Source organism: Natator depressus, chromosome 1 (assembly GCF_965152275.1).
Source record: "Natator depressus isolate rNatDep1 chromosome 1, rNatDep2.hap1, whole genome shotgun sequence".
NCBI classification, from domain to species: domain Eukaryota; kingdom Metazoa; phylum Chordata; order Testudines; family Cheloniidae; genus Natator; species Natator depressus.
Window position 1 is genome coordinate 280,425,672 of NC_134234.1, and position 288,358 is coordinate 280,714,029.

Here is a 288,358-nt window from a genome sequence, read left to right on the forward strand (position 1 = left end):
GAATACAGGAGTCGACAGGAGAGCGCTCGGGGGTCGATATATCACATCTAGACTAGACGTGATAAATCAACACCGCCCCCCCCCAGATCGATCGCTGCCCACTAATCTGGCAGGTAGTATAGACATACCCTAAGTTCAGAGAGCAGTAACCAGGAAACAAAACAGGAGCAAAGAACAGAAAGCAGGAAGGCAACACATTCACCAGTCAACTCACAGTGGAAGGCTATTATTTTCTATATGGATTAGCCATTAGAGGGAGATGGAGACATATACTTTGCCAGTAGGTTACATAGCTATTTGACAGACAGCAAAGGAATGCTGAGACTCAAGAATAATAGTTTCAACATCTTGTTCTGCAGAGCCGTGTGATCTAATGGATACCTACCCTTCTCCCCTGTCTCCCACTGCCTCTCCCTCTGTACCGTTCCCCTCACTTTCCGACCCACCAAAGCTTGTGCCATATCCCCATTTTGCTTCTTTCTCCCAAGCTCCTGTCCATTCCACAAAACCTAAGTCCTGATGCTATCTTTCCTTCTCTTTCATGCTGCTTGGGCACCAACAGGAATGGGCAGTGAAAGTACAGACACTGTGGCTTTGTCTACACTACCATGGTAATTTGACCTATGCTACGCAAATCCAGCTACATGAATAATGTATCTGGAGTTGATGTACCTTAGGTTGAGTTACCGTGGGGTCTACACCCTGGGAAGGGGGGCGACGGGAGAAAATCTCCTGTCAACTTACCTTACTCTTCTTGTCGGGAGTGGAGTACAGTGCTCAACTGGAGAGTGATCTGCAGTTGATTTGGCATGTCTTTACTAGACCCGCTAAATTGACTGCTGGTGGATCGATCTCAGAGCGTCGATCCACTCTGTAGTGTAGACCTGCCCTAACTACACCAACATAAGCCTTATGCCTCTCATGGAGGTGGTGTTATTATGTTGGGGTATTATGGCATTTACTACTACGGTGGGAGAAAGGCTGTAGTGTAGACACTGACATAATTAAGTTGACATAAGCTGCCTTATGCCAACCTAACTGTGTAGTGTAGACCAACCCTATGTCCCTGCTAAGTTCCTGTAAATGGCAGCACAGCAGCTCCCAGCTTCTGGGAGGAGCAGCAGTACGGAAAGTCCTGTTCTGCTCCTGCATCACTAGGATGTAGCATGTTCAGCCACTCTGTGGGGATGCTGCATATGAAGCCCAGTTACACATAGGAGCTGTGAGGGGACATTGTGTGCTCAGTGCAGATGGACTCTTCAGAGAATTTGCTACCAAACTAACAAGTCTCGACTGATCATGTGCAAACTGAATTTTTCCAGAGGCTCATAACCTAGCCAAATTTGGAGAAACTGTCATGCATACTGCAAAAGACACATACCTAACACCAGGGCAACCCCCTGCCAAATGTCAAATTCCTGCCCCAAAACATGGAGGCACTAGAACATCTCAACTAAATTACTGTAAGAAATACCCTCTCACTGCCTTTTGTAGGGGGAAGAGCTTTGAGAGAGAAGTTCAAATGGATTCATGCCAGGGAGGGATTGGGACTCCCACCCAACCATCCCCTCTTCGGTTGTCTGCTTAGCCATTGGCTGGAGAAAGGGGGATAGGGTCAGCTGCTTGGTTTCTGTGCACAACTCCCCTCCTCCGGCCCTTGCCTATTTGAGCTAAGACTGTCTTTGTAAAAGTCTCTTACTCTCTGGTTAGCTGCAAAGAAGCATTTGCTGTTCAGCCATGCCTGGAGCAAAATAACATGGGGGCAACACTGGAAGAGTCAGGGGAACAGAACCAACACATGTATTCTTTTATGTTCCCAAATCCAGGATGCCAGGACAAGGATGAAGTGAGGTGGCTTCTGCCTCCAGAAGATGCAGCACCTGGAGGGAAGGGAGGACCTCTGGGATCACCCTCCACACTTGTGGGGTGTGCAAACCAGCGGAGGGGTCTCTGTCCCACTGCAGAAGTCACACCCTGGTTCACCAACCTGGAGGCACAGCCTGCTCGAGGAGGAGCTGTGCTGGTAGCAGAGGGAGTGATCCAGAGTCATAATAGATTCAACTAGGGGAAGCTGCAGGGACAGAGCAGGATGCCCTTCCCTCCTCCATGCTTGTGCAAGAAGGGCTGAGGACACGGGGCTGCTGCAGGAGCATCTGGCTCCCTAGGTCCTGCTGACAGGACCAACTATGGTACCCACTCCTGGGGGAAGAGGGTGGATGGGGCTGCTCCTGCAGCTGCAGAAATGTCTTGCATCCTGGGTCTCACTGCCCAGACTATCTGTGGTGATACTGCCCTCCCCCCATCCATGCTTATGGGGGATGGAGGAAAGGGACATGTGGGGCTGCAGCTGTGATGTTGTGGCAGGGGGCACTTTACACACCTGCTCCTGGAGCCCTTCAGCTGGGACCTGGCAAGATGTTGGGTCCCCTTCCCCTCCTCAGTTCATGGTGGAGGGGCTGGGGCCCACATGGTGATGGGGCCACTGTAAGGACAGCATTGGGCCCTATTCCCCCATCTCGCTTGGGACAGGGGCCATCTAGTGGCTGGCAGATTGAGACAGCTGGGAGTCTGGGGGAGCTGGCAGCTGCTGCTGGTGGCATTTCAGCAGCCCCTCCCTCTACAGCTACAACAGGGGTTGGTGCTGCTGGGGGAAGGAGAGGCACAGGCGTGGCCAGGGTCCAGAGAGGGGGGGGTTTCAGCTTCTTGTGCCCTAGAAGTACTCAGTCTGGCCCATATGGACCCATTAAGAGTGGAGCCCTCTGAGACGGGTGAGGATTCTTTTACACATTTTGCCAGGGAATTATTGTCCTAGGATTGCTACCCTGTGGGGAGAAGTCTTCTTAGTTTCCACAGAACTTTGGAGAGGACAGGGACCACAAGCAAGTTGACAATGCTGGGGAGTGGAGCTGTAGGAGAGACATCCCCCATCCCCATCCTGGACAGAGGAGCCAACTTGAACAGGGAAATCTCATCAGATAGGAACCAGAACCTCTGCCTGGGCCATTCCCTTTGCAGCTGGAAGACAACAGATTCCAGGAGTTTGTCCTGCAACACTGATCCACAGGTGATGCCCAATCAACTCTGGAACTTTGGCTTCAGACACCCATAGGTCTAGTCGAAAATATGGTTGCCCCAAGGACATTCAGGGCCTATAAGTCCACCTGATTAAGATCAAGGATTTCAGAGCTTGGGAAGGGCTCCAACACCTGTGACCTATCCCCAAGCATTTTTTGTGGCCTTCCTGGGGTCTTTCAGGGTAAGTGAGCTGGTGGCTCACACAGCCACAGATAGGTCCAGGTGGGCAGTTGATTTATTGGATGTACAGTTATCAACCAGTGCAGTGCTTAAGGTACTCTAAAACAGAACAGAATGGTGGTAAGGGAATGTTCAGATGAATGCCTTTGGCCCATAAGGGACCAGGGAGCCAGGCTCACTGTTTATGCATGGGAATACCAGTTCACTGCAATAATGAAAAAAAGGTTTGGTCTACTGCAGTCTCAACCCAGAGAACTTGGGTACACATTCTTTCAAGTCTGTGTCAGTGACGCTAGCACCACTGGAGGCTTTTGGCTCTTGCTTCAGACTATAGGGCACTGGAAATCAATCTATTAGGACTTATGTTTGCCCCAGGGGAAAGGTGCCGGAACTGGCAATAAGTGTAACTAACCCTGTCTGCTTCGGATTCCAGGGATATTCAAAACATAATCAAGGTTTGGATTTGCAGGCACTCTGTAGTGCTTTGGCCCACAAGGAGGCAGTCAGCTTGGCAGGTGGATTGCTGCTGGGCTTCTAGGCCAAAGATGTATGCCTTCAGTGGTTCAGCAGGAGAAGCGTGCTGACGGAACAGCGATTGGTATGGCAGATGGGACATGAGCTGATCCCAGCACTCATTGATGTGTTGATTAAGCAATTGTGTCTGGATGTTGGCCAGGTCAGCAGATGGATTGAAACCCAGTTTCAAAGCTGAAGACATTTACCTTCAATGGTATGGCAGATGGGGCATCAGCTAGTCCCAGCACCTGTTGATACTGCTCGCAGATGCTGGATTATTCAATTATAGCTGACATCAGCCCAGCCAGCAGGTGGATCACAGCTGAGATTCAAGGCTTATGCCATTTGCTTTCAATGGTATGGCAAATGTGGCATGGAGCTGACACTCATTTATGGCTGAGCTACAGACACCTGATATTTTGATTATTCACCTAGGCAAAACTGACCTTGTGAGTTGTGGGGACTGCATTGGATTAAATTTATGGATTAGGATACAGAGGGATGAGGAGTTGATTACACGTCCTGGCCATGCCCTCAATTGGTCGGTCAGAGCTGTTCACAATATGAGTTTGGTGGGAGGCCATCGAGCCAACCCATGACGATAGGACAAGAACAGTGTGAACAATGATATCCAAGGGAAGATTGAAAAAATGGTTTGTTTAGTCTGAAGAAGAGAAGACAGAGGGGGCACATGCTAACAGTCTTCAAGTACCTAAAAGGTTGTTATAAAGGGGAAGTGATAAATTGTTCTCCTTTACCACTGAGGACAGAACAAGAAGTAATAGGATTTAATTGTAGCAAGGGGAGTTAAGCACTGGAACTAATTTCCTAGGGAGGTTGTGGAATCTCTGTCATTGGAGGTTTTTAAGAGCAGGTTAGATAAACACCTGTCAGGGATGGTCTACGTAATACTTAGTCCTGCCTCAGTGCAGGAGACTGGATTAGATGACCACTAGATGGATTACTGAGGTCCCTTCCAGTTCTACATTTCTATGATGTAGCTGGGATAATTGAGAGTTGGGTGTGGGAGGCAGAGAAATAGCAATAGCCGATACAATGACTCTTAGCTTTTTAGGGAGGACAGAGGATGGAGTTAATCTTTCTGAAGCTGAAGCTGATATTTGGCTCTGTGACATTAAGGATTAGGTCAGGCAGGAGATGGGTACCAAGCATGGTAGGTGTAGGGTGCATGCATGCTAATCACTGGTACTCCCAAGGGTAGGAGTTCAGTGTATGTAAAAGCTAAAAGGGCCAGCTCCCAGAGGTAAATGAGACCTGAGATTGTGCAGTTGAACCTTGTGTTGAGAGGGGAGGAAGGAGCTTGAAGTCTTTGTGGACTGAGGTTCACCCCACCCAGTACCTTATAGCTTCTGTCATTCCACCCCCTTTATGGGGTGGAATGAACTGAGTCCATGGGGTAAGCTGGGGACGGTCTGCCCCAAGTTATGATGTGGTTCATGGTAAAAGCCCTGTGTCCTGCACTGCAACCAATTAAATACCCTCCACTCCCCAAGGTATAATTAATAAAGTTGCAGCCTATCATTTAAACCAATCCCACATGTCTGTCACTTTTAACATGGGCAAAACAATATATTTTCCCTAACCTAATTCTCAGAAATAGATGAACAATTTTAGTGGAAACTTTCAAAACAAGTTCAGCCTAAGGCAGACAATCAGCATGGAGAAATGCGGCAGGTGTGGTTAAAGTTTGACAAAGTTATAAGCAACTGAAAATGAGGTCTCATAATGAGACATGTTGGGCAAAATTGATTATAGGCAGTGCCACAAACTTCTTCAATACCCCTTGCACCAGTCCTGCTATCTTGACTAATGTGAGTGTAATCCACCGTTCAGTGTTGGCTTAGTACCTGTATGATGTGTGAACACGAGAGACGTACCTCGTCTTTGGACGGTTCCAAAATTTGTCACCTGTGCTTGTTTCAAGGTGCTGCTGGTAGATGCCTGACTCCTCCTCCTTGTGTACTAAAGAATACAACCACTTGGCAGTGCCTCCAGTGACACAAAGTGTCAGGCTCTGGGTTCTAGGCAGTCAGGACTGGTGGTTAGAGTCAAGAATAGGTACCAAAGGTTGACACTGACTGTAGAGTCGGGACTGGGCCAAAGACCTCACTGAAACCAGATCTGCGGATAGGATGTGGGTCAGACTCAAGATCAGAATCCGTAGACAAGACAAATTAGGATCCTAGTCAGTCTGGATGATAGCCAAAGGCCAAAGATGGATTAGAGTCAGTCTGAGTCTGGGGGTCAGGAGGCTGATGCAGGGCTGGAGTGGGTCAGTATCAGAGCTGGAGTAAGAAGACATGGACAAGGGTGAAATGGGCTGGAACAAGGCTCGGCAAAGGCTGAGGCAGGAACAGAAACTGGATCAAGGGCAGGCTGGAAGCCTAGTGAGGCTCTAACACTGTTAGGAACCAGGAGGGTTCCTGGCTGAGAAGTGCTGTTGCACAGACTTACTTACAGCTCTTGTGGGGTCAGTTAAATGCCAGTGCCTGGGGACCATCTGACCTGGGCTCTGCCCAGGGATAGGCTGCTGCAGCATTCCTGAGGGCTGAGTCACTGCAGGCTCTGTTTACGGGATGAGTCAGTGCAGCTGAGTAGCTGCAGCATGTCTGAGAGATGAGTCACTGCTGTCTGTGTTGGAGGGATGAATCATGGCACCTACGGAAGCACAGGGGATGGGTGAATGTGGGCCTGTCCACATCTAAAGGCCCCTCCCCTCAAACCAAGGGGAGGAGCCACCAGACCCAGGTATCAACTAAGCATGGGGGTCAAGTAATGAAAAAAACCAGGGACCAGAGTGAGGGACACAGGTTCAAAATCAGGGATCAAGAGAGGGACACTGAGCCGAGAACCCTGGACAGCTCCTACTGCTCCTCAATCGTGGCCAGGGAGTCAGTGGACACTGCCCAGAGGAACTCTGCCTGGAGTCTTGACTTAAAGGAGGATCTGAAGTAAGCCGCATAGTCACAGAGCACCCCACTGTCCAGCTTCCTCCTCCTGGTATGATGGATGGCCATCTTGGCCAGTGCTAGGAGGAGGCCAAGGAGGTCTCATGATGGGTTGCACATATACCAGGAGGTGCAGGGAAAGGTGCAGCCAGAACCTAAGGAGAAGGTTCTGGAGGAACCGGAAAAGGGGCTGCAACCTGGTGCACTTGAGGTAGATGTGCACTAGGGTCTCCCTCATGCCTCAGGAGCAGGTGTCAAGGAGCGGGGGTGAACCATGCCAGATACATGCCTGTGCTCAGGCCTCCATGAAGGAGCTGCCAACCAATAGCCCCAGTGGGCTGGGGGACCAAAGTAGAATGTAGACTGGCCCACTGGGGCTCCTCACCCTCCACAGGTGGCAGGAGATCCTGCCACTTGGTATCAGGGCAGGACACAATTATGCGGAAATGAAGGGTATGGAGCATGAGTGCATACAGTTGTTTCCTTTGCGCAGTTCGGAGACAGACCAACTGCAAATCATGCAACCAGCTTAGGTGTTGCGGAGAAGGCAGCGGGAGTAGGGGCTCACAGGGCACGGGCCCTATAGCAAGGTCTGGAGGGACGGAGATGAAGGGCATGTGGGGAGCACTTTCCTGCAGGACCCGCTCAAGGAAGGTATAAGAGGTGGGCTGTAAGGCTGCTCTCACTTGCTGGAGTAAACTCCAGGGGACACGAGGAGTGGCGAGCCCCAGTTGTCAGCCAAATGCCAGGGGGTGATGAGTCATGGCATCTATTGAGTGCCTGGGGAAATGGGTGGGTGCAAGCCCACCCAGATCTAATGGCCCCTCCTCCCCAGCCTAAGGGGAGGAACCACTGGACCCAAATAATTCCAGGGGACCAACAAAGCCCAAATAATTCAAGGGGACAACAAAGGAGAAAACAGGGACAGCAGTGAGGTTCACAGGATCAAAAGCAGGGAGCCAGAGGGACACTGAGCAGAGAATCCCAGACAGCACCCACTGCCCCTCAAAGGCATCCAGGGAGCCAGTGGATGCGACCCAGAGGAACTCTGCCTGGTTATGTGATTTCACGGAGGAGCAGAAATAAGCCCCATGGTCCCAGAGCACCTCCCCATCCAGCGTCCTCCTCCTGGTATGGTGGACGGCCACCTTGCCCAATGTCAGGAGGAGGCGACTTCATGGGGCCATGGACGGAGTGTGTGAATATAAGGAGGTGCAGGGAGAAAAGCAACTAGAATCTGAGGAGAAGGTTCTGTAGGAGCTGGAAAAAAGGCTGCAACCTGGTACACTTGAGGTAGATGACTGGAAATATTAATAATGCTTTTTAATGGTAGGCCTTGCCGGCAAACACAGTATGTCATGTGGACACACACTCCCCCGGCTCACTTCCGTCCATCTCCAATGTCGCAGATACACAGGTGGCACGCGTGAAGATATGTTGCAGGACTGTAAGTAGATGCTCTTAGAAACACACTTTATTATACTGGGAACTTGTAGTGCAGGTCTTGATGATCCAGGTAGATGAAAGTACTTTTGCAGATGTGAAATGCCTTAATGGTGCAATATTAAACCCTAATTACCAGTCTAACTCACTCAGGTGCTTTTTTCTGGCTGAGTGATCAAGGGATCAGTGCTGACAAGCAGGTCCTCTCTGGGGACCGCTGGAGAGGGTCTAACCACCCACTCCCTTCTGTAACTGTGCCAACAGTCTTTCATACTTGGAAACCACGGGTTCAGTTACAGGCAGGATGTGTCTCTGGATCCAAAATCCCAGTCAGGTATGTGTTGGCCTCAGGGCAAGCATGCGGTGGCAGGAGAGATGGGCTGTCTCCTCCTGTTGCTGGCAGGCTGATGGCAGGAGAAGCGGATTGTCTCTTCCTAAGCCTTTTCTGCAGGCTGAGGTTAAAGATGGCCAGTTCCTAGGCCTGTAGTGCTTTTCTCCCCTCCCTTTTTGGTCCCTGCTACCTGAAGGGAAAGTCAGGCTAATTCTAACCTCTCTCCTGCTTTCCCAGGCATCAGAGGCTCTGTACAGGGTCAGAAACTGCTTGCAGCACTGCTTGGCTGTCTTCTGCCCTCTAATCGGCCACTGGTGACTGCTCTTGTCTCCCCTCCTTCCATTAGTTGAGGGAGGAGGGTTGCCAGGGTGACTGGGGGTTGAATCCCCACACCTTCCCTCCTACTGCCAGGGGAAGTCAACAGCGTGCAGGACTCTGTTGTGAACCCTACAGGGGATCCAGAAGGTATGTCTCTTCTCTTGGGGTACAGCCCCCTTGCTACAGGGTGTGTGTATCGGAGGGGGCTACATGCGTAAATGTTGCTTCTGAATAGACTGACTGAATTAAATGGGAGTGCTTGCATGGGTAAGAATTACTTATATGAGTAAAGTTTGCAAAATTTTAGCCTGTGGGCATGATCAGAGATTATTGTATGTGATCCTTGAAATATAATTGTTACTCCTGATTATATATATTTGTTGTACAAGCAACATTCAAATGCATACATATCCAAAATATGTGCATATTAAAAATACAAGTTTCCTGGAATTAATTAAGAGGTCTAGTGCATTAGAGACAAGATTTAAAGTACAGCCAAGTTATTAACCAAAATATAATACCGTTATTTTTAAAGTTCTTGCAGCTTTGAGGCCAGGGGTCGGGGGGGGAGGGGGGAGGAGACTGGTGAAAACAATGAAGGAAATGGACTAAGAGTCAAGACTGAGGTTAAAGTGTAAATTAAACTTGGGCTGGGCACACATAGTTTGATGATGATTGTTTTGGAGGGTAATTTCCAAATCTGGATAGTAGCATACAATTAATTTGCATCACTGACTCTTGCATCGGACTATCCCATTTGACCCAGTTATTTATGAACTGCAGAGACTCCTTGTGTCAGATAGTGGTATATAGATTAACATCCTAAATGTGAGGGGAGGGGGGAAAGAGACTATGAAGCAATATTGTCATTTGCCTGTTGAAATATGGCACTTTGTATCAGGAACACAAATGCAAATCTAACCCAAAAGCTATAGTTCCTGGAGTCTGGAGAAAAGAACAGCCCTTCATTTAATAGATGGCAAATATGGTGAAACCTGTACAAGAGATCACTTTTTTTAAACAGCCTTCTTGCCTTGATAGGGCAACCCCAACTGTCCCCAGACAAACTAGCCCCAATTCTGGGATGCTGCCAAACTGAATTTAGCTAAGGACTGGAGTGGGCTTAGGTGCTTTACACATCACCTTTGTGTCTCCTGGATTCTGGGGTATCAAAGGTTTGACCTTTGACATAAGCTAGAGGAGCCCCCAGATACTGTTCTAACTTATGTTTCAACTGCTTCCAGGAGACTGGCACAGGATTCCTGGCATGCAGAGAACCTCTTCTCTGTCTCCAACATTTTCTTCAGCAGCAGCTGTGAAATTATGGAATAATTGGGTGTGTGTTCACAAGACTGCCACCATACAAACTGTTATAAATATCAGGAGATTAACTGATATCAAAAGATTTTGGCCACATAGGAGTGAAATGCAACAAAATCAGCCTCTAGGTTTTCAGCACTGTGCAATCCAGCCTCTGCTTTGATCACTATTCAAACTCCAAACTTTGACTGAGCTCATCACCCTGGGAGCTGAGTGTCAGAACTTTAGTCTAAATCTAATCTGATTCCGGAAAGTTCCATTATGCTTGTGGAGCAGAGTTGTCGACTGTGATCTTCATCCTTATGCAGTTACTTATGCATGCAGCCCTTTTAACTTCAGTGGGTCTACTCTCAAGAATAAATGACTACCTGATCCTATTTCTTTTATCATTTTAAATGTTTCCAAATAGCTCAGCTGGCAAAGAGAACACTAACTTAAATATTTAGACTTACTTTTATGCAGGTGTTTGCAAAATTATAAAGTATCATTATACTACAGTTTATGACAATAATTTCATAGCATCCAATTTACCAGAATTATATTACTACAAATTTATGGCCTTCCTTTGTTCATAAAAATGGGTTTTATATAAAATACTTAGGACATATGGAGGCCAGGAGACATTTGAATATCAAAATCCAAATTAATATTAAACAAAAATGTCTTCAACAGCATAAAATATAACTATTTTAATCCATTTATCAGGGAATGAGCTTGTGAAAATGAAACTTTCTTCATATAATCATATACATAGCAAATTATCTTAGAACTATTAGTATAGTCTTTAGGAACTCTCAAGTGTATATTTAACAATTGAGATGCACTGTGTGTTGGCACTCACACAACTGTTGCCTCTAAAAGCAACAAATGTGAATCAGCATCATAATGAATCCTTAGAGAATGCTTGCTTCTACTATGATGTATCTTTTTCTCTGTGAAATCTTAGAAATTGAACCATTCTTGGTAATTGGGTGTAAAGTTTTCTAAGCTGAGAACTAATTTACATATAGTTGGAACACTCCCGCACGACTACACTACTCCAATTAGCAAAATGCAAAATCAGATGTTTTCAATAATTGCATGCATGATTACAGAATACATGCATTTGGAAATGCTTCCCAGAATGTATTCACTTTTTACAAATGTCACATCTGCATTTCGTTTGTTCATTTTTTTTTACAGTGCAATAGATTAAAATTTCAATAGTAATTGATTTCTTGAGTTAGCATATGGAGAAACTTTACACAGACCGTGGAGCTATAATACTTAAGACAATACTGGTGCAGTCATGCCATCTCATGGGATAGAATCATAGAATCATAGAATATCAGGTTTGGAAGGGACCTCAGGAGAACATCTAGTCCAACCCCCTGCTCAAAGCAGGACCAATCCCCAACTAAATCATCCCAGCCAGGGCTTTGTCAAGCCTGACTTTAAAAACCTGTAAGGAAGGAGATTCCACCACCTCCCTAGGTAACACATTCCAGTGTTTCACCACCCTCCTAGTGAAAAAGTTTTTCCTAATATCCAACCAAAACCTCCCCCACTGCAACTTGAGACGATTACTCCTCGTTCTGTCATCTGCTACCACTGAGAACAGTCTAGATCCATCCTCTTTGGAACCCCCTTTCAGGTAGTTGAAAGCAGCTATCAAATCCCCCCTCATTCTTCTCTTCTGCAGACTAAACAATCCCAGTTCCCTCAGCCTCTCCTCATAAGTCACGTGTTCCAGTCCCCTAATCATTTTTGTTGCCCTCCGCTGGACTCCTTCCAATTTTCCCACATCCTTCTTGTAGTGTGGGGCCCAAAACTGGACACAGTACTCCAGATGAGGACTCACCAATGTCGAATAGAGGGGAACGATCACGTCCCTCGATCTGCTGGCAATGCCCCTACTTATACAGCCCAAAATGCCATTGGCCTTCTTGGCAACAAGGGCACACTGTTAACTCATATCCAGTTTCTTGTCCACTGTAACCCCTAGGTCATTTTCTGCAGAACTGCTGCCTAGCCATTCGGTCCCTAGTCTGTAGCGGTGCATGGGATTCTTCTGTCCTAAGTGCAGGACTCTGCACTTGTCTTTGTTGAACCTTATCAGATTTCTTTTGGCCCAATCCTCTAATTTGTCTAGGCCCCTCTGTATCCTATCCCTACCCTCCAGCGTATCTACCTCTCCTCCCAGTTTAGTGTCATCTGCAAATTTGCTGAGGGTGCAGTCCACACCATCCTCCAGATCATTAATGAAGATATTGAACAAAACCAGCCCGAGGACCGACCCTTGGGGCACTCCACTTGATACTGGCTGGCAACTAGACATGGAGACATTGATCACTACCTGTTGAACCTGACAATCTAGCCAGCTTTCTGTCCACCCTATAGTCCATTCATTCAGCCCATACTTCTTTAACTTGCTGGCAAGAATACTGTGGGAGACTGTGTCAAAAGCTTTGCTAAAGTCAAAGAACAACACGTCCACTGCTTTCCCCTCATCCACAGAGCCAGTTATCTCATCATAGAAGGCAATTAGATTAGTCAGGCATGACTTGCCCTTGGTGAATCCATGCTGACTGTTCCTGATCACTTTCCTCTCCTCTAAGTGCTTCGGAATTGATTCCTTGAGGACCTGCTCCATGATTTTTCCAGGGACTGAGGTGAGGCTGACTGGCCTGTAGTTCCCAGGATCGTCCTTCTTCCCTTTTTTAAAGATGGGCACTACATTAGCCTTTTTCCAGTTGTTCGGGACTTCCCCCGATCGCCATGAGTTTTCAAAGATAATGGCCAATGGCTCTGCAATCACATCCGCCAACTCATTTAGCACTCTCGGATGCAGCACATCCGGCCACATGGACTTGTGCTCGTCCAGCTTTTCTAAATAGTCCCAAACCACTTCTTTTTCCACAGAGGGCTGGTCACCTCCTCCCCATGCTGCGCTGCCCAGTGCAGCAGTCTGGGAGCTGACCTTGTTCATGAAGACAGAGGCAAAAAAAGCATTGAGTACATTAACTTTTTCCAAATCCTCTGTCACTAGGTTGCTTCCCTCATTCAGTAAGGGGCCCACACTTTCCTTGACTTTCTTTTGTTGCTAACAAGATACTTCAGGAAGGGATAATTCCTCAAGGAGCTACAATTTCTATTGAGCTGGAAGAGTACATACCAGGATACAGATGCCTTCTCTCTCCATAGGTGGACAGCTTTGCAGACCAATGTGCATGTAGAGGGAAAGGGAGTGGATCAAAGTATTGCCCCCTTTCTTCTTGCTTTTACCTGTCCCTTTCCCTCCCATTTGAGCAAATGATGCACATATTGCTAAAAAAAGTTGCTAAGGATTATTCTCAAAATTATAGACAGGAGAGACTTCATTCATTACCAGGTAAATTGGCTTAAAACCTTAATTAAAGATAGAGATGGAACTATGCCCATTTACACCAGATAAGGATCTGGCTCAGAGTTTTAAAGCACTTTGATGAATATAACATAAGGATAAACCACTATGGCTTCCAGGAGGGAAAACCAGGCAACTCTAACCTACTAGTATTCTTTGAGTCTGTCAGCAAAATAACAAAGAAAGGAGAACTTGTTGATACTACTTATTTGTTTGGACTTTCAAAAAGTCTTTGATAATATCTTTTGCAGGAGACTATGCCCGCACAGTAAGGTACTGTCCCTGACAGCTAAGAATTTATAATCTAGCAAGTCAAACAATATACCAAGAGTTCAGAGGAGGATGCAATCAGTAAATATTGGCATAGACCAATATGTTTAAAGACCTAAAGTTTTTGTTAGATAAGCATCAGAATCTCAAATTTTCCTCATTTTCAGGGATGTCACTCATTTCAATCCTTAATGTGTTCTTTCCCTCAATCGATTGTTGAAAGAATTATGAGGTTATTGGGCAAGCTAGTTAAACTACAGAAAGAAATCTCACCACATTTTAAGTTTCAGAATGAATTATTGTTATATTGTCCCTCATTTTGGGGTTTCTTTCACACGTAACATGCCACATTTGGGAGTTGGCAAGTTGAGAGATATGAATACTAGTTACATTCAACCTATCCATTATTAGTTACCCAATTTTTTTATACATCACAAAAGAAACATGCCTTGCGGAGGAATTTCAAGCAGAGGGTGTTGATTTTGTAGATTAGTTCAGGGAGAGTATTCCATGGACAGATAGTGGCATGGAACAAAGCATAAAGACAGATATGGAAGAAGAAGGCAAGTAGGCAGTCATGGTTGGCAGAACTCAGAGTAACACGATAAGAGACAACAGTGGATAAGCAGGCAAGACCAGAGCTGAAAAGGGTATTGAAGATGAGAACAAGAAGTTTTTAAAAAAGAAGAGCCTGTGAAGACATTTAAAGTATTGTGGGCCGATCAACAGGCAAGAATGATGACCTTCACAGTTGTGCTTGAAATTACTGAGGGAAGAATTTAGAAATTCAGAGTCTATGCATATTTGTAAAGACCTTGACTGAGCTCCTCAGGTTCAAACTTTTTTCATGTATTAAGTCCAATTTTTTTCACTTATCCTTAATCAAAATGGTCCAGTAAATCAGTACGCTTCGAGGTATAGTGTAGGAAACAAACATGAAACTTTCATACCAAACTATTGCTAAGATACAATTAAGTTAAAAACTTTTCACTAAGTGAAGAACCACAATTTTTCTAGTCTCCAAAACTACTTCTTTGATTGTTATTAAATGTTCCTAAAAATTCACCTTTGGCCTATGAGTAAGCATGAGAAAGTGCAGATGGGAGAGTACTATTTTCAGAATGTTAAAAGGGGTCAAAATCAGGGTTATAATGGAAAATGTTTCATGCAAATTGAGGGGTGAAATATGCACGCATTGCATTGCATTGGGTCCTTAACTATGGAGTCACTATTTTGGATCCATAATTTAGTTTGGGCTCCTTCTGGATGAAAGACCATCACCATTACTATTTAATTTTCTCAGTTTAAAAAGTGCCCTATAGGCTATTCCTCTAACTGACCTTTCTATTTCTGCAAAAGCATTTTTATGCACTGTAAACCATATTAATAAATACTATTGTTATAATGGCTCCAGCAGGCACTCCTTTAGTTAAAGTTCATATTTTGTTCAGAGATTTAAAGCTTGATTGTTTTTAACTTATTTTAAGTTGAAAGGGACACCATCAACTTAAAAATCACTTTACTCTGAAATTTTTACCTGTTATTGTTTCAAGAAACAGCTAATATTAGAATAATTGAAATATTTCAAATAATTTCTCAAAAGATAGGCATAAATTGTTTCAATTTAAAGTCTCACAAGAACAGTTAATTGTTGTTTATCATTGTTTGACAGGAAGGAGATCTAAACTGGAGTATGGCTAACTCCTCATTCAACCACCCAAAATTCAGAATTAAAGTTAAGCAATATACAATATTTTTTCAGGGTAACTGATGGCTCTTTTTAAAAGAAAAAACAAAGAAAAGCTAACTATTAACTTTTAGGCTTCCAGAGTCTGTAAACTTTCAAGAAATGGATGTTCCAGTAGCAGCCTGACTAAATTAGAAAACTGGAGATACAGAGCCATAACCATTGCTTAGAATTCCAAAGGCATGATTTAGAATTATGATGTCATAAAGTAGGATTAACCTCTCACACTCTGGTGATGGCTTTAGAGATTAAATTCTTTATTAAGCCATGAAATAATTCTAACTGGCTCCTAAAAGAAAGCCAAAATAAATTGTTTTGCTTAATCCAAAGCTCCTAGGACCATTACAATAAATCTAAACTGATTTAGGCTGAATGTTTTCAAAGGAACTCAAGGGAGTTAGGTGGTCATCTTCCACTGAATTTCAAAACTGATTTATCCAGTATTGATTGGAAAGTGTGTTGCCTCTTGTAGTCCTTTTTTAAGGCCGTGGTACTGTTGGGAGAGCTGGCGGAGATCATCCTGAGACGGACGTGACACAATATAAATCTGTGAATGTTACATCCTGGCTATGTACAGTTAGACAGCTGCCAGAGCTGGTACAGTTACAATACTATATCTGGGCTGCTGCCAGACATCATCTTTCTGAATGTGAATCTAGTTCAGGAGAATGAGCTTTACAGATATGCTGGCCGAAAGCCTGAGAAGAATACTATACTGCTGTTTAAATCATTAATTTCTGCAAAACTTGTCATTTGAAGACCTAGCACATGAACTTTGATGGTAGGAATGAGAAATCAGGGCTTCTAAGAAGTGTCCAGGCCAGGCTGAATGAATTGTTAGGACATAGAATCAGATAAAGGTGATAAAGCCCAGGATAAATGCTTTTTCTTGCACTGCTTCCTTATAAGCTTCTGATGACCCCTGCCTTTACATTCCACTCCAAAACACTCCATTCTTTGGTTTCTGTTGTGCATGGCCTGTGATGCTGAAAACTCCACAGGTTCTGGGGGAGCCCAGAGTGGGAGCAACAGATGCATTCTGCTTAGCCACCTCTTTTCCTTCATATGGATGCAAGGATGAGGTGGGCCTAATTTGGCCCCTAATGTTTCCACTGATGTCAGTATCAGATTGAAAGATCTGTAAAAGTTCAGAAATTTAATGAAACTCACAAAATTAATACTTTCTTCAGCAAGTTTTAAATTACAAAAGGCAGACTTGCAAGACAAAGCATGTGGGCTGTGATATCCTGTGAAATTGAAATGCAAGTAGTTTGTGTGGGAGAAATCTCAATATTAATGCAAAAATGGTATTAAGTAATTTTTTAAATCCGTTACAAACTTCTTTGCACTTTTTTTGAATGTTCAGAGATAGCTATAAGAATGTTATTGTGATGCAAACCTGCAGCTAAACCATGGAAGCTTCCTCAGCTGCCCCTCCAAGGATTCTCTGAGCTGCCGGTCTTTTACCAGGACCAACTCAGGACCTGGAAGCTAATCTCAGTGACCAGCTCAGTGGCAGGCACTGAGGAAGAGGATCTCCTTGAAGAGCCTCTGCTACACAGCCCCATCTCAGTGTGCAGATGGTGGAGTCCCCCTCGGAGCACTGGAAGCTGGTCCTGGCTGGTGGCACCAGGATTGGAGACCTCCTGGACTATGACTGGGGGACTGTGTGGAGCCCATGGTGCTCAGTTAGTGCATTGGTCTCTCCACCCCTCACATCACCCATTAAATTCTCCAGGAGGTGAGGGCAGCCCTACAACCTGCCTCTCTGATGTGTCCCTAGCCTCTGTTTCCCAGAAGCTGGGAATGGGTGACAGGGAATGGATCACTTGAAAAATACCTGTTCTGTTAATTCCTTCTGAAGCACCTGCCATTGGCCACTGTCGGAAGACAGGATACGGAGCTTTGGTCTGACCCAGTATTGACCGTTCTTCTGTTCTCTTGTGTTTTCCTCAAGCAGGTCCTGCGGGATGCTTCCTGCCCACCCATCACCCCTAGCCCTCCGGACCTTACCATGGGGCCCCTGCCCCGTGAGCCTTCCCACCTCCCCTCACCCCAGGCTCCACCTAAGCCAGATGTGGGACATGCAGCCAGTCCGTCTCCGAACTGCACCCAGGAATCAGCTGTACATGCTCATGCTCCACCCCCTTCATTTCATTATCCTTGTGTCTTGCCACAACACGAAGTGGCAGTACTTGCTACTACCCAAGGAGGGCAAGGAACCCCAGTAGGCCAGTCCATATTCCATCTTGGTCCCACAGCCCAGTGGGGATATTAGTTGGCAGCTCCTTCATGGAACTGTGAGCGTGGGCATGTCCCTGGCATGATTCATGACCTTTTCCAAACATCTGCTCTTTCTCAGTGAGAGACACACAACCTGGCACACATTTACACTGAGTGTGCCAGGTTGCAGTGCCTCTTCCAGATCTTCCAGACCAGTGGTGGGCAACAGGGCAATCCACTGGCAGGCAGCGAGACAGAATACAGGCACATGCTGGTGGCCGCTGAGAACTGCGGGCGGCCATGCCTGTGGACGGTCGATGTAAACAGACTGTCTCATGGCCTGACAGCGAATTACCGTGATGGGCCATGTGTGGCACACAGGCTGCAGGTTGCCCACCACTGCTCTAGACCCTCCTTCTCCACTTTTCCCCACACTTCTTTATTTATGCACACCCTGTCCGTGGCCCCACAAAGTTGTGAGACCTTCTTGTCAACCTCCTCCCGGTGCTGGTCAAGACGGCTGTCTACCATACCAGAAGGCAGAAGTTGGATAGAGGGTGCTCTGCAACTGTGGGGCCTACTTTAGATCCTCCCTCAAATCACGGCTCTGGGCAAAGTTCCTCTGGGCAGTGCCCACTGGATCACTGGATACCTTTGTGGAGCAGTGGGTGCTCTCCAGAGCTCTCTGCTCAGTCTCCCTCTCTGGATCCCTGATTTTGAACCTGTGACCCTCACTCCTGTCCCTGTTCTTTCATTTGTTGTCCCCCATAATTGTTTGATGCCTGGGTGCAGTGGCTCCTCTCCTTAGCCTGTGGGGAGGGACTGTTAGATGTGGCGGGCTTCTGCCCACCCATCCCTAGTTCTTCAGTCGGTACCCTTCCAACAGAGTTGCAGTGAGTCATGGGGGAGGGATAGCTCAGTGGTTTGAGCATTGGCCTGCTAAACCCAGGGTTGTGAGTTCAATCCTTGAGGGGGCCATTTAGGGATCTGGGGCAAAAATTGGGGATTGGTCCTGCTTTGAGCAGGGGGTTGGACTAGATGACCTCCTGAGGACCCTTCCAACCCTAACCTTCTATGATCACTCAGGCATGCAGCAACCACTGACTTACTCTTCCAAGGGATACAAAAGCAGACAAGGAGACAAAACATGTGAACACTTGAATAAGGAACCTGGCTATGAAAGGAAAGCAGGGCTGTGTTATCAGAGCAATATATCTAGGAGGTGACATGTTCCTGTACCAACCCTGACTCCTACCCCAGTTCTTTGCAAAGAAAAACCCGCATTTAAGCTCACACAAAGAATCCTAGAAATATTGTATTGAAATGTATTTTTTTTTTGAAAAACACACTAAAGTATTCATTCTTTTACCTTAGAGAACATTTATGGTGGGAAATATTTTACAGAAGATACTTCTTAATTCCAACTCATGTTTCCACTTAAAGGTGAAAACCTTTTGTTGTTTCTCAAATGCTTAAGATGGCATAAACTTCTTTTAATATGTATATTTACAAATATTTGTATCTAAATGAAAGCCTTTATATGATAATTACCTGATAACACTGTTATATAAATAGTAAGATGTTTTATGTATAGATATAGCAAGGTCATTTGACACTAGGACTACTTACTAATGTAAGAAGCCATTTATATATGAAATACTTATATTAATTGGGAATTAATCAATCAGTTAACTACTGGCAGTGCAGAGGTAAACCTTCACCCAAAGCCGGAAGACACAAAAATCATCATGTAGAGTCAACAGCTTAGGCCAAAGACTTTCTAAGGCATGTTATTTAATTTTAAAAGACCATTATGAGAACTAAAATCTCTTACAAAAGAGAGAGAGAGTGTGAACTTTTCAAAAAATAGAACTTAATTCCTGTAAAAGTAAAAGAAATCTCAGAAAATAGACCAAATAAAAAGAAAGGTAAAATTACCTTAAAAGTTATCTGTATCTTTCCAGTCACAGGAAAATCAGCAGCAATTAAAGAAATGTTGCATAGTCATTAAACAGACTGGATACTTAGGAGCTGAAAGTGTCACTTAAACCAACCCAGAAGGCATGGAGCCAACAACAGAGTGACAGAAACCAACTTGAATTTAAACAAGCATGAAAGAGATGAGTTTTCTATTAATTTCATGGAAATAAGGAGAAAGACATAGAAGATTCTGAACTGAACACCCCACATACACACTCTCCTTAGACAACAAGGACTCCACAACTCATCCTATCCATCTCCACATGCTAGCTCCCACAGACAGATAAAAAAAAACAGACAAGACTCAAGAAGAACCCAAGGAAAACCTTCCCAAAACCTCAGCATGGATTGGTGAGAGAAAGTTAACAAAGACACTGACAATGGATTGGATTTAAACTTGTATAATGATTTTATTGGGATATTTAAATGTTATTGTAACTTAAAATACTAACATTTTCTCCCGTTAATCACAAAGTGGTTAGACCATGTATTCCTGGAGTGAAGACAGGGGATGAGTATTTGTACACAGAGAAATAGTGGGATTTAACTGGATTTAAGATTCTTAATATTGGTTAATTGACCTGTCTCAAAACAGCTTAAATGGCTTCTTATAAATAGCTGATTTAAATATTTTCTTCAGTTTTAAAGGATGCAGTTAAGATTTCTCATTTTGCCAACTATAACTGAGTAGCTATTTATTTAACCAACTTGTTCACTGGCCCTAAAATCGCAGATGTGTAATCTCTGTTAAAAGCTCTCCATAGACAGACAGATAGAGATTGTAACAGAAGTAACCAGTTTAACATTTGTGTTAAGTCATTTGTGTTACTTAATGTTTTCTTCTTTTTTTAAATAACAAAATAGTCAAGGTTAATAATTACGATTATTTTGCTTAGTCTTTATCATAGTGTACCCTAAAATATGTAAAAGAACCCCTGTAACTCAATAATGGAGAATAAGAGAAACAATAAGTAAGAGCTGACCTACCATTTCTTGTTTCTCTAAACATTTTTAGTAAATTTTAAAAGAAAATTACTTGGCATCTAACAATTTAAATCCGTCCCTTTCAGCCCCAGTTTGATCATTAGCAAATGAAATTGAATAATAAGATTCAAACACCAAGAGAAGGATACTTGTTTTGAAATCCCATTATGAAGATGTATTCTTATTAGCCTCAGCTGTTGTCTCAGTGAGAGAAAGCACTGATACTATGAAACAACGGACACAAAGGTTGGGATGAAATGTAAAGGCTCATCAGTGTTCTAAACAAAGTTACAAATCATTTTCTTTGCTTGGAAAGGTGGCTGTACCATCTTGAGAAGCCACAAGAATGAGGAATCACAACACACGTCTTGCTGTTTTAGACTTTGCAATCTAACTGGAGAAATTTACTTTGTGCCAATAGGCACTGCTCACATCTCACTCAACTTCTCTGCCAATATGGTAATTTGCATAGCATTACCCACAATGCTTCACATTGTGATTTTGCTTTGAAAACAGATTTAATTGAGCCTTGCTGAGCTGCATTAATGTGTCTGTTTAAATTGAGCAAATCTAATTAGCTCGCATGAAAGTTATGCCACCTCTGGTGCGGCAAAGCTAATGCAATTAAAGTCAGCCAGATGTATTGAGTATTGTAAACATGCAGTCTGACTGGTAGAGAATAGTTCAATTTCCATCAGCGACTGGACAGTTTTGCAAAACATTCACAAGAACAGCACTCTCTGCATTGTAAATATATATATTCTTCTATGTCTATAAGGTAATTCCTAGTGCCAAGGATTCTGCATATTGTAGTGAGGTGTACGTTATAGTGAAAGGCCACACTGTTTTCAGTTACATCCATTCAGTAGCCCAGTGATCTTCATTAAAAAGTCAATATTTTTCATATACTCTTTGATCCCCATTGAAAATAAACATTTGCCAAGAGTTATCGTAGGTACCGCAGTAGTTCTATTGAAGTCAATTTTAAATAACTTCTCAACCAATTGACTATTAATGTGGGCTTAATGAATGTGGCCTTCTAGTAAAGGTGGAGAATTGTACTCTATACATTTGGGCAAACTGTTTTTAAAACAGGAAATTGCCTACTACAAGAGGAATATATCTTTTAAAATTATTGCATGAATTACTTAGACTAAACTCATTGGATCAGGTCTACCTTTTAGTTAGTTTAACTGTATTTAAAATATGAAATAATTTAGATGTCTCAGATACTGTCCTAATGTGGTACTGTTTCGTATATGTTGACTTATAAATTGTGATTTCTCTAGGCTGATTGTGTGGATCTGTCACACTAAAGAAAACTTTCAAAACCTGAAGGGCAACTTGGGCTGTACATGTATAAGGGAATACAGGGTTTGCCCTGCATATTTCATCCAACCATGCAATTTTTCTGTATTGCCATTCCCTTCATAGAAAAATGCCACGGTAATTGCATGAAAATGGACATTTGCTCTTGCTTAATTAACAGTCTTCTCCTCCTGCCTCATTTATTCTATAATTGCTTCCACAGTAATGAAGTCTGATGTTTGATGCTGAATGGTGGATGGACTTGTAGATAAAACACTGGACTGGAAGTTAGGAGCTCTGTGTTACTTTTCTGGATCTATCATAAACTTCTATAGTTTTGGACAAACTACACACTAAACTAACCTCTTTCTTTCTCAGTTTCCTTATCTATAAAATGGAGATAACAGTACCTGGTGGTATACTGAGGATTTTTTCAATGAAGCTTACGAGGCACATCAATACTTTAAGGTGATAGAAATGCCTAAAGTCATTGAGTAGCAATAGGCTGATCATAAGTGAGAAAATCTATTCATATAAAAATATCTCAATAGTGTAAATAACTCATCACTGTCATGAATAATGGGAAGGAAATTCTGAAAAATATGACACTTTAATTAAGTTCATAAAATATCTTTGTTTTAGGGCTGGCCAGTGCACAGCAGTGATCTTTTTAATAGGTTGAACAGCCAAAGTACAAAAACCAGTCACTATATGGTAAATAAATCTGCAGCACAGATATTTTAAAACTACAAATAAGACCAAACTGAAACCCAGGTCCAAACACTGATGAACATTGTGTGGGGGAAGATCCAGATACGGGTCAGAACTTTGTTCCTGTATATAACTAAAAAGAAATATCTCTATAAGTTGTAGAGGTGTTTGCAGGTCCAACAGAGTTAAATATCTATGCTGCACTGAGGTTAATGGGAGTTTTGCCATTGATTTCAGCGGAAGCAGAATTGGAGCCATATTGTAGTTGTATTTGTGTCCACATGTCCAGCATAAGCAGTCATTTTAGTTGTTTTTATTGAGCTGTAAATGCCATAACTGAACTGCTCCTTGGCAGAAACAAGGCATAGAATATCAGGGTCGGAAGGGACCTCAGGAGGTCATCTAGTCCAACCTGCTGCTCAAAGCAGGACCAACCAATCCCCAATTTTTGCCTCAGATCCCTAAATGGCCCCCTCAAGGATTGAACTCACAACCCTGGGTTTAGCAGGCCAATGCTCAAACCACTGAGCTATCCCTCCCCCCACAGGCATGTCAACGTGGATATTTAGTGTTGCATCTCATAGGTTGGCCGAAGCACAATACGTTAGTAACCATAATGTCTTAACCGGGGAGGTGGGGGGGGGAGATTGTTTTTAAACATAAATGTTTTTAAAAAGATGTTTGCCACATTTTTGCCGTATATGTTATAGTCTACTATCAGAGGTAGGCTGATTGTCTGAGGATTTTTGTATGTGACGGGGAAGCAAAAAGCAGTCCAAATCCTCTTTTTCCTGATTTTCAAATTCCCCTTTAGAGTAATATTTAATCTACACTGCCTTTGAGAACCCAGTGCCAAATTCTCCATTGTAGCTGAGCTGCGGGAAGCACAGGAACAGGGAGTGCAAAGGTACCTTTAAAACACTTTTGCAGTCTTTTTTGTCAGCCTCACTCAGTCTCCTCAGTCTCTGGAATACGTTAAAGCAGCTCTGAGACTGCCCTAAGTTACATTTGGCTCCAGCAGCCCTAAGGGGCTGTTTTTGCAGCCAATAACCCCTCGAGCCAAGCATTGGCATGCCCCTGTCCTCAGCGTGTGTCACAGTTCGACAGCTGGGACGAGGGCCAATGTACTGGCACAGAGCCATTCTACCATCTCCATGCTCCCCATGGAGCCTCCTTACAGTTGACCCCGGTATGCCAATGGGGCACAATATAAGAGAATTGAAGTCCCAGGGTGAGGCCTGTGAGAGGGAGGGAGAGCTACGGAATGTTGCCTGGTTGGGGTGTGGCCACAGGAGTGTAATAAGAAGAATGTTCCTAGGCTGAGCTTCCTGACACAGAATAGTCTCCTTAAAATATTCTCTAGCCTAATTTTACAAGAATATCATCTTCACTGGGAACACAAAATAGAACAAACTTCACAAAAGATTATCCTGGACAAATGTTTCCAAAAATATAACATCACTCAAAATGCAGAAGGTAACTCCTTTGCTGGACTTTTCTCCCAGGTCAGATTTGCTGTCACCAAGAGTTTAGCTGCAAAAGGACAGAATAAAGACTGCCGCATTATGTGGCGTATTTATCAGCCAGTTTGGCTGCTTCCATAGCCTGCTACAACCCAGAAGTGCATGCTATGCCTTTCACTTGGCTAGAGATGCACATACAAAATGCTGAAGTTCTTTCCCAGAGTGAGTCGCCACCACCAACTGAGATCACAGAGCACATTTTGGGGATGATTTTTGATATCTCTATATCTGTGGCAGACACACATCTCTGGGGAAAAAAGAACCACCCTCCAGCAGATGCAGAATCTGGAGGCCCAGTAGGGCTAGTGCTGCTGGAAAGGCTAGGGATGATTTTGGCTAGATCAAGCCTGTAGTTCCATTGAATGTTGTTTGGAAATATTAATTAATGAGGTTATCTTCCCTACTGCTTGGAACCTGAGATGAAAAACCAAACATATGATTGAGAGATACTGTAAAAGCAGCAGCATTTGCTGAGTAAAAATCCATAAATAACAAATTCTAGCCCACCGTAATGAAGCACTTGTGGTAAGGGCATATTCTCAGAACAAGATGATTCAGGGAGAAAAATAAAGTCACAATGACACAACTGAAAGTGAGTAAAGAAAAGAGAATCCAGTACTGAGCAAGAAACAACAAAAATGAATTAATCAGAACCAAGCAGTACATGCACTGCAATCTCATAAGACCAGGGAAAACAAAATCTTTAAATGAAAGTTAACACCTACTGCCACAGGAGCCCATTAACACCTCTGTACACCATCCTTACACATGTATAAAAAAAATTTCAAAAGAGTTCACAAGGCAGAAATGTGCATTTTGTACTAGCCAAATGGAAGACCTTTTTTACCTTTTGAACAGATAAAACATAGCAAATGAAACACAGCTGAAAAAGCTTCAGAGGTTTTTAAAATGAGGAAAGAAAACTCCAGTTGTGATGAAGATCATTTCTCTCATTCTGTGTGCTTTCCTTTCAAAAAGGAGAATGCAGGATAACAGCTACTTGTTAATTATTAACCATGATATATCACATTAGTAAATTATTGTCAAGTTAGAACCAGCTACATACAGTCTTTAAAAATGTAAAATGAAATTGTATCAGGTTACATAATAAATAAAAATAATAAACCTTACGACAGAGCCATAGCTCTACAAATGATTTATGAAGTATCCATATTTTAGAAATGATGAAGTTGAGGCACAGAAGTGAAATGACTTGCCCAGGGTAAAAAACTATAATCCAATCCATTTGTAAGGCAAATAGGAAGGGCTTTTGTAATAGGTAAAAGCAACATGGGCACATACAGTATTGTTATGTTGAGACTAATAAATGATCCAGCGGACACTTCGGTCAGTCACAGGCCTACATGTCTAACCAACTCAGATTAAAACACCTTTACAAAGTTTTAACTTGAGACAAGAAACTGTTCTTCCTAGTGTAATTGACCCTAGCCAAGGTGTCTGTATGTGTAATAGATTTGGTGCCAATAACTGAGATTAGCTGGTGGATATTAAGGCTTTTTATCAATATTCCATCAATACTTTAGCCATGCTCTCACCTGATATGAGGAAAGCATTTGAGAGAGTAAGCAGTGTGGCAGAAATATGGTTTCAGTCTGAACTTTGAACCCAGGGTCAAACTAATTTTTACCAAATTTATGGCCATGACAGTTTTTATGTCATTCTTTAAAAAAAAAAAGACACGGAGGAAAGGAACATGAGAAGTCCCCACCTCTTCTGGCTACTGCTTCCTGCCGTAATGGATAGGGGAACAGGAAGCTGATGGCCCTGTTCCTTGCTTCTCTGGTGGCTGCAGCTTATTGTCCCTGAGCAGAGGGAATTTTAGGCTTTCCTCCCAGCTTCTCTGCTGGCTGCTGCTTCTTGCCCCAGAGGGGAGGGCAGGAAAGAGATGCAGGCCCTGACCCCAAAGGGAGCTGCAGGCTCTACTTCCCACTTCTCTGCTGGTGGTTGTCCCTCAGGGGAAGTTGAGAAGTGGAAATTATAGTCTTTATTCTCTGCTTCTCTGTTGGCTGCTGCTTCCTGCCTCTGAGGGAAGAGAAAAGGAAGAGAGGGAATTGTATACCTAGCTCCCTGTCTCTCTGTTGGCTGCTACTTTGAGTCTCTGAGGAGAGGGGAGACAATAGAGTCCTATGCTCTGCTCCCCTCCCACTGCCAGCCACTGCTTCCTCAGATAGTTTAAGTTGGCCAAACCACAAATTCATTTGATAGATGAAATGAAGTAGATATCATTTATTTTGATTTAAGTACAGCATTTAACACTGTCTCATAAAAATCTTACTTAGAAAAAATTAAGTAAAATTGTCTTGGCTAGAGAAAACTATCCTGTGGGTTGAAAACTGGTTGAAAAACCATTAATAATGAGGGATGATAAATAGCACAGTGGTGGTGGAGTCCTGCCAGGACTGGTGCAGCATCTCTTCTTTTTCCACATTTTCATTCATGTGCTGTAAAGAGGGAGTTAAATACAATGTGAAAGAGATTTACCAGTGATACTACACTGGGAGAAACTACAAACAGCCTTGGAAAGAGACAGAGTCAAATACAATCAGACTTCAGAGATTTTAAGCTTGGGTAGAAAATAAAATAACTTTTGATTTGGAAAAAGCAGACTATGTGCAACGTATCTTAAGAAAAATAATCCACGCCACACATACTCAATGGAGAGGAGAAGCCTGAAGGCAGACAAGGCTGTAACATACCTGCAAGAGGACTGATGGGGTCAGTAAATTAGATTTGCAATGTGATATGACACCCAAAAAGGCAATTCCAGTTTTGGGCTTCATGTACAGAAGCATCACGCCACAGATCAGGAAGCTGACTTGTGTGTCTGTACCTGGATATTGCATTAAATTCCAAGCTCTACATTACAAGAAGGTTATTGACAGTTTTGTGTAGAGTTGAAAGAAGAGCAAAAAGTAAAACGATCAGGAGTCTAGAGGCACTGGCTAATGAGCAAAGATTAAAAGACCTACATCAGAGACAGAGAGCTAACAAATTTAGTGTGTGTGTGGGGGGGGGGGGAGAGTGTAGAGCTGTCTACAGAAATATCAAAGGTATCTATCAAGGAAGGCGAGCAATTACTCATGTAGAAGTATAAAGGAATATTAGTATAATGGAAGTACAAAGAAGATTAACTAGGAATAATGGAATGGTGTTCAGAAAGGCTGAGAATCTAAATATACTTCCTGACAGTGAAGTATTAGACTGGAATAGTTTCTCAAGGAAAATGATGGAAGCCTAATTGGATATATCATTTACAAGTAGATTGGACAAAATGTCAGTAAATTCATTATTAGGAACAATCCTGCATTGGCAGAGAGATGGAGTAAATGACCCAATAGGCTTTTTCCATCTCTAGCTTTTAGGGAATATTGTGAACTTGTGAAACTTCAGATACTTCCACAATGCATTGCAACATCCACAATGAAACTCTGCTTATCGAGAGCCTCCCCTTAAAGTGGTGCTATGCTACTGAATGATGAAAGATAGGTACCATTCTCTCCCCAACTGCCTCTTTCAGGAGGTCAGAAGATTAATAAATAACATTTTTCTTTTGTCCAGAATTTTCTCCAACTGTTCATGCAGGTCACTGATTCCTTCCTCTGAGTGACTTGAGGATATAACAAACCTAAATAATTATCTTTTCTGTATTGTTGGGGAATCCCTGAGATTTTGGTGAGGAATCTTGTGATTTTATCCTTTGAATTTGAAGGATTTAAATATCAGGAAATGTCTTTTTTTTGAAATTTCTGTTTCCCTATTTAAAAAAGAAAGGTTCATTTTTGAGTTCTAAAAGCTCTTTTGGTTTACTATTTAAAAAAATGAATTTGATTCACTAATATGATGCTTAGATCTTGTTTTCATTATTCTATAATCCTCTGTCAATATATTTATATAGTACAAGAGTTTCATATCAAGTGTAGCTTTGGCTTATTATGTTGCCTATTTTTATTGGCGCCATCACTTTAATACAATCAATAGCCTCAAACGTTATTGCTACAAGTTAATTGCAGCCTCTGTAGGTAAAAGCTGACTCTCCAACACAATGTAGAGCGCATGTACAGAGTGTTCAAATAAAATCACCCTACATGGAACTTTACTGACTGGGGAAGTCAATAACTGAGGTCTAAAAATTCTTTGTGGCTTGTGTAGTTAACATGAAATAACACACTAACTAATAGTTTTCTTCTGCAACATGAGAATCCCTCTCATTCTTTCTGCACTAAAACTAAGATTATTCCAGACCTTTAAACCTTGTCAAAGAACTGCCCCATAAAATTATAATTTAATAGTCATTTTCTAATAGAGAGGACATACTTAGTTTACACAATATTGTTTAGCATTTTTATTTGAAGCTGTTTTACAGTGTTATTCCAGTTAGAAGCTAGCTAGTTTATAATAAGACCAGGGTGCTAAGTCAAACACTGTTGCTGATTATAAGCAAAGAAGATAAAATGGCTAACCAGCAGGTATGAAAGTAGACAGTATTCAGAATGTAAGATGAGACAGTATAATGTGATGTAAGCATAATGAACGAGGTCACAGAACTGTAGAAGGGAAGAATCATAGTGGTGTATAAAAGATACTGGAGCTAGTTACCAGTACCTGAAGGAACACTTTGGATAACAGTAAAAAATATAGCTTAATTTCCTTTGAGAGCAAGTTATGTAACTTTGAAGCCAAAAAAAGCAATTGTTAATTTGGTAAAAATCATTATGTATTGCAGCCTTAGGAAATGTGAACAGACCTACTTTCATAAGAGGGACCTAGTGTCCTGACAAGTACATCTATTACTAAAATTGTCAGGGATAAGGTTATTTATACAACATTTTCACAATTGTAGAAATTCACTGCAGCAAATGTTTGTTTTAATGTCTATATTACCCACTAGGCAGCAAAAGTCAAATTAACTGTTTCTAGAAGAAATAGTGGTTTGCTCTGAATCCGCACTTCCATTCGTGTAGGTGCATTAAAATCCAGGGAGAATGTGGGACTGGAGGTTGTTCTCTAGTCCAGAAAACAGGGAAAGAATGTCTCTTCAAAGAACACAAGTTTTGGTCCAAATTATAATCTTAGTCATACCTGTGTAAATCAGGAGTAATTGCACAGATTGACATCAATTTGAGAGATTAGAGACTGGCCCTTTGTGTTGCTTTAGAGATAAATGAGGAGTCAGCAGCAACTTAACGCCTCTGTCCAAGACAGCTGTCTAAACAGCTTTTTTCCCCCTTACTGTAGTATTCATATTTGCATTTCTGGTAGAAAGGCTCAAAAAAAGTAGATTTATTAGAATTAGTGCAAGAGTGTGTTTTGTAGCCTCTAAGTCTACACTACCTTAACAACTCTTGATCAACACAGAGCATGAGGCATAAATAGAATTTTAAGATCCCCACAGGATAAAAGAAAAAAGAAAAGGAGTACTTGTGGCACCTTAGAGACTAACCAGTTTATTTGAGCATGAGCTTTCGTGAGCTACAGCTCACTTCATCGGATGGTTCTCTGTGCTGCTCAAGCAGCATATGGGGGTGGGGGGGCACTAGAAAGTTACTTTGGTAGGGTGATTGTGGATTCCTTTCTGTTAGAGAACTGCTAGCTAGCTTGGTGCTCCTAAGGGGCTGTTAGAGGATAATATAAAGTAGAGCAGCTCTAAGGCTGTCTGTCTCTGGGTCTAAATTACAGTGGGGGGAGGGGGTAGACTAGCCATGGGTGGTGGGGAAGTGTAAAGGTGCCCCAAAACAGCTTTGCAGCCTCCTTCCTCTCCCCTGGCCTACACTAAGCAGAGGTCTGGAACAGCTGAGTGTGACATAGGGGAAGACGTCTGTACTGAATGGTGAACTCCATTTTTGTTTTGCCCCCTATGCTGTGTATTAACTGCTAGTTTGTGTTTTGCGTTGAGAAACTAGCCTGGTCCTGACCAGTCTATTCTAGACATGGTGCTGCTCAGAAGGATGTAAGACAGATCAGAGAAGACTTTTTTAGTGAGGGCTATGAACTCTGAGTGTCCCTCAACTACTGACCTATGCACTATCTCTACACAGAAGCCTGGCTGGGGGAGGGGCTGTAATGGCTGTCATTACAAGCCTAGGCTCAAGGCCAAAGGGGTCAGAGAAACATACAGAAAATGTTCTCTGTGCGGCTATCCACTTTGACCTGCTAGAACACCAGGCTAGAGGAGAGAGAAGGCAGGAGTCCATCTTCCTTGCTGGCAATGCTGGCCAGACTGCAGACTCACAGAAGGGGTCAGATAAATTGGGCACAGGGGGGGAAGTGCATCTTAGGACTGTTTTGGGCTTTTTCAAATATCTGTGACTGGTTCTTTCAGAGGTGAAAGTGCCTGTCGTTGAGAAATTCCTTAGCTAAGCCTGTGCCCCTTGCTTACTTGCCATGTTGTGCCTGAAGGGGGTTAATCAAGAAGCCCAGAGCTGCCACAGTGAGATAGAACAGTAAGGGAACATGTATGGGCTCAGAGAGATAATGTATCAGCAATTAGGGACTGAGGAGGGCTGAAGCACTGCTTCTGGGGTTTAAAACAGCTGGGCTCTAGAGCCCCATGTCCCCAGAAGGGGATGTAGACATGAGGTCTGTAACTGGGGATGTTAGAGGTCTGTAACTTAGAGAATGAGGTCTGATGAGGTCTGATGAGGTCTGTAACTTAGAGAATGAGGAATATTTACCCAGCTCTGCCTGGATCCCATTTACTAAGGACCACATGGGATCCAGCAGTTGGGTTTGGTCTAGTCACAACAGACTGGTGTCTGTTGGGAGACGGGGAGTGGGCCAGGCTGTGACACTGAGGTTCTGGCTTAAAGTTATCATGCTCTTCAGAAAATTATTCTGCATTGCTCAGAGTTATATTGCATTACCAAATGATGGTGCCAGAGTGTTATGCCCAGATAAATGGTGATACAATACTTTGCTGTCTGACATAGAGCATAGTAACTTATTTGGGCAGCACACAGAGGTGCAGTATATCTTTCAATCAGTCCCAAATCTTTCTTGCTGCTGAGCTCAAGTTCAGTATCCAGTACTCTCATTTAAAACAATGTGGTGCCCTTTTATCTAGGCACACACTGTATCAGTTTTAATCAGAAATGACCTCAAGCTCCTAGAATCTCTGAAATTTCAGCTCCGTAAAAAATTCTGCACATACCTGTTTGATATATGAATCATGCAAAATCTTTTTGTAGTATTTTAAAGACGTGTGAAAAATTACTGCTTTCTTCTAGGCAGGAGTATTTGAATATAAGTTTTAAGTGTCTTTACTTATATGGAACAATGATTAACAAATGAAGGGTGTCTGGATATTTTCAATATTTTCAAGATCTGGGCCCAGGAGGAGTCTTCCTATGCAGGGAAACCTTGGCATAGAGCCACTAATGTTACTCTTACACTGGCTGGTGGGGATATGTGTCCAATGGAAAAGGTTGTTGGCCCCGACATCCCTACCTATGCCCTAGTGCTCCCTTGGCTGCTAGAACAGCCCCTTAGGCTGCTCTCATCTATTAGGACAAACAGCCAATACCAGAATTTGGGAAGAGTGTGAAGGTGGCCACCTTCATTTCCCCCTTCTAGACTTATGCCAAGAGCAGCTCAACAAGACCAGTGCATCTGCCCTCTCCTTGTTAACAGCTGGTCAATTTAATTTTATGAGGCAGTTTCATATGTAAAGAGCTGGCTTCATCTGTCTTGGGTGAGTCTAAGAAACACTTTTATTCCCAGGCTTGGTACCCCAAACATAACCAGCTCCTGCCCACCCTGATCACGGCAGTAGGAGTGATCAAAGAAGAAGAACATGTCCGCAGATGTTGGTATGTTCAAGAAAATAAGTTATTGCAATTTGACTAATGGTTCCACACAGCTGACTCATGCCTTGTCTAGTTCATTTTTGTGTGGACATTTGGATGACTGGTTTCAGAGTAGCAGCCGTGTTAGTCTGTATTCGCAAAAAGAAAAGGAGTACTTTTGGCACCTTAGAGACTAACCAATTTATTTGAGCATAAGCTTTCGTGAGGTACAGCTCACTTCATCAGATGCATTCAGTGGAAAATACAGTGGGGAGATTTATATACATAGAGAACATGAAACACTGGGTGTTACCATACACACTGTAACAAGAGAGTGATCACTTAAGGTGAGCTATTACCAGCAGGAGAGCGGGCGGGGAAGAGGGACACCTTTTGTAGTGATAATCAAGGTGGGCCATTTCCAGCAGCTGACAAGAACGTCTGAGGAACGGTGGAGGGTGGAATAAACATGGGGAAATAGTTTTACTTTGTGTAATGACCCATCCACTCCCAGTCTCTATTCAAGCCTAAGTTAGTTGTATCCAGTTTGCAAATTAATTCCAATTCAGCAGTCTCTCGTTGGAGTCTGTTTTTGAAGATTTTTTGTTGAAGAATCACAACTTTTAGGTCTGTAATCGAGTGACCAAAGAGATTGAAGTGTTCTCCAACTGGTTTTTGAATGTTATAATTCTTGACGTCTGATTTGTGTCCATTTATTCTTTTACGTAGAATCTGTCCAGTTTGACCAATGTACATGGCAGAGGGGCATTGCTGGCACATGATGGCATATATCACATTGGTAGATGCGCAGGCGAACGAGCCTCTGAAAGTGTGGCTGATGTGATTAGGCCCTATGATGGTGTCCCCTGAATAGATATGTGGACACAGTTGGCAACGGGCTTTGTTGCAAGTATGGGTTCCTGGGTTAGTGGTTCTGTTGTGTGGTGTGTGGTTGCTGGTGAGTATTTGCTTCAGGTTGGGGGGCTGTCTGTAAGACCCCAAATTTTATTTCAAACTCAGAGTGAGCGCTTGTAGTAGGAATCTTTGGAATCCCTGATCCAATCCTCAAGCCTTCTGCAGCAGAAATAGAGCTTGGGTGTTTGTACTGGATGGAGTCTGTGTATTTAACTGTATTCAAAAACAAATTGAAAAGGAAAGTAATCTAAATACACTTTTTTTAACCAAAGCTATAGAAGGAATTCATGTCAGAAGCAGGGTTGCAATGCACAAGTTCCTCCTGTTCTTAGTCCCATGTGTTAGACACAGCCCTGCACAGCCTTAAACTGATCTTGGGTCTTCCCAAAATTTGAGGGACCTGTGGTCTTATTTTTCACTAGCACCAAAGGCCAGACCTTGACAGAGGCAGATATTTTTTCGGAAAAATCACAGACAAGGTTTTAACTTCTAGTGCTCTGTTTGCAACAGATTGTCAGTTTACATTTGCATGGTTATCTTAAGGAAAAGGATTAAAAATATACACCTTTAAAATGAAAGTTGAGATTCTTTACATTTTTGGTCCTCTAAATGAAGAACCCATGGGCCTCAAAAAGCTGAGTCTGACTGTGGAATACATTAACATTTTAAAAGAATAATCAAATTCTCTTTAGGTTTACTCAGTCATAATCAAGTGATGTCAAGCTGTTTCTTTGAATAGCACAGAATATAATTAGTACAGGAATAACTAGTATCTGGTGTGAAGTGCTGGCTTTTTTTTTAATGTGAACTTTTATGTGTAGGTCATACATATAAATCACACTGTTTCTTGTATGCTAAATAGATGTGACTTATATAAACTATTATCCATTCATGAGATCCCATAATGAACCGCATTACAAGAAGTCACATTACAAGAAGTCACATGGCCATTATATATAGCAGAATCTGATTACAGCACTGTTATTGCATGACAATAGCACCAGTAGTGCTTTGATGATTAGCTTGTTGTGGGGATGTGTACCTGGGTATACAAGTATTTTGGTCCCTAATACACTGTTATTCTCAGATTGCAGAGAAAACAATAACATATGCATCTGCACCCCTGACACAATTTCAGTTATGGAACTCTCCCAGGCAATCCAGGATGAGAACTATGTGAAACTACCAATTTTCATTTTGTATTTATACATTTGATCGAGTTCATCCTTTCTGCCAAAGTGCCAGCAGCTTTGCAAAGTGGAACTGGCACAATTCCATTCCTGGGCAAAATTGTAAATATGGATAAATTTGACCCAAACTGTGATTAGCCATTTTCAGGGTAGACACTTCTATAGTAAACAGACAGTATATTCCCCAGTGGAAATGGCTTTTTGTTACAATTCTTTAAAAATGGAGTAAAAATGAAAATGCCTTTCTTTTTTAACGGTTGCAGCTTTTATTTCTACCAGTTTCACCTGCACCAAGATTTTTTTGTGCACATCTTTGTCTAGAATATCTGGGGTCAGATACAACTTGCATTGAACTGAGTGGGAATCTCTTCATTGACTGCAGTGAAAATTGGATCATACCCTTTGTCACCTTTATTGCACATGATGAATTTAAGAGGATTTAAGTAGGTTTTGAAATCAGTGGAACTGGATAACCTGCACTGTGGCTGACTTTGGCTCAGTGATTCACAAGCTTATTACTACATTGAACAAAAATCTGAACTAATACTAAACCAGGCATTTTTCTACCTGACTCACTCATCATCCATGTCAAGGGGATCCTCACTAACTGACTAGCCTGTTGTCCAACCAACAATTTTCTATACGATTAGGTCAAACAGAACCCAGCATTCACTATAATCAATCAAGCTGTCTCTAGTATGAAAGTATATTCTGATTGAAATATAATGTGGCAGATAATCCTGTTTGACAACTTGCTGAACGTCAGGTAGTTCGGCACATCTCTACTCATAATCTGTGACAGCTTTTTTAAGTGCTGAAAATTACAAAGCATTTTAGGTGCTGGAAATCTTAGAGTGAGCTTGTCAAACATTTAGGGGGAGGGGAAATGCCTCCCATAACTCAAGCCTGGTTCCTTGAGATGATTTGGGAGCAACAGTGATGGGTCTCGAAGGGAATCCAGTGTAATTCTTCTTGACCAGAAAGAAGTATGGTTATGAAGTATGGTCTCCGGGATGTGTATGTGGGGAGAGGAGGGAGTAAGGAGAGTCAATTAAGGCCTTGATTGATGGCAATTTAAAAACAATAAAAACATGTTTTAATGTTTCCACACAATAGGTATCTGATAACAGTGTCTTAAAGTTACTGTGACTTCTCTCCATTGATTATAATTAGCACAACCTCAAGCTGCTAATTCTGAAGTTTGCAAACATAATAGGAATGTGTCTAACTCCGCTTTTGGCAAATGCAATAAATGATAAAATGACAATGTGAGTATTGTTCAGAACTTGCTTACCCTCGTGTGTGTGTTTGAGAGAGAGAATTCAGCCAGGATCTTTGCACTTTCATGGAATAATATTCTACACTACTGCCTCCTTCAATGAAGGGGAAACAAAATTATTGGATCCTGGCTTGGTACATAAACCTGTCCTGTATTGGGCTCCCTGGTCATCTTAAGGCTCCATGGAGGCTTCAACAAATTGTTCTTTGTGGGATTTCAGGTGCAGCAGAAGTGGAGCCAAGGAGCAGCCACTCCCAGTGAGTATGTTCTGTACCACAGCTAGTGGATTTCCTATAGGCAATCCAGTCAGGTGTTGATGCCTCTTAAAGTAGTGTTAACATTGTACAGAGACCTCCATAGCTGCCACTGTGGGAAATCAGCCAATTGTAGCGTGTCTTCTGAAGGAGCTATGGTGTCAAAGGGAGGAAGAGACAGCAGAGCAAATGTGAAGATGCGTTTGGTTTCTTCAGAGCCTGCAAGATCTGCACAGATGTTGGGAGATCTACTGGTTTAGCTAACTGCAGACACAAAAGCTTTCTTCCTAGATTTTTTTCCCTGCAGAGTCATACACTGTGTTCATAGGCTGTTGCTTGGCTTTCTTGATTTTCCCCCTTTAACTCTGCCCTGTAGTCTCCCTTCCTCCATGAACACACACTTTACCCAAAATAATACTCAGCAAAAGCTCCTGGGTCGGTTCATATAACCCTTTTGTCTTAGCTGGGTGTCTATTAAACTTATCGTTACTGGTATACTAATTGAAGGGTACATTCACACCCGTCAACCTCATTGAGGTTTTTTAAGTCAGTTCATAATATTTTAAATCCCAAAAAAAAAAAAAAAAAAAACCCACATAGGTTAAAATGTATAATTTTATAGTGTAGATGTCAAATTTAGGAAATTCAAAGTTATATTTCCTCTGGCACCAGAAACTTAGCTCCCTGACCTATCTGTAATATTCTACATTACTATGTGGTGGTTACCAATTTGCACATGTATAAAAGTTAAGTTGCTGTTCTCGGAGACAGACATCTAACTATACTAACTTTCCTGTTTTAAATCTTGCTCATTATATTTCTTTAAATCTCCTTAGTATTTAAAGGGAATGAAATGTGATTTTCTTTACTTTTAAATAAATACTTGTAGCGAATGTACTGTTAGGATATAGATATTCAGGCCTGTCTGTAAAGGTCTGTACTTTAAGAATTTAGGGGTATTCTTATCACTTTGCTAGTTCTAGAAGTATAAAAGAAAGAATCAAAATCACTGTCTGCTGGTGTAAGGGCCTTCTCTTACTGTGACAGTCTGAGGCCCTGTGCTTAGGCTAAGGCCTTTGGCTAAGCAGCAGAGGCAGCCATAAGCTAGGAAGGGACAGGTCACATCCTCACATTCCAAACTAGTCACATTGAAAGAAGGTGCTATTGGGCTGTTAGGAATACAATCCTGTCCTGATAGTGCCTATCACCTCCAGAGAAAGGGAAGTGCCTAGAAGATGTAAAAAAGAAACAGCATCCTGTCTGGCAAGAACTCACTTATCAATACTGGGATGTGAAATCCTCACTTCTGTATTGTTTTGTCATTATAGTTCCTACTTTGCTATTGTTTGTCTGTATAATCTCTGTCTGGTTCTGTGATTGTTCCTGTCTGCTGTATAATTAATTTTGCTGGGTGTAAACTAATTAAGGTGGTGGGATATAATTGGTTACATAATCATGTTACAATATGTTAGGATTGGTTAGTTAAATTTCAGGAAAATGATTGGTTAAGGTATAGCTAAGCAGAACTGAAGTTTTACTATATGATCTGTAGTCAATGAGGAAGTGAGGGGGCCTTGGTGGGAGGGGGTGGGTGTGTGTAAAGGGGGAAATGGGAACAGGGAATGGGGGTAAGGAAATTGGAATCATGTTTTGCTAAAGGGGGAGATGGGAACAGGGAATGGGAGTGGGGAAACTGGAATCCTGTTTGGCTAAAGGGGGAGATGGGAACAGGGACACAGGTGTAAGGCTCTGTGGTGTCAGAGCTGGGAAGGAGGATACTAAGGAAGGAAACTGGAATCATGCTTGCTGGAAGTTCACCCCAATAAACATCGAATTGTTTGCACCTTTGGACTTCGGGTATTGTTGCTCTCTGTTCATGCGAGAAGAACCAGGGAAGTGAGTGGGTGAAGGAATAAGCCCCCTAACATCTTGGTGCCGTGACTGACTCGGATGCATCGCATTGGATAGGTGAGTGGCAGCCTGTAAGTCCCCCTCCCCAACAGTCCGCGCAGCTGCTTGGAGGGGGTATCGCGAACTCTCGTGATGGTAGTTGCGGGTTCTGGCAAGCCAGGGTAAAGGATTTTTTGGATAAATGGATAAGGAAGAACCAGGACCCATACCAGGTGCAGGGGTCAACCTGGGATGAGATTAAAAAGGAAATGGAGGAAGTGTTAGGGGACTCAGAGGTATGGGGGGTGGCTGAGGAGCCCACCCTCCTTGGTATATGGGTAGTGGAAGAAGGTCCCTGCCCATGGGGACTGAATGCCTTCCAGGGAAAGGAGGCACTTCAGTCTGCTTGTGAGAGGTTTGAAGTAAGGGCAGCATTATGGGAAGTTGCCAGTAATCTTTCAAGTTTGGTGCTGCTTCAGCAAGGGCTGCTGAAGGGTTGTAAATTAGTTAGGGGTAGTGAAAGATGATTTGGCACAAAAGGGTTTATAGTCAAAAGCAGAGTTAACAGACCACCTTTAGAGACTGGATCTGGGACTTGGTCCTGGGGGAGTGGAGAGAAAGGAAAAAAAAAAAGTTTCAAAGTGCAACCTGCCTTTCCACACTCTTTTGTTTTTCTGAAGTTTTAATGGAGGGTACTTTGGATACTTATGTGAGATGTCAAGAAGGAGTTTTTGTTTAATGATCAAACCCAGTTATATAAATGTAACTGTATGTGCAACTCTGTGCAGTCACATTGGATGGAAGCTTGGTAATTTAAATTATCCAAGGGGGTCAGGTAGAGTGGCTACTCCCACCACTACGCTTCTGTCCCCAGAAGCCTTTACAGCTATTCTGAGGGAAAATGGGCCCTTTTCCCACAGAAATGGTCTATAGGGGACTGCTGCAGGCAGCAGGCAGAGAGAGAATCTGATCAAAATTATTTGACTTTTGGGTAATGTAATCAAAATCAATAAAGGATGTAAGGGGTTTCTATTGGAACTTAACTTGGCTGCCCCTGGTTGTGTCTAGTTGTACAAGATGGAAGTGTAATTGGGGTACAGTTGTGTAAAAAAGAGTAATCACAGTGCAAGGGATGTTAGGCAAAAGAGAATTTTGTGTGGTAAAAGGAAAAGGGGAGGAATGAAGGGAACACTGAGCCTTGGGGTGGCTCTGGGAGATCAGATTGTTGCTTTGATGGGTGCATGAAAACTCTGGGCATGGGGGAGGCAGTTACACCTTGTGTAAAATTAATTTGGCTAATATGATGTTATGGAGGTTAAACTATATGGAAGGAATTTGCATTTTCCCAGGACGTGTGCGGTGTATATTGGAGAAGGGGTAAAAGAAATGCAAATAAAACATGGTACTTCATTAAAATCCTAATAGGGCTCCAAAAGGGGTCACAATAGGTTGTGCTTTCTTTTTCAGATCTGTGTATTTTGGAGGAGGAGATGAAAGTGGAAAGTAATCAGAACTCTAGTGGAAGTGGAATGTTTCCCTTTTAAGACACTCTCTAAACTGCTAACAGCTTTGGATCCAAAAGCAAGCTAGTAAGCCTCTGTGTAAATGCAAATTACCTAGCTGATGGGCACAAAGGAGCTGCAAATAATGAATACATCTGGTCAGCAAACAGGCTACTAGAAGACTCAGATTAAGGCCCTCCAGGAAAGGGAGGTGAAAAAAACAAGTCAAGCCTGAAAATAAGGGGGACAGGTTAACCTTAAGGGGTGTGTATGTGTGTGTGTGTGTGTGTACAGTGCTAGAATCTGAAGCTGTGTCTCAGCTATTACCTGAGAATAAACTTAAAGCTTGGTACAGCAGAGAAACTATTGGAAACTTGGTCTGTTGTACAAGAGGGGAAACTGAGGTACACCACCTCATGAATTTCATAAATGACCAGTGAGTGAGGTAATTCACTAGCCTGACTATAGAACAAAATAAGGACAGCCTGGAGGTAATTCTTCTGTTTTTCCTGCAATTAGCAAGGAAATTTGTAAAAGAAAGTGGTATTATTATTAAGCAATAATCTGTCCCCACCAGGGGGGTGGAAATTGTTTCTTTTGTTTTTCAGACACTCTACAAGCAAGCTGGCGCCAGCGGGAAGAATAACCCAGAATACCATGGATCTGTGTTTTGTGTTTGTCTGTGGTGTTTGTCTTGTTGCTAGCATTGCTGTGTTTTAATGAACAGAAAATCTCATGACATGGGTGAGGGATGGCTTCAAAAGGCTGACCTTGGTGGGAAGATGTGTATGGGAATGCAAAATGCTCACCTAGGAGGCAAGCATCTGTGTAATAGCTACCGTGGTACCTGGAAAAGCCCTATGGAACTAATGAGAAGGGGAGGAGCTCACTGGGAATCAATGGAGGGGTGTGTAAAATAGTGTAAATCAACAGAAGATGTTTGGATGTGCCCCTCTCCTGTGACTATAGAGGAGCCTATGCAAGGGGTGGACAATTGGGTGTACTGTGTATAAGGTATTTTGCTGGGAATGTACATATTACTGGGGGCACAATTACACCAGCCCATAACCAAACTACACACATTTACATGCTGCTATCTGGACTTTGGTGCACAAATGGATCTGTGAATCTTATTGCTGTGAATAAGCCAGGGCATACTGCCTGATTCCATACCAAGTGGTCAAGCTGGTTTGGACAATATCCCATTTCTCTGTGAACATTCAATGGACTTATGATATGGACAAAAGCAAGCAAAACCTCCAGGGGCAGCTTGTTGCAACTGCCAGCAACTGGACACATCAGATCGTGACCCTGTCGAAGGAGGAGAGGCAGTGTTTTGGGGGTGTCTCGAATGTTGGACCATACTGCAGTGGTCAGGACTCAGTGTTGCTGTGGATTTTGTATTGTTAACTGTACTTGTGTTACGTTGCATAGGGAGATAACCTATAAGTAATGTAGTAAGCCCTCCAAACCCTGCAGTGTACTAGACAACCCGGACCCAACCTTCTCAGGCCCACTCTAATGGGAAGTCTGGAACACTAATTGGAATAGGTGTGGTATGTCCGTACGAGAGAAGGTGCAGGGCACTGTACTACACAAGGGGCAGTGGGACAGATGGAGCATCGACACCTTCCACCTTGATGCCTGGCCCCATCAGGAAATGTGTCGCCATATGTCCTATGCTTTTCCAGGGATACCTGGGCAGGAGGATCCCAAAAGAAAAAGAAAAAAAAGGGGTGGAGTGTTAGGATATAGATATTCAGGCCTGTCTGTAAAGGCCTGTACTTTAAGAATTTAGGGGTATTCTTATCACTTCGCTAGTTCTAGAAGTATAAAAGAAAGAATCAAAATCACTGTCTGCTGGTGTAAGGGCCCTCTCTTACTGTGACAGTCTGAGGCCCTGTGCTTAGGCTAAGGCCTTTGGCTAAGCAGCAGAGGCAGCCATAAGCTAGGAAGCGACAGGTCACATCCTCACATTCCAAACTAGTCACATTGAAAGAAGGTGCTATTGGGCTGTTAGGAATACAATCCTGTCCTGATAATGCCTATCACCTCCAGAGAAAGGGAAGTGCCTAGAAAATGTAAAAAGGAAACAGCATCCTGTCTGGCAAGAACTCACTTATCAATACTGGGATGTGAAATCCTCACTTCTGTATTGTTTTGTCATTATAGTTCCTACTTTGCTATTGTTTGTCTGTATAATCTCTGTCTGGTTCTGTGATTGTTCCTGTCTGCTGTATAATTAATTTTGCTGGGTGTAAACTAATTAAGGTGGTGGGATATAATTGGTTACATAATCATGTTACAATATGTTAGGATTGGTTAGTTAAATTTCAGGAAAATGATTGGTTAAGGTATAGCTAAGCAGAACTGAAGTTTTACTATATGATCTGTAGTCAATGAGGAAGTGAGGGGGCCTTGGTGGGAGGGGGTGGGTGTGTGTAAAGGGGGAAATGGGAACAGGGAATGGGGGTAAGGAAATTGGAATCATGTTTTGCTAAAGGGGGAGATGGGAACAGGGAATGGGAGTGGGGAAACTGGAATCCTGTTTGGCTAAAGGGGGAGATGGGAACAGGGACACAGGTGTAAGGCTCTGTGGTGTCAGAGCTGGGAAGGAGGATACTAAGGAAGGAAACTGGAATCATGCTTGCTGGAAGTTCACCCCAATAAACATCGAATTGTTTGCACCTTTGGACTTCGGGTATTGTTGCTCTCTGTTCATGCGAGAAGAACCAGGGAAGTGAGTGGGTGAAGGAATAAGCCCCCTAACATGTACTATACTTGATTTTTACATTTTTATTTCTAAGCCAAACTTCTTCAAACTTTCCAAAGATACTAGTTGCCAGTGGTCTAGGGCTGTGGTACATGTTGCATTTAATACACAAGCCACCTTTGCATTTGAGCAATTTGTTAAGGTGCAGAAAATATATATTTTTTTATTCTCAGGTAACTCAAAAATAACTAAACAGAATTTTGCCAGACATTTTTAAAAATCCCTTATTGCCCCAGGGCAATAATTTGGAAAAGTGCTTGGAGAGCAGAAGTTCATAATGAAAGTGACTTAACTCTAACTATGGCATTGCAGACAGCATTATAATTACATGATGTAGCACAACTACAGCATATCTTCAGTTGCAATCTGTCAAATTGGCAGGTTTTCCATGAACACGACCATGCATGAGATGAGTGGAGACTTGGGTAAGGCCTGAAGCTTGGATCCACAAAGGGACTTTCAGGCATCTTGAAAATCACCGTACTCCACAAAGCTGACTTAGGCATGCAGGCTCCCTATACAATGAATGGGGAGAGATAAGTGCCTAAAAATGACAGGTTTCAGAGTAGCAGCCGTGTTAGTCTGTATCCGCAAAAAGAAAAGGAGGACTTGTGGCACTTTAGAGACTAACAAATTTATTTGAGCGTAAGCTTTCGTGAGCTACAGCTCACTTCATCGGATGCATCCAATGAAGTGAGCTGTAGCTCACAAAAGCTTATGCTCAAATAAATTTGTTAGTCTCTAAAGTGCCACAAGTCCTCCTTTTCTTTTTGCCTAAAAATGTAATCCACAAAAGCCAGCCTGCTAAATAAGGATCTCCTAAGCTAGCCCATGGGAGATGCTGATGAGACCGGTGTGCCCAAAGCCCCATTCTTCTCATTGAGTTCAGTGCTGAAGATGGGGCTACAGGGAGATGCCTATCTCCGCCCATTCTTGATGCAGGATCGGGGCGCAGATGAGGACATTGTCGTCAATGCTTTGGCTACTCAACAAATGCCAGATTGGAACCCATGTGGAGAAATATGCCCCATCAGACTAGTGGGACATATTTAGACATTTGATGGGGACAAACTGTAAAGCTTTTAATGAACAGAAGCCATAAACTCTTTTTAACTTTCCCTACCAACAAGTTCTCATGTAGCTTAGAAAGAGTAGGATCATTTATACTTCTTTCTCATTTTCTTATATTGCCTTTTTGGTTACCTAGGGGTGGATAGTTCAATATAGAGCCAAGTGATTTCATACACAAAGTTACATGAAAACTCCTCTCTGTGGAAAAAACCAAAACAAAACAAAAAACCTCAGCTCTGAAAATGAGTGGAAGTAGTTTGGTTTAACCAGGATACCCAGCACCCTGACTGATTCTGCTGTGTCAGATTCAGCCATGGAGTGCAACAAGAGGAAGAAATGAAAAGGATCAGACCTAAAGCCTTCTACCTTCCCTTTAATAAGAACATAAGAACATAAGAATGGCCATATTGGGTCAGACCAAAGGTCCATCCAGCCCAGTATCCTGTCTACTGACAGTGGCCAATGCCAGGTGCCCCAGAGGGAATGAACCTAACAGGTAATGATCGAGTGATCTGTCTCCTGCCATCCATCTCCACTCTCTGACAGAGGCTAGGGACACCATTCCTTGCCCATCCTGGCTAATAGCCTTTAATGGACTTAACCTCCATGAATTTATCCATTTCTCTTTTAAACCCTGTTATAGTCCTAGGCTTCACAACCTCCTCAGGCAAGGAGTTCCATAGGTTGACTGTGCGCTGAGTGAAGAACTTCCTTTTATTTACCCATAAATTTAATTTGGTGGCCCCTAGTTCTTATATTATGGGAACAAGTAAATAACTTTTCCATATTCACTTTCTCCACACAACTCATGATTTTATGTACCTCTATCATATCCCCCCCCTTAGTCTCCTCTTTTCCAAGCTGAAAAGTCCTAGCATCTTTAATCTCTCCTCATATGGGAACCGTTCCAAACCCCTAATCATTTTAGTTGCCCTTTTCTAAACCTTTTCTAATGCCAGTATATCTTTTTGAGATGAGGGGACCACATCTGTACACAGTATTCAAGATGTGGGCGTACCATGGATTTATATAAGGGCAATAGATATTCTCTATCTTATTCTCTATCCCTTTTTTAATGATTCCTAACATCCAGTTTGCTTTGTTGACTGCTGCTGCACACTGCGTGGATTTCTTCAGAGAACTATCCACGATGACTTCAAGATCTTTCTCCTGATTAGTTGTAGCTAAATTAGCCCCCATCATAGTGTATCTATAGTTGGGGTTATTTTTTCCAATGTTCATTACTTTACATTTATCCACATTAAATTTCATTTGCCATTTGTTGCCCAATCATTCAGTTTTGTGAGATCTTTTTGAAGTTCTTCACTGTCTGCTTTGGTCTTGACTATCTTGAGCAGTTTAGTATCATCTGCAAACTTTGCCACCTCACTGTTTACACCTTTCTCCAGATCATTTATGAATAAGTTGAATAGGATTGGTCCTAGGACTGACCCTTGGGGAAAACCACTAGTTACCCCTCTCCATTCTGAAAATTTACCATTTATTCCTACCCTTTGTTCCCTGTCTTTTAACCAATTTTCAATCCATGAAAGGCTCTTCCCTCTTATCCCATGACAACTTAATTTACATAAGAGCCTTTGGTGAGGGTCCTTGTCAAAGGTGTTCTGGAAATCTAAGTACACTATGTCCACTGGATCCCCCTTGTACACATGTTTGCTGACCCCCTCAAAGAACTCTAATAGATTAGTAAGACATGATCTCCCTTTACAGAAACCATGTTGACTTTTGCCCAACAATATATGTCCTTCTATGTATCTGATAATTTTATTCTTTACTATTGTTTCAACTAATTTGCCCTTTACTGGCATTAGACTTACCGGTCTGTAATTGCCAGGATCACCTCTAGAGCCCTTTTAAATATTGGCATTCCATTAGCTATCTTCCAGTCATTGGGAACAGTAGCTGATTTAAAGGACAGGTTACAAACCATAGTTAATAGTTCCGCAATTTCACATTTGAGTTCTTTCAGAACTCTTGGGTTCTGGTCCCCGTGACTTGTTACTGTTAAGTTTCTCAATTAATTCCAAAACCTCCTCTAGTGACACTTCAGTCTGTGACAATTCCTCAGATTTGTCACCTACAAAAGACAGCTCAGTTTTGGGAATCTCCCTAACATCCTCAGTGATGAAGATTGAAGCAAAGAATTCATTTAGTTTCTCTGCGATTACTTTATCGTCTTTAAGTGCTCCTTTTGTATCTCGATTGTCCAGGGGCCCCACTGGTTGTTTAGCAGGCTTCCTGCTTCTGATGTACTTAAAAAAACATTTTATTACCTTTTGAGTTTTTGGCTAGCTGTTCTTCAAACTCCTTTTTGGCTTTTCTTATTACATTTTTACATTTAATGTAGCAGTCTTTATGCTCCTTTCTATTTATCTCGCTAGGATTTTACTTCCACTTTTTAAAAGATGCCTTTTTATCTCTCACTGTTTCTTTTACATGGTTGTTAAGCCACGGTGGCTCTTGTTTAGTTCTTTTACTGTGTTTTTTTTAATTTGGGGTATACATTTAAGTTGAGCCTCTATTATGGTATCTTTGAAAAGTGTCCATGCAGCTTGCAGGGATTTCACTCTAGTCACTGTACCTTTTAATTTCTGTTTAACTAACCTCCTCATTTTTGTATAGTTCCCCTTTCTGAAATTAAATGTCACAGTGTTGGGCTGTTGAGGTGTTCTTCCCACCACAGGAATGTTAAATGTTGTTATATTATGGTCACTATTTCCAAGCAGTTCTGTTATAGTTACCTCTTGGACCAGATCCTGTGCTTCACTCAGGATTAGATCGAGAGTTGCCTCTCCCATTGTGGGTTCCTATACCAGCTGCTCCAAGAAGCAGTCATTTAAAGTATCGAGAAATTTTGTCTCTGCATTTTGTCCTGAGGTGACATGTAGCCAGTCAGTAGGGGGATAATTGAAATAAATCCCCCACTATTATTGAGTTCTTTATTTTGATAGCCTCTCTAATCTCCCTTAACATTTCATCGTCACTATCACTGTCCTGGTCAGGTGGTCTGTAATAGATCCCTACTGTTATATTCTTCTTAGAGCATGGAATTACTATCCATAGAAATTCTATGGAGCATGTGGATTCATTTGAGATTTTTATTTCATTTGATTCTACATTTTATTTCACATATAGTGCCACTCCCCTCCCTCCAACCCCCCTCCGCACAACCTGTTCTGTACTTCCGATATATTTTGTATCCCGGAATGATTGAGTCCCATTGATTGTCCTCACTCCACCAGGTTTCTGTGTTGCCTATTATATCAATATCCTCCTTTAACATGAGGCACTCTAGTTCACCCTTATTTAGACTTCTAGCATTTGTGTACAAGCAGTTTAAAAACTTGTCACTGTTTATTTGTCTGCCCTTTTCTGGTGTGTCAGTTTCTTTATGTGAACGTTTCTCGGCTGATATGGCCCATACTTTCTCCTTTTCCATTCCCTCCTCCTGACTAAAACCTAGAGAATCTCTATCAATAGACTCCTCTGTCCAATCCACCTGCACTTCTGCAGCAATCGGCTTCCCCCCAGCTCTTAGTTTAAAAACTGCTCTACAACCTTTTTAATGTTAAGTGCCAGCAGCCTGGATCCTCTTTGGTTTAGGTGGAGCCCATCCTTCCAGTATAGGCTCCCCCATCCCAAAAGTTTCCCCAGTTCCTAATAAATCTAAACCCCTCCTCTCTACACCATCGTCTCATCCACGCATTGAGACTCTGAAGCTCTGCCTGCCTACCTGGCCCTGCACGTGGAACTGGAAGCATTTCTGAGAATGCCACCATAGAGGTCCGGGATTTCAGTCTCTTTCCTAGCAGCCTCAACAGATATCAGTATGTGACGAGATTGTGCCCATGATAGCCATCTCAATATGCTCTTGTGAGTATTAAAGTGCCTAGAAGTTGATAAACATTTGTTAGGAGCAACATGTCAGATATTTAAGCAGATGGAGCATCTGTTCCTAAAAGTCTATAAAGAAGGGTGGGCAGTTAATAAGGAGCTAATTAGTGATCCAACAAGAATGGGAAAGCTTACTGCCTGTAAAAGCAGAGAGTATTATGAGAAGCAAGTTATACAAATGGATGTTGAAACCTTTCAAAGGCTCTCTTCCTCTTTCTCATCGTTAGATTGTATTAGCCATCTGAAGGAAAGAATTCTCCATTCAAAAGACAGCAGCAAGTTAAGGTACAATGTTGGAAGCAAAAACACATGGCAGTAGATGTGGTGAATAATTGGATTTCATTAAATGAAATTAACTTTACAGTCACAATAAAATGGGAAATACTAAAGGTTATATTCATCTCTGTGAAAAATCCAGCTGTTTCAGGTTTGCAGAGAATCACCCAAGGTGCAGGCAATCAAAAGTGTCTGAAAATGTACTATAAAGCCCTAAAGTTCAGGTACAATGAACCATGAAAAAGAAGTAAAAATCTGCATATAAGGGTAAGTTGTAATCGTATTAAAATTACATCAGCTTTATGAATCTGTGTGTGCGTGAACAAGTGTACAGAATAGTTGCATTCCCTAAGGGCTGGGGGGAGCGGGGGCATTTCAAGGTCATATTCCTTTATTGCTATGGAATGTGACATATTAGTTAACTATTCTCCTTGTATTGTTAGCTTGCTATTCACTTTACCACTATTACTCTCCCTCATGCTCACTGTAATGATTGCAAGGAGAATATCAGCAACACTTTTTTCTTGTCTCCCTGCAGCCTCAACAATTGTAATCTCTTATGTGAATGTCTGTTGAACTGCAATGCTTTCGAGCACAGTCACCTCACACAGAGTTGTTTTTTATTAGGAATTCCAAAAATATGCCCAAAAGTATCACCCTCAGAGGCTTATTTATCTCAACTGGGACAGCAATGGCTTTTGGATCCCACCCTGACACTGTTGTGCTGTTCAAAATAAAATAGCATGAGATCGTTGCACTCTGAATATCTAAGCTATAGCATTGCTGCTGTGTTGCTAATTTGCATATATGTCAAACTTAATTAATATTAATTAGCCTGATTCGCATAGCATAACAATTAGTTTTGAGTGACTTCTTTCCTTCTAGAACAGTATTTCCTGTTTCACTTTGAAAAATGCCTAGAAGCTGTTTCTTTCACCAGCCAAAGAGCTTTCATTTATAACTAGGGCTGTCAATTAATCGCAGTTAAATCACACGATTAACTCAAAAAAATTAACTGTGATTACAAAAATTAATCGTGATTAATCACACTGGTAAACGATAGAATACCAATTGAAATTTATTAAAACATTTGGGAAGTTTTTCTACATTTTCAAATATATTGATTTGTATTACAACACAGAACACAAAGTGTAAAGTGGTCACTTCATATTATTTTTATTACAAATATTTGCTCTGTAAAAATGATAAACAAAAGAAATAGTATTTTTCAATTCACCTCATACAAGTATTGTAGTGCAATCTCGATCATGAAAGTGTAACTTACAAATGCAGATTTTTTGCTGTTGCATAACTGCACTCAAAACCAAAACCATGTAAAACTTTGCAGCCTACAAGTCCACTCAGTCCTACTTGTTCTTCAGCCAATCACTAAGAAAAAAAAGGTGTTTTACATATATATGAGATACAGCTGACTGCTTCTTATTTACGTCACCTGAAAGTGAGAACAGACGTTCTCATGACACTTTTGTAGCTGGCGTTGCAAGGTATTTATGTTCCAGGTATGCTAAACATTCATATGCCCCTTCATGCTTCAGCCACCATTTCGGAGGACATGCTTCCATGCTGATGATGTTCATTAAAAAATAGTGCACTAATTAAATTTGTGACTGAACTCCTTGGGGGAGAATAGTATGTCTCCTGTTCTGTTTTACCCACATTCTGCCATGTATTTCATGTCATAGCAGTCTCGGATGATGACCCAGCACATTTTCATTTTAAGAACACTTACAGATTTGACAAAACGCAAAGACGGTACCAATGTGAGATATCTAAAAATAGCTACAGCACTCGACCCAAGGTTTAAGAATATGAAGTGCTGTCCAAAATCTGAGAGGAACGAGGTGTGGAGCATGCTTTCAGAAGTCTTAAAAGAGCAACACTCAAATGCAGAAACTACAGAACCCGAACCACCAAAAAAAAAAAATCAACCTTCTGCATGTGGCATCTGACTCAGATGATGAAAATAAATACGCCTCAATCCGCTCTGCTTTGGATTGCTATTGAGCAGATCCTGTCATCAGCATGGGTGCATGTCCTATCAAATGGTAGTTGAAGCATGAAGGGACATATGAATTTTTAGTGCATCTGGCTCGTAAATATCTTGTGACACCAGTTACAACAGTGCCATGTGAACACCTGTTCTCACTTTCAGATGACTTTGTAAACAAGAAGTGGGCAGCATTATCTCCTGCAAATTGTAACCAAACTTATTTGTCTGAGCGATTGGCTGAAGTAGGACTGAGTGGACTTATAGGCTCTAAAGTTATATATTGTTTTATTTTTGAATGCAGTTATTTTTTGTACATAATTCAACATTTATAAGTTCAAGTTCCATGATAAAGAGATTGCACTGCAGTACTTGTATTAGATGAATTGAATTATACTATTTCTTTTGTTTTTTACAGTGCAAATATTTGTATTCAAAAATAAATAGAAAATGAGCACTGTACACTCTTTAATCTGTGTTGTAATTGAAATCAATATATTTGAAAATGTAGAAAACATCCAAAAATATTTAAATGAATGGTATTCTATTGTTTAACCATGCGATTAATTGTGATTACTTTTTAAAATCGCTTGACAGCCCTATTTATAACTATTCTGATCTCTGCATCTAGAAGAGTGAATACATTAATCAAGCTCAGAACTCCATTTGATTGATTTGTAACTCAGGTGGCATTGCCAACAAGGTTTTTACTGGTAACAAAGGATTGCACCTCTGCAGGAACATGAAATTACTTTAAATACATAGGAATGCACTGAGAATATGTTGTGATGGTGTTACACAGCCATGAAGTGACTATTGTCATTGACTCTAACCTTGCTTGGCTGCTGCATTAACCCATAATACATTCCAGCACTTCCTTTTTGTTTTCTCTGGTAGTATATGCTAGCCCTTTTTCTAGACAAATGTCATTGAAAAAACAGAACCAATAGAATTGAATTTGATTTTATGTATTGGTAGCATCTTTTCTCTATTATATCCCAGCATCCTAACGTGCTTTACAATAATAAGTTAGATACTGCTAATGTACTGATGTCAATCAGAGATTTCTAACTTTGGTCTTTGATTTTGTGACAGGGGCTGCTCAACTCATTACCCAGCTGTGCCTCCTTATGGCTAATCTAAGGAATTCCTGCGGTTACTCAGTCTATCTTTCCACTCACTCCATGGCCTCTCATGAACCTGGAGCTACAGAACTTTCCTCTTCATGGCTTAGCATTCCGGCCAAGTCACATTAAAGTTCTCCCTGCTTCAATGGTATCTTCAGAGTCTGCTTCCAGATGTCCCCAAATGGGCTATCCCTAGTGTGTCACTCCACCAGTGACCTTAGGGGAACCCTATACAGGGTTCCAGTCCAGGGACCTTTAACCCAGCAACTCTGGGCTTTCACTCTCCCACCTCTTACTTCTCCTTCCCTGAACTGCTTCCTACTCTGTCCTTACAACTTCCTGCTCTTCCCCCCGTATCAGGCAGTATGATTGCAGGTTTTCTCCCTGAAATCTACCAACTTTCTCTCTTTACCAATCCTGCCCAGCTCCTCCTCCAGCTGGACTTCATCAGCAATTAGGCTCTGGCACTCCCTGGGGTTCCTCCAGGTGCAGCCTAAGGTTAATTGGCTTAATTTACCCCTACAGGCCTTGTGTGGGGGTGAACACACCATCACAGATGTCCAAAACCTTGGCTTGTATTTCTCTTCTGTCTATAACTGTTTTTATTTCTGATGGGCTCACACAATAAGCAATTTGTATTCATCTCTCAAGGAGATGTGAGTACATGAATACTGTGAAAAATATTAATAGAGAAGAGTTATTTACCCTTTTCCACAGCACAAAAACCAGGGGTCACCCAATTAATAGACAGCAGCTTTAGCACAAATAAGAGGAAGTTCTTTTTCACACAATGCATAATTAACCTGTGGAACTCATTGCTATGGAATTTTATGATGGCCAAAAGTATAACTGGGTTTCAAAAAAGAACTAGATAAGTTCCTGAAGGACAGGTCCATCAATGACTATTAGCCAGGGTGGTCAGAGGTTTAACCCCATGTCCACGGTAACCCTAAACCTCTGACTGTTAGAAGTTGGGAGAGGAACACAGAGGTGGATCACTCCTACTGCCCTGTTCTGTACGCTTCCCCTGAAGCTCTAGCATTAGCCACTGTTGGACACAGGATACTGGGCTAGATGAACCATTGGTCTGACCCAGTATGGCAATTTTTACAGTTTCAAGCAAATGCATTTATTTTTGTTAGATATTTCACCTGAATGCAGAAATGTATACACAACCCTCAGACTCCTTGCAATTTGACAATACAGCCAACAGTATCATGACACTTAGATATTTTACGTGCAAACTAACACAGTAATGTTTATATATTCGGAAACAGCCTACACATAGCTTTGCATATTCAACTTGGACTTACGTGAGTGAATGGTGGTTAGAATGCTAATGTTTATTCCCCTACTCCTGAAATACGTCACAGGATCTATGACATCTCTCTGCATGGACATCAGAAATACATAAGAAGGACTTCTGCTTAGAGCCTCATCTAAATGACTGTGCCTCTAACATTGCAGTCCTCTACCTTTCCAGTAGCTTACTGTGAGACCCACTCTCTGTATGGGGCTTGAAGAGATGACCTGTGGTCAGAGACAAGTGCTAATAACTAAGCCAAAATGGTGCTCAGTTGTAGTTTACTGTATTATTGTTTTCTTTACAAATCTTGCCATTGCGATAGAAAGGACAAAATACTTTTCTCTTCACTATTGACTTTAGAATCAGAGTAACGTTTATAACAGAATGAGACTGAAATTTAGAGTAACTGATGTCCTGAACAAAAGTGGATGGGAATCTGGGAGGCAGCAACCATGAGTTGGTCGAGTTCAGGATCCTGACACAGGGAAGAAAGGTAAGCAGCAGAATATGGACCCTGGACTTCAGAAAAGCAGACTTCGACTCCCTCAGGGAACTGATGGGTAGGATCCCCTGGGGGAATAACATGAGGGGGAAAGGAGACAAGGAGAGCTGGCTGTATTTCAAAGAATCCCTATTGAGGTTACAGGGACAAACCATCCCGATGTGTCAAAAGAATAGTAAATATGGCAGGCGACCAGCTTGGCTTAACAGTGAAATCCTTGCGGATCTTAAACATAAAAAAGAAGCTTACAAGAAGTGGAAGATTGGACAAATGACCAGGGCAGAGTATAAAAATGCTGCTCGGGCATGTAGGAATGAAATCAGAAGGGCCAAATCGCACCTGGAGCTGCAGCTAGCAAGAGATGTTAAGAGTAACAAGAAGGGTTTCTTCAGGTATGTTGGCAACAAGAAGAAAGCCAAGGAAAGTGTGGGTCCCTTACTGAATGAGGGAGGCAAGCTAGTGACAGAGGATGTGGAAAAAGCTAATGTACTCAATGCTTTTTTTGCCTCTGTCTTCACGAACAAGGTCAGCTCCCAGACTGCTGCGCTGGGCAACACAGCATGAGGAGTAGGTGGCCAGCCCTCTGTGGAGAAAGAAGTGGTTCGGGACTATTTAGAAAAGCTGGATGTGCACAAGTCCATGGGGCCGGATGCGTTGCATCCGAGAGTGCTAAAGGAGTTGGAGGCTGTGATTGCAGAGCCATTGGCCATTATCTTTGAAAACTCATGGCGATCGGGGGAAGTCCCGGACGACTGGAAAAAGGCTAATATAGTGCCCATCTTTAAAAAAGGGAAGAAGGACGATCCTGGGAACTACAGGCCAGTCAGCCTCACCTCAGTCCCTGGAAAAATCATGGAGCAGGTCCTAAAGGAATCAATCCTGAAGCACTTACATGAGAGGAAAGTGATCAGGAACAGTCAGCATGGATTCACCAAGGGAAGGTCATGCTTGACGAATCTAATCGCCTTCTATGCTGAGATTACTGGTTCTGTGGATGAAGGGAAAGCAGTGGATGTATTGTTTCTTGACCTTAGCAAAGCTTTTGACACGGTCTCCCACAGTATTCTTGTCAGCAAGTTAAAGAAGTATGGGCTGGATGAATGCACTATAAGGTGGGTGGAAAGTTGGTTAGATTGTCGGGCTCAACGGGTAGTGATCAATGGCTCCATGTCTAGATGGCAGCCGGTATCAAGTGGAGCGCCCCAAGGGTCGGTCCTGGGGCCGGTTTTGTTCAATATCTTCATAAATGATCTGGAGGATGGTGTGGATTGCACTCTCAGCAAATTTGCGGATGATACTAAACTAGGAGTGATAGATATGGTGGCAGGTAGGGATAGGATACAGAGAGATCTAGACAAATTGGAGGATTGGGCCAAAAGAAATCTGATGAGGTTTAACAAGGATAAGTGCAGGGTCCTGCACTTAGGACGGAAGAATCCAATGCACCGCTACAGACTAGGGACCGAATGGCTAGGCAGCAGTTCTGCAGAAAAGGACGTAGGGGTGACGGTGGACGAGAAGCTGGATATGAGTCAACAGTGTGCCCTTGTTGCCAAGAAGGCCAATGGCATTTTGGGATGTATAAGTAGGGGCATAGCCAGCAGATCGAGGGACGTGATCATTCCCCTCTATTCGACATTGGTGAGGCCTCATCTGGAGTACTGTGTCCAGTTTTGGGCCCCACACTACAGGAAGGATGTGGAAAAATTGGAGAGAGTCCAGTGAAGGGCAACAAAAATGATTAGGGGTCTGGAACATATGAGTTATGAGGAGAGGCTGAGGGAACTGGGATTGTTTAGTCTACGGAAGAGAAGAATGAGGGGGGATTTGATAGCTGCTTTCAACCACCTGAGAGGTGGTTCCAAAGAGGATGGTTCTAGACTATTCTCAGTGGTAGAAGACGACAGGACAAGGAGTAATGGTCTTAAGTTGCAGTGGGGGAGGGTTAGGTTGGATATTAGGAAAAACTTTTTCACTAGGAGGGTGGTGAAACAGTGGAATGCGTTACCTAGGGAGGTGGTGGAATCTCCTTCCTTAGAAGTTTTTAAGGTCAGGCTTGACAAAGCCCTGGCTGGGATGATTTAATTGGGGATTGGTCCTGTTTTGAGCAGAGAGTTGGACTAGATCACCTCCTGAGGTCCCTTCCAACCCTGATATTCTATGATTCTATGAACGGGGGCATATTATACTTTAGTCTATCATTTGGCTGGCAATTCCTTCTTCTGGTTAACACACTATTATCACCTACTTTTCTGTGTGTCATAAACAGTGATAAAAATGGGCTCATCAATATATTTCATTGTGCTGAAGTTATTTTTTATTAAGCAGGACTCTCTCCCTCCCCCCAGTAAGACCAATCATCAAAAGAGAGGGAAAGTATTTTCTCAGGCAATCAGTTTTTATTATTCTCAAATACATTAACTAAAGAAGCACTTGCTGAAACATGCTGTGACACTGATTACAGTACAGCAAGGTTTGGGGGAGCCCTAGGAATGATGGCCATAGACACATGGTTATTAGAGTGAAAATTAGGTATATGAACAATCCTAGAATGAAAAGATGAGGAAGACACATCTGAAGCAAACATCTTATGGCCCTGCACAATGACAATGCCAAGAAGCACTCACCCCATAAGTAAAAAACAAAAGCCCTTCATTGCCTAATGGTTAATTGTTGTTGCTGCCCTGGATTTTTAGTTTAATTATTTGAAAACTAGTTAATTCTCAAGTAGATATTACATAGTCAATGGCTAACTTCTGTGTGACCATGAGGAGATGTGCACTGTTTCTTGAAGATCATAATGGGAAGCCAGACATGGGAGCATAAGTGCTGGAACTAGGAGTGCTGGGGGTACAGCATCATATACAGGGTTTACACTTGGCTCTCAGCACCTCCACTATACAAACTGTTCCAGCACCCCTGCATAGGGGTGTTAGAGATTCTAGGCAGAAGCTCAAGAATGAAGCAGAAAGAGGAAGACAATAAAAACTATAGTATCCTTCAAGCTATTCTATTTTAATGAAGTTCCTTGTCCAGTAGTAAAAGAAATTGACTCGTTTTGTTGTTCTGTGCCACTGTCGGAGAAAAATGGCTTCTTAGGGGTTGTTACAGGGAAAAAAGAGGGTTTCTTGTCTCTGGCAGGCAGACCGGGGATAAGACTGGGGAAAAGAAATTCCACTCTGTATTACCAGTAAGGCTTGTCAAACATTTTCTGCCAAAACTGTTTTTGATGGAAAATTAGGTTTTTAAAGAAGTTATAGCATTTTGGCTGACAGTATCTGCTTTTGGTGAAAATGTTTGACTTTGGCAAAAACCCAGATGTATTCAGTTTATTGACAAAAAGTATGTGGAAACTGGACAATTTCTTCAGAACTTTTTTTGAAAATACAGAAAATAAAACATTTTCAGCTGACATATTTTTAGATGGGCAGGGGTTTGACAAAAAGTTAAGACTTTCAGCAGAAAATACCAAAAAAGCAATTTTTTTTTCATATTTCTCAAAATTTTCCAAGAAAAAAGCTCCATTTTCTGACCAGCTATAATTACATACTAATGACCAAAATACAACCCACCTCAGAAAAGCTTCCTGAAATTGCTCACCACCCCCTAATGTTGGTTCCTCATCTCATTTTCAGTCTAGGTCTCCATTAAAGGTGTAAAACACAGGTGTTTGTTGCTCAGTACTAGCAAGAGACTGAACCTTATTTCCTAGCCCCAGTTATGTGACATGAGACAGGATTACAAAGATTAATTCCCTTATTGAGTGATTCTGGGGTGAAGGGAGGATTTGTTACCGGATCCCCGGGAAGGAAATTGTTACCGGATCCCAGGAAAACCTGGGAGCTGAGCCAAAGGAGGAGACAAACTGTTATGGAGCCAAAAAGCAGCTCTAGACAAGTCTGCTGGTGCTGTACAATGGGCTGGGAGTGTAAAATAATCCAATGGGAAGCACCATCTCCTGGCACATTGCTTTGAATCTGGGGTTCATTTTGTGGCAAGGAAGAAAGGAGCCATGTGTTAGGAGGTGTGACTCTTTCTGTAGATGGGAAAGCAAGCCTGGAGTGAGCAGTATAGATAGGGTTACCATATTTCAAGTTCCCAAATAGAAGACACTGCTGGGGAGAGGTAGGAGGAGCTGGAGGGGGGCATACAGTTAGGGGGTGCTGGATGGGGTACTTGAGGGGTGTTGGGGGTGTGTGTGTACTGGGAGAGGGTATTTGTGGGGGTACTGGACGGGTACCTGCAGCCTTGCACTCAAGGTGGGGGGCTGCATCGTGCTCTCTGAGATGGTGGTAGGGTGGCTGGTACAGGCCCAGGACCCAGCGCCAGCCTGTCAGTCAGCACCTTCCTGCGGACCTCTCCTACTCCCGAGCACAGGGAGCTGGGTCACTCCCATCCAGCCTCTGAGGCCCTGTGGCAGGGCAGGCAGCCTGGCCAAGAGGTGCTTGGAGGCTCCACTTACCTGGTGGGCCTGGTGGGGCCAGAGTTGGTGGGATCTGGAAGCTTCAGATTCAGGGGACGGAGAAATTGGGGTGTGGAGATGGCTCTTTCTGAGTTGCAATGTTTGGAGCAGAAAAATTCTGGACATTTTCTCTTATTTCAAAAATCCACCTGGATGGAGGGCAGAGGATGAAAAAAATAGGTCATGTTCATGAAAACCCAGACATATGCTAACCCTAAGTATAGAACACTGAGGCTAAGGAAAAACTCAAAACAACAGTACCCTGTCAAAGGAGGTAAAGAAAACTAGCCATCTTAGTGATGCCCATCAGGCTTTGACATCTTTTAGTGAACTGCGCATTCATCCTGAGCAATTATTAGAGCTTGCTTAATCATAGTATACCACTATTCTGGTAATGATGTGAAGATTTCTCTATAATCAAGAGATAGGAAAGGTTTGAAAAGGACACAAGACCCCAGCAAGCTTCATCTGGAATCCAATGTATTTCATACCTTCTGATAATTATTTCTGTAACCAAGTATTGAAGGTTTTGGTCAATCTTACCTTCCTACTTTGTGTTCTGAAACACCACTATACTGTTATATAGTAAAATAATAATGATAGAAACAAAGATGCACTTTATAGTTCCAAAGTGCTGTTAAAACACTAATGAACAAAAGAATGAATTAACAAAGCAGTTACATATTTTAACCCCCTGGCTGCGTATTCTGGGAGGAATGTGTTTAAAATACAGAATTGGGTTGTAAGAAGAGACCCTGAGTTCCGTTCTAGGCTCTGCCACAAACTTCCCGAATGATCTTGGTCAAATCACATACAGCCAGATTCCACCACTCTTACTCACATTGGGCTCAATCCAATGCCAATTTGAATCAATTTTGAAAACTCCCATTAACTTCTCAAGCAACTGGATTAGCCACATTAACTAACACTTTACTGTGTGACTGGAGCTGATTTACTGATTTTTTGGTTCACTCTATCTGTGAGTAATCTTAGACAAGGTCAAGATGTTAAACTAAGGAAACAGTAAATTAGATTGCTAAGAAGGAAACTCTTGTCCTTGATGGGATGTTTTGCACTGCTAGTGGGATGATTCTTACTATTGGAATGTTAATATCAATGTTTATAACCTATTTAGGGAGGATGGAGTGGGCAAAAGGGAAGGGGAGGAGGTACTCTATGTCAGAAATTGCATTACTTGTTTCTGAGTCACTAATAACTCAAAAGAAGATGATTCTGAATGCTTATGAATCAATGTCCTAACACATAAAGCACAAGATGAGGTATTAGCTGGCACAGTTGCTCTGTTGCTACAGACCACCAAATCACACTAGGAAACAGGAGGTCCAACTAGATGATCATGATGGTCACTTCTGGCCTTAAATCCTATGAGGATGACAACCTACTTACATACCTATCTATAATGTGTAGGGAAAAAAGCTGTGTGATTACAGGGGACTTCAATTTGAGAGGCGAGGTCTCATGTTGCCAGTGCTAAAATATCCTTGGAATTTCTAAACATTATAGATGACAATTTCCTAACTCAAAAGGTGTTTCAGCCAGCATGGGGGAATTAATTACAAGACTTTGTCTTATCAGATAAAGAGGAAGTGATCACAGAACTGAAAATTAGTGGTAGTTTGAGTACAAGTGATCATGAGTTGATTACTTTTATAATGTGCAAACAGAATAAAGTCCAGACCTGTAATATGTATTAGGGCTGCCAAACTATTAAAAAAAATAATCGTGAATAATCGTGTGATTAAAAAAAAATAATTGCGATTAATTTCACCATTAATTGCACTGTTAAACAATAATAGAATACCATTTATTTAAATATTTTGGATGTTTTCTACATTTTCAAATATATTGATTTCAATTGCAACACAGATTACAAAGTGTACAGTACTCACTATTTATTTTTGAATACAAATATTTGCACTGTAAAAAACAAAAGAAATAGTATATTTCAATTCATTTAATACAAGTACTGTAGTGCAATGTCTTTATCCTGAAATTTGAACTTACAAATGTTGAATTATGTACAAAAAAATAACTGCAGTCTAAAATAAAACAATGTAAAACTTTAGCACCTACAATTCCACTCAGTCCTACTTCTTATTCAGCCAATCGCTCAGACACACAAGTTTGGTTACATTTGCGGGAGATAATGGTGCCTGCATCTTGTTTACAATGTCACCTGAAAGTGAGAACAAATGTTCACATGGCACTGTTGTAACTGGCACGGCAAGATATTTACATGCCACGTTAGCTAAAGATTCATATGACCCTTCATGCTTCAACCATCATTCCAGAGGATATGCATCCATGCTGATGATGGGTTCTCCTTGATAACAATTCAATGCATGTTCATTTTCGTCATCTGAGTCAGATGCTACCGGTAGATGGTTGATTTTTTTTTTTTTGTGGTTCGCGTTCTGTAGTTTCTGCATCGGAGTGTTGCTCTTTTAAGACTTCTGAAAGCATGCTCCACACCTCATCCCTCTCAGATTTTGGATGGCACTTCATATTCTTAAACCTTGGGTCGAGTGCTGTAGCTATTTTTAGAAATGTCACAATATTACCTTCTTTGCGCTTTGTCAAATCTGCAGTGACAGTGTTCGTAAATCAAACAACTTGTCATCATCCGAGACTGCTATAACATGAAATATATGGCAGAATGTGGGTAAAACAGAGCAGGGGACATACAATTCTCCCCCCAAGGAGTTCAGGCACAAATTTATTTAACCCGTTATTTTTTTAACAAACCTCATCAGCATGGAACCATGTCCCCAGAATGGTGGCTGAAACATCAAGGAGCATACGAATGTTTAGCATATCTGGCATGTAAATACCTTGCAACGCCAGCTACACAAGTGCCATGCGAACACCTCACTTTCAGGTGACACTGTAAATAAGAAGCTGGCAGCAGTATCTCCCATAAATGTAAACAAACTTGTTTTTCTTAGCGATTGGCTGAAGAAGTAGTAGGACTGAGTGGACTTGTAGGCGCTAAAGTTTTACATTGTTTTGTTTTTGAGTGCAGTTTTGCAACAACAACAACAAAATCTACATTTGTAGGTTACACTTTCACGATAGAGATTGTATTACAATACTTGTATGAGGTGAATTGAAAAATACTATTTCTTTTGTTTATCAATTTTGCAGTGCAAATATTTGTAATAAGAAATAATATAAAGTGAGCACTGTACAATTTGTAGTCCGTATTGTAATAGAAATCAATATATTTGAAAATGTAGAAAAACATCCAAAATATTTAATAAATTTCAGTTAATATCCTATTGTTTAATAGTGCGATTAATCATGATTAATTTTTTTAACTGCAGTTAATTTTTTTGAGTTAATCACATGAGTTAACTGTGATTAATTGATAGCCCTAATATATATATATATATATATATATATATATATATATATATACTGGCTACTTTAATAGGGCCAATTTCACAGAGCTGGTAACAATTATGAGCCAAATCAGCTGAGAGGAAGAATTTAATTTTAAAAAAAAATGTGCTAATTGGGACTAATTTAAGAATATTTTACTAGATGCCCAAAAAGCCATAATCTCACAATTAAGAAAGAAGGTCATACGGATAAACAAAAGACGTGGTTTAGAGGGGGAATTGATAACAGCTATATCTAAATAAATAAATAAAACTAATGGAAGAAAGGGGAAGTTGATAGTAATGAATATAAATCAGAAGTCAGGAACTGCAGAAATTTGACAAGGAAAGCAAGGAGACACAAGGAGAAATCTATGGCCATCAGAGATAAGGACAATAAGGAGGAGTTTTTAAAATAGGAATAAAAATAATCCTGATAATGATATTGGTCCATTAGTCGATGATAATGGTAGAATTATCAATAATAATAATAATAATATAATCATAGAATCATAAAATATCAGGGTTGGAAGGGACCTCAGGAGGTCATCTAGTCCAACCCCCTGCTCAAAGCAGGACCGATCCCCAATTAAATCATCCCAGCCAGGGCTTTGTCAAGCCTGACCTTAAAAACTTCTAAGGAAGGAGATTCCACCACCTCCCTAGGTAATGCATTCCAGTGTTTCACCACCCTCCTAGTGAAAAAGTTTTTCCTAATATCCAACCTAAATCTCCCCCACTGCAACTTGAGACCATTACTCCTTGTTCTGTCATCTGCTACCACTGAGACCAGTCTAGAGCCATCCTCTTTGGAACCCCCTTTCAGGTAGTTGAAAGCAGCTATCAAATCTCCCCTCATTCTTCTCTTCCGTAGACTAAACATCCCCAGTTCCCTCAGCCTCTCCCCATAACTCATGTGTTCCAGTCCCCTAATCATTTTTGTTGCCCTCCGCTGGACTCTTTCCAATTTTTCCACATCCTTCCTGTAGTGTGGGGCCCAAAACTGGACACAGTACTCCAGATGAGGCCTCACCAGTGTCGAATAGAGGGGAACGATCACGTCCCTCTATCTGCTGGCAATGCCCCTACTTATACATCCCAAAATGCCATTGGCCTTCTTGGCAACAAGGGCACACTGTTGACTCATATCCAGCTTCTCGTCCACCGTCACCCCTACGTCCTTTTCTGCAGAACTGCTGCCTAGCCATTCGGTCCCTAGTCTGTAGCGGTGCACTGGATTCTTCTGTCCTAAGTGCAGGACTCTGCACTTGTCCTTGTTGAACTTCATCAGATTTCTTTTGGCCCAATCCTCCAATTTGTCTAGGTCCCTCTGTATCCTATCCCTACCCTCCAGCGTATTTACCTCTCCTCCTAGTTTAGTGTCATCTGCAAACTTGCTGAGGGTGCAATCCACACCATCCTCCAGATCATTAATGAAGATATTGAACAAAACTAGCCCAAGGACCGAACCTTGAGGCACTCCACTTGATACCGGCTGGCAACTAGACATGGAGACATTGATCACTACCCGTTGAACCTGACAATCTAGCCAGCTTTCTATCCACCTTATAGTCCATTCATCCAGCCCATACTTCTTTAACTTGCTGGCAAGAATACTGTGGGAGACCGTGTCAAAAGCTTTGCTAAAGTCAAGAAACAATACATCCGCTGCTTTCCCTTCATCCACAGAGCCAGTTATCTCATCATAGAAGGCAATTAGATTAGTCAGGCATGACTTGCCCTTGGTGAATCCATGCTGACTGTTCCTGATCACTTTCCTCTCATGTAAGTGCTTCAGGATTGATTCCTTTAGGACCTGCTCCATGATTTTTCCAGGGACTGAGGTGAGGCTGACTGGCCTGTAGTTCCCAGGATCCTCCTCCTTCCCTTTTTTAAAGATGGGCACTACATTAGCCTTTTTCCAGTCGTCCGGGACCTCCCCCGATCGCCATGAGTTTTCAAAGATAATGGCCAATGGCTCTGCAATCACAGCCTCCAACTCCTTTAGCACTCTCGGATGCAGCACATCCGGCCCCATGGACTTGTGCACATCCAGCTTTTCTAAATAGTCCCGAACCACTTCTTTCTCCACAGAGGGCTGGTCACCTACTCCCCATGCTGTGCTGCCCAGTGCAGTAGTCTGGGAGCTGACCTTGTTCATGAAGACAGAGGCAAAAAAAGCATTGAGTACATTAGCTTTTTCCACATCCTCTGTCACTAGCTTGCCTCCCTCATTCAGTAAGAGACCCACACTTTCCTTGGCTTTCTTCTTGTTGCCAACATACCTGAAGAAACCCTTCTTGTTACTCTTAACATCTCTTGCTAGCTGCAGCTCCAGGTGTGATTTGGCCTTCCTGATTTCACTCCTGCATGCCCGAGCAGCATTTTTATACTCTTTCCTGGTCATTTGTCCAATCTTCCACTTTTTGTAAGCTTCTTTTTTGTATTTAAGATCAGCAATATTTTCACTGTTAAGCCAAGTCGGTCGCCTGCCATATTTACTATTCTTTCTACACATCGGGATGGTTTGTCCCTATAACCTCAATAAGGATTCTTTAAAATACAGCCAGCTCTCCTGGACTCCTTTCCCCCTCATGTTATTCTCCCAGGGGATCTTGCCCATCAGCTCCCTGAAGGAGTCAAAGTCTGCTTTTCTGAAGTCCAAGGTCCATATTCTGCTGCTTTCCTTTCTTCCTTGTGTCAGGATCCTGAACTCGACCATCTGATGGTCACTGCCTCCCAGGTTCCCATCCACTTTTGCTTCCCCTACTAATTCTTCCTGGATTGTGAGCAGCAGGTCAAGAAGAGCTCTGCCCCTAGTTGTTTCCTCCAGTACTTGCACCAGGAAATTGTCCCCTACATTTTCCAAAAACTTCCTGGATTGTGTGTGCACTGCTGTATTGCTCTCCCAGCAGATATCAGGGTGATTGAAGTCTCCCATGAAAACCAGGGCATGCGATCTAGTAACTTCTGCGAGTTGCCGAAAGAAAGCCTCGTCCACCTCATCCCCCTGGTCCGGTGGTCTATAGCAGACTCCCACCACAACATCACCCTTGTTGCTCACACTTCTAAACTTAATCCAGAGACACTCAGGTTTTTCTGCAGTTTCATACTTGAGCTCTGAGCAGTCATACTGCTCTCTTACATACAATGCAACTCCCCAAGCCTTTTCTGCCCTGCCTGTCCTTCCTGAACAGCTTATATCCATCCATGACAGTACTCCAGTCATGTGAGTTATCCCACCAAGTCTCTGTTATTCCAATCACATCATAATTCCTTGACTTTGCCAGGACTTCCAGTTGCCCCTGCTTGTTTCCCAGGCTTCTTGCATTTGTGTATAGGCACTTGAGATAACCCGCTGATCGCCCCTCTTTCTCAGTATGGGGCAGGAGCCCTCCCCTCTCACGCACTCCTGCTCGTGCTTCCTCCCGGTATCCCACTTACCTCAGGGCTTTGGTCTCCTTCCCCTGGTGAACCTAGTTTAAAGCCCTCCTCACTAGGTTAGCCAGCCTGCTTGTGAAGATGCTCTTCCCTCTCTTCGTTAGGTGGAGCCCATCTCTGCCTAGCACTCCTCCTTCTTGGAACACCATCCCCTGGTCAAAGAATCCAAAGCCTTCTCTCCGACACCACCTGAGTAGCCATTCATTGACTTCCATGATTCGACGGTCTCTACCCAGGCCTTTTCTTTCCATGGGGAGGATGGACGAGAACACCACTTGCGCCTCAAACTCCTTTATCCTTCTTCCCAGAGCCACGTAGTCTGCAGTGATCCACTCAAGGTCATTCTTGGCAGTATCATTGGTGCCCACGTGGAGAAGCAGGAAGGGGTAGCGATCCGAGGGCTTGATGAGTCTCGACAGTCTCTCCATCACATCGCGAATCTTAGCTCCTGGCAAGCAGCAGACTTCTCGGTTTTCCCGGTCGGGGCGGCAGATAGATGACTCAGTCCCCCTGAGGAGGGAGTCCCCGACCACCACCACCCGCCTCCTTCTCTTGGGAGTGGTGGTCGTGGAACCCCCAACCCTAGGACAGTGCATCTCATGCCTTCCAATCGGTGGAGTCTCCTTCTGCTCCCTTCCCTCAGACGTATCATCTGGTCCACTCTCCGTATTAGTACCTGTGGAGAGAACATGAAAACGGTTACTTACCTGTACTGGCATTGCTGGTACATGGACATTCCCCTTTTTTCTTCTGGAGGTCACATGATGCTAAATTTCTTCACCGTCCTCCTGTCCCCGATGTGCAGCCTGCTCTGAATCTTCAGAACCTTGTGCCCGTAGAAGCATGTCCTGACGTCTGTCCAGGAAATCTTCAGTTTCTCTTATGCAACGCAGGCTCGATACCTGTTGCTCCAGACCTTGAACTTTCTCTTCCAATATGGAGACCAGCTTGCACTTTGTACAGACAAAGTCACTTCTGTCCTGTAGAAGAAAGACAAACATAGCACATCCAGTGCAGGTCACAACAGCTGAACACCCCCCATCTAACAATAGAGAAAAGGAAGAAGTGTTCAGTAAGGATTTTTGTTCTGTATTTGGGGAAAAACTGACGATATAGTTTCATCATATTGTCATAATTACACTCTTTCCATTCCACTGGTATCTCTGGAAGATGTTAAACAGCAGCAATTAAAGTTAGACATCTTTTAAAATCAGCAGGTCCAAGAGTTTTAAAAGAGTTGACTGAGGAGCTCACTGCATAGTTAATGCTAATTTTCAATAAGTCTTGGAGAACTGGGGAAGTTCCAGAAGACAGGGAGAAAGCTAAGGAGCCAATTTTTTTAAAAAAGGGTAAATAGGATGACTTGGGTAATTATAGGTCTGTCAGCCTGTCATCAATCCTGGGCAATATAATGGAGTGGCTGGACTTGATTAATAAAGAATGAAAGGAGAGTAATGTAAATAATTAAAACCAACCTGGATTTAGGGAAAAAAGATCCTGTAAAACTAACTTTTCTTTCTTTGACGAGATTACAAGATTGGCTGATAAAAGTAATAGTGGTAACATAATATATTTAGACTTCTGTAAGGTGCTTGATGTGATACCACATGATTTTTTTAAAAAAAACCTCAAACAATATAAAATTAACATGGTACATAAGAACAGCCATACTGGGTCACACCAGTGGTCCATCTAGCTTCTGACAGTGGCCAATGGCAGGTGCTTCAGAGGGAATGAACAGAACAAGCAATTATTGAGTGATCCATCCAGTGTCATCCACTCCCAGCTTCTGGCAAACAGAGGCTAGGGACACTCAAAGCATGGTGTTGCATCCCTCCCTATCATGGCTAAGAGCTATTGATGGATTTATCCTCCATGAACTTATCTAGTTCGTTTTTGAACCCTGTTATAGTTTTGGCCTTCACAATATTCCCTGCCAAAGAGTTCCACAGGTTGACTGTGCATTGTATGAAGTGGTACTATCTTTTCTTTATTTTAAACCTGCTGCCTATTAATTTTATTGGGTGACCCCTAATTCTTGTGTTATGTGAAGGAGTAAATAACACTTCCTTATTTACTTTCTCCACACCAGTCATGATTTTATAGACCTCTCTCATATCCCCTCTTCGTCGTCTCTTTTCCAAGCTGAAAAGTTCTAGTCTTTTTAGTATTTCCTCATATGAAAGCTATTCCATACCACTAATTTTTTTTCTTTTTCTTTTTCTTTTTTTTTTGGCCTTTCTCTGTATCTTTTCCAACTATAGTATATCTTTCTTGAGATGGGGTGACCAGAACTGCATGCAGCATTCAAGGTGTGGGCATACCATGGATTTATATACTGGCATTATGCTATTTTCTGTCTTATTATTTACCCCTTTCCCAATGGTTCCTAACATTCTGTTAGCTATTTTGATTGCCACTGTACACTGAGTGCGTATTTTCAGAGAACTATCCACAATGACTCAAAGATCTCTTTCTTGAGTGGTAACAAATAACTTAGACACCATCATTTTCTATGTATAGTTGGGATTATGTTTTCCAATGTGCATTACTTTGCATTTATCAACATTGAATTTCATCTGCCATTTTGTTCCCCAGTCACCCAGTTTTGTGAGATCCCTTTGTCACTCTTTGCAGTCTGCTTTGGACTTAAATATCTTGAGTAATTTTGTATTGTCTGCAAATTTTGCTAACTCACTGTTTACCCCCTTTTCCAGATCATTTATGAGTATGTTGAACAGCACTGGTCTCCGTACAGATGCCTGGGGGACACCTATATTTACCTACGTACATTCTGAAAACTGATAATTTATTCCTATCCTTTGTTTCCTATCTTGTAATCAGTTACTGATCCATGAGAGCACCTTCTCTCTTATCCCACCACTGTTTACTTTGCTTACAAGCCTTTAGTGATGGACTTTCAGAAAGCCTTTGAGAAGGTCCGAGTACATTATACCTACTGGATCACCCTTGTCCAAATGTGGGCTGACACCCTGAAGAATTAAAATAGATTGGTGAGGCGTGATTTCCCTTTACAAAAGTTGTGTTGATTCTTCCCCAACATATCATGTTCATCTGTGTATCTGATAATTCTGTTATTTACTATAGTTCCAACCAATTTGCCAGGTACTGAAATTAGTACCCTAAAATTACCACCCTATAATTGGCAGGATTGCATCTGGACCCTTTTTTAAAAATTGGTGTCACATTAGCTATCCTGCAGTCATCTGGTACAAAAGGTTGTTTAAGGGACAGGTTACTTACCACAATCAGTAGATTTTTCACATTTGCATTCCTTCAGAACTCTTGGGTGAATACCATCTGGTCCTGGTGACTTATCACTGCTTAATAAGCAGGTAGTGTTTTATAAAGACTTTATACAAGCGAAAATGACAAGACAAGTTGCAAGGCAGTGGAGAACCAGACCCTGTAACTGTCCAGAAAGTGGGGAGAGGAAATTTTTTGAATGACAGCCCATAAAATAGCAAGTACTTAAATGCCAAATTTACCACTAGAAGCTTGTTAAACACTATTGAAAGTAATGCTAATGCTCCTTTATTGGCCCATAATTTATTGTGCACAACTCTTACTGCTGCTGCCAATTAAAATATAAGCCAGTTTTTTAAAAACTCTCTCCAATTTTTGTTTTTGCAGTCAGTTGCAGATGCTCATTAATTGTGGGTGCAAGTGATAGCATTAGGCCTCTAGCTAATTGACTGCACACATCAGGTAGGTATATTCTAAAAGCACCCACTTTGCACTCACAGTTAAATTGCATTTGTAAAGTGAATGTCCATTTTGAGGCCCTTTTAAATATTTGACCCTATATCTTTCCAATGAGCTCACTTTATTTTTTAAAGAATTTTTTATAAAGCACAAAAGGCACATGTGTTTCTGTGGGTGACATATGTCTTCATGTTCACTAAAGTTTAGTCTGAAACAAAAGCTGACTTGAAAACAAGATTTTTAGCGTGTCTTCAGAGCAATATCTCTGTAAGGACGTTCATTTAATCTTTTCAATCACTTTATGCTGTGTAATAGAGTATGACATATATGGTAAACTGATTCAGCCCAACATAACTACCTTTAGTAATAGCAAGAGAAAAAACTTTCCATAGGAGTTTGAGGGGAGAGGAGACTCATTTATATGGTGGTTCTTCACTGTTTGTTTCAGGTACTGGATTCAGCATTAGATGATGGTCTTAAATAAATTGAGAGAGAGATGGGCAGTCTCAGGAAGTAGAGTTGTGCCTAATGATAATAGGTAAGTATAAAAATCAGATGCAGATCTATGTAGTGCCAATAGAAGCTACATTTATGGTCAAATACCTACCTGTTATGAGAGAGTGTGCTGGAGCAATCAGGTAGTTTTAAGATAAGTAAGTTCTTGTATAGACCTCCACAGTCCCAGAGAGAACCAGTGACCAACATAAAGCAATTGTATCTCCCGAGCCTTATATCTACCTCACTGACCTGCTTTTTAGATAAACTGGATGCACACAATATAAACGCGGTCACTGTCGAGTCACTTTGACTTTCTCTACCAGATCATTCCAGCAGATTGAGTTCTAGTCACACCCTAGCTCTCCTTAACCAGCTTTGCCAGTTTTTATTATGTGAGCACAGACAACAGGGAGGGGCATGGTATGAGTTCATACATTAGATTAGACTGAATAGCTATGTAACTAAGAGAAGATTATAGCATATGAACTGAGTTTACAAGATATTTAAATGGCACAACAATGTGGCAAGCACTAGAACTATGGTTTCTAAGGCTGCATCAGAGGATAAAGTTTTTGGAGCCTCTTTTCAGAATCCTTGGTATGCTGAGATGAAGTGAATAGTAAAGTTGGGAAGTACAATAAAAATATTACCATTCTGGAATGGGTTCCCATAGTTGAGAGTCTAATCATATTAGGGATTTGACAAGTGCTTGATCAGAAAATTTGGGAGTAATTCAAGAAATTAATAGGTAGACAATGGACTCAGAAAATTAATGATTAAACTTTTCAGAGGTGAAGCTACTTATAGGGATTCGCATTTGGAGAACTCATTGATCTGGTCTTCTGTGAGTGGTAGTATGTGATGCCGTGCAGTTATAATATAAAATTATCTTCCTTCATTGCATATCCCCTAGGCCCATATGTCCAATAATGCTCCTCAGTGTTGATAAAAGTATATATGGATGCATCCATGCAGAAAAGATCTTGGCGCTGTCATTGGAGAACTTCTCCAACCTGTCAGTTTAGAAAAAAGATTATCATTTGATCAGAATTACAAAGAAAATGTTGATCAACTTCTCTACAAACATTATTTTATGCTCAAAATTAGGCAATAAAAAAGAGAATGAAAAGTACTCACATTGCAATTAATAATCAACATATTTACAATATGATAAAACTTTGGGTATATGAAGAACACACATCATGTCCCACTCAAACCACGAACAATGTTCTTGTGGACCAAATGATCAAATACGAGGCGCTACATACCCTGTGGCTGGATTAAGTTCTGCAGCAGGCCCCTGAATTTCTGTGCTGTGCCACAGAAAATTCGACAACACACTGACATTTCTGCACAGCCACGAGTAATGTTCAGAAATGTAGGTTTGCATTGAACAAAATATATAAATGAATAACACAATCATTACAATGTCCCATGTGTTATATTGATATTAAATTCAATACACATCTCAGTTTCAGAATGTATTGAAATTAATTGACAATGTCACCAAATTTCAACTCACTGCATAATCTTGTATTGACAACACATAATTTCATGTAGACATTGTCATGAGGGGGAGGTGGCAATTTTTATTAAGTAAGGACAGTTGAGGCGTTTGGTCCTGGAGAAGGGCTGTGTCTCCCCTATTCCTTCCTATTGTGGGCAAAGGTGGGGGTGATTTAAAATTATTTGGTGGGACTTGAATAACTAGTTCCCCACTCCAGCAAACCTTTCTCAGCAGTGACATAGGTAATGCCATTTAAATGGCTATTATTATGTTTCAGAGTTAACATCCCATTGTGACAAAATGTCATAGTTCAAACTTATTTATAACTGTTCTTTAAAGCTGACTATACTCAGGAAAAAATGCTACACCCATTCCTATTGAACAATTACAAAACTGTAAGGAATAACCATTTAATTAGTTTAAAAATGAAAACTTATATTCTGAAAACAAATTCGGCATCAGTGAGGGGAGTGGGAAATTGAAGCCCAGGAGGTGTCCCAGATCCTGTCAACTGTTGATATTTCTTCTTTCTCTCTCTCTCTCTCTCTCTCTCTCTCTCTCTCAGCATTCCTAGTGAAACAAGTTCATGGCAAGAAAGCAATTAAGAATAAGCTCAATAAATATGATTTGATTAGTGTAGTAGAAAGAGAGAGCCTGAGACATCAGGCCTTGTATAAGGGGTCAGGTGTAAGGCCTTAGGCCTCAACTAAAGTCAGGCCCTGCTGATATAAAGCAAAGTTAGCAAGAGTCAAGCTATGAGCAAAAGTCAGGCCCTGTAACAAAAAACACCTCCTTGTAAGTTCACAGAACTTGGCAAGAACAGGACTGGTGTTGCAAAAGCACAAGCACTCCTAGGCACTAAGTATTCACATAAACACATTCCAGAAGGGTAGTGCCAGAACACCCCAATACAAGGTTATGGTCTAAAAACACTCTCCGAAGATGATACAAGGACATGCTAACCCCTCTTAAAGATAAGGTCAGGATGACAGGGTGATGAATAGAAATGTTTTGATTCAATCAACAGGTACAAGGTAAAGCGTGGTAACTAACCATGTCAGAGGCTCAGTACACAACTTGTTTGAATCAGTGTATAAAACGGGTATCAGAGAGGGAGTGTCTTTGGCCAGCCAAAGGGGGAATGGAAAGTCGCACCATTCATGGAGCTGAGTCCATTGTAACGGGCATACATGTCTTGGTAACCCCATGGAGTCTGCTGGATACTATTACCATGCTTCGTTGTCTGAGTGCCTTCGATACTGAAATGGGTATGTGGTCTTTTGGGGCAGTTTGATTGAGGTCTGTTTGCTGTGTCAGCTACCTGCGCAGAGCTGAGACAGCACACAGAAAGAACACACACACACACACAGCCAACTAACTAGAGATGGCATGATCCAATGCCAACTCCTATATAGTGAATTTCTCTACATTTCTGAAGCCATTGAGAGATACTGGCAAAGAGATTCCATCTGTGTGAACTAATGACCAACCAGGGAATAGAATTTTGGAGTCCTAAATATAATATTTAGCACAAGCACTTACCATTAGGAGTTATGTGAAAAGGAAAAAAAAAAGTTAAGGCCTTAGAGACTTAGATTACTTGAGCTAAGAGTGTAGTTGAGGGTTTAATGAAAAGAGTGAGAAAATGGGGAAATTTAGAGGTGGACCATTCTGCAAGGGTCATGGAGCCCCACTCTTGATCCAGAAGGATGTGCTGTGAGGGTGATATAATTGATGCCTGTTGGCAGGAATGGAGAAAAATAGTTTAGGAAAAAAGGATTAAAAAGTGTCATAGATAAGAGGAAAAGGTAGGTTCACTGTTGCATAAGGAATTCTTTTTTGATGTAATTGTAACTGAAAAGAGGAGAGAGATGATTTTATTGCAATGTAAAGAAAAAGAATAAGAAGAAATTCTTCTGTATAAAACTCAAGATAGTAAACGGGATCCCCACCTTGACCTGTCTCCAGTCCAATAGATGTGGTCATATTTTAGTTACATATGGACAAGGGTGTTAGTTTAGTCACCTCTCATTTTAGTGAGCTAGCATTACCAGACAGAAAGGCTTGACATGCCATTTAAGTGCGGGAAAGAGCGTGAGTGATTTTTCAGTCTGATTGACTGTTATCCTCTGTTGGAAAGGTCAGTGCTTTGGTTTATAGACTGAAGGTGAAGTTTGAGATGTTATTCCCAGATAGAGAAATCAGTGCTCAAATCTTAAACAAGGAGGGTAATCGCTACCTTTCCTTGGGGAGCCAAGTGGTTTTGCCCATTATATTTGATATGTTCTGCAAGTATTTTGTTCAATCCCTTTGTTTCTTTGACTGCACTAGAGAAAGAGGGGTGCTTAACACTATTTGATTTCAGCATCACTATCACTAGTGCACCAATAAATGCACATTCAGAGAAGACTTTCTTGTCTAGGAACACTGACACAGAGCACACCAGCTGCCCCTGCCACTCCAAGCTGTGTAGGGGGGCTAAAAGTAGGGTTGGGGGAAGAATTGGGCTTCCAGAACCTCTGGCTTCACACCAACTGCCTCTGCTACCGCAAGCTGGGTGGGGGGCAGAGGAGCTAGGCAGTGAAAAGCTATGGATCCCACTCATCCTTCAGCGTGGGCCAGGTGAACACCACTTTCACCCACGTGACCAGAATGGACAAAAATGTTTTCCGCACATGTACTACTAAAGTTTGGAAGGAGCAGCTCAGAACAGTGATATTCCACTTGCGTTTGGCTAGCTTGAATGGAGTACTTCAGGAATATTATTTCCTTGGTAAAGGTACTAAATATTGTGGTCCAGATGCTCAACTGGTGTAAACTAGCATAGCTAGATCAGCGAAGCAACACTGCTCTACCCTATCCAAGCATCTCGCCAAGGTATGTGTTTGATGCCCATGTTTCCGCTATTGGTTCTGAGGGTGTCGTAAGAGAGGGAGGGAAAGCATGCAGTGGTTAATATTTCTTTCACACAGCATTACAGCAGAAAATGGAATGTATTGAACACCAATAACAATGAAACCAACAGTAGTAAATACAATACGAAATACATGCACTGTACTGTGCAGGTTTCTATATGTTACAATGTAAAATCAATTTAGTTTTGGCAGAGATTTTTTAAGTGAAATCTCCTTCTTTCCTGACCCACATTGCATCAAATGATGGAACCACACTTCCCTTACAGTGCTGTATTTACGTGTTTCATTAGCTATAATCAATAGAGTAAAACCCATCCACATATTTGAACTAGATTAGTTTGACCAAGATTGCTAAAATGAAAGTGAACAGGTTTCTTGTGCTGCTTCTCTGCAAAATATTTGACATTCCATGTTTACCTTTGTCAGGGTTCCCCCACCACCACTCTGAACTCTGGGGTACAGATGTGGGGACCCTCATGAAAGACCCCCTAAGCTTATATTCTACCAGCTTATGTTAAAACTTTCCCAAGGCACAAATTCCTTTCCTTGGACGGTATTGCTGCCACCGCCAAGTGATTTACACAAAAATTCAGGGAAGGGTCACTTGGAATCCCTATCCCCCCAAAAATATTTCCCCAAGCCCCTTCACCCCCTTTCCTGGGGAGGCTTGAGAATAATATACCAACCAGTTGCCTTAGCAATGTGAGCACAGACCAGACCCTTTGTCTTCAGGACACTGAAATCAATCAGGTTCTTAAAAGAAGAACTTTATTTATAAAGAAAAAAATAAAAGAATCACACCTGCAAAATCAGGATGGAAGGCAACTTTACAGGGTTATAAAAAGATTTATAACACAGAGGATTCCCCTCTGGGTTCAGCTTCACGGTTACAAAAACAGGAATGAAACTACCTTTGTAGCATAGGAAATTCACAAGCCAAAACAAAAGATAACCAACGCATTTCCTTGCCCTGCTCACAGTTTCTGTGCTTTTAGATGGATTATTCCAGGTATATTTTCAGGAGATGTTGTACGTGCTTGGCTTCTCCCTCCGTCCGGAGATGGAACAACATACAGAGCAAAAAAACACAAATACTTCCCCCGCAGATTTGAAAGTATCTTCTTTCCTCATTGGTCCTTCTGGTCAGGTGCCAACTAGGTTATCTGAACTGCTTAACTCCTTACAGGTAAGGCAATCCAATACAGCTGCCAAGGAGGAATTTTATGCTACTGCATACATAAAGGTTGCTACGCTTCCCCCTATATTCATGACAATATTAATTTCTCTATTTTGCAATATTTCATCACATTCACTTCATGTATTGCAAATTATTGTTGATATATACATAAAAAGTTTAAATTTCCACAAATCAGACTGCAGTTACTTTTCCCCTTTCTTTCTATTTTTCACAATATTTATCTTTCCTAGTGGATATATATCATATCATGTGCTTCTAATTCCTTACAATGTGCTTTGTAGATAGCTAATCAATATAAATACTGACAGTTATTGATCAGAGGCTCCTTAACCCTTAAATCACTCTGTTTCCATAAAATATGGATTGTTTACCATTACTCTTTTATGTGTATTATAGCTGTCATGTCATTGAGTCTTAGCCTCTTATCTTTGCCATCTACAAGGGAAAAACACCCTATCCTCCCAACAGTGATGTTTTGTATCGCAATCAAAACACCATTTGTACATCTCATGATACTAATGGACTAATTTAATCAGACCAGCATACAGTAACGCCTCACTTAATGTTGTAGTTATGTTCCTGAAAAATGCTACTTCAAGCGAAACGATGTTAAGCGAATCCAATTTCCCCATAAGAATGAATGTACATGGGGTGGGGGTTAGGTTCCAGGGAATTTTTTTTTGCCAGACTATATATATATAGTCTGCACATATATATATATATATATATATATACACACACACACACACACACACACACAGTATAAGTTTTAAACAAACAATTTAATACTGTACACAGCAATGATGATTGTGAAGCTTGGTTGAGGTGGTGGTGGAAGAGGGTGTGATATTTCCCAGGGAATGCCTTACTGCTAAATGATGAACTAGCACTCGGCTGAGCTCTCAAGGGTTAACACGTTGTTGTTAATGTAGCCTCACACTCTACAAGGCAGCAGGAATGGAGGGAGGGGAGACAGCATGGCAGACAGAGACACACACCATGTATGGGAGAGAGAGAGATACGCATTGCCCCTTTAAGTACGCTGACCCCAGTCTAAGCACACTGCCTTTTTAAGTAGATCAGCAAGTTGAGAAAGCAGCTGCTGCCAGCAACCTACCTCTGTCATGAGCACTGTTGTGTCCCGCCCTGCTCTGTGGAGAAGGGGTACAGGAGCGGGGGGGAAGGAGCCAGGGAAGGGGGACACCCTGACATTAGTCCCTGTCTTCCCACCCCTGCACAGCAAGCAGGAGGCTCTGGAGAGCAGCTCCAAGGCAGAGGGAAGGAGCAGCACATGGCAATGGGGGGAGGGACAGCTGAACTGCCCAGCAATTGATAGCCTGCTGGGTGGCTGCCGCACAGGGAACTTAGGGGAGCGGGCAGCTGATGGGGGGCTGCCGGTCCACCCTGGATCCAAGCCCCCACCAAGTAGCTCCAACGGGCTGCTCTTCCTGCAAGCAGTGGACAAAGCAGGCGGCTGCCAAACGACGTTATAAGGGAGCATTGAGCAACTTTAAACGAGCATGTTCCCTAATTGATCAGCAACGTAACAATGAAACAACGTTAACAGGGATGACTTTAAGTGAGGTGTTACTGTACTTAATGGTGTACACCAGAGCGCTGACATAATTCTGTTCTAGAGGCCTTGATTTAAATTTCAAAAATGAATTCTTTCATCTTGATGGTCCTGTAATATTTCCAAAGCTTTAATAAAACTGATTTTCCCTGACATGGTGAAAATAACTGTATTAGTGAAACGGGACAGAAGAACCTCGGTAAATATCAGGTTGTTTGGTGAGTGAAAAGTCACTAACAGAGTTATCTTTAAAAAAAACCAACAACTGTAATAACTGCTACTAATGGGCAAAAGGTTTGGACGTTCATTTCAGCTCAAATTAGCAGCAGAAAGTTCATATACTTGTCCAGATCTTATCCAATCTATTCAACCATAATGAGTTAGCAAAATTAGGCCCCCAGGCCTTCCGTTCTGTCTGCATGAGTAGACTCTTATATCTGCACAGGTTCCCACTGAAGCCAATGGAGGGATCCCATGCAGATTTGCCCACATGTTTTTGTTTGCAGGATAGGTGGTGGTATAAATTATGCAGTATTTCCCCTTAGCTGGCAAACCTTGAAGACAGCTCATCTTGCAGCATTTGCTATTTGCGCTTCTAATCTCAGCACCCACACATAAAAATAATGGTAGGATGAAGATTTAACCATAACTTTTCAAACTTCCAAAAAGGATGATTGGGATTACTAATCCCTAGTAAGTGCAAAATCTCAAAAACCTCGTGATAAAAGTTCACTGAAAAAATATAGTTTGTTTTCCCTGGTACAATAAGGGAAGGAATTTTACATACGAGAAGATGACAAACTACTGACTGGAAAATTGTAGAAATAGCTTTCCCATCCCTCAATTATCATTTATTGCCATAAAAGGAAACAAGTTTCATAGTTCTGTCTGATAAGAACAGTGACAAAGATAAATTTCTGTTTGTATACAAATTCAAAATTAATCAAATTTTGATGCCTGGGGGGAAAGAATATCTCTAATCCTGTACAAACAACGTCAAGGAAACAAGAACAGTCATGGATCAAGCTTCTGATTTTAAAAAAAGGACGCTCCTGGGAAATTCTCAGATAATTTTTAAGCTCGTTTTCCATCTCTGTCCAAGTGTATGTACGGAAACCTGCTCATTGTTTGAGATGTGATCTGCTGTGGCCTTTCTTTCTTGATGCAAAATAGTTCCATCCTTCCATCCCTGATCATTTTGTAATACAAAGTTTAAAAAAAAATAGCAAATCAAACTTCTGCCATAAGACTTGCATTTAAAATATTTACTCTAATATAAAATTACCTGAGCTTTTCCTAGAACTATTTGGAAATTCATTACGTTTACAACAGTCATTTGACATGGAAATTACTTTTAACCCCTGAAGAGACTGTTAACCATAGTCATGTATTTCATGGTCCATACTTGTCCTGTTTCAATGAAGAACTTGGAATCTGTAAAACACTATCTCATTGACAAGGCCTGGGCATGGGGTTCAGAGATTCTTTGTTGTCTGTTTTCTTTACTTTAGCCTACAGAGAGGCTGACAATGCAAGCATTGCTTTGTTAATTGAACATTAGATTAAGTGGACTGGCATATTTATTGACTGGATTTAAGCAAATAAGTGGAAGAAGTAATTGCCATCATAAGCACCGCAACAAATCCGCTTTACATTTTAATTGAATGTGTTTGTATGGGTGCTTAATCCTTAGAACTGTTACACCCTACTGTAGCTAACAGTGAATGGGAGGCATAAAGTGTTTCTCTAATAGTGTGTCATCAGCATTTTCTTTTTTAGCTTTGGAAAAAATGGTTTGGATAGATTGATTCTTTTGGAAATATTGTGGTTAATATTTTGTGAGATGATCACCTACTGTATTTCCTAGGAAGAATACTGCAACACCATTGCTCCTAATAAAAATGTTTATATGAGAAGCCTAGCAAATTTAAGTAATCATTGCAATAAGGGGAAGCCATATATATAATCAATAAATGTATTCATCTGTACGCATTTTTATAAACTGATCTGCTCTAATGTTTTCCCTTTACTTTGCATGAATAACATACCTGTCAAGTCTATTAGAATTAGTGCAAACAAGTAAGTTGTAGTTGGGCTTTTTTCTTTAAAAGATTGTGACCAATAGATAAATCATGTAATGCTTTCACTGATGGGATAAAATCATTAAACTGGGAAAGCTAGAGGCATTTATTTACTTATTCTTTGACAAGATCGTTTGCTTCATCTTGCATAGCTTCCCATAGGAATTGCTGCTGGCTGCAAAAATTATTTAGATCTTTTGGCAAGACAAAAAGCAGAGTTTTGTTAAAGTACTATTTAGAATATATTTACATTTCTCTATGGAATAAATCTCACCTTTAAACACCAGGATACAAGACTCACTTTCGTGAAAATCAGCCTAGCTTATTGTGGTTCTCAACTGCATTAAAGCTCATTATAAAGGGCCTGGGTGAAACCAGGAACAATTTTAGATTGAAACATGGTATTTGTGAATTCAGAATTAGAGGAGGGATAAGAAGTGCAGGCAGCCATTTTGCATTGCTTGTGAAGTTTAATGGGTATGTGCTGGGAAAGGCTATGGTGGCTGCATAACAGGTTGCTAAGGAAATATATAGAATGTGGATTGTGACACTTGTGGACAGGCATTGGTGGCCACGGGCTTCTTAAGCACCATGTCATGTAGACCTGTCTTGAACAGGGTTAGACAACACAGTGCCTAGAATGGTTGTCGATACATGAAGCTCTGTCTACACTAGAGCTCCCTCAGTAGCTACTACCGGTGGATCTGAAACAGTGCTGTAACAGTGGGACATTTGTGAAAAAATTCCAATTTAAACACCACCAGAAAGCCAAAGACAGCAGGAGCCCCTTGTTGCTGTGGTAGCCCTACTTTGCAAGGGGGAATGAACAGTGTATCTGCAAAATGGTATTTCCAGCAGACCTGCCTCTGACCCATCTCCCAAAGTCATCTATGTGGAGACATTTAAGATGCCTCCACAGAGGTGAACTCCGTAGCACAGAGGATTGACCCACGATTCTAGTTGCATATTGGTTTTGGTATTCTAGACTTTTAGTGCAGTGAGTACCTTCTGTATTGTGGGGGGCCTGGAACCTTTCTCTTGTTTTTTGTAGCTGGCTCCCTTTCCTTGTCATGTGATTTGAAAAGGCATGGGTGCCATTTTGATTTTGCCCAGTTTTCTGATTGTTGACATGAAAATGTGTCCAATGTTTATTATTAGTTGGCATGCACACCACACACTATGATTTTGTTTTAGTCAACTTCAGTCTTATTAGTGAAATTGGCTACATAAGGGCAGAACTTATTACAATGTGAATCCTACTCCATGTGAGGTACAGTGGATGCACTATAAAATCCTGGTTATAGATATATTACTGATTCAATCATTCCTTTATTTATAATGGGGATCACCACTGGAATAATACTTTTGTAACTGGAATAAACTCTTTAAAGTACACTCACAGAGATACATGATCCTTTCCCCCAGGATTTTAATGCTGGAAAACTGTTTCATAAATCATTCTAGAACAAAGTATCTTTTCTGATGTGTTTATTGATTAAAGGTGTGATGACCTGGGGAAATATCTGCTTTTATATTATAAAATATTATATATTATATATTAAAATATTATAAAATATTATGTGTGACTCAGTTTCCTTGTTCAGTTGTGTATCACTGCCTGTCCAAATGCACAGAATTAAATCAAAGGAGGCTGTAAAGGGGATTTTGAGAGGCCAATCAGGAAAGGTAAAACAATGACACAGCCTCAGGAACCATCATTAGTGGGAGATGTTACCTCGCTGGATCCATCCATGCTAGAATGTTTTACTCTTCCCAAGACTGAGCCTGGAATCAAAGGAGACCCTTCAAGGTCAAAAGACCCTGCCCAGTTAAAAAGCTGCCTTTGGCAGAAAGAGATGGGGAAAGTTGTCAGAGGTTGGTCAAGATGTGTCAATGAAAAGGCTGACAAGATGGGTGAGGTAATATCTTTTATTGAATAAATTTCTGCTGGTGAAAGAGACAAGCTCTTCCTCAGGTGGAAAGGCTGACCATCTGACACACACACAGACAGAAGGAGAATGCTGCAAGCCATATAGGCTGTTTCTCCAAACTCAGAGATGGGGAATGAGCCAGACCTTCCCAGGCCCAGGTTAGATAGGTTAAGCTCAGGTAAACTTATGCATGCTGGTCTCTTTGTTATTTTAAACCCACTACTCTAAGTGTCATGTACCTTTTGGTCAAAATAAAACATGCTTTGTTTTGAGAGAGCTGTTACTGTCTCACTGCAAAAGTATGGTCTCACAGACTCCCAGAGGGAAACTCTTGCAGGTGAGAAGCCCAATGGACCTGCTAAATAATATGGTTGGCAACCAGAAACCCGCTTTGGAGAACGGTTGGATTGCAAGAGCACACGATGGAGTGGAAAGGGGTCATTGTGGGGACAGCATTCCCAGGAATATGATGAGAGATCATAAAAGCTTTTGGGTGTGATACCAACTGGGACTATTGATTTTAATGAGTTACACCCATTTACACCAGCTAGGGATTTTGCCCTTTGTTTCTAGCCCTGGAAGATTGCAAGATATCCAACCACAACACTGTTACATTATTAGGCACAAAAAAGCTATTTTAAGTCACTTTTGAGCAGTTTCTAAAGTTTATCATTTTCCTCTCCCTTCAAAGCTTGTGCAGTTGGTCTCATGTTATGAAGGGAACCTGGCTTTCAGGTGGGAGGATATGTAGAATTGTATAGATGTGCCCATTACTTACCGAATTCAGGTAGATAAAACCTCCCTCCATTTCACAAATGAGAGAAAGATCTAATTGGCTGAATCCTTAAGCTGGTATGAATTGGTGTAGCTCCACTGAGCCAATGGAGCTACGCCAGTTTACACCAGCTAAGGACCTAGTCAAATATTTTCACCTATTTTATCTTTCTGCTCATGAGCTGGTCTCTGATTTCTATTTCACTTCTCCAGAGATGTTCTATACAGTGGAATGAATCACCAGCAATAGACCAGGGAACATACACCTCAACAGCACAGTGCATTTGCCTAGCAAACATCTCACAGAGTTTATCTGATGTTGACATCTTGCTTCAGGAAGATATCTTATATATCTGAAAAGCAATTTCTGAGAGAGAGAGAGAGAGAGAAAAACATTGATCATTTGCTTTAGCTAATATTGTCACACATATTTGGATAAGCAATTGCTTTAAAATGCTATTAAAAGAACAAATTGACCCTGAATCTCTAGAAAAGTATATAGATAGACTGGCAGATGTAGTTACACACTGAAATACCCCTCCCCCACCCCAAACACATAGAGAGAGAGAGAGAGATGATTGAGAGAGTGAGGAATAGAGCTCTTTTATCTGATTGTTTATAAATATGTGTTATATACAGACATATAGACAAGTATATATGTGGTGTATAGTTAGTTGTCTATTTGTGTATCTGGCATTCAGCTCAGCTATTACTGTCTGGGAGTCAAGAGGGTCAGTGCTTAGGATGGGTTTAAGATGCAAGGTTACCCTGCCAATTATCAAACCCTGAAGATCTTGTACAAATTATTCTTTTGACTGAATATTTAAAGCAGATTGAACCATTCCTCAATATGTAATCAAACCAGACACTAGTAGACATAATTACTAGTGGCAGCCCAAGCCAGAACTTCAGTGTTGGCTCACTTCACTTTTTCATCTCTCTTCCATTAGAAATTAAAATGTAATGCCTCTGTCACTGGGGAAATTAGACTCATAGATTTTTAAGGACAGAAGGGAACATCATGCACATTGCAGGCCACAGAACCTCACCCACCCTCCCCTGTAATAGACCCCTAACCTCTGGCTGAGTTACTGAAGTCCTCAAATCATGATTTAAAGTTACAGAAAATCCACCATTTACACTAAACCTGCAATGACCCATGCCCCATGCAGCAGAGGAAGGCAAACCCTCCCCCCGCCCCAGGTCTCTTTCAATCTGACCTAGGGGGAAATTGCTTCCCAATCTCACATGTGGCCATCAGTTAGACTGTGAGCATGAGAGTAAGACTTACCAGCCAGACATGTGGGAAAAAATTTACTCAAACCCCTCCCCATCTAGTGTCCTGTCTCCAGCAGCTGGGGATTTTTGCTACTGGCAGTCACCAATGGGCCACATGCCATCATAAGCAATCCCATCATATCATCCCCTCCATAAACTTATCAAGCTCAGTCTTAAAGCCATTTACGTTTTTCGTCCTAACTGCTCCCCTTGGAAGGCTGTTCCAGAATTTCACTCCTCTGATGGGTAGAAACCCTCACCTAATTTCAAGCCTAAACTTGTTGGTGGCCAGTTTATGGCCATATATTCTTGTATCCATATTGATGCTTAACTTAAATAACCCCTCTTCCTCTGTGGTATTTATCCCTCTGATGTATTTATAGAGAGGAGTTATATCTCCCCTCAGTCTTCTTTTGCTTAGGCTAAACAAGCCAAGGTCTTTGAGTCTCCTCTCGTAAGGTAGGTTTTTCATTCCTCAGATCATCCTTCTGACCCTTCTCTGCTCCTATTTCAGTTTGAATTCATCTTTCTTAAACATGAGAGACCAGAATTGCACACAGTATTCCAGATGAGAGCTCACTAGTGCCTTCCCTATCTGATTTCAGCTGGAGCTGAGGTATCAGCAGGATTCAATAACATGGTTAAACAACTTTCATAAGGAAATCAATTACTTCTCAGATTATTAAGTTTATTTTTACATCCCAGAACAGTTTTCAATTCTTTATATTAAAATGAGTCATCTACTACATTAGTACATCACTCTTTCATTCTTCATCTTCCTAGTGTCTTTATTCATATTCTTCTAATTTTGCCCATCCATAAACTCCCTACAGTAGTCTTTGGGGGTCATCTTCCTCACTACCATTTACTTCAATATAGTAGAAGATGGGTCATATATACACATTACTATCATATATTTGAGATATATTAATATTTTTATTTTTTGTTTTTGTTTTCCCTATAGCTCAGGTTTTTGTCTGGTCAGATTTTTTTCATTTAGTTCCAATTTATTCCATCTAATGAGACAACTTATGGTAGCAGTCATGTTGACAGTAAAAGTAATAGCTTTACAAAAGCAGTAACGTGTTGCTATATATTGCTATGTTGAAAAATGGATGTGCTGGTTTGGGGCACATCTTGTTATTGAGCGGCTACAGTCCGTGATGGAAGATATGGGTGAGAGAAGTGCATTCCTAATCGCCAAATGCTCTGATAAACAGTACCAATTAATCTTTGTCTATTGGAAATAAGGGTAGGAATTAACTGTTGTAAATGAGGGTGAAGGCAAAGTCCAAATAAAACTTACATTATTAAAGTTCTTTGCAACTATCCTTTCATGGTCTGTGCAAATTACTTTCATTCATGTAAGCCCATGACTTTATACAGCTGCTGTGGCCTAGTGTTACTAATGCTGAGAAGCTGAAAACTGTAAATTATCCTGGCAGTAACTATTATCTAAATCTGAATGACTGGGTTGCATTTAGATTAGCTCATCTGTGCTTGATGTTATCTTTCAGGAGCTTCACCTTAATGCAACTGAGTGGGAAAGCTAGCTATCAAGAAAACGCTGATGAAGCCCTCCCTGGTAATACCAGGCTGCTGATGTGCAAAGGTATCTAGGTTCACAAAAGTTTATAACCTGATTTGTAGCCAGATCTAAATATAACCTCTGTTTACTGTCAGCATGGATCATTAAAAAATTGTTGAATCTTTGGAGAAAAGGTGTCAGCTTTCATGTACTGTATTCTGGTACTAGATTGATACAGCGAGCTCCTTTCTGGATTTTGTTAAGCCGTAGATAAAGATGTTTTATACAATTAACATGCATATACCACGTACTGAGTTATATAACATGGGTGATTATTAAGTCCTGCAGATATCTCAGCTCCAACAGAAATCAGAGGGTAGCTAAAAGGAAGTTAAAAATATCTAAAATCATTGTGCTTGTAATTTGCTTTAATTGTGGACCTAAATAAAGATCCTCAAACAAATCTAAATACGATAAGAAAGTAGTAGTGTTTAAATACACAACTAGAGCTTCTTTGGAATTCTTTAAGTCCTACTACTCGTTGAAAAAGAGGAGACTCTCAGTCTGACGTACCCATTAGAATTAGATGGAGTACAATCCACACGTGAAATTCATTTCACCTGCGTAAACTCAGAGTAATCAAGCTCGATTCAGAGGGAGTGCAAAGGGCTCAGAGTGGTAAATATCCTCCCTTTCAATCCAGCACAATAGCATGGGGCTGCAGGACATCAAAGGCTGCAACCTCCTGACTATAGACTGGAGAGGGAGCTTCAATGTATTATGCATTTCATGTCTGATGTATTGGAACCACTGGATTTGGATAAACATGGCTCCTATGGCTAGGGCCAGAATTAGTGGGTAGCAAGCAGAGCAATAGCCTGGGGCCTCATGCAGCTAAGTTACATCATATCTTCAGAGTCACTGTGAGTAAATGTATTACAATAATTTAATCTCTAAAAGTGGAAATAAATCACACTAAAGCAGATCTTTTCAAATTGTGGGGTGCCGCACAGAGGAACATTTGGGGGGGCAAGTGCTGATGCCAGACAGCTCAGGTTTCAGGGCTGGGGGCTTTGGCTTCAACCCTGTGTCGGGGGGCTTTGGCTTCAGCCCCAGATGGTGGGGTGAGGGCCCACTCCTTAATTTCTACCTTGGGCCCCAGTGAGTCTAACACTGGCCCTGTCCACCACCCACTCCTATCATAGCCCTTTGACCTGTGCCCCCTCCACACCCAGCCACAGTGCAGTTCTTAAGCGGTGCTGAGTGACTTGTGCTGGTTTTTCTCACTGACATATATTTTAAATAATGGAAAACCTTCTAAACTCTTACGCTTGTTTAGCGTTTGTTTGTTTGTATTAATTGACTCCTTGTGGTGCATTAATATTCACTTAATGGAGAAAAGATTCAGAGGCAGCTATTTTATCCAAGATATTGCCTCTGATTTGTACTGTAGGCCGCCTTCAAATAATACAAGGGACTTTTATTTTTTTTAAACCTAGACATTCTGAACAGGATCATTACAAGAATCAATACCTACTGACCTTTTGGGTCCTATAAACTGATTGTTGCTCAATTCGGAGTCCTTTAAAGCTAAATCATATATATATATTTTTTTTTAAATCACCAAAATGCTATTTTAAATCTCTTCTCTCATTGTACACTGTTACAGATAGTATATTTTGATGCAATACTCTAGTTGAATTTTAGTGTTGCTTACAAATCACAGGAAAATTCAGGGAAAAGCATAAGAAGAAAATCCCTATCATGTGACTAGCTCTAGTCAATGGGATGTCATCCACTGTGGATCTCAATTTAGTTTAAAAAAGGCTTAACAACTGCCCATTTGCCAAAACAAGTTTGGAATAACAATGACTATCTCATCGTGTTTATTGATTTTAGCTGCTTTATTATGTTTTAAGCAGTGTGCTTCAATTCACACTAGCTTTCAGACATACTTACAGAAAACATAAGGGGATAGAGCTGGAATAGATTTGTCTTAGTTAACTAAACAAAGAAGTGTGTTCTACACTCAGTTGGTCTTCCCTAATGAAGATAATATTGACTCTAAAGCTATAAAATAGAACATACAAAATATCAGCACTGGAGTTTATAAATCTCTTTAAAACAAAAGGGGAGGAGGGGGCAGAGCCTAATGCCAAACTGAGGAAATAAGTTTCTCAGTTGCTCTAGTCTCTCATGTGGGACTTTAATCTAAATACCATGATGAATTTGCTGCCCACATTTCAAATGACTGTGTGTCTGGGTTACTTGTCCACAGTTTGGTTCAAGATGTCAAAAAGATAAACCATTTTAGAAATTGGAGAGTGGAGGGGGTTCTTTGTTTTTGTTTGTTTCTAAATCCACTATCTGTCTCCTCCCAGCAGTGGCCACCTTGTCACTCTCCCAACACCCATATTACCTCCTTGGTCTGTAACACAAAAATAAGAGAATTCAATAAAAAGTGTATGAGTTGTTTACCACAGAGACTGAAATACTGTAGACACTTCGGTTTAACAACAGAGATGGAAGTGTGAAGGGATGTCTGCTGGACTAGCAGTTTTGGAAACTGAAACTGACAAAATGAGAATATCATGTTGACAGTAGAGAAAAGGCCAAGCAAGGAGGAGCTAAATGGCAGAACAAACAAAGCTGAGTAAACAGTTAATGAAGGTTTCAGTTGCTGTCAGCAGAAGTGTATGTGGGGGGGTTGGGGGTTTTTTTTGTTTGTTTTTAAATCAAGCCTGCCTAAAGTGTCTGATTTCTGCTCATTCACTGCGTAGGTGTGAAATTCACAACATGTGGTCCATAGAACATCATGCTAATATTTTTACCATGTAAGATTGTGCCATATTGCACCCAACCCGTCAACTTTGAATTTATAGTATTTTCTACAAATTAAATTATTCCTTCCCTTTTGCATCAAAACCATATGGAACTTTCTATTATTTCTTTCAGGGGGCTAACCCTATGTTGATGAGGGGAGTATTTGGCCCTTATTGTTTCTGTTACTTCTCCAGCATCCTGTTCTCAGAATTCCCTACCAATTACTTTGAAAGGTCCTATCTGACATGTCCAAATCTCTGTGAGCAGGAGGCCACAACATGGGCAGTCTCTGCACTTCCGCTGCTGCATTAGGTGTTGGAGGGCTACTTGAAAAGTTATGGAAGTCAGTGGAAAGATTTACACTGTCTACAGAGAGTTTGGATCAGGCTGAGTAAAACAGTTCACTTCAAGAAGGACTTACAGACCAATGGCCAGACTATTACATGTATAAAATGAGCTCCCACTGGGACAACCTAGGGAGAGAGAGAACATGGGCAAAAAGAGATGTCAGTAGCAGCATATTACATTTCTCTCTCACTCGTTCTTCAATGCACCAAAATGGCTCCTGTGTAACATCTATTGTGCAAAAGGTAGCGTTTTCTAACCCATTTCAAAGCCAAATGCAACCACCATCTTGAAATTTTATGGAAGAGAGAAATTTCTGAGGTGCAATTGTACAAAATAACACAATAAAATTATCCATGCAAAATTTTACAAATTTGCGCAGTTGTGCTTGCTTTGTAAAAAGCCATCACTGTTTATACTCTTCCTGCTTCATCAGTAAAAAGAAATTATAAAAATATCTTCCCCCAATAAGAAACCTAGCTGTTGTACTCAATTATGAGGAAATTAAACAAATGCTGGTAATCATGTCATTAAAAACAAATTGTTTTATTCTATTGATTTTTTTTCTCTCAAGCTCATCTAGACCAACTCATTATCTTGCCTGTTAGCAGATACTGAAGGTAATTTAAACGTTCAGTCTCCCATTACAGTTGTCAATTTTGGTAGTGAGCTCATACTCTGAGATCCATCTTGTTTGACAATTTAGTATCCTTAGTACTGAAATGTGATTGAATTTCATATTATACGGTTTAATAGAGATATGTAGGTATATGCTGTAGACAAGGAAAGGTGCAGTTTTGGCCTAATCGATGCTAGGAACAAATACATTTCTAATGTTCAAGTTGAAGGACAATTAAGACAAAAACATTTTTCCAAGGGTATGATGCCACATGCTGTCATCTGTTCTTTTCCTCCTTTTTGTGTTCCTTATCCAATTTCTGCTGTCTGCCTTTCACTTCAACTTGAAGAAAGCCTCTTAACACCATATTCTTTTATGAGTCATCAAGAGATAATGGACAACAATGCAAATACAATTCCCGTTTTTCTCCTGTGACTCATTGGGTACATTATAAATATGGTGCAGCCATGTTGCTTGTGGTTTTTTTCTGTGAGTAGAATGAATGACTTTCAGAGCTCCACTGTTAAAGCTATGAGTGCTCACCTTTTCCTCTCCTGTTCAGCAGACAAATTGCTTTTTATAGTGCATGTTGGTGAGATGCCTACACATGTAAGCACACAGGCTAGGAAGAACAGTGCTGTTCAGCACTATTTGCCACCCACTGTCCATCCTTGGTATGATGAGGTATACAGATTCCACTCTGGAAACGACAAGTTAACAAGGAAATGTGGGCTCAGGTATCCCCGCCCCATTGCACCTGTGAGAAATTGGAGGGAGGAGCTTAAGAGGGAGAAACCCAGATCAGTTAATGGCAGACCAGGGAGCGAAGGCTGGCTGAAGGAAGAGCTCTGTAGGTCACCACTGCCCAGTGGCCCTCCTTGAGGAAAGGGAGGGCCTGATACTGACTCACCTGGAGTGGGAACCATTCCCTTCTATTACACGTGGTCTCAGTTCAGGACCAGAGCCCAACATACACTCTCTGAAGGAAGAGAGCTTTATTCCAACTTTGGGATGAATTATCTGTGTTAATTCACTTTGTTTCTGTTCATTGACTCTTCCCCTCTGGGATAGACTTTAAAGTGGCCTGGCCGGAGGGCTAAGTCACAGGAAGAGGTGGACCACCGCAGTGCCAGAGCAACTGTGGGCAGGAGGTACCTGACAGGGAGAAAGCTGCTACTACATGCCCAGTCACCAGCAAGTGCCAACAGTGAGTCAACCCCTTCATAAAGGGTAAAAGATTACCATAATTTATTGAGTATGTTCATTTTTAAAACAAACATAGAACATACTAGAATCCAGCGATTGTAATAATGTCTACTGCCATCTACTGCATTGTCCTTGGTCTGCTTGTGCAACTCCCATTAACATCAAACTAAGTTTCACTACATATCAGGTGAAGAATAGTGCCCTAAGAATGTCCTTTATCACTTCTTGGAAAAATATGGAATGAAACTGATGAATTTGTTGAAGCAATAATTCTTCCTGCTGATTCCCACATTCTTGGTAATGTTGCATTATTATTAACTGGCTTTTCCCTTTTCATCTATCTTTTACAACTCTCTTTTGCTTCTCCTTAAGTACAGCTCTCTCATGTCTGTCCATTCACCTCTCAGTTTTCCATTCACCTCTCCTTTTTATTTTTTTCTGAGCTGAACTCATCTCTGATTTTGGCACTCACGGTGCTTTTCTGAATCCTTAAACCTATTCCTTATCGTTATTGTTGATAAATCGTTATTTTAAATGTGGTGGACATTTCCAGGTGGAATGCATCCATCAGCTGTTCAGGCAGAAGAACATTTGCCGAACTTGATTTTGCTATCATATTTCATCTAATCAACATTGTTTAGATCACACTGCATGAAAAGTAATAAAAGTAATTTGGTATATTCATACAGTAATAGTACAACAGATAATAGTAAAAATATCAGTTCAAACTTACAATTTAAATAGCTGTATTCTGTAGTCTGGTAGAATATACTGCTGAATTATAATTTGTTTAATGTGCTGATATCTTCCTCTATCCCCATTAATGCTGTTAGCATCTGAAGAACTAAAGTCTTGAAGATTGCTGAAGAATGACAATGTTTTGTTTCTCATTAGCATCATCTATTATCTTTGCAACAGCACTGGAACCAGAGGAGAGTGTAGAAACATGTAGACTAGGATATCATAAACAAACTATGACATTGTTTAGGAAGGAAAGAGATGCATGATCTACTGTATGAGTCAAGAAATATAACGTGGCACAGCGCTTTTCACTTTTGTTGGAAAATGAATCTCCACAGAGGGAAATTGTCATGTCTGAAGAGTTTCAAAGTCTTGTTAGCACTAATTCTTCAAACAAACTTCAGTTCGTTTTGAAATGACCTGCTAATTTCTCATCCTTGAACGGGAGGTGCTCCAGTCTACCACTATACTTGGAAGGTCTTCAACTAGATTTTGATATTCAAATCAGACATGCGCTTTGACCTTTATTGCAGCTGTTCTAATTGTATAGGCTGTCTATCCTGTTATTTGACACACTGATTACAGGGGATCAAAATTTCACATGGGAGACAGAAAGATTAGGTCTACATTCAATTAAAAACCCATGGCTGGCACGTACCAACTGACTCAGGCTCACAGGGCTCGGGCTAAGGGGCTGTTTAACTGCAGTGTAGATGCTTGGCCTGGAGCCAGGGCTCTAGGACCTTGCAAAGTTGGAGGATCCCAGAGCTCAGGCTACAGCCTGAGCCCAAACATCTACAGCACAATTAATCAGCATATTGGACCGAGCCTTGTGAGCCCAATGCAGCTGGCACGGGACAGCCACCGGCTGTTAATTGCAGTGTAGACATACCCTAACTCCTTAGCCATGTTCATTAATGAAAGGGCCATCTTAAAAGTGCCTTTTAGTCCTTTGCTGTGGCTGTCTGGCTGTTCAGTTAAGTGTGAGTGCCCTCCCTAAACTTTTGTGGATGCTATTTTGGAGCCCCCTACCGGAACTAACACTATCCATGCTATGGTAAGGAAGCAGTTGCCCCCTCATGACTCTTTCATCTGCAAGACAGAAGTACTAATCTGTTAAGTTATTAGTCATGAGCGACACATGTCATTGACATGAGGGTAAACTTATTATAATGTATTTCTTTCCATATTTGTTCTGTGTGGGGCAGTGCTTTAGCAGTCAGCCGTCATTATTGGACAGTATCTGTACAACAGTGTTTTGAACAAATTCTACTAACGATAAAACTTCCCAAACAGGTGGTAACTCTAGGCCATTACTGTTATAGATGCTTGTCCCCATTTTTTGTTTAATTTATGTTCTTCACTACCACCCTATCTCCACCACACTAGTGTTTGGTTTCACCATTAACAGAACCAAAAGAGGCTTTTTAGTATTGAAACTGGTTGTATAAAATATTTGAACTCCACAACCCTCAAAGGGTTTTACTGCATGTTTAGTAACAAGTGGGAGGAAACTGAACTTTTTTTTTCATAATAGGAAACATTGCTGCAAATCTTTTAAAATTAAACAAGTGTCATTAGACAAAGGAAGTTAATGAGGTTTGCTAATGTCATGTTATTGGAAGAGTTGTGTATTTTTCTGAGATTGTTTCCAAAAAGACAAAACAGTTTCCCTGTACAAAGCTCAAGGAAACAGGTTTTTGGACTGGGAATCTAGAATGTATACAGAGGAAGAGAATAAATAATTGGTGATTGCTGGAGATACGACATGGGAGGTTGAAGTATATGCGGGTTTGTGTTTGGATCAATGGATCATTTTAGTTGGGTAAGAAACTTCTAGAGCTTGTGAAAAGCATGGACCAGCAAAAGCACCAAGGGCTAAATCCACAAAGGGCAATGCTGAACAGTGCACTGCCTAACTTTTAGGCACCCCACCACCTACTGAAATCCCCAGCCTTGAGGTACATGCCCAGGCTCACCATACAATTCAAGGGGACAGTTAGGCCACTGAGAAAGAGATTCGCGAAAGCTAGCAAGCAAGTAGGGAACTGCCTTAACTACTCAATAGAAAATGCTGAGGAGTGGGGTTCAGTCTAAGACCTGCCCCCAAAGTGACTTAGGAGCCTAACTCAGTCTCCTATTTCTACTTTGGATTCATAGCTGTGAACCTTCTCCTGGAGTCAGGCACCTAAGTGAGATCAGCCCTTTTCCACAAACAGCAGAGAGGCAGTGATTATAGCACTCAGCTGGGAGAACTGGGTTCATATATCTGTTCCAAATCAGGCGGAGCATGGATTTCAAAACAGCTCTCCCACATCCCAAGTGAGTGCCCTAACCACTGGGTTATTGGGGATTCTGGAACACATAAGCACCTTAAAAAAATATTCCTGATCCGATTGTCCTCAGCCGTCTTGTGTGCAGATTAGGAGTGCTCTGAGCCCACAACTGTTTCTGTGACTTCTCTCCAAGAGGGTGGCTTTTGAGACAAGTGTATCCTATTATAGGTTCTGGCTCAGAGAACTGGTAATGTGATATTTTGGCTTCAGCAAAGTTTCACTCTAACAGAGTGGTAGTGTCCAAAATTCATTGCCATCTGGTGCTCTCTTAGAAATGAGTTGGTCTCGGTCTATTTCCTTATGCAAAAATGCCTAAATCACAAAAAGGCCAACACATGTGTCCCTCACTGGCATCATTGACAGCATGAGGAGAGGTACCAAGGACTGAATGAATATGGTGATTGAATTACTCCAGAGATGGTCCCTCCAGATCAGGGATGATCCACTTTGGCTTGGTACTGTGGGAAAGATTACCTTGCTCTTCCCATGCAGGGACAAAAAGAGAAGACTCCAGGGCTATCAACATGACACCTTTCACCAGATGAAAATATACTAGATCTTCTTTTTAAAATGCATCCTGTTTTATAAACTTGACTTTTGATATTAACAAAAACAAAGGGGATTTTTTTCTGTAGTAATTTCCCATGTTCCTGAAATGGGTGGCCCTTCCGATTAGACCCACTCTGATGGTGCCAGAGCCTGTATGCACTCTAAAGATCCTCATGTTTCAATCTGAAGCACAGATATTTCACTGCTATTTCTCACGTATAGTGTATCACAATGTTTCTCTTTATCTAAAGAAACTATACTAAAGAAGTTCAATGCCATAAGTGTAATATGAAAACAAATGGTTCTTCAGGGCAACAATGGCAGTGGGGAAAATATCCTTATGTCAAGTACAGCCAAGATAGTACTCAACAGCTTGCTTCATAAAGCATGTCTAGAAAATTCTACAAAGACTCCCAGCAAGATGCAGAGAATTCCACAAGTCCTACCACAGGGATCCAATATCGCTGAGCAAATAGAAGTTATTCAAATGTTGTGCCTGCTGCTGGGCATGGAAATCTGCATTTGATGCATCTTGCCTATTAATAGTTCAACTGCTGTTTGCAAATGTTGTTTTCAGATCTGAGTACCAAGAACTCCAGTGTATAGGATTGTCTTTTATCTAATAAAATATAAGGTTGGTCAAGATTTGTATCACATAATATTCTGTATTCACTTTTTGATTAAAAAGAATAAATTATAGGTCGGTTGAGAGCCAGCATTAATCTTCCTTATAACTATGTTTCATTGAAAAAAACATTAAAATAGCTAAGAATCTTTTTGGCAACATAAATTACCCTTTTTGAGAATTTTATGTCACAGATAAACTGTGAAATTATCCATTTTTTTGCCTTAATCATTCATGCAGCTTGACAACATTGATTTATACAGAGACCTAATTATCCATGTCCCAATAGTTTCATATCAATTACAGAAGATCCATGGTTTAAAATAAAAATCTGATAATAAAATAGTCCCAATTTATTTTATTAATGAAAAGTAATTTTTTTTTATTTGACACTGGTAGGAGAGGAGGAGATGGGAGTTATCCGGCTCTGAAATCTAAAAGAATGTGTTACAGCTTTCTAAAGCATCAAAGAGTAACCTAATTAGGACCGACATTTTCAAACTTTTGGTCTGTTTTTTCAGGGGTGGCAAGTGTTATAAGAAGCACATGGGATCTTTATAGGGAAGAAGGCAGCACGCCGCATTTATTGAGAATACAACAGTTAGCATATGCTTTTCAATCTCTCTCTCTCTCACACACACACACCCACCCCCCACCCATGCACAGAGTTCTCCCAGTTGATGTTTATAGTTACCAGCCCAGAGTCTGGATCAATCTAGTGGCCAGCCAGATTGGTCGCAGAAGGGAGCAGGGCTCTGTCGGTCACGATCTGATGCTCCTGGAGTGTGGCAAGATGAACCCAAAGTCCCATGGCCAAGCACCCTGTTCTTACAGTCTTTTTTTTCTCTGTTGAAGTCTATGGATTTTGCTATGTTAGTTTGTGACTGGTTACTTCTTAATTGGTGCATCTTTTGATGTAAACATTCCACTACACCTCCGAGAGGGTTATCCTATCCTGGTTCCGATTTAATCAATTGTGCTGTCTTTAGGGGTTCCAACCTTCACCTCAGGGTTGTCAATTTGCCCTTCCTTCATTATGGATGTGCATTGATGATTTTCTGGTGTCTTTAAGTCTCTTTACTCCTTTTTCCTTGACCATCTGGCTATAACAATGGCCTTCACACCTTATCTTTTCCTGATGCATACATTCCTCATTCACACAAACAGTCTTTTTACAGAGACCTTTGAGAATACAAACAGTGTCAGTTTATTTTGAATCTCCTTAACATAGACAAAATACGAGATCCTGTCTTTTACTTACTAAATCTTAAAACAAAGAAGTGTATATTTAACTAGAGTGCCTAATTTGTAATATATATAGGAAACCATAGTAGACATTATAACTTATCCTGAAACAAAAGGGTGACCATAATCAGTCATAAGGATTGTTCTGGTCTGTCCCTGCCTTAACATCAGTACAGACACTGGCAGTCTGTCAGATGCATTCCTACAAATGTCCCAGAGGGTCATTCCTTTCTGCTAGTCAAAAAGGAAGTAAACTGAAATCAAGACATACATTAGTACCTCTATTCTTATAGCACAATTATAAAATCCTGCTCCTACACAAGCATTCTTCGTTCCTATTGAGGTTAACCAGAGCTATGGGTACTCAGAACCTCTGCAAGCCACTGACTGAGGTGCATAACTGGGCTAAGACCCCAGTCCAGTAAAACACTTAAGCACATGTTTAACTTTAAGACTAGAAGTAGCTCCACTGACTTCAGTGACTGAAGTTAAGTACGTGCTTAAATCCTTCCCACTGAAATCAACTGAGAGTTAGATGCCTAAATGCCTTTGAGGATCTGGGCTTTGGCACTTAGATTTAGGCACCCAAGCTTGAGAGTTTTGGCCTTTGAGCTTACTCTAAAGAAATGAAAAGCTAGTGCATTAGCCTGAGGTTTCATCTTTTAAAGACAAATCATTCCATCCCTAGATCAGGCATGACAACACTACAATGAAAGCTACTCACTAAAAAGTAAAACAAGTAGTTTAAGTAGATATAATGAAATCTAAACAATGACTTTCATGTACAGTAACATTAAATCCAGCAAATTGGATAGCTACATGCTCTGCTGGCTTAGACTTGCTGGAGCCCAGGGCCGAAGCTGAAGCCCGAGCCCCACCACCTGGGGCTGAAGCCTGAGGATTTCTGCCCTGGGTGATGGGGCTTAGGTTACATGCCCCCTGTCTTGGGCTACTTGTGGCACCTTAGAGACTAACCAGTTTATTTGAGCATAAGCTTTCGTGAGCTACAGCTCACTTCATCGGATGCATATTGTGGAAAGTACAGAAGATCTTTTTATACACACAAACCATGAAAAAATGGGTGTTTACCACTACAAAAGGTTTTCTTTCCCCCCACACCCCACTTTCCTGCTGGTAATAGCTTATCTAAAGTGATCACTCTCCTTACAATGTGTATGATAATCAAGGTGGGCCATTTCCAGCACAAATCCAGGGTTTAACAAGAACATCTGAGGAACAGTGGGGGGAGAAAGGAATAAACAAGGAGAAATAGGTTACTTTTTATAATGAATCAACCATTCCCAGTCTCTATTCAAGCCTAAGTTAATTGTATCCAATTTGCAAATTAATTCCAATTCAGCAATCTCTCGTTGGAGTCTGTTTTCGAAGTTTTTTGGGTTTTTTTGAAGGATAGTCACTTTGAGATCTTTGAAGGTAGCGTAGGGCCTGAGGAGGGAGTCTACATATCCAGACAATCCTGCTGTCAGGGTGCCAATACCTGAGATGATGGGGTGCCCAGGATTTCCAGGTTTATGGATCTTGGGTAGTAGATATTGGCACCCTGACAGCAGGATTGTCTGGATATGTAGACTCCCTCCTCAGGCCCTACACTACCAGCAGTCCCAGCTACCTTCAAGACACCACTGACTTCCTGAGGAAACTACAATCCATAGGTGATCTTCCTGATAACACCATCCTGGCCACTATGGATGTAGAAGCCCTCTACACCAACATTCCACACAAAGATGGACTACAAGCCATCAGGAACACTATCCCCGATAATGTCACGGCTAACCTGGTGGCTGAACTTTGTGACTTTGTCCTTACCCATAACTATTTTACATTTTGGGACAATGTATACCTTCAAATCAGCGGCACTGCTATGGGTACCCACATGGCCCCACAGTATGCCAACATTTTTATGGCTGACTTAGAACAATGCTTCCTCAGCTCTCATCCCCTAACGCCCCTACTCTACTTGCGCTATATTGATGACATCTTCATCATCTAGACCCATGGAAAAGAAGCCCTTGAGGAATTCTACCATGATTTCAACAATTTCCATCCCACCATCAACCTCAGCCTGGTCCAGTCCACACAAGAGATCCACTTCCTGGACACTACAGTGCTAATAAACGATGGTCACATAAACACCACCCTATACCGGAAACCTACTGACCACTATTCCTACCTACATGCCTACTGACCACTATTCCATGCCTACATGCCTTTCACCCTGACCACACCACATGATCCATCATCTACAGCCAAGCTCTGCGATACAACCACATTTGCTCCAACCCCTCAGACAGAGACAAACACCTACAAGATCTCTATCAAGCATTCTTACAACTACAATACCCACCTGCGGAAGTGAAGAAACAGATTGATAGAGCCAGAAGAGTTCCCAGAAGTCACCTACTACAGGACACGCCTAACAAAGAAAATAACAGAACGCCACTAGCCGTCACCTTCAGCCCCCAACTAAAACCCCTCCAACGCATTATCAAGGATCTACAACCTATCCTGAAGGTTGACCCAACACTCTCACAAATCTTGGGAGACAGGCCAGTCCTTGCCTACGGACAGCCCCACAAGCTGAAGCGAATACTCACCAGCAACCACACACCACACAACAGAACCACTAACCCAGGGACCTATCCTTGCAACAAAGCCCGTTGCCAACTGTGCCCACATATCTATTCAGGGGACACCATCACAGGGCCTAATAACATCAGCCACACTATCAGAAGCTCGTTCACCTGCACATCTACCAATGTGATATATGCCATCATGTACATGGCAGAGGGGCATTGCTGGCACATTGGGCAAACTGGACAGTCTCTACGTAAAAGAATAAATGGACACAAATCAGATGTCAAGAATTATAACATTCATAAACTAGTCGGAGAACACTTCAATCTCTCTGGTCACTCCATTTCTGATCTCAAAGTGACTATCCTTCAACAAAAAAACTTTGAAAACAGACTCCAATGAGAGACTGCTGAATTGGAATTAATTTGCAAATTGGGTACAATTAACTTAGGCTTGAATAGAGACCGGGAATGGTTGATTCATTATAAAAAGTAACCTATTTCCCCTTGTTTATTCCTCCCCCCCTCCCCCCCCGCACTGTTCCTCAGACGTTCTTGTTAAACCCTGGATTTGTGCTGGAAATGGCCCACCTTGATTATCATACACATTGTAAGGAGAGTGATCACTTTAGATAAGCTATTACCAGCAGGAGAGTGGGGTGTGGGGGGAAAGAAAACCTTTTGTAGTGGTAAACACCCATTTTTTTCATGGTCTGTGTGTATAAAAACATCTTCTGTATTTTCCACAGTATGCATCCGATGAAGTGAGCTGTAGCTCACGAAAGCTTATGCTCAAATAAACTGGTTAGTCTCTAAGGTGCCACAAGTACTCCTTTTCTTTTTGCGAATACAGACTAACACGTCTGTTACTCTGAAACCTGTCTTGGGCTGAAGCCCTTGGGCTTCAGTTTTGCGCGCACACACACACACACACACACACACACACACACACACACCGCCCGCATGGGACGGTGGGACTCAGGCTTTGGCTTTGGCCCCCCATCCTGTGTCATGGGGCTTGGGTGGGCTCAGGCTTTGGTCCCCCCTCCTGGGGTTGTGTAGTAATTTTTGTTGTCTGAGGCAAGCCAACAAAAATTTTATAAACAGAGAGGGCAATTCTGAATACACCCTGCCGCAGTGTTCTCTTGCATTTTGACCATCTTGTATGAAAATTCCAATAGTCCTGATTATACATAGCTCAGAGAATGAACCATTGTATGTCTTCCCTGCTTCTACTATTCTTGTCTGGAACCATAATTCCTGCTTTCATTTTTTTCCATGTACCACTTTAAAAATGTGGTATAAAACAGACAAAAGTTTATTATGGTATGTTATTCCAGTTTTATTAGTGTCTGAAATGCAACCCTGTGATTTGTTTGGAAAATGCACTCACGTACAGTTGTAATATTGTATTGTGCTCCTCGGGTTAACTCTCAGATTTATAATTGAAATTGGCATTCTGTTTAGATGGAGCTATTTAGAAATAATCACTGAGGTAATAAAAAGTGCTCTCCAAAGAGATTGAATTTTCTAACTTCTGATCTTACAATTTCCAAATTCTTCAAAAAAAATCTTTATTTTGGGAAGGAATATCTATATAGCTCTACAGAACAAACAAAAATAGAAGCAGTAAGAATAATGATTTTTAAATACCACTTGTTCCTACTTCTCTCATTCCCCAATGTCCTTAATTCTGCTGTTTGAATTACAGCCGATGGAATTTACAGAGATAATACAGACTATGAAGCTTTCACAGGAAACCATCAATTTATAGGACTAACATTGTGATATTATATACTATGTATTGGTTTTCTGTAAACATTAGGAGCTAGATTTCATTACAAGGTCCACTGTAAAGGATGACATGTAGCTGTGCCATCCAATGAGCATCCTGGGTAAGGAGCTGTAGGCTCAGAGCACTGCAATCCCCTCCTTGGTCTAGGGAACAGGTGAGAGCTGTAATAATTTGCTACTGGCCAATAAATGTTGGCAGGGAGCCACTGCTATACCCATTCCCTACCCCTCTCAAGCTCCAAGATCTGGGAAGGAGTAATTCCTACTGACTACTTCATGCCCACACCCAAGGTTTGAGTAATAGCTTCCTCTGCACAGGCATGTAGTCCAGGTAACAATCTAGACCTTGAATATGAAAGTGTATAAATGTGTTATACAACACACAGGTTTATATAGTGCCTAGCATAATGGGTCCTTATCTTGGCTGGGGTTTCTAGGTATTACTCTATTAGACGTAATAAATAATAAGCATTTACAATCATTAACAATGTTAATTTTCAGATGAAAGTGTGTATCAACTTGTTGACTTTTTTCAGTTTTGATCCACTGTTTAATAATTCTAAACTAGACCAGTAAATCTAGTCCAGAATTTTTAAACCAATGGGCCAAATTCATCCTCACTCGCCCGGGATGTGGGAGAACTGAGCTCATATACCTGTTCCAAATCAGGCAGAGCATGGATTTGAAAACAGCTCCGGGGGGGTGGGGAGACACACCTCAAAAATATTCTTGATCTGGTTGTCCTCAGCTGTCTTGTGTGCAGATTAGGAGTGCTCTGAGCCCACAACTGTTTCTGTGACTTCACTCCAAGAGGGTGGCTCTTGAGACAAGTGTATCATATTACAGGTTCTGGCTCAGGGAACTGGTAACATGATATTTTGGCATCTCCAAAGTTTCACTCGAATAGGCTGGTAGAGTCCAAAATTCATTGCCATCTGGTGATCTCTTAGAAGTGAGTTGGTCTCGGTCCATTTGCTTGTGGAAAAATGCCTACATCACAGAAAGGCCAACAAGTGTCCCACACTGGCATCACTGACAGCATGAGGAGAGGTACCAAGGACTGAATGAATAGGGGGATTGAATTACTCCAGAGATGGTCCCTCCAGATCAGGGATGATCCACTTTGGCTTGGTACTGTGGGGAAGATTGCCTTGCTCTTCCCATGCAGGGAGAAAGAGAGGACTCCAGGACTACCAACATGACACCTTTCACCAGGTGAAAATACACTTACATCTTCTTTTTAAAGTAACTGGTTCCATTGGCTTCAGTGCACGCCTTGAATACACAATATTTCTGAGAATTGCACCACTGATATCCTCAAAAACAAGGTTCATTCTTATGTAACTGTCCTGCATTTAGTACACTAGGATGTATATGACCATTGTCTCTAGAAGTTCTTTTAGGCTTGTCTCTAGTTCATCTCACAGTAGTTATGGGGACTGGATTGCTAGTGGGACTGGTGATGGCTTTACAGTCTTTCATTGCTAAGTTACTGCTTCACATCCAGCACAGTTGCTTTCTGTGTCCCATTCTTATCAGTGATAACCTGGCCTTTGTCACCTCTTCTCTGGACTCCAGCAATGCAATATATCTGATTATGTAGCCACCAGCCTTTAGAAAACTCCGAGTAGTACCAAATGCTACAATACAGGTGTGTCACAACGTAGGTTGCCACAAGCACATCAGCCATGTCCTCCACTCTGGATACTTGCTTCTTATAGAATATTGAGTTGAGTTCAGAATCTCAGTCCTTATCTTCAAGGTGATCAATGGCCTGGGCCCGGGATATCTAGGAGGTAGCCTAAAGCTCTGGTGTGAGGAGTGTGTTTGACAATTCTACTCCTCATGCCTGGCAGACATTTTTATCACAAAGATAGTGCTTGTTTGTGTAGGTGATAGAACTTTCCCAGGGGCTAAAACCTACCACAGACCTCACCACCTCCCACTCTAAATGCAAGGTGCGCTTCTTCAACCTTGCCTTCTCTCATATGTGTGTATCTATCTATATATTTAAAATGCTTCTAAAACATTACACAACATACACAAGGCCTTCTCTCCAGGTGCAAGGATGAGAGAGAGAATGAATCACACATGGACAGATATTAGTCATCTCACTCAATACCCTACTGGAAGGCATACAGATGTTATGGTGATGAGGGTGGTACATGAACAAGAATAGAATAGAAAAGTCAAAAACAATCCTGTCAAATGTCCATGGGAAACTAGTTTGATCTCAGTCAAGGTTCAATAGGTACATACATGACACACCACAATTGGCACTCTTGTTGACAGTCTCAGCAAAGACACCCAGTGTCTAATGGACATGGGGAGTTGAGAGGTCCTTGGTAGGGCACTGTAAGGAAGCCTGCCCTGTGGCTGCCTGTGTTCTGTCTGTTCTGTAGATAAATATTCAGGGCTATCAGCTATCTTGCATAAGCCCTAAATTCACATTTTAGAGAGCAACTTTCTTTCCTTCATTTTATAATCTCTCATGTATATGTAGCCCACTCTTCCCCTTAGCTTCCTGCCAGTGACTAAATTCTTGATTATTCCAGCTAATCCTGTCTTATCCCTCTGTCCTTAATATATCAATACCTTGCTGATTTCCCACTGGCACTTGGTTTGCTCTTTGTGTCCTGAACCCTTCTATAATTCCCACTGGTTCAATCATCATGTTACTTCAGACATGACTTGTTTTCAGTAGATTTTCAGCAGATAAGTGAAAAATTTGGCAAGACAAATTGAAGTACGGGCTACAATTTCCCTATATTTCTCTCTTCTTTGTCAACATTTCCTTTCCATATGTATGAAAAGAGAGTCTCATTTACTCACTATGGAACTCAGTTAATACTGTCTTTGTGGAAGTGATTTTACACAGATGTCTTCTCCGCCTTCTAATGCCTTAACCAGCTTTTCCAGTCTGTCCACTAAACACTTTTATATTCAAAGTTAAAATAATTACTAGCCTTCTTTGAAAAGGCTTAATAGGACAGTGTTATTGGTATTGCACATCTTGAAAATAAAGCAAGATCCCAATATTAATTCCTGAGTTTCTAGCTTCTCATTAACATAACAATCTCTAACATTTGTTCAGATCTGACAGGAGGAGGTTCTCAAATAGCTAGTCCATTTTTCTTGTTTTTTAGCCACACGTGACAATGCAGAGCTATAAGGTAACATGTGGGTTTTAAGGTTTTTTGGGAGGGGGTTGGGGGGGTTGATATTGTAATCTTGTCCATCTGCCTCTCATCCCTATTCCAAATCATAGCCTCCCTGCCCCTCCCCCTCCCTTCCTCACACTAGCTCCATCTCCCCTTCCTGATTACCCTCACCCCTTTACAGTTCCCACCAGCTCTACCTGCTCCTCTTCCTCTCTCCACCCCGATCTCCCCCCTCTTCCTGCCAGCACAAATCCCACATCCTCCTCCTCACCTCTTGTGCCATCTCCTCCACCCCAGCCTTCTCTCCATCTCCTCCCTTGCCACCTCCCACATCTGTTCTCCCACCTCCATCCCTCTGGTGCCACCATTCCTAAAATCACACCCATACCTCTCCTTCCCATCTACCTCTTCCCTTTCTTTTGCTGTCTCTGGAGTACCTATCTATTTCTAAAAAGACCACAGCCATCCATGACCTCTTCATATCACTCTCCCTACAGCTCCTGGTTCTCTCAGAGAGCTGGATCCCTTCATCGGACACTGCCTCTGCAGCTGCCCTCTTACAGAGGCTTTTCTTTCTCTCACACTCCCAACCCTGGATCAGATTATGGTGAGAGTGATGAACTTCTGCTCTCCCATTCCTGTTGCTTCCAATCCCTCCCTTCTCGCCCTTCCAACTCTTTCCCCTCTTTTGCACTACATCTGTGTCTCCTTTCCTCAACCCCTTCATGTTGCCGTCATCTATCTTCTTTCCAGCTTCTCGCCATCAGTCTTCCTCTCATTTGGTCTCCAGGCTCTCTATCTTCCTTTCTTCACAATTCCCCACACTCATCCATGATGACTTCAGCTTTCATGTTGATAACAAATCTGACCCCTTAGCTTCATATTTCCTTCCCCTCACGTCTTCATCATCTTGCGGCCCTGATTCAGCTCTCCCACTCACAAAACGGGGCATTCGCTTGACTTGATCTTCACAAAGCACTGTTCTCTCTGACCTCTCTGTTGCTGAGTTCTCCCTTGCTAACTCCTGGTTTCTTTCAGCATTGCCAATAAGCCACCACTCATACTTATCCCTGGCCTTTCTGTCACTTCCAGTCCATCAGTGTTGACTTCTCAACAGTTCTTACCCCTCTCTTCCCTGCCCTCTTTTCCCTTTCATCCACTGATATGGTTGTTTGCTTCTCTCCATTCTTTTCTTCCACCCTTAACTCTTTTCCCCTCTTCCCCTTTGCAAAGTCTGCCCTGGCTCAACCCCAAATCTGGTTCCTGCATACCTGCTTTCATACTGCAAAACATGTCTGGTGGAAAGCCTGTTCTCCTCTGCTACAAATTCATTCTCTCATCCTTCAGGTCTGCCATCTCCCTAGCTAAACAACACACTTCCAACTTGACTGAATTCCATGTCTCAATCCCAGCTGCCTTTTCATCACCTTTGACTCACTCCTCAAATCCTCCCCTCCTACCACTTCCACTTCTAGATCCGCATAGGATCTTGCTGATGTCTTCCAAAAAAACCCTGACAAAATACAGGTGACTTCCCCACGCATATCAGCTCACCTTCCCTTCCCCTCCCACAACTCTCAGTTCCTTCTCCCCTGTCAGACACACAAGTTTCTCAGCTGATCTTCTACTTTACAGTACAACACCTCCTCCTTTTTTCCCATACCTTTGCTTTCGGAACAAGCTATATCCCTCAATGCTGGTACACTAATCCTGGGAGTTGTCCCACCAAGTCTCTTGTAATGCCAGTTAAATCATCATTTTCTTCATATACCACGACTTCCAGTTCATCCTACTTGTTTCCCATACTTCTTGCATTTGTATAGAGGGTTGAAGATATTTTGCAGACTGGCCTGTTGCTTTTTTCTTGTCTTTTAAATAGAATTGTGGTTTCTAGTCCCTTCTCCAGAAATTAGCTTCTTTCCCTTGTCTTCATTACTTGAGCCTAGATGCTCATTGGCTGGATATTTGTCACTATCGCCCATAAGACCTAGTTTAAAACTCTCCTTATTAGGTTAGCCAGAAAATGTGCCTCCATGGTTCACCAAACCCTCCATTCAGCAATATGTAGAGGGGTAATCATTAGCAGAAACATCTTTCTGGCCTAGATTAATGGATCCCCTCCACAGGAAGTGGAAGCCACTTCTCTTTTCCGTTTTGGCACTTACAGTACTGCTATGGTCTCCAAATGTTGGCCAGCCTTAAAAGACAAAATTGTAAGCTGATAACATAGGCCCTGGAAGGACTTTTCCCACCTCCCCCGATCCCTGGAGACAGTATAAACAGCTTAAATTATTAAAACCAGTACTAAATGTTTCTCACCATTATGTGCCTCCACTCATTCCTCATGGGCTGCAAATGGCTTATGGGAACTAAGGAAATTGAGACGGTCACATGCCTGAAATGCTCAAACATGTCAAAATTGTGGCTTTCTACAACAAAGCTGTGTTTTGTGGGGGGATATCTCAGCTTGTTCCCAAGGCCCAGAACACAGTGTTTTCCGTCTCTTTGCACTGCTAGGATCTTTGGCTCCCAAATGTAAAACGATGCTGCCAAGATGGCAGGAGCAGAACCCCGGAGAGGTAGGGGAAGGTGGTGAATGGGCATGGAGGCTAGTTCTCAGAGATAGAGAGGAGAATCCAGGAGCAGTTTGAGTCCCTTGGGGAAAGGGAGGAGTGGTCGCTTTAGCAGCGTGAGAGATTTATGAACCATTTTGTGGAAGATGAGGCATAGGGAGGAAAAGAGATGGTTTAGGGAACAGGAACATTCCCTAATGGAATGGCTAATGGGGCTGGTCTGACAGAGTGCCAAGATCCCAGGACCTGCCCATCTGCTGCTTCCTCCTCCTCCTTTTCCTTCTCCCTCTGCTGCCCAGGCTTGTGTTGAGCCTGGAGAGCTCTGCCAAATACCCCTACAACCAGACAGGAGGACAATGATGGGGCTGCAGGTGTCCCAGAACACCAGCATGTACTGGCCCTCAGAGCCCCAAGTAGGACGTGTCCCCACATGCCACGGAGAGCCATTATCCCCCATCATTCACCCCTTCCAATGAGGACAGGCAGGAGATGGTTGACAAGAATTAAAGTGTGGATGGTGTTCTTGGTTCTCATCACTACATTTGAAAAAAAATTGTTGTATTTTCAAAGTATGTTTTTCAAAAAAGTTCTAAAGAAAATTTCACTTTTGAAATTGTTTAAGGGTTTAGTGGTTGCATATCTTGCCTGCATTGTTCTTTTCACATTTTTCTAAAGAGTAAATTTTCTACCTCAAAATTTCAGTACATTTCATATTTTTTCAGCTGTGTGATTCTTCTTCCTGTTATGGTGAAGTTAAGGTGTATTTTTTGGCTTGGGAATGGGCCCTGTGTCTTTTAAGTGATGTAATGGTAAAATGTGTACAAAATTTGGTGTCATAAAGGGAAATATTTCTGAGTCTCTCCCCAGTGGTCACAAATATCTGAAGTCCTAGGGATACACAGGAGGAATGGGGAAAGTGGAGTGTAAGTTTTTTATGCTATAAAAACGTCTTTTGATTCTCAATATAGCAGATATCTTATACATATATAGTAAAGGGTGGATCAATTCTTAATGCCTTTGTTGAACATGTTGAAATTATTTTTTAAAGTAACATACCAGCTATCTGACAGCTTCTATCAGTACCTGTCACAAACCCTTCTTCTCCCCATCTCCCCTCTCCCAAACCTTAAGCACTTGCAGGCAGACCTTGGATTAGGGGGTCTCTAATAGCTGTGAATTGCACTTGGCACTAGTGACAATTCTTAGTCAATAAGTTAACACAATGGCTGCATTTCTCCACCCCCTCCCAACATTCCCTCATAAACATGTTACAAACCTTTAAGTAATCCCAATAACTGGGGTTTCAAAACTGTAAATTGTGTAAAAGGTATGCAGGCACACTAATGACAGAATTTGTCTCCATCATCCAGGAAGACCCCCAGACTTTAAACAGTTCTCAAAAGAGTACAGTTTGGGATTACAGGCAGCAGTGACTTCTATTATTCAGGTAAGTACTTTGAAATGCAGTATTCCACAAAAGACGTGCTAACAGGTCCTTCACCTGTTCAAAGTGAAACCAGAAACCATCATATAAATTGTATGAAATGTGGGCTCCTCACACTGTTGTAAATGCAGTTAGGGAGAAGGGGGAAGGCTGAAACTGTTCCCCGTCATCAGACCCACTCTGTATATTTTTTTAAATGAATCACACATGATAAACTGGCTTACTTTCAGGTGTCACTAGTAAGAAGGACAAACGCGTGAAACAATGAATATATAACAACATGGCCACCACCCTCCAGAGAAGAAGAACCAGTCCCAAGGTGATAACAGAGTGTAGGCACCCTTTAATAATTGGCTTTGCAAATTATTGCAATGTGAGATGCAGGAACAGATGACAAACTACAGTAACAGCCTATCAAATGGGAACACAACCCTTTGACTTTGGGACAGGCCACTTTTGGATAGCATCCACTTTGGCCTGTAGGGGGTGATAGTTCCTTGACCCAGCTGGTATCCAAGGTAAGTCACACTGTTTAGGCCTATTTGACACTTCTTAGCCTTAACAGTTAGTCCTGCCTCCCTTATGCGCTCGAAGACTTTTTGTAGCTGTTCCAGGTGTTCTGCCCAGGAATCCAGAAATATGGCCACATCATCAAGGTAGGCGACTGCATATTCTCCCAATCCTGCTAGGAGACCATCTACAAGTCTTTGCCACGATTGGAAGATAGCAGGTGCATTCTGCAGCCCGAAAGGGAGTACATTAAATTCATACAGCCTGACGTGTGGTGAAGACTGACCTTTCCTTGGTAGATTCATCTAGCGGTACCTGCCAGAACCCCTTGGTTAAGTCCAAGGTAGAGATGTACTGGGCCCATCCCAGTTTCTCTAATAGTTCATCTGTGAGTGGCATTGGATAGTTGTCTGGGCGAGTTACAGCATTTAGCTTACCGTAGTCCATGCAAAAAGTATCTCCCCATCTGGTTTGGGAATTAGAACCACTGGAGATGCCCATGCACTGCAGGAGGGGTGGATTACCCCCATCTGTAGCATATCCTGGATCTCCCGTTCTACAGCAGTTTTAGCTTGAGGAGACACCCAGTAAGGTTGGACTTTAATTGGGTGAGCATTACCTGTGTCAATGGAGTGGTATGCCCGTTCAGTCAGTCCTGGGGTGGCTGAGAATGTTGGTGCATAGCTAGTGCACAGCTCCTTGATCTGCTGTCGCTGCATACGCCCAAGGGTCATGGAGAGGTTCACCTCTTCCATGCCACCATCACTTTTCCATTCATAGTAGACACCTTCAGGCCACTCAGTGTCATCTCCTCCCTGGGCTGTAAACTGATAAGCCTTTAATTCTCTGGAATAAAAGGGCTTTAGAGAATTAATATGGTAACCTTAGGCTTTCGGTTGGAGGTAGGGAATGCTATGAGATAATTAGCAGCTCCCAGGGACTCCTGGACCCTGAATGGCCCTTCCCATGATTCTTCCATCTTATGAGCCTGGAGCCCCTTTAAAACCATATCCTTGTCCCCTACTTTGAAGGAACGCTCTCTGGGATGTTTATCATAACAGGCTTTTTGCTCTTTTTGAGCATCCTGTAGGTTTTCTTTAGCAAGGGCTAAAGAGGTTCAGAGGGCGTTTTGTACGTTAGTTACAAAGTCCAGAATGTTAGTTCCTGGAGAAGGTGTAAATCCCTCCCATTGCTACTTCACCAGCTGTAATGGCCCCTTAACCTCACGGCCATGTACAAGTTCAAATGGTGAAAACCCTAAACTGGGATGTGGTAAAGCTCTGTAGGCAAAGAGCAACTGCTGCAACACTAGGTCCCAATCATTGGAGTGCTCATTTACAAATTTATGTATCATGGCCCGCAAAGTTCCATTAAACTTCTCCACCATGCCATTTGTTTGATGTGGCAACCAAGTGATTTACCCTATGAGCTTCCCAAAGGCTTTCCATAGTTCCTGCCGGGAAATTAGTTCCTACATTTGTGAGGATGTCAGAGGGCCAACCTACCCTGGCAAAAACGTCTGCTAGTGCCTGACACACACTTTTAGCCCTGGTGTTACTTAGAGCTACTGCTTCCGGCCATCGGGTGGCAAAATCCATGAAAGTCAGTATGTACTGCTTTCCTCTGGGTTTCTTTTTGGAAAAGGACCCAGAATATCCACAGCTACTCGCTGAAATGGAACTTCAATGATGGGGAGTGGCTGAAAAGGGGCTTTGACTTGGTCTTGGGGTTTTCCCACTCTTTGGCACACCTCACAAGACCGGACATAGGTAGAAACATCCTTGCCCATTCCCTCCCAGTGGAATGACCTCCCCAAACGGTCTTTGGTCCTGTTCACCCCAGCATGGCCACTAGGATGATGGTGGGCTGAGCTCAAGAGCTTTACCCAGTACTTAGTTGGAACTACCAACTGTCTCTGAGGATGCCAGTCTTCCTGGTGTCCACCAGAAAGAGTTTCCTTGTATAAAAGTCCTCTTTCTATAACAAACCTGGATCAATTAGAAGAGCTGAGAGGCGGTGGGTTGCTCCATGCCGCCGTCCAAGCTCTCTGGAGGTTTTCATCTGCTTCCTGTTCGGTCTGGAACTGTTCCCTTGATGCTGGAGACATCAGTTCCTCATTGGACTGTGGACCTAGGCTTGGTCCCTCTGAAAGCGATGTAGGGGATGGGGCTGTTTCTGTTGACTGTGAACTGCTCTGCACTGGTGCACTATGTTGGGGTTCAGGCTCCGGCTGAGCCTCTTGTGTAGGGTTATCGTCTGCTGCCGGTTCAGGTTCGGTGGGGCCCTCTTGTGTTGGGGTTGCAAGTACTGGATTCAGTGATGGCAATGGGTCTGGTGCTGGTTGTTCCACCGGTTCCGGTTCTGGGACTGGCTTTGTCTGGGTCTCTGGGACTGGATCCATTACTGCTGTTACAGATGTTGGCATGGGGTCCGGTTCCATCACCTCTGACCGGGTCCTGGTAGAAGTTTCTGGAACAGAGCTAGGCATGACGGCTGGTTTAGTCTGGCTGCAGGTGACCATTCCCATCCTCTTGGCTCGCTTCACATGATTGGCCAAGTCTTCCCCCAACAGCATGGGGATGGGATAATCATCATAGACTGCAAAAGTCCACGTTCCTGACCAGCCCTTGTACTGGCTGTAGGCAAATTGAAAGAGTTGGACTTGAAGGGTTGAATTGTCACTTGGATCTCTGGGTTGATTAAATTGGGGTCCACTAAGGAAGCATGGATCGCTGACACTTGTGCTCCAGGGTCCCTCCACATGGTGACCTTCTTCCCGCCCACACTCACAGTTTCCCTCCACTCCGAGGGTTTCTGGGAGGTATCTGGGGCTGAGGACCTCTGTTGTGATTCTGGTGCAATGAGCTGTAATTTGTTGGGGTTCTTGGGGCATGCCTTTACATGCCCCGGCTCATTACATTTAAAACATCATTCCACTGTTGGGTCACTGGGGCGAGGTGGGTTGCTGGAGAATGGTGTGGCAGGAGGATAAGGTTCTGGAGTATTCCTTGGTGTGTAGTTGCGGCCTTGGGCTGCCCCTGGTAGTAGGGTGTGGTCTGAGGGTGTCCCTTCTGGTATCCGCTCCAACTGCGACCAGGGTTATTCCTCTCTCCTCCCTCCACCCATTTTGTTCCGGCTTGCCCTGCCTCTCTGGTGGTCTGGGACTGCTTGTATCGATCAGCATAAGAAGCAAGACTTTCTGCTGAGTCCATTTTCTTATCCCATAAACACTGTTTTATTTCCTCCTTGTACATATTCAGGAATTGCTCCTGAGCTATCAAATCACACATTCCTTCAAAGCTAGTGACACCCCTTCCTTGGACCCATTTATCTAACAGATCCTTCATCTGGTTTAGATAAGCCACATTACTTAGTCCAGGCCCTCTCTTAAGGGTTCGAAATTTTACTCTGTACGTTTCAGATGTAATTTGAAATTGCTTTAAAACCAAATCCTTGAACTTATTATAGTCAGAAGCCTCATCAACAGGCATCTTATTGAATATGTCCAGAGCTCTTCCAGTCAATTTTGCGACCAATGTGCTCATCTTGTGAGCTTCAGGAATTTTATGGAGAGTGCACAGTCTCTCAAAGGTGAGGAAATATTCAGCAATATCACTGGATTCATCATACTGTGGACATAGTCGCTCCCATTTGTGGATCTTTGGGGAAGGATGGTTAGGGTTATCCAGTAGATTCCGCTCAGCCCTTACCTTCTCCAACTCCAGTTCATGCTTCCTCTCTTTTTCCTTCTCCTCCATTTCTTTTCCCCTTGCCTCCATAGTTCTCCTGTGGGCAGCCTGTTGGTTTTTTTCTACCTCCATAGCTCTCCTGTGGGCAGCCTCCCTTTCCTCCTCAGCATGCTTCCATTCTTTTTCCTTTGCCTCCATAGCTCTCCTGTGGGCAGCCTCTTGGGCTTTTTCCTTTTCCTCCATTTCTTTTTCCTTTGCCTCCATAGCTCTCCTGTGGGCAGCTTCTTTGGCTGTTTCTGCCTTGGGCTCTGTCATGTTTGCCTCTCTGTTCTTAACTAACTTTACACCCGAGAGTTAGAAATAAAACAAACAAACAAACGGAAAACTTGGCTTGTCAAAAAAATAGGTTGTGCTGTAACCTGATACCTATGTTCTCTGATAGTGATTGTCAGCTGAAATCTCCAGGCAAATAGACAGAAAAACCCTCTAGTTGCTCTTAGCTAAAAACAACCCACCTCTTCAGGTCTGTGAAGAACTTGTGAATTTCCCTGCAGGAGGTTAACTACCCTGCCTTTAGGTAGAGAAACTCCAGCTCACTAAAGCAAGCTCCCTTTTGTCTCTGCTCTGGCCCCCAGGCAGAGACAAAAAAAAACCCCTCTAACTGCTTTTCTAACTCTAAAACTGCTTTTTAAAACCTGTTTCCAAGCAGCCCAAAGGGGAAAAAAATGTCCTTTTAAAATCTTTCTGTGCTTCTGGTTCAAAAAAAAAAATCTCAAAAAAATCTCCGTGCTTCTGGTTCAAAATGATCCCCAAAAAATTTCAGATTGATCCCACCGCTCTGCCACCATGTCAAGGTTCCTTGCCCACTCTGAACTCTAGGGTACAGATGTGGGGACCTGCATGAAAGACCCCCTAAGCTTATTCTTACCCAGCTTAGGTTAAAAGCTGCCACCAACGTGTTACACAAAGAACAGGGGAAGTGCCCACTTGGAAACATCTCCCCCTCAAAATATCCCCCCAAGCACTACACCCCCTTTCCTGGGGAAGGCGTGATAAAAATCCTCACCAATTTGCATAGGTGAACACAGACCCAAACCCTTGGGTCTTAAGAACAATGAAAAAGCAATCAGGTTCTTAAAAGAAGAATTTTAATTAAAGAAAAAGTAAAAGAATCACCTCTGTAAAATCAGGATGGTAAATACCTTGCAGGGTAATCAGATTCAAAACATAGAGAATCCCTCTAGGCAAAACCTTAAGTTACAAAAAGACACAAAAACAGGAATATACACTCCATTCAGCACAGCTTATTTTATCAGCCATTTAAACAAAACAGAATCTAACGCATATCTAACTAGATTGCTTACTGACTTTTTACAGGAGTTCTGACCTGCATTCCTGCTCTGATCCCGGCAAAAGCATCACACAGACAGAGCCTTTGTTTCCCCCCCTCCAGCTTTGAAAGTATCTTGTCTCCTCATTGGTCATTTTGGTCAGGTGCCAGCGAGGTTATCCTAGCTTCTTAACCCTTTACAGGTGAAAGGGTTTTTCCTCTGGCCAGGAGGGATTTAAAGGTGTTTACCTTTCCCTTTATATTTATGACAGCTATGTAGCCCCATAAGTATGTAGTATGGTCCCTCATGTATGATTAAAGCAGATGCACAGAAAGGATGTAAAGGTGTGCCTCAGATGTCATTCTCTGCCTCCCTGCTGTGCCTACTGGTATGAGAATAGCAGCAATCAATGTTATCTGTCAAATGTGACATAACTGAATTTTCATCGACCCTCATGGCTTGCTGTCTTCAATGAGTCAGACATTGCTGTTGAAATGGTATCCGGTATCTCCCAGAGTGCTGCCTACGCTGCATAAACCTTTTTGCCATAAGGAAGAGCCAGACACCATCATCCAGCTGATCCATGACTTCGACCTAGTTTTTCAGTGAAACAAACAACGGGCTATGAGATCTGGAAATGCCTTCAGCACAGGTGTAAAGGCAGGGAAAAGAACCAACAACACACAACAAAGTGATTTCTAAAGTGGCTCCCTGTTGTGCACAGAACCCTGGGATATGACCATTGAAATGGTAGCAGTAACCTTGCACACCTAGAGCAGCAGCATGAAAAGCAGGGATACACATGTAAACAGCATTATACTTGTGTTTATCATGGCATATATAGACACCCAGGCATGAACAGTGAGAGCATAAGTGAGCATGAACAGGATCCATTACTTGGGTACGGGCACCAGTGTAAACAGCCTTATAGGTACAACATTGTCTCTATGATTACAGTGTTGCTCTACTGCTAGGATGTGTTTTAGTCTCCTAAGAGGTATATATCAATATGAAAGTCATGAAATCTTATTGATTTTGTACAAGGCTCTTGGAGGTTTTTTGATGGGCTTGAATTAATCCCATTAATTATTTCTATTCTTCAGGTGCTAGAAACAAGTCTTCAATTTCTGTGCTGACAGTCAGTCAGTGATCAGTGTTCCAATGAGCCAACTTTACGTGACAGATTTGTGCTAACAATTTACTTTGAATTATTTTGAACTAAGTAGTCTAAAAAGGGGCACATTGACTAATGTATTATCCGATTGGAAAGGGGAGGTCTAAACACATCCTTAAATTCACAGGCTCTTGAAAAATCAAAAGGACAAAATCTGTCCTCTTTACATCCCTGAACCCCAATGTCTTCAAGTCCATGGACCTGCATGCTTATACATAAAGAAAGGCAGAAATTGATTTTTAGATTATATTATGCATGTCTGATGGGTTGGACCACCCCGTTTCAGGATGCCACCTGATGTGCTGGGGTCCGACTGGTTCTGCCCATTCCACCAGCCGTGGTTTCCTCACCTTGTGCTAGCTGTGCCAGGCCCTCAAGCATTCTCTAGCACACACACAGGTAAGGCCACACCCAGCTGCAGACACAGACTGAAATCAATTCTCTGTGGGAAGATTCAGCTCGGGGATTTACGCAGCACTCACATGCGTACCTCCTTTGGAGTGTAAACCCCAAATAATATTGTCTTGTGCTATATAAAGAGAGCTGCACAGTGCAAACTCATAAAATTGCCCCCTCCCTGAATGTGGAGAGAGAGATGCACAGCTTTTTGCTCCCCACCTCCACCCCCCGATATGAATTGTAAAAACTGGGATTTGTAATAAACAAAAAAAATAAGTTTATTAACTACAAAAGGTAAATTTTAAGTGATTAAAAGGATAGCAAACAGAACAAAGCAGATTACTGAACAAATAAAACAAAACGCAAACTAAGCTTAATACACTCAAGATACAGGTTACAAAATGTAATTTCTCACCCTCAATGTTGTTTTAGGAAAGTTGCAGAGTTTCTGTAGCTTAGAGTTCCAGTTATTACTCTTTACAGACTGGACCCCTGTCTCAGCCTGGACTCAGCCCCTGCCTTTCCCTTCAAGTGTTTTTAGCAATCTTTCTTCTTGGATGGGGAGGCAATGCAGAAGAGTCCTGATTGATTTACTCCCCAGCCTTAAATAGAATTTACATAAGGTGGGGACCCTTTATCTCCAGTTGAAAAATACCAGTAGTGTCCAAGGTGGCATTCCATACCAGGTGATATCATCAGATGACCCTGCAGTATCAAAGCAGCGTCCCAGGAAGCTCCTCAGGAAGGTGGGAGATTAGTATCTTCAAAGTTCTATTGTCCTTCTTAAATGGCTTATTCAGGCTGATTGCCTACTATCTGGTGGGTGTTCCCCTAAGTACACATACAATTGCAATTGTTACATAGTCAATATTACTAACGTCAGATGCAGAAATGATCCATTTATACAAATTGGATAATCACATTCAGCAAACCATAACCTTTACAATGATATCTTACATGGCCCATCTTGCATAAAACATATCTTAGTTATGCCGTATTCAGATCAAACAATATTTCTATGAAGAATATGGGGTGTAACATCACAACATGACTGTGACAGCTTTATCTGATCAGAAATTTCAATAACCTTGGCATGCTGTGAATAAGAATTTTAAGTCTTTGCAAAGTGTTAGAGTAGTCAGCTCCCACAACAGAGGCTTTTCTGGGCTGCTATATAAAATATGGCCGGACTTTTTGGACCACTAACAGTATGGGAATGGTCTTACAGTGAACAGGGTTTTTCCTTGTGTAAACCCAATGTCAAGGGGAAAGAGGTCTAAACTCCCTGTGTTGGTAAAAAGGGGAAAGGATTGCCATGGAGAGCTTTATTTGCATAGGCACCCTACTGCAATTCCTTCAGAAACACTTGGGAAGTCACCAGAATTAGACATGAACTTGGATTTGGAGGGATAAGGGAGCCCAGTGAAGCAAGAAGAAGGGAAAGTTAGAATTATAGTTGTGCAGGGCTTCAAAGGACTTTGAGGGGTCATCAAGGCCAGCTTCCTGAACTGAGGCAGGACCCAGTAAACCTAAATCATCTCTGACAGGTATTTGTCCAACCTGTTCTTAAAAACCTCTAATGATGGGGATTACACAGCCTCTCTTGGAAGTCTGTGCTAGTGCTGAACTAACCTTGTAGTTAAAAAGTTTTTCCTAATAGCTAATCTAAATCACCCTTGCTGCAGATTAAGCCCATTACTTTTTGTCCTTCTTTCACTGGAGGTGGATAAGAGTTGTTCACACTCCTCTTTATAACTTCCATTAACATATTTGAAGACTATCATCTTCCTCCCCCACCCCCCGCTGCCACCCCAACCCAACTCAGTCTTCTTTTCTCAGACTAAACATGCCCAATTTTTTTAAACCTTTCCTCAGAGGTCAGGTTTACTGAACCTTTTGTCATTTTTGTTGCTCTGCTCTGGACTCTCTCCAATTTATCTACATCTTTGCTAAAGTGTGGCACCCAGAACGGGACACAATGCTCCACCTGAGGCCTTGCCAGTGCTGAGTAGAGTGGGACAGTTACCTTCTATGTCTTATGTACAACACTTTTCTTCATACACCCCGCAATGGTATTAACCTTTTTCGCACTTGTACCACATTGCAGACTTGTATTCATTTTGTGATTCACCATAACCCTCAGCTTCTTTTCAGCAGTTCTACTACCTAGCCAGCTATTCCCCATTTTGTATTTGTGCATTTGATTCTTCCATTCTAAGTGAAGTACTTTGCACTTGTCTTTATTGAATTTCATCCTTATTTCAGACAAATTCTCCAATCTGTCAAGATCATTTTGAATTCTAATCCTTGAACCTCTCCCAGTTTAGTGTCATCCACAAATTTTCTAAGCATGCTCTCAACTCCACTGTCCAAGCCATTAATGAAAATATTGATAGTACTGGGCCCAGAACTGACTCCTTTGCCACCCCGCTAGTTAGGCTCTCCAAGTTTGACAGTGAATAATTGATAACTAAACTTTGAGTATGCTCTTTCAATCAGTTCAACCTTCCACCTTATAGTAATTTCATCCAGATCACATTTCCCTAGTTTGCTTATGAGAATGTGATGTGGCACTGTGTCAAAAGCATTCCTAAAATCAAGATATATCATTTGTGCGGCTTCCCTCCATCCCTATTTGTCTGAACTTTCTGGCCCTGGCCCTGTAATGCCCAAGATCCAAAAGGGGAGAGGTAGGTTTTCACTTACTTTAAAATGTTTTTTTTTTATTGATTGGCATTATTGTAAACACCACAACATTGAAAATTTCCCATGAAAGCTATTTTAGTTTATAATCAACTTTACTAATCATGTATGTAAAACCAAAGCATACCTTGTAGGCCTACACATCTGAGCTTCCTAGGAAAAATATACTTTAAAAACGCTTCCAAAGTGGTGAGTTACCTGCTGAATAGGTGAGAGGTGTCTCAGGGTATGTCTATTTTGCAATCATGGGGTGTAATTGCAGCTTGTGTAGACATACCTGAGCTAACTTTAATCTAGCTAGCTCAGGTACTGGAACAGTGAAGTTGCAGAAGCACTGGCTTGACTGCAAGCGGTATAAGCGAGTCCAGAACCCTGGACAATTACTTGGGCATCTTGCCCCCACTGAAGCCTGTGCTGCTATGGTTTCACTGCTCTGGTACCAGAGGTAGCTCAATTAACGCTAGCTCAGGTATGTCTACATGAGCTGCAATCACATCCCATAACTGCAGTGTAGACACACTCTCACTGTCCTTTTTGACTACTTTGCCAGACAAGCAGCCAGCTCAGTACCCCAGTGCCTTACCAGTTTCTTGTGTTCACCAAGTCCCATTGGCCTCTTGGATTCATTCTCTCAATGACAACTAATCTCTGCTGTCGAAAGAGATACAAACTCTTGCCCAGGCATGCTGCCATTTACTATTTTTTCTTTATATTCTTCAGGCTATGTGGTGATCAATGAGTTAGATTAATTTTAATGGTTCGTTTAGTTCATTTTGAAGTTGAATTTTTCTGATTCTCTGAAAGAGCCATTTTTGTTTAAAAAATTAACATACACCCCCTATTAGCTCATCTTGAATTGACAGCAAGATTATTAAAGTCATTGATGAAGGAAATCCAGAGTTAAGGTTGATAATCCATTGTTATTTTGACTTGGTTATTTAATTGATATTATTTGTTGTTTTTCAGTATCATGTTCAGGAAATAAGGTCCCAAAAAGCAGTGAAAATTATGAGCAAACTATGCAGATTTGGGGCCAGATTCAAATTATATTATTGTAACCCTTCTGCCAGGTGAAGACAGCAGCAAACAGGGCAGGGTTCAATATCTAGGGGTTCCTTTTCAACAACACAACACAGAACTGGCTTGATCCCCCCACCCAGTAACCTGGGGAAATTACACACCACCCCTGGATGTCTCTGAGAGGAAATACTTCCCCACTCACAAGCACAGAGTCTGAGTGTAGAAAAGAAACTTTTAATGAAAGGAGGGAAGTCACGCAACATTAACTAGGGAAAATGCCACCATCAGGATTCATAATCATAAAACTGTGAGCAGGACACCCAGCCCAGAGTGCGTGGGGCAGTGCCTTCCGCCTCATGTTCTTGAGTTCTACAACCAGAAGTTCCTTTTCTGTGCCTCTTTCTGCTCCCTCACCCTACCCCATTCACAGCAATTGTCCTTGGTCAGTGAGGACCCAGGGTTCAGAGGTGCATCTGTGTGAGTTCACCTCCCACCCAGTGAAGAAGGCACCTTGCTTGCTCTACCATCTGAGCACTTGCTCTGGCTGGCCGCCCCACCAGCTGCAGTTCCTTGCCACCTGGCCGCCCCACCAGCCAACTGCCACTTTTACTGGTCGCCCATCAGTTACCTTGTGCTGCCACCTACTTCTCTGCTGTGACCTCTGTTGGTCAATCTCTTAGTGATTTTTAGCTCTCAGCAGGCTGGGCAGAAACAGTGCCCCATCACAAGTGATTTCAGCTCTTATTGAGTACTTGAAATAACAAAAGGCTCCTAATAAAGCCTATTTAGCTCTATATTTGAACAGTGGGGAAGGACAGGTTAAACCAGACTGGGGACCCTTAGGGAGAGTCCATACCTCTTGGCTGGGATACTTGTCCCCACCCCTCTTATTTTCACAGGGGTCTGGCATTCGAGGTCCTTGCTTAATGAAGTCCCTTCAGCTGAGGGTGACCCCCTCATTTGGGATGGGTTAAGCACAGTTCTTCTCCCCTTTATTCTCCCCATTTGGGCCTTGGCAGGTTGAGAGAGATGGTGGCTGTAACTCAAACCTTTCTCTTTCCTAGATGTGTCAGATTCCCTCACCCTACCAGGACTTGTGAATTTTATCCACATTTTTGTTGCATCACGTTGTGATCCATGTTTAGGAAGGATGCACTCTCATTTCTGCTTCTGAATTTGCCTTTCATGCATAAACATTGGGGTTGTCTCACAATAAGGCATCCTTTGCAGACCTGTTAGGTCTCCTGTTTTCTCCAGGAGAATCCTGATTGTGTTTGTTCTTTCATGGTCTCCTGAATCACCTAGGGAAACAGGATTATTTGACAGGACATAGGGCTAGATGCTCTACCCACAAACACTCCTAGTCACTAAGGTCTCAGGTAGGTTGAAACCAATGGGACTATTCATGTGATTCACTGCTCACAGATACTGATAAGGAATTCTCAATCTGGTGCTTAGTAATAACAGACTGTTGAAAACCCGTAACATTTTTAAATCAGCCTTTTCCTATCATATTAGAAATATGAGTCTGGGCAATTTGGAGGGTAGTCAAATAAAGGTTTAATATTTCTAAGAGTACAATAATATATTATATTCACTAAAGAAATATAGAGGGTCTATTTTCTGGTAAACCATTTGTGAGCAGCTGAAAAAAAGGATAAAATGTAGAACAGTGAAAAAGTGTACATCTAAAGTGAATAGGCAGATGTAGTTTGGATATAGAATAAGTTACAGTCCAAATATCTTTACTGTTGTTACATCAAGTTTTAATAGGCCTTGTAATTGTTTTTGGATGCCAAACATATGGGTCAATGAAAGACACAAAAATAGATCATGTGTGAGTCAGACAGCAGTATTGAGAATGTGATGTGTTGCATTTTCCTGTTAACATTTTACAAGGGGTAGGAGATGAGGGGTCATTAAGGTTAATGGGAATTATTAGATTTGAAAGCCTTGGTGTATACCAAAACTAAAGAGGAATTCTACCTTAGTAAATAAACAAACAAACAAAAGAACTTTAACAAAAGAATACTGGATACATTTATTTTCTCAGAAGAGATGGAGTGATTTGATAGTAGTTTTTGGATACACAGAAAGCAGTAAAAAACAGTTTGATTTAAACACAGTTGAATTGGCAATCTCAGATTGCTTGATGTGTTGTCCAACTGAATCCAAAATAAACCCTCCCTTTATGACTGAGCACAGGAAAATGTCAGTAAATGGAATTGACAACCAAAGATTTACTCCTAGATCTGAAAATACCTTATATAGAAAAGCAAAGCTACAGCAGCTCTCTCTCCCTCCTAGAATTTAATGTATCTGAATTCTGAAGTTTAGGTACCTAAAGAAAATTTAAATACCTGCTTATTACTATTTTTTTTTACTAGTTAAATGGTGAAGATGTGGGTTAAACCCACAGGGGGATATAATATCAAACTCCTTGACTACTGGCACTAAGAACATAAGAATGGCCCTACTGGGTCAGACCAAAGGTCCATCTATCCAGTATCCTGTCTTCTGACAGTGGCCAGTGACAGGTGCCCCAGAGGGAAGGAACAGAACAGGTAATCATCAAGTGATCCATCCCCTGTTGCTCATTCCCAGCTTCTGGCAAATGAGGGTAGGGACACCATTCCTGCCCATCCTGGCTAATAGCCATTGATGGACTTATCCTCCATGAATTTATCTAGTTCTTTTTTGAACCCTGTTATGGTCTTGGCCTTCACAACATCCTCTGGCAAGGAGTTCCACAGGTTGACTGTGCATTGTTTGAAGAAATACTTCCTTTTATTTGTTTTAAACCTACTGCCTATTAATTTCATTTGGTGGCCCCTAGTTCTTGTGTTATGAGACATAGTAAACAACACTTCCTTATCTACTTTCTCTACACCAGTCATCATTTTATAGATCTCAATCATATCTCCCCTTAGCCATCTCTTTTCCAAGCTGAAAAGTCCCAGTCTTATTAATCTCTCCTCATACGGAAGCCGTTCCATACCTCTAATCATTTTTGTTGCCCTTTTCTGAACCTTTTCCAATTCCAATATATCCTTTTTGAGATGGGGCGACCACATCAGCACACAGTATTCAAGATGTGGGCGTACCATGGATTTATACAGACGCTACATGTGAAGTGTCATGTCAGTTATATTATACAGCAAAGAGATATTTTTCTACTGTATATTCTTAATGAGTTGACAATTATTTATTTCCTATTTAACTTTTATGTTTTGAAAATTATGTTTAGATTAGTGCATATTGTTTGTTTAATAGTAAAGACCTAATCCAAGACCCACTGAAGTCTCAGACAGACTCAAATTAATTTCAGTGAGCTTTTGGATAAAGCTATCTACCAGGCCCCAATTCTGCAATCCTCGTTCAGGTGAGTAATCCTTACCTGTATACTTAGTGGAATTTTTGCATTAGATTTACTCATCTGAAAAGAGAAGAGTTGTAGGATCAGGCCCTAAAAAGTGAAAATTATCTTGACTTTTCTTCTCTAAATCCTGCTTTTATTTTTCTTCGTACTATAGGGATTATTATATAATAGTGTATACTGTAGTTCAATTTTTCCTATTCACCATCCAGAGTATGATTATTAATATTGTTGTTATTATTCTAGACTAACAAAGATCACTTTCTAACATAAAAGAATAAAGAAAAGAAAATGGAAAACCTGAAGAGAAAAAATATACAAGCAATTATAACAAACAACACTTGAAATGTGTCAAACTATTCAAAGTGGGGTTAGGGAAGGATGAAGAAAATGAATAGAAAACATAACACTAAGAAATGAAATGGGGACCCAGGAGGAGTTAGTGAATGACATAGCTATCTATTGTTGTTATATTTAAACATTGCCTGTAGTGATTGCTGCTCCAATATTTCAGCACTGTGTGTGTGCATGAGAACTGCAAAGTGAGGTAGAAGCTTAACTGCTCCCTGATGAACAGGAGATAAACTCCAGGTTAGCTTTTCCCCGAGCACAGATACTTCAGGGAAGGTCTATAAGAAAAGATTCTTGGGAGACAAAAAGGGGTGAATATCTTCAAGAAGGGAAGATTTCACACCCAGCACTCATAAGATTGGGTTGAATCCTGACCTGGTGAGTTTTTCTGTTTATTTTCTGGTTTTGACTCCATTCCACTTTTATGTTGTAGCCCTCTTTTCCTCAAGAAATAACCTTTGAGGAAGGGCCTTAGTTGGATTTTATTTCTCTGAACCTTTCCACTGGCTAAGAGTGAAACTGACTACAATGGATAAAAAACAACAGTGAAGCTGATTATCTGTTCCAGCAGTGTCCAAGCAGGAGTTAGAGATTCTACTGTCCTCTCTGAGTAAGTTTCATCTGATTGCACAGACGTATGTCATAAATAAACTGCCAGGTCTGCTCAGGCACATGTGAGCTGAAACCTTGTCCCTTTATGGGTGATAAAACCCTCCGGGAATACCTAGCCCAGTGTTAACAAGAATTGATAGTATCTCCATGAGAGACTTATCCAACTACCATGGAAGTCAAGCTCCTGAAGACCTGCTGGCATGTTTTTTTTTTCAGGAAATCATCACTCCACATTCACAATTTACCTAGTTATCAGTCAGCTCCTAAATTCCCTTTTCTGCATGAAAGTCATTGAGAAGGTCTTGGTGAGCCAAGTCCTGCAGCATGTTCCAGTGTTTTGGATTTCATGCCATCAACTTCTGAGGTGGTCATGTCTAGGAAACAGAATTAATTTTGGTGGTCAACGCTGCATTTATAGCCTTCTGTACTCTTTGGAATTGGCAGGGGGAGGGAAAAATATAGCCCACACTTATTGTTAAAGAAAAGAATTCCAGCACTGAAAGGGTTAACTAAAAATTCCAGAGTTTTACAGAAACTTTTAGTTTTGTGATTTGGAAACAAATATTCATACAAATCAACTAATATCCATGACAATTATCAGCCTCAAGAAAATTAGCTATAAAATTCTTTCTTTTTTATTTTTGTTGTGGGAGAGAAGGTGGGTGGAGTACAGTGGGAGCTCACAGAACATATGTTGTTGCTCATTATGTAGTGCAACAGGAAACAGTAATTAAGGAAGCTGAGTGAAAGGCATTAACAACATCATCTAAAGCAATGGTTTTTGACCTGTCATATACTGTGACTCTATGTTACAACAGGAAAAAAAAGACAATATCCTCTTCCCATGGGTTCAGGAACCCCTCCCACCTAGCCATTAAAAAGGCAAGGTGGTCATACCACTTCCCCACATACATATACACACACACCTGGGCCTCTTCGTGACCCCTTCCTTACCACCTGTAATTACGACTCTTACGTTGAGAAATTATGATCTAAAGCAACAACTTGCATAGGTCATGACTTCCTAGAAACCACCCATAGAAAATTAAAACTTCAATATGTTAAAAAAAATAAAAAATAAAAAATAAAAAATAAAAAAAATAAAAAATAAAAAAGCTAGTCAACCACTCATGTTCTGGCTCATATAATACACGGGTCCTCAATCCTGCAGCCTTTCTGAAGAGAAAACTGCCATAAATGATATTGCAAGGGTCCCTTAAGTCAAGACTGCAGGACAGGCACCTTAATATGCAGAATATACGGTAACATGGTTTCCACCACACTTTGTTGTCACGTCAAATGTGTTTTTTCAAAGTAGATCATCTGCTAAACCTATTTGTGTGTGTAGGAGGTAAGGAATAATAATTAGAGTTGGTCAGAAAATGTCATGTGGAATAATTTTCCATTGGAAAATACTGATTTGACAAAACTGAAATGGTTCGTGAGAACTTATCAATGTCACTGAAATTTACAATGAAAAATTATCAAAGCATTTTATTGTGATAAAGTCCAAGTGTTTTATTTTGATAAGCTCAAAGTGCTTCATTTTGACTTTATATCAGCTGTTATATATAGCATAATATAATGCTTTGGTATTTCAATTCAATATTTCTGAGGTGACATTTTTCAGAAATTTTGTTTGGCAGCAAATTTAAAAATTTTGATGTTTTGTTCCAATTCAGGATGAAATTTCAGAATGCTGGAATTTCCTGCAGAATGGAAATTCTGAGTTTCAATCAGCTATAATAAAAAGGAAGATTATAGCACTTCTGAAGTATTTTTCACAGAAGCAATGTCTAACATAGTATCTGCTGGCTTATGGTTTCGTCTTCGCCTTTTGTTTTTCCCCTATAGGTCTCCTCCAGGTTGTAGAGACCTTCTTTCTATTGGAATTACATATTTAGATTTCAAGTTTCAATTCACTCCATCATTTTGTGGAAAGCCACTTTCTACATAAGTAACAGAGCTGCTTCATTTATATATATATATAGTAATATGGAAAAATACAAATGTGTACATGGTACACTATCCCAGCACTATTTTCAGATATTTTTTCTGATTATTTCCTTTTGGAGTTCTCCATACTGTGGGGGCTTTGTGAGCTTTTCCTTCCTCTAAACCTATAGCCTTTGTAGCCGTCATCAAATTTATTTAATGATTTTTTCCATACTGGAAACGTTTCTGAGATTGAGGCAATGTGTCCAGTGGTTAGAGTCAGGGGCTGCAAGTCAGGAGACCTGAATTCTATTAGTGGCTCTGCCTGACCTGCTGTGATACCTTTTGCACTTCCCTTTTACTCTCAGTGGAAAGAAAATAGCTTTGATTTTCGCAATTCCTTGAATATATTACTGGAACAAACTGGTGTGCCTCATCCGTAGCATCTTAAATGCATGTTCCATCATCTAGTTTCATTCGGCAGTCTGCTAAAATGGCATGGTGCTAGTCTATATCACTTTTACCGATGATGCAGATCAACAGCCAATGCAATGCTTTTGAAAAAAAATCTAAGGAGAGAATGTTAAAAGGGTACCATGGGGTATGGGTTGGAAGGGGGACTGGAATAAGTTGGCCAGTATCAAGTACCAGTATTCAATAGCAGAAGATGATAATTTACTGTTACTGCCCAGACATATTTCTCTGACTCTTCTCTTCAAGCATACTCTGAGAATGTATTGTTTTAATGTGATACAGAAGATTTCAATTAATAGTAAAGTACTGAACAAATCTTATTTTGAAAATAAAAAATAAGAAACTCAACAGCATTAGCTGATAATGATAAAAATAATGGCAGTATGTTTATTGTGAACAACAGATTTCCTCATATTTGCTTGCTGGTTCTCAGCTAAATTATTCTTGAGACAACTATCCCTTATGCACCTCAGCTATGTAGCTTCAAACATATCCTGGGAAAGAATTTGGTATGTAACAGGGTATCTATTTTCCCCTGTGATTTCAGGAGCCAGGTGAATTTAAGTAAAATTTCTGAGTAGACACCTCAGCTGGTTATTATGCAGAAACTTGACACACTGAGTTAATGTATTATGCAGTTCCCAAAATTGCAAAAATGTCAGTCTCATTAGGGTTACAGCTGGTGCAGTGTGGGGGCAGAAAGCCTCTTGAATTCATTGCGCCATGCCAATTACCGTGGTTCCTTTCTAATACTGTCAAAGATGTCGTAATGAGCAATGTTAGCAAAGGTATCATTTATGGGGTCAGTTCTACAGTGTTGTGGCTGTAGTTATTACTGCTGTACTGCACTGAAAATTAAACTCCTTGGGATGACTTCTCTCACCCCACCAATGACACTTCTTTTTCATTTTCTTTTTCCCTTCGGAATCCACACGTGAGTTCTTCATTGAGCACAACTTATTTGCATTTCCTTAGCTAAGGTTAAAACCAGAAGACCTGCATAAACCCTATTCACCCTGGTTAATCGAGGAGGTTGAATTAGCTATTTTAAATCTAGTTTTAGTAAGTTCCTGTGGAGAGTGTTGGATTTAAGGTATGTCTACACAACAAGTTCTATAGCAGAAGAGCTGCAGTGCTATAGCTACGCCTGTATAGTATAGACACTTGCCACAGTGACAAAAGGGGTTTTTTTGTCACTGTAGTAAATCCACCTCCTTGAGAGGTTAATGGGTACACTGACAGTGAGGGGTTAAGCCAACCTAACTCTGTCGCATAGGGAGTGACATTTTTCACAGTCAACATAAATTTTAGGTGTAGACCAGGCCTTAGGGAATATTAAGAAGGGCTCAATCATGTGAGGTGCTCAACACTTCGTGCAGAACAGTGCTCAGAACAGTGCAGAATTAATCCAGTCCTAAGTTACTCCTGTATCAAGAATGTCCTTCCAAAAGCTACCTTTTTTAGGGCAAGGGTTTGTTGTAAAATCTTGTAATATGAATTCTAAATTTCATTTCTTTTTTAACTTTAACAGTTTCCTCTGTTTTGGTCAAGGTTCCATTTTTACCAGCCATTGGAAAGCTAGGAATATACTCCTACTTTATGACCTTTCTACAGTATTTTCCACTGGGACATTAACGGTAGGTTATTTATCATTTTATAGATTTCCCGTCTCTTCTCTTGGGGGGGATCTTGCCTTTCCTTGTTTCATTGACTAAATGTGCTCATTATTTAGTCTCAAGCCTGTGCCTGGGGTGCATCCCCTCTAATGATTAAGTTTCCTTGGCAGATCAACTACTACAGAAAATGTTTATGGGATTTAAATCTGTTTTGTGATTCATTTCATTTTTCTGGCCTTTCTTGATTAGCTTCGAGCTTTGCTTTTTTCATATCCATTGGTCACATGTCACTTGAGCTTTCTATGTAGTTTTCATTACTGTCATTGTTGTGTAATATTATTATTACCATAACTGCCGATGGCAGAGAAGCTCGTCAACAGCTCTCCACTAAAGGCAACTTGTGAGTAGTACATTTTTCTCTTGTATATTAACTTTTCAGCTTTTGCAATGGCACTAGGTATTTAAAATCTTATATAGTGATAACAGGGATTTCCCACTCTGTTCCTGTGTCTGCACTATGCACACATTAAACAAAATATTATTCAACCTCTCACCCCATTCCCTAGGGCCTCTTTTTATTTTTAAATAAAGTAACAAAGCCCTCTGACAGGAATGTGCTTGCAAAGACAAAAGGGGTTTTCTCAGCTGGACTTCTGGTTCCTCAATGCCACACAGCATTTTATGACTCTAAATTGGAGCCAAAGAAATCCATGTGGTCTAGCTGTCAGTGTGAGTCAGTAGAATAGTTCTGCATGCAAGCACTGAGTCCTAAAGTCTGATATCCTTGCTAAACATAGCAATTGTTATGTATGCAACTGTACATGTACAGTTATAGGTGCAATACTATTTCTACGTATTTTTAAAGATTAACAGATAAGGAAACACTCGATATTAAAAGGAAACAAATATAAAACAAATGTAAGCAAATATTCTTACATATATTTATAATAAAATAAGCTGTAAAATTCATGCCTGTGGAATAGTGATTCTTATATAAAATGCTAGGCCTGGGACTGTTTACCTTCGATGGGTGACAAATAAGAGGGGACAGGATACAGATAGGTATAACAATTAATGGTAAGAGAATGGAGATCAGGAACCTTCCATTTGCCCTGGCTCACAGTAGAAGAGCAAAGGGACACTCTGAAATTGAAAAGAGGCAAATTCAAAACTGACAAAGCCCCACCCTTACATAGCATTAGCAGCCGCAGCAAGCTTTTTCACATAACATTCAATTAAGCTGTGGAGTTCACTGCAACAAGATAGCACTGTGGTCAGTACTTAGAAGTGGAGTTGGCAGGAAAATGGGGTATTTTACTGCAGTGTGTGTGTATATATGTGTGTGTTTTCAGCAACTGCAAACCAGAACTTCTGGGTTTTGTCCAGAACTGTTCAGTTTGCGGGTTTTCAATTTTCTGATTAAAAATCAAAGATTTTCTGTGAAAGCAGATCCTTTCTGGGAGAGTTTTGGAAAGTATATAAACAGACATGTTTCAAGGCAAAAGTTAACTTCTTATTAACGAAGGTTAGAAAGAAACTTTCCTGAAGGGCAATTTTCCCTCTCCACCCCCTACATAACAGTCCACATGCAGGTTTTCTTCTTCAGAAACATCTGATGTTGAAAATTGTTATAAATAGGATATTCAACTATAAGGACCACTGGTCTGATCAAGTATGACAATTTCCGTGTTCCTGTTACAAGTAAATAGTTTAGTATGTTTAAAAAAATTATATTAAAAATGAGCACGAATACCATCTGGCCTTCTCACTAGGCAGGTTAAGTTACAATAAGCATCAGTCTTCCTGGTCCCAAATCATCAACTGGGAAGAGAGGCAATAGGCCAGTACACTGCATAGTAATGCACTGCTAAGTGCATTGTGGAGGGTTTACGTCTTCCTCTATAAAGCATTGGTAGTAGCCACTTCTAGGATCACACTAGATGGTCTATTGTAGTTTGGAAACTCTATAGTAGGATTGTCCAATGACTAGCTGGCCTACTGGTCAGGCCAGGGTCCTACAGTTTCTGCCAGCATAGTCATCCTAGAGGGGGCTCCCTGACTGTGGTCTCAATTACTCCCGTGTGCTCATCTCCCGCCAGAGGTTCTGTCCCTAGTGAAGAGCAGGCAGGAGGAACAAGGTAGTGGGACCCGGGCCCACCCACTCCACCAGGTCCCAACCCAGGGCCCAAAGGGTTTTCCAAAGCATCCAGCCTAGTTAGTTAGCTACCCCAAAGTAGGCTTTCCTTTGGGTCACTTCCTAAGAGTCTGGAGCCCTTCAGTTTGGGACATGGTCAGTGGCTTAGGAGACTCTCCTGGGTCTCTTAATATAGTGTTCAAGTGATCTCCTTTAGGGTTTTCAATTGGCAAAGTGGGGATGGGGAGGAATCCAAATCCCAGGTGCTAGAGCAGCCTTTACAAAGTTGTAGCCTCTCCTGAGACAGTTCTCACCACCAGTCTAGCTTTCTGGTGCAGCATGCAGCTCTTCTCCCCTTTCCCGGGACCACCAGTGTCCTTTTAAATGTTCCTTCACTGGGAACAAACCCCACACCTACTGAAGGTGGATAGAAATCTGGCTAGATTGTCGGGCTCAACGGGTAGTGATAAATGGCTCAATGTCTAGTTAGCAGCCGGTATCAAGCGGAGTGCCCCAGGGGTCAGTTTTGTTCAACATCTTTATTAATGATCTGGATGATTAACTGCACCCTCAGCAAGCTCACAGATGACACCAACCTGGGGGGAGAGATAGATACGCTGTAGGGTAGGGATAGGATCCAGAGTAACCTAGACAAATTGGAGGATTGGGCCAAAAGAAATCTGATGAGGTTCAACAAGGACAAGTGCAGAGTTCTGCACTTAGGAAGGAAGAATCCCATGCACCGCTACAGGCTGGGGACCGAATGGCTAAGCAGCAGTTCTGCAGAAAAGGACCTGGGGATTACAGTAGACGAGAAGCTGGATATGAGTCAGCAGTGTGCCCTTGTTGCCAAGAAGGCCAGTGGCATATTGGGCTGTATTAGTAAGAGCATTGCCAGCAGATCGAAGAAAGTGATTATTCCCCTCTATTCGGCACTGGTGAGGCCACACCTGGAGTATTGTGTCCAGTTTTGATCCCCCCACTACAGAAGGGATGTGGACAAATTGGAGAGAATCCAGCGGAGGGCAACAAAAATGATTAGGGGGCTGGGGCATATGACTTACGAGGAGAGGCTGAGGGAACTGGGGTTATTTATTCTGCAGAAGAGAAGAGTAAGGGGGGATTTGTTAGCAGCCTTCAATTACCTGAAGGCGGTTCCAAAGAGGATGGAGCTAGGCTGTTCTCAGTGGTAGGAGATGACAGAACGAGGAGTAATGGTCTCAAGTTGCAGTGCAGGAGGTCTAGTTTGGATATTAGGAAACACTATTTCACTAGGAGGGTGGTGAAGCACTGGAATGGCTTACCTAGGGAGGTGGTAGAATCTCCATCCTGAGAGGTTTTTAAGGCCCGGCTTGACAAGCCTTGGCTGGGATGATCTAGTTCGTGTTGGTCCTGTTTTGAGCAGGGGGTTGCACTAGATGACCTCCTGAGGACATATAGTACAGACAACTTGATTCTTCCAGAATAGTTTATAAAATGCCTGGTCTACACTGATAATTACATCAGCATAATTACATCTTGCAGGGGTGTGAAAAATGCACACCCTGAGAGAGGTAGCTGTGCTAACCTAACCCCCGGTATAGACTGCCCTAAGTGGATGGAAGCATTGTTCTGTTGAACTAACTATTGCCTCTTGGGGAGGTGGATTAACTACACTGATGGGAGAACCTCTCCTATTGCTGGAATGAGGCTGCACTGAAGCACTATACCCACATGTGGCACCGCTGCAGCTGCACCGCCGTAGCACTTCAGTGGAGACGCTACCTACAACAATAGGAGGGTTTTCTCCCCAAGAGGCGGTAGCTAGTCGACAGAAGAATTTTGTAACTGTTAAAATTTAGATATCCATTTGCCTGTTTGTACCCACAAATCAGACATTTAGATACCTAAATGCTACTGATTATGCTCCCAAAATTATAGGTTGGATTACAACACTGCTGAAAATCATGCTCCTAATGAAGTGAATATCTGCCTTTAGAAAACATGTATAGGGGATACCAGGTATTGAAAATGAAGCATGTTCAAATATTGTGATATAAAGGGCCACATTTACGTTAGGACCCGTTGCCATCAATAGGAATTTTGCCATTGAGTTCAATTGAGTAGGATTGGGCCCTTCATTTCCAAAAAAATGTGTGTAAATATCCTTATCAAAACCACACAACCACCATATTCTGATCAATGCAGCTTCCTCAGTAAATGAATATAAACTGCTTGTTATTTGAGTTGATCAACATTAACAGCCGGGGAATAAAGTTATCCCTGGGGCATACAGGTGCAAATCTTGTAGATGGCAACAAGAGTTGTGCCAGCTTAAACCAACAGTGAATTTGATCATCTTTGTCCCCTCCTTGCAGTTAAAGGGACAGGGTGACTGCAGGCCACATTCTAGAGCATCACCTATTGATATTATTTACCCTGCCTCAAAAACTTCCCATAATACGTTGTACTTAGCAGCAGTACCCCTTGTTTAATACAATGAGAAAAATATTGTAGCTAAGTAAAATTAGATATTAAAAAAAATCAAAAGCCACAAACAGTAGGACCATATATGTTCACGAAGGGATGACATTTTGTGACAGTCTATTGTTCAGAAGTATGAAGGATTAGAGAAATATTTTGGTCACACCTGACAAACACATATTACCAAGTTTCTCCTAGAGGCACTGCAAAGTCCAACAGGGAAATTAAATCCAAAATCATGGCATGGACGGTAGCTTACCAAAATTTAAGACTGGGACCTAGTGTCCTTGTCTGGAAAATGTGTACACATTGAGGTCAAAATCTGGCATTTTAAAAGTTCAAATCATGCTTTAAAGACTTCAAGGTTCAGAGAATCCTCCAGCAAGTGACCCGTGTCCCACGCTACAGGGAAGGTGAAAAACCCCCAGGGCCTCTGCCAATCTGCCCTGGAGGAAAAATCCTTCCCAACCCCAAATATGGCGATCAGTTGAACCCTGAGCATGTGGGCAAGACTCACCAGCCAGATACCCAGGAAAGAATTCTCTGTAGTAACTCAGATCCCACCCCATCTAACATCCCATCCCAGGCTATTGGGCCTATTTACCACTAATAGTCAAAGATCAATTAATTGCCAAAATCATGTTATCCCATCATACCATCTCCATAAATTTATTGAGCTTAATCTTGAAGCCAGATAGGTCTTTTGCCCCCACTGCTTCTCTTGGAAGGCTGTTCCAGAACTTCACTCCTCTGATGTTTAGAAACCTTTGTCTAATTTCAAGTCTAAACTTCCTGATGGCCAGTTTATATCCATTTGTTCTTGTGTCCACATAGTTACTGAGCTTAAATAATTCCTCTCCCTCTCTGGTATTTATTCCTCTGATATATTTATAGAAAGCAATCATATCTCCCCTCAGCCTTCTTTTAGTTAGGCTAAACAAGCCAAGCTCCTTGAGTCTCCTTTCATAAGACAGGTTTTCCATTCCTCAGATCATCCTAGTAGCCCTTCTCTGTACCTGTTTCAGTTTGAATTCATTCTTCTTAAACATGGGAGACCAGAACTGCACACAGTATTCCAGATGAGGTCTCACCAGTGCCTTGTATAATGGTACCAACACCTCCTTATCTTTACTGGAAATACCTTGCTTGATGCATCCCAAGACCACATTAGCTTTTTTCACGGCCATGTCACATTGGTGCTCATAGCCATCTTGTGGTCAACCAGTACTCCAAGGTCCTTCTCCTCTGTTACTTCCAATTGATATGTCCCCAGTTTATAACTAAAATTCTTGTTATTAATACCTAAATGCATGACAATTTCATCCTATTACTATTACTCCAGTTTACAAGGTCATCCAGATCTTCTGTATGATATCCCGGTCCTTCTCTGAATTGGCAATACCTCCCAGCTTTGTGTCATCCACAAACTTTATTAGCACGCTCCCACTTTTTGCGCCGAGGTCAGTTATAAAAAGATTAAATAAGATTGGTCCCGAAACTGATTCCTGAGGAACTCCACTGGTAACCTCCTTCCAGCCTGACAGTTCACCTTTCAGTGTGACCCGCTGTAGTCTACCCTTTAACCAGTTCCTTATCCACCTTTCAATTTTCATATTGATCCCCATCTTTTCCAATTTAACTAATAATTCCCCATGTGGCACCATATCAAACGCCTTACTAAAATCGGGGTAAATTAGATCCACTGCCTTTCCTTTGTCTAAAAAAACTGTTACTTTCCCCAAGAAGGAGATCAGGTTGGTTTGGCATGATCTGCCTTTTGTAAAACCACGTTGTATTTTGTCCCAATTACCATTGACCTCAATGTCCTTAACTACTTTCTCCTTCAAAAATTTTTCCAAGACCTTGCATACTACAGATGTCAAACTAACAGGCCTGTAGTTACCTGGATCACCTTTTTTTCCTTTATTAAAATAGGAACTATGTTAGCAATTCTCCAGTCATATGGTACAACCCCTGAGTTTACAGATTCATTAAAAATTCTTGCTAATGGGCTTGCAATTTCATGTGCCAGTTGCTTTAATATTCTTGGATGAAGATTTTCTTGGCCCCCCGATTTAGTCCCATTAAACTGTTTGAGTTTGGCTTCTACCTCGGATATGGTAATATCTATCTCCATATCCTCATTCCATTTGTCATGCTACCATTATCCCTAAGATCCTCTTTAGCCTTATTAAAGACTGAGGCAAAGTATTTGTTTAGATATTGGGCCATGTCTAGATTATCCTTGACCTCCACTCCATCCTCAGTGTTTAGCGGTCCCACTTCTTCTTTCTTTGTTTTCTTCTTATTTATATGGCTATAGAACCTTTTAGTATTGGTTTTAATTCCCTTTGCAAGGTCCAACTCTACTTGACTTTTAGCCTTTCTCACTTTATCCCTACATGTTCTGACTTCAATAAGGTAGCTTTCCTTACTGATCCCTCCCATCTTCCACTCCTTTTATGCTTTCTGCTTTTTCTTAATCACCTCTCTGGGATGCTTGCTCATCCAGCTTGGCCTACAACTCCTGCCTATGAATTTTTTCCCCTTTCTTGGGATGCAGGCTTCCGATAGCTTCTGCAACTTTGACTTGAAGTAATCCCAGGCCTCCTCCCCCTTTGGATCCATAAGTGCTTCAGTCCAATCCACTTCCCTAACCAATTTCCTTAATTTTTTAAAATTACCCATTTGAAATCAAAAACCCTAGTCGCAGATTTATTTTTGTTTATCCTTCCATTCAATTTGAACTGAATTAGCTCATGATCACTCGAGCCAAGGTTGTCCCCTACAACCATTTCTTCTACAAGGTCCTCACTACTCACCAAAACCAAATCTAAAATGGCATCCCCTCTTGTTGGTTCAGCAACTACTTGATGAAGGAATCCATCAGCTATTGCATCTAGGAAAATCTGAGCCCTATTATTATTACTAGCACTTGTCCTCCAGTCTATATCTGGGAAGTTAAAGTCTCCCATGATCACACAGTTCCCATTAGTATTTACTTCATTAAAAACATTAAAGAGGTCTCTATCCATATCCAAATTAGATCCCAGTGGTCTATAGCACACCCCACACACTATCCCAGGGGAAGCTCTAGTAGCTTTCTTCCACAATGTGATTTTTGCCCAGACAGACTCTGTCTTATCCATTCCATCACTTCTTATTTCTTTACAGTCTACCTCATCATTGATATACAATGCTACTCCACCACCTTTGCTTTTATTTCTGTCTTTCCTAAACAGCACATACCCTTCAATACCTGTACTCCAGTCATGACTACTATTCCACCATGTTTCTGTTATCCCTATAATATCTGGTTTCACTTCCTGCACCAGTAGCTCTAGTTCCTCCATACCTAGGCTCCTCGCATTGGTGTACAAACATCTTAATTTTTGCTGTTTGGCCTCACTCACTTTCTTCACCCGATTAAGCACAGACATTCTACCATCAGTATGACCTATTAGACTGGTATCCACACTGCCCTTCCTCCTTATGTCCATTCTTCTACCCACAGCTGTATCCTTTCTTACTTCATTTTCTTCCCTCTCAATGTTAAAATCCAGCGTGGCGATTACCTGGACATCTCCCAACCATCTCCCCCAAATTCCTAGTTTAAAGCTCTTTTAATCAGTTGTGCAGGCCTCCATCCTAGAAGTCTATTTCCCTCCCTTCTCAGATGCAGTTCATCCCGAGAGAACAGTCTTCTGTCCATGAATGCCTCCCAGTGGCCATACATCCCAAAGCCCTCCTTATAGCACCACTGCGTGAGCCATGTATTGAGCATCATAATCTTGTCACACCTTTGTTGCCCTTCTCTAGGAACAGGTAGAATCCCACTGAAGATCACCTGAGCTTTGATTTCCTTAAGTGTCTTCCCCAGCCTGGCATAGTCTCCCTTGATATGTTCCAGCGATCATTTGTATCAGTATCATTTGTTCCCACATGAAGGACGATTAGTGGATTCTTTCCCACTCCCTTTAGGATCCTCTTCAACCTCAGGTCCACATCCCGTATTTTAGCACCCGGTAGACAGTACACCCTTCTGTTCTCTGGATCAGCTCTGGTTATAGGCCTGTCTATTCTTCTCAGTAAGGAGTCCCCAATCACGTAGACCTGCCTTTTCCTGGTGACAGTGCGATTCTCCGGCCTATCCCCTGTTCCCTCTGGCTGCAAGTCCTTTCCATTCCTATTCTCCCTTGTAATCCTCTTCAACCCATCCTGTATCCTCCTGGGGCTTATATTTGGTGTTGTCTCCATTGACTCTTCCCCTTGTCCTATAGGACTAGCTGCTCTTCTCTTCTTCCTTGCCCTTCCACCTTCAGTGTCCACCTGCTGTGCCCCTTCTTCATTTTCCAACTTTGCAAACCTGTTCTTGAGCTCTATTTCTCCTTCACTAGCCCATCTTTTCCTCTGCCTGGTTCTCTTACTCGCATGCTTCCACTGTCCATTTTCTTCACTCAGCAGTCTCCCCTCAGAGTTCTTTGGTCCTGCTTCCATCTGCAAGTCTGAGCTTTTCCCTTCATCGTCCTCATGTCTTTGCTCAATAATCTGCTTGAACCCCCTTCTAAACTCAACCAGACTTTCCACCTGCATCTCCAATCCTCAGATCTTTTTTTCCATCAGCTCTACCAGGTGGCACTTCATGCAGATGAAACTCTTTCCAGGTACTTCCTCCAGGATCATGTACATGCCGCAGCTTCCACATCCAATCATCTTCATTGTGTCCGCCACTGCTTGGGTCATTAGCACTGCTGCCTCTGTATCTGTCATAGCCTTCCCACCTAAATCCTGTTAGTCCGGGAAACACAAACCACACCAAAACACCACCACCCACAACAAAAACAACCCCAAACTCCCCTTACAAGCTCCCACTCAAACTCCCCTATTTACAGCTCTGTTTGCTGGCTCCTATGCCACTGCAGCTGTCCTTTAGCGTCTTATGTTCAGGACAATCTCTCTATGCATGTGGGATTTAGAGCAATTTGAATATTAATATCAGCTCCTTTGTGGGTGGACTGAATCTGTGGAACCCTTTGAAAAAGTGACCCCAAATTTGCATCATGGAATACACCCCTGACCCTCTTATGGCATTCCAGACTCCAAGACACTCTCACTATGGATGTGGATTTTAGAGCACTCTAAAACATTATAAAAGAAGTTTGGGTTGGGGTGGGGTCATACCCTGGAAAGCTCTTGATCAAATGACCCCAAATTTTCACCACAAACTCCTACTCTTGTCTCTGTTACAGCATACCAATTTTAAAGGCAATTTACCATGCACATGGATTTCAGAACAGTTAAAAACTGTAAGTAGCTCATTTTAGGGGGGGATTGTATCTCTGGAACCATTTGAACAAATTACTCCCATTTTGTACCACAAAGTGTACTCCAGCCCCTTTTGTGGAATACGTGTTTTCAAGACAATGTCCCTGTGCAGTGAGTGTTAGAGCAATTTGAATATGAAAATCAGCTACTTATTGGGGAAGGCTCAGTATGAAGAATACATTGACCAACTTACCCCAAACATGTACCACTTACTCTGTTCCTGGTCCTGATGAGGCAGAGGAATTTTCAAACAATCTGAGTATGTAAGTGGATTTTAGAGTATTTGATCTGAAATCTTAAACAAAAACCTCTTTCCATAAGCCAAAACTTCCAAAAGGAGCTGCTAACCAAAGCAGAATGCAGCAGAGCCTAGCAATGTGCACAACAAACATTTTTCCACTCTGGTGAGGTCAGGACTCCCACTCCGAGGTTCTTGGGTTCAATTCCCTCATCTGCCTGATGTGGAAAAAGGATGTGAACTTGGGTATCCAACAGGGCAGCAGAGTAGCGTACCTGCTGGGCTGTGGGAGATTCTGGTAGAGAGCTTTCTCAGTCTCTCCACTTGAAACTGTTCTACTTTTTAGGACTAATTAAATACTCACTGGAGCAGGGACTTCAACTTGGGTCTCCCATGTCCTAGAGGGAAAGAGGAAGTAGTAACATTACAGTGTCTGTTAACGGCAAGACTCCACAAGTGTAGGTCTTTTTCAGATAACATTTTTCCATGCTCGAGGCTTAGAGTTAGGCTTGGCAGAATTCAATTTTGTTTTGTATATAATTTTGCTGGATAATATAAATGTTTATTCTTAAGCTTTTTTGTTTGTTTTTTAGCATTTTGTTCACAGGGCACTGGTGCCATTAATAGCCACAGTCACACTCTATTCAGTGGATCATTTCCAATCATCTTCCAAGCCTGCCTCTTCTTAAACATTCTTCTATAGTTTACATGGTTAATTCCCAGTCTACATACAAGCCTAGAAAATGTAACTTGTCTCATTTTATAAGACTGCTTTATTTCTTTATCATCTTCTTCGGCACTTTCTTTTTTATGCCTGAGCTGGGTCTCTGAACCCATGTCAAAAGGGGCAGTTATATCAGAGGTAAAAGCTGTGGTCCCCTACTGTTTTGGCTGTTGCATTGCTTATATTGCCACCCCAGTGCTTCAGTACTGCAGACATAAGTTAAAGTGAATGTGGAAAGAACAGACCCTATACAAGAGCCACACTAATACAGACAGAGAACCTAATGTGGGCTCCTGTTGTTGCTGTAAGATTTTATATAAAGGTGAATAAACCACCTACCTGAAAGTGAGCGCAATCAAGTCAAGGGGGGAAAAATGTAACACACACACACAACCATACCATGGAACTAGTGACCCACTGTGATTCACATTTCTAGCTAGAATATACTACCTGTCCCTACACTCAAGTAATATTATTACTTGGCAAGGATGGTGAAGCATGATCAATTCTATGAAAATTGGCCTTGAAATACTATTTGTTTTTTGTGCTTTAACAAGAGAAGAAGAGGAAGTAAAAGCATGGGAATATTTCTCTCTCTTTAATGAGAACTCCTATTAAAATGGGGTTTTTACATGTGATATGAGTGTGAATAGATTGGTACCAAACCACAAAAAAGAATGACATCTGGAGGTTTGGAATTGTCATGGCAATAACCTAGATTAGCTGTGCTCCATCTCAACTTGGTTTTTAAAAAAATGCAAAAATCAACGTATTGTTATTAAAAGCTCTCATATTTATTTTGTCAGATACCTATTTCATTAATCCGTACAGCTGACAATTTGACATAATCGGCTATGCTGATTAATGAAATGGTTTATCTAAGGAAATAAATATGAGAGCCTTTTTAATAACTATGCTTTGAATTTGATGAAAGAGTTATATCAAATGAGACTAGAGTGCACATATTAAGCAAAACATTCTGATGATTTTCTAGCTGGCTTGGTTAAAGTTCCACTCACTTTTTTTTTTAGGACTCTATAACAAAACTGAAGAGGACTAACTAAAAAACGTGGAATCAAATTATTAAATTCACATACGCCCATTGAATAGAGATCTTCACACATGCCTGAGAGCAGACTTTAATAATTGTAGCAAAATAGGAACATCGCTAGACTTTCCAGAAAAAAAATATTCTTCTTAGAAGGTTTAGTTATGCTGCAGATTTTCTGACATTACAGATGAGGCAATTTGAAAAAAATATATAAAAGGAAGGCAAAATTCTTCCCTCTGATCCAGAAAGTGAATCTCTTGGGTGTCTCCCACGTTGAGCACACAGAATTCTCACCGACATCAGCAGAAGTTTTGAATGAAGAAGAGGTTCAGAATATGAAACAGAACTCTGTGGTGCACATGACAGCAGAGAACTTTCCCTTAGATGTTCACCCATTAAATCATAATTGTGTGCTGCCCAGTAGCCTAGTGTGGCCATGACAGTTCTGATCAGTGGGGGGAACTTAAGATAACAGTTCCTAAAATTAAACATTTTGGGGCAGATTGCAAAAGCAGTTTCAGTAGATGACTTTGAAGCCAATGGAAGTGAAATGAACACCATGCAATATGTATGTAGGAAAAACGTCTGAAAACTGCTCAAAGGAAGTATATAGCTGCTTTTCTGTTTACTTGGTGGCATGTGTGTGGTTTCTTTGCTCCACATGCAGCTTCTAATTTAGTAGCAAATTTAATAGTCTTTTCTAGATTAGCAATTAGAACACTGCTCCTCACTACACAATAATAACTCTGTGAAGAAATGTGAATCCCATACTTTCATTGTTAACCTTGAAGGTAAGATGCTGGTTCACATGTTTAAACCTCTAGCTGAAGTCAATTTATGCATGGAATTATGTAGCAAGAGAGGTATTACCTGGATAAAATGACCATAGCACTGTAGATAAAGTGAACAGAGGTCAAAGATTGGTTAGAAGTGCACAAGTATTGTCCCATTTTCCAATGATTTTGTGGATCCTTATAAGGTGAACTAAAACATCACCACAAATAATTCTGGGATCCTAAATATATTTATTCTTGCGTTTCTTTGTGAATAATATTCATGTATGTGAGAAAAATTGTTAAAAGCATCTAAAATATCAGAGGATTATTATCAGAGTATTAATATCAGAGTATTATTGACTCCAGTCCATTTTACATACTCCACTCCAGTTTTAATAACAATCCTGGAATGTCAAAGTGCAGAGGTCAGAGTATGTGAGGAGAAGTGTATTCTAGTAAGAAAACAACTTCTCCAGTAGACTTTTAATTAAGTAAATATTTTATAGTTTATTTATCTAATTTACATATAACCTACCACTGTGACCTTTATATGCATTGATTTAACTGTTTCACTGCTGCCTTCACTCCCTTACAATAAAGGGATGTTGTAATGCGGTGAAGGTGGCCAATCTTACACTAGTCTTTTGCAAGAGTGCTAGGCTACTTCTAGTATCAGTACAATAATGGAAAAAATAATTAATGCTAACATTATAAAACACAGCAAATGAGTACAGTATGATGTGTTGGGGGGAGGGCAGAAACTAAAATGGCTTTTGAAGGAGTAAATTATGACTCATTTGTTAAAAGTTTTTGAAAAGACTTCACAAAATGCTGTAAAAAGGAAAATGGGCTGATATACAATTGTTTTTCTCTTTCAAAATGCAGTTTATAAAGCTGCTTACAAAAAGCTATTAGAAAAATCTAGTAACCTCTGGCTAAAATGTAAAGTCGTGACTTGTATTAAAAACTGGCTAAGGGGAAGAAAGTAAAGAGTAGGCATAAATGGCCAATTCTCAGAAAAGGAAAAGGTTAATTATGAGATGTCATTGGGATTAGCACAATACATATAAAAAACAATGTTGTTCAATATATTTAGAGGCCTTCAGGCAAGTGGTGTTGACCCATGTGAACCGTTTGACTCGAACCATAAAAGTACAGTACTTGAAATTAGCTTGGGTTCACATTCTAATCATACCTGCGGAATAGCATTGGTTTCTTTAAAAACGTTCTCTTGTGAATTGGTCATTGAAGCTCTTTGTGAACTTTTCTGCTTTCTCTGAATTCCCACAAACTTTTTCAGGCTGCTGTTCATGGTGTATTTCAAGCTCAAGACCCACTTGACGTATCTTAAAGAAATAGGCAAGTCACATAGGTGAACATAATACAGTACATGTCCCATGTCTCCTAGCAATGAAGGGGTTTATCATAGGCGAAGCCATTTTCCTGTATGAGGAGGGATCCATTTCAACTAAACTATATGATTCAGCTAGAAACATTTTTTTACAAATCCCACATGTTGTTCTTGTGGCACAGTAAGTCACAGAGGAACCTTATAATTAATCTTCTTGTGTTTTGAGATTGACTTAACAGCAGTGGCCTCTTACATTATTACAGCAACTAAGTTCTTGAGCAGCAGATTTGGTACTTTTCTTCCACAAACTCCTAGCCTAGCGCCTGACCTATAAGGTCATAGACCAGCAGTGAGGGGGGAAAGCAGTAACAGTCGGATACAAATCTGAGCAAAGCAACAAAGACTGGGGTGGCGAAGAAGGCCCTGCAGAGATGTAGAGAGGAGGCTGACGGTGGTTCTTTGGAACACAGAAACAGCTACCTTCCAATGTTTATAAAAGGCTGAACCCTGCAATAGGCTGTTGCAGCCAAAATGCCCCAGACACTGGGTATTAGGTTGGGGAAGAGGTCAGTTTGATCTCAATATAGGCCGAAGAGGAGGGCCATTACCCTTATAAAGGAGGGAGGTGTGTCAGGATGATGGGGCCTGTGTGCCAGAAAGAAGGAGGGAGGAAGGGAAGGGGGCCTGCAGCTTAACTGTCACAATGGGAGCATCATGCGAGCAAGAGGCATGAGGGACAACTGCTGTATCTGGCTGAGAGCAGGGCAGTGCAAAAAGGCCTCCAAATGGGACTGAACTCTGGCCAGTGCAGCCAATAGATTAATCATTAAGCACCTCTCAGGCAAAGAGTGAATTAGAAGGAGTACACCACGCACTAGGTCTGAGGAGCCCAGTGAGGTATAGTTACCCAAATGTCTTCACCTGTTTTGGTTTGTCCCAGCAGCTGCATTATGCACTACTGTGTTGTTGTTCTATTGTAATTGGCATGGCTAATCCACCACTGAATAGCTACTAGGCCAGGGGCCCCGGCCAATTGGGGGGCCTCAGAAAAATGGGCACCTCCACACCCTAACCCCCACTTGCTCTGGCCCAGGGCCCCGCAAAAGCTTAATCTGCCTCTGCAGCTATTATAATAGGGCATTGTCCCCCTTTTCTTTCTGCTAGTAAATAATGGTAAGAGTTTGTCATGGATATTTTTAGTATCAGTCATAGACAGGTCATGGACAATAAAGAAAAATTCAGGGAAGCCCATGACCTGTCCCTGACTTTTAGTAAAAATATCTATGATAAAATGGGAAGGGACTGGGAAGCTGTGGAGTGGCTAGGAGCTCTGGGGCTCCCTAATGCTCCAAGGTCCCCCTAATACCCCTGTGGCGGAGAGGACTACCCCACACCTGGCAGCGGGAAGCTGTGGGGGTCCCCCTGTCTTCTGTAGCGGCCGGGAGCTGCGGGGTACACCCCTGCCTGCAGTGGCTGCGGGGCATCCCCGCTGCCATGGTGGCTGGGAGCTTGGGGGCCCGCTGCCTCAAGCAGTGGCGGTACCTCACCACTTCCTGCTGCTGCGGGAGGCAGCAAGACCCTGCATCTCCCAGCTGCCAGGGCTAAAGTCACGGAGGTCTTTGGAGGTCACGGATTCTGTGACTTCTGCGACTTCTGTGACAAAATCGTAGCCTTACTAGTAAATGATCCTTTTGCTTAAGCTGTGTATGAGTGATTATTGGTAACACAGCAGTTGTTAGGGCCCCTTAAGTATCTGCAGTACTCGTCCCTGAACTGATGGGACACCTGGCTTGCTACCAACTAATTGCAAAGATTTGGTGTCCCCTGACACTGACCCCTTCAATGTCATAACCTTCTCTAATTCCACCAGCTTCAGGCGAATATCTTGTTTTTGTTTTATATTTGGCCCTATGATCATATCTAAGTTTCTAAAGGGGAAATTTTCCTGCTATCTGACTTTTACTGTGTCATCACATTGAGGAATAGTGTGAGATGGACAAGGAGGGAGAGAGTCTTCAGTGCATACAGTGCATCAAACATTTACCAGCCGAAGTGATACCAGGTCAGCCTCTCTCACACACATAACCATTCACTATTTTTAAGGTAGTTAAACAATTGTATTCAGTTGCTCATTTAAAGGTAAAATGATGATCTCCTGGTCTGGATGAAGGAAAGTGGTCTTTTTTTTTCCTTTTGGTTCCAATTAATTTCATTTTACACATTGTTTACTTGCACTCCCCCATCTGTCTGTGTCCATCTGTTGTATCTTGTCTTATACTAAGATTGTAATATCTTTGGGACAGGACCCTCTTTTTGTTCTGTGTTTGTACAGCTCCTAGCACAATGGGTTCCAAGGTACTATGGTATTAATAATAATAATAATAATAATAAATTAATAATTAAATAATTATATACTATCACCAAAATGCATTTTATTCTCTGAAACATCTGTTCTACCCTGTAAAGGAGTAAGCTAGTTTATGGGCTGATGATCTTTATTAAATTTTGATTGGCTCATCTTCATTCATGTGATTAACTGCATGCAGCACACAGGACCAGTTCAGTAATGTGTTTCTTGCACTGTAACAACTGTGGGACCCTGCAAACACACACATTATCCTTTGACTTTGCAGTGAAATGTGGCCATGATCACTGAGGATGGTAAAACATGGGATTTGCATTCACCTGAACATGAATCTTTTACAAATTATGGCTTTCAATTCATGCATAACTTGATTGATAGTGATTGAATTTGGCACTATAACATGTTGCAATAGAATCATGTTGCGATGAAGTCAGAAATAACTATTTTTAATGAATATGGAGCATGCCTCTCTGTGTTTGTTTGTGATGGGCTCTTTACCATGGAGTTAGCTCAAAGGGGGTGTGGTCTAGGGGGTAGGATCACCCACCTAGTGGTTAGCACCCAGGGCAGCAGTTGCCCCTAATGGGTGCAGTCCTCAGGCAGCAACTGTGCCTAGTGGATACAGTTCAGGGGTTGGGTAAGGGAACCTGAGCCCTCCCACTCCACCAGGTTCCAACCGAGGGCCCTGGGAGGCTGGTTCAACTGCTCACCTGGCAGCATCTTGCATCAGCCTCAGTCAACTTCCCTGGGTCACTTCCTACCTCAGTTTGCATCACCATCTGTCCCTGGGATCACTGCCTTCTGGGCTTCCAGCCCCGGTCCCCTTCGCCAGGTGCTGAGGCTCCCCCATTCCCTGGTTTAATATGGGCTCAGCTCATGTTCTTCCCTGGAGTTCCCAGAGCACGTCCTTTTCCCTGGCCTGCCAGCTCCTGACTAAACTGTCTGGCTGTCTTTTAAATCCCATCCCCCACCCGAACGTGCTTGGCATGGGCAAAGGGTGGGACCGTCTTAGCCCAGAGTTGCTCCTTAATCCCTTCCTGTCCAATTAGGTATTTATACACCCTGTCACTTTTTTTTTAAAAGGAACCAAGCAGGAAACATAAAACAATGACACAGATATGAGTTCTTGAGGAAACAATGGAAAAACTCTTCATTGGAGTCTACCCCCATCGTAGCTCAAGCCAGGCTGAGAACAATTTGGTCTTCTCAAGTCTAAACCTAGGATCAAAAGGAGGCTACTAGACATTAGATGACCCTTGGCCTAGAAAGAGGGAGGGGACTGAGTACATGGCTGAGTGCTACCCAGGGTGTGAGTACCAGTTGATAGGCAGGCAAGGAGACACACAGAGACAGAGAGAGCATGCTGTGAACAGGACAGTCTGCTTCTCCCAGCCAGAGATGGAGGTTAGCTAGGCTGAGAAAAACTTACAATGCTGGCAAGAAAAGATTAAAATGTAGGTAAAGGGAAATAGGCATCTGGAGTTCTTTACTGTTTGTACCCTTTACTCTGAGTGCTTTCATTGGGTGAATGAATAAATAATGCTGTGTTTTGAAGACGCTGTTTTGGAGTGCCTTTAACCATGTCACTGGTCACAGGTACCTAGAGTGAGAGAGCTAACAGGAGCCAAATTAAGTTGGGTCTGTCACGTTAACGTGATTAGGAAATGTGGGGGAGGGGCTACAGCCCAAAGATCCAATCTCAGAGTGGTTGGACCATGTGGTCCGATCCAGAGTGAAGTGAAGGAAGCTGAGCCTGTCATTGAAGGGGTGCACCAAGAGGGACTAAAACAGGTTTCAAGTGCTGTTTGCCCTGTAACTGTGACATATGTATTAATATTACAATTATGGTTACTAATTAATGAGAAGAGTTGAACCTGTTGGTGAAGCAACAAAAGTTAGCAAAAGCAAGGTGGGGTTGTGAAGAACCACTGAATGATTGACATAATTGGAAACTCAGTGGCAGATGAAATTCAACGTAGAAAAGTGAAAATTATTGCGTATTCAGTCAGTTGCAATTTAAACTACTTATACACACTGTTTCTGAATTAGTTGTCACCTCTCAGAGAAAAGATCGACAGTAGCTGTCATTATTTACTGCACAACAATGATATCCTCTTTGTACAAAATGGTGGTCAAAAAAGTGAAGGTACGTTGTAGAGACTAAAACTGAAAATATAATACTGTTATATTTATTGAGGGTACCATTGCATGTATTCAGATATGGTTGCCTCATTTAGAAAAAGACATAACAGCTATAAAAACCAAGTCCAGACACAAGCTAAAAATAAAAAGAAGAAAATTAAAATAATATAGTAGAGCCACTGAAGATAGTGTGTGTGTAAAGATATGATGTGAGAAGAGATTGGAAAGACAGGAATAGTGTCAATTCAGAAAAAAAGGAGCATAGGAAATTATATGAGAGTGGTATATAAAATATTAAATGGTAAATAAATTGCCAGCCTAGGATTCTTTTTACTTTATCCCATAACACAAAGACAAAAAGAACACACTGAAAATTAAAAGCCAAAAAATTGAAACAGAGAAAAGGAACTCCCTCATTTTAATGATAAAATACAATTATCCTGTGGGATTCTGTGTTACAATATAGCATGATGGCCAATAACAGTAAGGGCTAAACGTAAAGGAACTTAGAGGTGATGACACTTAGCATTGCTTAAAAAAACCACTGGGATTCACAAAGCTTGAGTCAGGCGATCAGTGAATGAAGGGAGACAGTGCCTAAGTGTGGGATTCACAAAAGCCTTTGGGGGCTTCTTGCCTAAACTAGCCAACAGTAGTTGCCAAGTTGAGGGATGTGTCCTAAGCCTGGCCTTTGTTAGGGAGTTCAGCACCCAAGTCCAGGCTTCAGGGAGCCACCTCCCTCTGCTGCTGTTTTTGCAAGAAGCTGGTGGTGGGGGAACGAGAGCCTCCTTCGTAACTTTTAGCCCGGTGGTTAGGGTACTTGCCTGGGGCGTATGAAACCCCTGCTTCAAGTCCCCCCATTCTGCCACCCCGAGCAGAAAAGGGATTGGTATAGGATTCTACTACCTCTCAGGTGCGTGCCCTAACTACTGACCTATAAGATATGTTAATGAAGGCCTGCCTTAGTTTCTCTTGTTGAAGCTGTTCCACTGTGGATAACTTATTTAAAAAGTCATTGGAGCAGGAGGACTGCATCCTGAGTCTCCCACCTCCTGGCTGAGTTCTGTGAGCACCAGGCCAGAGTCATTCTCATGCTTGTGCTCAGTCTCTCTCTGTCCAATGTCTCCTTCATTATTTATCCACAGTGGAACAGCTTCAATAGGAGAACACTATATCCTATGGCTCAGTGGTTAGGGCACTAACCTAAGAGGTGGTAGACCCTGTTCAAATTTCTTAGCTCCTCAGGTGGAAGGGGGATTCAAACTGGGGTTCTCACCAGTGGTGTAGCTAGGACAGGAAAACTGGTCAAAAAGCAGACACCTGGTTACCCTCCTGTAAACAGGTCTATTTAAGTGGCCCTCAGGATTTGGGGACTATGTTACCCAGTGACTCCAAACCGTGAGTGGTGTTTCGCAGATAGGGACGGAAGATGGGACATGGCAAAGGGACATTTGCCCATTGGACATTCACACTAGCAGGTGGGGAACTGAGTTAATGGACTACTGCCAAAGTTACTGTTAGGGAGTGTTTTACTTATTACTCATTTATCTATACCCATGTGTTACCCAAGTTGATGCTGTGTTCCCTTTTTTCCTAATAAAGTTTTCCTTCACAGATTCAGTGCTTGCCAGTGGAGAAGTATTGCCTACTAAGGGTGCCCAAAAAAGGTATTTAGCAATCCCAGAAATTCTAGGTGGGAGCTCGAGCTGGTGGTGTTTGTTAACTTTACAAGGGACCCTTAGCAATTTATTGTTGCTGCCAACAACACGTGGCAGAAGTTTTACATATGAATACAAATAGAGTCTTCAAGAAATTACAAGAATCACTATGCTTCAGGGCAAAAGCTATCAGTAGCTGAGGTCAGGAAGAAATTTCCCCTCATTTCACAGTTCGGTGCATTATGAGAGTTTATATGCCTAACTCTAAAACATTCAGCATTGTCCACTATTGGAGACAAAATACTGGACTACGCAGAGCAGTGGTCTGATATGAACTGGCAATTCCTGTGGGGAGAGAGTTGAGTGTGTTTGTGCAGGTAGACAAGTATAAGATATTTCAAGATCACAAATTGGTTTCCCCAAAGTAACTTATTTTTCAGGCAGTCCAATACTTTCACTCTCCTTGACTGGCCTTGATTTAAGCTTCTTATAAAAATTATAGAATTTACAGATATATTTTAATGAAAACTTTCTGAATCTTAAAATGAGACTTATAAAGGGATTTTTGTGGAGACTCTGATATGTCTAAAGTTAGATACATATATATGACTCAGTACCATACATTATGATTCAGTCATATGTGTCCATATAAATTACTTTATTGCTTGTAACAGTTTTCCTAACACTATTTGCTGAAGCATATACTCAGAGTTCTCCAAGAGCTTTTAATCTCTCAAGGATATGATGTGCTCATCATGACACCTTTTCTCTTCTTTTACTAATGAAAACACATCCTGAAAAAAGTCCCAAATTAAATTACTTTGACAACTTCAATTGGGGGATTAAAACTTCTCTTCATCTTTTCATTACTAAACAATCCAATAGGTAGAATTATAATAACAATTTGAATGTCATATTTGGGTTCTTTAAAAATGCAAAGATATTAGCTCCTAACCACTTTATTCACCAGAGGATAAATTCTGATCTTAGTGGCACTGGTAAAATGAATTGAAATCAGAATTTGGTCTCCAGGTTTTCTCATGCCATTTATCTCCTCTCACACTAAACACTCTATCAGTGAAATTCACCCTTTTGTAGGTGAACCCACTCAAGCCCTAGTCTGAGGGCTTAACAGGGATTTAAGTAGTACCTGGGACTTGTGCTGAGAACCCTGCTCGGGAAGCATATATACAAGATACTACAGCCCCTTTAATTAAACAAATAGGCTGAATCTCCCCACACCTAATGAAGTAAAACAAAACTCCATTTTTTTCCTACCAAATGTCCCACGTGTTAATTTAAAAACATAAATAGTGGACACTAACACATTTCTAAACCTTAATTATCAGGTGTTTTCTTTTGTCTTGAAAGTTGTAGAATATTCATTTATTTTTCTCTTCTATCTCAGTTACATTATTCTTTAAGAATACTTATATTTGTATACCTATATATAGATGTGTGCATGTGTGCATCAGAGAGAGAGAAAAAATCATAGAATGCCAAATATTATCATTTAAGCAATACTTGTTAAAATTTCTATGGCTGTGAATGTTTTTCAGCTCCCAGGATAGGAGCTACCAATTTGTTGCTGACAGGCAAAATGCAATAAATATCAAGTACAATAGAGAGAACAAGAGAGAACATTATTCTATACTGGAATAGGAAAGCAGGATGGACTTTCAAACACTAGATATAAGCATATTTAAGTGATTTGTAAATGTGATTTTGTTGCACCTCAGCTTGTAGATGTTCACTGTATAGGCAAATACTGTCAAGAATTTTAGATAAAGATAAATAACTTGCATGTTTACTGGCTAATTATTCAGGTGTGTTAGTGACTGTATAGTTTGAGATTTGCATTTAAAGCAGGACTGAAATCTCTCTATTTCACACATTAAAATTACAATATAGCATCCAAATTTTACATGACAACTTTCATGGGCCATTTGAATTTTTCATTATATTTACTTGGATGAATATTTACAAACTTTGGCAAAGGAAACTTTTTAAAAATGGACTTTTCTTTTATCAGATGCTTCCAGCTGAAGAACTCCAAACTCCAGCCTTCACACACACCCCAGATCACAGGGTGGAATAGTTTTTAAATTTTTGATTTAACAAAGGTGGCAAATTAAGTCGCTGGGAAGTGAGGGTGCTCAATTTATCTGAAAATCAAGACATTTTATTTAGGTGCTTAAATATGGATATAAGGTCCAGATCATCAAAGAAATCAGTGAGTTAGGTGTCGAAATACCTTTGTGGATCTGGGCCCAAGTGCCTATCTTTGGGTAACCAAGTTTTGTCACCTTTTATTTATTTTTTTTAACAAGGAACTTTGACAGATTTTGAATAAACTTTTAAAATGGAGGTTTTTTCCCAGAAAAACTGAAAGGGCTTGACCTACATCTGACACATAGCTTCAACTGCTCTTGAATTCAGTGGATGCTGCAGGTGGGCTGTGCTTCTGAGGATCAGGCTCAACGATTCCAGGTCTACTCTGATGTCACTAAAGTGGACCATTTAATGGCACAACAGGTGTAACATTTGTCTTTGTTTTTCTATTTCCCTCACAGCAGACATTGTAGAGGATTCACTTTATGCATTTGTAGAAAAAAATCTGATGGTGGCTGTCTTGGTAAGGAGCTTGTCTCTGTTCCACAGAATCCTACTGGTTTCAGAAGTGGAAAAGATATGGCTGAGTGGAACAGAAAGCGCTGCTACTAATGGGGGGTTGTCTCAAGGTTTGTCTTGTTTTAAGCCACTGCCTGAGCAAACAGCATGAACTTTTTACTCTTCTACCAGCTAATTAGAAATGGACACTTCTTAAACAAGTGCCCATCCTCTAACAAGCTAGCACTAATCTGACCCTAGAATGAGAGGTGGTAAAAATCAAGAGGAAATATTAGTCAAATAAATTCTTTAATGAGTATTGCTTGTATTCTTTAAATAGTTTTTGAATAGCTTGAATATTATTAAAATCTGCTGAATTGTTCAGGGAAAACATTATTTACAATTCTAGAAAATGACAAAAAGGATTAAGCAAATAAATGATTCTGCAAAAAATAGTAAATAAATGATAGCACTGTTAATTGAATAATGTATTCAGTTAATTGAATAATGTATTCAAGTTAATAGAATAATGTAGTCAGTTAATAAAATCTGACCAGCTCTATCATGGATCTATATCCTGTATCTTTGTGTTCTAGTTAAATATATGCTGTATTCTATTTAAATAATTAGGGCTTTGTTCATACCCTGTACCAGCAGTGCCCTCCATACACCAAGTGGTGTTCACTCCAGAGGGAGAGAGGTGATGCTTGTATCATACCTCTTCCCCAAGGTTTTTATGAGCCTACTATAAAGAATTTAATTTTTTAGGAGAGTGGATAACTTGAGGGCCCCACAAGGGTAAGGTAACGACTTTCACTACTAGGTTTGGGGTTCAAATCTACCCTAGTTGCTAGGGTTTAAAAGTTATGTGATGCTGACTTTTGAATGGCTCATAAAACTGTTGATAATCTGTCCTGTTCCCTATGGATAGGTGTCCACATGATTAAAACACCATTATGATAGATAATCATTGATAACAGTCACAGTTGAAAGGCTGCAGTTTGATATAGCATACAGAGTTAACTACTCTCTCACAGAATTTCACTTGAAGAGGCTTACTCCTGAGGAAATTCTGCGCCAAAAAAATAAAAATACTGCACACAAAATTTTAAAATTCAGCAAAATTCTGCAAATTTTGTCAGTAAATAAATGTGGCAGTGGGGAGCACAGGCCACTGGCTGCACGGAGGTGGGAGTTCACCCTGCAGCCCTCCTGGGAACATGGACTTAGGAGTGAGGCTGCACCTGACCCTGACACAGTGCAAGGGCCGGGCCTGCTTCAGAAACACCCTGGGGTCCTGCCCCTCCATGCCAGGCACACCAGATGTGGGCAGGCAGGCTCAGCCCAGCAAGATCCAAGTGTGGAGGGGCTTAGTGTTGGGAGGGGATCCAGGTGTGGGGAGAGGGTTCTGTGTGGGGCAATCTGGGTGCAGGTGGCTCGGTGGGGAGACTGGATGCAGGGGGATCTGGATGAACAGGGGCTTGTTCAGGGGTTCTGGGTACAGGGGCAATGGGACTCTGTAGAGGGGTCCAGGTGAAGGTGGTTGGGGCTCAGCAGGGAGTTCTGGATATGGGGGACTCAGCAGGGGGGGTCCGAGTGCTGTGGGAGTGGGGCTTAGTGGGGTGGGAGTCCAGGTGAAGTTGGTTGGTGTTAATGGGGTGAGGGTCTGAGTGTGAGGAGCTTGTCAGGGTGGTCCAGATGCAGGGGATATATGGCTTGTTGGGTTTGTCCAGGTGCAGGGGGTATGTGGCTTGTTGGGATGGAGATTTGAGTGTGAGGGGATCAGTGGGGGTGGCCTGGGTGAAGGGTGGCTTTGGATTCAGGGGGAGTGAAGATTAGCAGGGTGGTAGATCTGATATAGGGGCTCGGTGGGGGGGGTGAGTGCAGGGGGTGAGGCTTGATGGGGGGTCTTGGTATGGGAGGGGTTCAGATGCATGGGGTTAGGCAGATAGGGAGCAGCTCCATGTACAGTGACCCCTCCCCCAGAGGCGAGGAGTGATGGGGGCAGGAAGCAGGGGGAGGAAGGTGCAGAGCTTCCTGTAACTTGGGGATGTTTCTGGGGGTGGGTCTGACCTAGCCCCAGCTGCTTCTTGCAGGGGAAGAGGAAGTCCCATCTTCTCCCACCCCCAGCCCGGCCAGAACTAGCAGCTGAGCCTGGTGCAGGGTAGGAACCACCAGCTGGGGCATCCCCAGTCCGCACTCCCCCCACATGATTTATCAAAACAATGTGCTTGCGCTTCTGGAGAGGGGCACATGACCAATCTTGCAGCTTTCCTTTGCTTCCCCATCAGAAAGTCATTTTTTCTGCAGGGACGCAAAGAAATCTGTGCAGGACATGAATTCTGCACATGTGCAGCGGTGCAGCATTCCCCTAGGAGTAGGGGATAGCTTCCCCAGGTTAGAGTTGAGGAACAATACCCAGGCACTGGGAAAATGGTCCTGTGGCTGCCAGTACTTCTTTTTTTTTCTGAAAATAAAGAATTTCAGTCTCTACAGCTGTCAAGATGGCATGTTTCTGGAGTGTTAAACTCACATGAAAATGGAAAAGAAAACTAAAAACATATACAACAGCATTACAGTTAGTTAATGAACATGTTTTTCATTCATAACCCAGTAGCAAAGATTCTCTCTGCAGTGGTGTTTGGACACTCATCAATGCCTGTTAAATAAAATGTTAATTCACTCTATTCAACAAGTACCATTTAATAATTTTATTAGGAGGAACTCAGGAAAATTTGTATATGCAAGTGGGAGTGATACATTTTTTTAAACAGATTGCACTTAAATCCTCTGAGAGGTCAGGATTATTTGGCCGTATTTTACATTGAAGATTCTTATTCTTTCAACAAGTTAATTCCAATCTAAGAAATTGTAATAGGCCCTTGAGTAGACTGGAGAAAATAATACAAATATTTGCTGTGAATATTTGTTCAAATTTTTAAATGGATTTTCTTTAGCTATTTTCATGCCCCTTTTATGTTGAATTTCCATAAATGTTTGAAGTACTAAGTATTACTGACACAAATGTACATAGAAAGCAAATTTCACAGTCATATGCATGAGTATTCACTCAACTCAGACTTTAGCTTTGCACTTGTAAGCATCTATATTGGATCCATGGACATACTGGTTACTTAACCAGGGACCTCTAGAGTTAAAAGCATGAGCTTCTTCAGCTTCATCTTGAAGTAAACAATCTGGTCTCATAGCTGGGAGCTGTAACAGACTCATACCTTCTGTGGATAAGGCACAGATGGGGACACATACCACATACTGAACAGTGAGTTAAACTTGCTTGCTCATTCAATCAAGGAACTGGAGCGATACTGTCTGCCCACTCACACCTAAGCAACATAGCCCAGATTTCCAATAATCACAATTAATCCACAGAATACAACGTTTGATAAGTTTTTCTTGAATAAATGTGAGGAAAAAGTGAACAAATATATTGACTAGATTATTTGTTGGAAATCATTCACTCAGATCTCTCTCTCTCTCTATGCCTTAACAGCAGCTGTCTAATAAGTGATAATGCATTCTCTTAAAGATATTGCCGTAGGTGCCCTCAGGCTTGACCAATCCAGCTCTTTCCTAAACTGAAGTAAAAAGGAGAAATAAACAAGATTAAAATTAATACGGATAGAAAACCAGTGTGTAAATAATACAATATACCAAATAAAACATATGGAAGGAAAGTGACTGCAGGAAATTAGGTGTGCTAAAATCACCCTTATAGCCTATTACACAAAGCTACAAAATTTGTTGTCAAGTGGATTGTATAAATCTGTGAGAAAATATTGACAGGGGAAAAAATTGAGGCAAACCAACAGATCTACATGCCTGTAAAGCCACTGCTCCTGTGCAACTCATTTTACAAAACACTTCTACTACAAAGATTGCAATGTACCGGTTAGGAGAAAGTCTGTTGAATCCTGCATGAGCATTGTGGACCTAATCTAAAGCCTATTGAATACAGAAAAAAATCAACAAATCTAGACCATGGCTTCAAAGGTTTTAGCCTTAAGAACTTGATTAATTGTAGTATGTATGATGAATTGTGAAATAGTCTAAACTTTCCCCATGGATTTAAAGAATTGATGGAAAAAGAAATTCAGAAATCCAGGCCTCTAAAAAAATCACATTAAAACTTCTATGATTTAGCAATTATCTTTGAGAACTCATGGAGAACAGGCAAGGTCCCAAAGGACTGGAGAAGGGCAAACATAGGACCTATTTTTTAAAAAGGAAGCAAAGAGGAGCCTGGGAATTATGGACATCAATACCTGGAAAGATATTGGAACAAATTAGAAAACAATCAGCTGGTGAGCACCACAGAATAATAGGGTTATAAAGTAATAGCAAGAATAATAGGGTTATAAAGTAATTGTCAGGAGCAAATCATGCCAGACTAACCTATTAAGCTTCTTTGATGTGGTTTCTGGCTTTGTGGATAGGGCAGAAGCTGTAGACATGATATATCTTGATTTTACTAAGGTTTTTGACACAGTCCCGCACAACTAGGAAAACTCATATGCAAACTAGGGAAATGTGGTCCACTTTAAATTACCATAAGGTGGGTGCACAACTGGTTGAAAAAGCATACTGTAAGTATAGTTATCAGTCACTGGTTGTCAAAGTGGGAGGATGTATCTAGTGGGGTCCCACTGGGGTCAGTCCTGGTCTGATACTATTCAGTAATTTCACTAATGACCTGGATAATAGCTCTTGATTGACTCAGGAGCAGGGGAAATTTCTTGGATTTTTCCATAGCACAGGTCCTCAGCCTCCTAGCACAATCTAAATCCACCCCTGATGTGGTGGAGACAGTGGATGGGTTCCCCCTGATATCAGACCTGGTTAATCTGGAAACTGTACCTTTGGAAGTGGTGATTGTTAACACCAAGAAGTCTTACAATTCAGTTTTATTAGCTCCCTGCATTTTACCTTGATTTTGGAGGTACCCTGGCTAATCTGTGCTCCCAACACAATACCTCTTTCCCATGGAGCTTCTGTAGGGAAAAATGTCCGGGGTTCAAGAACCTGCAATCCTAGAGCCCAAGCCAGAGAACCTTGCTCCAAGAACTAAGATGTCCCTCCCCATGGCAGTCACTCTGTTGGATGCAGAAACACCAGCTGTTCATGATGAACCTTCCCTCTCCACATAATACCAAGACTACCATGATGCTTTCGCAAAACATAATGTAAACATATTACCCCAGCGTTGTGATTACAATTGTCCTGTAGACCTTCAACCTGGAGTTAAAATTCTGGTTAGGTGCATATATTTTATGTCCAAGCCCAAGTCAGCAGTTGTAAGAGAAAAAACAACGAGGAGTCCTTGTGGCACCTTAGAGACTAACAAATGTATTTGGGCATAAGCTTTCATGGGCTAAAACCCACTTCATCAGATGCATGGAGTGGAAAATACAGTAGAGAGGTATAAATACACAGCATATGAAAAGATGGGAGTTGGTTCCTGGGTTAGTGTTTTTGTTGTGTGGTGTGTAGTTGATGGTGAGTATTTGATTTAGGTTCGGGGGCCGTACCAAACCCTGAAACAAACCCCAGTGCCAACTCTGTCTGCATATCTATTAAAGGGACACCATCATAGGACCTAACCACATTAGCCATACCATCAGGGGCTTGTTCACCTGCACATCTACCAATGTGATATATGCCATCATGTGCCAGCAATGCCCCTCTGCCGTGAATGTTGGCCAAACCGGACAGTCTCTATGCAAAAGAATAAATGGACACAAATCTGACATCAAGAATTACAATATTCAAAAACCAGTAGTAGAACACTTCAATCTTCCTGGACACTCAATAACAGACTTACAAGTGGCAATTCTTCAACAAAAAAACTTCAGAAACAGACTTCAATGAAAAACTGCAGAACTGGAATTAATTTGCAAATTGGACACCATCAAATTAGGCCTGAATAAAGACTGGGCGTGGATGGGTCACTACAAAAACTAATTTTCCCCTGCTGATACTCAAACCTTCTTGTTAACTGTTTGAAATGGGCCACCTTGATTACATTGGCCTCATTAGCACTACAACAGTGATTTCTACCTCTTCTTGTCAACTGTTGAGAATAGCCCACTTCCACCTTAATTGAATTGGCTCGTTAGCACTGACCCCGCACTTGGTAAGGCAACTCCCATCTTTTCATATGCTGTGTATATGCTCTAAGGTGCCACAAGGACTCCTCGTTATTTTTGCTGATACGTACTAACACGGCTACCACTCTGAAGTCTTAAGAGAGTGCATCCAGGAAAACCTAAACAAAGACTTTTTCTGCTGCTCTACCATCCGTGCAGATGCCCCAGTAATCTTCATTCAAAAGAAAGACAGCTCTCTGAGACTTTGGACTACAGGGCACTTAACCAAATAACTGTATGCACGTGGTACCCACTGCCTTTAATTCCACACTGCCAACCAGACAGGGAAACTGCAATTGATACCCTGCAAACAGAAGCTACATCCACTGACTCAGCAGAATCAGCTGACTAACAGCCATCTGCTGATTGGTCACCTCCAAACATAAAACTTCTTGTTCCTGCCACACCCCTTTCTGAGCAACTAGTTGTTAGACCTGCTCCTGACAGCACCCTTTAAGATCAAGTTCCTACCTCCTTGCCTGGTTCCCATTTGCTGTTCCTCTTACTTTGTTTTGATCCCTCTCCCTTGTCCTGACCCCAGTTATTGACTCCAGCTTTGCCCCTGGCATGGATTCTGCCTCTGACTCAGGCTGTGACCCTAGGCGTGATTCCTGGCCATGATCTTGACTCTACTCTGGGCTTTGACCATTAAGTCAGACTGCCCTGTGTGTGTGGGACCTAAGAGGAGGAGAGGATGCAGGGAGGCAGTTTCCTAGGGAAGGCCTAGGAGGCTGGGAAGCCTAAGTAAATGGGAAGAGGTGGGGATCCAAAGTCCAAAACTGGGATGCTTGGGCTAGGAGAAAGCTGGATTTGGGGATGCATGTAAAGACTGATCCCAAGAGGAACCTGAGGCTGGACTGGAACTTGGGACTGAGGACAAAAGCCCAGCAGTTGCAGGCTGGCTGCATGGTGTGAAGTGGACAAGCTACTCTAATGGGAACCAAAACGTTGGCCTTGAGCTAAGAATTGGTTGTGGGCTTGACCTGACTGGTTTGGCTGATTGGAGCACAGGAGCTGGCTGTTAGGCAGTGAAAAAGGCAGCTGTTTTAGAGCGCCTACTTGTAGGGAAGGGGCTTAACCCAGCAGGACTGAAGACTGTTTTGCTTTGATGTTTCTGGACTTGGATTAAATGAGTTTTTATCCTGGAAGGGGCTTGACCATAGGGCCAAGTTACCTCTAAAACAGGAGAAGGCTAAAGAGGGTGGTGGGAACTCATAGGCAGAGCTGCAACAACACCAGGTCTCACTGCAAGGGGGTGCTCTGAGACCGTGAGAATTGGGGAGTTACATTCAAAATTGGGCAGCTCTTGTTCTTCCAGTTCCTAGAGAAGACCAAGATGTATTGTGTGTGGGAATTCTGGGTTATTTTCATGAAAGCCATTAAGCCCGTTATAGGTTCAAGTACTTCTGTGTATCCCTTGTTTCTGGCAGCATTACAACATGATACACCATACTAGGCGCAAGGAGACTGTAATGGATGAAATGCAGGATGTGGAGTCCCGTGTCACGCTGCTTGCTATGTTTGTTCAACGATAGAATGGGGAAAAAAGGAAGGAACAAACAAACAAAATATTGTGCTAGATGAAGGATGCAGCCACAGCTACTGGAAGGTGACCCCCCAATTCCCTTCTGCAATAACACAAAGCCAGATGCTTCTCATGACATTAGTGCACTTCTTCTGAGTGTGCTCCAAAGAGGGGGGCCCATTGTCCTGAATACATGAATAGTGATAGGTCTGCTGGACTTCTTGTCCCTGATGCGAGGGTTTGACCGCTGAATAAGAAGTTGGGTCCCTTTGTTGCTATCTGGATGTTAGTGGGTGCATTTATCCTGGTGAAATACTGAGAGAGTTTGATATTTGGGGGAGTTTAAGGAATTTATCAGAGGCAAAGGAGCAGAAGGTTCCTTTGGGCCAGAATCTCTTTTGCAGTCTAATCCTCAGGAATCTGCTCCCATAGTGCAATATGTAGGGAATAGACCCCCCCCCACCCCCCCACCCACCCCCGTGCCTCACCCAAATGCACAAGTGTTAAGTTTTGGTCTAGCAGTCTCAAACACAATGAGTTCAGGCAGATTCATGTTCCCACTTGGACTATTTACCCAGCATCAATATGGTCTAGTTCAACAAGTTACTAGGCTTTAAGAGAGAATTACAAGGACCTGTGTTATGCAGGAAGTCAGACTAGATGGTCACAAAACAATGGTCCTTTCTGGCCTTAAAATCTATGAATCTATGTAAGAAGGAGATATGTCGTCTAGACAGCTCCTAAATATTTGTCTGGACAGTGACTCACTTTCTGTATGACATTGCTTAAGTCACCCCTCTATATCTCAGTTTCTTCATCTGTCAAATGGTTATAATAATAGCAAACCCACAGGAATGCTGTGAGGCTTAATTCATTTAAGTTAGTGAAGCATTTGAAGTCTCTGGAGAGGAGATTATAGATATGAGAACTATACTGTTATGTAAATACTCACATTCTGTCTGTGGTCTCCATTGTGTTATAGGAAATCAGTCATCTGGGGCTTTATAAATACTCTATAAATTGGCTGTTGCTTGCTTATGGAGTGCCTCCAAATCAGAAAAGCTTATAAAAAGAACAATAAAATAAAACAGCTAGCGGAGAGCAAGGCTATTGAGGCAGCTAACTCTGAATTCCATGCCCATGTGAACTTGCTACTACCATTTTCATCAAAATCACTTGCTGTAGGTTGTGTATGTGCACTCATAAATCTTCCAGCCTCTCTCCCATTGGAAGAGTGTGTAATTCCTATGCTTAAGTACTCCGTGTAAAAGTAGTACAAGATAGTGTCAAAAAAATAAAAACCTCCACTGATTTAAATGGCATAATCCCTGGCAAGGGTTAAACACCTCTAAAAATTTACAGCCAAGATTAAGAGATGAGACTTCAAATATCATAGAAGAAAATGAATTGGTGGTTCGTAGAGCATGAACTAGGTTGTAAATGGTACAGAACAAGTCTCCTGAGGTTTGGTTTGGGTGGCCTGGTAAATGGTCCTTTTTGGTTCTGCCTGTATCTATCCACTGTGAATGTTGCCGGTCACCAGTTGCCTAGGAATTTTTTTTTGTCCTTGTCACTTGACACTTTGTACTCAAGACTGAACTGACATAGCAGAAATGTGCTTTATTAAAAAGTGTCTTCGAACTTTAGATATTTCTATGTAATTATGATGGATGCACTTTAAATGATTCTGCCGGTTTCAAAGATATTGCCACTACTACCAGTATTCTCCATTTTAAGTTGAGGGAAATCTCCTAGACCAGTATAATCTTTCAAAATGGTAGAAACATCTTAAGTATGGCCACTGTACATAGCAGTCTATGTGAGAAACACATTTAAATCCTCTCACCTCTTTTAATGGAGAATCACTATAGGATCAATAGCTGGAAAAGTTATGCAAAATATACTTTCATTTAACATTCATGTGCACAGGGGTAAAGACTGTTCTATGGTGGATGTGACAACTTTTGTGGTACAACATTTTTGTCTCAGACTGTGGATAGCACTTGAAAGCAGACTGAATAAGCAGTCAGTGTACTCATTTATTTGTAGAACTAGAGAGCTGTTTTGCAGTGGAAGCAAGAAATCTGTGTCTTCTGAAGGAAGTGCCTAAAGGATAAGGTTATCTCTGGATGGATGGAGAAGAGAAGTATTGGTTACAACTTCCTGTCATCATCCCATTTTATTCACTGCTGTCTGGACAAAAGTAGCATCTTTTCCTTATGTCCTAGCTGATTAGCAACTAAAACCAGTGCTTAATTTGTGCTGGGGCTTGCCAGAGCTGAGCCCCGGCACCTTTAGGCTTGGCAGTTCATAGTCATGGTACCTCTGGGCTAGCCGCATCTGTCATGAAAGTAAAAAAAAATTGCTTGAGCCCTGGCACCTCTTTCATTACAAATTAAGCACTGACTAAAACATTGGTCCTCACCATATATTAAATATTACAAGCTAGGGAGCAGGGGAAGATGGGACACACAAACTTTCATTGTTCGCCTTGAATGTAATCCTGCTGGTCTATGGGCCAGATTCTAGTCTCAGTTACAATAGGTTAAATCCAGAGTTTATGGAATTTCTCCAGATTTACACAGTCCAACATGTTTAAGTCTGTGGATGAGTATTTTATCTTTGGAAGTCAGTAACAGAACAGACATAGAATAGACACTGAAATCAATTGAAGTTAAAAACAGATTGTTTCTGAGGGCAGAATTTAGCCCACTATATCTGTCCCAAGGATTTGCACATTGTCAGAACAATCTTTAGACTGAGGGTTGGCAATTGCTTTTGAGACTTTGATACTATAGGTGTCATCTCTACAGAGCTCTCCTTCTCTGCCATGCTCAGGTGCAACGGAATCAATCCCGGACTTCTGCATAGCCACCTATGCTAGATGTAGTGATTACATAGCAGGTACGATAATTGAGGAACTGGAAATACACATACAGGCTAGCAGCCCTTTCATCAGACTAGATTTTTTTGTTGCTGGCAAACAAGATCAAATCATCATTTTGGGTTATGTCTCCCGTTCTGTTGAGTATAATAAGCCTGTTGTGTCCTGCTCTGAAAAAACACCATTATGATAATATTCACTCTGGCTGATAGGACAGAAATGGGGTCTCTTCCAAGAACAGAATTCTTGTATCCCTTCCAAGATTCTGGTAGCAGGTAGTTGAATGCATTCTTGCTTCTCAGCTGACTGGCTTGTTGCTTCTGAAATGTTCCAGGAAGGCAACCTCTAGAAGATGCTCTCAAACGTAAGCCTGATATATAACAGTTTATTATGATGCAGGAATATAACTGTGTTTCTTGTTTGTTTTGTGGGTGGAAGTTATCAGGTGTAATGCAATTACCAATAATTTAGACAATTTTAAAGACAGCACTCAATATGTGGGGTAAGAGAAATGGGGCAAATTTGGGTAACATTGCTCATACTGAATGATACCTTACTTCACGAGTATTTGTGAATCACTTAACTGAGGTCAGTGATAGTGATTCTCATTTACACAAGGCCTCTCTATATAACAGGGCTTTAAAGTGTGTGTAAACCCAGAACAGTGTAAAGGAATAGGAATCAGGCCCAACAGGTCTATTTGTGGAGTAAGGTGCTATAAACAGAAATAAGAGTATCAGACTTAGGCCCTAGCAAGAGAAGCTGGTTACAGGGTTAGATTTACTCATACATCTTTAATTCTGAGTTTTTGCACTAGGATTCCTTATGGAAAAGGTTTTTCTTTATTATTATTAGTAGTAGTATTATCATTATTAAATCCCATTTAAATCATCTCTCCTACACAGGTTATGTCAAAATTCACCCATGACATGTGTTATTCCTGAGAAAGTATGAAAATGGAGCTATTTAAATAATTTTTTTTTGACTGACAAGCTTTTATTTTTGTCAGAAAATCCACTTTGTAATCTTAATGGGTAGTATTTTAAAGATATATTTTGCTGCTTAAAGCCTTTATTACTTCTCTGAGCTCTTCCTATGTGATTGTACTCTCATCAGAGAAAATGTGTGTACACTGCAGCAAAAGTTAGCATTCATGCTATTTGGTGAGGGGAAAAGGGTCATAAAGTTGTTTTGTTTTTTGATTAACACTTTCTTTTCTCCTGGGTCTAAATTAAAACTATGGTCCTCATAGCCTACTCCTCCTACTAGCAAGAAGCAAAACACTTGCCCCTGCCTGAGACTAACACATAGGTTGGATACAGGTGCTAAATTTGGCAGATCAAACAAAGTATATATTGATTCTGATCTCACTTCCATTGACACAGATCAGAAGTAACTCCAGTAGGCTCAGTGGAATTATGCCAGTGTACAATGGATATAAGCGAGAGCAGTATCAGGCTCAGAATGTCAAGGGGATAAGAGAGTCATTCAGAGGGCCATATGTGAAACATGTGATGAGGTATACAAACTGCACACTGGGGAATATGGCGTTACTGAGCCATTGTGAGATCAACCGGCCCTGCCTGGCCACACCTATGAGAGACATCAGACATGGCAGGAGTAACTTAGAAATGCAGAACATCCCAAAGTTGGGGACAAACTAGAGAGGAGGGCAGGCATCCAATTCTCAGTTCCTACAGAATGACTGGCTGAAGGCAGGAGATTCTTGAATGACTGCTGCTTGACAGCTCCATCCCCTGAAGGGAGGGCCTGATGCTGAACTACTGTTCTGGGTCTGTCATAGACTACTGTGTCATTGAGGCCATGGCTTTCTAGGGGCTCTCTGAGGAATGATGGTCACATGTGCACCGTTACACTGACATAGGAGGGCTGTTTCCTTTTGTTTGTTGACAACCCTGGAAAGAGTGGATGATCCTGACCCCAGCCAGAGGGCTGTCTCTCCCATGACTGAACTTGTGTGGTGGATTGCCTGGACATTGCAAACCAGCGGCTGGGTGAGTGCAAAGACCCTAACCTGGCCTTTGGGGGTGGTCTGGGAGAGAAACAAAATGATAACATAACTAAGTTGAATCAAATCAGAACAGGAAACTTGTATGAGAAACCATCCATTTCACTTTCTCTTGAGTGCTGGATCTTGTGCTCCAGCCTATGGCACCATCCAGCACATAGATAGGTAAAACACTGTGCCTGAGACAACCTTTGGCTCAGTGGTGGTTAGAGGCTTCAGGAAACCAAGTGCACCTCACTGGTCCTGCTGTTAGTTACAGCAGCTGGGGGGCCCATTCGCAAGGAATAAGTAAGTGAGAAGAGTTCTGCTGTACCAGGCAGATTCACTGCTAGTCACTTTGAGCTGAGTAGTGCAAAAGCAGACCAGAAAATTGCCCTGTTGTTTTTACAGGTAGTTTTTAATTCTGCAGGGGCAATTCTATTATTCATTAATTTTCTGAATTTAAAAAAGTTCCCTTACCTGGAAGGGGATATGCTGTCATTTACACGGTCAGCTGTTTAATTACAACAGTTGTATATTGTATACACTACATATAACATGCACTGAAATTAAAAACACCTGCCTATCTGCTAATATACTATAACACTAAGGGATAAACCATCCTGTGCTGTGGAAAAACCTGCACATGTGGAAAGCTTATTCAGGGAAGTTTACTGTCATTGAAAATGCTACTCAGGAGAAGGTTAGAGCTCTCTGTACTGGAGATGAAGGTTAGGGCTCTCTGTATTCAGTCGTTTAGTGGTAAAAAGAGAAGTGGGTTAACTAACCTTTTCGGGGAGCCAGGCCAGGCAGTGGTAAACTCCGTATTCCCCAAATGAGAAGTGGGTAAACTCTACAACTACACTACTGGCCCTATTCAGTCCTTTCCTCAGTTCAAGGCGGTTAGGATTCCTGGCCAGGGATCAGATCCTAGTTCGTCTTTTCGGAGACCCCTCTGGGCTGTCTTTCTATTGCTGATGCAGTGGTTTCTACATGGCTCCTGCTAGCAGGCTGCTCCAGATGTGGGCAACAATCAGGCTTCAAGCCCTCCTTACCATCCCAGTTCAATATGCCTACACCTGCCCTTTATGAGGACAGCAGCCTCTTCCCTTCAAGCAAAACAGAATACGTTGACCCCTTCCCCAGGTTGATCCACTGTGGCTAGGGCACTGTGGCAATAATTGTCACTTTCAGATTCCTGTTCTTTTCAGAGCCTTGACGGCTGTTGGCTTTGTGTTCCTGATGGATATCTTCAGACCCTTCTCAGTTCAACTCCCTGGCTGCTGGGTTCCTGTCCCAGTCTCTGCTTCTTCTCTGTGAGCTCTTCACAGAGCTGCATCCACCAGGCACAGTCGGCTTCCCCACTGGTCCTCCTATTCCTCCTTCAGCCCTATAGCTGACATTGGCTCACAAAGAGATTCTCAAGGGAAATTCTGTGGGATGCCAAGGGCTGATGACTCATGTGGAAACTTCCTACACTCTGCCCGATCTCCACTTACCCCTATCCCCAAACCTACAGAACTTAAACTATGCATGGTTCACATAGTGAGGTACCTACATGCTTGTAGGGCACAGCACAACTTTGGATCTACTTGCTATCTTCCACAAATACTGTCCAGATTTGGCTAAAGCATCTGCTATTGCAGACATGTATATTAAGGCACCAGAAGTGCAAGAATGGACAGCCAATGTAAGGAGACTAATTTTTCACATAAAGCTGCCTGGATACAATCTACCCACATAAAAAAATTATTGTCTCTTAGTACCATTCCGATCCTGCGGCTCAGTGTACAATCACAGAATCATAGAACTGGAAGGGACCTTGAGAGGTCATCTAGTCCAATCCCCTGCACCCAAGACAGGACTAAGTATTATCTAGACCATCCCTGACAGGTGTTTGTCCAACCTGCTCTTAAAAATCCCCAATGATGGAGATTCCACCACATCCCTAGGCAATTTATTCCTGTTCTTAACCACTCTGACAGTTAGGAAGTTTTTTCCTAATGTCCAACCTAAACCGCCCTTGCTGCAATTTAAGCCCATTGCTTATTGTCCTATACTCAGAGGTTAAGAAGAACAATTTTTCTCCCTCCTCCTTGTAACAACCTTTTATGTACTTGAAAACTGTTACCATGTCCCCTCTCAGTCTTCTCTTCCCCAGATTAAACAAACCCAATTTTTTTCAATCTTTCCTCATAGGTCATGTTTTCTAGACCTTTAATCATTTTTGTTGCTCTTCTCTGGACTTTCTCCATTTTTTCCACATCTTTCCTGAAATGTGGCACACAGAACTAGACAGAACTCCAGTTGAGGCCTAATCAGTATGGAATAGAGCAGAAGAATTACTTCTTGTGTTTTGCTTATAATATTCCTACATCTGAAGAAGTGGTTTTTTACCCACGAAAGCTTATGCCCAAACAAATCTCTTAGTCTTTAAGGTGCCACTGGACCCCTTTTTGCTTTTGTGGATACAGACTAACATGGCTACCCCCCAATACAATACTCCTGCTAATACATCCCAGAATTATGTTTGCTTTTTTTGCAACAGTGTTACACTGTTGACTCATATTTAGCTTGTGATCCACTATGACCCCCAGATCCCTTTCTGCAGTACTCCTTCCTAGGCAGTCATTTCCCATTTTGTACGTGTGCAACTGATTGTTCCTTCCTAAGTGGAGTACTTTGCAATTGTCCCTATTGAATTTCATTCTATTTACTTCAGACCATTTCTCCAGTTTGTCCAGATCATTTTTAATTTTAATCCTATCCTCCAAAGCACTTGCAACCCTTCCCAGCTTGGCATCTCCAGCAAACTCTATGCCATTATCTAAATCATTTATGAAGATATTGAACAGAACTGGACCCAGAACCAATCCCTGTGGGACTCCGCTTGTCATGCCCTTCCAACAAGACTGTGAACCACTAATCACTACTCTCTGGGAACAATTTTCCAATCAGTTATGCACCCACCTTATAGTAGCTCCATCTAGGTTGTATTTCCCTAATTTGTTTATGAGAAGGTCATGCGAGACCGTATCAAAAGCCTTACTAAAGTCAAGATATACCACATCTACCACTTCCCCCTATCCACAAGGCTTGTTACCCTGCCAAAGAAAGCTATCAGGTTGGTTTGACATGATTTGTTCTTGACAAATCCATGCTGACTGTTATTTATCACCTTATTATCTTCTAGGTGTTTGCAAATTGATTGCTTAATTATTTGCTCCATTATCTTTCCAGGTGCAGAAGTTAAGCTGACTGGTCAGTAATTCCCTGGGTTGTCCTTATTTCCCTTTTTATAGATGGGCACTGTTTCTGCCCTTTTCCAGTCCTCTGGAGTGTCTCCTGTCTTCCATGACTTTTCAAAGATAATTGCTAATGGCTCAGATATCTCCTCAGTCAGTTCCATGAGTATTCTAGGATGCATTTCATAAAGTCCTTGTGATTTGAAGACATTTAACTTCTCTAAGTAATATTTGACTTGGTCTTTCCCTATTTTAGACTCTGATCCTACCTCATTTTCACTGGCATTCATTATGTTAGACGTCCAATCGCCACCAACCTTCTTGGTGAAAACTGAAACAAAGGAGTCATTAAGCACCTCTGTCATTTCCACATTTTCTGTTATTGTCTTTCCCCCCTCATTTAATAACAGGCCTACTCTGTCCTCGGTCTTCCTCTTGCTTCTAATGTATTTGCAGAACATTTTCTTGTTTCCTTTTATGTCCCTAGCTAGTTTGATCTTGTTTTGTGCATTGGCTTTTCTAATTTTGTCCCTACATACTTGTGTTATTTGTTTATATTCATCCTTTGTAATTTGACCGACTTTACACTTTTTGTAGGACGCTTTTTTGAATTTTAGATCATTGAAGATCTCCTGGTTAAGCCAGGGTGGTCTCTTGACATACTTCCTATCTTTCCTACGCAGTGGGATAGTTTGCTCTTGTGCCCTTAATAATGTCTCTTTGAAAAACTGCCAACTGTCTTCAGTTGTTTTTCCCCTTAGACTTGCTTCCCATGGGATTTTACCTACCAACTCCCTGAGTTTCCTAAAGTCTGCCTTCTTCAAATCCATTGTCTTTATTGTGCTGCTCTCCCTCCTACCATTCCTTAGAATCATGAACTCTACCATTTCATGATCACTTTCACTCAAGTTGCCTTCCACTTTCAAATTCTCAACCAGTTCTTCCATATTTGTCAAAATCAAATCTAGAACAGCCTCCCCCCAGTAGCTTTCTCCAACTTCTGAAATAAAAAAAAGTCTCCAATACATTCCAAGAACTTGTTTGATAATCTGTGCCCTGCTGTGATATTTTACCAACAGATGTCTGGGTAGTTGAAGTCCCCCACCACCACCAAGTCCTGTGCTTTGGATGATTTGTTAGCTGTTTAAAAAAGCCTCATCCACCTCTTCTTCCTGGTTTGGTGGTCTGTAGTAGACCCCTACCATGACATCAGCTTTGTTTTTTACCCCTTTTATCCTTACCCAGAGACTTTCAACAAGTCTGTCTCCTATTTCCATCTCAACCTCAGTCCAAGTGTACACATTTTTAATATATAAGGCAACATCTCCTCCCTTTTCTCCCTGCCTGCCCTTCCTGAGCAAGCTGTATCCTTCTATACCAGTATTCCAGTCATGCGTATTACCCCACCAAGTCTCTGTGATGCCAGCTATGTCATAGTTGTGTTTATTTACTAGCATTTCAAGTTCTTCCTGCTTATTCCCCATACTTCTCGCATTAGTATATAGACATCTAAGATACTGACTTGATTCCCCCCCCCCCGCAGTTCTGTCTTGTCTCTCCCTTATTTCTGCTATAACAGCCCATGCTCCCCGCAGATTCCAACCCTTCTCCCAGGTCTCCATGTTTTTTACTTACCTGTGGGCTTTGGTCACCTGGCCCCCGTCAAACCTAGTTTAAAGCCCTCCTCACTAGGTTACCCAGTCTGTAGCCAAATATGCTCTTCCCCTTCCTCGATAGATGTACTCCATCTCTGTTTAGCAGTCCTTCTTCCTGGAACAGCATCCCATGGTCAAGGAAGCCGAAGCCTTACTGGCTAAACCATCCTAGCAGCCAGGCATTCACCTCCAGGATGAGACTGTCTCTGCTGAGGCCTGACTGGAAGGACAGAAGAGAACACCCCCTTCACTCCCAGCTCCCTCACCCTTACTCCCAGAGCCCTGCAGTTACTTCTGATCTGCTGAGGGTCATACCGTGCAGTATCATTAGTGCCCACATGGATGAGTAGCTTGGGGTAGTCAGAGGGCCAGATGATCCTCAAAAATCCCTCAGTAACATCTCAGATATGGGCCTCTGGCAGGCAGCATACCTCCTGGGATGCCATATCAGGGTGACAGATGGGTGCCTCCATCTCCCTCAGAAGAGAGTCTCCAACCACCACTATCCTATGTTTCCTCCTGGGAGTGGTGGCTATGATCCTCCCAGCCTTGGGGGTACATGGCTTCTCCTCTTCAACCTTTGGGGGTGATTCCTCATCGCTCGTTGTCAGGGCAGCATAATGGTTCTCCATCACCATGGTGGGTGGGTTGGAAGTAGGGGGTGGAGCACTGACTGTTGCCAGAAGTAACCAGCAGCCAGTGTCCTCCCTGTACTAGAGCCTTATCCTCCTTCCCTGGTGGCATGATAGCAGTCCTCTCTAGCTGGATAGATTCCTCAGACTTGGAAGTCTCCATATGAATACTGTGAATGAATTTCTCATATGCATGGATGCTCCTCAGCCTAGCTACCTCCTTCTGTAGCTCTCCCACCTGCTTCCTGAGAGATTCCACCAGCAGGCACCTGTCACACTGGATGGTCCCCCCAGCCTAGCTTTTTGAGAGTGGGGAATGAAGGTGGATATGCACAGTCTCTGCATATCCACACCAGGATCTGTGTGGAGGCATCCCTGGTTAGGTTCTCTGTCTGGATACAGGCACAGGTGGAGGAGACAGGAGCTGTGTTGGCACTGGTGACATGGCCCTTCCTAACCATAATAATAATATTATGACTCCCTCTTAAAAACTCCCCTGTTTGCTAGCTCCCCTTGGTCGCTTAGCCTCTGGCTTTTAAGGCCTTCCTTCCTAGGTCAGCTCTATCCCCTCATTAATCACACAGCGGGAGGGTGATCACAAGGCTGATTGAGGCTGGTCAAGGAAACAAAGGCTCAAACTGTCCACAATCACACAATCCCAATTGACCCTGTAAGTGAAATAACCTGAAAGAAAAAGAAAAACACAAACAGCTAAACAAAGTCACTCACCGCAACACTAGTACTCGCACCTTGTTAGTTCAGCAGGGGGATCTCCTTCACCCTCTTTCAAACTCCCCTGTTTGTGGTCCTCTGTTCGCTACATATAAAACTGAAGGTACAGTGTACAACATATGCACTACACAAAATACATGTAATAGAGCTCTTATGATCTTGAAGTATCTCTTAAATACAACAATTTTACACAATCATTGTTACTTTGTCCATATACAGTAGAAATAGTTAAACCAGCTGGTTCTTTTAAAAACTATGGTATGGCAGAAATATTAACAGATAATTACAAATTTTAATCCTGAATCTCATTTCTAATCAGAAAAGACTTGGTTTTATGTGGGATGTTTAGATTTGATACACAGAACACACTGACCACTGCCAATCTCTTCCTTTGCTGACAAGGATGCTCTCAATTATTACCCTGGTTCTACTGTTTCATGTTGGCCATAGCATGGATTGGCTCAATTTACAGGTAGATTTTAGCCTATTATAATTTAGGACAAAGCTATTCAAAATCCGCTTGTTCATAAAGTATTTCAGCCACCTGACTGACCATGCTGTAGATGCCCTTAAACTGGCCTGGGAATTGTATTGGGTACTCTATGGGATGAGTGTATCCCTCTAAAATATCTGCCTCCTCCAGCAACTCTTCCATCATGCTGTTATACCCAAGTATCACCATGTATGGCATACACCCCATGGATGACTGAACACTAGCTCTACAGAACATCATGGCAAGCCATTGACAGACACCTACAAAAGATGACACTATTAGCATTCAGTGCATATGCTTCAGAGGTGGGGCACCTGGGCCATGGTCCAACCAAGGTGTGGCTGGGCCAAAACTGAGTGACACTGCAAATCCATACACAAGATCACAATACCACTCCCTCAGATCTGGAGGGCCAGGGCGGGTCAGGCTGATTGGGCTCTAACTTGGGTTCCTGAGATGGGAAGAGGCGGGTCAGGTGTTCGGGGTGGTGACAAATCTATCCCTGTCCCCACTTTAAATGGTGCTCCTCGGTCCCTTCAGTGTATGGTTCAGATGCCTCACAAATCCATCTGACAGTGACTGGTAAGGTGCAGTACTGATCTGATTTATCTCAAGCAGAGCCCAAACCTTTTGCAAGAACTGAGACTCAAAGTTTTACCCCTGATCAGTGAGCACAGATTACGGTGTACCACAGTGGTAAGCAAACAGCTCAACAAATAGTTTGTACTTCTTGAATGGGCACTAATAATTTGGTTTTTTGTTTGTTTGTTTGTTTGTTTTTTGACTGGGCAGTGGACCCACTTGGAAAATAAATCTGCTACAACAAGCATGTGCCAGTTGCCCCTCTCAGTGACAGGTAGAAGTAGCAGTATATCTGTAGCTACACTCGAACATTAGCAGAATAAGTGATCTGGGTGTACTATCATCTGAGCCACAGAGTTGTAGTCCCTCCCCTGAGGCATGGTTCCAGTTTCTGCCCTATTGTTTGCTAATCAGAGTGGCTTCTCCCCCTCCTCACATATCTTGAGTCCTGGGTTCTTTATTTTGGCACCTGGTGCCTCCACCCAAGGTGACTCCTCTCTGTGCTTGGGCCACAAGGGGTGCTCATCCTTGGGAAATAACTAATACTACCACTGCATTCACAAGGAATATAACCTTGTAGATGAACAATATATTAAGACAAGCCCCAATGCCAGATTAAAAAAGAATGGTATAACACAAAGGATTTTACTGGGGACAGGAAACAAAGGCTTTAGGAAAGGACAGGATTAAGATTAATTAAAATACTAACACATCAACAATATAACAAATCCCGCCCCCATGTTCACCATTTTACACAACTGCCCAGCTCCCTCCGCACAATGGGTCCAGGTAGCTGGCATGCAGAGGATAAGACCTGAGACAAGTGCTGCCACACTCTGAATGCTGGTTGGCTTAAACAAAAATAAATGGGTTCTCTTATTGTGTCTTAACCATGAGTGGGGCAGAATCCTCCCTTGGTTCCCTGCTCTGGAGACCAATGGAGGTCTTGGCTAACTCTTGGTAGCTGGCACTGAGTTAGTTCTCTGTCTCCCTGATTGCTGGTGTCCACAGGGCTGGAACCATCCGGCCACACACTAGATTGCACAACAGATCAAAGTTTCCCTTTGTGAGGAGTGGGAGTTAATCAGAGACTCCCCAGGCCATGCTGCTTTTCCTTGAGTCACCTCCAAACTCAAACAGCAGCCCACAAGTGAAACCACAATTAATACCTTTGTCTCTGAAGCAGCTTGTCCCCTCCTGGCTCCTAATTGGCCCAACAGACTGTCTCTATAAATCACTCCACCTGGAGCTCCTCTCTGGCTTTTTGAAGGATATAAATCCACTCCATGTAGAGGTCAAGCACAGGAGTTTATTACGTACAGCGCTGATGGAGTGTCACCTTGCTTATTAGGCTCAGAGACACTGTTAATCAATTGATTACAATGGAATATATGGATTTTCCATGGGCAGGGGAAAGTGACGGGGTAGGTAGTCCCACAACCCCGGATAGGTCTAGCATCAAGACATGATAGCACAGTAGCCAATGGTCAAAGGTTACATAATGTCTCTGCCCATGATCTCAAGTTAACAAATTAACATTTAACATATAATTAGTACTTTAATAAATGTATTAGTATAAAATATATATGTTGAATTCTGATTTGGGGTCCATAGGAATGAAGTAGCTCCTTTGATTGTCCAACAGATACATATCTAGGGGTAAAAGCAAAGAAACAGTGAAAGTATATGCCAATAAAGATTGTCTTTCAAGTTGTTCATTTGTGTTTTAAGGCAGGCATTGGTCCCTGGGAAAGGGAGGTGGGAGGAGGCCATATCTTACACTGACATGCTTGAACCTTTCATAAACTCAAGGTTGGATGTGTGGGAAGAACATCTCCCTACAGAAGAAACTAACACAACAGAAACAGGGCTTCTTTGTTCTATTTGCAACTTTGAATAAGACACAATTATTGCCCCCAACATCTGGCGTTTTGCTGACCAGGCATATCTTAGCAAAAGCAAGGTTATCTTTGGTTATTCTGCTTTCTCTTAGCTAATCACTATTTGTTAGGCCTCTGACCTCTTGACCAAATGCGGGACTTTGGGTCTGTACACAAATCCATATACCAGGTTATTACATCAGCAATGGATTTTAACCCTTCATTTTTGCAGCCTGTTCTGTCCCTGCCCCAGACCTTAAACATGCAGGGAAATGGTGTCTGGGGTCTCTGGAGTCATTACTGCTTTAGTCCAGAGGCTCAGCTCCTAGACTAGTTCAGTGTTCCAGGAGATAGCAAACTCCAAAGGGGTTATAGCATGACTTTACCAAGTCCCTAACAGACCAGTCCCAACCACACCAGCAGTACTGACTTTGAGCCTTTTGGGAAAGTTCTTCTGCTCCTAAGTGTCCCCCAGCCATGGTACTATATAACACCTTCAGAATCTCAAGGACCAATCCCTGCAGGACCACTGGTTGAGTGTGACAGCATATTTTTCCCTGACGTAAGCTGCCTGATGTTGGTCAGGCCAGGCTTCTTAGTTCTGATGTACCCCTGGGTCTGCCTTTGCCTCCTTTGGAAGGCCTAATGGGGATCTGTTTTTGATTATCTTAAAGTAGTGATCACTTCATTTTGTTCTGGAGTCTCTGCTGCATTATTGGGGTCTCTAGAGCACAGCTGTCCCAGTTAGGTTGGGGGCTGTCCAAAAATTACATAACACATCGGGGGTGGGTAGGTCCCTAATTTTGCATGTTTGTCTCAGTGTTAGAAAGGGTCTTCAAAAATCACCAAAAATGTGTTATGCAATTTACGGACAGTCCCTGGGCTGTTTCTCATTTCTTTCTTTTGTACTGGTACTTGTCTAGACCAGGTAAAAACAAGAACAAAGGCCTAGTTCTTCCACCTAGTTTCCAGTCTGACTCTAGATTGTTTCCCCACACAGAAAATAGAATAACAGAAATCAGTATAACATATTTGATAATCAGTATTAGGCTGCCTCTTCCATACTGCCCCCTGTAGGTTCAAAAGGATCCTGGGATGAGAGATCAAATTAATTCTTCATCAAGTCTTATAGGACAGGACCCCTGTACCTCATTCCACTCCTACATTTTACAGCAACTGCACTTTTTATACAGAGTGAAGAAAGGTCCCATTCCCTCCTGCATGTCTTTGTAAACAGTGGAAGCAGCTGTGGCCCTTTCTGGGTAAATAATACTAACCTTTCTCCTGCCAACTCCAGCGCAGGGTCTGCCTACCCCATCACAAAGCCCTTATAGTCTTAGTCATAATTGATGCATGCTTAAATATAGCATGTCTTCATAATGAAACAAATAAAAAATCATAATTAGTTGGTCCACATATAGCAGAGTTAATTAAACCATCTGGTGCTTTTTAAAACTTAAGTACAGCAGAAGTATTTTTAATTCCTAACCTTTGTGCAAAAGTATTTTAATACTGTGATTTATCTCTTATTATTAGTAATAATAAAAATAGGCTCAATTTGGTGGTGCATTTTAATTAGATGCTCAGGAAATATTCAAAAGTGCACATCTATTCCTACTGAGCAGGTTTTATTTAATCTTATTTTACTTTGATGCACTGGACCCTTGTTTCTGTAACTGGTTTGTTCTCTTATCAGGTTAAGAGAACTTCACAATATTGCTGAATATTTTATCTATAATGTGGTGCTTGGTGGGACATAGGAGCTATATTCTTTTAATGGGTTTCTCACTGCACTGTTTCCACTGACAAGTTTTACAAGTGTGTGAATCTGACTTCAGTTAAGTTATTCCTTATTTCAGTTACATTGTTCTTTATTTAGACCAGTTTAAGTGAGTGCATAATCAGGCCCTATCACTTATTTTTTAGGTCAGTAGAACTATGCCAACTTACAGCAGCTGAGGATCTGGACCTGTAACTCTAAGGAACTTTTGTTCAGTTTGACTTTTTTTTTTCCTCTCTCTCTGCTAGGATTTCCTCTTTAAGGGCCTGATCCTGCAGAATGCTGATGGTGCTCATCTCCTTATAAGATGGGTTGGCTCTAAAATACCAGAATGCCAGGGGCAGATCCAGTGGTGATCTCCTGAGCATTTCAGCTCAGGTAGAGCAGGAGCAAAGGGAGCTTATACTCACTAGATTCTGGAAAGGTTACTCTGAATTATAGCAGCACCCAGGTGGTGTGAAGGACCCAAGGGCTGCTCTAAGTTATCCCTGCAGTGCTTAGCACTCTGGCCATGCCCCTTCCCACCTTGTTCCCATCCCCCTCAGAAACAGACAGTGGTGTAGGGATCACTTACTGCCCTATGCGGCTTTTGTGCTGAAGGAATTCTCCCCAGGCTAGTTATAACCTCTATACGTGCCGCAAGGATGGTATATAGAAGCCAGTTCGGGGGCCAGTTCTGGCCCCCAGAAATGTTGTTTGGAGGGGAACATTCTGTCCTCAGATTCTCATACACACACCCTTTTAAATACAAGAGCTGTGCTTGAGTATCTCAAGGTAGAATTGGTTCCGGTTACATATTGCACTCTCTGCCTACTCACATACAGTCTTAAGGGGGGCGCATTTGGACCATAGAATGTAGAGAGCTAGTCACACAGTTAATGTAAATGGGAGACATGAGGCTAAATTCCCCACCTACCCTCCTAGAAATACACCCATCATTGGCAACTTCTGCATTACCTACTCTATCACTGTGAAGGTCAAAAACTGGGTCAGCTTAAGGGTTGCTTGTAGATTTAATAAATAATTTCCACTTATTCCAGGGGGTATAAAAGCATATTTGGAGGGGAAAAAAGCCTCAGTTTATACAGGAGCTTTCAACAGCAGCTCCAATTGACTATCTATACAGTAAAATAAAGAGTGCTTAACATATCAGCCACTACATAGAACAATTTATCCTTCCTAATGGGCAAACAGAGCGATTAACACCCTGACCTAGGCTCCGGCTGCAGTGCATTATATTCCAGAGGATGAGGAAAAGGGTTGCTTTAGGGTCCAGCAACAAAATGTATTTATGTTAAACACCAATGATCCTTAAGTTAGCCCGCCATGTAACAGAAGACAGTGCACCAGTCATTTTTCTCCTTAGTCCAAACACCGATTGCACGGTCTTATTTCTTTTTCCACTCACATTGAGCCAAATGGTATATGCAGAATACTGTCGCCTGTTACCCTAATAGTTCTATCAGTTTAAGAGAGAATATGGAACAGTATGAGTTCATACTGAGAGAGGGATTGTCTGGGGGATTGAGTTTATGCCAGGCACTCCTGAGTTCTAATTTCAGCTCTCATGTTGACTAATTCTATGGCCTTGCACTATAATTATTATTATTATTATTGGTATTATGGTAGTGTCTAGAGACCCCAGTCATGAATCAGGTCCCCATTGTACAGACACATAATGGCAAGACAGTCCCTGCCCTGAAGAGCTCACAATCTAAGTAAGAACTAATTAATTGACTCTGATCTCAGTAAAATGGGGATAATCATAAAAAACAATTAGTGAATGTTACAGGCTAAGAAATATTACTATAGGAAAGCAGTTGCCTTCCTTTAGTACTAATTTCAAATGCAAGTACATAATTTTCTTATAAACTGGAATGATTCTAAGATATTAGAGAAGTTGGCATTAGAACAGAAAGAAATGATGGGTGGTTAGGGTTAACTGGAGGCTGGTGTTTCAAATGCCACTTTGAGGAAAATTACCTGTGCTACCATTTAAAAAAAATGTATGTAATACTTGCACTTGTTGTAAGGCAACATAGTGTGTTGCCCTTATACAGTCCCAGTGAGCACAAAAAACATTTCCGCTCTTTGGGGAAGCCCCCAAAGTAGCCGCCTGCCCCTATTCAGCAGAAATGGAATTCTGAGGACCTCTCGAACCATGCCTGCTGTTGAAGTTTCTATTTGTCCTTTTCTGGGGTTTGCATTACAAAATGCACCAGGCAGCCAGGGAACCTACTGTGATGCAGGGATTTTTTGTAGATTTGGAGAGGGATGACAAAAGGGTGTAGTGGAGCAAACCAGTTGTCTGGATGCTTCTGTCCACCAAAGAGCTCCAAGGAACGGTGGTAAGAGGTGTGACACTAAGGATCTGTAAGGGGGCAGGGCTTCATTTCTAGTTGGAGATAAAAAAACATGCAAAACTCTGTAGTTGCAGCTGAGTTGGGCCAGTGCAAGATGTAGATACCACATAAGCCCTCAAAGTAGTGCATGGACCATTAACTGGCCTCATCACAGGGCTCAATTTTACTCTGAGCGCCTGCTCTAAAAGTTGCAGAAGTCTGACTGTTTAAATACTTCCTAATTGAAGTTCACAATCTTCTTCCTGAGCTGCATGAAAGCCCTGGATCAGGTTCAAATTCATTCCTCTTTATACTATATTGACAGTATTTAATTTAATTAACTTTCTCCTAAAGCCTCTGTTATTGTCATTGGCCAAAGAGAACATACTTAGAGAAAATCAGTCTTCTAAATTTCTCTAGGTAGCTGAATTTAGGTATTTATCTACTAAATTACACAGCCAAGAGCATCTTTAAATGATGCATAATTCACAGTTTATCATATTCAGTAAAATGGGATTGATCAATCACAGAGCAACACCAATTATAACCTTGTCTATTTAATCTCTGAGCTCTGTTCACGTTAGCCATACTTGGGCAAACACAATACGAATAGCATTCTATATGAGAAAGGAAAGTGGGTTTTTTGTAATTCTCCAGCATGTGTCTTTGTGACATAAGTAGAGTTATACCCTCCATTATTTGCTGCTACCCATGGGTGGCTGCAGAATTCTTGCAGCACATGTCATAGAGCACTTCCTAATCTTCCCCCCTTTCCTTTACAACAGTAGAAGGAGACTTGTGCTTTAACTCAAGTTCCACCATTGTTTGTCTTCCTTAAATTTTGCAGGGGTGAATTGTTATAATAATTACTTCTCCATTTAAAAACCAGATCATTTGCTACAGATGCTAATTTGCATTTGCTAAGTTATACTTTATTGTAATACACTGATATATTTTTGACATTTTATTTCTAAAATCAGGTGCAACTGTATCCACCCACTCCTCCAAGACTGTCACTAGAAAAATATGCATCAGTCATCCTTTAACTCAGGATGATAGTACTCTTTGGAGTAAGACTGGGCACTGCTAGAGTTTTCAGAACTGAGACTAAGAAGATAGCAGAATAATACTACTAATAAAAAATTAACCACATCACACAGAGTAAATACCAGCCATGACAAGTAACTGTAATTGCACTGTACTGTTACACAGCTAACAACTAAATCCACTACATGTAATGCAATGTAACGATCCAGATTAGTCACCATCCAAAGGGATATGAATGCCACCAAAGTAATTGTTTTGCTGTTATCTTGCTGTCTGACATCTGGCTGTCTCTTGGTGATGGACTGACAAATGCTGACTTTCTTCTTGGTCGGTGAATCAGGCTATTTTCCCTCAGGCTGACAGCCAGCAAACTGGCATCAATCAATCTGCCCTTTTTGTTTTCTTCTTTGATACCCCTTCATTTTTTGTTACATTGGGACATTCTTCTTTGTCTCACATCTTTCCATCTCTGTTATTTGCTTTCTTCTCCCCCTTCACTGGCTCTGCTCCTCATTGTTCCTCCAGATACATTCCCATCCATATGATCACTGGTCTATCCCATAACTTGAGTACAGAAATACATGAATCCAGAACTGTAACTTTGTATCATAAAGTTTATTTCTTCAGCCTTAATGCCTCCTACAATGCTCTAGCCCATATCCAATTCCAACATCATCCTTCATAGCACTGGTTTTGCATGCCTGATCCTTATCTTTCTACTCATCTAGCTTCTGCTATCCAAACTCGGATCAAATCCCAGCTGCGTCAAAGAATATTATTCCAATAACTCTATCCACTTGCTGCTACTCATCAGCTCAACTTATTGTAGTATAATCAATTCACCACTTTCCTCTGGTTTCCTCCAGGCCACTGGTCCCAATTTCAATATTTAATAACATACCCACAGAATTATTCCTACCCACTACCAGATCAAGCAGCCTCCTTCATTACTGCACTCAGTACTGCTACACTCCCAATATCTGAGAATCTCAAAGTGTTTCAGAAACACTAATTCAAAGTGTTTCAGAAATCCCTCATCATTCCAGTCTACCATCCCCATCTTCTAGACAATATACAGAGGGGTTTAAGGCCCAGATCCACAAAAGGATAAATGCATCCTAAGGACTTAGGATAAATACATAAAGGTAGAACACCTTAAACAGGAGATATTGAGAGAGACCCATGTCAAACTAACCCATAGCCCAGCAGCTTGGGCATGTTCACGTGACAGGGCAGACCTCCTGTTCAAATCTTCTCTCCTGTTGGGAGAGTGGGGAATTGAACCTGGGTATCCTACCTCTTGGGTGAGTGCGCTGACCGCTGAGCTAAAAGTAAGGTGATTGCATCACCTTCTCCATTTCTTGGAAAAACAGCTTAGACCTGGCACCAAGAGATGGGTTCCGGGTTGTAGATCGCAAGCAAAGACAGGTACTTCCCTGCAGCCTGGACTTTGGCACTAACTCTATGAGAGGGGGAGGGCTTCTTACACACCCCTCTCTTCACCATCTCCCATTGTCTAGCTTAGGCAACTCCCCACCTAGTGGGCCAGCTTTTGTGAATCCCACTCTTAGATGCCTATCTCTTCCCAGTCCTTGTATAGGAAGCCTAGGCACCAAGACCCAGGTTTGTGGATACCCTTGTTTTTCCAGTTATTTTCTAGTGACTAAAAGTTAGGCACTGCAATGCCTACATCCCTTTGGATCCAGGCCTAAGTAACTTGCCTAAGGCAATACAGTGAGTCAGTGACAGAACTGGGGATAGAATCCAGAACTCCTGGCTCCCAAACCATGGACTAACTTCTAAAGAATGTTTTGTTTAGTTCTCCCTTTCAGACTTTTATCTTCACATGAGAGTACTTGTATCATTTTATTCACTTACTTACTGCAAAGTGGATTATCACTGACATGCCCCCAAATACTTTACCCTTGCCTGTCACAGAAGAGTTGTATTTGACTCGGCATAACTATGACAAACAAAATCAAATCATTCTGGAAATGGCTGTGGTTGTTGAGAGAATATAGGCAATCCAGGTGGGAAAATAAGGGATGGGAAACTGAGTGTGTGGGAATTAAATTGACTGTGGACAAGCACTGACGTTGGGGAAAATCCATGTATCTCCCTGAAAACCTCAACAGAGCTACTTAAATTTTACCAGCAGTCAGGCCTTTCTGGTGCAACTAGTTTTGTAATGTACTCTTTTAGTCACTCATCCTCTTAGCTCTTAATGTTGTTCTCCTTATTTGGAAGTTATTAGCCTTTCTTAGAGTCTTCAATGTGCTTCTTAGTGTGTAGAGGTACTTTATAAGCTTAAGAATCCTCTTCTAATTTTCCTACAGTGATAAATCAATGGAATATTTATCACAATCTCGTATAAAATGTAATACACACACTCTAAAATGCTGTTTTCTATGTGTCAGGAGTAGAGATTGGTGAATTAATTTTACAGATAAGAACCATGCTACCTGAATGTCCAACCATCCTTATACCTGAACCCAACCTGAACTTGTTTCTTATAGTGGCTCAGAAAGTTTCGTTTCAGAAAAAAATTCTTTATTTTTTTCTCCACCCACCAAACTCCTAATCCTCCATACCCACCCTCCTCTTATGACAGGTTTTCGTGAGACTGCTGCTCTGCTCTGGAGTCTTCCTCCTCACTCCACTTTGTGGGCAGAAATGAACAGTATGTCCTCCTCCTATTCATTTAAAGTGCTGGATGGTGAATCTGAGGGGATTTTGGTGAGTGGGTCATTCATCTTTCACTGCCTTTGGACTTGGATCCTTCCCAGAATTGCACTGGGCTGATTATTTGCAGTTTATCCAAAAACCTTGACATACTTCAGAACATACTTTTGTTTCCTTGAAATTGTTATATGAATTTTTACCTCTGAATAAAATTAATATGAGGATAAAGGGCTAATTACATACTAGAATATAGAAGCAATCTAAGATGTACAGTATCTTGTCCTTCACACAATGCAGCCAACATTTAAAAATGCCTTATTCCTCTATTTAAATTATCATGCGCCCTGAAAATAACTTGCCATGATAATGCTTGTCAATGGGATGATAAATGGTGCTAATTTAACACATCCTCATTCAATCTATAGATTTTAATTGTGTGGATTCCTCTAGTGCTCTGAGAAAGGGGGGAATGAACCTTTCAAATATGTTTATTTACCAGTATGTGATCTAAATTGATTTCACAAAATCATAACAGAGTAACAAAGAAAACACATCTTGTACAGTTTTTAAAAAAACAGAACAAAAACAGAAAACATTAACACAGGAAGATAATGAATATTTCTGCTATATCAATAGCATAACAGTTTAAGTGGCTCAGATTTTTTCCTTAAATGTAAGTGATCTGAGTGTCAAGCCATGATGAAATGTGACACACACTATGTCAAATTATGCTGTATTATGTTAAATTATGACAAAGCATTGGATGCATTAAACAGCTTACCAATTGATGTGATTTTTAACATGATCCAACAGTATATTAAACCAATACATATGAGTTAGAAACAAGTCTTCCAAATCCAGCAGTATCTGTCAATTAGAGTAACGGTTGTTTGAATAGGGTATATTTTCTGAACTGACAGACATTAGTGGGGGGAAAAAAAGCCTTTGTTTGCCTTTGATCATGGGTCATTGGCTCGTACAATAGCTGGCTTTCAGCACTGTTCCACATTAAATTGGCCTGCTTGCTCATGAACCATTTATTCACATAAATTCCAAATAGTTTAGCACTTGTCTAATTCATTAGCCATATTATACAGATAGATCATTACCTAAAGCCATTCAGCTTTCTCATTTTCCAGCATTCTAAATGACTTGTATATATCAGTGAGCTCTCATTGGCATTGCTTGGTTAATCAACACTGCTGCCTCAGACATTCTATTAATCTAAAATGAGCTGTTCAGTCACTCTCAGAAAGCTTGACAGATCAGAAGATCATAGAATCATAGAATATCAGGGTTGGAAAGGACCTCAGGAGGTCATCTAGTCCAACCCCCTGCTCAAAGCAGGACCAATCCCCAATTAAATCATCCCAGCCAGGGCTTTGTCAAGCCTGACCTTAAAAACTTCTAAGGAAGGAGATTCTACCACCTCCCTAGGTAACACATTCCAGTGTTTCACCACCCTCTTGGTGAAAAAGTTTTTCCTAATATCCAACCTAAACCTCCCCCACTGCAACTTGAGACCATTACTCCTTGTCCTGTTCTCTTCTACCACTGAGAATAGTCTAGAACCATCCTCTCTGGGACCACCTCTCAGGTAGTTGAAAGTAGCTATCAAATCCCCCCTCATTCTTCTCTTCTGCAGACTAAACAATCCCAGTTCCCTCAGCCTCTCCTCATTAGTCATGTGTTCCAGACCCTTAATCATTTTTGTTGCCCTTCGCTGGACTCTCTCCAATTTATCCACATCCTTCTTGTAGTGTGGGGCCCAAAACTGGACACAGTACTCCAGATGAGGCCTCACCAATGTCGAATAGAGGGGAACGATCACGTCCCTCGATCTGCTCGCTATGCCCCTACTTATACATCCCAAAATGTATAAGCAGGGGCATGTCCATCCATTTGTCAATTTGCCAAGATGTCAATGTCCATCCATTTACATGTATTACGTCACTCCAACTTATAAATTAGGGCCAAATCTTGTACCAAAGCATGCAATCTGAATGGCTTGACTGGGTAGCAGGACATTAATGGAAGCTGGTGTAGGGGATGAACAGAATTGTCACTAAGGATACTATTATGCTTCAAGCTGAAGGTTTAATTTCCAGCCCCAAAAGACCTACTGATGATGAAGGGGTTGACTCACCTCTGATGCCCCCTTGTGGCCAGGCACAGAATAGCAGCTCTCTCCCCCTGGGGTGTCTCCTGCCAACAGCCACGCTACCTCTGCCATGGTCTGCCTTTTTCTGTGATTTGACCATCCACCAAGTCATGGGTAGTCCATGAACAAAAAGCAAGGAGAATTAATGCAAATACCCTGAGTTCATAGGAAATAGAGGGGAATGATTCCCTCGCAAGGTGCATCTGAATCTGGCCCACTTTTAGCTCCTCCTCCAGCCTCTGCATGCCTTGCAGGTGTGGTAGGGTAACTCCTTAACCCCTTCTTGTCCAGTATGGGATTTGTATACCCCATCACAATGCACTAACTTTGACTGAGCTAGTGTACAAAAAATAGAGTTCAGAGTAGCAGCCGTGTTAGTCTGTATCCACAAAAAGAAAAGGAGTACTTGTGGCACCTTAGAGACTAACCAATTTATTTGAGCATAAGTTTTCATGAGCTACAGTTCAGCGTGAGTGACAAGAGGGGCCTAGCTGCACTGAATAAGATCCCATCCAAGATCATAGGTGTGTTCTAGGGTGGCTAGCATGTCCTGCCGCTCAAGCCACCAAGGCTACACTGCTATTTTTAGCATCCTAGCTCAGTCTTCTTCAGCCAGAAATTACACCTCCAACCTGAAGTGCAGACATACCTTCAGACTATGTTCCACAGACCACTACTGCAGCTTTAGGGCTGCTGTATCGCTCACAGCCAGTCTGCTTCCTCTGCCCTCGTTCCTCATTCAAAAGCTACTCTGCACTGAGGTGCACAAAGTTTGCATAGTGTAGAGCTGTCTGCGACAGAAGTGCCTCCCTCTTGCATGAGTTCTTTAATTCTTGCATTTATGCAATCAAGGTTTCTGGCAACCATAGAATCGAAATTTTCTGCATCGGCGCTTGCTGTGAAGCTGCTTGGGGAAACTGCAAGCACAGCAAACTAGTTTCTTCTATCAGACTGCAGTCCATGAAATCTTTTCCTTTCTTTCTCACATAGGCTAAGGCCGGTGGAGGCTAAGGAGGCTGCCAGTGACGTCTGTGGCAGGGAAGAATGAAACAATAGTGGGTTTCCAAATAGATGTTTGTCATAGAATCATGAGGTTAGAAGGGACTGAAGGGGTCATCTAGTCTAACCCCCTGCCAAGATGGAGGATTTGTTGTGTCTAAACCATCCAAGAGAGATGGCTATGCAGCCTCCTTTTGAAAATCTCCAGTGAAGGAGCTTTCACTATCTACCAAGGCAATCTGCTCCATTGTCTTACTCTTCTTTATCGTGAGATTTAATCTAAATCTGCTATGCTGTAGTTTGAATCCATTGTCTCTTGTCCTGCCCTCTGTGGCAAGAGAACAACTTTTCTCCATCTTTTTCATGGCAGCCTTTCAAGTATTTGAACACAGCTATCACGTCCCCCACTTAATTTTCTCTTTTCAAACTAAACATAACCAGTGCCTTCAGTCTTTGCTCACATGGCTTGCATTCCATCCCTTTGATCATCTTTGTCACTCACCTCTGGATCCTTTCCAGTTTCTCCACATCCTTTCTAAACATTGGTGGCCAAAACTGGACACAGTACTCCAGCTGAGACTCACCAGTGCCAAGTAAAGTGGTGCTATCACCACTCATGACTTGCATGCTATGCCTCTGTTAATGCAACCTACAATTGCATTTGCTTTTTTTGCCACAGCATCGCATTGCTGACTCATGTTGAGGTTGTGATCCATCACAACACCCAGATCCTTCTCAGCAGTACCACTGTCAAGTCACTTATTCCCCATTCTGTATTTGTGCAACTGGTTTTCTTCTCTACGTGTAGCACCTTACATTTCTCATTGTTGAATTTCATTTTGTTGAATATAGCCCAGTTCTTCAAGTTATCAAGATCTCTCTGCATTTTAGCTTTATCCTCCAAAGTATTGGCAACTCCCCCCCAGCTTTGTGTCATCTGCAAACTTGGCCAGTATGCTCTCTATCCCTACATCTAGGGCATTAATAAACATGTTAAACAACACTGGGCCCTGAACAGATCCCTGTGAAACCCCACATGAGACCTCCATCCAATCTGACATTAGTCTATTAATTGTGACTCTGTCCCCCTTAGGAGGGAGTCCCTGGTCACCACCACCCTTCTCCTCCTCTTGGGAGTGGTGGTCATGGAACCCACATCATTAGGACCTGCATCCCATGCCTTCTGGTCGACAGGGTCTCCTTTTGATCCCTTCCTTCAGAGGACTTTTCCAAGGCATTCTCAGCAACAGTGCTTGTGCAGAGAACCTGAAAACAGTTGCTTACCTCTATCTGTGTTGGGGGTATATTGGTTCTCTGCCTTCTTCTGGAGGTCACACTGTTAATTTTCTTCCCCGCTCTTCAGTCCCCCTTGAAATGCCCTTTATGATTCTTTGGCATGCTGTGCCCGCAGTACAAAATCCTGACTTCTATCCAGGAAGTCTTCACTTTCTCTGATGCAATGCAGGTCAATACTTGGGTTTCTAGTCCTTTAACCAGTGGTGAGCTGGAGCCAGTTCACATGGGTTTGCTGGAACCGGTTGTTAAATTTAGAAGCCCTTTTAGAACCGGTTGTCCGGTGAGGGACAATTGGTTCTAAAAGGGCTTCTAAATTTAACAACTGGCCAAAAGTGGGCAACTCTGTGGGTGCTCCGGGTCTGGAGCACCTATGGGGAAAATTTGGTGGGTGCAGAGCACCCACCGGCAGCTCCACGCCCCACGCTTGGCCTCAGCTCACCTCCGCTCCACCTCCGCCTCCACCCCTGAATGCGCCACCCGGCTTTGCTTCTCTGCCCCCTGCATCTTCCCGCGAATCAGCTGTTCGTGCAGGAAGCCTGGGAGGGCTGAGAAGCAAGCGGCGGCTTCGCGCTCAGGCCCAAGGAGGCGGAGCGGAGGTGAGCTGGGGCGGGGGGGGTGTGTGTGTGTGAGGAGGGCCGCCCGCACTGCAGCAGGTAACCCTGGGGGGGGTCACAGGGGAACCGCTCCCCGCCCCAGCTCATCTCTGCCTCCCTCGGCCTGAGCGCGAAGCAGCCGCCTGCTTGCTTCTCATTCCTCCCCAGCTTCCCACGCAAACAGCTGACTTGCGGGAAGCAGGGGGGTGGGGCGGAGAAGCAGAGCAGGGCGGCGCATTCAGGGGAGGAGGCGGAGGTGGTGCGGGACGGAGCTGGGGCCGGGCACGGGGCAGGGTGGAGCTGGGAGCTGCCGGTCGGTGGGGGCTCTGCACCCACGAAATTTTCCCTGTGGGTGCTCCAGACCAGGGAGTCGGCGCCTAAGGTGCCACTTTTGATGTGATCAGTGGGGGGAGCGGCCACTCCCTGCTCCCCACTAGCTGTGCTACCCTGTGCTACCCTGCCCCTAGGAGGCAGAGGGACCTGCCAGATGCTTCCTGGGAGCTGCCCCAGGTAAGCACCGCCGGGACTCCCCACCTTGCACCCCGGCAGGTCCCTCTGGCTCTTAGGATCGGGGCGGGCACCCACTACGGTGGCCTACGAGACCCTTCTGCCCAGTTCTGGGGGCAGTCAGGGGACAGGGGAGGGGGTGGATGGGGCAGGGGTCCTGGGGTGGGGCATCAAGTAATGCGGGGGGTTGGATGGGGAAGGAATCCCAGGGGTGAGCCACGACCCCCTCGTGGGGTAAGGAGGGAACCAGTTGTTAAGATTTTGGCAGCTCATCACTGCCTTTAACCTTTTCTTCCAGTGTGGATACCAGCTTGCACTTCATACAGACAAAGTCACTTCTTTTCTCCAGAAGAAAGATAGGTCACAACAGCTGATCCCTCACTACCATATTTTCTTCCTTGTAATGTATCAAGAGCCTCTTCAAATGAGGTATTTACTGCTTGCAAAAGATTTAAAGGCAAAAACTCTGTGGGTTCTCCCGCAAGGTGAAATCCCAGGCAAACTCCCCCGTTTGCTTCTGCTACGTTTGCTGCTCACTTGGTTCCCAGCTGGCTTGACCCATTTGCTCTGGCTCAAAGCCTCATCTGGTTCATACCTCAATCAACCACTGAAGGCCCACCTGGAATAAAGCACTCCCTATTCACACTTTTCAAATAAACAAACAAACACACACAGTCAAACAGTCCCCACCACATAAAATATAGCTACATTTTGGGGTAAAATATGGGGATCCCAAAGTAGTGTGTCTTCTTATCTCTAACGCTTCATTACCTGTAGGTTGGTCTTCAACCTAATAAACTGAGATGGACAAATAGTTGATTTTTTCAGTTTGACCAGCAAATCTCAGGGGGTGAAATTAGTTCTCAAAATGTTCAAAATTTGTCAGCGAATTGGAAAAGTTTGTTTCAGACCACTAAACCTCATATAAAGGTGTCCCCTTTATGCTAGGGCACTCAGCTTGGATGTCCAAGAACAAGCTTTGAATCCCCACACTGGAGCAGTGAGTTGAACTCAGAGCTTTCCTCTTCTGGATGAGTAGCCTGACCACCAGACTATCGGTTATTTGACTCTTAGTTGCTTTTATTGTAGCTGTTCCATTTTACAGAGAGCAGTTTTATAGCCTGATGATGAAGGCACTCACTTAGGAAGTAGAAGATGTGGATTCAAATCTTCTCTCTTACTGCTCTGATGTGGGATTCAAATCTGGCTCTGCTACAACCCAGGCAACTGCCTAGACGCTGAGCTAAACTTACAAAGGACCTCCTGTGCTCTCTCACTGGGCTAAAGGTTATAAAGGGACATATACATATGATTTGCTGGTTCTGAAAATCTTCCCTGGCTGAAACTATCAGGTCAAAGTCCCCTGGTGTCTTGGCAGGTCACAATCTTGGACTCTGCTGCCTAAATAGATGGAAAAGCTGGATACAGACACTCCCTGACTTACGCAATCATTCCGTTCTGGAACGTCTTGCATAACTCGAATGTTGCATAAGTTGGAAACATATACCCGACCATTACGCAAAAAAAACAAAACAAAACCCTCCTATTTCTAGTTTACGGAACTTTTCCCAAAAGTGCAGATTTGCGTAAATCGGGTCTTGTGTAACCCGGGGAGCGTCTGTATGTGCTGCACAGCCATCCCATTCAGAATTTGCTTATGACTCTATGTCTGCAAGGTTTACTGAGTTATAGAGTTCTGCCTAGCTGCACACAATGGAGTCACTTATGTGTAACCTATATAGAGGAAAGGTAAGTCGATTTACTTATCAATTCTGTGCTACAGAACTCCTCTGTATGACTTGAGGTATTTGCACAGATCATGAATTCATATCCTTGAAGAAGACTACAGCTGGATTTTTATAGGAACCTTTTGAATACTAAAAGTGGAAATTATAATAGGATTCACTTTGTTTTGTTCTTAGAAATCTAATACCAGTCATTACCACAAGACAGTTGCATGCACGCACGCGTGCACACACACACACACACACACACAATTAGCAGTTCCAAATTTCTTTTTACTGAATAATACTCCAAAGGTAAACTGCTACAGCTCCCCAATTACAACACACCTACTTAGAGTAATAACACTAACTAAAGATTTGTTATCTTCCTTTAAAATGAAGAATATAATACCAGGCCTATACCCTAAAATATATATATTTAAACCTTACCAAATAAGTACAGGGATTATGACTTCTGACAACTGGAGATCTTCTGCTTTCACATAGGTTTACCCTGGGTATTATATTGACAATGTGATAAAACGTTTAGTTGTACTACATAACCAGTTCTTACTGTTTCCAAAGTATTGAGCACATAGCCCTGGTCTACACTAGGACTTTAGGTCGAATTTAGCAGCGTTAAATCGATGTTAACCTGCACCCGTCCACACGATGAAGCCCTTTATTTCGACTTAAAGGGCTCTTAAAATCGATTTCCTTACTCCACCCCTGACAAGTGGATTAGCACTTAAATCGGCCTTGCCGGGTCGAATTTGGGGTACTGTGGACAAAATTCAATGGTATTGGCCTCCGGGAGCTATCCCAGAGTGCTCCTTTGTGACCGCTCTGGACAGCACTCTCAACTCAGATGCACTGGCCAGGTAGACAGGAAAAGAACCGCGAACTTTTGAATCTCATTTCCTGTTTGGCCAGCATGGCAAGCTGCAGGTGACCATGCAGAGCTCATCAGCAGAGGTGACCATGATGGAGTCCCAGAATCGCAAAAGAGCTCCAGCATGGACCGAACGGGAGGTACGGGATCTGATTGCTGTATGGGGAGAGGAATCCGTGCTATCAGAACTCCGTTCCAGTTTTCGAAATGCCAAAACCTTTGTCAAAATCTCCCAGGGCATGAAGGACAGAGGCCATAACAGGGACCCGAAGCAGTGCCGCATGAAACTTAAGGAGCTGAGGCAAGCCTACCAGAAAACCAGAGAGGCGAACGGCCGCTCCGGGTCAGAGCCCTAAACATGCCACTTCTATGATGAGCTGCATGCCATTTTAGGGGGTTCAGCCACCACTACCCCAGCCGTGTTGTTTGACTCCTTCAATGGAGATGGAGGCAACATGGAAGCAGGTTTTGGGGACGAAGAAGATGATGATGAGGAGGAGGTTGTAGATAGCTCACAGCAAGCAAGCGGAGAAACCGGTTTTCCCGACAGCCAGGAACTGTTTCTCATCCTGGACCTGGAGCCAGTACCCCCCGAATCCACCCAAGGCTGCTTCCTGGACCCAGCAGGCGGAGAAGGGACCTCCGGTGAGTGTACCTTTTAAAATACTATACATGGTTTAAAAGCAAGCATGTGAAAGGATTACTTTGCCCTGGCATTCGCGGCTCTCCTGGATGTACTCCCAAAGCCTTTGCAAAAGGTTTCTGGGGAGGGCAGCCTTATTGCGTCCTTCATGGTAGGACCCTTTACCACTCCAGGCCAGAAACACGTACTCGGGAATCATTGTACAACAAACCATTGCAGTGTATGTTTGCTGGCGTTCAAACAACATCCGTTCTTTATCTCTCTGTGTTATCCTCAGGAGAGTGAGATATCATTCATGGTCACCTGGTTGAAATAGAGTGCTTTTCTTCAGGGGACACTCAGAGGAGCCCGTTCCTGCTGGGCTGTTTGCCTGTGGCTGAACAGAAATGTTCCCCGCTGTTAGCCACAGGGAGGGGGGAGGGTTGAGGGGGTAGCCACGCAGTGGGGGGAGGCAAAATGCGACCTTGTAACGAAAGCACATGTGCTATGTATGTCATGTTAACAGCAAGGTTTACCCTGAAAGAGTGTAGCCACTGTTTTATAAAATGTGTCTTTTTAAATACCGCTGTCCCTTTTTTTTCTCCACCAGCTGCATGTGTTTCAATGATCACAGGATCTTCTCCTTCCCAGAGGCTAGTGAAGATTAGAAAGAAAAAAAACGCACTCGTGATGAAATGTTCTCTGAGCTCATGCTGTCCTCCCACACTGACAGAGCACAGACGAATGCGTGGAGGCAAATAATGTCAGAGTGCAGGAAAGCACAAAATGACCGGGAGGAGAGGTGGCAGGCTGAAGAGAGTAAGTGGTGGGCTGAAGAGAGTAAGTGGCGGGCTGAAGACTGGGCCGAAGCTCAAATGTGGCGGCAGCATGATGAGAGGAGGCAGGATTCAATGCTGAGGCTGCTGGAGGACCAAACCAGTATGCTCCAGTGTATGGTTGAGCTGCAGCAAAGGCAGCTGGAGCACAGGCTGCCACTACAGCCCCTGTGTAACCAACCACCCTCCTCCCCAAGTTCCATAGCCTCCACACCCAGACGCCCAAGAACGCGGTGGGGGGGCCACCGGCCAACCAGCCACTCCGCCACAGAGGATTGCCCCAAAAAAAGAAGGCTGGCATTCAATAAATTTTGAAGTTGTAAACTTTTAAAGTGCTGTGTGGCATTTTCCTTCCTTCCTCCACCACCCCTCCTGGGCTACCTTGGTAGTCGTCCCCCTATTTGTGTGATGAATGAATAAGGAATGCATGAATGTGAAGCAACAATGACTTTATTGCCTCTGCAAGCGGTGATCGAAGGGAGGAGGAGAGGGTGGTTAGCTTACAGGGAAGTAGAGTGAACCAAGGGGCGGGGGGTTTCATCAAGGAGAACTTTCACACCGTAGCCTGGCCAGTCATGAAACTGGTTTTCAAAGCTTCTCTGATGCGTACCACGCCCTCCTGTGCTCTTCTAACCGCCCTGGTGTCTGGCTGCGTGTAACCAGCAGCCAGGCGATTTGCCTCAACCTCCCACCCCGCCATAAACGTCTCCCCCTTACTCTCACAGATATTGTGGAGCACACAGCAAGCAGAAATAACAGTGGGAATATTGGTTTCGCTTAGACCTCAGCGAGTCAGTAAACTGCACCAGCGCGCCTTTAAACGTCCAAATGCACATTCTACCACCATTCTGCACTTGCTCAGCCTGTAGCTGAACAGCTCCTGACTACTGTCCAGGCTGCCTGTGTACGGCTTCATGAGCCATGGCATTAAGGGGTAGGCTGGGTCCCCAAGGATACATATAGGCATTTCAACGTTCCCAACAGTTATTTTCTGGTCTGGGAATAAAGTCCCTTCCTGCAGCTTTTGAAACAGACCAGAGTTCCTGAAGATGTGAGCGTCATGTACCTTTCCCGGCCATCCCACGTTGATGTTGGTGAAACGTCCCTTGTGATCCACCAGAGCTTGCAGCACTATTGAAAAGTACCCCTTGCGGTTTATGTACTCGCCGGCTTGGTGCTCTGGTGCCAAGACAGGGATATGGGTTCCGTCTATGGCCCCACCACAGTTAGGGAATCCCATTGCAGCAAAGCCGTCCGCTATGACCTGCACATTTCCCAGGGTCACTACCCTTGATATCAGCAGATCTTTGATTGCGTGGGCTACTTGCATCACAGCAGCCCCAACAGTAGATTTGCCCACTCCAAATTGATTCCCAACTGACTGGTAGCTGTCTGGCGTTGCAAGCTTCCACAGGGCTGTCGCCACTCGCTTCTCAACTGTGAGGGCTGCTCTCATCTTGGTATTCATGCGCTTCAGGGCAGGGGAAAGCAAGTCACAAAGTTCCATGAAAGTGTCCTTACGCATGCGAAAGTTTCACAGCCACTGGGAATCATCCCAGACCTACAACACTATGCGGTCCCACCAGTCTGTGCTTGTTTCCCGAGCCCAGAATCGGCGTTCTACAGCATGAATCTGCCCCATTAGCACCATGATGCATGTATTGGCAGGGCCCATGCTTTCAGAGAAATCTGTGTCCATGTCCTGATCACTCACGTGACCGCGCTGACGTCGCCTCCTTGCCCGGTATCGCTCTGCCAGGTTCCGGTGCTGCATATACTGCTGGATAATGCGTGTGGTGTTTAATGTGCTCCTAATTGCCAAAGTGAACTGAGCCGCCTCCATGCTTGCCTTGGTATGGCATCCGCACAGAAAAAAGGCACGGAACGATTGTCTGCCGTTGCTCTGACGGAGGGAGGGGCGACTGACGACACGGCTTACAGGGTTGGCTTCAGGGAGCTAAAATCAACAAAGGGGATGGCTTTACATCAAGGAGTATTTCAGGCAGGACTTCACAGAGGGTTCCAATACAAATGGTGCACCTAAGTTATTGTTCTTATTGGAACAAGGAGGTTAGTCTGGCCTCTGATTGATACATGGCTAGATTTACCTCGCTGCACCTTCTCTGTGAGTGACTGCAGTGTGACCTAGAGGAATGAGTCCCCTAGACGGGGGAGGTGGGGAAGCAAATGAGTACAAAACAAATCTGGTCTATTTCTTGTTTTGATCCACTCCATCTATCTTTTACATCTTTGGCTGGCAGCAGATGGTGCAGAAGGACTGCATGCCATCCACATCTCATGGCTGCTCGGCAGAAGATGGTACAGTACGACTGCTAGCCATCCTCATCTCTTGCCTGCCCGGCAGAAGATGGTACAGTACGACTGCTAGCAATCCGTATCGCCTGCCTGCTCACCATAAGACGGTTCAATAGGACTGACTGCAGGACTAAAGAGAATGACCTGGTCAAGTCACTCCAAATTTAGTCCCTGCGCCCATGTCTGCCCAGGCGCTCCCGGCCGACGTGGCCAGGAGCACCTCGGACATGACGATGATGGCTACCAGTCGTATTGCACCTTCTGCTGCCACAAGGCAATGGGTTGCTGCTACTGTGTAGCAATGCAGTACCGCGTCTGCCAGCACCCAGGAGACATACGGTGACGGTTACCTGAGCGGGCTCCATGCTTGCCGTGGTATGGCGTCTGCACAGGTAACTCAGGAAAAAAGGCGTGAAACGATTGTCTGCCCTTGCTTTCACGGAGGGAGGGAGGGAACGGGGGCCTGACGATATGTACCCAGAACCACCCGTGACAATGTTTTAGCCCAATCAGGCATTGGGATCTCAACCCAGAATTCCAATGGGCAGCGGAGACTGCGGGAACTGTGGGATAGCTACCCACAGTGCAACGCTCCGGAAGTCGACGCTTGCCTCGGTACTGTGGAAGCACTCCGCCGAGTTAATGCACCTAATGCACTTAGAGCATTTTCTGTGGGGACACACACACTCGAATATATAAAACCAATTTCTAAAAAAACGACTTCTATAAATTCGACCTAATTCCGTAGTGTAGACATACCCATATACATCTTCACATGAGAAAAGCCTGGCAATTACTGTAGCTGCAGTATCTTTAGTTCAGTGATGTAATACAACTCATGAAGACGTTTGGCCTCCAGTCTACAATTCCCCCTTTTATGGTGTTTTCCCAGTCTCAATCCCACTGACTTCTATAAAATTACAGGAAACCATATTAAGACCCAACCCACAGGTTCAGGCCTGGTCTACACTAGGAAATTAGGTTGGTATAACTATGTCACTCTGGGTGTGAAAAATCCACCTCCCTGAGTGACGCAGTTAAACTGACCCAACCCCCTGCATAGACAGCGCTAGGTCAATGGGAGAATTCTCCCATCAATCTAGCTACTGCCTCTCGGGGAGGTGGAGAAGCTCTCCCATCAGTGTAGACAGTGTCTTCACTGAAGTGCTACAGTGGTGCAGCTGCACCGTTTTAAGTGTAGACAAGCCCTCAGTCTGGGTTACCCCTAGCAGCTCTATCTTTGTTTTGTTTTGTTTTTTAAATGATGCAGCAGACTTGACTGAATAGTCTATAGCAGCGCCCAACAAAAGACAGAGCGGTTTATATTCTCTTGCTCTGCTCTCTGTCTTTCAGATAACATAACAATGCCTTTCTAATAATTCCCCATTTCCCTGATACTTTTACTAAATAACACAGTGAAACTTTTGTTACCTTAAAACATTTGTATTCCTCAGAAAGCTTTTCCCTTTCTTTATCAAAGCCCTTATATACCCATAGAAGGTGATCAATTGTTTCTTCCATCTTACAGCGCGCATATATTCCATCTTTCTGTCTGTTTAGTCTAAAAAGATTTTTGAATAAACCACAATGGCCAATTAGTACTCTAAACAAAATATCTTTGTTTTTCCTATCCAGGCCCTGAAGTATGTTGTTTTTTCTCAACTCTAGGGCACAATTCAAAAAATTTTCTTCCCAATTTTTTCATTAATCCAAAGTTTTTGCCATTCATCTTTTAGATTTTTCTGTACTAGGCGTTTAAATTCCTGTATTTCTGTGCCAATACTTTTATTTCTTACAGCATTTTTAGCTGCTTTGTCTGCCATTTCATTCCCTCTTACCCCAATATATGCTGGGATCCAAGCTAATGTTGCAAGTATTCCCAGCTGCACTCTGTTAATGGAAATATAATTCCATTGATTAAATCACTTCTATATATTGAGACACCCTTTTTCATCTCCATAAAGCCAGAGATTCAGTCAGAAAAAATGACCACCAGTGTTGGGCATACATCCCAGCTCCAATTTAGTGCTAGCATTATTTTTTACTAGTTCAGATGTCATGACAACTATAAAGTCAGATATTCTTTTAGATGTAGTAATTCCAAATTCTGGTATACAGTATGCCGCCCCTGGTTTTCTTCTCTTCCTGGTTTTCTTTTCTTTTCTTTTTTTTTGACACATCTGTATGATTCCACTTTTCATCCATATATTGTATATTTCATTTTTAAAACCTACTGTCACTTTTGTATCCTTAAGTTTATAAAATAAATCTAACTTCAAATTTTTGGCATGCAACTTTCCATCCATAACTAATTTTCCCAAGACTAAAACTTCTGACTTCATTTAGCTTTTCCTTGTCTTTCAACTTCTGCATCCACACCCTTAGCTCCAGTGGCATATGGAATTCTACCATGGTGCACTATAGCTCACCTATCAAATTCCCAGTAATCCTCACATATCTGTTTGGTACTTTCATCCTGGCAATTCCTATTAACTTTGGCCCAGAAATGTGCATTCATTATTTACTTTCATAGTGTAACTGACATTTCAGTAGAAGCTATTTGTAGTACATATATATGCATTGTATAAATGCACCGACACACAATTTATAGTGCCTGGTCATGCATTAAATATAATTTTTTAAGTTCTGATTTTGAGGCTGGCCCAAAAGCTTCACAGCCATAGTCAGTATCTAATCTGATTAAGGCTCTGTAGACCATCAGCATGTTTTCTTATCTACACACCTTCCAAAGTAGTCCCAGCAAGACTTTTAAGCAGGTTAATGCTTCCTGTACACTTATCTCTAACATAGTCTATATGACCTTTCCAAAGTAATTTGGTATCAAATATTGCCCCTAAGAATTTTAACCTTTTACCTATGTCTGTTTGGTCTCCATACAAACAGAGTTTACATTCCTTTGTCATTTTCCTTTCTGTAAAGGCCAATCCTTTGGTTTTAGCAATGGAGAACTTGGATTCTTATGCGTTTCTTCAGTCAGAGGTCTCTTGTAATGCTTTATTGATTCTTTTTTTTTTTTGCCAGTTCAGTATTCCTGCTCTTAACCCACGGAGCACAATCCCCTGTGAATAGTGTGACACCTACTCTGGCACATATTCATTTTGGGAGATCATTTATAATAATATTAAATAAGATCAGGCTGACAACAATACCCTGTGGTGCGCCATGTTTAACATTTTATATATTCAATGTAACATTCCTAACACTGACCTGCCTGGCCCTTTTACGTGAAAATTCTCTAATCCACCCAGGCATTCTTCCCCTTATCTCTAGTGTGTCTACTCTGTACAACAAACCTCCCCTCCATACCATGTCTCATACCTTTTCAATCTCTATAAAGACAGCTATCATGAAACCATTGTACCTCAAACTCTTTTGTATTTCAGTTTCTATTTTGATAATGTGAATAATGGTGCATCTTCCTCTCCTAAAACCACTCTGTGCCTTATCTGTAATGCCATTATTTTCCAAATAGGCAACCAATCTTTCATCCACCATTCTCTCCATAATTTTATCCAGACAGGACATAAGGAACAATCGTCTATATGCATCCACTTTTGTGAATAGTTTGCCTGGTTTTCATATTGAAATTACTACAGCGTGTATCCACCAGTATCACTCCTTTTCCCCAAATAGTATTATATAATTCTCAGAGAACTCTCAAACTGCTTTCAGAGAGATATTTAAACACTATGTTGCACATATTATCTTTACCTGGGAATGTATTCTTGCTGATATCAATAACTTTCTCAAGTTCCCACATACAACACCGTTACTTCAGTATAGTATTTCCATATTTACCCCAGCTACATCATAGCTCCTGATTCTCTTCAATGAATTGTATTTTATTCTCGTGGGAAACTGAACTTTGATTTTCATCATTACTCACCCTTGGAAAGTTTTTGCTAGCATTTCTGATTTCTTGTTATCAAAGTTTCTATTTTGCCTGTCCCAATAAGCATGAACTCCATTCATTCTTCTAATTTGCTAGTGTATTTCTAATGTCTTTGTATCTTTATTTATCTTCCTGCAGTACTTCCTCCAACTCTCTTTCTTTGACTTTTTTATAGTTCTCTGTGCTATTGCCTTACTTCTTTTATAGTTCTTTAGATCTTCACTATTCATTGTATTTTTTGCTTTTTTAATGCTTTCTTCCTTTCTCTAACTGCCATTTTGCACTCATCATTCCACCATAAAAGTGAATTTCCAGTTTTGAGGTACTTCAGTGTCTTAGGTACAGCTTCGGTAGCTGCTACTATTAATCCTTTTATTACATTGTCACTGAAATTCTGTATGTCATCACTCACACAATGATCAGTCACAAATTCAGGACATTTACTGGTAAATAGCTCCCAGTCTGCTCTTTTAAAATTCCAGGTGGGTAATTCCAGAAAGGTAATACCTTCAACCTTACCTTGTCCTTGAAAAAGTAGTAAGTTCAGGGAAATTATCACTGTTGATGGTTTGTTTTCTTCTCCTCATTTTCTAATTAGCCACTTACTTACTAACACTTTATTTTCTCCCTTGCTCTTTGTCATTTCATCGTTGGTCAGTTTTAATGGCATCACATATATTACCCCTTCATTTCACTCAAATACTTTGGCAGCTGTCAACTTATTTTAACTTTACCTAACATTTTAGTTTTTAGCAGCTTATCAGCCTGCTCTTTGTTTTTACACTGAGCTGAAAGATCCCCTTACTATATACCTTTACTATATACCCTATACTTTTTTAAAATCCAATCAGCTATTTTCACATGGTTAACCTACTCTCATAGCTCTATATTCTCCCTGCAGGGCTGAGTTGGAGTTGACTGGTGCTCAAAATGGCTGCCAGTTTTGTACCTCTGATAGAACTCACTGATTGGCCAGGAGTTTCCAGCTTCTAACTAAGGGGAATGTGTGTACATGCAGGAATGCCAACTCTTAAGAAAGCCTTCCACATTGTCTCCAAAAAAGCTACAGAGCATGGTTAACAACTTCCTGCACTCCCTCTAGTATGCTGAAATAGCAACTGCTTGTTTCCAGTCACTCAAGCCTTTATACTGCCATTTTGTCTGGGAATGTTTCCATGTCAACTCAAAGAACATAGAAACAGCTGCTGTAATTACAGCAACAAGGTTTTTTGGCTGAACACGAAAGAAAAGAAAAGAAAAGAAAAGAAAAGAAAAGAAAAGAAAAGAAAAGAAAAGGGGGTGTTAGTCCACTGTGAGAATATAGTTGGTTATATTTTATGGTTGCTATATTTTCCTGTCTTTCATGGAATGATACATAACAGTTAGGTAAAATAACTGAAGTCTCAAAAAGTATCATAAAATGTTTAGTGTAACATTTTACCAGAGAAGTGAAAGATGAATTAAAGGTGTGGAGGCAGGTAAGGAGACAAGATTCCTCAATATAGCAAGCAAAAATCCAACCACACAACAGAGGAAGGGTTGAGAAAATAACCTAAAACATCCTAACGGGTTTACATAAAAGCACTAAAGCCCATGGAAAATAAAAGTCACTGGAGAGTCCAAACATAAATAAACCTCATTTTAATACAGTGTGTATTCAATACTTCTCATCATATCTGCACTTGCTACTATAGCAGAAGCTGAAGCACTGAGAGAGTGTTTCCGTTTTAAACATAGTTTCTGAGGGGCTCTTAACTTACCGCAAAAAAAGTCACTCTGGCATGAAACTTGGTATAGATAAAGTTCTTAACCTGGGAGCAATTTTTTAAACAAAGTAATACACTTTCATTTTAAAAAATGAAATTTTACAGGCTGTTAACCTATAATCCTAAGTATAGTTATGACATTCTCTATACATGTATCAAAGGAGTGTTTAATTACACATGGAAAATGTCGAGCTAGTTAGGAAAATGCACATTTCTGAATTTTTAAAGCTGTGCATGAGATTTTAAGCAGACAACTCCTATTAAAGTCAATGAGTCGCAAGACTAAAGCCCCATTGCAAAAATGGAGACTTATGTATAATGTTATGGTGAAAATCTATATCCTCATCATGAGAAGAGAATGTTCTATATTTTATCATAAATAGTATCATTAAAAGGTTTTGTTGTTAGCAGATGATAGGTAGATGGGTTCTTAGTTATGGAATCTTTCCTGCAGACACTTAGGGACATTCTTAGATTTACACACTTGAGTAGCCCTATTGGGTTCAATTGGACTACTCACATGCATACAATTAAGTGTATGCAGAATTTTATTTACTTATTTATATTTAAATAATAATAAAAAGAAGGCTATCCAAGGCTCATCCTCAAAGCTATTGAGGTTCCTAGCTTCCATGGATTTCAAGGAGCCTAGATATCTTCAAGGATCTGGGCCTCAGTGGCCTAATACATCATGAATAATGAAATAAAATCTCAGTAGCATTAAATTACTCATTTTCAGTAGGAACTCAGTCAAGCAGCCACCTACAAAAATCCCTTTCCAGCATTTCATCACTGTAGGAAACATATCTGTAACTTGCTATAAAAACCCTAACAAAGGATTGGGACCTGTGTGACGCAGGGTGGGATTTTCAGAGGCACCTAAGTGAGTTAAGAATAGAAGTCCCATTGACAATGGAAAATCAATGGACTTGTGTTCCTAGTTGACTGTAGGTGCCTTTGAAAATTCCACCCTTCATAGACCCGATATGCTGAGTTCAAAGTATCACAGGAAAGGCCTATCACACATTACATTGCAGAAATCTTAGTTATGCCACATTTAGAAAATGGGTCCATAGAAAATAGTCATATGATTTTTAATACAGTAGCTAGACAGTGGAATTTATTTTTATGCAAATAGAAGTACTTCAATGTTAGAGTGATTGTAGAAAGCCCTAGATAGAGTAAAACACTCCAAAAAAATAACATGAAATGAAGACACTTGCAACTTGAATTCATGTAAGAACCCATGGGCCTAGAGCCCAGGCTTTTAGAATACTAGGTTGTGGTTAGCCCCAGATTGCCACACAGCAGCAGCTGTAAGTAGCTTGTGCTTTACTTACCATGACCTCCTGTGGACACAGACCACTGGCAGATTCACCTCAAAGGTTTGACAGAGAGCAGCCTCATGTCTCCTGATTGCCTCCCTGCCCTGCCCTCAGTAAGTGTATAGGCAACAGTTTGGCTCTCTGATTCCAGCTCTAGTGATAGACTCATGGAACTTAATCTGTTTATTTTAACAAAGAGAAGATTGAGGGTTAAGATGATTACAGTTTAAGTACCTACATGGGGAATAAATAATTAATAATGGGCTCTTCAATCTAGCAGAGAAAGATATAACATGGTCCAATGGCTACAAGCTGATGCTAAACCCATTCAGACTGGAAATAAGGTGCACATTTTAAGTTAGAAAAATTAACCATTGGAACAACTTACCAAGTGTCATGGTGGATTCTTCATCACTGACAATTTTTAAATCAGGATTGGATGTCTTTCTAAAAGACATGCTCTGGAAATTATTTTGGGGAAGTTGTCTAGACTGTCTTATATAGGAGGCCAGACTAAATTATCACAATGGTCCCTTCCGACCTTGGAATCTATGAATCTATGTTGTAAATGTTTTTTTGTTTCTCCCTGATTCTTGACAAAGCTGTCAGGGCTTGACAGCAATAATAAATAATAATAATAAAGAGGATGTGGGAAGATGCCTTAACCGTCTCCGCTTTTTTCACATGAAGAGTAATCATTATATGGAAGTCATTTTGTAATGATTTGAAAACTAGCATGTAACAGCATCAACTTCTTGCCCCAATCCATTTTGCTAAATGTTTTCATCAAATTGAATAACTTTTCAGAGAGATGGTTTATTAAAGTTCTCCGGAACCTAAGTATCATAACAAGAATTTCAGCCTGATAAGCAAGGCTGCTTACTGTTGCTCAAACCCTCCTTCCCATATACTTTGTCCTGCATTTAAATAACACATTGAACTATAAAGCACAGTAAACTGCTGTATACGGAACCCAGGAAAATACATGTTTTTTAAAGTTCCAATTAATTACAAATAGTGAAATCCCAAATGGTCTAGAGGTTTAGTTCGATCTAGATAAGAACTCAAAAAATAGGATGCCTTGATCTGGAAAATCATGTGAGAAAATATGAAAACCAGCTATCTTGCAAGATTATGTTCACGATATATAAGAATTTAGCCAGGGCTTTTTGAGCTCAAAAATATTGTAGGGTCAGATTTTTCTCAAATTAAGTAGTATCTTACTCTGTGATTAGCCCCATGGAAATAAATGCCCCCACTTTGTACAATAAGGACCCAATCCCACAAAGATTTCAGCACATGCTTAATTTTGCACTCTGTGAGCAGTCCAATTTGCTGCAACCTACTCAAAGTGCACAAAGTTAAGCATGTGCATAAATCTTTGCAGGTTCAGAACTTAAAGTACTGCTCAGTGTAAGTAAAGGTGGCAGAATCTGGCCCTTATTTTGGCGCTGGATTAAGTGGAGTCTTGTTTTATTCTGATTGGTTTGTACACCCCTTTTCACACACTTCTGATCTGTTTGAGTTCCATTTGTTCATCTATTAGCCCCTTCTCCTCCCTTTCTTCAGATGTTGTTAAGCCTTCTTTTGTGAGCTGGGAGTCATAATATTTCCAGGCATGTAAGTATTTTGCTGAAGAATATCCAGAACTCCACTCCTGAGAACTTATAGTAACACTGCCTCAGAAACCGATTTATATACCTTTGTCGGCCTTATATACATTTAACAGCCTTTCCAGTCACTGGAGGTTATTAGCTGGTGGTGCAACAACCCAGTCTTCCATCAATACCAACTGTCACCACTACAAATATAATGGATACAGAAACACAGGTAATGTTTTCCCCAGATAACCACAACCACCAAATTCTTAATCTGCTGTTAGCTGATTTATCAATGTGCTTCGGTAGGTGTGTAATTAGTTTTTCCTAGTTAATTCAAGACTCACAGCATCTTTTCAAATTATTTGCAGGAAAATGTTGTTTGTAAAAATTGCCTGATGCTACTGACTCTATTGCAATATTCACTTAAGAAATGTAACAAAGACATAGAAGGACAAATCATTTATCTTTTAAAAAGATCCTTCTGTCGTTTAAAAGCTGCTTTGAACAGATTAGTATGAAGTTTACATTTATTTTCACTGTACAGAATATACCATATTTGCGTCATTCTTACTTCTTCCTAATCTCGATCTTCCTTATCAAAGCAAATGTACAAACCAACCATTCATCCTCTCTTTTGGTTCTCCCTTATTCCTTGGATAGTACTAGTAACCATGTAACTGTAGCATTGCAACACAATTAAATATAGAACAGTTCACACCACAAGCAAGGTCAGGAGAACAGGGACCTTTCACCCCTATGACCTGTCTATAGTTTATCTTCTGTGATCACACAAAATCAGCACACAAATATTTTCAATTGCTGTGATTTCCCTAAGCAGGATCTCTTCAATTTCCTTACTAACACCACCACTCTGTGTTTCTCCTACTGTTGTTGAGCTTGCCTTATACTTTTCATGTTTGCAAGCTTATTTATTGGCATCTTTAGGACATTCTGATGCCTTTTTCTTTAGTTTACCAGTATTCAAAATCGTGTCCACCCCCTCTTAATAAACATTGCCTTTGCATGCAGAAGATAGAAAACCAGCTTGTGAACTCAGAATAAGTACGTAAAAGAAAAAAGAAAAGCCTTTTTATTGGTGTTTTTAAAGGATCCCATCTAGGCATCTGGAGAAGCAAAGGAGCAATAAAACCAGCTTAATCAGCTTCAGAAAGATTTCCATTGCAGAGGGAGTCCCAAGCTAGAGGGTCTATGCCATACTCCTTCCCAATCACTGATGTAGTGGTCAATTATTCAAGTACTTCACAGAGCTGTGGAGCTCTGGCAAATCAGAATGTCTTGTGGAAATATGCAACTAGACACAATTTAGAGCAGATTTCAGGTTGTTCTAAGTTGCAATGAGAAGTGAAAAATTTTATCCTGGCCAGCTCCAGGAATTCAAAGGTGGCCTTAAGTCACCTTTCTTCCCTTCCCAGGTGCCGTTCTAAGTACAGCTCAGGAAGTACAGAGGATCTGGGACTACAAATCCCAGACTGAAGTACTTTTGCACTACATCTTTACCAGCTTTCATAGAATCATAGAACTGGAAGGGACTTTGAGAGGTCATCTAGTCCAGTCCCCTGCACTCAAGGCAGGACTAAATATTATCTAGACCATCCCTGACAGGTGTTTGTCCAATCTGCTCTTAAAAATCCCCAATGATGGATTTTTCCACAACCTCCCTAGGCAATTTATTCCAGTGCTTACCCACCCTGACAGTTAGGAAGTTTTTCCTAATGTCCAACATTGCTGAAATTTAAGCCCATTGCTTCTTATCCTATACTCAGAGTTTAAGAAGAACAATTTTTCTCCCTCCTCCTTGTAACAACCTTTTATGTACTTGAAAATTATCATGTCCCCCCTCAGTCTTCTCTTGTCCAGACTAAACAAATCCAATTTTTTCAATCTTCCCTCACAGGTCATGTTTTCTAGACCTTTAATCATTTTTGTTCCTCTTCTCTGGACTTTCTCCAATTTGTCCACATGTTTCCTGAAATGTGGTGCCCAGAACTGGACACAATACTCCAGTTGAGGCCTAATCAGCGCGGAGTGGAGTGGAAGAATTACTTCTTGTGTTTTGCTTACAATATTCCTGCTAATACATCCCAGAATTATGTTTGTTTTTTTTGCAACTGTATTACACAGTTGACTCATATTCAGCTTGTGATCCACTATGACCCCCAGATCCCTTTCTGCAGTACTGCTTCCTAGGCAGTCATTTCCCATTTTGTATGTGTGCAACTGATTGTTCCTTCCTAAGCGGAGTACTTTGCATTTGTCCTTATTGAATTTCATCCTATTTACTTCAGACCATTTCTCCAGTTTGTCCAGATCATTTTTAATTTTAATCCTATCCTCCAAAACACTTGCAACCCTTCCCAGCTTGGCATCACCAGCAAACTTTATGTGTACTCTCTATGCCATTATCTAAATCATTTATGAAGATATTGGACAGAACTGGACCCAGAACCAATCCCTGTGGGACCCCACTCATTAAGCCCTTCCAGCAAGACTGTGAATCACTGATCGCTACTCTCTGGGAACGATTTTCCAACCAGTTATGCACCCACCTTATGGTAGCTCCATCTAGGTTGTATTTCCCTAATTTGTTTATGAGAAGGTCATGCGAGACAGTACCAAAAGCCTTACTAAAGTCAAGATATACCGCATCTACCACTTCCCCCCTATCCACAAGGCTTGTTACCCTGCCAAAGAAAGCTATCAGGTTGGTTTGACATGATATGTTCTTGACAAATCCATGCTGACTGTTATTTATCACCTTATTATCTTCTAGGTGTTTGCAAATCGATTGCTTAGTTTTTTGCTCCATTATATTTCTGGGTACAGAAGTTAAGCTGACTGGTCTGTAATTCCCTGGATTTTCCTTATGTTCCATGACTTTTCAAAGATAATTTCAAATTAGTGCCAACTGGGAAGAAGCCACAAGCCAGAGAAGGTGAAAAACCTGGAGGTGAAGTTATGTTAAAAAGCAAAGTTTCTGTCTCTGACAGCAGTAGGAACTAATGGAGTTAACATCAAATGAGTAGCCTGGGACCCCATTCAAGGTGTCTTCGGTACATTGTTGTAACCCAAGAGACCCCATGGCCTGAGACTCATGGACTTAATATCCTTTATACCTCCATCTTTAGAGGGGAAATAAGAAAATCAAGAGGACGGTCACCAAAACACTAACAACCAAGTTGACAGATGCTTTCAGTCCTCTCCTGTTACTTAATTTGTCTCTGAATTACTGTGTTAAAACACCTTAGGATGTGTCAACCACAGAATGCTATTGTCACTTTCATCCTTACTCTCCCTTTCACCTCATCTGTTCCTGAAGCTCACTTGTTATGTCACAGTGAATTCAGACTGCACATTGTTCAGGTCAGGAAGGACATTTTTACCTCTTTGTGAGACACATAGCACATTTTTTGATACTTGAAAAACTTGACAATGTTATGTTTTGAAAAGCTACATTAGTCAGTGGCTTCTTTGTTACTGAAAAGATTCAAGATCCTTTACATATTAATGCCCAGCAGTGCCATGAGGATGGCATTATTGCAAACAAGCTGATGCTTCCAGGTCAACAATGAAAACACACTGGAAATAGTATCAGGAAATGGTTTGAAAAATTGCTAATATAGTGGGCCACACTCCTCTGTTCAGGGAAGAAAGCAATAGTGCACTGATCTTTTTGGAACTGAATCAATTAAAAAGATGTGAAAGGAATATTAGAAGCATTTAGAGGAACATTTGAAGAAAGAAAATTAGATTTACTTGGCATAGTGTTCCCTTGTTAATGTACTAAAGAGAGAACAAAGAACCTCAAGGGGACTGAGAGACTGCAGAAACATTCCACCCTTGGCTTTTAAAGATGAGTTTTTCAAACAGAAGTGGGAACACATTTTAAATTAACGATCCCTGGATCTGATGTTACTAATTAATGATTAAATAAAATAACTGGTAGTAAAGGGTAAACTTGAATTATAGATCCAAAATCTGTTTCAATTCAAACACAATTTTGGAAACATTTTGGGAAGACTCAAACATGAAAAGAAGTCAAAGTTCACAAAGAGGGACAGAGGACGACTTTTCAAACATGGGTACCGAAGGTCAGGCAACTAAATAAAAGTGTCCAGATTCTCAGATGCACTCAGCTACCTGCAACTCCCCTTCACTTTAGCCAGTATGTGTATCTGAAATAAAATGAAATATGGGAGAAGAAGGGGTAGGCAACAAAAGTATCAGGATGAGAATATAGTCACTATAATTGTATTATAACTTGACTGCAATTTAACATTTAAGGCACCTAGCACTTAGGCATAGGATTCATTTATATTATCTTTTGAAATTGAAATAAGGGTTGAAATTCTCTTCAATATAGAGATCTAATGCAAGGCCTATGAACTGCTTAAATGTTCAAAATAGGACTTGAGTGGTGCATACACCTTATGCTGCCTCTGCATAAAACTGCACGTCATTCCCAGTATTGAAGAGGTGATGAAATACAATCTTTCTTTCTCAGTCATAGAACTTGGGTATTTGAAGAACAGCTCCTGTCCAAACAAAGAACAAAAGAGAATAAAGCCACAGAGAGCCAGCAGGAAAAGAGAGGAAATGAAGCAAGACGCAACATAGAGAAACCTGTTACCAGTAATCAACTTTGTTAGACAGTAGGTCAGAAATTCCTCTGTCAGTTCTCAGGATTCAGTAATAAAATCTGTCCAGATAGTTTTCAAAACAGTTTACTGCTGTGTTGTAATTTAAGATTGAAATGTCAGGTTATTTATTTGTCCAAAAATCCATACCTTCTTCCTATGCTTAAAACTGTCTTGTGATGAGTTAGAATTGGTAGTTCCCTTGTAACTTCTGCCCATTTGTTTCAGTTTTTGATTTATTGTTTGAGTGAGCACTCTGCAATGCATTGCTTTAGTTTGTGATATTATCACATTAGGAGTGCTCCATTTTAAATACATTTGAAAAGTGCTTTCTTTTTTTCAGGTAGCTTTTAGGTTTATTTCTTATGAGTATTTCTTGCCTTAAATGTGTTCTTGAGTGATAATATCATTGTAAGGTGAATGTAGAGCATCTATAAGCATATCAGAGTTTTGTGCATCATAGTACTAACTTTCACAATACACATGAGCTACTCCTGGGGGAATTAGACATCACTGTGCATGTGCATAATTAATGAGCCATGCATATTTTACATTTTTTGCTCCAAAAAATTCTTCTGCCAGAATGTTGCTGCAGTAACACCTTTTGCCCACCAGAGGATACTGTGGTGCTAGAACAGAGCAGCCACTCCCGGCCAGCTGGGGAAGAGAAAGAGCCTGCAGTGCCTTCTTCACAGTGCCTGTTGGGCCAGGTCAGGAAACACGGATGATGGGGAGACAGACAGTGTAGGGCTGCTTGGGGGTCAGACAGGGGCTCATAAAGGCTAGTGCGGGAGGACAGAATGGGGCAGGGGCTGAATGGGAGTGGAGGCACAGAGCTATGGGGGGGAGGGAGGTGCAGGGCTACATGGGGACAGGGGGTGGCTGAGTGGGGGCACAGAGATACATCGGGACAGAGGAAGGGGATGCAGGACCACATGGGGCTGGGGGGAGTGGGTGTTTGAGTAGGGGTGGAGGCATACATGTGAATAGGGGTGCAAGAATACATGGTGGTGAAGGGACACATGGGGATGGGGCAGATGTGCCTGACTGAATGGGAGAGGCTAGGGGTCAGCCAGGGTCTGCATAGAGGAAGCTCCCTAACAATCCCTCCCCCACCCGCAAAAAAAATCCTGTTCCATACTTCTCCCACCCATAACCAATAACCCTCCAAGTTCACACCCAGGCTCCTTCCCATCAATTACTTTCCTCTCCCTCAGCTCCTCCATCACCCCTGACTCCCCCAAGTCTTTGCACTGCTTCTGAGGGGTGCAGAAAATAAGGTTCTGTATTGTAGTTAAAATGAATTATTATTCAGAGTTCTCTATTAATATGACTAATAAGGAATCTATTTGTCAAAAAAAAATTCTTGACTCTTTTTTGTTGTCTGTATTGTTATAGACATACTTGCTGACAGCTATTTTGAAATAAATAACCAAAAATAATTGAATCTGGTTTGATTATATTGTGTTATTTTGACAAATAAAATATGCAGAATTTTGCAGAATTTGAAAATAATATGCAGAGAATTTTTAATTTTTTGTTGCAGAATTTTTAATTTTTTGTTGCAGAATTCACCCAGGAGTAACAAGGTACTGCTCTAACAGAGCGGCAAGTGTCCTGAACTCACCTTCCAGAGATGGAGAACTTCTGAAATTTGACAAGCAAATACATCACCACATTTCACAAGGAGCCAAATGTGGGAAATGTTTATTTCCATGGAAACTGCTGAGTTATAATGATTTTTTTTTTCTTCCCAGTAAGCCCAGCTGATGGAAAGCCGGATTCATAACATTATCAGTCATAAAAACAAAAGAAAAAAAGAGATAAATAATGTGAAAGGCCTGGATTGAACTGACAAAATCCAAGACATTCCATGTCAAATCTATTCTGAAGTATCGATATTTTGCAGACATTTTTCTGTGGGAACCCTGAAAAGCAGTTGCAATATTGTGGTAGGTATTATAATGTGCTTTAAAAAACAAATCCACCAAGACAGAATGGAGTAAGTTAAGAGTGATGATTCAGATTTTAATCAGATATTTTAATTTGAATTGCATTTATTTCTTTTTCTGAATAGCTGAAAGTAAAGACAAACTTGTCATAAATTTCTAAAATAAGTCAGGACATGATACTTTATTATACTTAATAAAGTGATGATGCTAACCTAACCTGTTTATCAGGGTCATTTGTTCATATATACTTATTTTATAATATGTAGAAATATAATCATGACAGATGAAATGAATTTTAGGCTCTTTGTGTAGCTAATTATTAAAATACTGACAAGCATCCTTGAAATTCTGGAGCCATGGTGTAGGTTCCATAGCTAATGTTGTAACAGTTTTCTTTATGCAAGACTCTTCTTGTTCTCACCCTTCTTTTCCAGACTCTATTTTCATTTTTAAAGTATAAAAACAACCTCATTAGTCTGAAATATCTTCAGAAAAAAAAGTGTGCTTTAGATGCATTCAGAATAACCCTACTCGTGCGGTCACGATGAGAAGCCATTCAAAGGAAAACAGTGAATAAAGTTGGTCTCAAGTTGTTGCAGTTATTGAAAGTGAAATTCCTTAATGTTGGGATTTGGCCAACACTGCTGCAGAGACTGAACACTTTTGGAAAATCTTCAGGTGACATTACAAGGATTTTTAATCTTACATATTTCATTCTCTTGCTTTGATTATTTTACACTTTAAGTTTTGCTAAAGGAGCAATGTGTGATGTATTGGTTGGATAAGTAAGTAGACATTAATGCTCACATATTGTAGTTTGGAGAGAATTACCTAAGAAGAAAGCTTCTTGAGCCATCCAGATCACAGCTTCCATGCAAGCCATATTATACGAAACAATGGATAGCTGATGGAGGGCTGTGCTATGTGCATCCAGCCTCAAATATAGGAGATCTCCTTCCCCAAAACTGGATTAAATAGTGTCCATCTTGTAAATTTGTCTTGGCATGATGCTGAAATGGGATAAATGCTTGTGCAAAGATGGCCCCGCTGCACTGCAAAGTCCCTGTGTAATCTGCTGAGTTTACTCAGTGAGATGCTTTTGAAGAAGTCAAGGATGATAGTGCTTCAACACTTTACCTTCCACATAGATGATGACTCGAGACAGTTCCAGATTTCATGGTTAACATGATGACCATGGGACTATCCCAGATGTTCGCTGGCTTAACTCATACCTCTGGTCATACTCTTTATCAAGTGTTTGGGCTGAAAGTAGAGGTGAGGAAACTAGACACTTTACCAATATCAAAAGGAGTACTTGTGGCACCTTAGAGACTAACCAATTTATTTGAGCATAAGCTTTCGTGAGCTACAGCTCACTTCATCGGATGCATCCGATGAAGTGAGCTGTAGCTCACGAAAGCTTATGCTCAAATAAATTGGTTAGTCTCTAAGGTGCCACAAGTACTCCTTTTCTTTTTGTGAATACAGACTAACATGGCTGCTACTCTGAAACTTTACCAATATCATAGACCAATTACCATCTGAGCTTGGGACAGTCCTTTCAGGGAGAGGGACCGGTTTCGATGGTCCATTCTTGGAAGCTGATGAAACTTGAATATCCTGGAGACCTCTGAGGTAGAGTATTTTCCTTCAACATATCATTCTATTGTTGTTTTGGCAGGATAATGTGATATTTTGTCCTAAACTACTGATGAAGTGGTCCCTAGGTCTTGTCTTCCTGATTCCAGCTCACATATGACCATTGTTTAAGGATGACAGTTTAATGAATGAAGCAAAAGGAAAGAGAATCCCAATATCCTGAAGTCTCGTGCTGAATCTGATGAATGGTGTATACTGGTTTTGTGAAATCTTGTGTCATGTCTATGTGAGAGGGCAGAAAATGATTTCTCTGCTTCCATCTGACTTGTGGACAGCCTGATATGATAAAGGCAAGATGTCATCTCTCTATGACCAATAAGAATCCCTCCTTTTATGAGGAAATTTCATGTTAATTTATGGCAAAAGCAAGTGAATTCACACTGAATAGCAGACAGATACTATGGGTACAGAATGACTTCTGAAGCAGACAAATATCAAGTCATCTTTGGTCAAGTTGAGGCCAATAATTTTTACTGAGGAATTCAATGTGTGGAATAGTTGCCACCACAGCTTAAATCAGATAAGACTGAGGTGATGTTGACTGGCTGGGGAAAGCCAATGAAAGATATCGTGAGGAAGTCTGTGCCTTTAGCTGAGGTTATGCATCCACCCAGTGTTTCCCCCAGGAATTGAAATTGGGGGGGGCTTCAAATTTATGTGGGGGTGCAGGGCCAATGAGGGGTGAGACTGTGAGGGTGAAGTGGGCTGTATGGCACCATAGTAAAAACTGAAAAATGTTTCATGATCATTTTATTAGATTTTAAAATCATCACACAAATTAAAGTTGGCTACTCAAGCCTTCTATGAAGCACTACATCTACATCCTTCTTGGTTTCTTGTTATAATTTTGCACAACTCTGTTAATGAACTTCTTGAATGCAATGCATTCATCTTTGGTGGCTTCTCGTGTTTTCCGGTACTTCCATTTCTTCAACTGATATGCTCATTAGTTCATTCACGTGATCAGGCAGAAGGCGACTTCTTTCAAAACACAAAATTCTCTTCAATGATGAAAAAGAACGCTCAGCTGTAGCTGTTGTGACTGGGAGTAGCAAGAGATGAATTCCTACTTCTTTCAGCCCAGGAAACATAGCATAAAGATCGGGTCGAGCCACTAGTGATGATAAAAAAGAAGTTGAAGTCAAATCTTCATTCATTCATCGTATGATATTCCACTCTGTGTTCAAATTCTCTATTCTGTCTTGAGCACATAGCAGCCCCATTGCTGGTAGTGCCTCACTCCACTCAACTTCGGTGTTTTATAAGACAGGGATCTGTAAAAGCTACATAGAGGTTGAGTAGAATCTAGAAGTCGCTGTTGTAGATTTTTAAGAATCAAGTCTGTGTACTTTTTCAGTTGTCTTAACAAACACTTCTTGTCCTCTTCACTTAAGGATTCAATATAAATCCTTCATTAGTCAACTTCTGTACTGAAGTCTTTGTTTCCTCCAGTACTTTTTCAATGGATAGCTCTCTGATTGATCCAAATGTAGCTTCTATTGCTGGACAAAAATCTGCTACTGTTGTAGCAGATGCCTGGATGGCATTTGTCAAGGTTCCTGCCCCACTCTGAACTCTAGGGCACAGATGTGGGCACCTGCATGAAATCCTCCTAAGCTTACTTTTACCAGCTTCGGTTAAAACTTCCCCAAGGTACAAACTATTTTATCCTTTGCCCTTGGACTTCCACTGCCACCACCAAACGTTTATCTGGGTTTATTTTATTAGGAAAGCGTTGTTTGGAAACGTCTTTCCCCCCCAAATCCTCCCAACCCTTGCACCCCACTTCCTGGGGAAGGCTTGGTAAAAATCCTCACCAATTTGACCACAGACCCAAACCCTTGGATCTTAAGAACAATGAAAAAAAGCATTCAGGTCTTACAAGAAGAATTTTAATAGAAGAAACAGTAAAAAAGAAGTAACAATAAAAAGAATCACCTCTGTAAAATCAGGATGGTAAATACCTTTCAGGGTAATTAGATTCAAAACATAGATAATCCCTCTAGGCAAAACCTTAAGTTACAAAAAGACACACAGACAGGAATATCCATTCTATTCAGCACATTTTAATTTCTCAGCCATTCAAAGAAATCATAATCTAACGCATATCTAGCTAGATTACTTACTAAATTCTAAGACTCCATTCCTGTTCTGTCCCTGGCAAAATCATCACACAGACAGACCCTTTGTTTTTCCCTCCCCCCAGCTTTTGAAAGTATCTTGTCTCCTTGTTGGTCATTTTGGTCAGGTGCCAGCGAGGTTATCCTAGCTTCTTAACCCTTTACAGGTGAGAGGATTTTTCCTCTGGCCAGGAGGAATTTTAAAGGGGTTTACCCTTCCCTTTATATTTATGACAGCATTGTTTAATGACCCAAGTGGTTTCAACAGTAGACTTACAAGAGAGAGAATGGCAATAGTCTTCTCTGAACGTAGTAGCAAAAGTAATCCACCAACCTCACTACTTTGATCCATCCCATCTTGGTAGATACCTTCCAAAGCCAGTAATAATGATTGGAGTAATTTTAAGACAACAGCCAAGGATCGCTCCTGAGAAAGCCAGAAGTTTTTCCCATGTTGGACTAATTTGAACTTCAGTCCCAGTGTATCTTCTATATTTTCCAAGATATTCAGTCTTTTTGGACTCTTGCTGAAAAAAGAATATAATGAAGACATTAAATTTACAGCTTTTTTAATGTCTTTTGAGGAATCTGCAGCTCGTACTAGCACTAGTTGGAGTAGATGGCCGCTGCAGTGTGTATAGGAGAGACTAGGGTTACACTTTTCTCTGAGCAAAGCTTGTGCTCCACTATGTCTTCCAGAGAAGTTTGCAGCTCCATCAAATGCACAAGCAGCCATCTGTTTGGGGTCCAACTGACAAGCATTTAACTCTTCTAAGATGAGGGTTGTCACAGATGCAGCCAATTTGTCTTCTATAACTTGAACATCTAGAAATGCATGTACTGGCCTACCACTGACATCAAGATAACGTACACAGTGACTTAATACTTGATAATCATTTGCATTGGTGCATTCATCAGCCATGTATGCCAATTTTTTGAATGTGGTGAGAGAGTTCCTCACTTTTTCAACTGTTGAGTCTTTCACTGTTGCACCACAGGCATCTAGCCAGTCATTTGAGTTTCTTGCAGTAAGATAGTGAGCATTTGCTGGTCTTGTTCGGAACCAGTGTTCAACTTCAGGATGAACAAGTGACAATGCACTTAACATTGGCCTCCAGTTTGTAGTGTGTGGCATCTCTTGCCTAAATAGAAAGTATGATGCCACAGCCATGTTTGTTCGCATGAACTGTGTTGTGTCTCCAGCATTCTTAACAGCCTCATTAACACTCACCGGTGTTGTCCTTGGTCAGTGGAGACTCAGAGTTCAGAGGTGCTTTCACATGAGTTCACCTCCCAGGTGAGGGGCAAGAAGGTACCTTGCTCACTCCTCCAGCTGCTCACTGTTCATTCTGGCCACTGTTTTTCATTGTGCCACCATTCACTCCATCACTCTGTTGCCAAAGGCCCTGCGCCATCACCTTCTGCTGCCACCTGCCACTGTGACCTCTATGACCTGGTCTCTTGAGGTTCACCAGTTCTCAGTGATTTCAGCTGAGCTCTCATTGGGGGAACCTCGCTGCTAGTGCAGACTGGGCCACCTCTTCCACAGAAATACTGTCCCACAGCAGGTCTAAGCACTTAGACCAGATTATCAGTGATTTCAGCTGTAGTGGTCACTTAACAAAACAAAAGACTATCTATGGAGCCTAATCAGCTCTGCCTTTAAACAGTGGAGACGGGCAGGTGAAATCATACTTTTGACTCAGGCAGACCATCAAGCAAAACACCTTCCCTCACCCTCTCTCTTGATGCCCTCAATCAGCACAGGCTAAGTACAGTTCTACTGCCCTTTACTCATTCAATAAAAATAACAACATTTCTTTACCCCCCACATTCAAGTGATTTGTAACCCAACCCCAGCCAAAATCTATCACTTGGGCAACACAGCTCTATTTGCTGGATACCTAGGTAGATTAGGTGTGAATGTAAAAACAATCTGGTCCTGAAGCCTTTCCCCCCAGCCTCCAGCTCATCACTAGCTATCAAGGAGAGCGCATATAGACTTTGTTTACAAATCATAATTTGAAATTATTAAGTTGGCCAACGTCACCAAAATGAATGCTCTGACATTGTCATAAAAAACAACAGCTGTATAAGGAAGCTAGTCTATGTTCATACTTTTCAAATCTATTATACATTTTCAGATACACGTATTTTATGATACACTTTATATGCTTTTAAAGTGTGTATTAATGTTTCAATTTCAATTCAAATTTCCAAACAATCACTAAACTGGCAAAACTGCATGTAACTAGTTCACAAAAGTGTGTGTGTGGGGGGGGGTGTTGGGGAAATTCAGAGGTTAAACACCCCCATAGGGGGCTATAGAGAAATCCCTGCATCCACTTTTTGCTACTCAAATTTGTAATCTGGGAGTACTGTTGGATCTCCTGTTGCTGTTAGACAATTATATACCAGCTGTAACAAGGATTTCTTTTCCCATGTAGTTCTGCCTAAATGGTTGCAACCATCTATTCCGAATGCTGACCTTGCTGCTGGGTTTCTTGTCTTTGTCATCTACAAACCAGACTAGTATAATGTACTATACATGAGGCTCCACATTAAATCAACTCGGAAATCAAAGCCAACATAATGAGCTGCTTGGTTCTTACATTTCTCACATGAACACTTAAAACCAGACCTCTGATTTGCATTGGCTTCCTTTTGGATACCAGGTGGAGTTTAAGGTGTTGGTTTTGACCTGTAATGCTCTAAATAGCCTAATTCTTTGAGAGACTGCTTCTCAGCCTGTGCCATATGCCACAGCTGCCATCAGTGGGGGTCCTTGACCTGTTGACTTATAAGAGGAAGGAAGAAGGTGTTCTCCAGGAGGACCTCAACTTTGGAATTCACTCTTCTCACATATCCCAAACCTGTTGAGTTTCAGGGCAAATTGCAAAGTTCATGTCTTTCTACGGGGTTTTGCAGAAGGAAGAGGCTCTGAGTGCTGGAATTTGCACATTTAGAGTTGGGCTCTGTATTGGGAGTATTTCTCTCCAAGCCCTTTTTTGCTGCTGCATTTATTTTTGTTGACCTGTATTTTTAATATAAGGTAAAGTTGCTAGAGTTCTGAAAGTTCCAACTTTAATAAACTAAAATACATAAATAAAATAACACTTTTTATCAGGCACCTGGCAAATATTATAAATGTCACTGGCCTGTCAACAATGTTTCTAAGTCCTGTTACCATAGACAAAACAGCCCTGATATAAGCGCTGCTGATAAACCAACAGTATCTCTAAGTATATGAACCTTAAAATACACTTTAATACTTGTGTTTATTGCACTGTTTCCATGTGGCTGGGGGGCGGGGGGTGGAAAACGCTAGGAATTTATGCTCAGCTTAATGTTCATCTGCTAAGTGGCTGTTCTGACTAGTGTGACACAATCTTTGTAACACCCAAGGCATTTGTAAGCACCATTATCATTGATAAAAATGTTCTCAGCAGCTCTGAGTGCCAGTGGCACTTCTAAATGTGAGGACTTTACAAACTCTTAAATAATAAGTGAGAAGTGCCATGCACAAGAAACTTACTATAGGAATAATAATAATGAATAAATACAGATATGGGCTAATATCAGTAATACAGGCTTGCTGGCAGGGCCTGTAAAGAATGTGAATTCTCAGGTAAGCAACTCAGTTTACAAGCACTTCTGGCTGAGTGGCAGAGCTTCTAATAATCATGAGCCCTGGGATACATGACTCGGTTTGGTTACCAATTCCACTAGCTTTTATTTAGAGTCTGTGATAACTGTGTTAGCCCAAAGCTCTGTAACTCAGAGATCTAACATTTTCTCAGCTATGTACACAGCAGCTGTGAAAACTGAAATACTTGTCATGATGCTTACTGCACATCTCCACTGCTTAGTTTCCATTGATTGCAGCCACCCTGCGTGACATACCGTCTGCTTTGATCTGAATGTACCTTGCCATCTCCATAAGCCTCAAAATAAAAATGACATGTACCATATAACGGTGTCATATAGTTCCAGTCTCCACCATGATTAAAGTCTAATTTCTTCTTCTGGCTTCTGAGTTTACAATTGCTGAGGCCAACGTTGCAAGATTCTTGACTGTTATAAGTGCAATCCATTCTCCAAGAATGCTTAAAACAGCCATGAGCCTTCACTACGGAACTCTGGAACTTAGACGGAAGCGTTTAACCATTTCAGGTCCTATAGTGCAGTGCTGACAGCACATATATCTATGAGCCACAGGAGTCGTAGCTGTTATAAGGCCTGCCAAGAGACTCATGGTAGTTAAAAGTTGCTGACAGATCTTGTAAACTTCCTTAGACCCTGCATTATAGGACTCCTGGACAGAAGATTGTACAAATAATAGGCCAGTTCCTCAGATGGTACAAATCATTCTAGCATAATTGACATAAATAGATCCATGTCAATGTACACCTGCTGAGAATCTGACCCAACGCATACAATTCCTTTAAAAAAACAAATGTCAAGGACAAAAAGAAAAAGGTAGAAATAAAGAAATTGTCAAGCTAAAGTAAATTTGAATATATTTTTCCCTTAAACACATAGCTACAAAATACTAAGCTTTATAAAGTCACGGTTAAAATTCCAGCACCATCCTTAAAATTTTCATTTATTACTTCCCATGCATATTCCACCTGGAGGTCACAGACACCCTATAAATAGCACTAACCTCCTGTTAGTTGCCATTTTTCAGTAACAAAACTGTCAATATCCCTGCTTAAATGGTACTAGCCTACAACCTGCCAATCAAACCCAGCACGAAAGTGACAGATTCAAACCTACACCAGTACAACCTCCTGTTCAGAGCTAAATAAGGACATTTCACTCACATATAACTGTCCAAATACAGGCTTTTGTGTCTTATACCAGCCAGTATAAAATGACTTCCCTCCACCATCTGTCCTCATGGAGAATAGGTATAACACTGTATTTTGCTCATTGCCCCGCCCCCATGTAGCTGGGATCTACAATGAAATCCTAAATAGAATAGCTACCTGAACTCTGCCCCTACGGGTATGTTTACACCACAATTAAATACCTGCGAGGGGAGGGGGGGGAGAGTCCCAGAGCCCAGGCTCCAGCCTATGCCTGAATGTCTACAGTGCACTTCTGCAGCTCAAGCCTGACTCAGCTGACAGGGGTCAGCCACAGATGTTTAATAGCAGTGCAAACATAGACTGAATAAACTCTTAGAATAAGGGCTGGATCATACACTTGGTAACAGAGCACTTCACACGGGCCTATATTAGCCTGATGCATTAGACCAACAGAACCCTTGTGAAAGATACACATAGTGACAAACTTTACACTACTCAAACCACTACAGTTAACCAAAAAAACATCCAATTGTTTCATGTGGCATTCAAATAAGAATGAAGGAAATATGGTCGGGGTAGGGCCTGGCCACAAAAGGGTAGAATTTGGCCCTAAAAATTATCACTATTTTTTTTTTAAAAAGCCAATAGCTGGAAAGTTTAAGACCAATGCAGTAGTTGCTGTTTATATCTCAGGTTCAGTGTATACAGGATTATGATTTCTGTCTATTTGGTACATCACATTCACTTATGGCCTGTTGGCTGTAAGTGTCTTACACTGATCTGTTCTCCTGCAAAGTCAGGCTTGAATGAGGCATAAGAGGCCATCTGAGTACCCTGTCTTCTTAATACCCTTCTCCCACCATGGAGAGCGGGATGTTTTGTATGTAGAACATTCTGAGTATGTTCAGAATCAGTTGTAGAGAATGGAAGAATCAAGAGGAGGTTTGGCTTGAAACCCTTGCTTCAGATATTATGTGAGGCGTATCCCTTTTCACAGGATAATAAATAAGAGAATTCTTCCTGGAATTCATGTCAGTTTTTGTCTATTTCGGGCAAGCACCTACTTCTTTTACTTACATAGGATCAGTTTTTCCTCTCATGTAAATGAGTGTAGCTTTAGGGAAGGCAACGGAGCTACAATGAAGATATCAGCTGAGGATCTGGCCTGTATAGTAATGCCATACCACAGTCCTACAGAAGAAAATGTGACTACTGGGAAATAAGATGCCGCTCAAAATGAGTAAGAATGACTGAATCTGGTCCACAAGGAAGTAACATTTTTACAAAAATCCTGTTTGCAAACTTACTGTCTCCTTCACTTCTTTCTCTGTGGTGATGCTTTCTGCACAGAAAGTATTGCAATAGACTATCCAATATAATTTTAGAGGTCAATGTACCTCATGGGGCTATTGTTGCTGAATGTCATTGGGTCCTTCTATATCAGTCCAATTCCTCTAGGCATTACAGCAATTCATTGGAATGTCTCAAATCAGTGCTGCTAGGTTTTGTTAATTTTTGTTCAGACAGTTTTTTCTTAAATGTAGATTCCATATGTCTAGTGTGGTCTACCTACCATGGCCCTTGTACATACAAAATGTCAAAGGGAAATTTTAATTTGCACTTTTAGGTTATAATCCTGAATTCCTGGTGCACTCAAAACTGAAATTAATAGGAGTTTTGGATGTGCACAAAAATACAAAATTGGGCCCCTAGATGATAGTTCCAATCCTTTCCCCATTTTTTGCCATCATAAATGATCTGTCTCCTCTGCTCAATGATAGAGGCCAATGCATAGCCCCTTGGTTATACACTTAGCTATAATAGTGCATAGCGCCTTTGATTTGCAATGGGAGTAAATGAGCACAGAGGTTTGGCTCTATGTTCAGATTTACACTCAATCAATCCTCTTGCAATATCACAGCACACCTAAATCCTTGCACTGGCTGTCAGCTGTCCATGGTTAGGTATATATTAATTCTGATTGGTTTGCAGACCAGGCCCATGGTGTGCTAATTGCAGCCCAAAATTCAGTTTAAAACATGAGGTAATTTTTTTAACTTGTAGAAGAGCAAAATATATTAGCTATAAATGAATGCGCTTTTTGATGCTGAAATAAATAAAATCAAAAAGATACATTAAGAAAATATAGTATAATGTACAATATATATGTATATCTAACAAAATCATATACAGTAAATATACAGTAATTATATACTAAATATAAAATGATCAAATAAATGTTCAGCCTGGAACGAATTTGTACATGTAAGTTGTAAACCCTTGAAAAATTGGTTCTATCACAGAAATGCTGACATAACCTTATTTGAAGCAGTACATAAAATAGCAGAATATACCAGAATCTATAATTTAATCTTTTAGAGAAAACACAATTTATCCTACAAAACTACAAAAGACATAATAGAGCTGTATGTATAATAATTACTGCATCAAATATAATTTAAATTTTGCTGTAAACTGTAAATTATTATCGTATCAAAAGTCAAGCATTTCTGTATCATGGGGAAGGATTTTGTTAATTACACATGGGAAAGATTTTTGCATCCTTCTTAACTCTTTTCTCCACTTATTCGTGCTATTTTTTTTTAATTTTCTTTTGCAGTCTGAGGAACAAAAGTTCTGATATTGAAAGCTTTCAAAGCAGAATAAAAGTAGATATTAATTTAATATACTTCAAGAATATTTATGTGATTTCTATAAAGTGAAAGACTTTTTGAAGTCCCATTTATATACTTGCTATATTTCAGAATGGTCAGAATTATATACAATAATCTGAATCAAGTTTGGATTCTAGTTACATGGACAAAAGTGTCCTTTAATCCCTAGAAACACAGAGAACATTCAAGTTTGCTTCAGCTCATCTGATGTGCGGGTTTCAGATTAAAAATGAACATGGTTTTGGTTTTCCATTAGGATTAGCAGGTTCGGAGTTGCTTTTCCATTAGGATTAGCCATCAACCATCAGATGTAATCCTAAAGAAATCGCAGTAGCATTATCATCATAGCCATCACTGAGCAAGGATACCAAGCTCTTGTTTTCAGGTACTTTTTTCGTATGCAATTCCAGCAGAAGAAAGAGAATCTCTCCTAGTTAAAAACTTGGTTCTGAGAACCAGTAGAGTGAGAGGGTGAAAGGGTCATGGATCCAGCAAGCTCTGATTTAATAATAATTAATACAATCCTTACACGTTTGCTCCTCTGAGGTTTTCCCTCCAATAACTTCACATGATTGTTATGTTGGAAGCTCTTAACTTCTAAACACTTCTTTTAAAAGACCAAAACCAAATCTGGATTTCTTTTAGAATAGACCATCATTCTTTAAAGCTAGAAGCTCAATCCCAGGTCACCCTTGCTCTCAGGAACATGCCGTTAAAGCAGCACTCTGTATAACTTACTTTGGGGAAGAATGAAACCAATAGCTAAAATGCATCATGGTCTTGTGGCTAGGGCACTACACTAGGTACCAAGAAACTTGAGTTCTGTTTCCACATGAAAACCCATAATCACCTCCCCAACCATCTTTTAGTTCATGCTGAAATGAATACCGAGCCAGAGTCATCAGAGATAATAATAGTCTGACAACATTACTAAAAGATTTCTGTTTTACATACAAGTCCAAATTATCCAAATCTGCTTTCTTTTTCATGGATACAGTTTGCATCCTGACTGAACTGTGATCAGAATTTGCACCTGTATTACAATTGTGGGTATAATATGGGTATTTTTACTTCTAATGGATTTGCACCTACAGGAAGGCAGTTAGAGGTTCACTGTACCAGCAATTCAGTTCATATTACCAGTGTGCTATTGCTGAAGTCATCTGTGCAGAAGAATCCCTACAAACTAAGGGGCTTAAAAGTCCAATTATAACAATTATTTATTTATTAGACCAGTGCTAAATTGTACTTCACAGTGGCACACGCCCTGTGTTGAATGTGATATGGGTGTGATGTGCCTCATGGAATAGAAGCACTGCAAGGTAGGTTCCCCATGGTTGTCCAGTTTCACTAGTCAGGATCACAAAAACTGATCCTTGCTCACTCTCTGTGAGTAGCTTACAGGCCTGCTTTGGGGCTCCCTATACTCAAGTCCCCGTATCAGTGTCTGAAATCTTCTGTCATCATTAGCTGTGTATCTGAGGGCACTAAAAAGTTTTACAGAGCGGAAGAACAAGAAGGTTGATTGAACATTTCTGATGAAGGCTGTCATATCTGCAGTCACACAGAAATCACATTTGTGTAACCTGCTTTCTTTCCACTTTCAAACATACATAGCATGGAATTCCTTAACTCCAGTTAGACTGCCTAAGAGCCGTCATATACAAAGGGCCCTTTCAGAAGTCCTTAATCAATTCTTAATTAGGCAAAACTCTTATTATAGTCAATGGGAGTTTTATATAACTAGGGACTGAAGGCTAGGTTCACTAAGAGACTTAGGTGCCCACCTGCCTTTTTTAGCCAACACTGAAGCACCACTGGCACTCACAAAGCCATTGCTCAGCAGCTGCCTAACCCAGTATGCACCAGAAGTCGGTAAGTATGTATTTCCTCCAGTATAGTCCCCTACTTACCTATGTTTCTGTCAACAGGCATATGCAAAATTGCCTAAATCCTAATGCAGCCAACCTACTTGGCACTCTAGCTAAACCCTGGAGGGATCCTCAGTCTAGGCACTCTCTGACCTATCTGTCCTGTGGAGCCAGCTCCAGTAGGCATGCTCCGAGCACACCTGCACAAAAGTCAGCTGGGGATGAGCAGATTGGGGTTTGGCTGGCTGGCGTCTGTGTTCCATTACACCCAGTAGCCCAGGCAGTGCCAGCCCTAGGTGTTTTGTTGCCTAGAGTGGGAAAACATTTCTGGGAACAGCTTGGGGGGTGCAGAGGAGAGGGGGGATTCCAGTTTGGCACACTGCCTTTAGATATTGATGTGGTGTCCCTGAAAGTTATCATCTAGGGCCCCTACGGCCAGCACTGAGCTCAGAGGTTAGGGGATACACGTAGGATGCAGGAGACCTAGGTTTAAATCCTCACTTTGCCTGCTTTGGAGCAGGTACTTGAACCTGGCTGTCCATGTCCTAGCTGAGTTCCGGCTATAGTGGAAGTCTCTCTTTCTTCACAAGAAAGGGCTGATAACCTGACTTAGATGTCTAACTACAGGAGAGAATTCATGGTTGAAAATCTTGAGCAGAAATAGGGACTTAAGCCCCTTTGAAGATCTGGGACCTAAGCCCCACCCTATTCCCATGCATTCCACTTAGCTTACGTGCTCAGCTTGCTGGTTTCTGAGGATCTCTTTCTTAGGCACCTAACTCTCCCCATGCATTGCACAGGGAGCCTGGGCACCTATCTCAGGGCTGTGGCAGGACATCTAGGAGTTAAACGTTGTAATGCCTAAGTCCCCATTGTGAATCTAGCCCTACATTAATTCTTTGGGACAGAACTTCAAATAAGACAAGGTCCATGCTCCACACTGTTACAGTTTGAAAGAATGAAAGTTTCATCGCTCATGTGTTCTTGAACAAAATTTACAGAGTTCTATTAATTAAATACATCGTATTCTGGCAATCAATCCTAAGCATTATTATTACTTATTACTATATAAATGGACACTACTATGTTGAGAAGCTCTCAGGATGGGAAAGCGTGTACAATAAGCACTGGAGGTAGGTGACATATAACTTTATGAGCAAAATTGACATGGCAAAAGTATGTTCAGAGGCACTTTTCGATAGTGCTTCTGTGTATCTGAGTCAAAATAGGATGGACTGCTCCTACACTGATGGCCAAGAAAAACACCTCAGTTCTTCTCAGGTGTTGCACAGAAAGAGGCAAAGTGTTAAGGAACCGAGAAGCAGACCATGTAGTTGGTGCCACAAGGTATTTAAAATTAAATGTTGAGCTTTTTAGGTTAAAAACAGTCCCCTTCAATTGCACTCAGAAACAAAGGTGAAGCAAACAAAGCACAAGCGTAACATGGCTGGCATTATTTGTTCCACTAAGAAGATGTGCTGCTGTGATTTAGCTGATGTTTGAGTGCTCTTCAAAGCTACCTGTTAAAGTGCATTACTGTAGTCTGGCTGGATGGTTATGGCAAGGTCTCCATCTGATAGGAAAGACTGTAAACACAGGTCATCTCTTGGCCAGTCAGTCAGACAGTGTACGTCTGATCACCTCCACTATCAGAAGCAGCTGAGAGTCCAAACATGTTATGTCAAACCTCTGACAAAGGGTGAATATAAATTCCCTTAGTAGGTGGAGCAGACAAAATCCCAGTCAAATCATCCAGATGTTTCCCTTTATTCACCTTTTCTTTGTCTGGATTTCACTTCAGCTGAATCACTGTGATCCCTGTCTACATCTCAGGCAGACACTTGCAAAGCAAAGATACTACTAGGTCAAAGGGGAAGGGAGGGTGGAGAGAACAGAGGAAGCTGAGGAGACTGCAAGGCTTTTTAGACTGCAATCTCCTCTAGCAGTCTAATATAGGTACTGAACAGAGGAGGTGACAGAATAGAACCTAGCATGACCTCATAAGGGAGTCCTTGAGGTGGAGGAGCCACCCCTTGAATCCTCTCAGAGGAAAGAATGAAACGTGTAGGAGTAGTTTCATCTACTGTCATAAGCACCCTCAGGGCAGTAATAATATCACGTTTAGTAGTAATCAAAGGCTGCTGATAGACGTATGAATCAGCATGCACTTTTGGTCTTTGCCCATCACTAGGAAGAGATTATTAACTGAGGATGCTATTAAAGTCTCTATATGATAGCTATACTTAAAATCATAAGGGGTGCAGAGATCTCAGATGGTGGCACAACAGATTTGCTACAACTTTTATGATCAGAATGAAGGTCTGAGAGTATGTGACAACTGGAGAGATTTCCTAAGCAGAGACTTGGCTGATCACTATTGTTAATGTTCTTTTATAAAGGCTTCCCCCTCCCAATACTACCATTGTGGCAAACAAGGAAAAAAATATCATCCCCTATAATATGAAAAAAAAAACCAAGAGAAGGTAACCTTGTTTAATTTCCTTTTTATACTAGACCCATCTCTTCTTTGGATTAGCAGAATTACTTTCTCCCACATTAGCCAAGGAGATAGGGCCTTGTGGTAAGTGTGAAGGCCAGATGGTAAATCATGATAAATTAATCCAGGTTAGCTAATGGAAATGGATATGGGACTTACTGACAACTAAAATGGTCTTTGGGGATGGTTCATGGATTAAAACAAACATGGAACTAGCAAGATGCTTGTCAGCAGGCACCTTCACCACTTGGACTGTGTATTTTCCCCCATTTTCTGTCTGTTTTTCTCATTTTAGATTGTAAGTTCTTCAGGGCAGGAACTGTCTTCCTATAAATCTGTATAGTGCCTAGCATATGTCAGTGGTGCCCATTATATAAACGTGGTAAGAATTAATAGTAGCTATTGTCCCAGAAGATCATGATATTAGAAAGGCAGAGAAATCAGGCAATAAAAGCTGCTTTCAGAAAGCAAAGGTTATTAATGGTGATGGCTCATTGAGCCCTGAGCAGTGCCACTCATCACACAGTGGAACTGTATCAGTTCCATTATTGTACTTTCATGCCCACAGAGCATGGAATTTGTTTTTTCCTCTCTACCTAACCCCACAACCCCCCTGTGAGGTAGGAGAAAAGTTTAACTCCAGAATGAGACACACTTGATTAGATGCAGTCCCCTCACTGATTTACGAGTAGTGGCTAAGCAGTCTCTCGGGAGGTAATTCAGAGTGTCTGGTAGGCCAAAAAATAACATCTGAGAGAGAAATATAAGGCCTGGTCTAAAGTCTGTTAAAGTCAATGGAAGTGAGGTACTTGCTGAGTAAAATAGTGTTGTGGGCTGCTTAGGTGATCAGCAGGGGTAAATGAACTCATTATGAGATATTAATATTGTTTCTGTATATAATTATATATTTTTCAAAAGACCTTAACCCTGTCAACTGTGCATGTCCATGTAATCATGTGTTTCCATCACTGTTACCTTCATATTCCCCCTGCCCCCGTTTATTGGTTATACTCACTTGTTACGCCTAGTCTTGATTTAAGTCCAATCCTGCAAGTTGCTCTCTGTAGCCAGATCCCTCACCAGTGTGCAGTGTTCCCTCAATTTTTTAATTTTTTTAATTCCATGTGCGGAATGAATTTTGTTATATGCAACAATGTGGAGGTAATGTGTGGTGGGGGTGAGGCCCAGGTGTTCGGAGTATAGGAGGGGGCTCAGGGTTGGGGTAGAGGGTTGGGGTTCAGAGAGGTGCAGGCTCTGGAATGAGGGGCTGCCCTGGGCCTGCGACAGGGAGAGAGGACTCCCTCCAGCCCTCTCTGGCCGCAGCAACTCGGGCCCAGGTGAGAGGCACCTGTCCCCGGATGCGGCAGCTCTGGTGGGGCAGGGCGGGGCTGGGCCAGGCTGGGGGAGGAGTTCCTCTCCCCAACCGCGACAGCTCTGGTGGAGCTGGGCCAGGCTTGGGGAGGGGCTCCCCGACTGCGACAGCTCCATCAGGGTGGGGCTGGGCTGGGCCAGGAGCGGAGTGCCTTTCCCACCTGTGCAGCCTTTGATAGCCTGCTCCATGGCCGCACAGTTTAGGAGGAACTTAGCCCATGTGTCATTCTGACTTCAGTGGTGTTCTGCACAGGAGTCAGGTTCCATGAGCAGGGTCTTGGCTTGTAAATTCTCTGGGACAGACCCTTTCTCTTATTATGCATGTTCATAGTGATTAGCACAAGGGTGATTTGAAATGTATGTTGTTTATATTACAATTAATCTACTAACTAGCTCCTATTAGGCATTTCCTAAATAGTAGATTTCATTATCTCTTTCCCTGTTTATAAGCATGCCAGATACATCTTATCTATACATCCTGGTTGTGATTCTGAGTGTACAGTACTTGGTACCCTAGGGAGATTTCAAAACCAAAGAGGCTACTGGATTTCCATTTCTGCTCCCAAACTGCAGGGCACTGCAACAATTAACCTGAGGAATTAAACTGCTACAGATAACTTAGTGAAGCTGAGAGGACTGGTGTCACATTAGTTATTTTATATTAACTGTTATACGCTTAGAAGGACCTAAGACACAATTTCTTTTTTCTGAGTGTGAATTCAATTTGATGAAAAGCCAGGAGTAATAGAAATAATTTGTTAACTTGTCTTGCACTTTGAATTTACTTCAATGAGTTCTTCATATTAATTCTGTAGAGTTTCCTACACTAATACATATCTTTCACTCCCATAATGCTAGGAATAGGACCAAGAAAATTAACTTCTCCTGGTGACTTCTAAACAAGATGCAGTAGTTCAGAAAAATATTAAACTTGACTCATTCTTGGGGACAGTGTCACCAATTATCTCCTCTTCATTTTTTCTTTATTTTTTTCCTAGTTTCACCTAACTTTTTTACCTTCAAAATAAAAACATACAGTATTTTTCATATAGTTTAAGGTGTGTATAGTCCAGTCTAAATGTGTAATACACTCTAGTATCTAAATCCCATCACCTGTTTATGCTTTTTAATGTCTGTTAAACTTCCGTGGCATTTTATTCGATGTTTCTCAACATCAACTGTTATTTACATTTCTGTTACATTGTCTCGATTCCATTTTATTTTATTCATTACAAACCTTTAGGGTCAGCTCATCACCTGCTGTAAGGTTGCAAAACTTCACTGAAGTCAAAAGAACTATGTCAATTTGCACCTGATGAGGATGAGACCCTTGATCTTTAATCCCTTCATTGTCCTTGAGTGTGCAGGGATAGGTAATTAAGGGACAGCTATGACTCTGTGTCTAATGACTCAATGTTGTTTATAACAAGGATTTCCAGAAACAGAGAGTGGGATTCACAAATGTATTTAGGTGCCTAACTCCCACTGAAATTGATGGAAGCTAGGGACAAGATTCACAAAAAATTTAGGCATGGCAATGTTCAGTGTCACCACTCCTAACTTTTAGGCACCTAGAAAATCACTGGGATTCACAAAGCCTGAGTCAGGTGCTTAGACTCCCCATATAATGAAATGGGAGAGACAGGCACTTCAGAATGGGATTCACAGAAGCCAGCATGCTAGGAGGCTCGTTGCCTAACCTAAACAATGGGAGATGCCAACAAGAAGGGTGTGGGCACTAAGACCCATCCCATGAGGGAGTTCAGCCTAAATCCTGGCTGCAGAGCGGTGCCTCCCTTCACTTCAAAGTCTCAGCTATAAGCCCACTTTTGGAGTTAGATATCTATACTGTTTTTGCAAAGGCTGGTAGGGGCAGGAGAAGAGTGAGGGAGGAAGGAAGGAGGATAACCTCCCTCATAACTTTCAGTCCAGTGGTTAGGGTACTCACCTGGGATGGAGGTACCTCCCTCATTCCAGTCCCTCCTCTGCTTGAGGTGACAAAGGGATTTGTACAGAGCTCTCAAGTGAGTTCCCTAGCCACTGGCCTCTTGGGTTATTCTGATGTGGGGCTCCCTTAATCTCTCCTGTTTGAAACTATTTTACTGTGGCCAGCTAACTAAAAAGGAATTGGACCAGGGAGACTGGACCCTGGGTCTCTCGCACAAGTGCACTAACCATCAGGCTACAAAGTCATTCTCATTGTTTGTGTGCACTCTCTCTGCCTCAGTGATTTTTTTTCATTATTAATTCACAGTGGAACAGCTTCAACAGAAAAGACTGAGGGACCCTGACATCAAAATATCCTGTAGCCCAGTGGCTAGGACACTCACACAGGCAGAGTCTCCTTGTCTGGTGGAGGGAGCGTTGAACTTGCATTTCCCCACCTCCAAGGTGAATACCTTACTCCTGGGCTACAAGATATGAGAGGTAATCTTCCTCTTCTCCCCACCCCATTTTGTGTAAGCTCACCTATAAGGGCCCAACCCCATAGGTGAGCTTTGAGCCTGCATACCAGATTAGGCCCCATAAGAAAGTTAGGGGGAGGAATGCTGGTCTCCCACTGGTTTGTACATCCCTCTGGGATTAGGCTTCCACATACCTAGAGTGAAGCAGCAGTGCACATGCTCACAGACAGCAACTTAGCAGTAAAAGTTCCCTTAGCACCCAGAACTTAAGTGCCAAGCAAGTTTAGGTGCCTACAGGGCTCAGCAGCAGTCGAGCAGAGTTTTTTGTGTATCTCAGTGGGGCCTGTTTCTGGGATTTAGGTGCATACAGTGGCTATTAGTTGCCTAAATCCTTTTGTGACTCTATCCTTAGATGCCTAAATACCTTTATGAATCCCACCCTAAAATTCCATACTTTATACTGCTCTGGAGGTTCTGCTCCGTATAGAACCATAAAGAGTTATTCATTCAGGTGATCTTCCTAACTGCATGAGATTTACCAATTATTATTTATTAGTTTAAAATTATTTTAAATTGAAAAAATACATAAAATCTATATTAATTTTAATGAATTACTAACCTACCTTTTCTTTTTCATAAACACTTTAAAGACGCTTGTTCAGATACTGGGATAATTCACTGAGTAGTTGTAGCCAGTTTCCATCTGCATAACCCAAGACAGATGGCTCTCATTGGTGGAAACTCCGCAGTTGCGGTGGTTTCAGAACACCTGGAGACAGCCAGGGCAGACGAAGAAGAAGGTAGCTCTGGTTGGGGAGGGAGCGTGGCCAAGGTATCTAAGGATGTACTGAGTCAGCCGATCCCCTGAAGAGACTCTACCAGCAGGGCTCCTGTTGTGGTCAGAGTGCCATTTTTTTAGGCAGTAGCTTGAGCAAAGCTAGGCCATTTATGTCTGCCCAAGCTGGGAATGATATCTCCCAGCTACAGTGCAGTTGTACTGTAAAGCTGCCCTCCCCCACTCTAACCTGGAGGAAGGCAACAGTGCAAACGGCGCCGACAAAGAATGTGAGTACTGAGGTGCTAGAGACAGAAGTTAATTGAAGGTAAAAGTGGGGATGGAGGGTGAAGCAATATATTTAGAGGGGAAAAGGGGCTAGAATTGTTGGATATAGATTAGGGTGAGAAGAGAATAGGCCCACACATGTTTTGTTCCAGCCCTGTAAATCTTCAGATGTAAACACTGTCTTCTTTCCCCAGTCATGAATTTCCATCTCCTTCTCCCCTGACACAGCACCCCCAGTGGCACTGGAAGTACAGTATAATTTGCACCAACAGGAACAAACTGTTCCCTGCAGCAGCATATATTATTTACTTTGGCTTTATTAACTGAAATAGTTACTGCAGCTTGAAATGGTTCACTGCCAAAACAAACAAACAAACAAACAAAAAACCCAGAACATCCCACAAAAAATAAGCAATTGAAATAATCTACAATCATTTCATTTCTTAGCCTTAACTCTAGAGTTAATATTTGTCCAGAGAGCCCGTTTCTCTAAAACTGTGTTAGAAACGATTTGAAGGAGTCAGCCAATCTAATTATGATGATGTGTGTAGGATGGCTCTTTTTTCTGATTTCGAGGCTGAGGGTGGCATTGTACACTTCAAATTACCAACAGGGATTGATATTTCCAGCAAAGGTCATCTTCATCCCCATCTGTGCTGCCTCAACCCACCTATTTTAATGGGCCTTCCATCTGCAGAATAAAGATTTTTTTTTCCTCCCCACCCCTGCCAAACCTGGACTTCGAACAGCCTCCTTCATTAATATCAGTTGCCAGTCAGTGCTGCAGATGACATTGATTAATTGTCCAATTAGTTTAACTATGAGGAGGAAAAGATGTGCAAAGCAATAAAACAAACGTATCAGCAGTGTTTATTGTTCAGTAGACATTGAACCCCAATAAGATTTTTTTAAAAGCTTTGCAGATTAGTAAGTATAGAGATTTTTATTTTTTTTGGTCACTCAAAATAAACACTACATTAGCAGGGAGCATTAAAGCCTCTACTCTAAAATGTTTGGGGTAAATAGTTTTAATGTTGCTCATTTGTGAGAAATCTGAACTGAATGGTCAATAACAAAGGTAATCCATTTAAAATATTTGAAAGTTAAAAGCTGTCCTGAAGATGTCTATTTTTGGTGCCTTCACAATATTTTTTTGCTCTGAATTTCAGTGATCTTTATGTTCTTTAAAAGATTGTGATGTTCCTTTAGCAACACTGCAGGAAATAGAAAATCTGTGATTTTTTTTCTCCATTTCATTGGTAATTATAAACAGGAGGTAGTCACAGCTCAGATACTTGTTTGTGGCTTTTGCTAGATCTTTTTTTTTTTCTAACTTTGATGGAAAAAGAAAAGCTATTATCCATGGTAAGAAAATGCCACCTAAGACGGAACTAAAATTCTTCCAATTAACTCAAGTAATTAGAATTTGGAAAATTTCCAGTGAACGTCTCATACTCAATCTAAACTGAAAAATAAGCACAGAAACCAGTGGTGCTCAGAAAGGTGTAAAGAAATAGAATAGACATTGCCCAATGAAGATCAAACCATACAGATGTGTGTTCCTGGCACTGCCCGCTAAGTAGAGAAGAATGTTCTGCAGAACCCCATATGGCACAGTAATAACACTGATGCTGTATGTTTATATTGCTAAATACTCCACTCACCATGCATTTAAAGCAACACACCGTATACATCATCAGTTTAAGCATATCTCATTGCTCAACAGTGAACAACAAATAATAGTTGCATGAGAAGTGCTATACTCAAGAGTTCCACTTTTCATTGAGGTTTCAAAACCATTTTAAACTTCAAAATTTACATGGATTTGCAATAAACCCTCAAACTCAAAGAGAAATTCCATCTGCCTTAGGCTCAGGACCACATGAAACCACCAAATTTTGTATGATGTACACCTAAAAACATAAATCAGTCCATGTTCATCTGAGACTCAGTCCATGTTGTTCCCAGGATCTGTAACCTGGCCCCACAATTTTGGATCAGTGACAAAAGCTCAAACAAGCAAACTTACCTAGTGCCAATTTTCATTATTTTCACTATAGCTCCAGTAGTTGCTCACTGAGGTGTCCAGATCTTGCTCCCAATGAAGTCAGGAACAAAACTGCCACTAAGTGAAGTACTGGCTCCATTGAATTGAACTCTGAAACTCTCATGGACTTCAGTAGAGCCAGGATTTCACCCATTGACTTCAATGGTGTAGGAACAGAGCCTGAGAACGTTGGTACTCCCATTATATTGGAGATTATCTATGGGCAGGTAATAGTTTTTCTTTAACAAAGCTGATTGCATAAGTAGTGAGTTTGTATTTTCTGATACTATTAATATTGAAAAATAGTTAACATATAACTGACTTTCCACCATGATTGCTTAGTTGCTTTCAATCTTTCACATGAGCTGGATAATGATACTTTTTTGTATCTTCAGGGTTGTGTTTTCAAGGCAGTTTCTGGTTCTCAGACACCAACAATGTTTTGTTTGGGCTCAAAATAAACATGGCAAGAGGATGTCTAAATGTAATTCAAATATTTAATTAAATGAGAATGATAGATGGAAAACTTTTCAATTCCTATTAAGATTTGTAAAAACATTTACATTTTTTTAAAGCCTAAGTATTAGGCTTGAAAAGTTAAAGTTTAAGGAGGGAGCCTGCACCAGAGGATAGTCAGTCTGAGAGTCGGGAGACCTGGATTCTATTCCTAGCTTTGCCATTAAGCTGCTATGTGGTCTTGAACAAGCCACTTCATCTCTTTGCCTCCCTCCCACACCCTACCCTACCCTACCCTTTGTTTGGTCTATTTAGACTGTCAGCTCTTGGGGATAGGGACTCCACTGTTTGTTTGCAGAGTGTCTATCCCACTAGGCTCCAGAGTCAGTTTGGGCATTTAGGTGCTACTGCAGTACAAGTAATAAACATAACAGATCTAAAGTAAACTGTGTCCATTTCAAGGGGACAGTCTCCTGTTCTCCCCTAGTCTGAAGGACTGGGTTAGACTCAGGATTCTCATGAGAGTTTGGGGGTGTAAAATGTTTGCTTCCCCCACTCAACACACAGTAGCAAAGCAACTCAGTGTTTGCTACATCAGCCTCCAGTACTTGTCAGGTGAGGCAGGCAAGTGGATCCAGGCATCATAGAGCCACTGCCCACCTATCCTGCCACCTTCATTCAGCTGGACACCAAAACCTCTGCACACTCCAACAAAGATTCTTAACAACCCACCTAATTTTAAACTGGAGACTTAGATCGTATGCCATGTTACATGGAAGGAAGTTTGTTTATGTAATATACTAAGATGAAAACGAAAGTTTTCTCTCTGAAAAACCTGAGCAGCTTTAAGTAACTTACCACAAAAAAATGGAGCATGATTTTTTTTTTTTTTTGCATTCTAGAGAGAAAGCTATATGGTACATGTTTATGAGTGTCATGGTGTGTGGCAGTGAAAATTTTTGTTAGCACTCTTTGGCAATTAAGGCGGTGAGACAACAGAAAAATAAAGGCTGAAGATGTGCGGGTAATTTATTTTGTCAGGATGTAGGAACCGTTAGCTGAATCTAATCCCAGGTAAGATACAGACTTTGTCGGTTGGGAGAGGAAAGCACTTAGATCACCTCACCATGTCCATAAAATCATCCTCCATCAAGGGTATCTGCATCAAAGGTATCAAGATAGTCTTTGGGGTGCTTCTGAACTCTGCCACAAATATGTACCTGAATAGCATGACTGCCACAAAATCCGGTTGTTCAGAAGATTGCATCCTATCCTATCAGACTGATTTGGGTGTAGTGATCTGCATATTTATGACCTCCAGGCTTGATTATTTAAATGTGTTCATAGTGAGGAATGAAACTGCTGATTGTCAAAAGGAATTTCTGGTACAAAGTAAAGCAGATGACCTCCACTGCCACACAATCCACTGAGAACAGCTCACCCTATCACTCTACTCTGTGGAATTCTGAATCAAATTGCAAGGTTTTGGTCTTTATCTAAAAGCCTACTCGGGGATTGGTCCAGGTTACCTGAGGAACCTCCTCCAAGTATTCCAAAGGAAAATGGAACAGTCAGTCTCAAGGGTGAGACTGCTGAATACACGAGGGCATCGTCTTCAATGGGAGTTGTCGGTGCTCACTACTTTTCGAAGTCAGGTAGGTACCTAAACATGGATTGAGCAGCCTAGCTTTAAGCTCCCATTTTTGACAATCTTGATTCTGGAGCCTTAAAATTCTTCTCCTGCGGCATGAGATTTCAATTCCTGTAAGGTGAATTCCACTCAGTAATACTGGTGTTAAAGCAGGGAGAGGTGATTGATGTTAGTGATCATCTAACCATGTCACCATGGATTTCTCCATGAACCGAAAACTGTTTTAAGCCCTAAAAATGAAGTCTTAGGAGTCTTAAAGAAATTATATTCATAAAATGATATATTTTGAAAGTAAATGTATATCAGGCCATGCATACCAACATCAGAGGCATACAGAGGCATAGTAGTTTTATACTGTGCTCCATTTTTAAAAGAAACATTTATTAAATAGGGTTTTAGGGAAATTTCCCTCTGTGGTGCATTTGTTGTTCTGAACGGTTGAATAAAAAATGAGAACTCACTTGTCGAGAAGTAACCTTATATGCCTTTTCTGAAACTTTATATACTATTCTTCCCCCCTCAAATATAAGAACAAATTATTGAAAATATTGTTGTAGTACCCAAGGGAAAACTTCTAAGTGAGGATCAAATTTCTCCATAGATGGGCATTGTGTGGGGATTCATAGAACCTAGCCATGTTGCAAATATAAGAGTGGATCCTAATTTCGTATCCGCACCAAATACATGCAGATGAGAAAATGGAAGGAAACGCCTAAGGGGAAAATAAATGATCCTATATCATTTGTCTCTCCATTCTGTCTGTTCAATATGCACTCTGGAGACATGACAGTATTGCTTAAGGGAATGAAATAGCTAGTGCAAATAAGAATAAAAGTAGATAGCAGACACTGAGGCAAATCAAATTATTTAAGTATAATATCCAGATCACCTAGTAACTAAGATAATACCAGTTTCTTGACTACAGAATCCAAAATTTAACTATTATATTCAAACTATCCATCTAGCAGTATTAATAATACAGTTTTCCAACCTGAACAGTTAGAATATATAAATACAGTGTTCGCAAAATGACATCTATTCCTCTTTACCTTTCACTGTCTGGGATTATGATGACAGGAAACAATGGAAACTGTAGCTAGTTACCGTACCAGCTGACTGAAAAAAATGACAATCACAACTTTTGCATTTCTGTTTTTTTTCTCTTTGAGACTCCTACCATCCAAAAATTAAAAATTTCGTCTGTTCCAGACCCACTGTTGGGAGGAAAGAAATTACCTGTCATTATAGCAGTTCATCTCTTTCTACTGCACCTTAGAATCATAGAATAACAGAGTTGGAAGGGACCTCTGGAGGTCATCTAGTCCAACCCCCTGCCCAGACCAGGACCAATCCCAACTAAATCATCCCAGCCAGGGCTTTGTCAAGCCTGACCTTAAAAACTTCTAAGGAAGGGGATTCCACCACCTCCCTAGGTAACGCGTTCCAGTGTTTCACCACCCTCCTAGTGAAAAAGTTTTTCCTAATATCCAACCTAAATCTCCCCCACTGCAACTTGAGACCATTACTCCTTGTCCTGTCATCTACTATCACTGAGAATAGTCTAGATCCATCCTCTTTGGATCCACCTTTCAGGTAGTTAAAAGCAGCTATCAAATCCCCCCTCATTCTTCTCTTCCACAGACTAAACAATCCCAGTTCCCTCAGCCTCTCCTCATAAGTCATGTGTTTCAGTCCCCTAATCATTTTTGTTGCCCTTCGCTGGACTCTCTCCAATTTCTCCACATCCTTCTTGTGGTGTGGGGCCCAAAACTGGACACAGTACTCCAGATGAGGCCTCACCGATGTCGAATAGAGGGGAACGATCACGTCCCTCGATCTGCTGGCAATGCCCCTACTTATACAGCCCAAAATGCCATATGCCTTCTTGGCAACAAGAGCACACTGTTGACTCATATCCAGTTTCTCATCCACTGTCACCCCTAGGTCCTTCTCTGCAGAACTGCTGCCTAGCCATTCGGTCCCTAGTCTGTAGCGGTGCATTGGATTCTTCTGTCCTAAGTGCAGGACTCTGCACTTGTCCTTGTTGAACCTCATCAGATTTCTTTTGGCCCAATCCTCCAATTTGTCTAGGTCCCTCTGTATCCTATCCCTACCCTCCAGCGTATCTACCACTCCTCCCAGTTTAGTGTCATCCGCAAACTTGCTTAGGGTGCAATCCACACCATCTTCCAGATCATTAATGAAGATATTGAACAAAACCGGCCCCAGGACCGACCCTTGGGGCACTCTGCTAGATACCAGCTGCCAACTAGACATGGAGCCATTCATCACTACCCGTTAAGCCCGACAATCTAGCCAACTTTCTACCCACCTTGTAGTGCCCACCTTCTCCTTTACTTACCTGAGCTACCTGACTGTCAAATTGCCTGCCATGTGCGACTTAAGACAGGGCAGAACCCAGGCCATTGTGATAATTCCATGTTTCTAATTGGCCTCCCCACAGCATGAGAAACAGACTCATTGGCAGATCAGCACACTGCTAAGAGTCTCTTCACTGGGCAGATCAGAGACACTACACCAGCTATACAGAATTTAACATCCAGAAGACAAAGTTAATACTCTAGTAGTGGGTTTTTTAGAATTCATTAATATCACACATAAAGTAACACAGTCCAAATATCTCTCCTCTAGATTACTTATGATTTTGACTGATTGTACTCTGTGCCTGCCACTTTTCTAGTGTTTTATGGAGCATGCAAAGATCTGTCATGGCCAGGTTGTGTGGGCAGTCAGGGCTCATGGATGGAGTCAGAGTCATGCTTAGTGAGTAGGGGTGGACCCAAGGGTTGGACATGGATTCAGAAGCCAGGAACCAAAGCAAGTCGAAGGAGCAAAGTCTGTCTTAGCATCCAGGCTGGGAGCCACTTAGTTACACGGACAACTTCCTAGTGCCTCTCCCCCACAGCTTTAAGTAGTGTCAACAGAGCAATTAGGGACCCTAGGAGCACAGCCATTCAGGCTGTGTGTGAGTGGCATTTCCTGTGGTGACCCCACAAGGGTCACACCCCCATCAATCACTGCTCTGCCAAACGGGGTTTGGAGGTGCTCCAGGACCAGCAGACGTAGGGTCTAGCCCCACAGTTCCCCAACAGAACATCTGCTTTCTATCAGTTCATTTGCCAATTACTCATTAGTCTTGCTCTGTCTGTCTATCTAGACAGACACATATTGGGAGTGGGATCCATACCACAGAGTGTTGAATTTTAGAAGTGTCACCTGCTCCCACAAAAGTCTGATCCACTTCCCACAGCTGAAAACACTCCTCTTGAAATGTTAGTCTGAAACCAGAGCAAACCAAAGCAATGCAGTAAAGGAAAGAACTGGAGACTTGTGTTGCGGTTCAGTTAACATATTAGCTGACCCAAATCTTCACCCAAAACTCAGACTGAACTTGAACTATAATTTTGAGGTTTCAAATAAAGTCCAGCTAAATTTCCCTTGAACTTTGTTTTTGCATTTTGACATGACATTGCAATTACCAGCAAGGAAGAGAAGCACTAAAATGGCTCAGGAAAGTCTGTCCCTATGGTATTTCTGGCCTTACTGAAGTCAGGAAGTATTTAATGTCTTGTGAGGTTTTCAGCTTGTATTTACAGACTCAAGAGGTTCATATAAGTTCAATTGGGGTTCAGAAAAATATCTGAACTTTTGAATGGCTGTTCTTCTTCAGGGGACTGCATTATTAGAGACAGCAAGGATTCAACCAGTTACAGAGGGGCTTCCTCTGAAAATAGAGTTTCTTAGAGGCCCACATGAGATTTGGGTGTTTTGATACACATGCTACCTTTTTGATTATCATTATTTTGCTTTCCATACATCTGTGAGGTAATATGCCCTAAAGTACAGGTCCAGATCATCCACTGCTGTAAACTGGTGTAGCTCTTTTGAGCCAGCCCATGATGCTGATTATGTCTACTGACTTCAATAAAAGACTGATTCTCACCAGTGTAAATCTGGACCAGAATCTGGACCATTGTTTACAAAAATGTCACATACTAAGCATGACCATACATAGGAAAACATAAATGTTCCTATCTGGAGCACAATATAGTGCCTTTTTAAAAGACCAATAAAGAACATTTGTGAATAAGAAATATACCAGAATGGAATATATTGGCTATTAAAATAGATTCCCAATTGGTCAATCATTATAAGCCATTATTAACTAATACAATTATTTTAAAAATGTAAAGAGAATAAATATACACAAAATAGTTTGTATGATGTAACTATCTTGAGAGGATAATGTACTTTATTTTGAGTTGTTGTTTTTCCAGCATATTAATGATCTGCTTGAGTTAGCACCTCAGGTGTTGCCTTGAGCTTTTAAATATATTGAGGTTACGTCTACACTTAAAATGCTACAGCAGCTCTAATGCAACGCTTCAGTGTACCATTCACTACAGCACCGGGAGGAGTTCTGCCATCACCATAGTTAATCCACCTCCCCAAGAGATGGTAGGTAGATCAATGGAAGAATTCTGCCACTGACCTAGTGCTGTCTACAGTGTGGGTTAGATTGGCTTAACTACACTGCTCAGAGGTGTGGATGTTTCACTCCCCAACTCACATAGATGGGAAACACCTAAATAGATACTAAGCAAAAGTAAATTGTGTACAGCTTTAGGCCAATGTTCATCTTGTGAACACAAGAAATAGTTTACAGCCAAATGCACTTTGAGTATTGCCACAGTATCCCTGTAAATGACAAGCTGGTACTGCATGTGTTTACCGTGTATGCGTCCTGAAAGGGTGTAACAATGGTTATTTAACCCAGCTTCTCAGCAGGTGTAATTTGGGTCAGTCTCCATTTAATCCAATGGAACTATGCTGATAAACTTCAGTTAAGGACCTGGACATAGTTTGTAAAGACATTCAGCAACCAAAAGAATTATGACTGGCCCAATCTGTGTAGCCATGTCACATTAGATCACCATCCACATTTCACTGTTCAACCAACATAGACAAAAGTGGCTGATTGCAAGGGGACCCTCCCCCAATAAATTTTCACCAACACTGCTTCATCTGCCTCCACAGAACTCTCCATGGGAAAGCGTGGGGTTAGATGATGGGGGGAGTTTGAAATGAAAAAGAAATCAAAATAAGATTATACCAAGTGAGTATAAGAGCCATTCTGGAAACAGGAGTTAACTTCTCCTCTCATTTAGACTGGTGTAAATCAGGAGAAACCCCATGGAAGTACATGGAATTACATCATTATAACACTGGTGGGAGAGGAGAATCAGGACCATAGTTTACCATTATGTTTAGTAATGCAAGCAGCTAAATTTTGGTACAATTAGAACACAACAATGAGAGCATGAAAGAGAAAATATATTGTTAAAGAATTGATCAGGATCAAAACATCTCTTTGGAACGCTTAGTTCAGCTAAGAACTTCTGGAAATATTGTTCTTAGCTTCAGCAAGTTACAGAAGTTAATTACTGAAGGGGCAGATTTTTCAATGGCACAAATGGAAATTAGGTACCCCAGACAAGTTTGGTGTCAGCTCTACCTAGCCCGCTTGATGGCCCATTAAGGACCATCAGCTGTACAGTTGACCCATTGAGAGAAGGCAGACACGCCATAGCAAGGTATGCAGAGACATGGCTATGGACAGAACTCTGAGGTTTTTCCATGCCATGTGATGGACAGCTTGTCTTTGGGACAAAGAAAGAAAGACCACATGACAAGAGAATATAAAAAGCTGTTGCAGCTCCTCCATCTTGTCTTCAATCCTGCTTCATACCTCTGGAGGAACTTTGTTCCACTGAAGCTTTGAACCAAGGACTGAAAGACCCATCCCAGCTGTGGATGTACTCCAGAGTCTTGATTTGAACCTGCAGTTTATTCTATCACTGCTGCAAGCCTGAACCAAGAACCTTGCCATTACTGTATGTAATTGATTCAATTTAACCAATTCTAGCTCTCATCTATATCTTTTTCCTTTTATGAATAAACCTTTAGATTTTAGATTCTAAAGGATTGGCAACAGCGTGATTTGTGGGTAAGATCTGATTTGTAGATTGACCTGGGTCTGGGGCTTGGTCCTTTGGGATCAAGAGAATCTTTTTTTCTTTTACTGGGGTGTTGGTTTTCATAACCATCTGTCCCCATAACGAGTGGCACTGGTGGTGATACTGGGAAACTGGAGTGTCTAAAGGAATTGCTTGTATGACTTGTGGTTAGCCAGTGGGGTAAAACCAAAGTCTTCTCTGTCTGGCTGGTTTGGTTTGGTTTGCCTTGGTGTGCATAGAAACCCCAGCCTTGGGCTGTAACTGCCCTGCTTGAAGCAATTTGTCCTGAATTGGCACTCTCAGTTGGGTCCCACCAGAACCAGCATCATTACACTGGGGCTTACCCTTTTTGCCTTGTCAGTTAACCAGACATCCCACCCATTACTGTGATATTAAACTTTTAATTTGAATCATACACTTACCAGGCTCTGGGATGGCTTTTCTCCCCTTTGTGTTCTCAGTGGGCTCAGCAGCAGCCTGTTCCTTGGGTGTGGGAGGCTGAAATAGCTCCTCCAAGAGACTGAGATTTTCCTGTTGAGCCTGATCCACAGCCTGCTCTTGGACTGGTGTCATTACAAGAGTCTCTCCACGATCCTGCCTGGGAGCCTGCTGCTGGCTACAATCAGTCCCCAGGCTGGATTGAGAGGCCAGCAGGATTTCATCCCAGCTCACCCCTCTGGTAGCAGTGTCTTCCAAGTCTTCATGTATTCGCTCTTCAGCCCCTTAATTCATTCCTTGCACTGATCACCAGTCTGGAAAATCTGCAGAGCTGCCAGCTTTTTAGCTATCTGCTGGTATGCATGGTCATTCCTTGGGCTTTTGCTGAAGTCCAAAGTTTTACTGGCCTCACACCAGCGATTCACCAAAATCTGGCTGTGCTCTTGTGACCAGGAAGCAACTCTCTTTGAAAAAAGCATTCAAAACCTTGAGGCTCTCTGACAGCGTGCTTGCAGGCCAGTGTTCAGCAAATAATGACTTAACTCTGATCTGAGCTGCTGCCATTTGCAAAGGGCTACTGATGGAACAGCGGTGGTGACTTCAATGGCACATATATTTAAGGGCTCAAGGCAACATCTAAGGTGCTAACTCAAGCAGACTATTAACACACCGGAAAAATAACAACACAACACAAAGTATGTTATTTACATCATACAAATTATGTTGTGTATATTTATTCTGTTCTTTACATTTTTTATAATTTTATTAGTTAATAAAGACTTATTGTAATTGTCCCATGTTCCCTTTCCTGATAATTCCAGTTCCCTCAGCCTCTCCTCATAAGTCATGTGTTCCAGCCCCCTAATCATTTTTGGCATGACTTGAATAATTATGGGCTGGTCAGCTTGACCTCAGTCCTGAGCAAGGTAATAGAGAGGCTGATACAGGACTCAATTAATAAAGAATTAAAGGAAAGCAACGTAACTAATGCAAATCAACATGGGTTTATGGAAAATAGTTCCTATCAAACTAACTTGATATTTTTATGAGATTACAAATTTGGTAAATAAAAGCAATAGTATTGATTTATTCTACATAGGCTTCTGTAAGGTGTTTGACTTGGTTCCACATAACATTTTGATTAAAAAACTAGAATGATATAAAATTAACATGGCACACATTAAATGGATTAAAAACTGGCTAACTGATAGATCTCAAAATGTAATTGTAAATGGGGACTTGTTGTCAAGTGGGTGTGTTTCCAGTGGAGTCCCTCAGGTGATTGGTTCTTAGCCCTACACTGTTTAACATTTTTTATCAATGATGTGGAAGAAAACATAAAATCATCACTGATAAAGTTTGCAGACGATGCAAAAATTAGGGTAGTGGTAAATAATGAAGAGGACAGGTCACTGATTTTGAGCCCTCTGGACCACACTGTAAACTAGACACAAGCAAACAATATGCATTTTAATAAAAGGATACATTTAGGAACAAAGAATGTAGGCCATACTTATAGAACGGGGGACTCTACCCTGGGAAGCAGAGACTCTCTGAAAAAGATTTGGGGATCATGATGGATAATCAGCTCTGTAAGTATCAAATGGGGAACAAATATTTAATAATGGGCTCTTCAATCTAGCAGAGAAAGGTATAACATGATCCAAAGGCTGGAAGTTGAAGGCAGACAGATTCAGACCGGAAAAAGGTGTAAACGTTTGAGAATGAAGATAATTAAGCACTGGAATAATTTACCAAGGGTTGTGGTCAGTTCTCCATTGCTGATAATTTTTTTTAATCGAGATGGGATTTTTTTTTAAAAAGAGCTGCTTGAGGAATTATTTTGGAAAAGTTCTATAGCCTGTGTTATACAGACAAGGTGATTGTAATGATCCTGTCGGCCTTGGAATCTATGACTCTACATTCTGGAATAATATTTAGGCCATCTACAAAACAACCTGTTAACTTCATTTCATCCCATATAAAATGCGCCCAGTGAAGTGGACACCAGTTAAAAAGTAAAAACTTCAAATGACCATAAACAATAGATGGTGGAACTGGGATCAGGAAAATTAGAGTTTGCTACACATATGGAATCAAATTCATCAGTGGAGTAAAAAAACTGGATGCGATTCTACTGACTCCAGAGAAGCCACACGCAGTTACTCAATGGTTAATTGGTTTGGTGTTTCAAACAGAAAAATAGTTCTGAAGAGGCATCATTAGACATATACATTTCATTTTAAATACGGATAATTAGTCTGTTGCAGTTGTCATTGAAGTCACTGTTTAAGCCCCCAGTGGGAGCAGGATCAGTGACCCTAAGATACCTATGGCTAGTATTTGAGTGACACATCATATCTAGGATACTATGGTATGTTTGTTGAAAGATAGCTTTTAGTATTGAGTATTTTAGTATTTTAAAATTTGAAATACTGTTCTAAAGCTTGCTGCTGTAGAGAAGTACACAGGATTAAGTGATCCAAATAACAGAGAGGAAATCACATAGCAGATAAATGATAAGTTAATGAAAAATATATGTGGTCTACTTTCCTTGAATTATATGAGTGTAAGTAAAGATTTGGTACTTTCATTCTTGTGTATACTTTATGGATTTTTTTTCTCTTATTGCTTCATGGTATGTATTATCTACATTTTCTGATTTCCCCCAACTTGACTATAATCAATCAAAAAACATTTCATGTTCTTCAGTCAAAATAATGAGTGTGCATGTGTGTACACACACACACACGAAAAAAACCTATTTGGCATGATTTGTCAGCATTTCCCTGTAACCCTTCTGCCAGGCCGGCAGCAACCAGGACCAACTTCAGTATCTAGAGGTTCCTTTTCAACAATACAACACAGAACTGGCTCGAGCCCCCACCCAGTAACCTAGGAAAATTACACACCACCCCTGGATGCCTCTGAGAGGAAATACTTCCCCATTCGCAAGCACAGAGTCCAAGTGTAGAAAAGAAACTTTTAATGAAAGGAAGGAAGGCAGTGGATATTAATTAGGGAAAATGCCACCATCAGGATTCATAATCATAAAACTATGAGCAGGACACCCAGCCCAGAGTGGATGGGGCAGTGTCTTCTGCCTCATGTTCTTGAGTTCTACAACCAACAGTTCCTTTTCTGTGCCCCTCTCTGTTCCCTCACCGTACCCCACTCATAGTGGTTGTCCTTGGTTAGAGAGAACCCAGGGTTCAGAGGTGCATCTGTGTGAGTTTACCTCCCACCTGGGGAAGAAGGCACCTTGCTTGCTCTGCATCTGAGCACTTGCTTTTGCTGGGTGCCCCGCCAGCTGCAGTTCCTCACCACCTGGCCGCCCCTCCAGCCACTGTTCCTCTCGCCTGGCTGCCCCTCCAGCCACTCATTCCTCTCCACTGGACACCCCACCAGCCACCCATTCCTCTCTGCTTGCTGCCTCATCAGCCATCATTCCACTTCCCAGTCACCTTCTGCCACCTGCCTCTCTGCTGTCACCTCTGCAGATCAGTCAGCTCTTAGTGATTTTTAGCTCTTAGGTTAGGCAGAAATGCTGTCCCACCACAAGTAATTGTCAGCTCTTTTGAGCACTTAAAATAACAAATATCAGGGGGTAGCCATGTTAGCCTGTATCCACAAAAACAACAAGGAGTCCGGTGGCACCTTAAAGACTAATATTTATTTGAGCATAAGCTTTCGTGGGTAAAAACCTCACTTCAGATGCATGGGGTGAAAGTTACAGATGCAGACATAAATATACTGACACATGAAGAGAAGGGAGTTACCTCACAAGTGGAGAACCAGTGTTGACAGGGCCAATTCGATCAGGGTGGATGTAGTCCACTCCCAACAGTAGATGAGGAGGTGTCAATTCCAAGAGAGGCAAAGCTGCTTTTGTAACGAGCCAGCCACTCCCAGTCCCTATTCAAGCCCAAATGAATGGTGTTAAATTTGCAAATGAATTTTAGTTCTGCTGTTTCTCTTTGAAGTCTGTTTCTGAAGTTTTTTTGTTCAAGTATAGCTACGTTCAAATCTGTTATAGAATGTCCAGGAAGATTGAAGTGTTCTCCCACTGGCTTTTGTGTGTTACCGTTCCTGATGTCCGATTTGTGTCCATTTATTCTTTTATGTAGGGACTGTCCAGTTTGGCCAATGTACATGGCAGAGGGGCATTGCTGGCACACGATGGCATATATCACATTAGTAGACATGCAGATGAATGAGCCTCTGATGGTATGGCTGATGTGGTTGGGTCCTCTGATGGTATCACTAGAGTAGATATGGGGACAGAGTAGGCAACAAGGTTTGCTACAGGGTTTGGTTCCTGGGTTAGTGTTTCTGTGGTGTGGTGTGTAGTTGTTGGTGAGTATTTGATTCAGGTTGGGGGGCTGTCTGTAAGCGAGGACTGGTCTGTCTCCCATGGTCTGTGAGAGTGAGGGATTGTTTTCCAGGATAGGTTGTAGATGGTTGATAATGTGCTGGAGAGGTTTTAGCTGGGGGCTGTACGTGATGGCCAGTGGTATTCTATTATTTTCCTTGTGGGGTCTGTCCTGTAGTAGGTGATGCTGGGCACCCATCTCGCTCTGTCAATCTGTTTCCTTACCTCCCCAGGTGGGTATTGTAGTTCCAAGAATGCTTGATAAAGATCTTGTAGGTGTTTGTCTCTGTCTGAGGGATTGGAGCAAATTCGGTTGTATCTTAGGGTGTGGCTGTAGACAATGGATCATCTGATGTGTCCTGGATGGAAGCTGGAGGCATGTAGGTAAGTATAGCAGTCAGTAGGTTTCTGGTATAGGGCGGTGTTTATGTGATGATCACTTATTTGCACTGTAGTGTCCAGGAAGTGGATCTCTTGTGTGGACTGGTCCAGGCTAAGATTGATGGTGGGGTGGAAATTGTTGAAATCCAGGTGGAATTCTTCAAGGGCCTCCTTCCTGTGGGTCCATATGATAATGTCATCAATGTAGCACAAGTAGAGGAGGGGCACTAGGGGATGAGAGCTGAGGAAGCGCTGCTCTAAGTCAGCCATAAAGATGTTGGCATACTGTGGGGCCATGCAGGTACCCATAGCAGTGCCACTGACTTGAAGGTATAAGTTGTCCCCAAATCTGAAATGGTTGTGGGTGAGAACAAAGTCACAAAGCTCAGCCACCAGGTGTGCCGTGGCCTCATCAGGGATACTGTTCTTGACAGCTTGTAGTCCATCCTCATGTGGAATATTGGTATAAAGAGCTTCTACATCCATGGTGGCCACGATGGTGTTTTCAGGATGATCACCAATGCATTGTAGTTTCCTCAGAAAGTTGGTGGTGTCTCGAAGATAGCTAGGAGTGCTGGTAGCGTAGGGTCTGAGGAGAGAGTCCAAATAGCCAGATAATCCTGCTGTAAGAGTGCTGATGCCTGAGATGATGGGTTGTAAGAGTGCTGATGCCTGAGATGAGTCCAGGGTTTCTAGGTTTATGGATCTTGAGTAGCGGATAGAATACCCCTCGTCAGGGCTCTGGGGATGTGTCCATGTAGATTTGTTCCTGTGCTGTAGCAGGGATTTTCTTGAGCAGATGGTGTAGTTTCTTTTGGTACTCCTCAGTGGGGTCAGAGGATAGTGGCCTGTAGAATGTGGCGTTGGAGAGTTGCCTGGCAGCTTCCTGTTCCTAATCCGACTTGTTCATTAAGACTATAGCACCTTCTTTGTCAGCCCCTTTGATTATAATGTCAGAGTTGTTTCTGAGGTTGTGGATGGTGTTGCGTTCTGTACAGCTGAGGTTATGGGGCAAGTGATGCTGTTTGTTCACAATTTCAGACTGTGCACATCTGCAGAAGCACTCTATGTAGAAGTCCAGTTTGTCATTTCGACCGTCAGGAGGAGTCCACACAGGATCCTTCTTCTTGTAGTGTTGGTAGGAGGGTTCCTGTGGGTCAGTGAACTGTTCAGTGGTGTGTTGAAAATATTCCTTAAGTGAGAGACGACAAAAGTAGGCTTCCAGATCACAATATATTTGTTAAAATAACAAAAAGCTCCTACTGTAGCCTATTTAGCACTATCTTTGAACAGTGGGGAGGAACAGGTTAAACAAGATCGGGGACCCTTAGGAAGCATCCACATCTCCTGGCTAGGATACTTGTCCCCGCCCCTCTTACTTTCACAGGGGTCAGGCATTCGAGCCCCTCGCTTAATGAGGTCCTTTCAGCTGAAGGTGATCCCCCCTCATTTGGGACAGATAATCACAGTTCTGCTCCCCTTTACTCAGACAATAAAGACTACAACATTGATAACAGCATTTCACTACCCCTGCATTCAGTACTAAAGTGATTTGTAACCCAACACCAGCCAAAGTTGATCACTTTGAGCAACACAGGTTTATCTGCTGGATATCTTGGTAGAGTAGGTGTGTTCATGTAAATACAGTTTGCTCCTGAAGTCTCCCCCTCACCCAGCTAGCTGTCAGAGGAGAACTCATTCAGACCCTGCTTACATTCCCATTGGCTGTGTCATAAATATAAAGGGAAGGGTAAACACCCTTAAATCCCTTCTGGCCAGAGGAAAAACCCTTTCACCTGTAAAGGGTTAAGAAGCTAGGATAACCTCGCTAGCACCTGACCAAAACGACCAACGAGGAGACAAGATACTTTCAAAGCTGGGGGAAGGGGGGGGGAACAAAGGGTCCTGTCTGTCTGTGTGATGCTTCTGCTGGGACCAGAGCAGGAATGCAGGTCAGAACTCCTGTAAAGAGTTAGTAAGCAATCTAGTTAGATATGCATTAGATTCTGTTTTGTTTAAATGGCTGATAAAATAAGTTGTGCTGAATAGTATGTATATGCCTGTTTTTGTGTCTTTTTGTAACTTAAGGTTTTGCCTAGAGGGATTCTCTATGTTTTGAATCTGATTACCCTGTAAGGTATTTACCATCCTGATTTTACAGATGTTTTTCTTTTACTTTTTCTTTAATTAAAATTCTCTTTTAAGAACCTGATTGCTTTTTCATTGTTCTTAAGATCCAAGGGTTTGGGGCTGTGTTCACCTATGCAAATTGGTGAGGATTTTTATCAAGCCTTCCCCAGGAAAGGGGGTGTAGGGCTTGGGGGATATTTTGTGGGGGAGACGTTTCCAAGTGGGTACTTTTTCTGTTATTTTTGTTAGACACTTTTGTGGTGGCAGCATAAAGGTTCAAGAACAAAAGGTAAAAGTTTGTACCTTGGGGAAGTTTTAACCTAAGCTAGTAAGAATAAGCTTAGGGGGTCTTTCATGCAGGTTCCCACATCTGTACCCCAGAGTTCAGAGTGGGGAAGGAACCTTGACAGGCTGTATTCTTATCTACCTTTCAATTAAATGTCTTTAGAACTTTACCTTGCTGATTTCTTGTCATCAGTAGCAGAGAATGGACTGATCAGATAATGTCCTGCTATAACACTGAGATTTATAAATCATGATGATGCATGGTGGTCCAATTATGTTAGATTTAGATTATTTTTTAAAAATGAATTATGTACTCTGGTGTAATTTATCCATGGTATAGAGGTCAGTGCAAAGTGCTCCACACCACTCAAGTGGCTAGATGGGGGAAATGAAGGATGGAGCAGCTACAGAGGGGTACTATTCATCCTATATATGTAAGGAAAGGGTCTGTATGATGTCCTCACATAGGCCAGGAAAGGGCTTGAGGGAAAGTCACATGATCCATGAGTGACGGGGTGTACCTACCCTACACTGGGCCAATGGGGACAGACCAATCACTGTGGGCCCAGGAGGCTACACACTTTCTCCCTTGCTATGCATGTTCCAGGTTGAAGGGACAGATAAAAGGAGGCAGCCCAGCTCAATCTGGGCTGGCCGAGAAAGAGGAAATATGCATGTTGCAAGATCCTGTAGAGACCCGGATTATGCTGCGAGTTATGAGACGACCACAGAGATTGATGGGGATGCCGAGCCAGTGTCAGCCAGGGAGATGCATGAGAAGCACCTTTTGGTGGGAAGTGACCCAGGGAATGGAATAGAAGCCAATGCTTAATCCCTTAATGGGGAATTTCTTGTCTTCATAGGCCCTGGGTCATAACCCAGAGGAGCAGGATGGGCCCAGGTTCCCTCCCCCCCGCACTTGCCACTAGATGTGGCTACTGTCTGTTTGTTCTGCCCCGCTTGGGGTCTACAAACTGACTGCTTGTTCTGCCCTGCCCAGAGGGTCAGAACCCTACATCAGAAATCCTTTTTTTTTCTTCTTTACATGGTGGCTGTATTTCAGTGACCAGCACGTGCTCTTTCTCTGAACTCCAAATTTCACTGGCCACCTCCACCAGTAAAAGGAAAGATTACAAACAAAAGACTAAAGTCTTCTCTGATTGACAATGTCTACAACCCAAATGACGTCAGTTAAATTGCACACAATGTAATGTAATGTAATGCAGAATTAGTCACAAAGGGAGAGATCCCTAGCTAGTATAAATCAACACATCTCTATTGATATTGATGCTTCACTGATTTACACCTGCTGAGGATTTGGCCCCCAGGGTTCAAAATTGCCTTCCTGATTGTTTGCATCGTGGCTTCTGCTGCAATAAAAGCAGCAAGAAAACAGCCAGCATCTTCTTCCGGGGTTGTTAAAATTGCTTTTGTTCTTACTTTCCCATGTGATTAAAAATATAATCAAGTGCTTTCTATTCCATGTGATTCAGTAGGTTTGGTGAGGGAGGGGTGGATGGGATTTTTGTTTTGGGTTGATGGGGTTTTTTTACAATTTCCTTTGCCTTTCCTCACCCTTAAAATGCTGCATCAGTGTCAGCTGGCCACTGTAGCAGTTTAATGAAGATGCTGTATGCCAACAGGAGAGAGCTCTCCTGTGGGTGTAGTTAATCCATCTCCCCAAGAGGCAGTAGCTATGTTGACAGGAGAAGCTATCCCACTTCTTACTCCCATGGTTAGGTCACTATAACTATGTAGCTCTGGGGTCTGGATTTTTCACACCTCTGACTGACGTAGTACTGCTGTAAGTCTGTAGTGTAGACCAGACCTTAGTGTATAGGAGCATGTCTACACTGAAAGTGTTTCAGCACTGAGCCTGCATTGTTGTACTGCTTCAGTGTAGACACTACCTAGACTGAAGGGAGGACTTGTCCCAGGGAGATAGGCACTCTAACTCCCTGACAGGTGGTAGCTAGGTCAGCGGAAGAATTCTTCTCTCAACCTACTGCTGTCTACACCAAGGGTTAGGTTGGTATAACTATGTCTCTCATGGGTGTGGATTTTTCACACCCCTGAGAGATGTAGCTATATCAGTGTGTACTCCTAGTGTAGACCAAGCCTAAGTAGCAAAGATATGGTATTATCACCTTCCTCATATGTGAAGAATTGACATACAAATAAAGCTTTCAGCAACCCATGTTCCCAAAATGTGACTTGGCAGGGTAAAAATTACAACCCATTCACACCAGCAGGAGTTCCTATGCTGCACTCAGGGTATGTTTACATTTAAAATGCTACAGTGTAGATACTACCTGTGCTGACGGGAAGGGTTCTTCCATTGACATAGGTAATCCACCTCCCTGAGAGGCAGTAGCTAGCTCAATGGCAGAATTCTTCCATCAACCTAGCGCAGTCTTCACCAGGTCATCTCTCAGAGGTGTGGATTTTTCATGCAACTGAGAGACGGAGTGATGCTGATGTAAGTTGCCAGTATAGACAAGCCCTCAAAATAGAGTTCGGAAGCCAAGTGGAAGCAGGGGCCTTAGCAACCAGTACCGAGGCACAGATGTTCCATCAGCTCTCTTGAGATCCTCTGGTTCAGGGATCCTAACCTACTATCTATTCCATTAGAGTAGTGGCAGGTGATTGTATGGGGTGGGGAAATGGTGGACCTCTCACTTCATGGAGAAAATTTTACAAGAGAAACCTTACTGTGTTTTCCTCCTTCTGGTGCTCTCTGATGGATTCTACTGCAGACAGGAGTAGAACAATTTAACAAGGGTCAAGGTAGATTCTCCATCACTGACAATTTTTACATCAAGGTTGGATGTTTTTCTAAAAGGTCTGCTCTGGGAATTATTTTGGGAAAGTTCTCTGGCTTGTGTTATACAGGTCAGACTAGATGAGCACAATGGTCCCTTCTGGCCTTGGATTCTATGAATCTGACACACAGAGTTCCCTGAAATGGACAAGCACATAAATAGTGAGGGGAAAACAAAGAAAGTGCATATCAAATTATATTTGTCTCCATTAAATATTTGATTAACTGAAACATATGCTGTGAGGAGAGGTTATAGAGTGGTAGAAGTGCCATTGTGAGGATCATAGAATCATAGAATAGAATCATAGAATATCAGGGTTGGAAGGGACCTCAGGAGGTCATCTAGTCCAACCCCCTGCTCAAAGCAGGACCGATCCCCAATTAAATCATCCGAGCCAGGGCTTTGTCAAGCCTGACCTTAAAAACTTCTAAGGAAGGAGATTCTACCACCTCCCTAGGTAACGCATTCCAGTGTTTCACCACCCTCCTAGTGAAAAAGTTTTGCCTAATATCCGACCTAAATCTCCCCCACTGCAACTTGAGACCATTACTCCTTGTTCTGTCATCTGCTACCACTGAGAACAATCTAGAGCCATCCTCTTTGGAACCCCCTTTCAGGTAGTTGAAAGCAGCTATCAAATCTCCCCCTCATTCTTCTCTTCTGTAGACTAAACATCCCCAGATCCCTCAGCCTCTCCTCATAAGTCATGTGTTCCAGTCCCCTAATCATTTTTGTTGCCCTCCACTGGACTCTTCCAATTTTTCCACATCCTTCTTGTAGTGTGGGGCCCAAAACTGGACACAGTACTCCAGATGAGGCCTCACCAGTGTCGAATAGAGGGGAACGATCACGTCCCTCGATCTGTTGGTAATGCCCTGCAATGCCATTGGCCTTCTTGGCACCAAGGGCACACTGTTGACTCATATTCAGCTTCTCGTCCACTGTAACCCCTAGGTCCTTTTCTGAAGAACTGCTGCCTAGCCATTCGGTCCCCCGTCTGTAGCGGTGCATTGGATTCTTCCTTCCTAAGTGCAGGACTCTGCACTTGTCCTTGTTGAACCTCATCAGATTTCTTTTGGCCCAATCCTCCAATTTGTCTAGGTCCCTCTGTACCCTATCCCTACCCTCCAGCGTATCTGCCTCTCCTCCCAGTTTAGTGTCATCTGCAAACTTGCTGAGGGTGCAATCCACACCATCCTCCAGATCATTTATGAAGATATTGAACAAAACCGGCCCTAGGACCGACCCTTGGGGCACTCCACTTAATACCGGCTGCCAACTAGACATGGAGCCATTGATCACTACCCGTTGAGCCCGACAATCTAGCCAGCTTTCTACGCACCTTATAGTCCATTCTTCCAGCCCATACTTCTTTAACTTGCTGGCAAGAATACTGTGGGAGACGGTGTCAAAAGCTTTGCTAAAGTCAAGGAACAACACGTCCACTGCTTTCCCTTCATCCACAGAACCAGTTATCTCATCATAGAAGGCAATTAGATTAGTCAGGCATGACTTGCCCTTGGTGAATCCATGCTGACTGTTCCTGATCACTTTCCTCTCCTCTAAGTGCTTCAGAATTGATTCCTTGAGGACCTGCTCCATGATTTTTCCAGGGTCTGAGGTGAGGCTGTCTGGCCTGTAGTTCCCAGGATCCTTCTTCTTCCCTTTTTTAAAGATGGGCACTACATTAGCTTTTTTCCAGTCGTCCGGGACTTCCCCCAATCGCCATGAGTTTTCAAAGATAATGGCCAATTGCTCTGCAATCACATCCGCCAACTTCTTTAGCACTCTCAGATGCAACGCATCCAGCCCCATGGACTTGTGCATGTCCAGCTTTTCTAAATAGTCCCGAAACACTTCTTTCTCCACTGAGGGCTGGTCACCTCCTCCCCATGCTGTGCTGTGCAGCAGTCTGGGAGCTGACCTTGTTCGTGAAGACAGAGGCAAAAAAAGCATTGAGTACATTAGCTTTTTCCACATCCTCTGTCACTAGGTTACCTCCCTCATTCAGTAAGGGGCCCACACTTTCCTTGACTTTCTTCTTGTTGCTAACATAACTGAAGAAACTCTTCTTGTTACTCTTAACATCTCCTGCTAGCTGCAACTCCAGGTGTGATTTGGCCTTCCTGATTTCACTCCTGCATGCCCGAGCAATATTTTTATACTCATCCCTCGTCATTTGTCCAATCTTCCACTTCTTGTAAGCTTCTTTTTTGTATTTAAGATCAGCAAGGATTTCACTGGTAAGCCAAGCTGGTCGCCTGCCATATTTACTATTCTTTCTACACATCGGGATGGTTTGTCCCTGTAACCTCAATAAGGATTCTTTAAAATACAGACAGCTCTCCTGGACTCCTTTCCCCCTCATGTTATTCTCCCAGGGAATCTTCCCCATCAGTTCCCTGAGGAAAGTCTGCTTCTCTGAAGTCCAGGGTCCGTATTCTGCTGCTTTCCTTTCTTCCTTGTGTCAGGATCCTGAACTCGACCATCTCATGGTCACTGCCTCCAGGTTCCCATCCACTTTTGCTTCCCCTACTAATTCTTCCCTGTTTGTGAGCAGCAGGTCAAGAAGAGCTCTGCCCCTAGTTGGCTCCTCCAGCACTTGCACCAGGAAATTGTCCCCTACACTTTCCAAAAACTTCCTGGATTGTCTGTGCACTGCTGTATTGCTCTCCCAGCAGGTATCAGGGTGATTGAAGTCTCCCATGAGAATCAGGGCGTGCGATCTAGTAACTAGGATGAAGTCTTCTCAATGCAAATTGAGATATTATAAAGGACTGCTGGAACCCCATGACAAAATGCCCAAGAGCTATAAACTCTTTGGCCTGACTCTCAGTTGCTTGGCACTCTGTGTAATAGAAAGGGAGTGTAAAGTAATTGTAAACTGTTATCATTCTAATTTAGTAGCATTCATCACCCACTTTGCACACTTGTAAATGACCACTAAGGTGCAAAAAAATAGAAAAAAATTACCCAGGGATTATAGGGCTGGAGGGAAAAAAGGAAAGAAGAAAAATACATTTAATTACTTTGATTTTCTATTTTCCATTACCTGTGTTAAATAAACCTTGTTTTATTTAATCTAATTGCGAGTTGTGGCTGTCATTAGGGATAATCACTGTGAGGGTTTTCCTGAGAGAAGGAAGCTGAGGCATGGTCTACACTACAGAGTGAGGTCAATGTAAGGCAGCTTACATCAACCTAATTATGTCAGTATACACACTACATTCTTGTTCCTGCCGATGTAAGCTTTCTACTACACCAACATAATAAATCGACTTCACAAAAAGCATAGGGCTTAGGTCAGTGCAGTTAGGGCCACACAGTGTTCATGTAGACACTGAGTTACTTACATGACTGTTGGCTGTCATTCTTGTCAATTTCACGACTCCAGAGCCATGAAATTGACAAGAAAGCTGAGCTGTCACCGCAGGGTGAGTGAGGGGCTCTAGCTAGAGCCCAGCTGCCCCCCAGGCTCCCCGCTCCCAGCAAGGCTGTTCCCTGCGTCCCAGCTCTCCCAGCCCGGCTGATGCCCGGGCTCCCTGCTCCCAATCCGGCTGCATCCCTGGGCTCCCCACTGGGAGCTTGGGAGCTGCCAAGACTCCAGGCACAGAGTTCCCCATCAGGCTCCTGGGAGTGGGGAGTGGGGAGCCCAGGGGGCAACGTGTACATGAACCACCACAATAAAAAAACAACAACATAGGTTAACTTAAGTTGCTAGTGTAGATATGCCCTCAAACTCAGATTGGTGGGAAGGTTGGCTGAAATCAGAGGTTTCAGCCTGTGTACTCAGTCCAAGGTGTGGCTCCCATAACTTCATCCCCAAAGCGTGTAGCCAGCAAGCTGGTTGTAGTTAGTTGGAAAGCCTAAAAACCAGGAGAGAGACCAAGCCTGGGAGACCGGGGTTCCAGTTGTGTTACTTATTTGGAGTAAATTCAGTTCTGGCATAAGTGGGCACAGCTCTTTGCCAGGGTTGAATTTGATCCACGTTGGGGCCAATCACTGCCATGAACTTCAAAGAAAAGGAAACAGGTTTTGAAGAAGCCATACTGATAAAATAATGGCTTTTGTATTCAGTCAAAGGTGAGAAGTTATGATTTCCCTCTCCAGATGGTGCTGTTAGGAAGGAAGACTACTGGCATAAGCCAATGTGGGCACAGGCAGAGCCAAATGACTTGAGGGTGCTAGGCCTGGTTACAGTTGTTGTATTTAATACTATGCTGGAACCAGCATTTGAAAGTGTTATGCTTGTATAATAATGTTGTGGTATATTTTTAGTGCTCTCATTTTACTCATATGTTCTAGAGCAATTCTGCAATCAACTAACACTGAAATGCAGAATTTAGCACTAATGTGCTATAAAAATTGGAGGCCTTGCTACAGATTTTAGTTTCAATGTGTTTTACAGAATAAATGAGGCCCTGCCCATATTATTTACTTCAGCTGAGAAGTTCAACATGCTATCAACACCACCATAATTATTCAGCTTTCCAAGGGTTGTCATACCAGCCATGTGGATACACCATCATCTTGCTCCTGTAAGTGCTACTGATCTTTCCAATAATTTAGCAGCAGCCCATGCTTGTAAGCAGGGCTGGCTCCAGGCACCAGCTTTGCAAGCGAGTGCTTGGGGGGCATTCAGAATGGGGCGGCAGTCTGTGTCCCGCAGCGGCAATTCGGCGGCAGCCCCGCTGCTCTTCCCGCCGCTGCAGCTTTTGGGCGGCAACTCCGCTGCTCTTCCGGGCGCAGCAGCAATTCGGCGGCGGCAGTTCGGTAGCGACTGCTTGGGGAGGCCAGATTGGTAGAGCCGCCCCTGCTTGTAAGAAATAAAAGAATAATTGAGTTTGACTTCTCATCTCTTTTTCAGTTACTCATGTTCCCTATTCATAACAGGTTTCTCCTGTAGCATTTACTAGCTTGAATATGAGCCTCCACACCTAAGTGGGGTTGTATAGTGCATGTACAACCCAATTCACAGAACTACCATTTGGCAAGTTATCCTTGCAAATATTATTCATTTGTAAACGAATCCCTTTTCTTCTATTTGTGCATCGTTTGTGATATGATCCAGGTTCATCTTTTGTAACTTTCTAAAAAGAAACAAAAATTCACTGACAGTTTGGACTAGAAATGTTCAGCCTGTGGATAGTTTGTGAACTTTTCATTTTGACTACCTGCTATTCAGGATATCTGATTGGTCATGCAATTCACACGGAATAGTTTCTGCTGCCAAACACAATGGCTGACATTTCTAAAACAGAAGAATAATGGCTAGCAAACAAAGAATACTCCTTTTCACACATGAATGCCCAGGGTAGCATTCTGATAGGGATCCTTTCACAAAAAAGACATCCCAGAAATATTCAAACTAACAAAAAAACAATTCATCTGAATGTTCACAAATAGCAAATAACAGTGAACATAGCTGAAGAGAAGAAAATGTTCACAAGCACTGAAATATTCAGCATTATTCACATTTCCCTCCATGACTATTTCTTTTTACCAGTTGAGCCTCACATCTGACTCTAACTTTGACATGCTTTTCAATTTACTTTTTTGTTAATCCAACAGTTAATAGAAAAAAAAAACAATTGTCCCATCAGTCTTATATTGTCATTAAAACACTGAAGTAATAGTGTCAACAAACATTGACTTCTTGTTCTGAGCCAGTTAATAAAATGAAAGTAATGGTACCTTTGGTAGAATAGATTTCAGATTGTATCGCTTTGCTGCTAATATTTGTTATACCTATTAATTTGCCTGTTTAGGCTGCCAAAGACTCAGTTCTATCTCCTGTTCTTCATGATGCTATTACAAATAGCAGAACTGTAACTGCTGATGGCTGTACCTCAAGAGAGTTTGTTTCAGTTTGCATAAGCAGCCAACTTTTTAGGGCTCAAATTCTCTGCTTCTGCAAATTGACACAGGTTTATTGTTTTTGCCCTGGTTATTGACCCCAAAATATATGTAAATTATCCAAACCTTTCATGGATGTCACTGATCAATCTGGTGGCAAACTGCAAGCAAATGTAAATATGGCACTATCATGGCTTAGCGCTGTGGCTACAAATTGGTAAGTTCCTTGATGTTCTAACCTTCCATTTTAAGATCCAATGAGACTGGAATATAGCATGAAATGCTATTTTTTGCTAACAATTTGTTTTATATTTAATTGAAATTACCTTGTTTTCTTTGGTATCCAAGCTATAGTGCAGGGGAAAAATATTCTTTGATTAAATATAATGGATGTCCGACGTGCAAGCTACAAGTATCAGTTAGCATCAAAAAGTTAAAATGCCTCATTGGTTTTGTGTCTGTTTAAAAATAGTTCATAGAATTTATATACAGTAGTGCACTTAAAAAATTCATTCTGGTATTAGATGTATTACAGTTTCCAGCTATATTCCCTATACTTAAAATAGGGAATATGACTGGAGCCAGAAATATCTTTAAACGAGAATAAACTTTTTTATGTGTGCCTACCTATAACCTGGAGTTTTTGCTTTTAGGAGAAAATATTGCTAAAGATTCTTATTGACTTCAGCCCATAAAGCACTTATTGCTAGACCTGATGGGTCATTAAACCTTCACTAGTCCAGCAGTGTATATTATCCACCCTGGGACTTGGGACTTGTAATTTTGGGAAGAAGAGATTGTATGATTTGGGGGAAGAGAAGGAGGCAGTTCTCAAGCAGACAGTTTTCTGAAGATCTCAGAGGTTTGGAATGTAAGAAGCAGTCCTGTTGGAGATATTTAGTGGGCAGAGCATAGGTGGGGTGGTCAAAACAAGGAGAATTAATGCTGCTTGTGTGTCTAGGATTAAATCCACTCAGGATGAGATGGGCAGTCTGCTACATATGGTTAGACCTAATACAAGTAGTGAGTCCCTATCTCCCTATCTCACCAAGGGTAAAAGACCTATTGGCTACCCTCACCTTCAAGTATTTGGGCAGTACCATCTCAAGTGATGGTTCCCTTGATTAGGAAATTTCCTCCAGAATTAGTAACACTGGACAGGCCCTTGGCAGCTCTGAACAAAAGTCCTTAACCAACACAATATTCATCTTTCCACCAACTTGAAGATCTACAGTGCAGTGGTTCTAACATCTCTCCTGTATAGATCTGAGATGTGGACTCTTCATAGACATCACATTAAACAGCTTGAGCAATTTCACATGTGCTCCCTCTGCTCAATAATGAGCATTTGCTGGCAGGACAGAGTGACCAATATTAAAGTCCTTGAAAGAGCAAACACAACCAGTATTTAGGGGCAGGGGACATGTCATCAGACTGGAAAACCACCACCTCCCAAAAGAGATCTTGTATGAGGAGCTGAGTCAGGGCAAAAGAAAGAAGTGTCATCCATATAAGAGCTTCAAAGATAATCTGAAGAGCAGTCTCCAGTGGGCTGGCACCAATCCCAAAGAACTTGAGCAAATTGCTCAGAATAGGATTTACTGGTGGTAACTGGTTGGACCGGGATTGACAAATTCATCTCCAGGCTTCACATGAAAGGCTTCACAGAGCTGCATCATCAAACATCCTAGATACAGATTTCCCCTGCCCTCAGTGTGGCTGACTCTGTGCATCAGGGTTTGGAGTTCAGAGTCATATGCGTAGCCATAGATGAGAACTGTGACAATATTGTCCTCATTGTCAGTGATAGACTACCAACAGTAGTGAGTGTTCATGGGCCACATTTTCAAAGAGCTCAGGACTAGATTTTCAAGTGCTCAGCACACACAGTTTGGGGTCAGATTTTTAAGAGTTCATCTCCCATTTAGCTGCCTGGTTTTCAAAAATGCTCAGCACCTAGCGTGACACTTGACACTGATGGACAGATTTTCAAAAGAGACCAAAACCCGATGTGCTTGACCCCCTTTTGAATACCCAGCTATTTGTTTCGATGCTTCAATGGAAGAGAAGCCCTTTTGACAATATGGGGGTGCTGAGCTCTGCTGAAAATTCTTGCGTAAATGCCATAGGGAATAAAAACCAATTGAGTAATGGCTTGAGCTGCTGGAGATTCATTGAGAGACAAGGTGGGAGAGGTAATATCTTTTACGGGACCAACCTCTCTCAGAGAAAGAGACAAGCTTTTGAGCTTACATAAAGCTCTTCTTCAGATCACTGGTCATTCTCACAGACATTGCAGAGGAACAAGGATACTTCAGGACTGTTAAGAGAAATGGGGTGGACATTGGAAGGCCATGGGGGATGTTTTTGCAGGTTGAAAGAGGCAAGAAAATTGACTTTACCATACTACAACATTTAAAGCCACACTACAAAATCTGCCATAGAGACCAATCCTGCATTTAGAGGGAGAGGGGTTGTCTGGTCTAATATGTCCTTTCTGTCTCTGGGGATTTATTACTATGATACTTTAACTCTGGAATAGATAATATATAGGCCTGAAAGCTAATCAGGCAAAAAAAATGTAGAAAACAATGCATTTTCTCAGATGCTTGGCTTTGGCTTTATTAAGCAAAAATAAATAAATAAATCTTAACGTAACTTTTTGAGTGAAGCTTTTATGACACATTTGCCTCAGGCTATATATGATAGCAGCTAAATTGCCTTCTTTCCATTTAAGTAGTACAAAAGTAAGAGCAAGGATGATTATTCAATACAAAAGGGAGAAGCAGCAATGATTTAAATATGCTTCAGCACACCTCATGCCCAATTTCTATAGACATGCAAGTGGTCTTGAACTGATGAGAAAACACGACAGCTGCATTAATCATTTGGAGATAAACACTAATTTATAAATGCTTCTCTCCCCTTCAGCTTTATATGCAGCATTTTGCCAATGGAATGGAAGCTGAAACTCAGTGCAACAAGCAACTATCGACAATCTTATATTAAATGGATTCTTAAAAATATTTCCACACCCACAACTTTTCTTTTATACCCAGTCTATTTATTTTAGGTTTTTCTAAGATAGCCTTAAAAAGGCACCTATCATTCTGGTATCTAAGCATATTTTCCTCAAAAGCCTTTGTACTTAACATGTTTATTATAGCAATGCCTAAAGGCCAACCATGGTGCAAGGCACTGTACAAACACATAGCAGAAGACAGTCCTTGCCCCAAAAGCTTACCTTTTTAGCAGCCTCTTTCTGTCACCAAAATGTAGAGTCTCTAAGACAATCTCTGTAGTTGGATCACTGAGATCCATGCTGTTTATTTCCTTTCCTGATCCCAACACAGAAACTCTGAACTAAGGCTACAAATCCTTCCCCTCCTTTTCACCACTCCACGCTCTGTTCTTCTGATCCAGATAGGTAACTTTTTAATTTCAACATCTATCAGTCTATTAAATTATATCCTGAGGCCCTCCCAGATGAGATCATGTGGCACATGCTCTTCGTGCATTTATACGTTGCTTTCACACCAGCCATGGTAACTGGTATGAATATGAAGACACCTGTACCAATCCATCCCCAGAGTGGACTCCTGACATTAGTGGCCTGATTCCCCCCTCAGTGAAGCTGATTTTATACTAGTGGTATCTCCATTGTGCCTGATTCTCCTCTTGCTTATCTTGCCTTTGCACCATGCAGCCTGAGACCAAAGTAAGTGGAATCAGACTAAAGTATCCAAGGGAATGTACAGTAGTTTTTAAAGTTAAATAAAATTCTCAGTTCAGATTCTTAACTCTGCTGTGAACCCTGAATAACTCTTATGGATCCTAATCGTATTGTTCAGGGTTTACACTGATGTCACGGCATCTGGCCCCTTGAATCAGCCTGGAGCTGATCCCTAGACTGTCCATTGTTTTTCTCCTCTTTTCTCAGGCTCAGGGTATTTGAATTGGAACAAAAATGCAATTTTGAGAACTCATCCAGCTCCTCTTGCAAGGATTTGAAACGGAGAAAAATATCACGAGCGTATTCTGTGGGAGCTCAGTGCTTAAGCTTATCCCCAGACATACCACAAAGAGCAACTTCATTCTGAACACAGTAATTAAACCTTGATCCAGTGGTGAGCTGGAGCCGGTTCACATCGGTTCGCTAGAACTGGTTGTTAAATTTAGAAGCCCTTTTAGAACCGGTTGTCCCTCAGGGGACAACCGGTTCTAAAAGGGCTTCTAAATTTAACAACTGGCCAAAAGTGGCACCTTAGGTGCCGACTCCATGGGTGCTCTGGGGCTGGAGCACCCACAGGGAAAATTTGATGGGTGCAGAGCACCCACCGGCAGCTCCCCGCCCCGCCCCACCCCACGCCCAGCCCCAGCTCACCTCACCTCCGCTCTGCCTCCGCCTCCTCCCCTGAATGCGCCACCCTGCTCTGCTTCTCCACCCCCCCACCCCCTGGCTTCCCACGAATCAGCTGTTTGTGCGGGAAGCCTGGGAGGGCTGAGAAGCAGGCGACAGCTTCGCACTCAGGCCCAGGGAGGCGGAGGCGGAGCAGAGGTGAGCTGTGGCAGGGGGGACATGAGGAGGGTTGCCCGCGCCTCAGCAGGTAACCCGGGGGGGGGGGTGCAGGGGAACCACTCCCCGCCCCAGCTCTCCTCCGCCTCCCTGGGCCTGAGTGCGAAGCCGCCGCCTGCTTCTCAGCCCTCCCAGGCTTCTCGCGCAAACAGCTGATTCGCGGGAAGCTGGGGGAGGGGGCGGAGAATCAGAGCAGGGTGGTGCGTTCAGGGGAGGAGGTGGAGTGGAGGTGAGGTGAGGTTAGCTGGGGCCGGGCGCAGGGTGGGGAGCTGCCGGTGGGAGCTCTGCACCCAGCAAATTTTCCCTGTGGGTGCTCCAGCCCCGGAGCACCCACAGAGTGGGTGCCTAAGGCTCCACTTTTGATGTGATCAGTGTGGGGAGCGGCCACTCCCCCACCCCTACGAGCCAGAGGGACCTGCCGGATGCTTCCTAGGAGCTGCCCCACGTAAGCACCACCAGGACTCCCGACCTCGCCCCCCAGCAGGTCCCTCTGGCTCTTAGGGGTGGGGTGAGCACCCACTACGCTGGCCCACGAGACCCTCCTGCCCAGTTCTGGGGGCAGTCAGGGGACAGGAGAGGGGGGTGGATGGGACAGGGGTCGGGGGGGGCGTCAAGGAATGCAGGGGGCTGGATGGGACAGGAGTCTCTGGGGAGCAGGGGTGGGCCACAACCCCCTCATGGGATGAGGAGGGAACCTGTTGTTAAGATTTTGGCAGTTCATCACTGCCTTGATCTAGTTCTAAACATTACCATGGGGTATCAGCAACTACTTGGTTTCCAAACACAGTGCATTTTGAATTCCCCGGTGGATTAGAGGCATGATTTTCCACTGAAGGGGTACAGTGCAGGGTTTTTTAAAGGCTTGCTATGAAGGATAGCATTACTGGGAGGAATGCTGTGAATCAACACCACTACCGTGTGCTTGTGAGCTGGGGTAGGGGGTAGAGGCTTGTTCCTCCTAGTCTGAATTTCCAGAAAAACACACACTTCATCTCTAATATACATTGAGAATATAAAGAGAAAAATAATAAAGCATTGTTGGGGTGTTTTAAGTTTAGAAGACCCACATTAAAAATACATTGAATAAAGCTATTTATTCTAAAAAGCCAGTGATAGATGGCATCAGATTTTCTCATTTACATTCATTTTTATGGAAACTGTTAGCAATTTTCCTGTAGCATGGTGCTTTCTTTATTAAGTCTAAGAGCCATGATTGGCTCATTACTGCAGAAAAAGCTAGTATTTGTCTGAATGATAACAGTAGCACTGAGAGATGTTAAAGAACATAATACTGCTATTTACTAATGTCCAGCTCAAACATTCATTGTATGGGTGCATTTTTTTCATCTTGTAGTTCTTGAAATTACAAGCGTGAAAACCACAAAGTAAATCAAATAAGAAAGAACAATAACTGTGAAAATCAGTTTGTTGATTTAGTTGTCCTTCGGCTGCTGATATTGGAAATGGAAAAACTTGTAGTATATTTATAAGTGGTATCAACCTTGGCTAGAGGAAGCAGGAGATTATCTGAGCCTTTCTTCAGAAAGAAAATGAAAAGGCCTTTTAAAATTATTTTTGTGGAGCTGGGAGCATTGAGAGATAAGTGATGCTAGCAATCATTTCTACCAGTACTGTTTACATTTTTAGCCATGCGGTACATTCCTTGCACTCACACATTTGTAATGGTTGGTAGAGTTTGCTTTAAGCATTTCATACTTTAAAACCATTTATGTGTCATGCATACTGCAAATATTTTACTTTTATTTAATTTACTGGCTGTGTAGCACCTCAGAGATATCCAAATGAATAAGGCGAGGCGACATAGTCTTAAAATCCAGTAATGCTTTAATGTAGCCAGAGCCGATACACAGCAGAGCCTGTCTCCAGTAGAACTGATAACATGCAGATCGCTATACTTACCTACATGCCTCCAGCTTTCATTCAGACCACACCACACGATCCATTGTCTATAGCCAAGCTCTATGATACAACCGCATTTGCTCCAACCCCTCAGACAGAGACAAACACCTACAAGATCTCTATCAAGTGTTGTTACAACTACAATATCCACATGCTAAAGTGAAGAAACAGATTGACAGAGCCAGAAGAGTACCCAGAAGTCACCTACTACAGGACAGGCCTGACAAAGAAAATAACAGAACACCACTAGCCATCACCTCTCACAGATCTTGGGAGACAGCCCAGTCCTTGCTTACAGACAGCCCCCCAACCTGAAGCAAATACTCACCAGCAACCACACACCACACAACAGAACCACTAACCCAGGAACCTATCCTTGCAACAAAGCCCGTTGCCAACTGTGTCCACCTATCTATTCAGGGGACACCATCATAGGGCCTAATCACATCAGCCACACTACCAGAGGCTCGTTCACCTGCACATCTACCAGTGTGATATATGCCATCATGTGCCAGCAATGTCCCTCTGCCATGTACATTGGTCAAACTGGACAGTCTCTACATAAAAGAATAAATAGACACAAATCAGATGTCAAGAATTATAACATTCAAAAACCAGTTGGAGAACACTTCAGTCTCTCTGGTCACTCGATTACAGACCTAAAAGTTGCAATTCTTCAACAAATAAACTTCAGAAACAGACTCCAACAAGAGACTGCTGAATTGGAATTAATTTGCAAACTGGATACAATTAACTTAGGCTTGAATAGAGACTGGGAGTGGGTGGGTCATTACACAAAGTAAAACTATTTCCCCATGTTTATTTCCCCCCCTCCACCCCCCACTGTTCCTCAGACGTTCTTGTCAACTGCTGGAAATGGCCCACCTTGATTATCACTACAAAAGGTTTTTTCCCGCCCCCACTCTCCTGCTCACCTTAACTGATCACTCTCGTTACAGTGTGTATGGTAACACCCATTGTTTCATGTTCTCTATGTATATAAATCTCCCCACTGTATTTTCCACTGAATGCATCCGATGAAGCGAGCTGTAGCTCACAAAAGCTTATGCTCAAATAAATTTGTTAGTCTCTAAGGTGCCACAAGTCCGCCTTTTCTTATTCCTAAAAAGGACACTTGGTTTTACTTTCCATTTCTCCAAGCCTCTTTCAAACCAAGCCTGCTTGCACCCCAGCTAGCAGGGAAGAGGATACCCACTGCAATAATACAACACTTTTGAGAGCCACACATGATAATTGCAATACATGTCTGAATTCGGTGCTGGAACCAAAGAATTGAATCTTATAAATCACAATGTCCCAGAAAAGAGGCTCATTGTTTCTTTGTCTCTGAGGAGACATACCATCGTTCAGGTTAATGCAATTCCCTTTCCAGGTGCTGTACCTCCCAGCACTGTTTGAATCAATTGTGTACACGTTCTGATAAATCACATGGCATAGCTTTTCGTTCCTATGCCCATTTTAAAGGAGTTCTCACTAGTGTAGCACTTGTTGTGGAATTGTTTGTTTCCATTCTATGATACTCCACACCTCTGAATTTTCAGCCTTTTTGCAAGTATTTTTGATTTGATTCACATAATTGCTGTTACCCTTGTTTCCTGAAATTTAGTATTCTATGTGCAGATAGTATTAATGATGCAGTCTTATGGATGCAAACACATTAATTTTGGGATCTACATAGATGCCATTTCTTTATACTGTTTCTATTCATAAACCATTCTCCTTAGACTGGATCTGGGAAGAAGAAAGTGACAAAACATGAAAGAGGTGGATGCCCAACAAGGGAGAAGGCTCAATATGTAGTTGAGGAAAGATGGACAGAGCTGGGAAATTATGTACACGATGACAGATAAGTTGTATGAAAAACAAATAGAAAAAAAATGCAACTTGAATTATTTGGCATTGGAGAAAAGCAATCTGTGGTAGAATAAAAACAGGTCATCCTGGGAAGATTTAGACTTAAGGGCTGAAAAGCTAGCAGGCTTAAGGACAGCAGTATGAACTCAGGCAATGGATTTCATGCTATGCTTCAGTCTTCAAGAAGAGCTTCTTGTACATATAACTGGATGGAGGAATGGTTGCCAGTAGTCCCACTTCCCACTAAATGACAATGGAACAAATTCTGTTACCACTGGGCAGAAGTGATTTCAATGGGGGTTGCACAGACGTGAAGAATTTGGCCCCAACTTATTTAAAAGGCTCAAATTTGAGGCAGCAGCTGAAGGGGAATTGGTAAAGGGAGGCACAATTCCCTTTGTAAAGACTACACTTTCTTCTTAAGCAATCTTACCTGTGAACTTGTAATTTATTCTGCCTTACCGACTACCTGCCTTTAAAATTTTGTTTGCCACTTAGACTTTTTGAGTTGTCAAATGTCAAGCATTTAAAATTCCCCTGGATTTATTGTCATTTCCCCAAATCTAAATATAAAATATTATCTAAATATCAAATAGCACACTTTAAGTTCAACCATGTTAAATGATATTCCCCTTTTTATTATATTACTATTGCTATAGGAACCTACTAAAGAGCTAGAATCTATGTCATTACAAGGAGAATAACAACAAAACAGCTGACATAATGGCAGAGAATTTAATCACACATGCTACTGCAAGGTAAGAAAGTAAAGGCCACAGACAAGCACTGAGCATCAAATGGGATTTGGTATGCAGAATAACCATGGGATTTGGCCCTCCAGCCCCCTGGATTGCCTGAAATCTGCTTTCTGGAGGATCCAAAAGAGTCAATCACTGCACTGGCCCCAGCTGTGCTCACTGGCTCTCTAACAGCAATCCTTCTCTGGTTCCAACTGTCAGGAACTTCTCAACCTCCAGCTACTGCAACCCCACTTTTTAAAGGTGTGCTTCACTTCCCTGTGTGGTTACGTGGGGATGGAGTTGTTGCAGAGTGTATGATGTGCTGGCCCTCTCTGTCAGACTGCTGGTCTCCCATTTTCCACATGCACATCTCTGGATACAGAGAGGACTCTCAGCAAGTCACGCAGAAGAGAGCACGGCAAGCCAGGGGCAGATGGCTGTACAGAGAGGGTCCTCTCTGTGTGCACATGAACAAGGCATGATCAAGCAAAGGAGTAGGCAAACCAGTTCAAAGAAAGTAATCTTTGGGGGCTTAGCAACTTTTCATGTCCTTAAAATAGAAATGGATTAGTCAAATGTTTTAATTGAAAATAATAAAAATATGAATCAATACAGTCACTGCTCTGTACTCTGTGCAAACTCAACTTTTCTTAGTTTGAGGAGTATAGAAGGGGGCAGGCCTCAGCCAGCAAGTAATTATTGTGATAATTCTTGTTTAACATTTTCATTTCTCAACTTTTTACTTCAAATCATTTTATAGCACTAAAAAGTTTGGTAAAATTGTATTCACTGCTTTATATAAATATTGATCAATATTTTTATTGGGAAGTTACTATTGGTTCTGCTTGAACAGAAGAAAGAAAGAAATTAAGAATTAAAATAAAAACATTGCCTGCTGAGAATTCCATTTTATTTTATAATCTATAATCCATTACTTTGGTACAATTAGTCTGTGCCTAGTATATTTATTCTCTACTATACCCATTCCACTAGATAGTCCACTAGATATTTCCAGTAACACATATTTTAGTGAACAAACCAAACCGGAGTAACAATTACTGTGCATTAGGCAGTGTGGTATCATATCTGAATAGGATACTAGATATCTAAGTGAATTTGCTTACTTCACTTTCTTTGAGGAGATGTGAAGTTCAAACCTTGTATAGCTCACTAGTAAAATGAGGTTGTTGTTTTTAGTATAGTAACTAGTTTAGGGAGCAGTGAGAATATGTCTGTTGTTTATTTCAATATGTATCAGGAAGCAAGACTGGGTAGGGGTAAACTCTATGGTGAAGTTGAGAGTCAGAAGGAGAGACAGAATAGCATTACTCTAATATAATTCCATCTAGCATTATTCTCATATAATTCTGTGTTCACTGTTAAAAGAATTATTTATTGTGATTCTTTATTAATGGTTCCTCGCAGGGATCTCCAACTTTTTCATTCTGTGGAACATTTTGTGGGATAAGGATTCTCTTATCTACTTCCTACCTTCTTGTCCCCTCTCACTACCACCCTCTAGCTTGGTTCTCAAAATGCTGATTTCTGTACACCTCCAACAAAGAACCACTGGTGGAAACAAACCATATTGTGAGAACTACTAACCTAGAGAAGGTTTATTTTTATTATTAGCAACAAGGGATAGATAAGAGATGCTACCCAGAGTTAATAATACTGATAATGAATTAATAATTAACAACAACAACAGAACCTAGTTCTTATATTTTTTCATCAGTAGATCTCAAAGTGCTTCACAAAGGAGGTCAGTATTATAATCCTCATTTTACAGATAGGAAATGGAGACATAGTTAAGTGACTTGGCCAAGGTCTTTTTGAGAAGCGGCATTATATCAGTGCTTTTCATTGAACTCATAACTTTTACCTTTTTTTTCTGTAATCATCCGGCTGATGGGAGATCTTTCTTTCAAGAAAATGAGTGGAGGATATATCAAAGTTTTCAATAAAGCCAAATTAATTTAGCAAATATTGTAGCAATAAGACACTCTTCTTCAAAAGATGAGTTTTGATGTCCTTATTAAAAATTCTGCAGAAGGAATGCTAAGTACCATTTGCACTAGATCAGAGGACTCCAGAGTACTTTGCCTGTACCAGTGGGAACCATTCCCTAGTGTCTTTCTCCATCTTGAACTCTGAACTTTTATTGTGAATATGCTTCCACTGGTAAAGTAATTGATTTTTTTAAGTAACTGAGTGATATGGCTCTGGGTTTTGACACAGCCCAGGTCTAAGTGTGTGAAGAGCATAGTGTGATTTGTAATGTGTATAAATTAGGGCTCTAAAGCTTTCATACTATTGACCATTTAAAGTCATAAACCGGCAGTATATATGAGCATTAAGAGCAAGTGATGAGAACAAGGCCTTTGGAAGATTCCTATTGCAAGTTTGTATAATCATGTAGATAAAACTCATGGTTCTGGAAATAGATATAAACACTCCTCAAGAACCTGAACAGAAAATCTTCAATGTAGAATTCAATTTCTCTGCTAGGCCTTTTCTTTCACATGTAGAAATCATACCAACCGACTCATTTGCACAGTACAGAGCTTTCCCTGCTCCATGAATCGATGCTGTAAATAATTTATAGTAACACTGGGTATATTGGCTTGTTGTATGTTTTGCCCTCAGAGCATAAAAGGTTATTTTGCTTACATTATTCTCTTCCCATTGCAATTATCACTGTTATATGATGTAGTCAATGCTCCTCTGAAAACTAGGAAGAAAGCAAAAATAGCTATTTTAACTAAGTAAACATAACTGCAACGTTGGTCACCTGCAAGTCTGGGCAAGTCACTTGACCTGTCTTAGGGCAGGTCTACACTTAAAATAGTTATACCCATGTAATTTTATGTGGAGACCTGGCCCCAATTTCCTCATCTTTAAACTGAGGATAACAATATTATCCATGTACCTTCATTTCATAGACTTATAGAGTTTAGAGCCAGAAGGGACCGTTAGATAACTTAGTCTGGTCCCCTGCATATCACAGGCCATAGAATTTTGCCCAATTGTCCCTGCACTGACCAAGTCCAGTAACATGGGCATACCATCCAGAAGGGCATCCAGGCTTGATATGAAGACATCAAGACACATGAAGAATCCACCACTTCCCTTGGGAGTTTGTTCCAGTGGTTAATCACAGTCAGTGTTACAGACATGTACCTTATTTGCAAATTGACTTTGCTTGGCTTTAGCTTCCAGACTTTGGTTTTTGTTGTGCCTTTATCGGATATATTAAAGAGCCCTTTAGTACTGGAAAGTTCTTCCTGTGACGGTACTTATTCACTGTAATGATTACCTCTCAGTCAACTTTTTGATAAGCTAAACAGATTGAGCTCTTTTGGTTTCTCCCTGTAAGGTACTTTCTCCAGCTCTCAAATCATTGTTATGGCTCTTCTCTGCACCCTTTCCATTTTTTCAACAGCTTTTTTAAAACATGGATACCTTTCAATGCTGTGAGTTTTAATTAATCACTTTGTAAAGTACTTTGAACATCTTAAACACTAGATAAATATTAACTGCTGTAATAATAATAATTACTCAGTGATGTGGGAAGAGATTTTTAAGGAACAGATGGGGTCTGTTTTGTAATTTATCTGTCTAAGTTCTTACACTGGCACATATTACAATAGTATCTGAGTGCCTATAGGTTCTTTGGGTTTACAGGTACATTTTCTCCTTCCCTCTGGAAATGAAACATTTTGGCAGCCATCCATAGATGCCTACTTGTTGCCATCATCATTCCAAACCAGTACCACATTATTAAGCAAACATGCTTTTGAACTATCTAGTGTGTATTTCTTTGACTGATAAATATTTTATATTTTAGATGTGATCGGCTTATACTAAATATTGGCCCAGACTTGTACTCCAGATCCGAACAGCCTGCAACTTTAACAGAGCTTGGATCAGGATCCTAATCCAAATGTCCTGGCTGACCCCATCTTTGTAAATTGTGAACCAAATCAAAACTTTGGCATCAAATATCACTGATATTTGGTGTATTTACTTTACTGAACAGAAAAGTTCAGACATGATCCAGATCCCAACTCTGCAGCTTGGGCCCATCTTTGATTTATATACATGGATCATTTATGTTGCAAAAGTATCCTACTCTTCAATATGTGTTGTATGTTTCCCTCTGTGTTTGAGCCATAGAAGCTCTGAGTCGGGCACAGCTGCCAGTTAGGGGATGTAATCCTTAAACTCAATTTGAAGAGTCTCATCATTTGGGAGATCCTAGTTTCAATAGCTGGGATGATCAAAATGACACTGATTGCACCAGCATTATTGTTACATCTGCACCTTAAAGGACATGACACTTTCCTCTTGTCTCTGTAATTTTTTCCCTTATCACAGGCAAATGTTGATTTTTTAGGAATAGCACTGGTCCCTTATGTGAGAGAGAGATTCACTTAATTTTGAACATTACAGGAGTACATAAGAACATAAAAATGTCCATACTGTGTCAGACTAGTAGTCTCAGAGTCCTGTCTACTGACAGTGCCAATACCAGATGCTTCAGAAAGAATAAATGGAACAAGGCAATTACTGAGTGATCTCTATTGTCCTGTCTGAACATCTGGCAGTCAGAGGCATAGGGACACCTAGAGCATGGGGTTGCACCCCTGAGCATTTTGACTAAAAGTCACTAATTGACCTATCCTTCATAAACTGATGTTTGTTTTTTGGAACCCAGCGCTACTTTTGGCCTTCACAACATCCTCTGGCAAGGAATTCCATAGGTTCACTGTGTGTTATGTGAAGAAGTACTTCTCTTTTTTGTTTTTGTTTTTTGTTCTGCCCCTATTAATTTCATTCGGTGACCCCTGGTTCTTGTGTTCTGTGAAGGGGTAAATACCAGTTCCCTATTCCTTTTCCCCACACCTGATGATTTTATAGACCTCTATCATCTCCCCCCTTTGTTGTCTCTTTCCAAAGCTGAACAATCCCAATCTTTTTAACCTTTCCACATCTGGAAGCTGTTTGATGCCCCAACTAATTTTTGTTGTCCTTTCTGTATCCTTTTCAATTCTAATATATGTTCTTTGAGTTGGGGCGAAAAGCAGTGAGTGCAATATTCAATGTATGGGTGTACCAGGGCTTTATATAGTGGTATTATGATATTTACTGTCTTATTATCTAACCCGTTCCTAGTTCCTAACATTCTATTGCACAGTGAGTGGATGTTGAAAGGGAACTATCCACCATGACTCCAAGATCTCTTTCTTGAGTGGTAATAGGTAATTTAAATTTCGTCATTTTGTATGTATAGTTGGTATTATGTGTTTCAATGTGCATTACTGTGCATTTATCAACATTAAATTTCATCTGCCATTTTATTGCCCAGTCACCCAGTGTAGTGAGATCCCTTTGTAACTCTTCACACTCTGCTTTGGACTTAACTACCTTAAGTAATTTTGTATCATTTGCAAATTTTGCCACCTCATTGTTAACCTCCTATTTCAGATCATTTATAAATATGTTGAACTGCACTGGTCCCAGGACAGATCCCTGGGGGACGCCACTATTTACCTCTCTCCACTTAAAAACTGACAATTAAGTCCTACCCTTTGTCTTCTGTGTTTTCACCATTTACTGATATCTGACAGGACTTTCCTTCTTATCCCATGATTTATTACTTTTCTGAGGAGCGTTTGGTGAGGGATCTTGTCAAAGGCTTTCTGAAAGTCCAAGTACACCATGTCCACTGGATCACCCATGTCCATATGTCTGTTGACCTCCAGCTCCAAAAATTCTAATAGATTTGTGAGGCATAATTTCCATTTACAAAAGCCATGTTGACTCTTCCTCAACAAATCGTGTTCATCTATGTGTCCGATAATTCTGTACTTTACTATAGTTTCAGTCAATAAGCCCAGTACTGAAGTTAGGTTTACCAACTTGTAATTGCCAGGATTGCCTCTGGAGACTTTTTTAGAAATTGGTGTTACATTAGCTATCCTCCAGTCATCTGATACAGAGGCTGATTTAAACGATAGGTTACATACCACAGTTAGTAGTTCTATAGTTTCATATCTGAATTCCTTCAGAACTCTTGGGTGAATATCATCTGGTACTGACAACTTATTACTGTTAAATTTATCAATTTGTTCCAAAACTTCCTCTATAGACACCTCAAACTGGGACAGTTTCTCAGATTTATCACCTAAAAAGAATGTCTCAGGTGTAGGAATCTCCCTCACATCCACAGCAGTGAAGACCAATGCAAAGGATACATTTAGCTCTTTCACAATGGCCTTGTCTCTTTTGAGTGCTCCTTTAGCACCTTGATCACCCAGTGGTCCCACTGAATGTTTGGCACACTTCCTTCTTCTGAGCTACTTAAAAAAACTTGCTGTTAGTTTTTGTGTCTTGTGTTAGTTGCTCTTCAAATCCTTTTTTTGCCCCACTAATTCTTTGTCTACAGTAGCATTTTTGTCAGAAAAATATTTGTCAATGAGAGGTGTAAAAAAGCACACACCCCCGACAGACATAAGTTTCAGAGACAAAAGTGCTGGTGTGGAGAGCGTTTCCCACCAACCTAGCTACTACCACTCTTTGGGAGTGGTTTATTATGCCAGCAGGAGAGCCCTCTCCCGCCAGTACAGAGCGCCGACACAGGAGATGTTACAGTGGTGCAGCTGGGCTGCTGTAAGGTCTGTAGTGTGGACATAGCCCAATTATACTTTTACACTTTGCCAGAGTTTATGCTTCTGTCTATTTTCCTCAGTAGGATTTGACTTCCAATTTTCCAAGGATGCCATTTTGCCTCTAACCACCTCTTTTACTCTGCTATTTAGCTGTGGTGGTATTTGTTTGGTTCTCTTACTATTTTTTATTGGGCGTATACATTTAAGTTGAGCCTCTATTATGGTGTTTTTAAAAAGTTTCCGGGAAGTTTGCAGGCATTTCACTTTTGTGACTGGTCCTTGTCATTTCTATTTAGCAAGCGTCCTCATTTTTTATGTAGTTCCCCTTTCTGAAGTTCCATGGTCGGCCTCTTTGGTATTCCCCCGCCCCATCCTGCAGGGATGTTAAATTTAATTAAATTATGGTTGCTATTATCTAGCATGTAGGGGCAAGGTTGCGGAAGATTAGCGAGAAGCTAAGTGGTGGACTGAGTATGTGACTGGATGTAAGCGGAGGATGCAGGCAGTTTCAATGAACTTTGTCCGACAGACCCTGCCAAAAGACATTGTAGCATAGCTCAGCATATTTTTGCCTGTAAACCAGTCAGTTTATGTAATAAGCATAAATCATACATATTAGAATGTAGCCAGCTGTTGACCCCATGTAACCCCGAGATAAGCGCGGAGAATATAGTGCTGCAGAGGACTCCCCCCCGGCGGCGTCCTGCCTGGTCAGCTGTCCCGAACGGCCAGAGTCCCCTGCAGCCCCTCCGCACGTCCTAGGGGCTCCCCACGCAGATTGGAGCGTAAGTTCTTCCTTCCTTCAATAAAGCATAGTTTATTATTCTTAGGCCTGAGTGTCCTCCTTTTCTCTGGTATCTTCCCCCCCAGCTCTTGCGGGCACATAGCAGTTCAGCTATATTCACATCTTGGACCAGACCCTGAGTTCCACTTAGGACTAAATCAGTAATTGCCTCTCCCCTTGTGAGTTCCAGCACTAGCTGCACCAAGAAGCAGTCATTAATAGTGTCTAGAATTGTTATCCCGTCCTGAGGTGACATGTACCCAGTCAATATGGGGGTAGTTAAAATCCCAAATTACTATTGACTTTTCTACTTTTACAACCTCTATAATCTCCCTGAGCATTTCACAGTCACTATCACCATCCTAGTCAGGTGGTCAGTAGTATATTCCTACTGCTATAATCTAATTATTCAAGCATAGGAATTATGTGATATAGTTTGATTCATTTAAGATTTTTACTATATTTGACTCTTTATTTTCTTTCACATATAGTGCCACTGCTGCACCAACATGACCTATTCTATCATTTGTAGATATTTTGTACCCTTGTATTACTGTGTCACATTGATTATCATCATTCCACTAAATTTCTGTGATGCTCAGTATATCAATAACCTCATTTAATACCAGGCACTCAAGTTCACCCATTTTAATATTTAGATTTCTAGCATTTGAATACAAGCACTTATAAAAAATGTCAGTATTTAGTTGTCTGCCTTCATGTGATGTAACTGAATGGGACTCTTTTTATTTGACTAAAAGAAAACGAGTACTTGTGGCACCTTAGAGACTAACCAATTTATTTGAGCATAAGCTTTCGTGAGCTACAGGGTTACAGGGTTTAACAAGAACGTCTGAGGAACAGTGGAGGGGGGAGGAATAAACAAGGGGAAATAGGTTACTTTTTATAATGAATCAACCATTCCCAGTCTCTATTCAAGCCTAAGTTAATTGTATCCAATTTGCAAATTAATTCCAATTCAACAGTCTCTCATTGGAGTCTGTTTTTGAAGTTTTTTTGTTGAAGGATAGTCACTTTGAGATCAGAAATGGAGTGACCAGAGAGATTGAAGTGTTCTCCGACTGGTTTATGAATGTTATAATTCTTGACATCTGATTTGTGTCCATTTATTCTTTCACGTAGAGACTGTCCAGTTTGCCCAAAGTACATGGTAAAGGGGCACTGCTGGCACATGATGGCATATATCACATTGGTAGATGTGCAGGTGAACGAGCCTCTATAGTGTGGCTGATGTTATTAGGCCCTGTGATAGTGTCCCCTGAATAGATAGGTGGACACAGTTGGCAACAGGCTTTGTTGCAAGGATAGGGTCCTGGGTTAGTGGTTCTGTTGTGTGGTGTGTGGTTGCTGGTGAGTATTCGCTTCAGGTTGGGGGGCTGTCTGTAGGCAAGGACTGGCCTGTCTCCCAAGATTTGTGAGAGTGTTGGGTCATCCTTCAGGATAGGTTGTAGATCCTTGATAATGCATTGGAGGGGTTTTAGTTGGGGGCTGAAGGTGACGGCTGGTGGAGTTCTGTTATTTTCTTTGTTAGGCCTGTCCTGTAGTAGGTGACTTCTGGGAACTCTTCTGGCTCTATCAATCTGTTTCCTCACTTCTGCAGGTGGGTATTGTAGTTGTAAGAATGCTTGATAGAGATCTTGTAGGTGTTTGTCTCTGTCTGAGGGGTTGGAGCAAATGCGGTTGTATCGCAGAGCTTGGCTGTAGACAATGGATCGTGTGGTGTGGTCAGGGTGAAAGCTGGAGGCATGTAGGTAGGAATAGCGGTCAGTAGGTTTCCGGTATAGGGTGGTGTTTATGTGACCATCAAGGATCTACAACCTATCCTGAAGGACGACCCAACACTCTCACAAATCTTGGGAGACAGGCCAGTCCTTGCCTACAGACAGCCCCCCAACCTGAAGCAAATACTCACCAGCAATAAATAATTAATAAATAAACCAAGAATAGATGGACACAAATAAGATGTCAAGAATTATAACATTCATAAACCAGTTGGAGAACACTTCAATCTCTCTGGTCACTCCATTTCTGATCTCAAAGTGACTATCCTTCAACAAAAAAACTTCGAAAACAGACTCCAATGAGAGACTGCTGAATTGGAATTAATTTGCAAATTGGATACAATTAACTTAGGCTTGAATAGAGACTGGGAATGGTTGATTCATTATAAAAAGTAACCTATTTCCCCTTGTTTATTCCTTTCCCCCCGCCCCCACTGTTCCTCAGATGTTCTTGTTAAACCCTGGATTTGTGCTGGAAATGGCCCGCCTTGATTATCATACACATTGTAAGGAGAGTGATCATTTTAGATAAGCTATTACCAGCAGGAGAGTGGGGTGGGATAAACACCCATTTTGTAGTGATAAACACCCATTTTCTCATGGTCTGTGTATATAAAAACATCTTCTGTATTTTCCACAGTATTCATCCGATGAAGTGAGCTGTAGCTCACGAAAGCTTATGCTCAAATAAATTGGTTAGTCTCTAAGGTGCCACAAGTACTCCTTTTCTTTTTGCGAATACAGACTAACATGGCTGTTACTCTGAAACCTTTTTATTTGACTGTTTCTCTTCAGTTGCTACTTGTACTTTGTCATCCTTCATCCTCTCCTCCTTACTAGGATATAGAGAATCTCCATTAATAGATCCTTCCCTAAGGGATGTCTCTGTCCAAGCCATGTGCTCTTCTACACCTGTCGGCTTTCCGCCAGCCCTTACTTTACAAACTCCTCTACAACCTTTTTAATTTTACGTGTCAGCAATCTGGTTCTGTTTTCGTTGAGGTAGAGCCCAACAGAGCTTCTTGTATAGGCTCCTCCTTTCCCAAAACGTTTCCCAATTCCTAATAAACCTAAACCTCTCCTCCCTTTGCCATTGTCTCATCCATGCACTGAGACCCTGCAATTCTGCCTAACTGGCCAGGCACGTGGAACAGAAACATTTCAGAGAATGCACCATGGACATTCTGGACTTTAATCTCTTACCTAGCAGCCTAACTTTGGCCTCCAGGACCTCTCTCTTACGTTTCCATATGTTACTGGTACCTACATGTGCCACAACCACTGGCTCCTCTCCAGCACTGCTCCAGTCTGTCTAGATGTCTTGAGAGATCTACGACCTTCACATCTGGCAGGCAATTCATCATGCGGTTCTCCCTGTCATCATAAACCCAATTATCTATATTTCTAATAATTGAATCCCCCATTAGTATTACCTGCCTCTTCCTAATAACTGGGGTCCTTTCCCACAGAGGGGTATCCTCAGTGCGAGAGGATACCATGACCTCATCTGGGAGGATGCTCTGAACTATAGGATCATTTCCCTCCACTCCAGCTTGATGTTCTCCTTCCCCAAGATGTTCTCCTTCCTCAACAACAAGCACAGAGGCTGTCAGACTGAGTGTGGGAACATGCTTCTGTGTCCAGGAAAGTCTCTCTGTCTCATTTAACTCCTCCAGTTCATCTACTCTGGCCTCAAGAGCCCATACTTGGTTTCTGAGAGCCATGAGCTGCTTGCACTGAATGCACACATACAACACCTGCCCACAAGGCAGGAAATCATACATGCCACATTTAGTGCAATAAACTGGATAGCCCCCACTCTGCTGTTTGACTTCTGCCTGCATTATTGTTCCTCTTCCAGCTTTGGCAGGAAGGGGGGTTGTGTGTTTGTTTTTTTTTTTTATTTTTTGTTTTTTTGTTTTGTTTTGTTTTTTGTTGGGGAGTGTTTGTTGATCTAAGTTTAGAGAATATTAGGTGCATCTGGCTCTCATAATCCCTCACTAAACTACCTCACAAATCCCCTGTTTGTGGCTCCTGTTTGCTAGCTCCTGTGGCTGTTTAGGAGCTGTCTTTTTAAACCCTTGTTTTCCCTAAGTAGCCTCCCTCCTCCTTGTCAAGGAATCCTAAAGGGATTAGGGATCAATGGATGGCAGGCTAGGGCCTCTTTAAGAAGCTCTCAGGCTTGCCTAGCAGGCCACTGGGGTCAACACACAGAGCCCCCACTAAAAACTTCAATCAAATAGGCACATGGCATGCAGCAAGCACACAGCAAACAGGAAACAAACTCACCCGGGTAGCCTGGTTGTCTGGGAATCAGTGACAGAACTGCAGGCGGAGACATGGTTTTTCTATAGGAGTTTGCAGATCTTCATCCTATGAGTGGTGCATGAAGAGGAATTTCCCTCTGTCCCCAAAAGCCCAGCGTCTTTCTGCTGAGATGAGGCTGAGAGACGCTGCTCTTTGTTTTGTTCTAGTATTATGTTTGTGTTCTGCTGCTGAACCTCATTAGCCTACATTGCTGCTGTGCCATGCTGAATTAGAAGAAGAAGATGCAGCATAGCAACACAAGAAAGGGAAGCTCTATGGGCACAAGCAGCATCATGGGGACAGCCAACCAAATGCAGCTTTGCAAAAGGGAGGCAGCAGCTTAATTACCCTCGAAAACTTAGCCTTTTAGCTGGTTGCCTGCATGTATTTAAATCAAGGGCTGATGTTTTACATTCTTCACTGATGATAGGAGACAGTAGAAGAAAGCTCTCCCTTCCCCTCCAAAGCAACAGAAAATACTCCAAAGTATACATTTGCCACCAATAGAAATAGTTTGAACATATGGATCTCAGTCCCAGTGTCAGCAAAATTCCCATTGTCTTCAACAGGAATTAAAGAGTGATTAAAGAGTGAAGAACCAATCTACTGATCCATTTAATAATTTCTAGCTCTCTAGTGGCATCCCTTAATCCATCATTTTTGAAGTGACAACCCTGCTCAACATTTAATCCATTATACATAATACAGATGGAAACTTCCGACAAATCAGAAGGAACTTGAAAGACACAGCAAAAATACAGAAAAATCTGAAATTGAGAGCTGGGCTTTAGTGACTAGATTCATAGATTCATAGATACTAAGGTCAGAAGGGACCGTTATGATAATCTAGTCTGACGTCCTGCACAACGCAGGCCACAGAATCTCACCCACCCACTCCTACGAAAAACCTCTCACCTATGTCTGAGCTATTGAAGTCCTCAAATCGTGGTTTAAAGACTTCAAGGAGCAGAGAATCCTCCAGCGAGTGACCCATGCTCCATGCTACAGAGGAAGGCGGAAAACCTCCAGGGCCTCTTCCAATCTGCCCTGGAGGAAAATTTCTTCCCGACCCCAAATACGGCGATCAGCTAAACCCTGAGCATATGGGCAAGATTCACCAGCCAGATACCCAGGAAAGAATTTTCTGTAGTAACTCAGATCCCACCCCATCTAGCATCCCATCACAGGCTATTGGGCCTATTTACCATGAATATTTAAAGATCAATTAATTACCAAAATCATGTTATCCCATCATACCATCTCCTCCGTAAACTTATTGAGTTTAATCTTAAAGCCAGATAGATCTTTTACCCCCACTGTTTCCCTTGGAAGGCTATTCCAAAATGTCACTCCTCTGATGGTTAGAAACCTTTGTCTAATTTCAAGTCTAAACTTCCCAATGACCAGTTTATATCCATTTGTTCTTGTATCCACATTGGTACTGAGCTTAAATAATTTGCCTCTCCCTCTCCAGTATTTATCCCTCTGATATATTTATAGAGAGCAATCATATCTCCCCTCAACCTTCTTTTAGTTAGGCTAAACAAGCCAAGCTCCTTGAGTCTCCTTTCATAAGACAGGTTTTCCATTCCTCGGATCATCCTAGTAGCCCTTCTCTGTACCTGTTCCAGTTTGAATTCATCCCTCTTAAACATAGGAGACCAGAACTGCATACAGTATTCCAGGTGAGGTCTCACCAGTGCCTTGTATAACGGTACTAAAATCTCCTTATCTCTACTGGAAATACCTCGCCTGATGCATCCCAAGACCGCATTAGCTTTTTTCACGGCCATATCACATTGGCGGCTCATAGTCATCCTATGATCAACCAATACTCCAAGGTCCTTCTCGTCCTCCATTACTAATTGATGAGTCCCCAGCTTATAACTAAAATTCTTGTTATTAATCCCTAAATGCATGACCTTACACTTCTCACTATTAAATTTCATCCTATTACTATTACTCCAATTTACAAGGTCATCCAGATCTTCCAGTAGGATAGCCCTGTCCTTCTCTAAATTGGCAATACCTCCCAGCTTTGTATCATCCTCAAACTTTATTAACACGCTCCCACTTTTTGTGCCGAGGTCAGTAATAAAAAGATTAGTTCTAGCAAGCTCAGGTTTCTGGTCTCATTTCCTTTAAAAAAAAAAACATTTCACATGTCCCTCTATTTTGTTTTCTGGCTCCCTGAGATAGAAAAAAATCTAATTTATTCCTAGTGTTTTTGTACTTTTATCTTAAACACTTTATATTGGACATTTTCCAAGCCATCATTAAGTCTCCTGCAATATTATTTTTTTAACATTCAGATTAAATTTAGAAAGCTGAAGGAAAACATTACATTACACTTTGTCCAGTGCAAAGTTAACTGACTGCTGCTGTGTAACCTGTTATAGGTTAAAAAAGAAAAACAAAACATCCTTTCCCAAATCAAATTCACTTTCCTTCAAAATCACATGTGAAAATGAGAGCAAGATGCTTTTTGGTGGTTTAGATGGTGCTGTTCTTTTCAGTTATCTGTGAATTTCCCTGAAGGGAAGGTTCCAGTTTACAATGAAAATAACACTTCAACTTTCTGAACCTCGGCTAGCATCATGGGATGTACAGTCAAATAGGCAGGAAAGGTAAGGAATCATCCCCACTCTCCAGATCGATGTGTAAGAACCCTCTGTTCCGCATCCTCGCTCTCCTATATAGAAATGAGGGGATCATCTGTCTCCATAACACTATATTCCACTTTGCTTATAGCTCCATAAGGAGCTCTCCAAGGTCTAAATGAGGAGGGTGCGAAGAATGAGGGAGGGAGGGCTGTGGCAGGAGATAGCTTGATACTTAAACAGTTAATGAGGGGTCTGCACAACTTTCTTTCTGACCTCCTGCTTGTTCCATGCAGGAACAAAACCCATCTTGAATGAAGAACTTGGAGGTAATTCCAAGGAGACGTTCATGGAGGTTTTTCTCCCCTGAGGCATTTATGTGGATTTTCTCACAGAAAAGAATCATGTGATCCAGTATAAGCAAATGTTGGACATTCAAAAATGGATTTCATAAAATCATGCCGCTAATGCCATCTCTGGTGTGAAGTTATACCAGGGATGAACATGTCCTATTGAATTTGGAGGTGGAAAAGACCAAATTCATTCAACTAGTTCTTCCCCTTGTCATGGCAGAATTGTTCCCTACAGAACAGTTTAACAGCACAGGCACTGACTTTTATTTTTCCTAGCGGAGGCTCCACCCCTGCTCTGCCCCAAGCCCCCACCCGCAGTCCACCCCTGCTCCCAGGCCCTGCCCTCACCCCGCCTCTTCCTGCCCCTGCCCCGCCTCCTCCCTTGAGGCCCCACCCTCACTCTGCCTCTTCCCACCCCTGCTCTGCCCCATCTCCCACGGCACCCTACCCACCTGCCATTCTCCACCCCACCCTGTAGCTGGTGGGTACTGACCCCTCCCCCCTATTTTTTCCCATGTGTGCTTGAGCCACGGAGCACTCCTGGAGTCAGCACCTGTGGTTTCTAGAGCTGAGACAGACCTCATTTTAAATGCCTGATGGGATGAATCTTCCACCTGTTCCTTTGGGAGTCAAATCCACAATCTAACAGATGTCGCTATATATATATATATAAAGTTATTACATTCTTCCTTTCTACCACCTGGGCAATCTCTATATCTTTAGTTCTTCACTAATATGACAGGGTTCTTTGTCCCTAAGTTAGTTTTAGTGTTCTTTCCATGTATATTTCAGCAGCTTCAAAAGACAAACTCCTGGGGGGGAAATAGTTTGAAAAGGAAACATTCCATTACGTTTTCAGAAGCTATTTTTGTACTTTGGGTGGATCCATGAAGGGGACTTAGGTATTGCAATGCTGAGTGTCACGGCACCTATCTTTTAGGTGCCTAGAAAATCCGGGAACAATACTCTGATCAACAAATCCTGAGTTAAGTGCCTATGCACCCTATACAGTGAACAGGGAAAGATAGGCGCCTGAGAATGCAAAGCACAAAATCTACTATGCTAGGTAGGAACTGACCTAAGATAGTCAATCGGAGAGGCAGCTCAGAGGGGCATGTGCTAAGCCTCACTCGTCTCACTGAGATAGGCTCCTGAGTTCAGACTGAACAAAGGCCCCTAGCTCTGTTTAGCAATCCATGAATGGGAACTATTTGCCTGTAGTCAAGTGACTTAAGTGCCTAAAGTACTTCTTCATATGACACACAGTCAACCCGTGGAACTTGTTGGCACTTTGTGAAGGACAAAACTGTAATGGGGTTCAAAAGCGAATTAGATAAGTTCATGGAGAAAAGATCCATCAATGGCTATTAACTAAGATGGTCCAGGATGCACCCCATACTCTGGGTGTCCCTAGCCTCCGATTGCCAGAAGTTGGGAGTGGATGACAGGGGATGGATCACTCTATGATTGTATGTTCTGTTCATTCCCTCTAAACCACCTGCCTTTGGCCATTGTTGGAAGACAGGATACTGGGCTAGATGGACTATTAGTCTGACCCAGTATGGCTGATCTTATGTAAAGGGTTTCTTGAGGGAATGAGCAAGCACTTGCCTCATGCCACACAAAATGGCTAAAGGCAGTGGTGATGGTGCCCATCTTATTGCTTTTAGCCCAGTGGTTGGAACAGTCACTGGGATGTGGGAGATCCTGGGTTCAGTACCCCTCCTCTAATCACTCTTTAATTATGTATCCACAGTGGGACAGCTTCAACAGGTGCACCTGAGAATGCTCCATATCAAAATATCCCATAGCTTAGTGGTTAGAATACCTTCCTGAGACATGGGAAACACCTTTTCAAATCCTTTATCCTCCCCTGTCTCCCACGTCCCAAGTGACTGCTCCAACCACTGGGCTGAAAGTTGTAAGATCAGCATCTCCTCCTCCAGAGGGATTTTGAATGGTAGGAGGAGATGCTGGTAGGCACCCTCTGAGCATGCCTACAGGATTAGGCCTCACATGTGAGTTAGGCAGCTGAATACCTTTCCTCACCTGGTTTGTAGATTACTCTGGGACTTAGGCAGGAGGCATAGGTCCAGACACCTACTGGGAGGCAGCAGTACGCATGCCCAGAGGCTGAAACATAGGCTGTGATGCTGTATGATTAAAGATGACCACTTATATCACTGATATTTTCACTGTTATACAGTTGCAACGAATCTTGCACAAAGTGTATAATGTAAGACGTCAATGAAAAAGCTAAAATCTAACTAATAAGATTATCCTGGTAAAATCCATGTATCACCTTTGTATCTAAATTTATGGATATTGGCTATGTATTTGTAGCTCTGACATGTGTTTTGTTCCCGGATGACACCCTCCAGATAGATTTATATAATGGCTAGACAGCTTTGTGCTGATGGCCCATTAAAGACACTTTCCTGTGGATGCCACAGAAAGAATATGGGCAATTGCAACCCCTGTGATTCAGCAAACCATCTAAGGACATCTGATATGCTCATGTGACCCTGGACTCCACCTTGGGCCAGTCACTTTCTATACACAGGGGCTGTGGGCTTTGTTTGGGGCAGGAAACTTCCATGCACAGGGCAAAGAATATGAAAGACCTCTGAGATACCTCCATTTTGCCTCTTTCCTGCTCTAATTTGCTGGACAGTTGATTTAGAACTAAAAGGACTGAGGACCTTCCAATCTTTTGGAAGTTACCAGAGAGACTTTTACAAGCCAGCAGTCTGTTCCATCACTGCTATACACCCGATACAAGGACTTTGCAACCACTTGTGTGTTTATAACCTATTAACCATTTATAACTCTCTTCTTTTCTTTTATTTTATTAATAAATCTTTAGTTAGTTTACTAAGGATTGGCTGACAGCTTATATTTGGGTAGGATCTGAGATTCATATTGACCTGGAGATAAATGTCTGATCCTTTGGGATTAGCACAACATCACAAATGATGAAATTGGTTTTCAATATCCCCTCACTATATTAGACTTGGTTGGGAGCCAAGAGCTGAAATGGCTAAAGAGGACTGTGTTTGGCTTCTGGTTAACCAGTGTGGTACTGCAGAAGCTGACTACTGGCTTGGTTACTCTAATTATAGAGTAAACCACCAGTTTTGGTGGATTGTCTGCCCTATTTCTTGCAGTCTGCCCTGAATGTGGCATTCTCAGTGTCGCCCACCCCTGGCATCTGGTCACATAGGCAACAAGGGAACTTTTAACCTGAAAAACTTAGGCACCAAGTGAATTTAGGCACCTACAGGGCTCAGTGGGAGTTTTATGGATTTCAGTGGAGCCAAAACTGTGACTTAGATGAGTGAGTTTTTGTGGGTGTTGTGTACTTTTTTGGTTTTGTGGTTTTTTGAGGGGAGGGGTTCTGTTCAGTTTGTAGAGGCTGGTAGGGGCAGTGTGCTGTGAGAGAAGCAGAGCCCTGATTAGGGGACGGGGATTCCCTGCTTGGGGTCCTATAAAGACATTCGAACAGTCACCCGGCAGCACAGGAGCCAGCAAACGGAGCTGTAAATAAGGGAGTTTGGGTGGGAGTTTGGAAGGAGAGTTTGAGGGGGTGGTTCTGGTTTTGTTTTTGTTTTTTGTTTTCTTTTTCCTTGACAGAACTTTAGATGGTAAGGTTATGACAGATACAGAGGTAGCAATGGTAGTGACCCAAGCAATGGAAGAAACAATGAAGATGACTGGATGTGGAAGCTGTGGGATGTACATGATCCTGGAGCAGGTATCTATATGAAGTGCTGCCTGATACAGATGACGGAAGAGAAGATCCGAGGTTTGGAGATGCAGGTGGAAACTATGGTTGAGTTTTGAAGAGGTTCAAACAGATGATAGAAGAAAGGCAAGAGGAGGCTGAGGGGAAAAGTCAAGACTTGAAGGTGCAAGCTGGACTGAAGAACTCTTAGAGGAGACTGCTGAGTGAGGAAAGTGGCCAGTGGAAGCATGTGATTACAAGAACGAGGCAGAAGAAAAGACCCCAACTAGTGAAGGAGAAATAGAGCTCAGGAACAGGTTTATTGAGTTGGAAAATGTAACTGAAGATGGGAGGGCAAGGAAGAAGAGAAGAAAGGCTATTCCTATAAGTAGAGGGGAAGAGTCATTGGAGCCCCAGGAGAATACAGGAAGACTCACAGAAGATTGCAAGTCCTTGTGTCTTTTATTCTCCCTTGCAAGCAGAAAGAACAAGAAGAAGGCATGGGAATCACACCTTCACCAGGAAAGGTGGGTCTACGTGACTGGGGACTCCCCATTAAGAAGAACAGACAGGCCTGTCACCAGAGAACAGATCCAGAGAACAGAAGGCTGTGCTGTCTGCCTGAAGCTAAGATTTGGGATGTGGATCTGAGGCTGAAGAGGATCCTAATGGCAGAAGGAAAGAATCCACTTATTGTCCTTCATGTGGGAACAAATGATACAGCTCAGTTCTCACTGGAACATATCAGAGGAGACTGTGCCAGGCTGGGGAAGATGCTTAAGAAAATGGAGGCTTAGGTGACTTCAGTGAGATTCTACCTGTCCCTAGAGGAGGATAATGAAGGCGAGACAAGATTATGACCATCAATCAGATGGTTCAGGCATGGGTGCTAAAAGGAGGACTTTGGAAAATTTGACCACTGGGAAGCATTCAAAAAAAGAGGACTGTTCTCGTGGAATAGACTCCACCTGAGTAGGGAGGGAAATAGACTTTTTGGGATGGAGGTTGGCACAACTCATTAAAATAATTTTAAACTAGGAACTCGGGGACATGGTTGGAAGATGCTCATGTAATCTTCATGCCTGATTCTAACACTGAGCAGAAGGAAAATCAAGTAAGAGAGGATACAGCAATGGAGAAAGGAACAGCGGTGGATAGGAGAATGGACAATAAGAGGAAAGATAGTTTCACTGGTATTGGCACTAACAGTCAGGTAGGTGATACTGGCAGTAGAATGACTGTATCCAGTTGGGCAAGGAATGTGGGTGAAGCCAAGCAGCAAAAACTAAGATATCTGTACATCAGTGCAAGAAGCCAGGGTAACAAAATGGAGAAACTAGAACTACTGGTGCAGGAAGTGAAACCAGAGATTACAAGATAACAGAAACATGGTGGAATAGTAATCATGACTGGAATCATGAAGGAAAGACAGAAATAGACATAAAGGTGGCAGAGTAACATTGTATATTAATGATTAAGTGAACTCTAAAGAAATTAGAAATGATGGAATGTATAAGACAGAGTCTGTTTGGGCCAAAATCACTTTGGGGAAGAAAGCTGCTAATGGTTCCCCTGGGCTAGTACTTGGAGTGTGCTACAGACCCTCAGGATCCAATCTGGATATCTATTGAGATTTCTTTAATGTTTTACATGAAATAAATACTACTGGGAATTGTGTGATTATGGGAGACTTTAACTTCTCAGATATAAATTGGAGGACAAGTGTTACTAATAATAGTAGGGCTCATATTTTTCTGGATGTGATAGCTGACAGATTCCTTCATCAATTAGTCACTGAACCAACAAGAGGTGATGCCATTTTTGATAGGTATTGGTGAGCAATGATGACCTCATTGAAGAACTGGTTGTAGAGCAGAACCTTGGTTTGAGTGATCATGAGCTAATTCAATTTAAACTAACTGGAAGGATAAACAAAAATAGATCTGCAACAAGGGTCCTTGATTTCAAAAAAGCTAACTTAAAAAAAGTAAGGGAATTATGGATGTGGACAGATCTGAAGAACTCAAGGATCTGAATGTGGAGGAGGCTTGGAATTGCTTTAAATCAAAGTTGCAAAAGCTATCTGAAGCCTGCATCCCAAGCATTCGTAGGAAAGGGTTGCAGACCAAGCTGAATGAGTAAGCATCTCAAAAGGTGATTAAGAGAAAGCAGAAAGCCTACAAAAAATGGAAGATGGGATGGATCAGCAAGGAAGCTACCTGTTAGAGGTCAGAAAGTGAAGGCATAAAGTGAGAACTGCCAAAAGCCAAGCAGAGTTAGACATGCAAAGGGAATTCAAACCAATAGTAAAAGGTTCTATATCCATATAAATAAAAAGAAAACAAGGAAAGAAGAAGAGGGATCGCTAAGCACTGAGGATGGGGTGGAGATTTAAGATAATCTAGGCATGGGCCAACACCTAAACAAATACTTTGCCTCAGTTTTTAAAAAGTGTAATGAGGAGCTTAGGAGTAGTTGGCAGAGTGGCTAATGGGAACAAGGCTACAGAGGTAGAAATGACCACATTCGAGGTGGAAGTCAAACTCAAACAGTTTAATGGGACCAAATTGGGGGACCCAGATAATCTCAATCCAAGAATATTAAAGGAATTGGCACATGAAATTGCAAGCGCAATAGCAAGGATTTTTAATCAATATGTAAACTCGGGGGTCATACCCTATGACTGGAGAATTGATAATATAGATCCTATTTTTAAGAAAGGGGATAAAAGTGATCCAGGAAACTACAGGCCTATTAGTTTGACCTCAATTGTATGCAAGGTCTTGGAACACATTTTGAAAGAGAAAGTAGGTAAGGACATAAAGGTTAATGGTAATTGGGATAAAATATAACACGGTTTTACAAAATGTAGATCATGCCAGACCAACCTGATCTCCTTCTTTGAGAAGATAACTGATTTTTAGACAAAGGAAATGCAGTAGATCTAATCTACCTGGATTTCAGTAAGGCATTTGATACAGTTCCACATGGGAAATTATTAGTTAAATTAGAGAAGATGGGGATTAATATGAGAATTGAAAGGTGGATAAGGAACTGGTTAAAGACTACAACAGGTCATACAGAAAGGTGAACTGTCAGGCTGAAGGGATGTTACAAGTGGAGTTCCTCAGGGATCAGTCTTGGGACCAATCTTATTTAAAGTTTATATTACTGATTTTGGCATAAAAAGAGGGAGTGTGCTAATAAAATTTGTGGATGACACCAAGTTGGGAGGCATTTCCAGTATGGAGGAGGACCGGAATATCATATCAGAATATCTGGATGACCTTGTATGCTGAAGTAATAGAAATGGGATGAAATTTAATAGTGCAAAGTGCAAAGTCATGCATCTAGGGACTAACAAAAAAATTTGCTATAAGCTGGGGACATATCAGTTGAAAATGACAGAGGAGGAGAAAGACCTGAGTGTATTGGTTGATCATAGGATGGCTATGTGATGTGGCTGTGAAAAAGGCTAATGCAGTCCTCCGATGGCCGATGATGGAACACTAGATGGGGAGGGCTTTGAGTTACTAGACAATTCTTTCCCAGGTGTCTGGCTGCAGGATCTTTCCCACTTGCTCAGGCCGTATTTGGGGTTTGGAAGGAGTTTTCCCCCAGGTCAGATTGGCAGAGACTCTGGGGGTGGTTTGCTTTCCTTTGCAGCATGGGGCACAGGTCACTTGCAGGTGTAAACAAATGTAACTTGAAGTCTTTAAACCATAATTTGAGGAATTCAGAAACTCAGCCAGAGGTTAAGGTTTCTTACAGTAGTGGGTGGGTGAGGTTCTATGTCCTGTGATGTGCAGGAGGTCACACTAGATGACCATGAAGGTCCTTTCCAACTTAAAGTCTATGAGTGCATGAGTCTAAAATAGGGACTTAGGCACCTAAGTGCTTTCACGGATCCAATCCTTTGTATCTGCTGCATAGTTTTCTACATTATATTTTTTGTAAATTTGTATATTTAGATAGTAATGTCTACACAGGCATTGCGCTAACTCTATAAATATATGAGGTAACTAATTGCACCAATCCTTATTCTGTGTAAACATCTGTAGCTAAAATTACAATATAATTACATGTACATAAATATTTCATTAACTAGGAATTATACATTATTATTATGTTTCTAATGAAAGTGATGTATGGAAGAGCCTTTTTGATATTTGCAGCACCATGAATCTGCCTTTATGATTTATTTTCGTTTAGAAAAGTTGAGTTACAAAAGATGACAATTGTTCAACTCATGCCATTCTTCACTTACACTTGTATTAAACCTGCTGTTAATTGCTAACTCTAGAATGTCAGAATGGCATTAATATTTTGTTAGAAAGTACTTGAAAAAAGTAAATGTGCCTAAACTCCTACTTCAAAAACAACTGCACGAAGGTAAAGGTGATCTTTTAGGGACAGATTCATCAAGCTTTATTCAAGCCAGAGAAATTAATAGGATTAGTCAATGTGGACATGAGCTATTTATTATAAGTAGCTAGAGAAATCTGCCCCTTTGTGTTTATATGTTGTTTATAATAATAAATGAAAAAGCTTTCATCTTTGTCTTTTGGTTTTACCATATGTATTGAACATACACTGTGTTATCAACTGTTCTTGATATTAGCCAATATAAGACTTAGGCCCAGACCCTCAAAGGTATTAAAGAACCTAATTTCAAAGACAGTAAATACCTTCAAGGATCAGGGCCTCAGATGCTATGGCCCAAAGCATCGGGGTAGCTTCATTAACTTAAATGGAACCATCCCAGTTTACACCAGCCAAACATCTGGCTCTGTACAGGAAGGATTGTCCCCAGCAATGGGTAAAATAAAGAGTTGAACTTAAGTTGCTTGGGTTGGATCCAGATCAAGGGGCAAAGGTCCACAAAATTTGAAGGTGTTCGGGCTCAATGGATTTGACTCAGGCCCATCAATAATAAATGGAAAGCACGAGAGTGTTAAAATGTGATTCATGCTTTTAATTCTGTGAACATTCCAGTTCAAGAAATAAAAATAACAAAATGCCACACTGACACCCTAAAGCTGTTTCAAAGCTTTCATTTTTTTCCTCAAATTGTTTGAGTTAGAGAAATTCATCTCTTCAGTAGAACAGAAGCAGGATCAGAGGGGTCAATACCTCTCAACAAACAGCATGATTGTTTCTAATTTCAATCATAAACTCCTACCTCTTAGCAAATGTTTTATGTGGAGAATAATTTCTGTGCTCTTTAAACATCATAACAAATAATATTATTTAGAGGAAGGCAAAGGAATTTTTGGAACTATGTGCAAATCAGGGGTTGTACAAAGGCAGATATAAAAACCCCACCATTTCAAAAATCAGGTATATGTACTTTTCATTGTATCAGCAGTAAAAGGAGTGAGGGGGGCAATTAATCTATGCAAAGCAGAGTTCTAGATCCTTGGCACAGTAGTCAGCTAGGTATATATCAGGAGTACTTCTTCCTGCCATTATTTGTAGACACCCACCTTGCCCTCCTATGTATTTCAAGTTTGCAGTACACCACGTCATGCAAAATGGTCAGAGAGTGGGCGTAGCATGAGCAAGCTCTCTGACTTTCCATCTTGGATGCAAAACTCAAGTATTTAGCATCCATTTGGTCGAAAATCCCTTATTCCAGCACCTGAGTGGGGTAACTGTAGACATGAATCTGAAGCAGAAGAGTGAATAGAGACGTGAGGCAGCCAATCAGATGAGGAGTAATGCTGCTACAGGCTCAGGTGTGTAATCTCTCATTAACTTCATTGTGAGTGACTGATGTTCAGCACTTATAAAATTAGGGCACTTACTGAAATGTGGCCTTAAAAGCCTAACGTTTTTGAAAAATCTTGGCCATAATTCCTTCTATTTCCAAATAGCATCAAGCTAAGGGAGGGTGAAGAGGACAAAGCTGAGGAAACTTCAAATGGATTAAACCAGCTGTTCACAGGTATAATTTCACTGAGCAGAATATTAACTCATTATATATATATATATATATATATATATATATATATATATATATATATAATGGATATTGTAGAAGGTCACCAGACTTCATAAGCTATATAATTTCTCATAAATGGAGACCATTCAAATATGCATATTGGTTTTTTTAAAAAAAACTTTAAAATTTTCCAATGTATATTTGAGAGATATTCAGAAATGCTTTAAGCAAGTTCTAACGGCTGTCACTATGATTTAAAGCTTTCCACAGAATCTCTTACATAGGGTATGGCTGCCTAAATTACTTTGGCCCTAATTTTAGATAAAGTGCTACAGGAAGTGTTGAATAAATGCATGAGTAAGCAAAGAAAAGCAAAACAGATATTTAACATTTGTGACTGGAGTTATCTTTTCAGAGTGTTTGAATGGAAGTAGTTTAAGTTTGTTAATTAGTTTCCACGAAAAAAAAATCATGCTCAAAGACATTACATTACATTCATCATCTTTCTAAAAGGCTTGTCACTGTATTATCACTGGCTAAAACACAACATAGATCAATTCCAGATGCATTTCCCCCTAAAATACCTCCTCATCCTTTAGCACAATAGCACCAAAGCATGAGGCGAGCTCTCCATATTAAAATGAATTTAGACTAAGAGTGTTATTCTGGGGGGAAAATATTAAGTCTATGACGTAAAAGATGGTGTCTTGGTCAGTTTTAATTCCATTGCAGAGATCCACATTCACACTGTGTACATCAGTTATTCTCCTGAGCTCTCATTTTTGTTAATACATTTGAGGGGATTACTAAACAAAGGCTTATTACATGACATTTGTACTTGTCAGCCTGATTTATGAAACAATTAGAGCAATATATTTCAGCAATAATAAAATGTCCTATAGTTTAAACTCCAGGCCCAACAGTTGTTTTACAGCAAATTCTGGAAGAGAAATTGAAGACTAAAGCAACTGCTCACCTCCGAACTGATTCTCTATTCCTTTCACAGCCAAAACTCCAAGTGATGTCAGTGTTAGTTTAGGTGAACCATGAAGTCAGCATGGGGCCTTTATTATATAAATAATAATAAGAGTAAAGTTTAGGTGAGTGTGCAATGGGTGTATAAAAACTGTATATGGTCATAGAGAACTTTTTGTTTCAGTCACAGGGTCACAGCTAGAAATTATTACAGAGTGTACATCTAATTTGATCACAGATCCAATCCAACCATCTATTTAATCCAGTCCAAACTTAAGGAATCATATAAATTGTATTGAAAACAACACTACTTTCACCTTTTTTCTTCAATCATTTTTGACTGCTTTAGGTAGGTATGGTCAGATAAATTGTTCACTGGACATTGAAGATGGTTTATTAGTGCTTGATTCTAGAAGTGTTCTGTCTGCAGAAATTCCACTGAAACCAATGCTATTTTGAATGCTGACTGATGGATGGATCAAGCCTTTAATCAATAGGAAGGCCGAATTTCTAAAGACCAAAGGGAAAAAAGCTCTAGGAAGATGCATAAAAGAGTGATATTAAACATTTCTATTTTTCATCTGGTATCTTTCAAAAGTACAAAAGGCATCGGAAAAAAACATTAAAAGAAAAACCTAACATCTGTGAATAAGTAATGGCTGCATTTATGATCCAAAACACTACAGCACAATTCCCGGTATTTGGCCAACTGCATTTGATTCATCAGAACATGTGCATTCAGGGGTGGCTTGCAAGAATGGCATAAACATCACCTTTGTACTCCCCTGATCTTGAGTCTGGACTGTGTTGGGTCAGTCCCTAGGCATAAGTCAAAGCAGTCTAAAGGTTGCTCTCATGATTGGCTGTCAGTGGCCTTAGGGGACCAAAATAGGAGCCATGGTTCAGCAGGACATAGGGAAGCCTTGTCCATGCCCTCTTCTTTCTAGCCATTCCTCCTATGACAGCAACTGGGCATAGAGAAGCAACACACCAGGAGACACGCATGCACTTCCCTATGGGAGGAGCTCTCTATATAGGGGAGTGTCACAGGATGATAATAGCCCTTTAAGAAGGAGCAGGGCCAGTGTATTTGTGCCAGGTCAGCTGACCCTAATTGGGCTATAAGAGAAGGCATGTGGGCCCTAGAGTGGGGAAGTCTGGGTGAATCAGGCTGGAGAGTCATCCAGGAAAGGGGTAGAAAGAGCAGACATGGGGCTTTCATTGCTGGCTCCCTGGAAATAGGGAGACAGAGTGAAAACAGGAATAGGAATTTCCTTGGGAGTGTGACTGTCAGAGTCCCCTGGGAGGAGAGGTAGTGGAAACCTGCTGTTGAAAAAGGGGCCTCCAGGGAGAAACCCCTTTGTGGCAGTGCTCAATAAAGAGAGCACAGAATATTCCTGAGGAAGCCTGAAAACAGGACCAACTGAGAGGTAAAGAGGGGGTGTCATAAATATAAAGGGAAGGGTAAACCCCTTTAAAATCCCTCCTGGCCAGAGGAAAACTCCTCTCACCTGTAAAGGGTTAAGAAGCTAAAGGTAACCTTGCTGGCACCTGACCAAAATGACCAATGAGGAGACAAGATACTTTCAAAAGCTGGGAGGAGGGAGGGACAAAGGGTCTCTGTCTGTCTATATGCTGCTTTTGTCAGGGATAGAACAGGAATGGAGTCTTAGAACTTTTAGTAAGTAATCTAGCTAGGTATGCATTAGATTGATTTCTTTAAATGGCTGAGAAAAGAATTGTGCTGAATAGAATAACTATTTCTGTCTGTGTATCTTTTTTGTAACTTAAGGTTTTGCCTAGGGGGATTCTCTATGTTTTGAATCTAATTACCCTGTAAGGTATCTACCATCCTGATTTTACAGAGGGAATTTCTTTACTTCTATTTACTCCCATTTCTATTAAAAGTCTTCTTGTAAGAAAACTGAATGCTTTTTCATTGTTCTCAGATCCAAGGGTTTGGGTCTGTGGTCACCTATGCAAATTGGTGAGGCTTTTTATCCAACATTTCCCAGGAAAGGGGGGGGGGGTGCAAGTGTTGGGAGGATTGTTCATTGTTCTTAAGATCCAAGGGTCTGGGTCTGTAGTCACCTAGGCAAATTGGTGAGGCTTTGTACCAAACCTTGTCCAGGAAGGTTTATGAGCTGGGGAGAAGGCCAGCTTGGTGGAGGTGGTGGTGTTGTCTTTTAATCTCCTTCCTCTAAAGCATCAGCCATGGGCATGGCTGGAGATGGGACAAGGCATGGGCTGTGGCCCTGAGCATTCTGTCTCTCTTAGGTGTTTGGCTGGCTGGTACGTGCTCACATGCTCAGGGTCTAACTGATGGCCATATGTGGATCAGGAAGGAATTTCTACCCAGCTCAGACTGGCAGTTACCTTAGAGAGTAGGGGGAGGATCACCTCTCCCTGTGGCATGAGGATGGAGGTTACTTGCCAGGATTATCTGATTATATCTCCCTTCATCATGTTCCTGCTATTGCAGGGGCCTCAGGAATTGGTACACCTCAGTGCCTCATATTCTCTGCCTGTGTCACATAACAATCTAACCTCCTGTGGGCTGTAATATTTTGGTCTAATTTTGGTGGGTGGGTTTACTGTGCTGGGTGGTGCTGGTGGCCTGTAATATACAGGATGTCAGACTAGACGATACGGTGGTCCCTGCTATCTGTAAACTCTGACTCTGTTACCTGGAGTAATGTTCCTGTGGCTGGCTAAGCTATTTTCATGGGTAGAATGTGCCAATGATAGGGCACCCAGTGGCCTCATCAGAAGATAAGCCAATATTTTTATCATGAGAAGTACTGAAAAGTATTCTTAGGATTTTGATATTCCTCAAAATCAAATGAAGGAAGACCTTTTTTTTTTTTATTGGAGCTATTTTGTATCTGATTCACCACTGTGTTACTCCAACTTTTTACCAGAGTGACTTCATTGAAATCAATCAAGTTACCCTCATCTGAAACTAGAGTAATAAAGAAATGAGTTGGGCTCTCTGTGATTTAACATATGGGACCAGATCATCAGTTGGTGAAAATTGGTTCCATTGAAGCCAATGGAGTAATGCTGATTGACACCAGCTGAGGATCCACTCTAATATTTAAGAGTAAATGTGCCAAAATTTTGGCTAATATAAACAGGCAGTGCTCTGTGAAGTTACACACAAGATGACGACCTGACTCTTTCGTAATGACTGTTTAGGATACTAGAATTCTCCTGATGGCTTGCTTAAAACAGCAAAATTGATTAAAAGGTAACTGACTGGTGTGAGTGCTATGTTGTATTCTGCTATTCCAAAGGCACAATAATTCATATTTCCCCAAGTTGTTTGGCTGTAGTTTGGTATCTATTTGTACCCGTCAACATAGGAAATATTTTATAACATCCACAAAATGGGCAGTAAATACATAAGTCCAGGGATGAGCTGCCAAAATCTTAACGGGTTCCCTTTTCACCCCATGAGGGCGTCGTTGCCCACCCCCACCCTCCAGGTCCCCTGCCCCATCTACCCACCTCCTCTGTCCCCTGACTGCTACCAGAACTGGGCAGGAGGGTCTCGTGGGTCACCATACTGGGTGCCCACCCCTAAGAACCAGAGGGGCCTGCCGGGAGGCGAGGTGGGGAGTCCCAGAGGTGCTTACCTGGGGCAACTCCCAGGAAGCATCCGGCAGGTCCCTCTGGCTCCTAGGGGCGGGGGAGCATAGCTGCGGGGGAACAGGGGGAGCGGCGTTCCCCCACTGATCACATCAAAAGTGGCACCTTAGGCGCCAACTCCCTGGGTGCTTTGGGGCTGGAGCACCCGTGGGGAAAATTTGGTGGGTGCAGAGCCCCCACCGGCAGCTCCC